Raw genomic sequence first — 288,358 nt, 5'->3', positions numbered from 1 at the left:
GTATGGATATATGTATGTATAGCTAAACTTATAGATTGGAAAGCCCAGAGAACTCACTTTTAGCAAACATGGCAACCCAGCGTAGGCCCTGCCTTCCGACCTTTCACACCTCACACAAAAAGAACTGCAAAAGCAAAGGGAAAAAATCGAGAGCATAAACTTAGAATCTGAGCAAGGACACAGAGTTTGAGAGAGAGCAGTCTTTTGCAATTGCAAAAAAGGACTCTAACTCACAAACTAGAAAAACATATTCAAACTAGAAGCAGTGCTCTTCCGAGCACAGGTCTCCACCAGACCGTGCGTCCTTGTGAACTGATCGGTGGAGTTATAGGTAAAACCACAAATCAGCCTGTTATAGCGCCACCATGAGGCTGATTTAAAAAAGAATACGTGGCATTTCTTCCTCGGCCTAGTGGGAACGTGTGTGCGCGATTTCATGATAATTGCACTTTGCGTTTGTGATTTGAGGCATTTTGTTCCAAACGGCTCAATCCTACAAACTTTGGAAGCCAATTTTAGCCAATCAGGATGGAATATGCCAAATCGGAAAGATCCGTGTCGATCACATGACTGTCGAGATACTGCCTACCGATTTGTAGGATTTTTGGACAAAATCTGTAAGAATAGTGCACAGAAATGTGTTTTGCAAACATCGGCCACTAGGTGGCGCTAGAAAAGGCCCATTTTAAAAATTTAGGGCAGAGGTTCTAGTTTGGCATCCAGGGAATGTGTGTGCTCACTTTGGCAGCGACCGGGCCAACGGCGACTGAGATTAGCTGCTCACAAACTGCGAGGACGCACGCAATCCTACAAACTTTGGAAGCCAATCTTAGCCAATCAGGATGGAATATGCAAAATCGGACAGATCCGTGTCGATCACATGACTGTCGAGATACTGCCTACCGACTTGAAGGATTTTTGGACAAAATCTGTAAGAATAGTGCACAGAAATGTGTTTTGCAAACATCGGCCACTAGGTGGCGCTAGAAAAGGCCCATTTGAAAAATTTAGGGCAGAGGTTCTAGATTGGCATCCAGGGAATGTGTGTGCTCACTTTGGCAGCAACCGGGCCAACAGCGACTGAGATTAGCTGCTCACAAACTGCGAGGACGCACGGACGCGAAACATCGGCCACTAGGTGGCGCTAGAAAAGGCCCATTTGAAAAATTTAGGGCAGAGGTTCTAGATTGGCATCCAGGGAGTGTGTGTGTTCACTTTGGCAGCGTCCGGGCCAACGGCGACTGAGATTAGGTGCTCACAAACTGCGAGGACTCACGGACGCACGGACGCACGGACGGACGGACGGACGGACGCACGGACGGACGGACGGAGGGGAAAACATACTCTCCCCTCAGCCTTCGGCTGGTGGAGACAACAATGTGTAGTAGCACAACACAAGTATTTTGTTGAAGTTTAAAAAGATTTTGCTTGATTTATTTTTAAATGTTTGCTTAGTTTTAATTGTTTTACTCTAGAGCTTTAAAAGTTTTGTTCTCATTTTTTGTTATTTCTTTAAAATATATATTTCTTTTTGCTTGCAACTATTCTTTTTTTTATTGCTGTTTGAATGTTTTTGCTTGGTTTATAATTTATTTTGCTTGGAAATATGTTTTTTGCTTGTGGTTTACATTTTTTAGCTGTGTTTTTTCATTTTTCTTTTGCTTGGATAATAAAGGCACAATTGTCACTCCATAGTGGTTCCCCTGACACATCACTGTGACATCACATGTGACATCAGTTTACTATCAGAACCGTCACAGCTTGTCCTACAGTCTATGGCAGACCTGGGCATTGTGCGGCCCGGGGCCGTATGCGGCCCTTTGGTTCACTCTGACCGGGTTAATGGCAAATTACAAAATATATATATATATTTTTTTTAATTTTACCTCATGCATGGACTAAAGCTGCATTTCTTTTATTTTGAAGTTTTATTCATGTACATATGGACGCAATGCGTACATCAGCAGCACATGTGCGTGATCATTGGATGTTGTCTCAATAACAAGCAGGTGGTCAAACTGGTCACACATCAAGACGACCTGCCTTACCTTACCCATCAAAAAAAAAGTGGCTAAAAAAAGAGAGGTCGATGCCGAATGCCGGGTTTAAAAAAAATGGACTGCTAAGTATTTATTTACTGAAGTTGGAGATAAAGCCGTGTGTTTAGTTTGCGAGGAGCACATCTTGCAGAGAGCCTTTTGGCCTGGCCCTCCACAATAGTTTCTGTTGTTCATGTGGGCCCATGGAAAGAATAATTACCCACCCCTGGTCTATGGGTTTGATACGTCTTGAATCTTACTATCCTATACGAGCCGATACTTTCACCTCAGTACACACCACAACAACGGGCAAGGACTAATATTTCTAGTGCAGGGATCTTTTTCCAAATTCATACACATAACCACACTTAAAGAAACAAAATCATCCTGGGGACCCATACTCTTGAAGAAATGTTTTCCATATAGTTATGAATATAATTACAACTTCACTTTGTCTATACAATGTGGAGAGTTGGAGGTTGGGGCGGGGTTGCATCCACTTCAAAAACCACTTAAAGGCCACCCCAGCATCCCCTGACACTACTTTGGGAATCACAAAAGTCCAATCATTTGGTCGTGGAGACACAGGCTCCCCTGACACTACTTTGTGAATCAAAAGTACAATCATTTTGTCTTGGAGACACTGGTGCAACACTCCCACCCTTGACTGACAACAGGAATTCATATTTCATACAATGGGACAGTGTATGGCAAAACAATAGCCTACACAGTATGAATCACTGTACACAACAACCGTGTTTAAATAATTCCAAACACTATCAGAGTCAACTAAATGCTTTTGACAGCCAAAGATGGCTTTAGCTATGTCCACCGAAGACACATGTAGAGCTTTATAGCTCTATATAGAGAAAACAACCTTCAAATCAACAATTGTCAACTTCACACCTACAATTAACACTTCATAAAACAGACCTGTTTACATTGTAAATCATATGTGCCTATGTTATGTGTTTAAGTATATCAGACCACCATGTCTCTATACAGGCCTACAAACATGTGTAAAATTATGAAGACATTCTATTGACAATTACATCTCCCGGGGTTTCGGTTATGTGTAACCTTAACCATTAGGCTACCATTACTCAAGCCATAACTTAAAATGGAACCTTGAAGTTTGGGCCCAGTGAAAAGTTCTCAGTTTAGCTAGGATATTCCTAGTCTTTCTGTCCTTACGAGGACATTTGTTCTCAACAAGAAAAGAAGCAAACACACACAGGGTCCTAAGATGGCTAAGGAGACCACCAACAGTGCCATAGCCAGGGGCGTCACAAGGGGTAGGAAAGTGGGACTGAGTTACCAGGGCCCAAGGTGGAGGGGCCCTAGTAACTTTAGCTATTGAAAAATAACAGATATACAAGCTCACAGCGCGGCACCGAGTGCCACGCTGCGAGCTTGTAGATCTGCTATTTTTGAAAAGTCGTGAAAATGTGCGCAAATCTTTGAATATATGTATTTTTTAAGTGAACATTTGTAACTCAAATTTTGCTTCTGGGGGTTCTAAACGAAATATTTTGAGATGGGGGGTCCTTCACATGAAAAAGTTTGAGCATCACTGACATTTTCACGATTTTTCAAAAATAGCAGATCTACAAGCTCGCAGTATATCTGCTATTTTTGAATAGTTAACATTCATGGGGGGGCCCGCAGTGAATCCTTGTACCAAGGGCCCAGAATTTGGTGTGACGCCCCTGGCCATAGCAGTGGGATTGAAGGAGCCATTGACTTGTGTAATATGAAACAGCAGACTTGAGTCAGTAAAAGGAAACTCTCAGGTGACTTTAGTGGGGGAAAAAATCTTGTCCCGCTCTTTAACACGTTGCAAGCCGCGGCAGAACCCTCTGAACAGAGGTAGCGCCGAAGAAATAAGCCATTTATTTACAAACATGTTTTAAAAAAACAAAGCCCACATGATAACAACACGTACTGGAGTGCTCGACACAGCGTACATATTCATCCTGCAGAGGTCGGCGATCTTACTTTGGCGAGGCGGAGGGGAGATCAATTCCATTCGTTTACGTGCGGCGAAGCAGGGAAAGGAGCGATAGAGAAGCGGCGCCCGAACGTGATTGAAACCGCGATCCACGAACAGAGACAAAGACCAGCCATCTTGTTTGAGCTTCTTGCTGAGTTTCAACACTGGGGAGAGGATGAGGCTCCTCCTGGCCAGCCATCCATCCAGAATGTGAGTCAACGGCGTGGCCTGCTGGATATTAGGAGTATCACACCCAGCACCAGAAAATGACTGTCAGAGCATATTAACCCTTTCAGATCGCTCCAAAAAGACACAGAGAAGAATTTCCGATGTTTTTTTTTTTTTTATTATAATTTATATCAAAAGTCCGGTAATAGACGGCGTGGCTGATGGGACCCAGTAGGAAGTCCGAGGGAGTACGGCCAGGCTTAGAAGGTGTTAAGGCAACAATGAACAAGCTTCATGTGATAAAAGGTTAAATGCAAGGTGGACTCCAACAGCAGGAGAGGATAAGGTTGATCAGTTTTTTTTCTTTTCTTTCTTTCTTTCCCTGACCCCTGGGAGAACAAGCTTATTTGCGCTGAAGCCTCTCATTTTCATATTTAGAAGCAACTAAAGAGTTGAGCCTTATTCAGAGTGATCTAAAATGAGTATACTTACTAGTAATTTGCGAGATCATTAAGTTTGGCCTGGTTCCATTAATGCAAATGCTAATGAACTTGACATTCCAAAATATAATGTAATTTCTTCATATTTTGAGGTCAGTCACCCACCTCATATTAAATGTATGCATGCACACAGAAACAAACCTCCCTACAACCCAGCAGCATCTTGAATGCAGTACAGTACATCTTTTCTAACCTGAAATTCACCTCAACAGTGAGAAATATTGGTTTTAAGGTGGACTCAGGGACACTTTGTCTGGTCCGGCACAATAACTCCCATAAAAGCAAGAGCAATTACTGACCTTGAATGGCAGCCAAACTCCAATGGGAAATCCAGCACTGGGATGATCATACTCCTACTTTCCTCCAGGTCACGCAATAACTAAGAACTGTGTAAATTGTGGCTTGTGCGTCTTGTGTGAGCGTGAGAAGGAGCCCTGCTAAGATCCGAGATTCACATTAACCCATGAAATCTTGACATTGGGTCAAAAGTAGGGCTGGGATACGGAAAAGGAGGAACCGAAGGACCCGGATCCAACATTTAGGAACGGTTTCCAGAACCGGTTTATCACACTGTCAGAGCTGGTTATGTGGACTTCATGTCTGCTATGCAATTACAATGTGGTTAACACTTCCAGTGGTTCTCATAAATTCAAGGACCACGATAACTCTGAGTGTACAAATGTTTGTACACTCTCTAGAGCAGTGGTTCTCACCACCCCCCAGGGGGGTCCCCAAATCATTTTGGGGGGTCCCCAGATGATTCGCTTAATGTGAAACATTGTTATCTCACTCAACGGTAAAAAGAAAAAACACCATGAAGTTTAAGTGTTTAGATAGATGGTATATGCACATTTCTAAAGTGAAAATTTAAGCACTTTTTAATACTACTAAAATGACAAATTTAACATTTGCCAACTTGTCAAATATTAGAGGCAGAAATTGTGAAAATAGCAGATCTACATGCTCACAACGCCTCGCAACAATAGAACCGTGTTATACAAAATGTAATGCCTCAACTCTTCTTAGTGCTCATTAGGGTGTGGGGGTCTGGGGGTCTTCAGTTGAAATATGATTATCTTGGGGGGTCGTGGCCTGAAAAGGTTGAGAACCACTGCGCTAGAGTTACAGACCTGTAAGGAACCATTTGGGGAATCGGCCCCTATAGGAAACGTTAGAGGGAACCGTCTGTCAAGGAATCAGACCGTTAAGAGGGAGTCGTTAACTCATTCCCTGCCAGGCCCGATAGTCCCGAGATTATTCCAATGTCTTTCCCCGCCAGGCCCGATAGTCCCGAGAATTAAAAAAAAAAAAAAAAAAAAAAAATTTTTTTTTTCAAAAAATTTTTTTTTTCAAAAAAAATTTTGGACCCCAAAAAATGGAGTAGGCATGATAGCAATCGCGAAATTGCATGTTTAACCCCCATAGCAACCCCATCTTTCAAGCATGGCAGCCATTTTGGCAGCCATCTTTGTTAAACATAGTGGCTGTTATCTCATGAATGCCTGAACGGATTTCCATTCGGATTTTTTTGTTTGAAAGCTGTGAGCAATGTGGACACACATGGTGCATTATCTAGGCATGGGTGTGCATGATCCGTGCACACCCAATTACATGGAAGTCTATGGAGACGAATGGCAGGTGGGAGTACGGAGGTATGTTAAAATGGCGGTCAATGTGTTAAGGAACCGGAGTCATTAAAATCCAAAAGGATCCCAACCCTAGTCAAAGGCAACATATACACATTGCAAACGGTGAAACAAGGAAAAGCAGCCATGATGTAAAAGATGTACACATTCGTTTTATTACCGAACAATTTCAAGGTTAAGAAAGAGTTTGCAATCAAAACAAAAACAAAATAACATAGAAAAATTACCGTAATTTATCATAACCCAAAATAAAAAAATAAAAAATAAACATAAATTGGCCAAAGCAAATAGAAATTTGTAATCCTAAATTAAAAAAAAGGGAAAGAAAATAAATCTAGGGAAAAAGAAAATATTTACATAATGTAGCGTTCAAATAAACATTCCATGGAATATATATTCGGAACATAATCATGGTCATATTTAATCAGTAATGAACATTTCAAAAAGACATTCTGTTAACAGAGCACATTCATTAGACATCCTATCTGGACCCAGCTAATTCTATCATTTACTATGTTGAAAATGCTGGGAGGAGTTCAATAACAAACAGAGGTTCTCCAAGTCAGGTGCTTTAACGCGAGTAACTACCCTGTGGGAAAGTAAGATTTATATATAATATATATATTTATAAATATGCATATTATAATAATACTTATGCAAGACCTTAATAAATGCAATTTGTGCTTAATGCTATTGTAATTACAGTAGCAGGGTTTAAAGTATTTTGTTACCACGTTTGCGCTGCCGCTGAAAGCCCTGTACATCCATTATGTTGTAGTGATTTACATGATAACATTTGTCCAGGGTGATTGATGATTAGTGAGTGTCTCAATAACACTTAAACAGGACACATTGCTTTGGAGGTTTGGTTTCCATTGTGTGAACCACACCTGTGACCATTTGGAGGTCTCTCAAACTAAGCCAATCTGCTTTGTTTTTATTGTGTTCGAATCAAGACCTTATACATTTCTATCTGTTAAATACTTCTGATATAGACTAATCTAAAGGTTAATAATCAGGGTAAAGGGGAATACCACACATTTTCAACATTGAACGATAATACTTGGAGTTGTGTGGAAACAAGAAAGTCCCCCCCACCCGCCCCTGTGTTGCCTAGAACTGGAGGATTGATTGTGGGGGTTGGCTTACACTTTGATGATGTCATCAAAGTGTCAAGCCAAACACCACTATCAACTCCAACTTAATGACATACTGTAGTTCAATGTCGAAAATGAGTGGTATTACCCTTTAAGGTCTCTCTGGAAGTGTCTTCCAGAGAGGGAGGTCAAGAAAATCAATATTTTCAGATTTTGTTATTTGACTCAACCTATGAGCAACTGAAGATTATAACATGAATCCACTTGGAGACTTAAAGGCAACGTTCAAAGCCAATACAGGCACAATCAACTAACAAGAGCACTTTTTTTAAATTCTTCAGTCAATATCCTACAGTATGAGTGGTATATATACAGTATGTGTAGAAAACAGCATATAATGGTTCAGCATAATGGTTCAATCAAAGACCAGTAGTCACCAAACACTATGCATGGCACAGCTAACGAAACTTATCTGAAGAGCATCATAGATAGAACATGCAAAATACAAATATTTAAGTTAATACAAAGAGATTCAAGTTAATACACAACAAAGGAAACAATTATACTGTATACTGTACATACATGAGTTAGCTGGGGTGAGCGGGCATATTTGAGGGGAGGATTGTTTGAGACGCAGTTGTAAGGATTTTGGATCTGTGTCTTCCGGGGGAGGAGTGTCACACTGACCACGTAGTAGTAGATCCCCTGAAGCCCCTCTGCTAAAGACTGGCACCTGCTGACAAAACATGATGTAGATATGAGTGAGCATTTTATAATACAGCCATCACCAACTGACCAACATACAAACATATATTACAACCAGTAAGACGCCTAAGGACAAAAATCTGTCTTGGCCATATATGGATTCTGTTAGTGTGGTTCTCTAAACAGGGCATCATCTTGGATACAATCCCTTTTATGCCCATACATGGAGATCCCTAACAGAATCTCTTTTATGCCCATATGGAAGATCCCTGCTCTGAGTATCTGACATCACTGTGATGTCACCTGTTTAAGCCCATATATGGAGATCCCTGCTCTAGTATTTTTTTTCCCCTGCTCTAAGTATTTGACATCACTGTGATGTCACCTGTGATGTCACAATGATGTGTCAGGGGAACCACAGTGTCAGGCGTTACCCGTCCGGACGGACGTCTACGGACAAGCTGTGACGGTTCTGATAGTAAACTGTGACCTACTGTATATGGTCGCAACAAGACTAAAATAACATTTCAGTTACGGCAGACTACCAATGTAAATGTGCCATTTTTGAAAATGTTTTCAGATTTGTACGTTTTGCTCGTATTTTTACTCTCGTCATCTGTGTCTCGGGCGTGTACTGCTTTCTTCATCTTTGAGCAAGCACGTTTTTATTGACATTGAAAGTTGTCAAACAAGCAGTTCAATTTACAGTTCGACTTGGCTGCTCTTTAAAGTTGGAGCAGACAAAAGTTGGCACAGAACCCATAACATAGCACAGTAGCTGAACAACTTAGCTCCCGATACCTCACACATGCATACTAGCAAATTGCCACCCGGCATAAAGACTTGATCTACCGTATATGAAAATGAGCTGCTGATTACATTCTGCCTACACTTTCTGCAAATCCCCACTGACGGCAGGACATTCGCCAGTGTCTATTTTATGTTCCTTTTAAGCTGACTTCCACACAGGCAGGTGGTTGTGGATTGGTACAGAGGAAGCCAAAGCATTGACATTGTATGATCTTGCCCAATTTCCATTTCCCTTTGGGCTATATTAGATTCATCATGAATATCTTAAATGAGTTAGCAGCAGGTAGGGGCTCACAGTCTTGCATTTCAGGTAAAAAAATAAAACGTTGGCTGTCCACGTGTGCACACGTTGCCTGTTCAGGAAATCGGATGATTTCTGTGCTTTGGAAAAACTTGCTGTGCGCAAGTTACACATCAGTGTTCCTTGTGACCTTGAAGCCCTGGCTCTGTGCTGTTAATATTCAGCCCTGTGACCCTTTCCATAACGGGACAATGTCTCTCTCCAACCACTTAGATACACTGCCTGCCACCGGCCTCAAATAAACAAAACGGGTCTGTTTTCGCCCCTACAGAACTGTCTGTCTGGCGGTTGATCCATCACACTCTGTAGCCCTGGGACATGGGAGACTTCTAGACAAACAGAACAGTCCTCCGAGCCAAAAGGGCCTTCAGCCAAGATGGGGGGGCTCATGGCACAGAGGTGAGGGAAGGGGAAAGTTACCTGAACAAAGGAGCTGAGCTAACGGGGGACGAAGTAGCTTCAGCCCTTAATAATACTATAGTATACTGATTAACTGTATGAATGCTCATACACTGCCTGTCCACTGCGGTTCTTCTGACCGTGGCCACGTTCCAAAGCACCAGTCTCTCAACAGCTACTTATAAAAAGAGACGGTTTACATTCCTCACTGAGAAATGTATATGTATAGAGAGGCACTGGGCAGGAATTTCAAATGAGGAAATGTGCTTGTTCGATAGACGGCCCCCGTGTCTTATCCATCTGCAGGGGTCTATATGGTCCTAAAAAATGTTGGCCAAACATAACATTCCCCATAGGTAAAATATTTAGGGATAAAAGACCTAAGCCCTTTGCACACAGGCGCGTTTATCCGCACGGATAAAATGGACAATTTCATTTTTTTAAAAGAAAACGATGAAAAATGATTCTCTACGACCTCATGCACACCGGATCCGAATTAGCCGTGCGACGAGTGGCTGCGGCCGTGCGTTTTTTTCTCGATCGAACCCAGTTCGATTCGTGCGTCTTGTCGCATGCGGTAAAAAACTCATCACTCCTTTTATGACTCCTTTTGGGATCCGCAGCGCCGATTCCGCACAGCATTGCACACCAAATCCAATGCGTTTTATTCATGCAGCAAACGGAAAAAACGCAACTGTCCTGTGTGCAAAGGGCTTTACTCTGGCGTTGTCTGTAGTGACTGTGCTATAATGTTGCAGAGCTCATCATGTGTCAGATTTATTTTTTAATTAACGTTATTTATTTATGTATTCAGCACCTGCACAGTGTAATACATACACAAGCAGGAGGACATACTGTATCCGGAGGTCTTAATGGGAAAATTATGTTCTTTGTCAGATGAAATGAGTTACCGTATACTGGTGGAAAAGATGAGATTCAACAGCAGTGAAAGGATTTATGGAAGGATATGTGGTGCTCCAGAGGCTAAAAACATAATCTGTCTGCCATGGAATTTATTTTTAAGGGAATCTTCAATGTATGAAATTCAGCCATGGTCGAGTTGCTGCACTGGGCAGAATCAAATGCTATTAATGAGCTAATGAAAGGAATACAGCAGGAAAATGTATATAAAAGCTGGAGAAGAATGTGATGTGTTCTCATACCAATAGAATGGTTTAATACAGCAAGGAAGAGTTCTTGGACTGAGCTGACCAAAAAACAATCTCTCTTAAAAATCAGTGGAACCCCATTTTTTGTCTTGTTTTCTCCATCATTGCATTATGGCACATCATTCACTCCCTTTCTGAAATAGCTGTGGAGCAGAGCTGCACATATTGCAAATATTAATGTCAAGTTTATGCATGGCCCGTCACCAATTGACTCAAACCCAAAACTGAGAAAAATCTACATACATAAAACATTGCTTTTTCCATGACTGTCAACGACATTCAATTGATTTTGATACAGCAGTTCACACATGAAGTGTTATGGTGGCGACCAGTAAACAACTGAAAACGACAGGTCATCTCTAATGGTGCTGGATGATAAAAGCAGTTCACATTACAATACTTATGAATCAAATACTAAAATATGATCTCAAATATAACAACAACTAGAAAAGTGTAGGTCTACACCAGGCCTACCCAGGGCTTACAAAATTTGAAAGGCAGTCATAGCCAATTGGAATGGAATGTGAAAGATCTGACTGATCACAAGACTACAGAGATAATGTGTGGCAATTTGTGTGAGATTTTGAAAACGTGAAATTTACAAAATTCTGGCCGGGCACAGATGGCCAGGGCCTATATGGGGAGTGGCGTAATGAGCCAAGGAATCCACGAGTAATATATTTTGATTGTGCGACCTACGCTTCAACAGTTCAGAGGCCAAAAGGTGAAGTGGGCTGTTATGGTGGCACTATTTGGACCAATGGTGGAGGTTCTTCCATGGCCTACTGGAAGAGTGTGTGCAAAGTTTCATGGCAATCGGACTCTGCGTTCATGATTTGAGACATTTTGTGCAAAACTGAAGATTAGTTGTCAGACACACTGACGGACAGGCAGTGGCAAAAACATTGTCTCCGACCTATTCGGCAATCCGGCCTGGCGAAGACAATTATATATATATATATCTTTTTAAATGTCTGATGATTAAAATGACTTCCATACGTGATTTAACTCACCACTGTGGCTTTTCTTTTATCTTCCCAAGCTCCTGTCTTCAAAGACGGTGATCTCAATCTTCAATAAAAACTAGTTAAGGAACAATATCTCAAACACGATTGGGACCTTGCTCTTAATTCAATCAATTCATGAGGTTTTTTTTTACACAAAATAAACAGCTTCAAATGTAAATTGTAAACAGAAAATGAATTCTAGTCTCTTTGTCTCGTCTCCATTTCCATGACAGACATTCAGATGGTGGTGGTTAAGAGATCACATCATCATAATATAATCAGACATGTAGAAATACAGTCATCGGTCAGAGTTCTCTATTGAATCGACAGGGGAGGTGTGTGTGTTGTGGTTGGGGCTAAACAACGGCAAAGTGTGACATTCTTGTCAATCTCTGAAACCCCCCAACTTGCTCTCATGCCAAAGTCAGCAGAGCAACAGCTTGGCGGTGTCAAAGACATAATCCAGGTCGGTTGTGCAAATGAAAACCATCATACTCCAATAGAGAGAAGAGAGAATGGCCTTCAGCTGCAAACGATTTTAATCATATTTAACTAGATTTTTTTTTTTACCATTTCTAATCCACCAGTTACAATTAATTAGAATGTTCAGTCACCCATGACCCTCCCCCACACAACGCACACACACGCTGATTTTACACAGATGCTATGGATTACATACACAACCTTTATCTGGTGGTTATTACAGTGAGTGTATCCCTACATTTCCTGTAAGTTTACCAACAATGCTGCTTCCCATTTACTGCCAGGAGGTACAGAAAGAAGGCAATATAGAGACGGTATGTGGATAGTTGAAATAAGCTCCATGGCCCATTTGATTTGTTAGGGCCACTGAAACACGCACACTCTGCTATAGTGCAACTCTGGGCTAGATTTGTAGATATTTCTCAAAATATTTTCTATTACTGGCATCAATAGCATATCCTGTTGCAAAATAATTCCGGCTGTCAGAGGGACCATGTGAATATTGGTTAGATAAGATCCCATGGCCCGTTCCCCAAATTCCTCCTTTTTAACATTAACTGTTAAACCACTTTTCTTACCTCTCTCTTTGTTGTTTTATAAAATGCCTACAAACTCACAGTCAATATAACGTCTTCTTCTAACTCATCGTTATGTCCAACAAATCAACAACAAATTGAGATTAATGTGCAAAATCCATCCATCAGCTAGATAGATACATTATTTGGTGTAGTAGGACATTACTTGAGCAATACTTCATATGCCTTTCTCCCTCAGTTCTTCTGTCTCGTGCCTAACATTCAATTCAATATGACTATCATTGTGGTCAGACCCTCACGCTTCATTCTTGGCTCCTTGAAATGTTGAGTGTTTATGATTTGAAGCTTATCCTAAGGTTGACAAAAGTCAACGGATGATACTGCTGATGATCTGCTTTAATTAGCATGTGAGGGGTCAAATTAGGGGTTCTTCATGATTCTGAATCCATTGCAAGCATTTGTTTTGCATAAAAAACATTGCTAGGGTTACTTTTCGGCAGCCCAAAACTGTGAAAAGTGGAAAAAAAGTGATGACTCATCACTTTTGACTGTTTTGGGGGGTTGATATCTTGCCCAAGGAATGTTTTTCATGCAAAACAAATGCTTGCAATGGATTCAGAATCAGGAAGAATCCCTAATTTGACCCCTCACATGCTAATTAAAGCAGACCTTTTTTCTTTTTTTAATATTTCTAGTGGAGTCAATGGGACAGTGAATATACAAATGGCCATAACTTTTTTTCGCGATGTTTCCGGCAGAGCAGGCCTCTCATTCTGTGGACCTTAATGACCAACCTAATAGATAAAACTGAAATAAAAAGTACGGCAGAAAATCACAGGTACCCCTCTTTTCTTTGAGCTTTTGGCCATGTGGGTCCTCGACTAAAACAAATCAGCTTCCTGACTACAAAGCACATAAGGTAAGGATACAACTCGGAGTCCTCTTTCAATGGGATCAGTGAGCAGGAGACCTCGTGGGGCGTAGATCTTGTCGTTCTGCTCCTGAATGTACTTTGCAATCTTCTTCAAAACCTGAAAGCACACAGGAATAACAGTTGCAAATACTGTAGTATAATGTAAATTCCAAATACTATCAGAAAGCTCTAACATCTCAGCTGGATACTGAAGCGGAGTAGTAGTACCTGCTTCCCACATTAGCGAGTTTAAGCTCGCTACGGCAACGGCAGATGACAACGGTAATCGGAAATGATCCGTGCTCGATAGATCAACCTGCCGTCGCCGCAGCCGTCTCTACTACGGCAGAAGGTCCCTTCCCACATAGCGCCTACTCCGCCTGCTGCGTGTACGCGTCGCCATGGGAACCAAAGCGTTCAGTGAAAGGGGTGGGAACCCGTCGCCGCCGAGGCTTTGCTTAACCATTTTGATCGCTACGGCGATTACGTCATAGCAGCCGTAGTCCGCCTGGCGTTGCCGTATTGAAAACCATCTAGCTTAAACTCGCTAGTGAGTCAGCATGGCTACGCGGGTAACACCAAATATCTGTAAAGCATGTCCCGGCTTTCAACAAATCTTTAAAACATTACAATTTCAACATTCACTATGTCGTCTACTTCTCTCATTTGCAGGATGAGATAACCTTTATTCTCCATCTTTTTGCAATGCGTGAAGATAGACTCAAGGCAAGTGCAGTGTTTTCTTGTCTTTGCAATCTTGCATAATACAATAGAAATACTAAGAATTATTTACAAATGCTTTTTGATCCTGGTCTGGCTCTGTGCAGGATACGCGTTTGACATGATTTTACATAGACAGACAAACACAATTACACTATAATACATTGCACGTTAGCTAGTCTTCAATATCTAGCAGCAGTGGGACGTTCTCGGAACTCTTCATACCTGGGATCAAACTTGCATACCATTGGCTAAAAGGCCGCTTCCATAAAACAACCAGCCAGACTGCTGCATTCTTTATATTTTTTCCCTTTTTGCCAGGAGCTGAATAGTCGACTCCAGCGAATCTTTGGCTTGGCAAAGACCAGCTAATTCAAATCACCAGACTTTATAAGGGTCTTGTAAAACCGCGAACCAAGCCAAACTGTTTTTCATCCTCGATTACTCCTGTCCACTCCAATACAAATCCCCTGGATAGGAGAAGCCTACTGACATACTGATTCATTTACATTCCGTGTGGGTTGGGCTTAAAGAGGGGTTTTGCCAGAGGTTGAGGAGGTATATAAATCATACACATTTTGCAAGCTTTTACAGAGGATCATAAAGCTGTTGATTTATGGCCAAGCTGCATGGATCCACTCAGCAACAACATGGCTTCTTAGGGTTTGAAGCCACTTCAATAATCTCCAATGTGGCTTGTAGACACATTTGTTGATGGGTCTATGTATAAATGTAGTCAATCCACAATAGCCTTTTTTTCCCCTTCTGTATGTCTGTGTTTAGGACACTGGGGTGAGAGAATGACTATGTGCGAAAAGGTCAGTGAAAGACATAACAGGAAGATAAGAATGGCTGAATAGAGACCGAGAGAAAGAAAATGTTAGAGGATGAAATGGACATGGTGGAATTATTCAAAGAAATGCAGCCACGTATTAAAAGCAGAACTTATAAAGAATACAAGCGAACATCTGATTGAGACATGCAGTCTCCCACCTTCTCATAATGCGTCTCCATGCAGAGGAAGATGGTGTAGGCAGTGAGGCAGGCCAGGCAGCCCTCCAAGTATGACTGACAGGCAAGCTTTTCAGCTTCAGCATACAGGTTATTCAGTGTCCTCACCGTCTCTTCAAACTGCTGCTTGTCAATCTGAAAACATGCACAAGAAATGCAATCTGAATATAAGGCAACCCAGATCATCCATTAACAAGGTAATACCCCGTTCCCCACACCCACAGAGCAGAAGGCAGGTAGCCTGGGATTGCTTCCAATTTTGGGCTTCTGATCCGGTCGGGAGCGGATGGCGTCTTACGTCATTTTGTTGTCAAAACGGACTACACTTTGGCCGGAACTACCAAACCGGAATCAGTTTTAACCCAAAACAATTCCCTGCGCTCAATGACATACTTTTAGTACCTACCCAATAAAACCCTTGATACGGCGTAGTTTTGCTTATTTTTTGAGAAGTTTGTTTGGTATATCCATCTTTTAGTCCAACTTGCAGCGACTGGCAAGACTACACTCCTCTAGGATTTAAATCGGGATAAGGGAAACAAACAGGGAACCGAAACAAAGCGATCCCACTTCTTCTGCCATCCGGTCTAGGATGCCATCCGGCCTAAACCGGATCAAAGACGGCCTGTTGTAAACGAATACCAGGCTTTCCCCCGAGAAAGCCTGGTGACGCGAGGTTAGAAGGCAGGTATAGCTTCCCGATATCTGGGTCAGAATGGTGCAACTAAAAGGTTACACATTTATATCCATTGGTGGCTGTGAAAGCACTCTGCTCAGCGCGCACACACACCCAAGTGGTATTGATTTTACGTTATCTGCTACTTATTAGAGGTTCATCCCCAAAGGGCTGAGTGAAATGTTATTGTTTTTGTATTCATTTTTCTCCTCCTTCTGTCATGGATTTGCTAATTCCTGAGAGATGCTAACTGGTATCGACATGAAATCTTCACCAAGGTTGGATGTTCTGTGCATGACTTGCACAACAAATATGAGCCCGGCCCTATAATAAATGTTTTATTCGAAAACATCATAACTCCTCTACACCTTGATTTACACAAATCCTGCTACAGACATCCCTCCATCCTCACCCTACAAATTTGCCCCAAGAACTGCAAATGTCTGTCTGGCTATATTTTCCTCTATTTTGAATTCTTTTGAAAAACTGATTTTGACCGATTACAAGAAAACCTTCTGTGTATCAATATTGGACCAAGCTTATCAAAACTGACAAGGACAGCTGGTTGATATCTCATTCATCTCCAATGAACTTCAAAATGGCCTGGCTCAGCTCATACATAGACCAAAGCCAACAACCCATCACAAGACTGGCCATGTCTAAAGAACCTGAAACATTCCCTGGGGTCCCAAAGAGTAAGGGTCCATTTGGACCCAATGTTGAGAAACCGTGTCCTAGAACGTGCGTTTTTGCATAATCGTCATAATCATTTCCATGTTGAGAAATGTTAATATATTTTCAAACAATTTCAAAAAGTAGTGGAAATACGTCTGCAAGCTCACAAAAGCTTGTAGATTGGCTATTTCTACTATCAATGTTCTTTTTAAAGTGTAAAGTTATCAAATATGTCCTTCATTTCTTTGTATATTTTGGTTATGTGTAGGGATGGGACGATATGAAAATTTCATATCACGATTATTGTGATAAAATAAATCGTGATTTACGATATCATCGTGATAATCAACACCCATTATCCTGGGATGGAACATTTGCCAAAAAATAGCCTGTAAAAAAAAGACTGTATCAAGTACATACATTATAAGTACCTTTTAGCAATTATAGAGGGTTTAAGTGGTACCTGATATGCAGCTCTGCAAATAAAAAGTGAATTGATCCCAGTGCATGACGGAGGACGATATCACGATAAATTAAATCTCCACGATACGATTATCGTGAGTGTATTTATTTTATCACGATAAACGATAATATCGCGTATCATCCCATCCCTAGTTATGTGTCATATGTGCCATGTGCAACTTCAACGCCTAAAAGCCAAACAGAAATGTAATTGTCAACGACAAAAACAAAATTAAATCGTTAATCGCAAATATTTGATTGACAATTAATCGTCATGTAAAATGACATAATCGTGACAGCCCTACTGAGCGTGCATAAAAGACAGGCACACAAATAGATCCACCCACCCACACACGGCACACCTTCAACTTTTATTTTATTCATTATAGGCCATAACAAGGTGAACCATTAAAAAGTGACTTTTCGTTCCAACATCGATTACACCCTTGTTGACTTTAGGTTTTTTGTCACAAGCTATAAATGTACATGAATGTGCATAACAAAGAATAAATAAATAAAAACATATAGTGATTGTATTCATTTTGACAACAGCTTCAACTGGCACCCCACAAACCTTTGTCCAAAATAATTATTTGAAATGACCAAACCTGCCTAACAACGATGTCACTAGGCAGTTTCATGAACTGTTCACAGCTCTTCTCTGAGATTCAGGGTGAAATTCTGAAAAGACAGAAATCATACTTTTCCATTTTTCTTGCTCTCATTAGAAAATGGTCTAGACATTTTTTCTTGGTTCACCAGAGAATACAGGTGTTGGATACGTGGAGGTATTGGACCTCACACAGCTGTCAACAGTCCATGCAGGTTTGAACTTTACACCCCCAAATCACTGCTTTGCGGATATACGTGTAGTACAGTAATTGTCGGAAATGGAGGGAAACAATATTACTTAGAATATTCTATAGAAGAATACCATTTTAAAATAAGGTTGCACATATTTCTATATATATATTGGGCATATTTGTTTAAATTGGTACAGTAGTGCAGTGGCTGACCATTATCAGAGTATACAGTACTTGGAGAGGCAAGTCTATAACATCAATCATCTCCAGTCTCCAGTCCACATGTGGGTATGAAATGGCCACACACAGACACACACACCATTCTGATTATAAGCTTTCAGTATCAGCAATACATTTTTATGTTGGTGCTTTGTTTGATGGCCAGTGCCATAAGAAGGCAATGTTCTGAATCTTAAATCTTCACTGTTCCGAGTCTTTTGGACCAATCAGTAAATGAAGCAGCGCAGTCTGATTTTATTCTGAAGATCAAATGGAAAAATTATTCTGAAGATCAAATGGAAAAATGCTCTAACAATGGAAAGTCCTAACAAAGCCCAGATCACTTTTCCTCTGCTCCAGTCTCTGGACCAACAACGAGTGGGTGAATTTTCCCAGACACGTAATTCATCAAGGCAGAGCTCTGCACCTCCTTCCAGAAATGGCAAAACAAGCCTCAGCTGTATGATCTCTGTGTGCTTTCACTTAATACTTAGTTGGACACACACACACACACACACACACACACACACACACACACACACACACACACACACACACACACACACACACACACACACACACACACACACACACACACACACACACACACACACACACACACACACACACACACACACACACACACACACACACACACACACACACACCCCTATCCTATATACTGAGCGATTCACCGTGAAAATTCACCGTGACCTTATCTCCTAACGTGGAATCAACCTTGTATTAACTCAACCCTATATGTGGGGTTTCAAGACTTCTGATAGCATCAAGAACGGTTATGAAAATGGTCTGGGTAACAATAAGAGCAGCCTTTCTCAAGCATTCCTCCCGTGGAGGCAGGCTCCATGGGTGCGCTATAGGGCCTAGGGACTGCTGCTGGACTCTGCCGTTGTTTTTGTTTTGACTCTCCACGGTGCACTCACTGAGACCCACTCAGACCATAAGAGATAAGAGCAGAGGAGGGGAGGTAAGCCTTTGGCTGGAGCCAGAAGCACAGATAAAGAGAACTCTAAAGTGTGTTGGGCTTTGCTGCAGTAGCCCGTTAATAAAGAATGCAAGAGTTGCTGTTTATTCAGACTAGATGTTGTAGGAACACACGGGCACATCGTCTACCTTATGGTGAGTGTGTGTGTGTGTGTGTGTGTGTGTGTGTGTGTGTGTGTGTGTGTGTGTGTGTGTGTGTGTGTGTGTGTGTGTGTGTGAAAGAGTGAGAGAGACACACACACAGAGACAGAGAACAGGAGTATTATGGAGTACAGAAGCTTGTAGAGCAGGGGTCTTCAACAGGAGGTCCAGGACCTCTAGGGGGTCCTCAGAGTTACTACAGTACAGGGGGACCTCCTTGTGTGATAGGATAATTATTTTCAATTAAAACTTTGAACCCTCGCCTCGCATCCCTATTTTGAGGAGAACTTTAGCCAAAAATAGCAGATCTACAAGCTCTCAACGCCTTGCACTGCGAGGCGTTGTGAGCTTGAAGATCGGCTATTTTCGGCAAAACAGTTTCGTATAGAGGTAAAAAAAGAGTGGACCAAGTACAGAGTGAAAGGTCAGATTTACTACGTATCGACGACTGAAGTGGCAAAATGTCTGAAAAATACTAACACGAATCCAACATAGACTGATGACAGTGCTGTCAAACAAGTCGATGAAAATCTGCTTGACGCATTTATACAATATGTAGAGGGGGTCCCTGCTTCATCCCTCTCTCAGTTAAGGGGTCCTTGGCCTGAAAACGTTGAAGACCCCTGCTGTAGAACTCACCAGCAGCACAGCTGGGTCTCTGGACTCCTGGATCTATCTCTGAAAGCCCTCTAACGCCTAGACCCCCCAAGTGCTGGACTACACTCTCAGAGTTCAATGAACACTCAGGAGTTTGCACAGTGTACACTAGGAGCTTATTTCCCATGTTGTGAAAAGGGGCTACGATTCAAAGCACGTTTTCTCTGCTGTGAGCATCTATTCTGTTGTTCAATTATGTCCAAAGCATGCACAACATTTGAACATTCCAAAAGATGCTGCGGCAATGAGGAGTGAGAGATGGCAGTGCAAAAGGGTAAACTAGGCTGCCTCTGGATTTGAGCATTATTCCTGGAGAGGTAAAGTACCTCTGAACTCTTCAGAAACCAAACAATACATTACAATAAACAGCCTTATATTCACAAACTCCTCATAGAAAGACATAAATAAGAAATATGACGTCTATCTGTACACACTACGTAGAACTGGCAGATGCACTCAATTGGAATTATGCTCCTTTGTATACTGACAGTGAGTGTGTGGATTTGGGCTTTCTTTCTTTTATTTACTTGTATTTCTGTGTTAGTCAGAGCATAAAATACTGTAAAATAGACATTATTAATCCCTGAGGGGAAATTGGCCAAAGCATACTGGATTTGGCTTAACGTATTAAAATAAACATGTGAATATTTCGCACTTTTATACTACGCTAATTATCTGAATGATCTTCAAAATAATGGGGGTGGGGGGGTCACTGCTACTGTAATGACCCCATTCTGAGGAGGACTATACCTACAAAAACAAAACACATTAGGCACATAGTAGGCCTAAGACGGGGGTCAGCAACCCGCGGCTCTAGAGCCGCATGCGGCTCTTTAGCCAAATTTGTATGTTTTTTTCCCCGCAAAGTACAAGACTGACGCACAAAAGTAGTGAAAACAGCAGATCTACAAGCACACAACGCCTCGCGGTGCGAGGCGTTGTGTGCTTGTACTGTAGATCGGCTGTTTTCACTAGTTTAGTTCATTTTGTAAATGATAAATACAAAACGAAGTTTTGGACATACAAGGTTTCCACCCAACGACGACGATATATAAGGCTTTTATAATTTTTTTGCGGCTCCAGACAGATTTGTTTTTAGTTTCTTTGGTCCAATATGGCTCTTTCAACATTTTGGGTTGCCGACCCCCGGCCTAAGACAATGACAGTAAACATAAGAGTGATACCGTCACTGACACTAGTACCACTGTCATCTGTGGGAGATTAGCCTTGGGAACAAGCAGTAGGATGGATGGTCGAATCTCACCCGAGACTTTCCTAACCTTGGGATATGGCCTTTGTTGTTCCGTTGTAAATAAGACAAACAGTTTGACACTCCCCTGCAGCTGAAAAACCTTCCCAATTCTCAATGTATAATATAAACACATAAAGATATGTACAGTACACTACCTCTGTTGAACTGACCAGGACAGTGCCCTTGCACTGAATGTGGGGTCCAGTATGTTACACAACTAATATTGTTCCGCACACCAACGTCATTGAGACAAATTACTGTCAGTCTAGAAACAAAATTCTGTCTCAGATATCTTAGCTTGTCTGTCTCTGGCAAAGAAGCTGCCAAAAGCATTTTAAGATACAGAGTGCTTTCCCAGTTATTTGCTATTATTCTCCAAAGTATTAAAACAGAAAAGCACTACCAACAATAATATATCAACAGACCCAAATAACGATATGCAAGAATGTGCCGTTTCAACGTGAAGACTACTGCAGGGAAAGATAAGCCAAACTGCAGAAATTACATAAGTAGAAACAGATTTGAAATAAAGATATGTTTTATCGCCATTAAAGATTAGCAAGAGTCCAGAGGAGGTGACATAAATAACAGGTCAGTAAAAAAAAAAGCCCACTTAACAGCTTGGCAATGCGCTGGCTCTGCATATCTGATAGTTTGCAGCAAATAATAAAAAGATATGTTGGAAACACTTTTTGGAGCTGTGTGAAACACAGGCTCCCTAAACGTGGCTGTGTGGGTCTGTGGGTCTGTGTGTGTGTGTGTCTGTCTGTGTGTCTGTATGTAGCCTGACTTCGGCGCGTAACTAGTGCCGCACCATTTACGCCACTCGCGCAATATATACATCAAAATGTGCGGCTCGGCCGGGAATGGTGTTCTATTACCTTTCGTTCCGATCCGCCTTACCATGCCGACGTAATCGGCAAAAAACGACGCTTAATTGTCCCCATTGACTTATAATGGGACAATGCAAGAAATCACTTTCAAGTATTTTTCTCTCGTAAACCATAGGAGCTACAGTTTCAAACCTCGGAGAGGAGATTCATAATGATTTTAAGAATGAATCGAAAAATAATTACATCACTCGGCCTCATGGTGGGGCTATAACGGCCCACTTTACGTTTTGCCCCGTAACTCTTGAACCGTGGATCGGAAAATTAAAATTCTTTTTTCCCTGGATTCCTTGGGTCAAGACGCATCTCCCCATATAGGCCACGCCCATTTGCGCCAGGATAGATTTTCCGCCATCTTGAATTTTCTCCAAAACACACTTTTTGCTCCTTTTCCTACATATTTTCTTCAAATGTCACAAAAATCGGTACACATGATCTACACACACACACACACACACACACACACACACACACACACACACACACACACACACACACACACACACACACACACACACACACACACACACACACACACACACACACACACACACACACACACACACACACACACACACACACACACACACACACACAGCTCCACTTCACACGGGTGTGATTTTTTTATTATACGGTGCTGAAGCAGTTACCTCCCTTAGGAGAAGTCCACTGCATTTCTCCAGCCATTTGGCAATGTGTGTCTACACAAAGTACATCCTACAAGAAAAACCAGACAAAGACCACCCAATCTAGAGGGAAGCGCTGTTAAACCGCTAGGCTTAAGTGCTTCTAAACTGATCATTTCATGTGGCTACATGGGTTGCAAAAGCTGCTGCCGCTTTTTGTTCAATGAACTCTGAACCGATCACCCACCATGCACTTTCATGTGGCACCGAGTCTGTTCAGTCTCAGCGACCTGATCTTCTTTTCCCCGTGATCATTACCGGAGCCCCTGTCTGCTCGCAGTCATATGAGGACACAGTCCAGAATTATTTCTCTCCCAAATTGACATCTTTCGAAACTGTGGTGAGAGTCGCTTTCCACATCTATGCCAATGCTTTTCGATACTAATTGTAGCACCAAAACTCTTCTTTGCACACTTTATTGTAATCAATAAACGGCTGCATGAGATCATTGCAAACCGGACCAGAACCTGGACGTTTAGATGCACGGAAGAATGACAAACTCACTGGGACAGCCTACCAAAAAAAAAAGCTTAGCAAAGCCGACTTCAAGCATACTTAAACTTCCGCTTATACTGCCATGGCAAAAGTTTTAGACGGGCATGAGAAGTCGACTAGACGAATAGTTTATCAGGAACATGTGTCAACTACCAGTTTACGGTTAATGGTATCCACGATAGACATGTTGAATTGTTGATTGTGAGACCACAAGCTCCTGAGCAACTAGAGCTCTACTCTGAGAGGATTATAGCACAGCATAGAAAAGGTTTGGCTGTGTAGCTCATGCCTCGAATGCCAGATGCTTACAAGCTGTACCTCGTTGTAAAGGTGACGAATCAACGATAAAAATGATATAAAACACAATACAAATTGGTATTATTAAAGGGGAGATATAATTAATTATTAATATGTTTCCTTTCTTTTTGTGTTGAGTTTATATACTGTGCCAGCAATGTCTGTCTGGATGTTTCTAAACTCAAGTGAGCCCAACAAATGCTGCAATTATTATTGTTCTTCTAATTACTTATTGTTAAAAAAAAAAGAAGAAAAAGTGTGTAAGATAGATGTTTTCTGTTATTGGTCAGGTTGAAGAGGCAGAATGATTCCTGCCTGCTGAAGAGAGTGGATGATGTGCAGTGGCCAATCAGTGACAAATATTGTTTTATTTGTCTGTTCCTAACAGAATAAAACTGAGCTTCCTGCTCTCATCATTGCCTTCCGAGTGGTATCTGTTACACAGGCTCACAACTTGTGAACTTGTAGATCGGCTATTTTTTGGCAAAGACATTTGATAGAGAGACTGTATCAAGTACGTATATCATAAGAGGGTTTAAGTGGTACCAGATATGCATCTCGGCAAATAAAAGGTGAATTGATCCCAGTGCATGACGGAGAACGATATCACAATAAATTAAATCTCCACAATACGATTATCGTGAGTGATTTTTTATCACGATATACGATAATATCGCGTATCGTCCCATCCCTACTTCCCAGCCAAGTCTTGCCCCATGCAAGATAATGCATTGGTTAATTCGGTTCCAACTGCTAAAAAACTTGGTGTGGTCCTGGACAGCCAGCTATCATTCAAGGCACACATTGCATAAGTCACCCGGTCCTGTAGGTTCACACTCTATAACATCTGTAGAATAAGACCCTTACTCACCCAGGAGTCAGCCCAGCTCCTCATCCAGACATCTGTCATATTAAAACTTGACTATTATAACTCTCTCCTCACTGGCCTCCCGGCATGTGCACTTAAGCCTCTCCAACTGATCCGGCTCGACTGGTATTCATTCAACCAGCCAAAATTCTCACATGTCTCCCCCCTTCTCCTCTCCCTCCACTGATTCCCAGTTGCGGCCGCACTGAATACAAAACACTGATGCTGGCCTTCAAAGCAGCCAAAGGTATGGCACCTCCTCCAAACCTCCAAAGCCTGATCAACCTCTATAACCCTACTTTATAATTAATTAATTTAATTAAAATGAACGTGACCATGATTCACTATCATGATGATTTAAGAAATACCTTAAACTAGAGACTGAAAACATGAAGTGCTAAAGAAAAGGTTTATTAAGAAAAGACATTTAAGTGTAAAGTTCGCCAAATCCTCATAGACTCCCAAGCTGAAGGTTTTTTTGGTACAGGACAGGTAGAAGGTGAAACAACGACATCTGCTGGGCCATTAATGGGAACAGCAGCTTCAAGCAGAACCCTGAAGTTCCAGCGAACGGAACTTGCCCCTTGGTCTGTATCTAATGATCATTCAGTTGGTACAAACACACACAGAAACAGACAGACAGACATCTTACTCTGGTCTCCAGGTCAGCGGGGAACTTAAGCTGGAACTGGCAGACAGTGCCATTGGTGTAGTCTCTCTGGATGAAAACTTTAGCAGCAACAGTTGCCTGCTGCCTCATGTCCTGCAGGCTGTGCGTCTGTAACAAATAAGACTCCATTTAACAGGGTAAGAGTTTAAAATTGTCCCTTTATAACGATAAACAGAAGTTACAAATAGGGATGGGACGATAAGCGATATATCATTTATCGTGATAAAAACACTCACAATAATCGTATCGTGGAGATTTAATTTATCGTGAAATCGTCCTCCGGGATCAATTCACCTTAAATTTGCCGAGCTGCATATCCGGTACCATTTAAACCCTCTGTTGGTAAAACATACTTATAATATACGAACTTAATACAGTCTTTTTTTTTCCACTCTACCAAATCTCTTTGCCAAAAAATAGCAGATCTACAAACTCACAATGCGTAGCGACGCGTTGTGAGCTTGTAGATCTGCTATTTTTTGGCATATGTTCCGCCCCAGGATATTGGATGTTGGGGATATTTAGATTATCGCGATAATATCGTAAATCGTGATTTCTTTGGTCACAATAATCATGATATGAAATGTTCATATCGTCCCATCCCTAGTTACAAATGTGCACTGATTATTTTATTTCAATGTTTGGCGTGCAAAATGAAGATTAATATTTCAAGAAACTTTATCAATACCAGCCATGAGCTGTACTTTGGCAGTTAGGTAGTTATCATTCAGAGGTACTGGAATAAAATGGGGCTGGCGGCCATAAATCATGAGAGGGTAGTACACACTGCGCACGCACATCCAATTGCCCAGGTGCAGGACGAGCAAACATTCACATAAAATATAAAGCCCGTATCAGAGTGTACGGTGGAGACCTATCCACCGCAAATTTGAGGTGGAAAGCTTTCCACCTCAAGTCAGAAAATAAGTGCAGGACATCATAGTCACGGGGCCCACGGTGAAGTCCTTTACCCCGACCGGTTCAGGTCGACCAATCAGTGAACGGGGTGAAGAGCCTGTCTGTCTGATAGTAAAAACAGAGAGATGTGTTGGGACTCACGGTGTAAAGCTCTCCACCGCGAGGAATGATGTAACGTTGTAGTTTCATGACTCAAAAAGACTCGAAAAGACTACACCGCGGTGTAAAGCCTTCCACCGCCGAGGCGACTATGATGCCGGCTTAATAAGGTCCGGACTCTGCACACTGGTGAAATGAGCTGCACTTGCATGTCAAAGTTTCGATCTTCTTCTTCTCTTGATCAAAACATTGACACGCAATAAAACTCTGGAGCACATTTCACATAAAAGAAAACAAGGTTTGCAGCATGCTGGTGAAATAAGCTTCACCGTTTTATTGCTTGTCAACATTTTGATCAGGAGATGTCGTCCATCAGTAATTCCTGATGAAGATCTCCTGATGAAAACATTGACACGCAATATAAAACATAGACGCAAATTGCTACACTAGATTTGTTTTAATATGTTGAATCTAGGGTTGCAATACCTCCCATAGGCAGCCAATGTGTATTAAACGACGAAATTGTATTAAACGACGTCAAACTCACCAATATTGGGGCTGTATGGAAAGCTTGGAGTATCCTCTTTCTATCTGCAAAGTGTTTGTTTCATAAAAACCCAGCGTATAAATGTTATGAGTTACTATCTGTCAATAAATCAGAGCAGAATTTTTTTTTTCCTAAGTGTTGAACTTTGGAATCGCTTGTCTATACTTCAACGTCCCGCTGCCTCCTGCATTATGTGACATTTAGAAACAGCTGGTACACAGGACCGTTGAGTGATTTCCCACGAGTGCTTCCAAACTCCAGCACTTAGAAAAAATAATCATCTGAACTGAATTTCTTGATAGAAATTAGCTCATAACATGTCTACGGTGGGTTTTTATGAAACAAACACTTAATTCAAGCTTTCCATAGAGCCCCAATATTGGTGAGTTTGACGTTGTTTAATACAATCAGATAGCAAAAAACTTTGTTGATGCATTTATAAATGCTTTATAATTTATAAAACAGCGGTGGTTAGTTATTTCACCATTATTTTCTTGTACACTGGCATCAATCAGCCACCATGGAAGAAAAGAATATCCTTTCTTTCTTTTATTAAGGTTTCCCTCAATACTTGACACTGGTCTAGAGCACAGCATGTGTCACACAGTATCAGCAACAGCTGTTACTGTTTTAAACATAAAGCAGGGTTAGTGTTTTGGGTTAAAGAAATTCAACAATCACTGATGTTAGAATAAACAGACAAACCTCATAGCCTTTGAAATAATGAGGACACAATGATCACTACGCTGTGACAGCCTGTAGGCTGCATTTTAAACGATTAGTGCAACCTCAAGATATTGTCTTTGGCTGGAGCTGAAAGTTATTAAGAGTAAAGCCCATTTCACTATTGTTTGATTGTAGCTTTGTGCTGGCAACCACATTGGAATCAAAGTTCTCCAGGGTAAATTGTGTTTTGCAATGTACTAGCCTACATAACGACAGGCTCTACAATGTTATGAAATACCCAAGTGTCAAGTTAATAGCACAGAAGTGCACATGCAAAGCAACTTCTGTCTAATAAACCCCCCCCCCCCCCCTCTCTCTCTCTCTCTCTCTTTCCTTTATTTTATTTTCTTGCTGGTGATCCAATGTAAAACTAAAGGTATTACACGTATTCTCAAGGTGTTATGGCATGTTCTTTCACGTTGTTATAGGATAATATTCATGTATTTAGTGTACACGAGTTTTCCTTGTAGTTCTGTGACTAGAGGGAAATACTAGAGCAAATATTAGCACTCAAGTAAATTAGCAAGGCAAGCTAGTAGAAGAACTAAACGTTACCACCACCCCCAACATCTAAACTTCTTGCTTAGAATATGGAAAATCTGATCTCCAGATTAATGCAACAATAACGGCAGAACTGATCTAATATGACAAGTAAGACTGATTATGTTTTTAATGTATAATTGTCTTTTAACGTTGGCCAAGTTACTTAGCTGGTGAGCTAAGGCTCGTCATCTTTCGTTTGGACCTGCAGGTCGATCTTTGGAATCTATCTGTGGCAAATGCATGCTGTAAACAAGGTTCAACACTAGTGTATAGAGATTAGGTTGTTGGCTGTCCAACTATGTATTTTAAATGGTTTTGGTTCCCATAATGTTAGTGTCGTTAGCTCACCTCTGCCATGTTGACAGCTTTCTGTTTGTTTTTCCGCAAGTGGGACCTAGCGTGTACTGCTGAGATATGTATCCGGGGGAAACAAGTCGTTGTTATCATAGGTTCCGGGTGTGAAATCTAGTCGTGTTTTTTGAGGGAGAGTTACTGTACTCTTTATTTCAGGAGTGGGCAACTTGAATGATGGAGAGGGACCACTGTATTTCCACTCACTCCAGGGGGCCACATTGACTTTGCATATTGTTGCTGTCAACAGAATATCTTAAAGGAGTAGTTCACCCCCAAATTGACTTTTTTTCTATTGATTACGATTAGTCGCGCCATGGTGAGTAGAGTTCAATAATATTTTTTGGTTTTTGTCACATTCCTAAGACAAAAATTTGATTCGAGTAAATTTACCCCCATTGATTCCGGTCCCCATCCGGAACGAATGGGGGTAAATTTATTGTTATCACATATTTGTCTTAGGAATGCGACAAAAAACTAAAAATATTATTGAACTCTACTCACGGAGTGGAGTGACTAATCAATAGAAAAAAAGTCAATTTGGGGGTGAACTACTCCTTTAAAGTAAGTTATTTCGTTAATGAATGTCTCAATCCATCATTCTACTGTCTAGCAAAAAGAAAACCCAATAAATAGCCGGACTACAAGCAAAAAAAAAAGCACTTGTAGACTGGCTAATTTACTTCATGAACTTTAATACAAATATTTCGGACATAAAAAATACAATACAATTTTAATCGTCATTAGACTACTGAAGTAATTAAAGCGAGTTATGTTTGCATTTTGGAATTGGAACAGCTGAAATCAATAATAGCCTATATAATTCCAACCTGCGGGCCGGATAGAGAGAAGGTGGGGCCGCATGTGGCCCCCGGGCCACCAGTTGCCCATCAGAGAATTTTATCAGCATAATGTCAAATCTGGGAATACATTCCTTACCAAGAATTTGTTCACCAATCTGTGTGTAAAAAGGTGTCTAGTAACACATCTAATAAAGTTTGAAATTCAGAATTCCTGGGAGAATTTTTTACAGCTGCTGAAAGTTGGGCTCCCATATAGACAGGGATAACGGTGTAAAAATCTGATTAAAGGGTGTACCAAACTTTTCTCAATTGATTCTAATGTATTTTTTCCTGTAGAATCCATTTCTGCAATATACATTTTTATATCGCGCATAATTAATGAGATAATTAGCATTTTTGACTAATTATGCTAATTATCTCATTAATTATGCACAATACAACAATATACTTTGCAGAAATGGAGTCTACGGGAAGAATTACATAAAGGTCAGCTGAGAAAAGTGTGGTAAACCCTTTTATCAATTTTTGATGAATTCTTTCCCGTTCTTTCTGCCCATGTGTCAAATTATTTGTAACATGGGTGGAAATGACAGGACAAACCCTATTTAAAAAATGATAAAAGGGTTTACCAAACTTTTCTCTGTTGATTCTTATGTATTTTTTCCTGTAGAATCCATTTCTGCAATATACATTTTTGTATTGTGCATCATTAATGAGTTAATTAGCATATTTGAAGCATATTTGACATATGAGAGGAAATAACAGGAAAAACCTATAACAATTTGATAAAAGGGTTTAACAAACTTTTCTCAGTTCATTCTTATGTATTTTTTCCTGTAGAATCCATTTCTGCAATATACATTTTTGTATTGTGCATCATTAATGAGTTAATTAGCATATTTGAAGCATATTTGACATATGAGGGGAAATAACAGGAAAAACCTATAACAATTTGATAAAAGGGTTTAACAAACTTTTCTCAGTTGATTCTTATGTATTTTTTCCTGTAGAATCCATTTCTGCAATATACATTTTTGTATTGTGCATCATTAATGAGATAATTAGCATATTTGACACATGGGCGGAAATAACAGGGCAAACCCTATAACAATTTGATAAAAGGGTTTAACAAACCTTTCTCAGTTGATCCTTATGTATTTTTCCCTCTAGAATCCATTTCTGCCATGTACATTTTTGTATTGTGCATATTTAATGAGATAATTAGCATATTTGACACATCGGTGGAAATAACAGGGCAAACCCTATAACAATTCTTTCAATGGACTACAGTACTCTTAGTAGAGTACATTAAAGTACAGTACAGTAAGGTACAGTACAGTACAATACAGTACGGTACGGTACGGTACAGTAGAGTACATACAGTACAGTAAGGTACAGCAGAGTACAGTAATGTACAGTAGAGTACAGTTGAGTACAGTACAGTAAGGTATAGCAGAGTACAGTAAAGTACAGTAAAGTACAGTAGAGTACAGTTGAGTACAGTACAGTAAGGTAAAGTGCAGTAAGGTACAGTCAAGTACAGTACAGTAAGGTACAGTAGAGTACTGCGAAGTACAGTACAGTAAGGTACAGTACAGTACAGCGCAGTAAGGTACAATAAGGTAAAGTACAGTAAGGTAGGGTACAGTACAGTGGAGCGGTGAATCTGAGCAGCTATACCCTGTGTGTACTGTACTGTACTGTACCTTACTGTACTTTACTGTAACTTAATGTACTGTACTTGACTGTACACTACTGTACCTTACTGTACTTTACCTTACTGTACTGTACTCAACTGTACTCTACTGTACTTTACTGTACTGTACTTTACTGTACTCTGCTGTAATTTACTGTACTCTACTGTACCGTACCGTACTGTATTGTACTTTACTGTACCGTACTGTACCATACTGTACGGTACTTTAATGTACTCTACTGTACCTTACTATACCTTACTGTACTCTACTTTACCTTACTGTACTTTACTGTACTCTACTGTACCTTACTGTACTGTACTCTACTGTACCGTACTGTACTCTACTGTACCTTGCTGTACTGTATCTTACTGTACTGTACTCTACTGTACTTTGCTGTACTGTATCTTACTGTACTATACTCCACTGTACCTTACAGTACTGTACCTTACTGTACTGTACTGTACCGTACCTTACTGTACTGTAACTTACTGTACTCTACTGTACCTGTTACAGTACTGTAGTCCATTGAAAGAATTGTTGTAGGGTTTGCCCTGTTATTTCCGCCCATGTGTCAAATATGTTAATTATCTCATTAATGATGCACAATACAAAAATGTATATTGCAGAAATGGATTCTACAGGAAAAAATACATAAGAATCAACTGAGAAAAGTTTGTTAAACCCTTTTATCAAATTGTTATAGGTTTTTCCTGTTATGTCCCCTCATATGTCAAATATGCTTCAAATATGCTAATTAACTCATTAATGATGCACAATACAAAAATGTATATTGCAGAAATGGATTCTACAGGAAAAAATACATAAGAATCAACAGAGAAAAGTTTGGTAAACCCTTTTATCATTTTTTAAATAGGGTTTGTCCTGTCATTTCCACCCATGTTACAAATAATTTGACACATGGGCAGAAAGAACGGGAAAGAATTCATCAAAAATTGATAAAAGGGTTTACCACACTTTTCTCAGCTGACCTTTATGTAATTCTTCCCGTAGAATCCATTTCTGCAAAGTATATTGTTGTATTGTGCATAATTAATGAGATAATTAGCATAATCAGTCAAAAATGCTAATTATCTCATTAATTATGCGCGATATAAAAATGTATATTGCAGAAATGGATTCTACAGGAAAAAATACATAAGAATCAATTGAGAAAAGTTTGGTACACCCTTTAATCAGGTTTTTACACCGTTATCCCTGTCTAATAGGCCTAGTACACTATACTAGGAAGAAAATACCCAGAAAAGAAAATCTGTTTAAGTAGCATGTGAGGGGTCTAACTAGGGGTTTGTCATTATTCTGTATCCATTGCACAAAAAATATTCCTAGGCCTAAAAATGGCCCAAACGAAACTGTGAAAAGTGATGACTCATCACTAAGTCATCGTTTTGTGGGGCCGTTTTGAGCCCAAGGCAACTGTAAAGAATTCTCCTAGGGATTTTGAATTTCAAACTTTACACACACATTGGTGAGGACAGATTTTATTAATATCCCCTGACTAATACGATTAGTCTTGGTCTTGGATTTGATAGCATTGACCAACACATCGCATTAGGCCATTAGAGAGGTGAACTGTCTTTTCCAAGGCAGTTCAAGTCCTAATAGAAGTTTGCATAGGAAAAGGTACAGGACAGTACAGTTCATACTTCCACCAATGAATCCTCCATGGCCCGGGCACTGGCGTGGTGGTCACTGGTCCGGGCACCCTAGGCTGCAATGCCAGCCTGACAGCACGTCTGGGATATGAATCCCGTTCCCAACAACCTTGCGTGTCACTTTCACTCCCCATTTCTCTCCCCATTTCCTCCATGCCTGGAAAAATAAATAAATAATAATAGAATTACTAAAGAATCAGGGGACATCAAAAGATCCAGAAAAACATCCACGCTTTTGTTATCTCCAGGCTGGATTTCATTCCTTATAATCAGGCCACCGCAACAACTCAATAAAGACTCTTTAGCTGATCTAGAATGCTGTTGCATGTGTACTGACAACTACTAGGGAAAGAGATAATATTTTTCCCATATTAGCTTCTCTGCACTGGCTCTTAAATCCAGAATACAATTTTAAATATGTAGCAAAGGCCTATTCTTAATTCTTCACATAATGACCTTAAAGGCTCCATTTTATCAAAAATGCTCATTGTACACTACTTAATAAAAAAATAAAAAATAATCTTTTTGGTGCAATAACAGGAAAAAGGTCTTATAATGCACCCACTAGAACAGTATGCAGGTTCACTTGGTGCTTATAATCTCCAACAGTAGAATGGGAGCTCCTAGTACCATCTTCCAGAGTCCGGGAGATCAAGTTGCAAGTCGCGGGTTGCCACCAACTGGACGTGGCCGATTGGGGGCAAAAGTGGTCATCTGTTGAGGATGTATAGTGTTTCCATTAGAAACCTACTTTAGCATGAGATGGTCTGAGCAGCAGTAAAAACCTATTGTCGTGGGCTATTAACCAGCATGTGTTGTAAATGAGGGGCCCAAATGGTCTTCATTAGTGGGCTCTCCCAGGCTGGCCATCAGAGGAGGGAGGGAGCCAGGGGTGTCGCACCAAATTCTGGGCCCTGAGTACAAGGATTCACTGCGGGTCCCCCATGAATGTTCTTCATAGGGGGAGGGGGTTTAACCCATTTAGACTGGGTCGCAATATTACACATTATTTTGTGCTTTAACTATTGAAAAATAGCAGATATACAAGCTCACAGTGCGGCACCGAGTGCCACTGCCGCCCTGCGAGCTTGTAGACCTGCTATTTTAGAAAAATCATGAAATTTGTGCAAATTTGTGAATATTTCAAATCCTTCCAAGGTTTTTTGAAAAAACGATGTTTCTATGTCAGTGGTTCTTTTCATGTGAAGAACCCCCAAAATGATATGTATTTGGCCACGGACGCTTAAAAAATACATATAAGATTTGCACACATTTCCACGACTTTTCAAAAATAGCAGATACCGGTATACAAGCTCACAGCGCAGCATATAGCTTGTATATCTGTTATTTCTATCTGTTAAAATAATGAAGGCCCCTCCACCTTGGGCCCTAACTCAGTTCCACTCCCCCCCCCCCCCCCCCCCCCCTTGTGACGCCCCTGGAGGGAGGGAGCTTTAAAGGCCTTTACATGGCCTCCTTGCCAGCAGACAAACAAAACCAGGACCAATAGAGGGATTTTTTTCCCTCTACATTTATTCTGATCCAAACTAATTGCCTCCTTAAAGCCAGTCCAGGCCCTTGTGATGCACAGGATGGCCGTGAAAACACACTATTCGCAGCCAAGTCACTCACATCAGCAAATTGAACACCGGCTCCTGCAAGGCTGCGAAGGTTATTGCCATATAGCTCTAATACCCCCTGAAAGGGATATTGTGAAGGTATTTTAATGCCATTAGCTGTTGAATAGAATGAGTTATGTGTCATTTTTCGGAGGGCATCAGGTGCGAACAATGATTACTAGTGTTGGGATTCTCACCCAGTAACCTTAAAATCGTTGACACTGGAGAAGAGAATGGAGGAGGTGACAAAAAGGTGTCCGAAAATGAATGTGTTAATGTGACAACAGCGCTATGTCATATATGGATGTGCAAAGGCTGTGAGATTTCAGATGAGTTTTCACAAGAAAAGTACTTTACAGCTAACACCTTAGGCAAATAATAATAATTAAAACATTTTATTTCTCATATAAAATTATGTTAACTTTTTTGTACTGTGCAATACTGTCTGATTGTATGATATACTGAACTTATATAATTTTCTGGTCTTATCTGCTCTTTCTGTGGCTCTTTATGTGTGATTCTATCAAAGATTCTAGAAAACAGATTCAGTCCACAGGACAATACATATTTGAGATGAACTGAAAGAACTTCGAGAACACATATACTGTACCTTTTACAGTCTCTCTATTACACAACACACATTAGCGTTCAGTAGAGGTGACTGATCCAAATGATCCATGCACCACCCACCCTGTGCGTGTTGACTGACCTTCTGTTGCCAGGACTGCAACATTTCATACTAGCATTGTCACTACAGGAGGTAAGCAACACACACACACACACACACACACACACACACACACACACACACACACACACACACACACACACACACACACACACACACACACACACACACACACACACACACACACACACACACACACACACATACTTTGGACTCACAGTGGTTATTATCATCTCTGAAGATATCCAGAGCTTGGCTGGGAGCCTGCCTTATTTTGGCATGTGATCCACACACCCAGGAGTTGTGATACAAGCTGTTTAATTTTAAACAGAGATGTATTGTACAGTCCTGAGAATAATAAGAGAAGACATCAAGACACCAATTGCCACATTCTTCCTACAACAGATATACAAGCTGTTACATCTGCTGCCGGTAAAGCTGAAATCAATTTAAATCCTTGTATGATAGCCCTCGCTGTCCTCTCAGTCCCATCCTCTTCCCCATGACTCTGTACTTCATGGGACTTCAACGTTTTCAGGCCAAGGACCCCTTAGCCGAGATGAAGCAGGGACCCCCAGATTCCATATAGTTTCATTGTTTGACAGCACAATCATCAGTGTATTTTGGATTCATGTCGATGTGTGTTATCAGATATGTAACCACTTGAACCGTCAATACTTAATAAACTTAACCTTTCACTCTGTACTTACTTAGTCTGCTCTATTTTCCCTTCTACACCAAACCTCTTTGCCGAAAATAGACGATCTACAAGCTCACAACGCCTCGCAGCTGTGAGCTTGTAGATCTTCTATTTTTGGCTAAAGTTCTCCGAATATGGACGTTAGGGTTGAAGTGGTTAATATAAAAAAGGAGAAAAAAGGTTTCTATCACACAAAGATTTGAAGGACCCCCTGTAGTAACACAGAGGACCCCCTAGGGGTCCCGGACCCCCTGTTGAAGACCTCTGCTGTACTTGAACTGAAAGCCAATCTGAAATATCAGCGTGTAACAAAACCTGAGCTGATACTGAAAGCAAATTGTATGCAAATGCTGTTGTAGCTATATCCTACATTTTTACAGCATTTCACTGTAAGGGGCGATCCCTCTAGAGGAGGGTCTGAGAGTCTGTGAATCTGGCTGTGCTCATGAGTCTGTCTGTCTGAGGCTAATCTTGCAAAAGGCTGCACTGATCAGCGCCAAATTTCTTGTGCTCGCTGCCAGTAGGCAAAGAAAGTATAACTCTGCAATTTCTAACACATGTGTTTCATATTTTTGAAATATTGTATTTTCTTTTAAAGCTATACTGTGTAAGATGCTCAACTAGTGGTCAGTAGCCCTATAGCAAACCGCGGTCGCGTCCGCGTCTTTCGGCCGTTTTTCGTACCTTCACACCCCCGCGTCTGCCTCCACAACGCCGAGAGCTATCTTTAGAGGGGTCCCTGGTTCCTGTGCGTTCAGGCATTCCGGAGAAACGGACTACTTCACCCTGCCTGGTAGGCGAGATTACCTTTTGAGTAAAGAGACACATGGGCGACTACAAATATGGCCGCCATAGCGACCCCACTTCAAGATGCGCTGTGATTGGCCGGCAGTGTATAACCCTCGCTGTGATTGGCCGGTAGTGTGATGACGCAATGTTTTCGCGAAAACCGGTTCAGGAGACGATCACTTGGGTTAAGATATACTTTATTGACCAGAATGAAGCAGAAAGCAAGCATCACACAACATGGCATATTGAGCACCCTACTATAGAGACAGCATAGAATCTAAGCCTATATCTAAGCGCATAGTATTGGCAGTCTACCTTAGCTCTACTATAAGACAGCATAGAATCTATAGCCTAAGTTAGCATGGTTTGGCATGGGGTTCTGCCTCGGGCCATGGCTCGCTGAACCCACGATCCTCATGTTACCATGAGCATCGAGGGCATAATCTAATTACAGCGAGCCCTGGCCCGATACCCCCCGAGGGGGATCTAAGGCAGAACCTGAAGGTGGCGCTGGGGTGGTGGCGGGGCAGTGCTATGCAACGAGACTGAGTCCCACCATCTGACTTCCCTAAGAACTATGGGTAAGGGGGGGGGGGCAGGACCTAGTGACCCACCCCCCTCCGCGCGCGCGCTCCCTTAGGACCGCCCCCTGAACTCGCTTTGATCCTTACGAATCGTCGCACTATTTCAGGAGACGATCACTTGGGTTAAGATATACTTTATTGACCAGAATGAAGCAGAAAGCAAGCATCACACAACATGGCATATTGAGCACCCTACTATAGAGACAGCATAGAATCTAAGCCTATATCTAAGCGCATAGTATTGGCAGTCTACCTTAGCTCTACTATAAGACAGCATAGAATCTATAGCCTAAGTTAGCATGGTTTGGCATGGGGTTCTGCCTCGGGCCATGGCTCGCTGAACCCACGATCCTCATGTTACCATGAGCATCGAGGGCATAATCTAATTACAGCGAGCCCTGGCCCGATACCCCCCAAAACTACAAACCCCCAAAGCACGCCAAAATCTCAGAATCCCATGCCAGTGCTAGCCAATATTACTAAGCAAAATATTAAGCAATGATATTGGCAGCTTGCCAAAACGCTATAAGTACTGCTAAAGCAATTTAATAATTAAGAATGTTAGCAGCTGCAGACCGAACCCAACGGTGAGGAAGGTGGTACTGCTGACTATAACGATATACTGCAATCTGACTGAGCCATACTAAACACCCTAGAGAAAGCGGAAGCAGCAACATGGACGTATATATATATAGACAGCAGAACCAAAAGCAGCGATGAAACCTTTAATTCATATAACTACAGCATCATACAGCTTCACATCCTACCTAACTAAACACCCCAGCAACCACCTAGCTTTTGCATGATAGAATTTATAACTCGCAGCGATGCATAACATGACGAACACACCTATCAATAATGCCAATCCTATATAGAAAACAGCCCACGCCCTATCGATGACGCCGCGACCTCACAGCTGATCGGAGAGAGTCTGTTCGATTGCCGTCTTGATTACTCCAGCTGGGCCCCGTGATTGCTCATCAGTCTCTGTGCGTGCAGGATTTCAGGTTTGCAGAATCTGATGTAGCGCACGTAGGCCGCCGATGACCATCTGCCCAGCGATTTAAGGGTAGCCGAGGGCACCAACAGCGCTGCCGTAGTAGCCGCTCCAATCCTTAGGGAGTGTGGGGTGTGGAGTAACGGTGAGAGGCCGCAGCTTTGGCAGATCTCTCTCAGTTTGGTGCTGAACCAGGCGCGCGTCATTGGGCGTCCGCCGTCCGTGCGAAACAGGGGCTCATTCAGTGAAGACATCGGGCGGACCGCCAGGTATTTGAGCATGGAGGTGAAAGGACAAAACACAGTGTTAGTTCTTGCTACCACGACTGGGGTGCCTTCACTAAATTTATCATTTTTTGAATGCTTTAGCAGAATGGTATAATGCGTGGGCTGCATAGATAGATCAGAAAAACAGAGATCCCTAGTTGGATCAAAAGCCAGTGAGTTTGCTGTGTATTCCCCGCACCTAAGAAAAGCATAGAAAGCCATTAGAAGCACTGCTTCTAGCAAGAGATTATCATACTGAGAATACATGCCTCCCCTTAACTTCCCCACCATCCCGTGCAACACCGTGATAGTAATGGGTAATCTGCGGTCATTGCCTTGTGCTTGATCTTTTTTGAGACCGCTGAGCAGGAGCTGGATGGCCGGGTTACTTAAAATGCTTGGGACGGTAGGTTCGAGGCAGCGCAGGTGGAATTGCACGCCCGAAATGAGCGCCTTGATAGAAAGGGGCTGTAATTTCCTAGACTCATACGAGTGTACAATAAATGCGCAGATCAGGGGAATATTAAGTGGGAGGGGGGGACATGTGAACCTGGCACAAAAAGAACGAAAGAACCACCATGCAGAATCATATGATTTAATTGTACTGGGCGCCAGCCCTTTCCTCATGTACTTCGCGGCAGCATCCATGAGGTAGGCCAGAGGCCTTTCCTGGCCTAATCCAGTACCAGCTCCGAGAAAGCTGGAACTTGCCAGCCGAGCTCCGCCGCTCCTGGGCACAGCGTGCGGAACTCCTGGAATTTAAAGCGGGACAGCGCATCAGCAATGCTGTTTTCTTTCCCCGGAATAAAGACTGCCTGAATAATGAAATTACCCTGGAGGCATAGCCAGGTAAGGCGTCTTACAAATTTATTAATCATAGCAATCGACGAGCGGCCCTTGTTAATGACCTGCACCGTTGCTTCATTATCACACAGGACGCATATCCGTTTGCGAGCCCACTCGCCTCCCCAGAGAGATGCTGCCGCTACTATCGGATAAATCTCATACAAAGCAGTAGATTTACATACAGAAGGTAAGTCATTAAATTCCTTTGGCCACCTGCTGGCAAACCACTCCCCGTTGCAATAACCCCCGAACCCCACGGACAGGGCTGCGTCCGTGAAGAATTGCATAGACTCTGGTGATTCTATCTCTGAATTATAGAAAAACGAAATACCGTTCCACTGCTCTAGGAAGAGCGCCCAAAATTTAAGATCCGAGCGGCTCCCCTCGTCTAACTCTATCATGTCTGTCATCTCCTTTTTTGATTTTGACAGGTCGATAAGCCGGGAAACGAAGGAGCGGCCCTGGGGAATGATGCGCATAGCGAAATTTAAATGGCCTAAGAGAGACAATAATTCCCTTTTTGCTGCCTGTGTTTTGTCTAAAAAAGACTTTACGAGTCCCCTAATGCGCACCAATTTTTCTGCTGGTAGGGCCGCCTGCATGCGCACGCTATCAAGCATAATGCCCAAAAATTCGATGCGAGTCGCCGGCCCCACTGTTTTCTCTTCGGATAATGGTACGCCTAGAGAATTGAAAACATGACGTACAATGGAAATGCACCTTGCCGGAGGCGCCGACGCGTAATCAATAGTGAGGAAATCGTCTAACAGGTGCAAAACGAAAGGGAGTTTGTACTCGTTATACAGGACCCAGCACAACGCTTCTGACAAAGTGTCAAAAATCCTCGGGCTGCTGCGGCACCCGAAGGTCAGTTTAACCGCAAAATAGAATTTAGAGCGCCATTGAATTCCGAACAGGTGCCACTGCGAGGGGTGGAGAGGCATCACTTTAAATGCATCCACTATGTCCGCTTTTGCCAGCCAGGCCCCCGGCCCCGCACTTTTGATCATTTGAATAGCGTTATCTATTGATGCGTAAAAGAGAGAAAACGGCGCTAGCGGAATCAAGCTATTAATGCTAGGAGTGGGGCTATTATGGGGCGCGGACAGGTCAAATATGAGGCGCTTTTTTCCCGAATATTTCCTTGTCGCTACTCCTATCGGGCTGACTCTGAACAGGCTAAAAAGAGACCTAGCGAACGGACCGATTAAGTGACCTTTCTTAACTTCCTTCCCTAGGAGCTCATCAACTACTTCTGGCTCTGCCAGCGCAGACCTGAGGTTTGGACACACAAATGATGTTTTTGGTAGCCAGCATAGCCCTGCTAAAAACCCCCGCATTAGCCCCACAATCAAATATTTAACCCAGCATCTGTTTGGGTGTTCAGAAAGAGCAGCAGTAAGAGCCGGGACATCCACGGGAGTTGATGGGTGATTCTCTTTTATTATTTCCCACTCTTGGGCGTTGGGCGAGACCTCCTGGGACAGACCGACCGGGGATGGTTGTCCGCGCACCAACTGCAAATATGCATGTATTTACAATGTGGAAAGGTACATACGTTCTCATTAAATTGAATGCATATGGGAACTTTACGATTGGGATCGTACGGCACCTGTCTCGTAAAGGCTGGAGCCTGAAGCCCGAGGCCCCTCGCCTGCTGCTGGCCGCTTGGGGTGGGCTTGGTCGGTGCCTCGTGGGCTAGAGCCTTGGGGCACAGCTCGGTTCTGTGGCTGAACGAGCTGCACAGCAAGCAGGACAAAGGGGGATGGGCTGAGAAATGGCGGCTTATCAAGCTTAGATCCTGGACGGACCAGTCGATCCGCTGATTGAAACGCTGGATATGCATTGCAGATTTGGATGAGAAACTTTTGTGATATTCATAGAACAGCCCTCCCCCGTAAGTATACGCCATATCGGCAATTATGGACAAATACGCATCGAGCTCAGCTCTGCGCTCTGGGTATATCTCGCACAGAGTGTCTCTGTAGACACCGAATGCTACAATGAACTCTGCTAGGGTCAAGATTCTGGAGAGCCTGGGGTCGCTATCTTTAAGGATCACTGAAAAGTCCCCGCAATCCACAAAGCGGTCCGCTGAGGACTCTGCCGCGCAGAGCAGAATCTTCACCAGATTTACGTCCTGACCTGTCGAGGCAAGCAGCACATTTTTAGAAACAGCTAACCCTACTAACCAGCAAGCAAAGAGAAACGGCACTTTACCTGATAGGATCTGGCTGCGCAGCGCGTCGGGGATGGCGGCGGCTGGGGACAGGAAAGCGGATCCTGTGGCTGGAGCGGGAACGGCCGTTCCCAGATTCTTCCGTGGCAGGTTGTGCATGTCGGAGGGCAAATGCATGGCTGCTTCCATGACTCCGGTCTTTGGGCCCGCCTCGCTTCCTGCCTCGAGCGAGTCGAGGCGCTGGCTCATCCCGGACAAGGCGTTCTTGATATCCGTCAGCGCTAACAGGACCGTGGGATCCACGGTGCCTGCGGGGGTGCCGTTGTCGGGCGCCCCTTCGTTGGATGGATTGCCCTCTGCGGGCTTTTTCTTTTTTGCTGGGCCGGTATTGTTGACTTTCGCCGCTCTTTTTCCCCGGGCTTTGGCTTTGGGTGTTCCGGACGTCTGTGGCTCCACTTGAGCTGCTCGTTCGGCCTCTACCAGGAACTGAAACAAGCCTTCATGGTCAAGCCCGGCGGGGGCAGACAGCCCATTTGCATACAACACCTCCAGTATTTTGTTCACTGGCCAGTCGGCTATTTTTATCTGCGGGGTCTGCGGGTTCAGCCTGATACTCCTGCGGGGGGTGGGGGGAACGACCGTCCCCAGCTGAGCTGCCGGAACACCGGTATCCGGGATCGCCTCCTCTACTTCCGCTTCGTCGAAGACTTCTCCCTCCTCGTCTGATACCGCCGCGGACATGCTGAACATGGTGAGTAACACACAACCTAACACCAACACTTCAACCCACCTCATCGACAGTTAACACGGTAGTGGAATGAGCAGAGAAACAGCGTGTAGTAGCAGCGTGGTAGCAGTAGCAGTGCTATGCAACGAGACTGAGTCCCACCATCTGACTTCCCTAAGAACTATGGGTAAGGGGGGGGGGCAGGACCTAGTGACCCACCCCCCTCCGCGCGCGCGCTCCCTTAGGACCGCCCCCTGAACTCGCTTTGATCCTTACGAATCGTCGCACTATTCCCCGGTAGGGATCATAGAAAACATATAAAGAGAAGGCTTTAGAAGCTGAAAATAACGGAGTGGGGGTTCTAAAACTTTAGCGATTTAACAGTTAGGACAATTTTAAGATTTGTTTTATAAAAAAAGTTACATGGTATAACTTTAACTTTAATTTTACCAAGCCAATGGCCATTGGGAACGATGCCCGTTGGGAATGCATGTTCCTCCGCTTGTGCTCGGTTATACATGTTGTACCCGTTGTTAGAGTACCCACAGTAGCCTACTCGTTGTCAGATTATAGTACTTGGAGGCCATGACATCAATCCTGACATTAGGGATCTCCATTCAAAGGCTTAAAAGGGACACACATACACGCACGTGTGCACGCGCGCGCGCACACACACACACACACACACACACTCCCACACACACACACACACACACACACACACACACACACACACACACACACACACACACACACACACACACACACACACACACACACACACACACACACACACACACACACAGAAACACAGACAGACAAATACAGAGGTCTCCATATTTGGGCATAAGGGTCGGGACTCAGAGATAGACTGACAGATACAGAGATATTCTTTTTTTTTTTTTTTTTTTTTAATTGGCTGACTGACTCCCCAGCAGCAGCACAACACACTCTCGGGTGAAGGGTCCTCGGCGATATACACACACACACCTAGTTGGACGACAGACAGACAGACAGGCAGACAGGCAGACAGACAGTAGACAGACATCTCTGTGTGTATACCAGTAAAGCCTGTATCAGAGTCTACGGTGGAGACCTATCCACCGCAAATTTGAGGTGGAAAGCTTTCCACCTCAAGTCAGAAAATAAGTGCAGGCCATCATAGTCACGGCCCACGGTGAAGTCCTTTACCCCGTTTAGACCGGTTCAGGTCGACCAATCAGTGAACGGGGTGTAGAGCCTGTCTGTCTGATAGTAAAAACAGAGAGATGTGTTGGGACTCACGGTGGAAAGCTCTCCACCGTGAGGAATGATGTAACGTTGTAGTTTCATGACTCAAAAAGGCTCAAAAAGACTACACCGCGGTGTAAAGCCTTCCACCGCGGACCCGACTATGATACAGGCTTAAGGCGCCCTAAGGGTGAGAAGCACATGGCGCGTGCACATGGGCGCATTGCACACATCCGCCTGGGTGACAGCAGACTGCTGGCGAGCACTGGCGCTTTGGCATGGGATCAACTTTCCCTCTGCGTCCTAAAATAAATATTGGCACTTTGGCTACAGTGTGTGTGGCTGCTAGCTACTTTCTCTTTTAAAGACTATCAATGGGATCAACCTTGACCAAAAAAAATGCACAGACCTGGTTGGTGGTTTTAGGTGGACAAAATGTGCCCAAAATGTGGCCACATGTTCCCAAATATGTAGACGACTGACATCTGACATCATCATGTTTGATGTCATAGACCACATGAGAAACAATATGTCCATATATGGGCATTTCCAGACATGGGCTTAATATTGATGTCATCAGGGAACTCCATATATGGGCATAAAAGGGACAAGGGCAGGATTCATTGCAACATCATTGTGATGTCAGAACAGGTCAGCTATATCCTTCTGCTTAGGTGTCATTTTGATGTCAGAAGAGTGACAGACAGACAGACAGACAGACAGACATGAGCTGGCGGTTGCAACTATGCATTGATATTGGAAGTCATTGGTGTTTGAAGATTGAAACCTGTCCTTGCCCTGTGGAGATAGATGACTAACATCCTCCATATCAGGCACGTGCACACATAGACATCAAAGGGGGGCTTGAGCCCCTGCCCTTTTAATTTGTCTGTTAAAAAGTGCCCTCTCCAGACCATGAATGCAGTTTTTACTATGGTGAAAGAAATGCAAATGCCCTCTTTCCATGCCATACCTGAAGGCAGCATTCAAGAGAATTGCATTGTCCAAACTCTCCTGAACTTGAACGCATCATCTTATGTTGAAAGAATTGTCCTCTCTGTTGTAGAAATCCATGCCGTACATCACATCTCCAGTATTGCCTTTTTTATGCTTAGTTTAGTGTGGTATCAAGTACCAAAAAGAGCCGACCTCCAAGCTCACAGCGCGTCCTCCAAGCTCACTGCTATTTTCAATATTTTCACCAAAAGGCCCTTTTAGAAATTTCAACCCCTGCCTCTCTAACATTCTTTGCACGTCCCTGCTCCATATTAAAACTCATTCTGTGCCAAATGCCCAAATGGCTCCAAGGTAGCTGTGCCCTGATTTTGTATGTTTTTCTTTGCAATGCAATGAAAAAAAATGTTTTTTTTTTTTAAATAATTCCCACAGAAACAGACACAGTTGTTGTGATTCAGTGGCAAAAAGAATTTTGTCAATCAGACAAATGGTTCCAGAGATAGAGCTGTTTGAATGAAAAAAAGTGTCCATCCACTAGAATGGACACACATTTTCTCAATCAGCTAAACGAGGGAGCCAACACACAAACAGAGAAAACCATTTTTTCTATACAAAAAACACAAAAGACGTCAAAGACGTCATTGGCACAGAACGCTTTATGAGAAAAAAAACGTCAAGAGACGTCATTGGCACAGAATGAGTTAAGTCTAAGATCCACATGGAAGCCACTAGCCACACCATTAGACATACTCTTTTGTTTTAAATTAAACCAATAATGCCTAAAATACATTTAAGAATGTAACATTTTCACATGACTGTCATTTAAAAATGATGTGGTTTTGTGTTGCATGTGCCATGCAGGAGTGTCCCACCTCAAAATACCAATACATGATATTCTGATTTGTCAGATGATGCCAAATGGATAACGCAATAAATTGACAAATGTAATAATTCTGCACTATTAAATAACAAATACATATAATTGGGAATTCACCATTTCAGTATGAAAGATTTATCCTGGAATTTGGCAACACGACCGTAAGTGTGACTTTAATGTGCTTTGCGTGTGCCATGCACTTGGGAGTTCCCTATGCCAACCCACAGGGAGGGGTGTCGCACCAAATTCTGGGCCCTGGGTACAAGGATTCACTGCGGGGCCCTTGTGCTTTAACTATTGAAAAATAGCAGATATACAAGCTCACAGCACGGCACAGAGTGCCGCGCTGCGAGCTTGTAGATCTGCTATTTTTGAAAAATCATGAAAATCTTTGAATATTTCAAATCCTTCTGAGTTTTTTGAAAAACCTATGTTTCTGTGTCAGTGGAGCTCAAACCTTTTCATGTGAAGGACCCCCCAAAATGGTATGTATTTGGCCACGGAACCCCATCTCAAAATATTGAGTTCCAGGGACCCCCAGAATTAAAATTTGAGTTACAAATGTTCGCTTAAAAAATACATATATTCAAAGATTTGCACACATTTTCACGACTTTTCAAAAATAGCAGATCTACAAGCTCACTGCGCGGCACTCGGTGCCGCGCTGTGAGCTTGTATATCTGCTATTTTTCAATAGCTAAAGTATAAAATAATTAAGGCCCCTCCACCACCTTGGGCCCTAGTAACTCAGTCCCACCTTCCTACCCCTTGTGACGCCCCTGCCAACCCAAATGAGTACCATAATGACATGCCATTATTACCTCAGCCTCCTTGTGAGTCGCTGTGTCAAATGTGGTCGACAGCGTTCAGTCAATATGCCTACATTGTGGAAATTCAAAGATTGTCTTTTCCCCACACTGCCTGGAAAGTATTTAAAGGGAAACATACACTGCTCTAAACGTTTATTAGCTGTTTAATATCCTGTTTAGAGTGGCTTTTATCAGATTGGTGTTTCCTGGTTTCCTGGTGATTTCACCGTTTCCTGTAGGTACCAAGCTCTACAAGCTCGCAGGGCGGCACCGAGTGCCGCGCTGCGAGCTTGTAGATCTGCTATTTTGTTTAAATCTTGAAAATTTGTGCAAGTGAATTTGAATATTTCAAGTCCCTCTAAGGTTTTTTGAAAAACCTATGTTTCTATGTCAGTGGCGCTCAAAACCTTTTCATGTGAAGGACCCCCAAAATGATATGTATTTGGCCACGGACCCCATCTCAGAATATTTTGTTCCAGGGACCCCCAGAAGCAACATTTTAGTTACAAATGTTTGCTTAAAAAATACATATATTCAAAGATTTGCACACATTTTTCAAAAATAGCAGATCTACGAGCTCGCAGCACGGCACTTGGTGCCGCGCTGTAAGCTTGTATATCTGCTATTTTTCAACAGCTAAAGTATACAATAACTCCAGGCTCCTCCACCTTGGGCCCTAGTAACTCAGTCCCACTTTTCCCCTCCTTGTGACGCCCCTGCCCTCTCCAAGCCAATTCATTCCACTGGGAACTTGCTCAGAGAAAAAAGCTTCAGTGTGACTAGTGTTTCCCAATCATTTGGGTTGGGACCAAATTGGTGGTGAGATGTTTTGACAGGGATGCACACAAAGAATAATCTAAGCCTAATTGATACTGATGCTTGCTGAAAAGACAACGTGTCGCAGAACATGTCATGTTATTTGGCCGCCAAAATTGTAGCACCAATCTTGAGTGCCATTCTTTGTACAAATAGAAACAGGTTATAGCCAAAGCCCCCCTATTCAGTGAAGCAGGATGTGGGTTGCCCTCATATTGGGCATGTTTTGACTGGGATTGAGGAGTCGGATTACCTCATATTTCGTTTAACCAATGTCTGAGAGGCGTTAATCATCCCATTAAATCGAGACAGTTTTATAGCCTTGTGTGTGAGTGCGCGTATAACCCACATAACTCCACTGCTCACTCAGACCCATGTGCCCAAAAGTCCAACTTAACAAGCAGAAATGTTTATAGTTGGGCATTCCTTCACAATACCAAAGGCCAACAAATGTTCCTTCGTTGTACCAGTTGGCCAAAACATTCTAACTATAATGTATCTAACCCACTTCAATATTGTATTCTTAGACTGCTGATAGATTGTACGGAATATATTTCCACATGCTTACTGTTGAAAAACAGGGATTAACAGTTACTGATAAAGCATGTTGTATTATATATAATTTTTTTGAATGGGAGGGGAAGTGAATGTAATAATAAAATAACTATTCACATAACTAATTACTTCAATACCTTTTTAAAGGACAAAATAATAGTAACACTTTATACTTCCTGAGTACTGTAACTTGCCCAACACTGAACAAAACCCACTTTTGTATCTAGAAAAGATCAAATAAATTGGCAATTAGACTCAATTAACATTTAAGGTATACGATTAATAGAAAGAGCTTTTAATAATAGGGAGAGAACAAACCCCAAACTGAAGTCTAATGGCCCTATCATAGTAGAGTCTGCGGTGATAAGCCATCACCTCGGTGTAGTCTTTTAAAGTCAGAAAGCTACACCTTTACGTCATTAGCCGTGGTGAAGGGCTATCACCGCGAACCCAGAGACATCTCTGTTTTTACTATCAGACAGTCTCCCCATCACCCTGTTCACTGATGGGTCGATCTGGACCAATCGGTGTGCCCCCTGGTTTCAGAGACACAGAGGCGCGAGCAGAGCAAGCGACAGACATGGAGAGGAGAGAACAATTGAAACGCCACATGATAGGACTTCACCGTGACTATGATGGCCTCCACTTGTTATCTCATTTTGTGATAGCCCTTCACCTTGGACTCTGATAAAGCCTTAAGGAGGTATCATAGTACAGTCTGCGGTGATAAGCTACCAGTAATACTCCCATAGGGCAAAAATGTGTTTTTCCAAAATCTTCCTGATCCATGTTGATGAGATGAGTGTAGACATGCTGTGTAGTGATTTGCGTGATTTTAGGGCAAAATCTGTAGGAGCAGTGTCCAAAAATGTGTTTTTAAAAATCGGCCTGAAGGTGGCGCTATATGGGACAGATTCATGTTGATGGGATGAGTGTAGACATACTGTGTAGCGATTTGCGTGATTTTAGGGCAAAAACTGTAGGAGCAGTGTCCAAAAATGTGTTTTAAAAATCGGCCTGAAGGTGGCGCTAGAAGAGGGGCATGTGAGAAATGAGGGGTGGGGTCTCCACGTTGCCTTGGCGGACAAATAGGTACCGGCCCCGGCTCTCCTGGACGCTCCTAGCCGGAGTTACGGCATTTTATGTGAGCTCCACTGGGGGCGCCACCACTTTTGCATCCGTTCTGGAGCACCAGGAGTGTGTGGTCCCCAGGAATTCCCCGTGAGCAGCCCCGTTGGGGTGGTCATTTGGTCATTTTTGCACATTTGGTCATTTTTTACACCTGGGGGTCCCCGAGGGACCTGGGGGTCCCTGGAGCTCCGGGGGTCCTTGGAGGTTGTAGTTTGCCAGGTAAGGAGTGTGTGTGCAAAATGTGACATGGATGGGTGCAACGGTTGTGGAGATATGAGCAGGGCAAAAGTGTGACGTGTGACGTCTGACTCACGGAGGGACATTTTTTTACACCTGGGGGTCCCGCAGGGACCTGGGGGTCCCTGGAGCTCCGGGGGTCCTTGGAGGTTGTAGTTTGGCAGGTAAGGAGTGTGTGTGCAAAATTTGGCATGGATGGGGGCAACGGTTGTGGAGATATGAGCAGGGCAAAAGTGTGACTGACTCACAGACAGACGGACAGCCGGTGGAGGTTTTGGTAGTAAATGCGACCTACGGTCGCAATCAGCGCAGTGTAATAGTCTTTTAAAGTCAGAAAACTACAACATTGCGTCATTAGCCGCTGTGAAGAGCTATCACCGCAGACCTAGACATCCTTCCTCTGTTTTCATCTTCAGACATCTCCCCATCACCCTGTTCACTGATTGGTCGATCTTGACCAATCAGTGTCAGAGGCACAGAGGCGCGGTGATAGGACGTCAGTGAGTCTGTTACTATGGCCATCACATTTTTAGGTATTAGCTTATCACCTAAAAGTTGAGGTGATAGCTCTTCACCTCACACTATGATGAAGCCTTTAACATACTTGCTTGGTTTCTCCCAATAAATCATTATACCATCAATGATCACCATCAACAGCCAATGAGGGACCAGCATTCTTGGTGACGTCACCATCAACAAGTGCGACCTGATATAAATAACAAGGTGCTCTCTGCTGGCACACAAGTAGGCCACGGGTGCACAAGGATAGTTGGCGCCTCGACAGAGTGCAGTCTAATTAGCTGACTGCTCCTGAGTCTCTGGGTGGGGCTTACTACCAGTGACCAATTCACCATATTAGGGAGATCAACGTCGTCACAGATTGGACAAACTTTGCATGACAGTTGTGCCTCTGAACCTATATAAGTAAGGAAGCAGTCCCACGCTTTCACACAGCTGGGTTCACTTTGACCAATACGATAATAATAATGTTACGTTGGTTGGAGCATCTGAGAGGACCAGAGATAGCCAATCAAACTGCTGTGGCGGTGAGACACTATGTGTACTCCTTTGGAGGTGAACGTCACAACGTTCACCTCCAAAGGAGTACACATCAATCTGATCCTTGTCGTCACAACGACAAGGATCAGATTGATGTGCACGTCTTCAACACAGTGTCTTTGGTCTGGAGGAAGTTGACCCCAGTCACATCTGGAAGAGGAGGACGTCACCATGAGGTTCCCTCCAGGCGTGATGGACACACAGCTGTGTTGCTTGAAGATACTGTCTGTGTAATCTGGGGAGGGGATCCATACTGCAACTGCATTTATGCCTTTGATGTCGACACCCACAGATGGTTCAAACATTCAAAGGTTTCAGGGACTGTTCCAGTGGCGAGACGCAAACACTCAGCCTGTGTTTTGGGGAAGGTCATGTATATTCATGGAGGAATTACCCTGCCTAGTGAGAACTGCACTCCATGCAATGGCATGTACAAGTTGGACACCAATACAATGGTCTGGTCTGTAATTAACACCAGAGGAACTCAGGAACCTCCTGATTCATGTGGTCACTCTGCCACCATCATCGGGACAAAGATGTTTGTATTTGGGGGCTGCTGGACATACGGAGGGAACTACAACACCATCAGAGTGTTTGACACAGAGACCAACTGCTGGATGAACACAGCTTCTGCACAGCTTCTTCCAAGAAGACGTGACGCTCATTCAGGCTTTACCTACAATGGAGAGCTGTACATATATGGTGGCTATGCCTGGTACCATTGCCTCATGGATTTGTGGGAGGAAATCTTCAATGATCTGTGGAAATTAAATCCAGAGACCTTGTCCTGGAAGAAGGTTGAGCCCAAGGGGAAATGCCCGTTTCTGACGCCTAGACGGTCTAGTATGTGCTGTTGCATGATGGGAGATAGTATCATCCTCTTTGGATGGACACACCTGTATGTCTTATACTTGAGTCCTAGTCTGAAGACATTATGTAAGCTGGCAGTTATTCAGTGCGGTCTGGAGCAGTCTGGACTCCCACACAACATCAGGTGGGAACTGGCAGCCATGAGTAACAGATGAAAAAAGAACAGCCCACAAAAAAAACAACAAACAAACAAACAGACAGACAAACAAACAAACCACCACAGGGTCTAATGACGGCGAGGCTTCCAAGTTCTTGTACATCACAGTTTGTAGATCTGCTATTTTCACATCATCAAATTACTCTTTTGGGTCTCAGGCAAAAAAAAAAAAAAAAGGAAGAAGAAGAAGAAGGAGAAAAAAAAAACAGTTCCACTGCTATTTATTGTGAAAATAGCAGATCTTCGACTTGTGCAATGAAGTGACTGTCCTCATCACTGACTCCACCAGAAGAGAACACCTTCTGTCCAACTGTCACTGCAGCGCTTCTGCATCTCTTTATTCCTTCAGATGGATCGTCCAGCACAACATTTTTACACACCGTAAATATTAACGATAGGCTGGTTGTTTAAACCTGAGTCAAGACCCGCTGTGATGGTGCTGTCATGTATTCTTTCTATCTAACCATAGACTGTAAAAAAAATATGGATGAAGCGAAGCTATTGGTCTCTATATGCTGCGAAAATGATGTTTTTTGTCCCTTGTGTGGGTGTCGCCATCATTGTTTGAATGGTACCCCAGGAATCATAAGGAATGCTATTGGTTGCCAGAAACAACGCAACTAGCGGGGGAAAACAGCGCAACTAGCGGCCAAACATAGGACGTTTTAGTTCCGTATTGGATTCGTTTTAAATCGGCGGAACTATGCCCCTGTATCTAACACAAAAGCACAGATACAGAGGCTCAGATGTAGCTTACATGAACACACAGCGGTGATAAGCTATTTTTAGGTGATAGCTAACTACACTGCGGTGAGGTGATAGCTTGTGACTTCATTCTGAACTATGATAGAGGCTTAAGACGCTGGTGGTGGCAGCGCAGATGAAACACCTTCTTAACAATCAAAAGAGCTGGGAATTGACAAGAAGGTCTGCACTTTTTGGATCATGCTCCAAATGTTTACATTTCATTTTGGTTCCTTTTACACCATGGACATGACGTTTCGAGCCTCACGGCTCTTCATCAGACCAGAGGTGTATTGCTCATTGCTTGCGGACAAGGGAATTACCGGCAACTAGACTTGACACAGAGATCTCCATATAGCCAATGGCCATTCATTTATTAGTGAATGCATTTTCCCCATTGACTTGAATGGGGAAAATTCTAATGGTAAGATGGTGGTCACTTGCAAGTGTGACTTGCGTCAAGGCAACCACACTTGCAATTTCCCAGAATTGTATCCTTCAAGTTAAGTTAAATATTAGAATCTCAGTTCCCCAGGAGTTTTTACAGGGAAAGGAACCAGTCAAGGTGGTTTGGGCATGCCTCCTGGGGATCTTCATTGATAAGTCTTGGATCTACGTCCAGCTGGGAGGAGGCCATGCAGGGGCAGACCAGGGATCAAATGGTGGGTTTATATCTCCATACTGGCCTTGGAACGCCTCGGGCAGAGCCCATGTTAGTATAGCTAAGTGGCTCAGCGGCGGCTCCAGAGAATTGTGACGATGGGGGGCTAGCTTTTTTAGAGTGGGGGCTAATGAATTTTGGCAATTATACTATTATAATATTAATTTGTCATATTAGTATTAATACTAATACGACAAATGTGATTCTCTCACTTAGGGTATTGATAACTGAACAGATCGACTAGATCACTGGCAGATGCCAGCTCCAAATCTGTGGACTGTAGGTGATCGGATAGGGTTTTTGTGAGACGCTTTCCAGCATAGTGACATGCAGAACAAACTGCCCATATAGTGTGGTTTACATAGAAGTCAGTCAGTTGTCTTTCACATATTCATATTTTTAATTTGCTTATTCCATAAATATTTTTCATCACAATTGGAGAGGGGGGCTTCCCTAGTGGCTCTGTCCATGTGATTCTCTGCTGGAACTGTTACCTCCGCAACCCGACTCCGGATAAGTGGATGACGATGGATGGATGGATGGATAAATATTTCCAAAAATATGAAATGCATAGAGTATTATGTGAGGGGAACAAATTTGTAGAGATACAATACTTCCTTTGCCTACTGACAGCGTGCATAAAAGATGTGTGAGGGTATTTCCTTGGCCTGGTAGCAGGGACGTGCTGGCCATTGGGAAAAGCGGGCCAACTCCCGAACGGCCGGTTCATTCCCGGCCGGTCCAGGCCGGCCATTAGGAAAAAAATAAAAATAAAATGTCGGCCTTCGTTCCATTTTGGGGGCTAGGCGTCCAACAAAGTAAATCGTCACTGTCAGGCAGAAACCTCGCATCTCCAAGTTTCAAATATGTAATTTTTTTGCAAAGCAAAGCCCTTCTTCATCAAACAAGGCCGTCACACAAAAGTAGTGAAAACAGCAGATCCACAAGCACACAAAGCCTCGCGGTGCGAGGCGTTGTGTGCTTGTAGATCGGCTGTTTTCACCAGTTTAATTCATTTTTTAAATGACAAATACAAAACAAACGGTTTTGGACATACAAGGTTTCCATCCGACAACGACGAAATATAACTCATGTAATTGGCCCACTGGCTTGTCACTTGTCATGATCTGAAATGGCAAATATTTGAGTAGCAGCAACGCTATGGAGAGAGATCTCTCTCTATAGCGCGCAATGAGGGCCTCTCCAACTATTTTTCCCGGGCTGAATCAGGGGCCCAGCACGTCCCTGTCTGGTAGGCTACACAGGAAATGTCATGCTGATCGGTCCAGCGGTTTGCGAGATTAGCCCCAGACAAACACACAGACTTACAAACAGACAGACAGTTTCTAGACGGCTCGCCAGGCACGGCATAAAAATGGCTAATGCTGGCTTTCTAACAAGACATGAAGAAGACATTGAGCTTTAAGTCAGGACAGTGAACGTTGCATCTGTTGCACAACTACACAAAAGCCACCAGGGTTGAATTCTTATGTCATGTTGTTAAGACTGCTTTGTTTCCTGTCTTTTTCACCACTCACAAAGGACAAATTAGATTGATCAAAGCTAACCACAGCCTTTGTGGGGCTCTCCCTCTCCCCTCTTACGTTGTCATAATTTTGTGGTTCATAAGAAAACATGATAGACGATGATGAAAAAAAAATGGTTTGTGCAGACCAAAAGGGGCTTTATCCCTCTCAAAGCACTTATTACAAGGTCCAAAATTGAATCGTCTTCCCTCCTTCTGGCTTTCATTACGCTGACTTTAGAATGTTATGTTGTCTGTGGTGTTACTGTGGTGCATAGTCCGTGCATAATGATTACCAAACAGGCTATATGTTTGTACATGGACAGTATAGGGACATTTTTCAATGCAATTTGAACCTGGCTATACTGTACCAATATTCGACAAATTTGTTTGAGGTAATAGAAAGCCGCCAACTAATTGCAAGAACACTGTTAGATCATACAAATCAATTTACCTCTTTGTTCCTGACATAATTTTTTTCGTATGTATACATACTGCAATGCATTATGAATTCATGGTGTCCGTGGAAACACTGATTAACAAAGCCATAAAAGTATGATGCTAATGCAGGCATAGAGGCAGCTCTGTGTTTGAGTGTGCATTCTGTCAAACGCCACACGTCTTGCCTTGCTTTCGGATTATATCAAGCTCGGTCTGGCCTGCGCTCAGTCACACAGTGGGCTGTGCTAGCTGGCTGCTTGCTCCAAATGCCTAAATACCTTTCTATACCTCTCTCTTTTCATTTTTTCCAAACTTATCCAGACCTTGAAATTACTCAAATCAAATGCCATACTCTTTCATATTTGCTTAGTCATATAGCCTGGAGGAACAATTATTTATTCACAAAACTTGTGCACAAGTAATGAGCGGATTGGCCTAGTACACAACAACAGGCATGGGGCATGAAATCCTAACTTGAATCATTCCCGACCTGCATCATTCCCGATTTAAACCATTACTGACTTGCGTTGCCCACGTTGTATGTACAAAATGTAATGTCTCATCTGTGCGCTGATGGGCGTTGTTGGTCTTAAAATTAGGTGTGTCTAGCACATTGCTATAGGGACATTACCAGCCTGATCCTAAATTCATAAAAGTACAAGATGGTACAGTCAGTAATCATGCCCATCAATGGCTTCAATGTTGGTCGGGCATTAATGATATATCAAGTAAGGATGTCCGTGGCACGGTGGCGCAGTCCGTAGCGCTCTTGCCTCACAGCTTGAAGGTCCTGGGTCCGATTCCTGCCAGGGATGCTGTGGGTGCTGGGGGCCCCTGAAAAACCCTAACCCCCACAAAAAATTCCACCCATGTGAAGTGAGCGGTGTAGGCTGCGTGTGTATGCGCGTGCGTGTGTGTGTGAGTGTGAGTGTGAGTGTGAGTGTGCCTGGCCTGCACAACAGTGCCCCTCCCTTAATGAGTATGTGTGTGTGTGTGTGTGTGTGTGTGTGTGTGTGTGTGTGTGTGTGTGTGTGTGTGTGTGTGTGTGTGTGTGTGTGTGTGTGTGTGTGTGTGTGTGTGTGTGGTCAGTAGAGGTATTGCAGGCTACATACAGACATACATACCGTACATAGACAGACTCTGTATAGGAGTGGTGTGACCACCGCTCAAAAACATGCAGTAATCCTGGTTTCTATACTGCCTTCCCCTGGTCAGCCGGGGCGCCTGATGGAGGGGAAAGGAACTGGTTCGTTAGAATAACGTGTTCCTTCCACGTGCTACGTCCTACTGGGGAAACTCCTGCTTACTCCTCTTGCATTGAAGGAAGCATGAGCTCAGTCCTGGGCTCTCGCCAGATTGGCAGAGCGAGAGTAGCGCCCAGGATTACATCTTAGGCAATTCAATTGGCACTGGGAGAAACATTGGTTACAAAATCGTAGGATAAAATTTGGAAAAATCCAAATCAAATCACTAAAACTGTGTTTTGAAATCGAGTACATCTCTAGTTATATCTAGTATATCTAGTTACCGGTATGTCTGCAGGATTGTGCAAGCTTTGCCGATTGGCAGCACAGTCAAAAGATGGGAGAATGAGGTCCAGGTCAAGAGTAAAACACATTTCTTCCTGGTTGTAGTTATTGCTGGTGTACATGCAATGGGACAGAGTGCAATGGGTTAAAATATACAAATGATAGGACATTATTATTGGAAAACAAATTCCTTGAACTGGTGCACAGATGTGATTCATTGAATTATTGCTCTGCATTGTGAGATTAATTACTGGTGCAGTTGTACTACAGCAACAACTACTTTTTAACTACTTTGGAATTACGATAAAGCACTTTTTAATATCGGAACCAAGGACTTCCTGACCAACTCCATGTGACAACACAAGGTCTTCTGCCAAATGAGGAAGTGGGTGTTGAAAAACATCTAACCAAAACATGTTTAATAGGTTTTTGGTAACTTTGTGATCACAACAAAATGTTGGTCGCTGCAATCATAAAGTTAAACAAACTTTTGTTCTTTTGTTGAATAGTTCTTTTATCAAAAGTTCAAACATTTATTTTGAGGACATGTCCAGTCCATTGAATCAAAGCCAGGAGTGTGATGGATCCGTTCAACGTGGATATTGGGGGAAAACATAATTCAGTCACTGATTGGATGCAGTTTTTCAAAACTATTCATGCTGTGGTTGGTAGGAGTGCCACCTGTTTCGAAAACTTACTGTAATCTATAGACGGGTTTCTTGTTTACAAACATTGAGACTAAATGCACAGCTGACTGTATCATGTAATCAATTCCGTCCAATCCCCAAACCTGTAGTTTTGGGGAGCGCTGGTTTCATTGGCTAATTTTGGTACGGACCCTGCGCACGCATCCAGTTTTATCAGTGTAACGTGGACCAGAAACCCGTCCATTCCTCTTTGGCTATGCAGTTCAGCATGAAATTACCTGTATTCAAAAGCAGAGAGAGTGAGACAGATGGACAGGTGGATAGGGACAAAAAGGGAACATGAACAGAGGAGAGAGAGAGAGAGAGAGAGAGAGAGAGAGAGAGAGAGAGAGAGAGAGAGAGAGAGAGAGAGAGAGAGAGAGAGAGAGAGAGAGAGAGAGAGAGAGAGAGAGAGAGAGAGAGAGAGAGAGAGAGAGAGAGAGAGAGAGAGAGAGAGTTGGTGGGGGGAGACATACTGACAGCTAAGGGCTTCTTGCTTCTTGTCTCTCTGGCTTGTCTCTCTGTGATCAGAGCCAGAGCACTGAAGAGAAGTAGGTCATACAACAGACAACCTGAATACGCAGCACCCCACTATGGGCCACAACTTGGAGTCTTGGACCACCCTTAATGCATCCCCTTGTTGTATAACTTTTAGAATGCAGACTTTTTGGATTTATCCACAACTCAACAGTATTCGGTTACCTGTTTACCAAATGATCTCACCCTGCACTTTGGAAAGCAGGCTAAACATGGCTTGGATCATATTTTTTGGGGGGACTGGAAGCAGTGGAAGAAGGAGACAAAAAGTGGCATCAGGTTTACAGTATATGCATACCTTGAAGTTGCATCCAAGAAAGGCCCCCTCCCCCCCTCCCCCCACCGGCTCCCTGAGGAGTAGAAAAGTCTCATTGATTGGTCTATGGTTATGGAAATGCCATGTACAATGACCCTGAGTTCAGCCACTCTCAGGCCCTGAAACAGACCCAGGGAAAAGAGGGTCTGAATATGGGGAGCCGCAGTGGAGGAGGTGGTTATATCCATGTGAAACCCAGCCAAACAAAGACTCCCTGTTTCTGGGGCCAGACAACCCCCCACCTCTCCAAGCAAGATAAATAAATAAATACAAATGGAAAAAGAAACCATATACGCCCACTGAAAAGGCCTGGGAGAGAGTGAGTGACAGACAATTGAAAAGACAAATTGTTACATTGTCTTTGGGTGGGGGTGGCCCCGAGGCTGATGCGCAAAGGTAATTACCAGGAGATGTGAACCGCAGGGTCATGGGTCAGACTATGTGTCTGACCCCAAGTTTTAGGCCATCGCTTGGCAAAGAAAGAGACTCTGAATCGGGCCAATGTCTCTCTTACCCCTCGCTAGCCTACATCTTGCATTGGTCGCCCAGGATGGTGACACAAAATGTCATAGCCCCCTTTTGGTGGAGGGTTTTCTTTCTAACTTTCAATGCTCTTTTTCTTTCAATACCCCTCTTTGCACACAAAAAAAACCCACCAGCTTTTCTCTGGCTTCAAAATGCTGACCAGGCATTTGTCCTGCAGCTACTCACCCATGTTTTATTTAATTGCTTTTCCACCCCTCCGTGCCACAGCTCTCGGCAGCTGGCTCTGACTGATGGACAGTACTGGAAGCCTGAGGGAAAGGTACTGTTATTTTGACAGTCAGGCGAGGAGACAAGCTTGACCTGACCCATACTCACTTGGCTGGCTTTCCCATGGTGCTAGAGGGGCTGGGAACTGGGTGGATGGATGGCTGGGAAGCCCTTTTGGCTGTCCCTATAGGATCTTTGCTTCAGTTTTTTTTCCTCTGGCATTTTAAAGTTAAAGGTTAAGGTTGTGTTTTAGAAGACTAACATATTTCTGGAACAAGTTTTTTCTGGGACATCTGCAAAGTTTTCCCCCCTGGTAAACTTTGTTTCAGAGAATGTGGTACCATCTTTCTCTTAGAAATGCTGGTGGTACTGAAAGAAAAGGGTTTAAAAAAATCTCAATGGTGGCAGCGTGGCATCATTGTCACATACTTAGAATAGAATAGAATAGAATAGAATATACAGTCTATTTAGCTTTGAGAGCTTTACTCGTTTTTGTTTTCAAATGCATCAACAGTATATTCACACCGATCGGTCGGTGATCAGCTACGGTAATTAGCTGTTCATGGACACACACACACACACACACACACACACACACACACACACACACACACACACACACACACACACACACACACACACACACACACACACACACACACACACACACACACACATTCATAAAAAAGCTTGACGTGCCGACGGCAGTCAACAAGGCAACATTTTAGGTTACTTGTATAACCCCGGTTCTCTAATGTGTCTCGCTATAGCCACTTTCAGACATGCACTGTATTATGGAAGTTTTCCAGAGTTCAAACGGATGGGCTGTATGTATTAACGACGAACGTAACATTCCGGATCAGTATAAACAGACATGCAACAGATTTTATGCCGTCAGGACCCTTGATTTAAGTCCAGGCAATGTCCCATTTGGCTCAAACTGTCTGAATGCACTGCCTATGATTCAGTGAATTTACATTCAGCGAGTGGACGTGTTGATGTCGACGCATGCTACACGTCTGTACACGAAGACCAATGATATTTGTCCAGCTCGGAGGATGGACGGCTTGTTTTGATGAAAGTAAGTTTTATTGTAGTTATCTGCATTAGGCCTAAAGCTTCTATGCTAGGAAAGATGTTTCATTTGTGTTTCATATGGGTGCCTTAATGGGAGACCGCATGTCAAGCAGACCCGCTCTCCGCTCCAATTCTGCTCCCGTTGGGGCCCCGCGCCTCATATTGCTCCTCGCAGCACAGAGCACACAAGAGCAGAACAAGCAATTCTCAGCACGCCCGACCAGGATTTCACTCTAATGTCTCTGTCATCCACACAAGTCTTTTTTATAAATACTTTGTGTCTGTTAACGTTATATCACCAGCCAGTCAAAGGATATACGATTTGAATCGCAAGTGAAATGAACCACACTCCTCGAGTAGCCCGCATCTCTTGAATCTGGTGATTAATCAATAACCAACAGGATTTAATATTGTTCGTCTTATTAAAAAGGACAATGTCTACATAAAAGGGAAACTTCGATGGGGTCTTTTTTAACATATTTAGGCTATGTCCATCGAGGCTCACTCTTTCACTTTACCATGGGCTCTTGATGAGAACAGCGTTCAAGCCACGGAGCTTTCCATGTTGCTATCATAGAGGTATGGTTGATATTTACAGACGTTGAAAAACGACATCTTTCCACTCTTTTTGCAGAGTAAAAGTTATCACTGCCCTACGGTTGACGGTTGATACGGTTTCTAGTGTCGACCTGTGGTCCTTTTAGAAGCTCGGCCGCCCGAACCTGGACAACTCGGGAATAATGTAAATAGGGAATGAATGCCCCGCCCTTTAATGCAAACCCCATTATACCTGTTGTCATAGGATCCGTTTTGACCATCTGTTTGCGTGTGTCCATTTATGCCCATATATGGAGATATCTGTCTGTCTACGTCCATTTTATGCCCATATATGGAGATCTCTGTAGGACCCGTATTGACCATCTGTTTTCCTGTGTCTATTTATGCTCATATATGGAGATATCTGTATCCGTCTGTCTGCATCCATTTTATGCCCATATATGGAGATCTCTGTATCTGTTTGTCTGTGTCCCTTTATTCCCATTATGGAGATCTCTGTATCTGTCTGTGCCTCCGACTGTGTTGCAGACACAGTGCCGGTTCCCCCTTTAATGCAAACCCCATTATACCTGTTGATGACATTCAATACGTAACCATGGCATTTTGTGTTGACTCATGTAGTGTACGCGATGTCAGAGCCTTTTATGAAGTGATGTCACAATGAGTCAGCGCTTGCGCCGATTTCCTCCGGAACAGCCTGATGTCAACAATCAGCTCTGCATAAGGAGATTCCGAACGTTTTGCGCCGGTTCGGGAAAACCGCGCGTCGGATCGGATCGAGGCCCGGCACTGCACTCCGCGCCGCGGCGGGGAACGCGGGGGGGGGGCGAATCTGAAGCCGGTGGGACGAACGGTTCTCGAGATACTCGGATTACATACAGACACACACGCAGACAGTGATTTGTCGCATTTATAGATAATGTATTACTCTGCATGATACTTAAGACGTCTAAAATAGTTTTAGACAGACGTCTAATAACCGACTATGGCTCACTGGGTTATCAAACAGAGTATTTACCTTAAAGAGGTGGTGCCATAGTTTGTACTTTTTCTGTTTTGTATGTGTCTATGGAGTTAACATTACTCTAATAGACTCCCAGCTGTGGTTATAATGTGCACATTTGTCTTCCCTGTTGTATTTATGGTTACTTCCTGAAAGCTGAAATCCTTTGAGTCAAAAGGCTCGATCGAAAAACACTGAGTTAATGACATCATGAACTCAGCCCCTCCCCTTTTACCATACACCCAACACTGTGGGCTTACTTCAGCTGGGTCACCACCCACCTGACAACCAGGCATACTTAATGAACTGGTGGGTGTGGCCATATAAAAACATAATTTGAACACTTTCTGTACACTTTTTTGTAATCTTCCTCCTAGTAAAATCACAATACCTGATGATCATGTTTTAGGGGGCAAAACATTATGGCACTGCATCTTTAATGTATGAACGCATCTTAAACGTTCCTGTTGCATGCTACATACTGTATATAAAAGGCCAACTCTGGACAATGTCCCGAGCTGATTCGCCAGACATTTTCCAGTGTTTATGTCTGAAAGTGGCATATGGGGAACGATCCAGAGAGCTGTCCCTGTCTGTCAGCAGGCTCTGGCTATTCCTGTCACACAAATCTCATTTGCATAGTTTTCCCAAGATGGCTGCATGGTCTGGGTGATTTGAGTTCACACACTTAAAATGTGCCTACAGTATGTATTTTCAAATAATTATGATTGACAATTTTGATATATTTAGCGGGTATTTTAGAGATGTGTGTCATCACTTTTGCGAGGTAAATCAACTGGTGCTTATACTTTAATTCCCTGTTTGCTTGGCCATTGATAGGATGGTCTGTCCTCTGTCTCACTGAAGCCCGATTCATGTGACACTGTCACGCATGTGACACTGTCGTATGACGGAGTATAATTCAAGCATAAGAAGGAACACTATCCGTTCTATGAAAGCACATTTTGACATTCCAATCTGAATGGAATTATTTTCTGTACACTAAAGCCTGATCTATACTTCATCGTTTGACCGTATTGCTCAGCCAAAGGCAAAGCAAGTGAACTAAGTCAGATTGACTTTCAAATGAAAAAAGAAAATCGTAGGCTACGACAAATTAGCCATTACTACATGCACAGACAATAAATCAACCACCACTGAAGGAATATACAGTTAATCAACAACTGCCAAATAACTTAAAAGGTACACACATGCATACACGCGCACACGCACGCACGCACGCACGCACGCACGCACGCGCACACCATGATATTTCCCTGCAATGTCATATAAAAAAGGGTGGAGTGTCAGAATAAATGGCTGTGGAGGATGGGTGAACTCAAGTTAACATGCTTTCCTAGTTAAATGGAATGGGTTCCTGATGAACCCCCACTGGGGGATTAACAAAAAAAAAACGACTGGAAGGATTCTCAAGACAAGGCCGATACACCAAGCCAGCATCCCCCGACTATGATAGAGGCTGAATATAAAATGCAGAGTTAAACTAAACTTCCATAGTTGAGCTTCCATTGCTTTACCAGTAGTTAGAACTATCATATCCTGCACACAGGATATGAGGGGATAGAGCAGGGGTCTTCAACGTTTTCAGGCCAAGGACAACCTTAGTTGAGAGAACCTTTTCATAGATTCCATATAGTTTCATTGTTTAACAGCACAATCATCATTGTATTTTGGATTCATGTCAATTTGTGTTTTCAGATTTAATCACTTGAACCATCAAGACTTAACTTGACATTTCACTCTGTACTTAGTCTTCTCTTTTTCCCCTCTACGCCAAACCTCTTTGCCGAAAATAGCTGATCTACAGGCTCACAACACCTCGCAGAGCGAGGCATTGTAAGCTTGTAGATCTGCTATTTTTGGCTAAAGTTCTCAGGATATGGACTCTAGGATATTAATATATAAAAGGAGAAAAAAAAATATCACACAAAGATTTGGAGGACCCCCTGTAGTAACTCTGAGGACCCCTTAGGGGTTCCTGACCCTCTGTTGAAGACCCAATGGGATAGAGGGCTGGGGTTATACAGTTAGGCTGTGGAGAGGAGGTGGTGGGATGATTCGGTTTGTTTATCATTTTGTGATGCTGCTATTAAACTCAATTAGGATGACAGATGACATCTAAATTGATTGTAGATGTATAAAGTAAATGTCACTTATAATTAGTTTGTTTGGTGGGGGGCAGCAGCTCTCTGTGTGTGTGTGTTGAGCTTTCGCCATGGGGAGGCTCATTAATTGTAATGTTTATGTATGTCAACCAGCGCACCCTGCAAGCGCTGCTTTGTGTCATAGACAAGCTATGCATATAGAGAGTCTGCAAGCCCTCGGGGGTCCAGAAAAGCATAAGAGCAGGGTGCTAGAGATAGGCCAACTCTGTGTCTGCCACTGCAGAGCAGAGTACAGGGACGTGCTGGCCATTGGGAAAAGCGGGACAACTCCCGAACGGCCGGTTCAATCCCGGCCGGTCCATTAGGAAACATTTTAAAAATAAAATGTCGGCCTTCGTTCCATTTTGGAGGCTGGGCGGCCAACAAAGTAAATCGTCACTGTCGGGCAGAAACCAAGTTTCAAATTTGTATTTTTTTTTCGCAAAGCAAAGCCCTGCTTCATCAAACAAGGCCGTCGCACAAAAGTAGTGAAAACAGCAGATCTACAAGCACACAACGCCTCGCGGTGCGAGGCGTTGTTTGCTTGTAGATCGGCTGTTTTCACTGGTTTAAATCATTTTTAAAATGATAAATACTAAATAAACGGTTTTGGACCTACAAGGTTTCAACCCGACAACAACGAAATATAACTCATGTAATTGGCCCACTGGCTTGTCACTTGTCATGATCTGAAATGGCAAAGTAGCAGCAGCGCTATAGAGAGAGATCTCTCTCTATAGCGCGCAATGAGGGCCTCTCCAACTCTTTTTCCCGGGCTGAATCAGGGGCCCAGCATGTCCCTGGAGCAGAGTATGCCCACGAGCACTTTCAACCACACCTTAACTGGTCTCGCTCAAGTGGCGTACCTTGAGAGTATGAAAACGTACAAAGTAGGCAGTCAAATACCTTGTATCACTCACTGGTGTAAAGTTGTGATGTCAAGTTCCCAAAAAGTGCTAAAACACGACCAACGCAATGTTGTATTTTCATAATCGCATTCATCTTTTTGAATATTTTGTAGACGCAGTAAACTTTGCCACGAGAGCCAAATTCCACTGAACGTACTTTAGGTCTTGGCTGATTTCAACTTGAAAGAATGTCGCAGAATTCATACTGACATGAAGATAATAACCCGAGCAATAAAAACGAGTTTCCAAATGTAGAAATAAATACATTATAATATGATGATGAATTGGGTGTTGTCGGGGCTGTAATCATGTACAGATGGATATCATAGTGTCTATTAGGGTCACCCACCCCTCCTAAACACACAGTTACACATCTCTCACAATGATACTGGCTTCATGAAGAATAAAGCGTTCAATGCTCAGTGTCTTTTTAAGAGGATTTTTGGACTAATGGGTCAAGGAACATACGTATACCCTCTCTGAATGATCTCACAGTGTAAACTCAACCCAGATTATTCCTGTGTATTGGTGACTGGAATGTTATAGTTCTATTATGAAATTACACAAAGTCAGAATCACTCTAGATAAGAGTATCCGCTAAATGTTTATCGTTATTAATGTAATAACAATAAATTGCTACATTTTGTAAACACCTCCTTTTTCCCCCTCTACACAAAATCTCTTTGCCGACAATATAGCCATTAGACAAACACGTCACTTTGCAATGTGTTGTGATCTTGTAGGATATCTGCCTATTATGACACGCCCAGAAAAAGGCACTATATGGGTTCAACTGGTTAATAGATATGACTATACAACTGCTGCAGAGATATCCATCCAAAGAGGTGGGCTGAACCCAGTGCCCTCAGCAAAGAGACAACCCCAAAGCGAATAAAGACTAAAGAGTTCTATGAAACATCTGCAAAAGTAGACACCGGCATTTCGTTGCTGTCGGGCAGAAACTTTGCATCTCCATATTTCAACTTTTTATGTTTTTTTTATAAGTTAATGGCCTACTTTGTCGTACTACAGTGTCACACAAAGGTAGCAACAATATTTTGGCCGTTTGTTTTGAAGTGAAAGTGGTTAAATCTTTCTGTGGGGTGTATGAATGTTGAACTAGTGAAAGGTATTAACAAATAATAACTGCATTGGATCCATTTCCTGAAAAGTAACAGTTTTGGACATACAAGGTTGCCGCTCAACAGTGAATATTTGATAAAGTGGAGAGGAGATGGCCCGTCCTGCGTTTCTGACTTGTGTTGTATTGCAGGAGAAGCAGTGCTCACAGACTGGGGTGTCGCACCAAATTCTGGGCCCTGGGTTCAAGGATTCAACTCACATTTTGTGCTTTAACTATTGAAAAATAGCAGATATGCGAGCTTGTAGATCTGCTACTTTTGAAAAATCGTGTAAATGTGTGCAAGTCTTTGAATATTTCAAATCCTTCTAAGGTTTTTTTTTGAAAGACCTATGTGTCTATGTCAGTGGTGTTCAAACATTTTAATGTCAAGGACCCCCAAAATGATATGTATTTGGCCATGGACCCCCATCTCAAAATATTTAGTTCCAGGGACCCCCCAGAAGCAAAATTTGAGTTACAGATGTTCGTTTAAAAAATATATACATTCAAAGATTTGCTCACATTTTCACGACTTTTCAAAAATAGCAGATCTGCAAGCTCGCAGCGCGGCACCAAGTGCCGCGTAGTGTGAGCTTGTAGATCTGCTATTTTTCAACAGCTAAAGTATAACATAATTAAGGCCCCTCCACCTTGGGCCCTAGTAACTCAGTCCCACTCCCCCCCTCCCCCCCTTGTGACGCCCTGGCTCACCGATCACACCGGTGTGCATGCGTGACATGCATTCAGGCCAGTGGGTTTTCCAGTGCTTTCCTTGGCCAGGTGCAAAGAAAGAAAAGCACTGCCTTGTTTGTTTTGCTGTTTTTTCCCTTCTTGACACAAATCAATCTGTCATTTCTGGCTAGTGCACAGAAAGCATGCTGGGTGAGTATTTGAAGTCAAGAACCAGGTTTGGGGTTTTGGCACGGCCTGATACCAAACTATGCATTATGGCCAACTTGAGTATCTTCAAGTGTCCACTTTATCAAGTCCATGGTGCGCTGGATCATCTGCTTACTATGATTCGGGGTTTTACCGCTGAAAGCTCAGAATTTTCACACTTCATTTAAAAACATTGCATAAAACATTCATGTGCAAAAGAACGTGGTGTGAGTAAACCCCCAATCAATAATAAAAAGCTTTGCTGTAGACTGGAAAGGGGAATGGATATAATTAAATATAACTTCAATCAATACCAAAGCGAAACATATGCTTTACATTTGCAGCATTAACAGATGCTCTTATTCAAAATGACTTACAATTGGGTTCAGTGTCTTGCTTAAGGACACGTGGCTGCCGATGAACACATACTGGCTGCTACAAGGTTTGTACATGTGGCTTGATCTGATGGAAACAGGACAGTCTCTCTGCCTCCCTGCCACCCCTTCAATGAATGTGACTGCAGACTGCAACTGAATGGGACCAGATTTGGAGCATCCCTCGTCACAATTGGAATTGGAATCACTTTGTCTGCCAAGCAGAGTAATGGCACAGGAATTTGTCTTTAGGACTGTGTGGAGCAACAACAAATCGACAACTCATGTAGTTACATAAGTACAAACAGGCACCCGCGGTGAAGAAACAGCAAGACTTTGAATTAATTTGGAAGGGAAGGGTGAAAGAAAGAAAGGCGAGAATTAAGAAAAATCTGAAGCATTGGTTATTGCAGTGTTTCTCAACCTTTTTTCTGCATGGGCACACTTTTCATGTCCCAAGAATCCATGGGCACACCAACATAATACGGAGGTGTAAATATCGTCACTGTCGGGAAGAAACCTTGTATCTCCAAGTTTCAAATGTGTACGTTTCTTTCGCAAAGTAAAGCCCTGCTTCATCATACAAGGCTGTCGCACAACAGTAGTGAAAACAGCAGATCTACAAGCACACAACGCCTCGCACCGCGAGACGTTGTGTGCTGTTTTCACTAGTTTGCTGTTTTCACTAGTTTAAATCATTTTTTAAAATGATAAATACAATACTGGCTTTCAAGCAGTTACAAGGGGCACACTTGACCCTTCTCAGGGGCACACCAAAGGTCCCCAGGCACAGTGGTTGAGAAACACTGGGTTAAAGAAGCATAGTTGAAGCATGATTGCTGCTGCTAGTCCAAGGAAGGAAGTGTAGTGAGTTTAGTCAAAGTTTTAAGTTTCGTTCAGCATGTAGTACATGCATGCTGGTTCCTGAGGCTAAAATGTTGAGATGTACAAAGACTTGTGCAGACATACAAGTAGCATACTTGGCAATAAAGATGGCAGTAATATGATTTACGTCACCAGGTAATGATAAAAGTGTTCCTTTTATTACCTAATCTTACATCACTCAACAAGGCTACAAGGCTATAGTGGTAGCCCAGTGATGCATTGCAACAAATGTAAGAATTGTTATCATAACAAATGATTAATACTTTTATCAAAAGCAACTTACAGTATGCTAATTGCTTACATTTTGCAGATGGCTTCAGCATAGTAATCATTAAGGCATATTCTACCGTTCTCACTCTCACCACTGAAAGCGATTATACTGGAAAGTGAAAGTTTGTTACTGTCTAGAATGGAGATGGATATGTGAAATGCGTTCTGAGCATTGTGGGTCAGATAGGCGGTGCGATCTCCCCCACTGAGCAGTAATCCCAGAGCCTGAGCACGAGGTCTGAGTTATGTGAGAGCTATTCTGGCCCCAGTCTTCAGCAGCACAGGAGCATCATTAACTTTAAGCAACTGCTGTGTGCATAGGAATGTCCCCCCTTCATTCTCCTCTTCAGTTACCCACATTACCCTTGATTTATAAATCAGGCACCGAATATAACAATCTAGAACAGTGTTTCTCAACCTTTTCAGGCCGCGACCCCCAAAATAATCATATTTGACCTGGGGACCCCCCACCCTAGCACAAGCACTTGGAATTGTAGGAGTTGGCATTACATTTAGTTTGACTCGATCTATTCCTTTGTGAAAATACAGTAGCGGATATACATGCTCACAACGCCTCTGAGCATGTAGATCTGCTATTTTCACAATTTCTACCTCTAATATTTGACAATTTGACCAATGTTTGACCAGAGGTACTAAAAAGGTATTTAAAATCCTTAAATTGTCACTTTAGAAATGTGCAGATACCCTGTATACTCTTACAGTATACTGTATGTTGGTCTGTTTACTGTTGAGTGAGACGATGTTAACATTTAGCTAAACATCTGGGGACCCCCCAAAATAATTTGGGGACCCCTCTGGGGGTCCCGACCCACAGGTTGAGAACCACTGATCTAGAAGACTCGTTGTGAGCTTGTAGATCAGCTATTTTCAGTGAGCGACGCTGGCACGCAACCGAGTATAAATTACCCTTCACGGCAAGGGCAGCACATCACATCCAGACAAGTTATCACAGGCAGGCCTACACTGGGGCTTAGGCCTACTGTCTTGTGAAATTCCTCCAAGGTGCTGGAGTAGCATATCCTTTGAATAAGAGATCACAACCCGTGGCTGTGTTAAAGAAATAAAAATAAACACAAGGTGCAGAACGTTAACTTATCTCCTACTGAGTATGTGACGCTTCACTGGTAAAAGACAACACATCTACTGATGTCTCGGTGCTTAATGTTTTGTGTAAATGACTTTGAATTGGCGTGTTGTTGAAAGGTGCAATAAACTTGCCTTGCCTTGAAGGTGAATGAAGTGATGAAGGATGAAGGACTTATTAAGGTGGCAGTGTAGTTTCGGGAGGTGGCTGCTGTTCCTGCCCCCCCGGAAAAAGTACTCGAATGTTTTACTTAAAAGTTGAAGTATCAATACTGCAATGTAGAAAATAGGGTTAGGCTGCACCCACACCAAAGTACCTATGAGGGTGAATTCCCCATTCCGCCAATGTATTTCAATGGAGCGGTTTCATGCCATGTAAAGCAGTGTTTCTCAAACTTTTTTCTGCATGGGCACACTTTTCATGTCCCAAGAATCCATGGGCACACCAACATAATACGGAGGTGTAAATATCGTCACTGTCGGGAAGAAACCTTGTATCTCCAAGTTTCAAATGTGTACGTTTCTTCGCAAAGTAAAGCCCTGCTTCATCATACAAGGCTGTCGCACAACAGTAGTGAAAACAGCAGATCTACAAGCACACAACGCCTCGCACCGCTTGTGTGCTTGTAGATCGGCTTGTAGATCGGCTGTTTTTTCTTGTCAAGTGACTGCTCATGCCAAAATGTTCACGCTTTTATCATAAATTGAAAGATCGTAGCACTTAACTGCTCCGCTAATCTAGAGAACAAGGGAGGTGGAGGATGTGAAGCAGAACAAACAGGTGGGTCATGCGATCGCAGGTGTATTTATGCACTGGTGATTGTGGATGGTTTATGCATTGGTGATTGCGAACAGGATTGTCAGGGATACGTAGAGGGTGGTCTTCACTCCTGAACTGGCGTTATCAACTCAATTTATCATTTCATTCAACCATGTAGTTTCATTTCACACACACACACACACACACACACACACACACACACACACACACACACACACACACACACACACACACACACACACACACACACACACACACACACACACACACACACACACACACACACACACACACATTGACATCTTTGGCCAATCATGATTGTCTCAGGTGTGATTTGGATCTGCTCATACAATAGTTTTCTTTACATAAACAGACCACCAGCAAGGCCCCCCTGGCACTCTGCCTCAATTATCTTAATGCTATGCAAAAGCTCATAATAGTGATAGTTAAATTCCCCACATATCCTTAACCACTTAAACCCTCTTTTCTTAGTCAAATGAACCTGAGTTACAACTGTAATAGGGAGGTTTTTTCCATCTACACCATACATGGGCAACTGGCGGCCCGGGGGCCACATGCGGCCCCCACCTTCACTTAATGCGGCCCGCAGGATAATACCGGAATACTGATATATTTGATTGCTGTTACTATTCCAAACATGACCTGCTTTAATTCGGTCAGTCAATATTAGTAGCTTAATGACTAGTATAGTAGTATTAAAATGTATTTTTTTATGTCCAATGTATTTGTATTTAGGTTCATAAAGTTAACATGACTATATAACAAAATGCATTTGAAATTCGATAAAAATGTTACATTTCAGGATTCCAATTCAAAAACAACAAAAAATTATTCAGGATTCCAATTCAAAAGCAGCAAAAATAGCCGATCTACGACCTAAGCAAATGCGTTTTGAGCTTGTAGATCTGCTATTTTTGCTTCTTTTGTATGAGATACTAGATTGAAAAAGTAGGACGTAGCAATATGCATTGTGGCCCTCTGGAGTGAAGGTGGAAATATAGTGGCCCTCGCCATCATCAAAGTTGCCCACCCCTGATCTACACAAACAAGGCAGCTCTACAAAGCCTGTAGATTTTGGCTGCTATAGCTTGAAGGTTTTGGGTGAATGTGGAACTTTTAGTCCACAGCCCTAATTGTACAGCTGTGCTCACTGTTCACAATAAGGGGCCCACTTAAGGGTTATGGGCACTACCTAATAACTGTCCTCACCTGGAGCATACAGACTATTATTTTTCTTTGACACTTTCCTTGGAATGCCATAGGGTTCATTGCATCATTTCTGTAACAGAGTTAAGAACACTGCAAAATTCTGAGTTCTGACCCTCTCAGAATACAATTATTAAAGGTAGTTCACCCCCAAAATGTATTTTCTTTTTTTTCCTATTGGTTAGTCACGCCATGGAGACTTGAGTTCAATGATATTTTTTTGTATTCGTATAAGACAAAATAATTGATAATAGTAAATGTACCCCCATTGATTCTGGATGGGGAGCCACATAAACCCCTGGATGGGGATCCAAATGCATTTGGTTGAGAATCAATGGCGGTAAATTTAGGTTCAAGGGTCAAGTCAATTTACCCCCATTGATTAGGGTTAATCTCACCCAAATACAATTTTTGTCCTGTCTTAGGAATGCGACAAATACAAAAAAATATTATTGAACTCAAGTCTCCATGGCATGACTAATCAATATTAAAAAAAGAAATGTCATTTTGGGGGTGAACTACTCCTTTAACACAGGCACAGGCAGGTCAGCAGTGGTGACCATGTGGTGGACAAAGTACTCAAACTCAGTACTTGGGGCAAAATATAGATACTGGTGAAGTTGCTCTCAACCGTGAACATTGCTCAGTCAATTATGTACTTGCTTTTATAAATACTTAAAGAGGTGCTGCCATCGTTTTGTACGTTTTCTGTTTTGTATGTGTCTATGGAGTTAAAGTTATACCATGTAACTTTTTTTATAAAACAAATCTTTCTCTCGCTAATTGCACCGTGACAACTGCTCAATGACAATATCTCTATATGAGTATGAGAGAAATGGGGAGAGATGGATGGAAAGAGAGAGAGAGAGAGAGAGAGAGAGAGAGAGAAAGGAGACCCTTGCTGAAATCCTTCTAACTTTTCAAAGAATCTTAACTAATCTTCTTATAGAAGAATCTGAAAGTGTCGATGAAAGTTGATAAAACATCACGTTTATATTATTAATGTGCTATGTTAAACGTTTTTATTATTCAACAAACTCATTTGTTATTTATAATCATTATTCAAATATGAGTGGACATGTCACAATGACTCAGCCATAACCATATACTCAGGAGTTCCCAAAGCAGCTATACGCCCAAATATGGATTGTGTTGTCAATGTGTCATCATGGCATCAGACACAAACAAATCATTCATCTCCATATATGGCCTCAAAAGGGGCCTTGCCCATATATGGCCATAATAATGACATCGGGGTTCTCGATTTATGACCACAAGGACTGAGGACACACAGATCTCATCAGTGGGATCGACGGTGCAACGTAGCCAAACTCCCCATCTCCCATGGCATGGCCTGTTCAGAACCCTGAGAACTCTCAGGCTGCACATCATCAACATGCACTATTCACTAACATGACAAATAGCCATTTACCGAAAACATTATACCATTTATTATTACAACCCATACCAGCATAGATGCCCAACCAGGCCAATGCAGAGCAAGCCACCATTACCTGAGGGGTATGTATTTGAGGAATAATAGTATATCTAACTAGAAAGATGCAATTGGAAATTGCAAGTGTGGTTGCCTGTTCATGTGCAGCTTGACCAATCCTCTCCCCCTTTGACTCAATGGACGTACTCACAAATAAAGTTTATCTAGAATAAGGTTTATCTGGAAAAAATAAAGTTTCCCTGGACTACAGTGTGTTTTGCCCTGTCGGGCAACCACACTAACAATTAATTTAGCGAATGTCTGTCCGTCTGACCATCTGCATGCTGACATCACTGATACTACACAGTTTCGCCGCCATGGTAACCGTCTGTCTGCATGCTGACATCACGTCATACTCTGATGTCATAGTACTGACATCACAGACTGGCCTGGACATGGAACACCATATATGGGTATAAAGATCTGCCCAACGGGCACTCCAACATTACTTCTGAGACTCCTTACTCCTACATTCAATCCCTCAGATACTGTGCACACCCCTGTGGGCATAAAAGAGGGCCAGACAGACAGACGAATGCAACGGGTATTGCACAACTGGACATCAATGGTGACCATTCTGCCCAACAGGCACCGGTCTGGGTTCTTAACATTACTTCTGAGACTCCTACATTCAATCCCTCATAGGCTACTGCGCACACCCCCAGGCACAGGACTCGTTATTAACTAATTTGGAGTTCCATGACATGAAATTATTGAGAACTACTGGTTTATAAATAATAATAAAAGCAAGCTCAAACAAACATCTACACTTTAGAAACAAGCCCAAAAAAACCATAACCCGCTAGAACAAATATTTACTAGCAGCTTTAACGAAAAAGAAGACCAAAGTCGCTTATAATAAGGCTATAAGCGGACATGGCAACGCTGTTCTCCAGTGAAGCAGGGGACCTACAGGGCTATGTGTGGACTCCCCATAGAGCTAAGTGCTACCTGACAAAAAACAGGTATACGCTTGTTATTTCTAAACATTTTTTGTGTGTGTTACAATTTAGTCCCCCGCCCCCCCTCTCTCCCACACCGGTCATGAGAGAGCTTTTTCACCCACACCATTCTTCATGCATGTACAGGGGCGTCACAAGGGGGGGAGAAGTAGGACTGAGTTACTAGGGCCTAAGGTGGAGGGGCCTTAATTATTTTTTTACTTTAGCTATTGAAAAATAGCAGATATACTGTACAAGCTCACAGCGTGGCACCAAGTGCCACGCTGCAAGCTTGTAGATCTTCTAAGTTGTGAAAATGTGTGCAAATCTTTGAATATATGTATTTTTTGAAGCGAATATATTTGTAACTCAAATTTCGCTTCTAGGGGGTGGGTCCCTGGAACTAAATATTTTGAGATGGGGGTCCATTGCCAAATACATATCATTTTGCCGGTCCTTCACGTGAAAAGGTTTGAGAACCACTGTTATTTTCAAAAAAACCTTAGATAGGAATTGAAATATTCAAAGACGATTTTCTTACACGATTTTTCAAAAATAGCAGATACAAGCTTGTAGATCTGCTATTTTTCAATAGTTAAAGCACAGAATAAGGCGTAATAGTGTGTTCCCAGTCTAAATGGGTTAACCCCCCTCCCCCTATTATGAAGAACATTCATGGAGGGCCCGCAGTGAACCCTTGTACCCAGGGCCCATAATTTGGTCCGACGTGCATGCATGTACATCTTGTCAGCCCCTTTACTCCTGGCATTTAGCACTCATGAAGGGATCCAGTGTTTAGCCAGCGCTCAGGGATGACAGATGCCTAACGACATCCATGTACATTCTGCCAAAGCAAAATGCCCTTTCATGGAGAATCCATGCACATGTATGTTAGAGATTATGGATTCAAACATGGCTGAATGGAGATGGATCACCAGACTTTGGGAAACTCCATTTTCTCCGGAGCCCCAATAGTCCAAATATTTAGTCTCTCTATTGTTTAACACATGCAGAGTTTGAAAAGCGCCCCCGTCGTCTACTTATACAGTGTGTCTGTATATAGAGTATGTGATAGTGATAAGCGTGATATATGCTTACGTTTTAGAATTTAAATGTTCAAGTGTCACTGTTCAGAAGTGCAAATCTCTTGTGGTGTGGTTTTTCAACACACAGGTAATTTGTGAATCACACAAATAAATGTGATACATAAAGGGTAACATTTTATTTCAAACCATGTGCATATTTGTATCTCTGTGAGAGAGAGAGAGAATGAGAGTGCATGCGTGCGTGCGTGCGTGCGTGCGTGCGTGCGTGCGTGCGTGCGTGCGTGCGAGATGGGGGGTTGATGTGAAACATCCCGCTGGTTGTTATTAGAAGCGCTATCACTGCTGTCAGGGGGCTTCCTCATGCATTTGAGCAAAAACAGTTATGGAAGGAGAAAGAAAGTGATGGAATTAACAAGGATGGAGGAAAGTTAGGGAGAGGGAGGGAGAGAGAGAGAGAGAGAGAGAGAGAGAGAGAGAGAGAGAGAGAGAGAGAGAGAGAGAGAGAGAGAGAGAGAGAGAGAGAGAGCTGTCCTCACTCCTACATTCAAAGTTTGCTTTAGCAACCACCTATGAGCAAGCTGTCGCTGGATGGCATCACCCCTATAAAGCAGTCAGTGTAGCTGCTACAGAGACACTGGCAGCCTTTATTAAGTCCTCGCCGTTTATTTGAAAATGCCTGCAGAGGTGCAATCTCAAAAATAATTTGGGGGAGAAATCTGCTGGCAGGTTCCATCCGCATGCCTCATTGCTCTGGCATGCTGGCTGCTGTACTATCAGGGGCGTCACAAGGGGGGAGAAAGTGGGACTGAGTTACTAGGGCCCAAGGTGGAGGGGCCCTATTAACTTTAGCTATTGTTGAAAAGTTGTGAAAATGTGTGCACATCTTTGAATATAGTATGTATTTTTTAAGCGAACATTTGTAACTCAAATTTTGCTTCTGGGGGGTCCCTGGAACTAAATATTTTGAGATGGGGGTCTGTGGCCAAATACATCATCTTCAGGGTCCTTCACATGAAAGGGTTTGAGCACCACTGACATGGAAACATAAGTTTCTTGAACACATTTTCAAGATTTTTCAAAAATAGCAGATCTACAAGCTTGCAGTGCGGCACTCGGTGCCGCGCTGTGAGCTTGTATATCTGCTATTTTTCAATAGTTAACATTCATGGGGGGCCCGCAGTGAATCCTTGTACCCAGGGCCCAGAATTTTGTGTGACGCCCCTGTGTACTATAGAGGTAGTCTCAGTAAAGTTACACAAAAGTACAACCTTGCCGAGACTTCAGATGATAAGACTGTACAATCTTCAGTGTTAAATTAACTCTGAGAGTATATGGAGTTACAAATGCATAAGTTAACTATAACACTTTTACTGTAGTATCCTTTTTACTTGTCATTTATATGTTTTGCCAAATGCATTTGGGTCTCCATCCGGAATCAACAGACAAAGAGTCTCCTCAAATCATTGGCTTCAGAATATTATTGAACTCAAGTCTCCATGGGTTGAGCAATCGATAGAAAAAAAGTCATTTTGGGGGTGAACTACTCCTTTAAGTCATCAAAATGTGGGGGACATGTCTCCATTCCGACATTGACTTCTTATTGTCGGAGTGGCAACACTTCCATAGAGGTTAGGGTTAGGGTTAGGGATAGGGTTAGTGAAAGGAGACATGTCTGAATGGAGACATGTAACCACATAAGTAAATGTTCTAATTCTTTTCTGATACAAATGTCTATTCATTTACAATGTTTTTCCCTGCACCACCATCATGACATGCTTCTGATGAAACTGCAATTTCCTCTTCCCCTGGACTGAAATCAAGAAGGTAGACATCCTGGAGAACACTTTGAGGTGAATGGTAGGCTAGTCTCTGGTTGACACAGCTGTAAATTACATTAGCTTAATACCTTTTTTAAGCTAACAAGATTATATCTGTGTGTGTGTGTGTGTGTGTGTGTGTGTGTGTGTGTGTGTGTGTGTGTGTGTGTGTGTGTGTGTGTGTGTGTGTGTGTGTGTGTGTGTGTGTGTGTGTGTGTGTGTAAACACACTTGTCATCTGCTGCAAGCATTTACAGAACAATGGCATACAAATTAATGGCAATTTAAATGTCACACCTTCTTTTGTCTTCACCAAACAGAACTAGGCAGGAGATGGCCAATTTGCTTAAGCTTATGAGCTTCTAATTAGATTGAGTATGTTGCTATAATTGTTATTGTTGTGTTCTGTCAGTTTTGCGGACCTTGCCACAACAGAATGTTGCTGCTTGTATACCTGTACAGTATGAGTGACACATACATTCTGTTGATTTGATGAATAGTTAAAAACTTCACAACTAATGTGATCTGTAATTAAAATACAGTTTTTGCTTTCATCTTAGGTCTGACATTTGGCACATAATTTAATGTTTGTATTTATTTTGCTACAGTCTTGCCACATGTTTTGCAAACGACCATTTGTCATTTAAGACAGTGGTCCTCAAACGTTTTCATTTCAAGGACCCCGATATTGACACTTATTAGCCCGCGGACCCCCATTTGAAAAGATAAGCCATGCAGGAACCCCATATAAGAAAATATTTTTTACAGCTCTAGTAGTGATTCTCAACCATTTTAATGTCAAGGACCCCCAGTTTGACATGCATTAGGCTACGGACCCCCATTTAATGGCATTTCTATCTCTAGGACCCCAATTTATACTGTAAAATATATTTTAATTTAACTCTGAGTACAAATTGAACGAAATGGACCCTAATGGGTCCATTTGGTTCCATTTGGACTACACTCTCTGAGTTACAGACCCCTAGGGTCCGTTTGGATCCTAACTATCATTTATCTGGGGATTGGGGACCCCCTGGAGCTCCCTCAAGGACCCCTGCCCCTCTTTGAGAACCACTGAGTTAAGAGATTTTATTTTCGTTGAACGGTCAGGTCAGGTAGTTTGTTTTGACAAAGGAAGGAGAAAAGAGTAATGAAGGGGGGGCAGGGAGGTTGGTAATTGAGCACTTTGATTGACACAAGAGTGCCAAAAGGCACAGGCGCTCTCCGATTGGCCGAGGCGTGCTTTACAATCTCCCCTTGTTTCTAAGCTGCTCACAGAGCAGGCAGTACTCTCAGTCAGTCAGTTATCCTCGCAAGCTGCAGGAGCCGCACACACGCCGGAGGAGAGCACAGCAGAGCAGCCTGCTGCTGTGGACTAAACAACTGAAACACCAAACCTTCTTCCAAACTAACATTTATCAGCTGGACATTTATCTTTTCCCCTCCCATCTCAGGCAAGTGTGTTGCTTTTTAGTTAGCCTATATTTTACATAGTGCCTTTTGTCTTCTTTTTTAAACTCCTGGTTACAAAAACAAACTAAAGAAAAGAAAAAACAATCATGAGGTGGTCTACTGAACCTTCGTGGAGAACGATCCCCCTCGTTCTGACAGTGGCTCTGCTGTCAGCGTGCAGCGGCGACGCCTCAGAGTACGAGTACCTGAGCTGGAAGTCGGACATGTACAACGGGGGGCGCAGCTATGGCAAGCCTCCCCAGTGCGTGGACATCCCCGAGGACCTGCGGCTCTGCCACAACGTGGGCTACAACCAGATGCTGCTGCCCAACCTCCTGGAGCACGAGACCATGGCGGAGGCCAAGCAGCAGGCGGGCAGCTGGGTGCCCCTCGTGCACAAGAACTGTCACCCGGGCACGCAGGTCTTCCTCTGCTCGCTCTTCGCGCCCGTGTGCCTGGAGCGCCCCATCTACCCGTGCCGCTGGCTGTGCGAGGCGGTCAGGGACGGCTGCACCCCCATCATGGAGTCCTTCGGCTTCCCCTGGCCCGAGATGCTCACCTGCGACAAGTTCCCCCAGGACGACGTGTGCATTGCCATGACGGGGCCCAATGCCACGGAGGCCACCAAGCCCACAGGTCAGTCACCAAGTCTACGCAGTGGATCGTTCTTTCTTTCTTTCTTTCTTTCTTTCTTTCTTTCTTTACCACTTTCCATGGTGATTGATTGATTGATTGATTGATTGAATAGGCTAGTAGTAGCAGAATTAACAGTTTGCAATAGAAAAGAGTAAAGTTTCATGACCGCACAAATAGCTAATGCACAATGGGGCATGCCAAGATAGGTTTCTGTTTCTATTCCAGTGTTTCTCAAACTTTAAATTTTCAAGGTCTCCCCTTAACTCTGACAGTGTACAAATGGAACCAAAAGAAAACGAATCCGTTAGGGTTCATTTGGTTCCATTTGGTACACTGTCAGAGTTACAGACTTGTATGGGCCAATTTAGACCCCCCCAAAGGAACCCACACAGAGTCCACTTTGAGAACCACTGGTCTATTTCTAAAGTTAAAAATAAAAAAATAAACTAATTATAATTTATAAGTGGACCAAGCCTTATCATGCAGCAACTCGGAAGTATTGATTGTAAGTGATTATGTATTGTCAAGGAAGAGTGCATGGGCTACTTAACTGAGATAACAAAATAGCCAGCACTTTTGCCACAGTGTAAGAATTGACACCCATACAGCTCAATGACCATGAGAATGTTGTTACAGAGGTTAAGGTTTGTTTGCAGATGCAAATCCCAACACAAACAAATCATGTCCAAACCTTTTGGGTGGAATTTACCCATGACTCCTTGCAATTGATCCCCCACCCAAACTCATTATAATCACATTTTGAGTCCCATAAGCTCTGACCTTCGCAATGGTGTGTGTATATTAATGTGAATAATGCCTACATCTGAAAAAATGGTTATGTTGTAATATAGCAAATTCTCAACAGATGGTAGTCATTTATTTCAAGGTGTTCTGCTGGAGTTGGAGGACAATGCTGGGAGGCGGTCCAGCAAGCACACAAGCAAATACCTGCATCTAATAACTCATTTCATGCTGACCTGTCAATGGCCAATAAAAAAAAATATATATGAAGGAACAATGAACACCATGCATAATTCCAAAACCAGATTGTAGGGATGTGACGATATGAACATTTCATATCACGATTATTGTGACAAAAGAAATCGCGATTTATGATATTATCACGATAATCAAAATATCCCCATTATCCTGAGGCGGAATATTTGACACAGACATTTGGTAGAGAGTAGGGGGAAAAAAACGGTATCAAGTAGGCCTTATAAGTACTTTTTAACAATTATAGAGGGTTGAAGTGGTACTGGATATGCAGCTTGGCAAATAAGCGCATGACGGAGGACGATATCGCGATAAATTAAATCTCCACGATACGATTATCGTGAGTCTTTTTTACCACGATAAACGATAATATCGCTTATCGTCCCATCCCTACCAGATTGTGCAAATAATGACACAGAGAGAGGGAGGGGGGAGAGAGAGAGAGAGAGAGAGAGAGAGAGAGAGAGAGAGAGAGAGAGAGAGAGAGCGCAAAATAAATGCAAGCCAGGGTGGATATGGCAGAGTTAGAGCCAATAGATTCTAAATAATGCTTTCAAGGACATTTTACCCCCCACCCTTACAAATCACATTTCTCACTAATGGTTTCTTGGCTGGAGATTTCTGAACCCTGTTGGGATTTTGTGTCTCTCGGTATGAAGTGAAGCCTAAACTGAGTAGTCTCAGACACCTCACGCTGAATGAGGGAGCAAAACCTTAACACAGTCCAGGTTAAGTTGTGTTTTCCGTTTCTGAGCCAGATTTGACAAATGCCATGGCAACCGCTGAAAAATGCACAAAAACAACATGCCCGCGGAAGAAAATACCTTGGGAATTCGAATTAGATTTTGTTGGAAAACGCGTGTTATTGTTCAACACTTGAGGGTTGTGTTTTAGAGCCGCGTCAGTGACTCCGGCACAGTGGTTCACCAAACAGTGGGCCGGGACCCATTTGTGGGTCGCGGACACATTGGTATGGGTCCCTTAATTTCTGGTTTCTTACATTTTGTTATTATTTCAAGATTTTTATGAATATTGAATTTTGAATAAGATTTTTTGTAATTTCATTAATAAATACAATAAAAATAGAAGAAATTCCATAAATTAGACATAGAAGTAGTGAAAATAGCTGATCTACAAGCTCACAACACGGTGTGAAGCCACGCGTTGTGAGCTTGTAGATCTGCTGTTTTCACTAACCGATCTAATTTTGCTTTTGGGTAACGAGCTAAGACGAACCACTGCTCTGGCAGCCCTCAGTGTCTTCCTGAGAGTGGTTTATATTTGTTACCTTGGTGAGGTAATACTGGCGCAAAGGGAAATTACAAGTTGCTTCATTCAATCACGCCTATAAATCAGGGGGTTTTTCCATCATCCGCTTCAATATAAACTATGACAGCACAACTCAAATTACAGAAATATATCAATGTATCCTAATCCATTTTGAACATAAACATCACAGTGATTGATGGCAACAGGTAGAGAGGTCTCCTTCTGCAGTAGTGCTGCTATTACACAGCAGTAAGGCAAGTCCTGGATGTCTAAGCTTGGGGGTGGAGAGGTGAAGAGTGGAGTGGTAGCAGTGCTGGTAGAGGCTGACTGACACGGAGGTATGGACGGGGGCCCGGTTTCCCGAGAAAGGCCCCTTTCTGGAGGCTGCAGGGACCACACAGGGATCCGTGGCCCCCAGACGTCACCTGTTATCATTCGTTGTCAGCGGCCAGTGATAAATAAACTGTTTGCACCCCCAACCCAGCAGGACACAGGCTTTTGGGTTGTTTAAAGCCTCTCAGGGGGAGGCATCTCCCATCTGCTGAGTTAATGTGAGAGGTTTTTTGTTTTTGTTTTCTTTTTTCAATCTCAATTCACAAACTTTGATTCAACTGCTGAATATTCATTCCTTTAAGAGTGCAGATGCAATTGATAGCTCCTTTGTATGATCAATGGGGCTTAAATGACCATATCGACGGTCTGGCATGTGTAGCCTATTCACTATGCCTCACCGTATACTGTACTTTACATTACTGCTGCAGACCAGTTTGCATATGTTAGTTTTTTCTGATTTTAGAAGAAAGCAGCCTTTGGATTCTAGTCATTTCAGTGCAGTATGAAAATCAACGTGCATATACCAAATTGAGAGAGGGGAAAAGATGAGAACGTTTGTTCGTACACACTCAGAGTTATATAGACACTGAGGATTTGACTGTGTCATCGCACTAATGGATGCTAACAGAAGTAAGCAAACAGTGCTGACCACTAGCTGCAGAAATAGACTGGTGATAATTGGTTTAAATGAGAAACTAAAAGGGAGAAGTGGACCCTCTCAACTCTCCACAGTGTTTGTTTTCACAAGCTCTTTACACCTGGGTGTTACTTTCACAAGCTTTTGTCAAACACATGTAATAGACAACTGGCAAGCATAGCAGAACACAGAGTATAGGATAATGTAGACTTAAATGTGTGTTTTTTTAAATGTGTGTTTTTGCAATACATTTTATTTACACAATATTCATGTTATTTAGATAGTTGTTGCTAGTTGCTTAAAATGTCTCAATGTCTATGGAATTTGTTATCTTCATATGGATCCAAGTTTGCTAAGCAAGCTCAGCTGTTTTGGCGTAGAAGAATCAATCACTCCAAGTAGAAAAAAGTTATATGAAATCATGAAATATTCACGGATATGCCTCTAGACCAAACCTCTTTTTGGCAAAAACACATTTTGGCTCGTTGACCATAGTCAAGAGTCAACCATTACTGTAAATGAAATGTCATAACATTCTTGATAGAATATTGCCATCGAGGTTCTGCTTTTCCTCCCAAGATTCTAGCATTTATTCCTCTTCCTGGTGCACTCTGGGAAGATGCCATTTCTGACCATGGTTAAAAAATTACATCTCAGGAAACACTAAGTGATGTGCATATTTACAATAAACAGTATAAGTATAGATGTGTTTACTTTTATCTGGCCTGATACATTTCAATACAATGCATAAATGGCATATATTTCTTAAATCTAAGAATGGGTGACAAATTAGCTGTGCGACATTATAATGTAAGTGACGCCAAGTTGGCAAGGTTGCAGTCTCACTGTGCCAAAGTATCAGGGCCCAGGGGCCACTTTAATGTATAGTGTAGATCTCAGAAACGGGCATGTGAGCAGAAGGTCATTGGTTCAAATCCCATACTGGCTGGGAAAGTAAATGAGAGATGCTGTACTCCCCCTCAGCAATTACCAGTGAGCTGCCTTTGAGCAATGCAGTTAACCCTCAATAGCTTTAGGGGAACCACTCATGTGCCAACAGTAAGATTGCGGTTGTACTAACTAAACAGCTCCCAGGTATGAATGTGATTAGCTTTGTGAATGTTAAGTGCACTCCTTCCAAAGCGAACCTTCTGGACAAATTAAGCAACTATTCCCTGAAAAAAAGAAAGAAAAAAAAAAGAAGAAAAAAAACAACAACACACAATGAAATCCTTAAGTCAGTGGTTCTCAACCCAAATTATTTTGGGGGGTCCCCGAGATGATTAGCTTAATGTGCAACACTGTTTTCTCACTCAACAGTAAACAAACCAACATACATTTTAAGTTCATAGAGGGTATAGTAGGGCTAAAGTGACAATTTAAGGACCTTTTTAATACCTCTAAAAGGACAAATTAAACATTGGCCAAACTGTCAAATATTAGAGGCAGAAATTGTGAAAATAGCCGATCTACATGTTGCGAGGCGTTGTGTTGCGAGGCGTTGTGAGCATGTAGATCTGCTATTTTCACAATAGAACCGTGTTATACAAAATGTAATGCCTCAACTCTTAGCGCTCGTCAGGGTGGGGTTAAAATATGATTATTTTGGGGGTTGCGGCCTGAAAAGGTTGAGAACCACTGCCTTAAGTTACAGTGTCCATAGTCTTAAATAATTATAAGACTGTCTATCTCAGTGTAGGTGGATGCAGTTTTTACTGCAGCGCCCGAGTTACAGCCGGCTATAAAAGCTGAGGACATTCCTGACTGAGGTCAGGTCATCAGGGTTCTGACCAGCTTCTCAGAGCACAGAACTAAGAGTTTTACTGTCAAAGACAAGATAATATCTCCACACAGACACAGTGTATTGGTGGAAAGCACAACTGACCCAATGCATGAAGGATTGGAAAGTGGGAAACACGGGCTGGTTTGTCAGTGGTTCTCAACCTGTGGGTCGGGACCCTCAGGGCGGTCCCCAAATAATTTTGGGGGTTCCCCAGATGATTAACTTAATGTGAAATATTGTTTTCTCACTCAACAGTAAACAAACCAACATAAAGTTTAAGTGTATAGATGATATGTGCACATTTCTAAAGTGATAATTTAAGGACTTTTTAATTGTCAAATATTAGAGGCAGAAATTGTGAAAATAGACGATCAACATACTCACATCGCCTCGCAACACGAGGCCTTGTGAGCATGTAGATCTGCTATTTTCACAATAGAACCGTGTTATACAAATTGTAATGCCTCAACTTAGTGCTCGTCAGGGTGGGGGGGTCCCCGGTTAAAATATGATTATTTTGGGGGTCGCGGTCTGGAAAGGTTGAGAACCACTGGTCTAAATGCTTTTGTACCTGTGATGATTTCAGTTCCTTTCTAAAGGAGAGATGACTGTTTTTCAGCCCCTATTCCAAATCCCTTTAGTTGTTTTAGATGTGAGTGTGATATCCGGCCAATCTTCTGTCTGTGCTATTAACTACAAAACTCTGTTTTAACCCCCCCAGGTTATTCACCCATCTGCCCTCCATGTGACAATGAAATGAAAACAGACGCCATGATGGAGCACATGTGTGCCAGTGAGTTTGGTAAGTGCCCTACCAACACACACACACACACACACACACACACACACACACACACACACACACACACACACACACACACACACACACACACACACACACACACACACGTGCATACGGGACATGCACACACACACAAAGTGACACGCACAAAACATGCAAAAACATGCCCCACTCTATTTTTACTAATCACCTGAATTTCATTGGTCAACACTTGATATCCCATTATATATTTACAAAAACAACACACACACACACACACACACACACACACACACACACACACACACACACACACACACACACACACACACACACACACACACAAACACACACACACACACACACACACGCTCATACACAGTAGCATGACTGTACATCACTCACCCCTCCCGTCTTAAATCTTCAAAGTGATTATGGTCTTTACACAAACACGCTTAAAGCATTTAAGCATCAATGTTATTCTTTGGGTGTGCTTATGTGACCACACATGAATTCTTCGATTCCAGTTAAGCTAAAAAAGCTTTCATTTGTTTTCATGCCTGTGATGATCAGTGCGGTTCATTGTACAGCACAGCCGTTCTTTGTATTTCTCTTTAAAGTGGGGCCCTCAGTGAGATCAATGAGGCTAATCTGTTGTTACTGCAGAAAAGAATCCCCATAAGTTTGCATAAAGGTAAGTGGGGAGAAAGAAAAGGCATAGATCAGACTCCCTAAACATGGCAGGTTTTAGTTTTTAACCCCTGAACTGAAGTCACGGTTCATATGTGCTTGTTAAACAATAATATTCTCTAACTAATGAATTGGGGTCACTAAGAGGGGCCCTAAAACCTTTATGTAGAAGGGCTTTGTAGCTGTAAAATAGGATGTTTGGTCTACGGTCTGGTCTGCCTGTAGTTTCAAGAATGCCTCTCCTTCAGTTTACTTCCAGCAGTCCACGGCTGGGGGTCAGTTCACTGTCAGTTCAAACAGCTTGACTTGTAAAACGAAGCAGCTCTTCATTGGTTAATGATGGGACGTTCAGTTTCAACTATTTCATTCAGTTTTAGCATGAATTAACTTTTCTTTTTAATTATAAAATTGGTTTTTCAGTTTTTAGAATTTCAAAGAAGAACAAAGAAGACCCATTTTAAATCAATGTCTCTATTGTTTTGATTTTGGTTTGGAAAGTAAACGGACCATAGCCTGAACAAACAGCAAGGTAATGGGTTTGGCAACATTGGCTTCCATCCGCAACAACGATTACATGGCAAATGTTGCCTTATTATTTATCATGGCTTTCGAGGGGAGTGATAAACTTTTGCTCTAGTCATAAAGTACTATAATCCTAGGAAAAAAAGACAAAACCCACTGATGTTACGGTCGAGGTTTTGATATATGCATGTTTTGGGCATGTTTTCAGGAGGTTTTTATTTGTTCGTCGTCAGGGGCGTCACACCAAATTCTGGGCCCTGGGTACAAGGATTCACTGCGGGCCCCCCATGAATGTTAACTATTGAAAAATAGCAGATATACAAGCTCACAGCGCGGCACCGAGTGCCGCGCTGTGAGCTTGTAGATCTGCTATTTTTGAAAAATCTTGAAAATGTGTGCAAGAAACCTATGTCAAGGACCCCCAAGATGATATGTATTTGGCCACGGACCCCGATCTCAAAATATTTAGTTCCAGAGACCCCCAGAAGCAAAATTTGAGTTAGAAATGTTCGCTTAAAAAAATACATATATTCAAAGATTCTCACACATTTTCACAACTTTTCAAAAATAGCAGATCTACAAGCTCGCAGTGCGGCACTCGGTGCCGCGCTGTGAGCTTGTATATCTGCTATTTTTCAATAGATAAAGTTATTAGGGCCCCTCCACCTTGGGCCCCAGTAAGTCAGTCCCACTTTCCTACCCCTTGTGACGCCCCTGTTCGTCGGGCTCCAAACCTCCGGCAGTTCCAAACTGAATTCCAAGTGCCAGGCCAGGGAAACATGGACCATGGTGTATTGGAAACAGACTTTTTTCCAGTTCTCAGGAAAGTTAAAAGTTGTATTTATTTAACGAATTGCCCGGTTGTTTACGCTGTGGTGATGGGACTTGCTTTTCATTCCACATCCTTGGTTTGCCAAGAGCAGAGTGGCACATTATTGGCTTGTTTCTTCTCTGATTGAGACAGATGTTGTTTTGCTTCCTTGTCATAAGCCTCTTAACGCTTGACGTCTGACAATACACAGATTGCCTCAGCATGGGGACTAACAATGGTTGTTGGACAAACCTCATGCCACTGACATCCTCACAGGTTGAAACCCACAAGGGACAAGCCTTCCACGGAATGCAGTAAACAGTTCGATGAGACGAATATGGATTATGATTTCCTCTTAGTGGGTAAACAAGCAATACATATGTCGGCAAAGTATTTTGGTTCTTGGGCTTATGCTTGGCTATAATATTTTTTCTCCCCTTATATTGGGTCTGGAGGCTTTTTTTGAGATTTTGTCCGAGGATAAAACTGTGATGGAACTGACCATGACTGAAGCAGACTGCAACATTAAGAGTTAATGTCTGTGTCGAGAAAAATATGTGCTGTGCAAATACAAAAATCTGGAGATCTGTTTTTATCCTCCCAACAAAGGATTAGGGCACTGCGCTCATTGTGATTTCATTATGCTAGTGCAGGCTTGACTAAGAATGGGCAACAGTGTTTGGCACATTTAGGAGCCCAAAATCCACACAGAAGGGCTGGCCTGTTTTGTTATGTTGATAGTTATAATACCTTTTTTGCCTTTATCATTTATAACAGTGGCATAGCCTGAGGCTATGTTCAAACTAATCCTCTTCACAGTTGAGGAAAACCACAGGGAGAATCAGTGACTTGGTATTTATTAATCTCTGTGGACCAATCATGTGTAAAATATGCCTTTCTGGCAACACATTGGCATTTTTGTCCACTGAAAACTTCAATTCCTGGAAGCATCTTGTTGCGAAAAAGTCTGTTCTCGTTTAAGTTAGAGGTTAAGTGTCAAGTTGTTTTTTTGTTATAATGTGTGCTGTTTGTTTGAAGTCCTACAAAGTTGCATCCCTTCTCCACACCCTTGACGTTCTTTTTGTGACTTAATCTAGTTTTTACTGGAAAATGTAGAGGCATGGCAGCTTTTGATTAGAGGTGATTGGAAAGGTGTTGCTTAAAGTAGGACATAAAGTACAACGTGTACAATGTTTTAACTATAAAGGCAGTGTAATCAAATAAATAATGAATGAACAGTAAATAAATAAACGTGTAGGTAAAATAATGTACAGGTAAACCAGATGAAAGAAATGACTGTCTTTCCTCCAGAATATCAATGTGTATAATACAGTTAAATACAGTTTACCTCTCTAATAGGTCATGTACTTTCGAGTGTGCAGCAATAAAATGTGAGCAATATGTCTCTGCTAGTTGCTTTGCTTCTGTTTTTTTATGATTACTAGTGGAATAAAGCATTAGCAAAGTATTACTGTAATTTGCAATAGTTCTGTTCCTCTTGAGGTGACTAAAGACGCTCCCTAGCTTCTTGAGACCCCCCTCCCTTCCCCTTGCCTTTTAGCCTGTGAGTGGTTTATGGTACATACCACTCAACACTTTGTTCCCACCCCCAATTTATCTCTGTGCTTAAGGTTTTTATGGCACCTCATTTTCACAAAACACACCAGAGCCCTTCAGGTAAATCTCTCTCTCTTTACTCTACTGACAGCTATAGCTTTGTTGTTGTTGCCAAACGGCTCCATCCCCATCATCCCCATGCCCCATAGAGTAAACAGCAAGGCAGCACAAGTGGGCCCGGCCCTGCACCGGAGCAGACTGATCACCTTGGTTTATCGCAGGGGTTCTCAAACCTTTTTAGGCCGTGACCCCCAAAATAAACATATTTGAACTGGGGACCCCCTCCCTGACAAGCACTTGGAATTGTAGGTAGGCCTATTACATTTTAATGTGACTCTGTTCCACAGATAAATATTGTGAAAATAGCTGATCTACATGCTCACAACGCCTCCCAACGCGAGGCGTTGTGAGCATGTAGATTGGCTATTTTCACAATGTTCGCCTCTTGCTTACTTCATATTTGACCATGTTTGGCCAGTCTGGTATTAAAATGGTCTTGAAAGTCCTTAAATTGTCACTTTATAAATGTGTATACCCTGTATACACTTATACTGTGTGTTGGTTTGTTTACCATTGAGTGGGGGAAAAAAATTACTTTAAGCTAATCTTCTGTGGACCGCCCAAAATAATTTGGGGACCCCTCTCGGGGTCCCGACCCCACGTTTGAGAACCACTGGTTTATCGGATCAGACTGTGTGTTCTGTAAGGTTGGGAACAGGCCTGGCAGGGCAGGCGTGTGCCCCCACCCCTCCACCCCCTTCTGTTGGGGTTTATAACACCCTTGGAGCTTGGGCCGGGTGTGTGGGTCATCCCCTCTTAACCTGACAAAGGAAACCCAGGTCAGGGGTCAGGGACAGAAAGGTTAAAGGAGAATTGCAGCGGAATAGACATTCTTGTTTGTTTTTTTTATTCTGGTAAACAAGGCAGTAGGGGTGTAACGATACATTTTAATAGCGATTCGATACATATCACGATACATGGTTGACGATACGATACATGGACGATATTGGTTAATTCATGGCGATACGATACAATTCGATTCAATGATTTAAAATCGATATAGTAACTATTTAGCAAAGAAATTAAATATGTGCGAAAGTTGTGGGCAGTGCAGGTTTATAAGGGAAACATGTATTATTATGGATATAAATAAGTAAACACAGTGATTCTCTGCCAAATATATGGACATTGTATATTGACAAACCTGCACCTTGACATGAACCCAGAGATTACACACATTTATCGATAGACCAGTGTAGCTATATGGAAAGGAAAAGTAATTAAACCCCTCCTTTTCATTTTTTCTTCTTAGAAATGCTAAATGCAATGCAAAAGTAGGTAGTATCGATACAATCGATTCTTTTCACTGCCGATTCGATACGATACAAATTCAAACGATACGATTCCATTTTAGCTGTTTCCATTTCGATATACTTCGATTTTTTAAGTTAAAAACAATATTTCGATGCAGTTACTATTATCGTTACACCCCTACAAGGCAGTCCTGTGATGTCACTGAATGATGATTGAAAGAATATTTCATGCTCCCATCCATGAATGGTATTTTTCCTGTTTTAAACATTACAACCTTTTTCATAATTCTATACATAAAGAAACTGTCACTGTGCATATTTGCATTGCTTCACACTACATACTACCTCTGTGTTGTTTGGCAGTGCAACAGAGTTGTCTTGCATACTGTACAAGTTACAAGATTCGGACCTCACATACAGTGAAGGGACACTTCCAGACACACCACCATTAAAGACCACCTACCGGGGGGGCATGAGATGAAAATAGCTATTTCAAAATAGTTGTGAAAATTATAGTTATGGGTGCCTCATTTTCAAAACACAGGCCCCAGAATGTACAGTATTTCAACAATGCAGATAAAGAGGAAATATTATGCACCTGCACGCTGGATACTCTTAATTCCATATTGTATGCACTGTGCCAATACATACACTACATTTTGGAACTCAGTAATGGGCAAATAACACATTCCATTATATTCCTAGCCAAGAATCCCAACCAACTCTTCCTCCTTCAGTAGTCTTAATTATTCATGCACCATTACTGGTCACTGTACAATTTGGCTGAGGTGGAGATTATTGCAAACAGCACAAGGTGCAAAGAAAGTTCAACAATAAGGAGTCTAGGGATTATAAAGCATGGAGGATTTATCCAGATGAAGTGTTTTCAGGGGTGGCCTGGGGCCTCTCTTTTATGAATCACTAATTATAAGTGCTGCCCATTTTGATCTGTTTGAACACTAAGCCTCCTCATTCTGACTGATCCAGGGACCATGAGCAGAGAGGGGATAATCCTTACCATGCGCACTGTTAATACTGGGGAAAAACAGCACTGTTCACTTTAATTGGCAATGGGAAGATGCATGGGTGAGGGAGCAGATGAACCAGAGCACCAGTCCTTTTATTTGTTTTAGATTGGTCAGTAACATTTCACTGTATAATAGATACACTCAAGCAATGAACGTGCTGTGCTGTGAGAGAGCAGGATATTCTTGAAACTGTCAAGAAAATCACATAAAAGTTATGGTTTATCAGCTTTAAGCTATGTCACCTCTCACCTGCACAACATGAACAGAACTTATGTTCAACATAAGGACATGTCCTGCACTGTAGCTCACAAGACATTATCTTTGATGTTGCTCTGCACCTTATCGTTTAGATCAATGCAGTGGATTTGAAGTACCATGTCACAAGGTCAGCTCTTATCCCGCAGAAAATATGCAGGAAATAAAGAGATATGTGCAATATATAGAGGCAGATGTATAGACTAGAGGGAGGGAGATTTGGACGGGAAAATCCCAGTTGTCCGGTGTCCCAGTTGTCCGGTGTCCCAGTTGGGCGAACAGACTGTAATTATTGTCCACGACATTGCAAGCGGCCGAGCGCCGCAGGCGCGAGTGCCCGCAAAGAGCGGGCCAGTGCCGCGCGGCCGGCGGAGCGCCGCGTGAGTTACGAAGCCATAGTGAATGCAATCGTTATATTTATGCGCACCATAAACGCATGAATGGGATGAAGATCGCTTGCTTTACAGTCTGTTCGCCCAACCACTGGGGCTGACTCGTGTTCTGATTCTTAAAGGGGAAGCAGAGGAAACAAGGAGATTACAAAGTTAAATAGAGTTTAATGAAAGATCGGGTACCCGTGGTTAAATCAGAGTGAGGTTTGGAGATTAACTGGTGGCACTGGGATATAGGAGGCTCTCCTGTAACTGAAAGATCACAGGTTCACAGACCGATCCCTGCTGCCAGTGTATGCAGGGGACCTTTTAAAAATACTGTATGTTTACACTGTATGCCTTTGTTAGTCTCTAAACCTTTTTATGATTAATATGTTTTTAAAGTACCAGTATGTGTTGTTAAACTTGTTATATACTGTGTGTCCATTGTATTTGTCTTCACTTTCATTGAAAGTATAGAAGTCAGGGTGTGGATTTATGACCAGATGAAGAAATCTGGGTAATCTGCGAGTAATGCTCCAGGCCCCTTTCTACAGCTACTGCTGAAGTGCCCTCGAGCAAGACACTTACAGTAAATGTTCTAGTGGAAGTGCTTAGTCACAGACAGGAGTATGTCTATGCTTGTTGGGGGATTAGAGCTGCTCAATGTCTACCAGTACTGTACTTGTAAATGAGTGTGACTGGAAGAATGTGCTTAAATGAAAGAGTGAGAAGCAGGCTAGTGCTGAAAAGGAGTGCGCATGTTCAGCAAACCCTTCACTGTAAGGAACTAACAATAAAAAGAAAAAAAAAGAAAAACTAAATTGTTAAAAGAGAATATTGATGGATTCTTTTGCATTTCAGTCAGTCCTCATGACATAAAGAGATGTCTTTGTCATACCCCGACCCTAGGTCATCCCCCATTCCTTTACAGAATTACAGTACTTAACCATATCTTCTTCTCCCCGAGGAGAGAATGCTCAGATTTGTCACTGATAGCTAATAGAAACTAAACATTCTTTTGTCCCCCTTTTATCCAGAACGGAGAGTATAGGCACTGTTCTCTCCTTATGTTTTTATTAACTGAGACAGATACTGTGAAAGTTGAGAAGGAGAGAGAGCGAGAGCATGAGAGCAGCACAGGAAAGCACTGACGGGATTCAATCCTTGGCTGGCCTGATCAGCTCTATGGGTTCAGCAGAGATTTGTGCTGCACAATCACTGGCCAAAACCTTCAGCCTTTTGGCTAACATGTTACACAGAGGGATTATAGAAGCGGTACTTCTAAATCATGCAATATTAAGCGGTACGCCTTAGTTGAAGGTAAACCGTGCTGCACAGAGCTGGAGCAGACAGTTGGCCACTACAAAACACAGTCACACTTCACAGCAGCTGGTCAGATGAACTGATGAGTCTTTGTGCGGGCCCATCAGCTGTCCATCAGCAGCACACAATTCTGGCTGTGGTGCTGTTGGGTGGACTGGAGCAGTGTTTCCCAAACAGTGGGTAGGGAAAAGGGTTTTGGGTCGTGGACTCATTCTTATGGGTTGTGAGTAAATATCCCTTTTTTCATCTCCTCCAATTTTGTAAATTATTTAAAATTGTAAAAAAAAAAATGTTCCTAACATTTTTCTAAATAGCTAAAAAGCAAATCTAAGAAATTCCATTAATAAATAAAATGAAAAAAGGGAATATAACATCTACAAGTTCACGCATCGCAATCCTCTTTGATCTTGTAGATCAGCTATTCTCACAAATGTGGGTCCCGGGGAGAATAAAGGTTTTTGAACTGCTCTATTGGAGGTTGGGGGGTCCACTTGGATTGGAGGTTCTACATTTACTTCTTGGCTGAGTCCAATATCGACCTCACACAGATAGGCTCGGGGTAATACCCAGAGCGCACATGGTTTTGGTTTTAATGTCTTCTTTCTTATTCTCCTTTTCTGCAGCTTTCAGGTCCAAGATCAAGGAGGTGAAGCGCGAGAACAACGATCGCAAGGTGATCCTGCAGAAGAGGAAGAAGATGCTGAAGACGGGGAACCTGAAAAAGAAGGATCTGAAGAAGCTGGTTCTGTACCTGAAGAACGGCGCGGACTGCCCCTGCCAGCAGCTGGACAACCTGAGCAACCAGTACCTCATCATGGGGCGCAAGGTGGACAAGCAGTACCTCCTCACGGGCATCCACAAGTGGGACAAGTCCAGCAAAGAGTTCAAAAAGGCCATCAAGAAACTCAAGACCTACAAGTGCCCTGCCTTTGAGAATGTCTTCAAATAATCCATCCCGTTTGTTTGCATCTCATCCTACATAAGAACTTGCACAACCAGAAAAAACAAAAACTGTCTTTTTCGCTTTCTATTGTTGTTTATATATCATATACGTTGGTATATTATACAGATAAACATAGACATTTTCAATGTTTTTGTTTATGTATGAACGGGGTGGTCTATGAAAACACACTTTTATAGGGTTGGGATTTTTATTTTTATTTTTTAGAAATTACAATGTAGTAAAGAGCCCTCATCACTGAAATAATTTCCACTATATGTATGTAGATACTTGTGTTAGACCCTCTCAGCTCAAAGAATGTGCTATGTGCCTGTAAAGGTATCCATGATAGTGTCTGACATGATTTCACTGAAATCGCTGCAATCAAACATTTTCTGAACATCCTCTTACTCTGATCATATAATAGAATCATTAGGATCAGTTGTAATTTAGAATCATGTGATCAAGGATGAGTTAGAAAACCTAATTGACAGTTTCTGGTATTCATTTTTAGCTTTAAAAGCCACACTGTAGCGACCTACAGTTCCAAATGGTATCATTGTTGAATAACTTATTGACAGTAGTTTGATAGAGTGCTTGCCTCACCTCATTGTCTCTCGAATTAACAACTTCACGACCATGGATTTTAATTGTCATTTTCAGTGATTCTGACCCATATATTTCTTATATTTGTACTTGAAAGATATATAACAGCCAATCTATAACTACTCACTGTGGTCCAACATGTTCAGTGATGCACATTGGTCATGACATGAGTTACTGTGTAGGCCTATCCTGAGTGAAACACTATGGGATTGTGTTATGCATTAACAGTTTAACACATAGACAACAACAGTTCATAAAAGAACAATAACAAACATTGCCAGAAATATATATTGTATAGTCTTATATGATGTAGGTAGCCTGTTTGGATTGTGTCCTAATGTGTGTGTGTGTGTGTGTGTGTGTGTGTGTGTGTGTGTGTGTGTGTGTGTGTGTGTGTGTGTGTGTGTGTGTGTGTGTGTGTGTGTGTGTGTGTGTGTGTGTGCGCGTTTTGTTTGTTTGTTCGCCGGTTGGTCCTTCTAAATACAGTTTAGATGCAGTAACCTCTACTCATCAATAATAACATTCACTCATTCTTAAAGAACAAATCTGTCCATATCCTCACATTCATAAAAGTGTAACAAATATCTAAGTGCAAAGAATGCCAAATCTATATTTTAGATATTGTTCTTGGTGTTGTTGGTTCCTTTTAGCACTATTTTGTTTCTAGATATGAATGTCAGCAGTGCATTGCTGCTTATTATTGTGTACATACAAATTTTACATAAATATGGAAAAAAAGAGGGGTGGTGTCTAATTACTTAGTTTTCTTTCATGGGAGACATTGAGTCTCCTATACACACATGGCAGCATGTGCTGTAAAATCGAATTAACTAACCTTTGAGAGTGTACAAACATACTCATAATTCATTTCAATCTGCTTACTGTATGGACCCGGCCACCTGTTCTTTTCTGTCGTCCTATTACTTTGAAAGGTGTCCTCAAGCTCAATATAAGACTATAATTATTGTTATAAGCACTCATAAATATTCATAATACTTAATGACAATAATAAACACATTCATTATAGAGCTAATTATAATGCCACAAAGGTCAAGTATAATCCTCCCAGCATCTAGTTAATTAGTTAAGATGTATGTGACTGTAACAAGGTTGTTTTACGTGAAGCGGTCGCTGGCTGCACACGTACCCTTGTGCCATTGCTCACTTTAGGGAGGTGGGGTTGGTTTGTTAGTCCTCTCCCCAAAACCTATAGCCTTCCGGGCAAAGGATTACACTCACACCACATGAGACCAGACAGCTTGTGGGTTGTGTACAAGCTGCCCCGCCACATCAAGCCAGACCAACTCCTGTTACCATGTAGCCTATGCAGTGGTGGAAAAAGGTCTCACATTTTGTACTTGAATAAAACTATCAATACTGCAATGTAGAAATGCTCTGTTACAAGTCTGTAATTCGAAATTTAAAGTAGTGGTATCAAAATGTACTTAAAGTACCAAAAGTAAAAGTACTCATTATGTAGAATGTCCTATTTGAGGTTTTCACATTAGCCGATCTACAAGCTCACAATGCGTCACATCACGGTGAATTGTGAGCTTGTAGATCAGCTATTTTCAAATGGACAAAATGTATAGGTTGTAGGGGGTAATGTATGTTTTGTGATAATAATCCACATCTACAAAGTAATTATTAAAGTTTCAGATCCGAGATGTACTGGAGTAAAAGTAAAATGATTGGAAACTGGAATTAAACAAGTAAATTACAAATACCTCAGAATTGTACTTAAGTAGAGTATTTATGTAAATGTTCTTAGTTACTTTATACCACTGAGCCTATGTGATATTTTTCTCCCAAGTTGGTGCAAAGTTCCCACTACTGGCAATGCAAGACAGGTCAAGTATCACAATACTACAATAACATAAATGCACTCACTGACATTGTCTTTGCAGGTATCATAGTGTATTATAATTCTCATAGTTATAATACATTATATAACATCATAATGCGTTATAATCACTGTGCATCAATGCATTATAGCAGGGGTTTTCAACTGGTGGTTTGTGGACCACTGCTGATCCGTGAATGAAGGAATTGCAATTGTGGTCCCTGATCATACCTTTAGAAACATAGGAAAGTGAAGACTGACAATTTTTTCCCCACTGATTGAGAAACTAAATGACCACCTGGTGACTATGCATGACGCGTGAATGTTGTAATTTACTGGGAAGTTGGAAGTGAAGAAATCTCACAGAAAAGGGGATTTTTTTAAGCTCTGGACCGCTAGCATATTTCCGTTAAATAATGACCGTTAAGGGCTTGATATAATTTGTGCGTGGAATCGTGCACTGAATTATTCCATTTCAAGCCCCCCATACCATGCCTTTTTTGATGGTATTTTATTTATTAAGTGTGCCTGCTATGCAATAGCAAAACACTTATTGTAATCCGCCATACTTAAGTCATTAAGTCTTTCGCCACGAATTTCTGCACGTAATAACTGCCGCACAATTTACGCCACCGCCGCAATATATACATCAAAACGTGCGGCTCGGCCGGGAATGGTGTGCTATTACTTTTCTTTCCGATCCGCGTTACCATTGCGACGTAATTCGCAAAAAACGACGCCAAAAAACCCCATTGACTTAGAATGGGGGAAACTTCGGCACGTAATAACTGCCGCACGATTTACGCCACCCCCGCAATATATACATCAAAATGTGCGGCTCGGCCGGGAATGGTGTGCTATTACTTTTCTTTCCGATCCGCTTTCCGATTGCGATGTAATTCGCAAAAAACAACGCCCAAAAACTCCATTGACTTTGAATGGGGGACTCCGAAAAAAACCCAGAAACTTTGGCGCCACATAACTCTGCCATACTTTTGCCTAGCAACGTCATTTAAAATGTAAAATGCTCACACAACTTTGGTCTTTTTCCGACCAATAGGGATGAGCTGTAATTGATTAAGCCTCGCCCCCTCTTTAACAGGAAGTGCCCTTCACCAAACAGGAAGTGCCTCTATAACTCATGAACCGTTTGTCGTACAGACTTGCGGCTGGTGTCATACCTTTTCTTTTTTTCTCAATTTTTTTTTTCTCAATTTTTTTTTTCTCAAATTTTTTTTTCTCAAATTTTTTTTTTCTCAAATTTTTTTTCTCAAATTTTTTTTTCTCAAATTTTTTTTTTCTCAAATTTTTTTTTCTCAAATTTTTTTTTTCTCAAATTTTTTTTTCTCAAATTTTTTTTCTCAAATTTTTTTCTCAAAATTTTTTTTTTCTCAAAAAATTTTTTCTCAACATTTTTTTCTCAATTTTTTTTTCTCCAAAAAAATTTTTCTCAATTTTTTTTTTCTCAAAATTTTTTTTTTCTCAAAATTTTTTTTTCTCAAAATTGTTTTCTCAAAATTATTTTTTTCTCAACATTTTTTTTTCTCACATTTTTTTTTCTCAACATTTTTTTTTCTCACAATTTTTTTTTCAAAATTTCTTTTTCTCAAAAAAGTTTTTTTCTCAAATTTTTTTTCTCACAAAACAATTTTTTCTCAAAAAACTGTCGTTAAAGTGCGACCCGTGATAACGGCCAAAAATGCTCCAAAACGCCACTAATTAGTCGAAATGGCTGACTTCCTGTTTGGTTTCTGATTGGCTGCTGGCCTTGTGACGTGGGTAGAGCTGCGAGGGCCTGGTCATCGCTGCTTGCAGCTTTAATTCATTAATCGTCCATGACCTTAATTGGGGCCTATTTCGCCAAACAGGAAGTGCCCCTCACCAAACAGGAAGTGACCCTTGATCTCGTGAACCGTTTGTCATACAGACACGCGGGTTGCGTCAAATGAAATAACGCTAATGCTAACACCAACCGCTACACAAGGTTGCACAGACTTAGCGAGCTGCAGGCACACTTAAAATTTCTTAGAAATTTTCTCTTCTAGTTTCCATATTCATTTTCCCATGGACCACATGCAGACCTAATTACACCAAGGCCCACACATTGGTTGAGAAACAGTGGGATGCATAGACATGGGATGCATAAACAAGTGTTATGCATCCGTGCCCTCCGCCCACATCCCCACCCAACACAACAGTGGTCCCCAGGTTGATTCTTAGTCAGGGTGGTGGTCCCTGGTTCACAAACAGTTGAAAACCCCTGCATTATATTGTGATTATAAGTCACTATAAGTGGTCATTGGGTGCTTTAAGTCAGTGGTTCTCAATCTTTGGTTCGGGACCCCCAGATGAACTCTAGATGACTAACTTAATGTGCAACATTGTTTTCTCTCTCAAAAGAAAACAAACCAACATAAAGTTTAAGTGTATAGAGGGTATCTGCACATTTCTAAAGTGACAATTTAAGTACTTTTTAATACCTCTAAACATTGGCCAACTTGTCAAATATTAGAGGCAGAAATTGTGAAAATCGCAGATCTACATGCTCACAACGCCTCGCGATGCGAGGCTTTGTGAGCATGTAGATCTGCTATTTTCACAATGTAGAACTGTGTTAGACAAACTGTAATTCCTCAACTCTTAATGTTCTTAGGGTGGGGGGTCCCCAGTTAAAATATGATTATTTTGGGGGTCGCTGCCTGAAATGGTTGAGAACCACTGCTTTAAGTAATGTATTGTTATAGTGATTATAATGCATTATAAAATGATTATAATGTGTTACAACTAGCCTTTAAGAATTATAATACACTAACCTGGCTAAAAGAAAAAAGTATGAGAGTGACCAGCAATTATGAATTATGATGATACTTTAAATTGTACGTCATTATAAATGTATTTTTGTTATGATTATTGGTATAATCCATTATGAGTGTACTTATAATGTAAATACACTGTGTTATAAGCAGGTAACACATGAAAAGTATGCTGCATTATAGACATCATAGAAAGTGTTTTTCATTTTTTTCATAGAAGTACCTTTAGCAAGGATTTTACACAATGAAAGCCTTCATCATACCGTGCAGATTGTTGCCAAGACGTTTTTTTTTTTTTTTTTTTCTTTTTTGGCAGTTTAAGCATTAAGAAAACTGCCTTGGAAAGGCATTGGGTGTCTTATAATTCTGTAAACCTTTATTTCACGCTTTGCTTATGATGTGTGCTCGACTGGTGCTATAAAAGCAAAACACAAAACATCCTGCCAATAGCCTGCGTGAGTTCACACTAGGCACTATGCATCATTTCATTTGAGCCTATGATGTCAGGCCAAATGAACTATCTTGTGAGTCAATTTCACACATCTCATTTTTTTCACATAAAGGGTCTCTCATGCGTGCATGCTTTAATTCTCTCCTCTCTGACCATGTTGTTCAAGCGCTCCAAATTCCTGTCCGGATGTCTTAAAGGATTCCTTAAAGGCTCATTGTGGTTTCATGGACTGTTGGTAGCCTGGTATGCTGTGTCTTGAACACTAATCCCGAGATATACATCATTAACAGCTCATGCTGATTGTGAACTTTACTGCTTTCTTAACCAAGGGCCAAATGTGTCCGATCAGTTTGTCAGATATAAAATGATATGTTTGCGTAAAGATTTCGCTGATGGATGTAATTTCCATGCTGAACATGATTTTCTCCGAGCCATTTCAGACGCTAAGTCAACAATAACATGCAAATGTATACTTCTACGCATAGGAGGGGTATCAAAACAGACTTGTGAGGACATGTTATAGCCAGCTCATGCTTCCCTCTTACAATAACATAAGTTTTTGGGAAACACAATTTTAATACTCTACCATAAATATTTCTTTATTCAAATTGATCATGTCAGTATGAGGAGGACAAACAACAAAACAATAAAACATTTAGCTGTTTCTGCCAATAAAAAAAAGGCTAGTTAAAAAACCAAATAGTATCAAATAGTCCAGCGTCTTACCCATCTGGTTCCAGTAATCTAGGCTTTGGTATTTCAAAATACATCTCAGATGTGGACTGCACTTTTCTTTCTAATCATTCATTCAATTGTCTTCAAAAAAGAAAACTTGTGGACAGGGGACAGCTTTGTCTGAGATGAACTGTTAAATAAATAAAAAATCCCATTTGAAATGATTGGGGCAGTGGGGGCACCAAAATCTATAAAAGTCCACCCAAGGAAAGAAGAAAGGATCCTATTATTATACGCTCACTGTTATACGCAGTTTATTTATGTTTTTACCACTGTGAAGTCAAGTCATATACCATGGATCACCACCATCCATTGACAATTATTATGTGCGTAGAGTCTGTTTTTCTACTGAACACATAACTGTGCTGTTGAAAAGCAATATCACCACAAGAAAAGCGACCTCACCCTTTGGGGCAAGGTCGAGCCATCTGTTTTGATTGATTGAAGATTGAAGACTTTATTAGAAGTTTGCATAGGAAAAGGTACAGTTTCATGACGGTACAGTTCACTGGTACAAGGTCTACTAAAAGGAGATCCATGAAAAGACTAAGCTTATTTCCACAGGAAACCATTGAAGTATCTCATATAACATTGAATGACAGACGAATAGAACACAGTACTATGCAGTAGATAGCCTATGTAAAGAAAAAAAAAAGATAGAACAAAAAAAGAAAACAGTAAGTCTAAACAAACAGTAAGTAGGCCTATACAAAGAAGGGGCAGGGGTTGGGCTAGGTTAGTTTTTTTTACCAGTTGCGAACGGCTGCTGCCTGTAAGTGGTTTTTCACTTTTTGTGGTTTTTGGGCTGTTTGGAGTTTCGTTTTAAGGGCTTGTGGGGCGTCACGATACCATACGTGAACTCCGTAGTCAAAGAGGGGCTGGATTATTGCACCAGCTATGGTCTTCAGTGTGTTGAAATTGACCATTGGGGCGATCATCTGTAGGAAACGAGTTTGTTGGTTGATTTTATTTATTACTTTAGAAGTCCAGCTTCAAGGATGCATCCTAAGTAAGAGATTTCGTTTTTTCGTGTTATGACCTTGTCACCCACTTTGATTGTGAAGTTATCGACTTTTTTGAGGTTATTTGATCCAAAGAGGATGGACTCAGTTTTTCCCAAGTGAATTGATAATTTGTTGTCGTTAAGCCATGTGCAGATCTTGCTTAGTTCAGAGTTAAGTGTCTTTTCAACCTGCAAGATTCTGTTAGTGTGGTTTTCATAACAGGGCATCATCTGCATGGGATAGGCCTACAATCCCTTTTATGCCCATATATGGAGAACCCTGCTATGAGTATCTGACATCACTGTGATGTCACCTGTTTATGCCCATACATGGAGATCCCTGCTCTGAGTATATGACATCACTATGCACCTGTGATGTCACAGTGATGTGTCAGGGGAACCACAGTGTCAGGTGTTACCCGTCCAGACGGACGGATACGGTCAAGCTGTGACGGGTCTGAAAGTAAACTGCAACCTATATGGTCGCAAAAAATAAACTGCGACCTACGGTCGCAAACCAACAAAACATACCTAATTCACCACAATGCTAAATTGTAAAAATCATAACAGGTAATGCTATATGATCTTAAACACATAGATGATAAGACACTTAAGAGGACATATAAGAAACTAGTTAACAGTTTATTAATCTCTCAAGACGGCCCTGAACATGTAGTGGTATTGTCAGTAGGAATAAATACAGAAGCACCCGGGAGGAAGTGGACGAAGAAAGGGGAGGAGCCAAACCAAGTTCCTGTTTCCTCTAGCGTTGCACTAGAGGAAAAAACAATCATAACAGAATTTGACAATTTGGTTTGACAGTTTATAGACAGCTTAGGAATGTTAATAAAAGTATATATTTTTTAATAATTGTTGATAATAACATTACAATCACATTTATTGAGTTAACATACATTAATACGTATTATGTCATTGCTTTAAAAAGCAAATAGTGTGCTTTTTAGTACATACTTAATTGATTAATTGATTGACTGATGTAATACTTTATTAGTACAGAGGTACAGTTATACAATAATGCTAAAAGTATAACACAAAAAGCCCTATAAAGACATAATAAGAAACCATCAATACTAGGAGCAGTAAACGTATAATTACAGAAAAACAGTGGGGGGTCATTTATGTCCAGTTGCAATTTGTAGACAGGTGCTCTTTTATGGCGGTTTTGAAGGAGGGTCATAGGGTATTCCACATTTTGGTGGCATAATAGTACAATGAATTTATCCCCAATTATAATTTTTACTTTGTTGGATATACAGTAATACCAAATACCCAGGAACATACTTGTCTTACTTATTATTATTATTTTATGTTTGTTTCATTTGTTGTCCATTTGTATGTGTGCTTCTTGTGTTTAAATGTTTGTTTATAGTTTTATTCCCTTGAACATGGCCAATAGTGCTCATTGGAATGCCCGGCAAGGCCAGATGCACCAGATTTGAACCCCTACTCTGTGATGGGGTAACTTGTTGGGGCGCCACCCTCGTGCCCCAACCAGTCACTTCTTTTCACCTGACAGTGAAAAGGAGTTTACCGGGAGGACGTAACACAGGCAGAGGAACATACAGACTCCTCAATACTGCTCACCCACTGGTGCCCCAACCAACCTGCAGGAGTCACAAATGCTTAGCACAAGGGTCTTCAACAGGGGGTCCGGGGGTCCTCCAAATCGTTATGTGATAGAAACTTTATATCTCCTTTTTTAAATCAACCACTTGAACCCTAGCATCCAAATTCTGAGCACTTTAGCCAAAAATAGCAGATCTACAAGCTGCGCTGCGAGGCGTTGTGAGCTTGTAGATCGGCTATTTTCGGCAAAGAGGTTTGGTGTAGAGGGGAAAAAGAGCAGACGAAGTACAGAGTGAAAGGTCAAGTTTGTTAAGTACTGACAGTTCATGTGGTTAAATATCTGAAAACACAAATTGACATTAATCCAAAATACACTGATGATTGTGCGGTCAAACAATGAAACTATGGAATCTCTGAAAAGGTTGTGGGGGTCCCTGCTTCATCTCTCTCTCAACTAAGGGGTCCTTGGCCTGAAAACGTTGAAGACCCCTGGCTTATAGCATTTGTTTTGTACAGCAGGTGTCACCTTTTTCAATAGGTGGACAGGTGGAAAAGAAACGTACATGACACTCATCTGTGTACCTAACTCCATGTCCCCTCATTAAGAGGGGAAAGTAATAGTGTCATTTGCCTTACGGCACAAATATTTGGCCACAAATTAGCTGTCATGATGTAAGCCTTTCTTTTTTCCTTCCACAGGGTCCAAATGTTTTGTTTTATAGTTTTCTGAACCGCGCTGAGGCCTTGAGGTTTTACAAAGTGAGGCAGGTCTTATGGTCTTAATCCATCTATGTGCCTTCAAAGGCAGCATTTCCCTAACTATAAAAAACATCCTCTGTGCTTAATGGTAAAGCTGTACGTTCTGTTTTTACGGCACATCATCAGTAGCCAGTGATCATAAAAGGGTCATTTTGGGGCTTTTGTGTAGGAAACCCAGCCATAGGAGACCATAAAGCACAAACACGTGTTTCTGAATGAGTTAAGAAGAACACATCATGAAAATGATTTCCACAAGGCATACAATATGAAATGCATCCTTTTCTTTGCTGACTGGATGTTAAGACTTTGTCTAGCAACTCCCAACACTTTCTAGGATACATAGAAATGTAGCGTTTGAGAATTCTACACAGCAATGACATTACAGTTTCACATCATCAGAATGCTATTAATTGGAGTCTGAGAACAAACCATTCATGTATTTTGCTGTTTGAGTGATTGGCATGTTTATTATTTTAAATGTTTCTATTGCGAAGCACAGGATAAAGATATACATTTTCAATTCACTTATGCAGTGCTTCCCTATTTTCCAAAACAAACAGACAAAATCAAAATAAACAGGTAAAAGAAGGGAATACAAACAATGTCAAAACATATGGGATGAATTCCCATAACTGCTCACAACCAAGGCTGCTTTTATATTTAATTGTGCACACTCAAGATTTTGTCTATTGACACAAATGCGTATAACATATATTTGTACATATCTGTCAAAACACAAAAAAAACTAGAGAGCTTGTTTCCATTGTGTTGCAAAATGTGTGTGATAAATACAGTCATACAATTTACTAGACAATAGCCAGAAACAACAACAGAAATAACAACCACAACAACAACATGGACATTGTAAATGGAACCTGTTACAACTCAAGAGGACTTGAAGTTAACAATTCCACATACATGATGCAGAGTATAAAGTCATTTCCCATACAGCTTTTAAATATGAAAAGGTACAAAGGTCTGAGGCGGAGAAAGAGGTGGAATAACTGCGTACATCACTAAAAATAGAAAGATAATTGACTGGATGTTTGGGTACTACCTTGTTTCCAATCCTGTGGACCATTCAAATGAATTATGTGATACTCTATCCTCCACTCTCACAGTCACTTGAGGTGGATAAAATGAGTAGGGGAAGCTGTTCTGGGGTGGAGTTTAAGGATCAACCAAAGTAAATTATTGCGACCGTAGATGGCAGTTTAGTATGTGAACGGTCACAGCTTGACCGTATCTCTAGCTTGACCGTGTCTCTGTCTGTCTGTCTGTCTGTGGTTCTCCTGACACATCACTGTGACATCACATGTGACATCAGGACTTCATATGGGAATGCCCATATATGGAGGTTCAGACAGGGATCTCCATGTATGGGCATAAAAGGGATTGTATGTATGATGTCAAATGTGATAGACGTCATAGGCTTTTCACATAACGAATAACTGAGTAAGCATGTTTGGGGTCTCACAGCATATCTCCATATATGGGTACCAGGGGTCTCCTCCATATATGTAGGGTAACTGGTCTGATATACATCACTGGCCAGACGGCCAAGACATGGCGCGGCCTCGCCCTTTGGGGCGAGGTCGCTTGTCGCCCTGAGGCGTCTTACTAGTTTTGCAAAGTCTGTAGCTTCTTTTTAAGGGTCTTTGGGATGCTAGTGTACCAGGATGTACAGATATTCTACATACAGTATTTTATTGTCTGGATTTAGGGCAAAGGGATGGTGACTGCATGTGGTACTTGGGGCCAGGTTCTTCTGGAATTCTGGGATCTAAGTCAATTTGGCAAATTAGTCATATCAATCATCTCACTATTCAACTTCCCAAAGTCTTGAGGCAGTTTGCCTATTATTTTTTGTTGAAGGCTGCTCACAGCATGTGATCACAACTTTTAACAGCCACTTAAATCCCAGGGGGAATTCGGCACAACCTGAAAAGGAGAATCAAAAAGAGAAACAATTGTTTTATTATTCACTTGAGCCCCACAAGGGGGGTAGATGTGGGAGAGCCGTGGAGTGTAGCACATACAGGGCCCACTGCCATGTGTTTTTGAATAATAACCATTACTTTTAAGAGCATGATGTCATTGCAGGTCTGCTGTTCCAGTAACTATATTCTTTCCGTCTTGGATCGGTTCCCTCAGACGATAGGATTCCCGAAAAGCGTGAACTTTTCTAATTTCTGGCGTAATATACGTCAGAGGAAAATTTGCAGTAAGCATATTTCAGCTGGTGATTCTTTCTTATGAGACTGATGCAAAAGTTGAGACCATGTCTAGGGGTTAGCTGTCAGCAGGAACTCACCATCCAGCAATGGAAGGAAAATCAGTTTCATTTTTATTAACAGTACATTTTGATTCACGCAGGATTAAATTTGCAGTTTTCAGCAAGCAGTTAAAGCCATTACCTTTAACAATCTCTCACTGAGTTCTATCCTCCTCACCTATGAACTCTGGCAAAAGCATGTACAAACACAGGCTGTGTAACGTTGTGTGATGCCAATGCCAGCATGCCCACGGCTGATTTTTGGAAGCACTTCCCAATGTCTCAGTCACCAGTGAGACCAGCCATCAGTCGTTAAAAATAACAGGATTTATGATTGGTCATTAAAACACACGAGACCTGTTAAAAGCAACCACAGTGAGAAAAGTGTAATTTGCAGTTTTGCTGCTATGGGACATGGTTTATGGTAAACTGGAGCGGCTTTAAGCGTTTTGGACATTCTATTCATGGGATCGCGCAATGCCACAGATTTAAGACCCGTCACTTTGATTATATTCAACTGCACGCCACGGACAACTATAAATGAGAGTACAATATTATTGGAGACTATTTTATAAGGGATTAGGATTACCAGAATCATTCGAAATTCCTTGGTATTTATGACAAATGCTGGAGATGTTTCTTTATTGGATTCTGATTAGTCTGAGTACTGTTTATGAGATGTGAACGAGACATTTTTATGATAAACCTGAAATGCCTCAGCTGTTTTGGCCATAGAGTGTGGCGTCTGGATGTAGGAGGACAGTTTGGTCATTCTGACTCAGCCAAGGCCAATTGACATCATGTAAATACTTCGGTAGTTGCTCAACTGTACGTCTCCACTTCCTGTACCAACAACTTTCGGGGAATCTCATCAAACGTTTCCAGTCTGGAAACTACAAGCAGCTGTGGGTCTGTGGATTACTGATTCCATTTTCAACAGATTCAATTTAGCACACAATATAGCGTCGGGTGGAAACCTTGTATGTCCAAAATCTTGTAGATCTGCTATTTTGACTAGTTTTGTGCGACAGTCTTGTATGACAAAGCAGGGCTTTACTTTACGGGGGAAAAAACGTACACATTTGAAACTTGGAGTTACGAGGTTTCTGCCTGACAGTGACGATAAACTGTATGTGGAAATGTAAAAAACACCCCCCACCACCAAAAAAAGGGGGGGAGAGGAAAGTACATCTTAACATCTTTGTATTAAAATACTGAATAACTCCAAAACATCCTTACATTTTATCTAGTTAGAGAACCAATGCTATTGATGGACAGATGCAGGTAATCTTAAATTAAAATCGATTCATCTTTCTTGTAGTGATTTTCAAACATTTTCAACTCAAGTGCACATAGTAAGGAAGTCTCAAAAATGTATTTGGGTGTGGACCCCCATTTCAAAAGATGTGCCAGTGACTACCATAAGAGAATATTTGTCAAGATTTATGCTGCTGCGCTGCGAGCTTGTAGATCTGCTTTTTATGAAAAGTCGTGAAAATTTGTGCAAATCTTTGAATATATATATGTATTTTTAAAGTGAACATTTGTAACTAAAAAGTTGCTTCTGGGGGTCCCTGGAACGAAATATTTTGAGATGGGGTCCGTGGCCAAATCCTTTAAGGGGAAAAAGTTTGAGAACCTTTTCAAAAACCTAGAAGGATTTAGAAGACATTTAATAGAATCGGATCAAAATATTTAAATATTTTCATGATTTAAAAAAAATAGCAGATCTACAAGCTCGCTGTGAGCTTGTATATTTGCTATTTTTCAATAGTTAAAGCATAAAATAATGGTTAAAGTAATAATGCGTAATAAAGTGTTCCCGCTCTTATTAAGCATTTAGCTGAGATTCTTTCCCAGAGGAAGGTAAAGCAAGTGCAACCATACAGCTCTAGTTACCACTCCACCAACATTAAAAACAGTCATTACATGTAGTAAGAGGTACACAGCTTGTAGCATAGCGCTGTGACAATGTTCCTGATATAGTCCTAGAGAAGATCAGGGGGGATTGCCAGTGCATTCATACCCTCAGCAAACACAACACAGTAATGATTAGTCTCTGAGCTGATGTACTACGTAACTTGAGGGTGATTCTTTGAACTGGAACAACCCGCTAGTTATGTTATCTTGATGTATTTACTCAAAAAAAAGGACAGCTTTATGGATTTTTCCATCCGAAATGAGCACTCACTACATTTTTACGTTTCCTGGCAGCGCTCCCTTTGGAAAGTTAGACAGTTATAGGTGGTCTTTAAAGAGAATTCACAGATTCAGTTGCTATAATCATGAAGGTATATGACATAGTTTCCATAGGCAGCACGTGGCTGAGACCGGCACGGCACTAAGATTAAGCACTAAAAAGCCACCCTAAAATCAGGGGTGAAAGAAGCACACCATTGCCTTCTCATTGTAAAATGCTGCTCCGTTTTGTGTTGTTTGTAATCTAAACCTTTTCATGAGGGTTCATTTGTTGTGCAATAACTGTTCAAAGCCTGATTTACAATCATACAGATAGACAGCTTCAAACATAGAAGCTGGCATTTACACACTGCAGCCGGGCTGTATGTCGTCCAACAGCAGTAGACACTGACAATTTAGCTAATTATAGTTGATATCGGGTGTAGATAATATGTCTATTGGAATAAACTGTTACTTGCAAAAGCCTGTTCTCTGGATTGGCGTTGGACTACAAGTCATGGAAACGAATTTTGTTCTTGAAATCGAGTATCCCACTGGTTTATGGTACTGATGAAACAGATATTAAGTAGAAAAATAAATATGAACAATCTGTAGGTCATCTTCCCAGCTCTGTTAAACCCCCCCTCACACACACACACACACACAACCAGCTGCAGTGGCCTTGCGGTTAGAGGTCGGGGTTCGATCCCCGGACGCGTCATACCGAAGACTCTAAAAATGGGACCCATGCAGTGCCTCCCTGCTTGGCACTCAGCATCAAGGGTTGGATTGGGGTCCCTGCGACATACTAGCGTCACGTCCAGGGGGTGTACTTGTACATCAAGCTGCCTCACGCTAAAGTAACAGGAGATATGGCTCCTGCTCTACGGGCCTCATGGATCGGCAAGGCTTAGGCCTACTTATACACACAGACACACAAACGGTATATACAGGCGCGCACGCCTGCTCTTGTGACTTTTAGCTGAGCCAATGAACAGCTTTATTTGAAAACAAATGCTGATACATCAACTGTATGCAAATAAAAACCAGTAACAAAAATGTGTTATTCAATATCTCAGAAAAAACTTCCGTCTGCAAAATGGTTATTGATTCATCAGGCATGAACTTGAATAGGCTGGAATCCATCAAAAATGGTTTGTTTTCGTTTTAATCCAACAGGCCTTGTTGTGAGAGTGATCAAGACGTATTGGAACAGGAACATTTCACAGACTGCAGCAGGTCAATCATGATACAAATGATGAATACAAAGGATGTTTTCCAGGTTATTATGCTTGTCAAAACAATGCCTCAGAAAAACATTGAATAACGGATTCAGCTGGTGTCACAGACAATCACACAGTCTGTTTCATCTGGCCTAGGTTGTTTACTGTCTGTCATGGTTTACACTACAAGAGTCAAAGCTTATGAAAGATCTCATCTCCTTTCTTTTTACACATAAAGAAAGCTACAGATGGACGCGCACACTAGGGCATTAACGACTTGTGATTTTTGCAAGTCGACTCGACTCAGTAAAAAGTTTAGTTGAAGTCGACTTTATCGTTTGATGACGTCATCACATCACACACGACCCCCCAATTATTTTGGGGGGTCCGCAGATGATTAACTTAATGTGAAACATTGTTTTCTCACTCAACTGTAAACAAACCAACATAACGTTTAAGTGTATAGAGGGTATCTTCATATTTCTAGTGACAATTTAAGGACTTTTTAATACCTCTAAAATGGCAAATTAAACATTGTCCAAATTGTCAAATATATAGAGGCAGACATAGTGAAAATAGCAGATCTACATGCTCACAACGCCTCGCAATGCGAGGCGTTGTGAGCATGAAGATCTGCTATTTTCACAATAGAAAGTATTTATTTATTTACATCGACTTTCGACTTTCTCTGGTGGGAGTCGACTTGTGTAATGAAGTCGACTTTTTCGTTAATGCCCTAGGACATGCGCACACGCCCCGACGCACGCACACACGCACACGCACACATCTGCATGCTGTAATGGTAATATCAAGTCTGGGCAGAGCATTTCAAAGTGGTTTGTTCACAGCATGCTGATTTGAGGCCTGGTGTTTGTTCTGATTAAATAAACTCAGCTTCACAAGCAGCTACAAAAACACTCATAAATTCGGTGTCAGAATGACATTTCTGTGGGAGAATTTTCCAGTACTGTCTGTTTATATAAAAAAGAAACCCCTTGAGGCCACTTTTTCATATTGTGCACACACACACACTTTGCAAACATCCTCGCACACACATACAGTAAACACGAATTATGTAGAAACACACACCCATGAAGACTCTGAGACCCACAAACATAAGCCAAATGTCCATTTATGCACACACGCACGCACATACACCCACACACACGCGCATTCATACACACGAGCAAGCATACAGATTTGTTAATTTTATAGTAGTCATGCCCTCTTCTCTTACAGTATATAATGACCTGACTCTAACATTGTGCTAAAAAAAATATAGCCTATCTGCACATCTGCATAGTTCAGTAAAACCCTTAGTGGTAATGTTAACCCTAAAGTAGGCCTATTTTGTGTATTAATGCGTATGACTGTGCAAGGATGTTTGCAAAGTGTATGTGTGTGCACAATGTGAAATGTAAGCCTCAAGTGGTTAACACTGGGTGCTGTATTCATGTATATGCCACTGCCCAGTGTGAATCAATCTGGTGGCAGTCTTTATGATCAATCTCCAGTATCAATCTGGGATCCCTACTTTGGGCATGGCATGGGTGAAAATGTTCCCCAAATGTCTTTGAGCTTCTAAATCTGTTATTTCAGGTAAATTAAAACTAATCAATTACACACATCCCACGAGGCCTTGAATCCATGGAGATTTCATGGAGTCAAAGATTTGATGAATCTCCGGAAGGAGTCTCCAACTGAGTCTCCAACTGAGTCTCCTACTGAGTCTCCTACTGAGTCTCCTATACAGACCGACCGAGCATCAAATTATTGGCTCAGGAATGCGACAAAAGCTCCATGAATTCAAGGCTTCATGGGGTGTGTAATTGATAGAAAATAAGTCATTTTATGGGTGAACTACTGCTCTACGTGGTTAATGAACCAGCAGTGGTGGTGCCCTATGGTGGCATGATGCCACATACACATAATGCCCTGAGTTTGAATGTGGCTCACAAGTCATCCACCCACCCTCCACTTTCACTTTCCTGTGCTCTCTATAAAAGCAGAAATGCAAAAAGAAAGAAAATACCTGGTCTCTTGCTTAGTAACATAATGCATACCTTGTGCCTTGCCATCATTAGCTTGGTTACAGTAGAAAATAGAGGAATGACTGTGTGATTCATGTTTTTTGTAGGCAGACCTGAGTGTCCCAGGGGAGCAGGCCGTGGACAGAGGGATAATCTGAAAGAAAAGGTCTGCAGAAAGAGGCAGGCTTGTATTTCATTCTCCCCTGAACCGGCCGGTGAGCTGCTATTTGTCCAAGCCTGTGGGGTGCATAATGAGCGACATCATGTTTCTGTTAGGGGGCAATGGTATCGGGTAATGGATCAGCTGTGTCAGCAAAAACGTTTACGGAGACTTCTAGGAGTGTGTGTGTGTGTGTGTGTGTGTGTGTGTGTGTGTGTGTGTGTGTGTGTGTGTGTGTGTGTGTGTGTGTGTGTGTGTGGGAGGGAGGTGGGTGGGGGCATATTGAGGTGAAGGTAGTGGTGTAGGCCTACGCCTGGAGTGGATGGATTTTGTGTCTCTGATTCAGTGACAGGACAACAGAGTAGATAATCAGACACAGTGGAAGGAAGTAAAACTGTCGTCGCTTTTCCAGATCATTTGGATTCCGTCGTATGATGATGTTGCTCGCTGAAAGATCAGTTATTTAAGACAATCTGCGATGACAAAGTATAAATTAGGCTTAAGTTATACATATTATTTTTAAACATCCTCGCATGGCACATGCCCCAACCCTGATTTCTTTCTGTCTCTTTGTTTCCACTACAATCATCTTCTTCTCTTTTAAAGGGTAGGCCCTATTCCAAATTCTGGACATTCTTTATAAACATAACATAGGATACTGCAATTAAAGAATGTTGAGCACACAAAGTGGTCAACAAGGGACTTTCTGGACTGCCAATAATAAGTCCCTTGTTGGTTCTAAAGGCCTGATGTGGCACTCCCTCTAGCGGTAGCTGAAGGTATCGAATATTCCACTGGCTCCAGACAGGGCAACAATGTCTACAAGCCTGCTCATATTAATCATGAATGAACTGAAATTACATTTACAGAATGGGTAATGCCTGATTATTCTAGGTAAGACCTTGGAAAATATGTATGTACCCTATTCCTGATGGAAAAACTCCCCATATCAGTCAGTCTCAGTCTCTGGGGTTAATACGTTTAAGTATAGGCGACAGGATTTGAACATGCACGTAATTTAGGTCAGACCTACATTCACACTTTAACATGTTGTTTATTCATATAATGACTATATAGCCACATGTTCTCTAGCAATTAGTAGTAATTACATGAAATGTCAAATGTTAAAGCAAGTTCAAATCATTCTGACCATTTTGTTTTTACATTTTGGAGGAAAAAGAAAGTGCAAATTTAAGTGCCCAAAATGTTTGGTGGCCTCCAGTTACCAACTGAGCCCATGCAGGCAAACACTGTTTTAGTTACTGTGCAGTATACATGGATTTATTGAGAAGAAATATAACCAAGCAAAAGTAGAGTTGTGCTTTTCACTTTCACTTCAGTCTCTTGCTTTATAACCATTTAAACCATCGCTCTCAGATTGGCATGGCAGGCGTCTGAAAACATTTAAAGAAGTGGTGCCATAGTTTTGTACTCTTTCTGTTTTGTATGTCTCTATGGAGTTAAAATGACTCTAATAGACCATCGAGTGGGGTTATAAATATAATGTAGAAATTTGCCTTTCTTGAGTATTTTTGGTTTCTTCCAGGCACGCGCGTTCCCCGCCGCGGCGCGGAGTGCAGTGCCGGGCCTCGACCCGACCCGATGTGTGGTTTTCAAGAACCGGCGCAAAACGTTCGGAATCTCCTTATGCGGAGCTGATTGTTGACATCAGGCTGTTCCGGAGGAAATCGGCGCCATCGCTGACTCATTGTGACATCACTTCATAAAAGGTTCTGACATCATGTATGCCACATGAGTCAACAAAAAATCTCTGAGTGTGTAATTCGCATATCTCGAGAACCGTTCTTCCCACCGGCTTCAAATTCGGCACGCGCGCTCCCCACCGCAGCAGGGAGTGCAGTGCCCGGCCTCGACCCCACCCAATACGCGATTTTCCGGAACCGGCGCGAAAGGTTTGGATTCTACGTATGCGCTGATGTCCGCTAGGCAATAACCGAACAACGGGTATGATGGGTATTGCCTAACAACCGGAGCAAGCAGGCTGCGTATTATTGCAGGGTCCTTAAACAGACAGAGATATCCATATATGGGCATAAAATGGACGCAGACAGAAATATATCTCCATATGGGCATAAACGGACACAGATAAATGGGGTTTGCGTTAAAGAGTGGGGCATTCATTCCTATAAATTCCTACAAATTTGTATGCCCATATACTGTATGGAGATCCATGTCTGTAGAACCAGCCGCACAGATATGGGCTGTCTTCCTCCATGGGCATTCCTATATGAAGTCCTGTTAGATATGGGCTTAATATGGGCCAAACTTTCCCCAGATACCCCCAACTCAGTTTATGGGAAGAGTTCACCCAATGTGACCCATTCCAAAAATCACAAGCATCTAGGATATATAATGGAGCTGTTTTTGGACGATACTCCCAATGTCATTCTTCACCCTGTAATCTAACACACATGTTTTACTCATGTCCGCTCTTGGTTAACCTTTGGAAAAATGACTTTGACACATTGTCCAAGATATTCATGATCCCCGTAAATATTTCTCCACATACTGCTATCTTTGGTGTTCCAGAAGACTATGCACAGTTCACTTCCAGACAATTGGAGGTTTTAGCTTTACCTCTTTAAAGGACAACTTTGTTTTTTTTACAACAAGGGGTTCATATTTTAGATTGTAATTAGAGAAAAGAAAAGATGAGTGTTAAAATGTTTTCATTTACTGCTTTCCATTGTTTTAGCGATTTTAGTATTTTGATTTCAGTGGGTGGGGGCATGCGTACAAGTGGCTAAATATATCTTTTTAGACACAAAAAGACAACATCTTTTAACACTCATCTTTTCTGGAGTCTTTTCTCTAATTACTATGTAAAATATGAACCCTTGTTGTAAAAAAACAAAGTTGTCCTTTAATAGTAAGACGCCATCTCCTTCTCCAGTGGAAATCTACTAAACCACCCTCTAGTACCCAATGGCTGAGAGAAGTAGCCTATGTCCTTTTTAAAATGTGAAAGAATTCGATTCTAGTAGAGGTAATCTAACTACATTTCCCCAAAAAAATGTAATCCTTCCCTGAAATCTTTTAGCTCCATCTAATCTCCATTCATTGAATGATTGAGCCCCCCCCACACAAGACACTGCACCACCTAATTGTTGTTGCCTTGTGGTGTGGGTGAATGTAATGCACATTGTAAAACACCTTGGAAAAAGGTGTTATATAAATGCACCATTATCATTCAAAGTTACGGGATAATATATTCTGTATGACAAACTGAACTAGCTGCATTCAGTGGTATGATTTTGTGATTATGTTTAACTACGGTACTTCTCCAAAGATACAAGACCCCCACCCTCCAAACTCTCTCTCTCTCTCTCTCTCTCTCTCTCGCTCGCTCGCTCGCGCGCGCGCACACACACACACACACACACACACACACACACACACACACACACACACACGATCTTAGAGGGAAAAACGCGTGGGAGGACACGCTAAATTAGTTATTCAGTTTAGGGGAAAAAGAGGGAGATGGATTGCAACGCATGGATTAATTCCTACCAGTTCAAAGCACTTGAAAGTTACAAAGCGATAGCTCACACGATGGATTGGATAAGAGTTGGTAAAGTTTGTGCCCCTGGTAGATAGATACCCAGGATGCTGTCCTCAGTTCCCTTTGCCCCGTGTAGTGTCAGGAGGGGAACAAGTGAGATGCTGTCGGCAGGTGCGTCACACCAAATTCTGGGCCCTGGGTACAAGGACTCACTGCGGGCCCCCCAAGAATGTTAACTACTGAAAAACAGCAGATATACAAGCTCACAGCGCGGCACCGAGTGCCGCGCTGCGAGCTTGCAGATCTGCTATTTTTGAAAGAATTGTGAAAATGTGTGCAAGAAGCCTATGTTTCCATGTCAGTGGTGCTCAAACCTTTTCATGTCAAAGGACCCCCAAGATGATATGTATTTAGCCACGGACTCCCATCTCAAAATATCTAGTTCCAGGGACCCCCCCCCCCCCCCCAGAAGCAAAATCTGAGTTACAAATGTTTGCTTAAAAATATATAGGCCTACAGTATAGCCTATTCAAAGATTTGCACACATTTTCACGACTTTTCAAAAATAGCAGATCTACAAGCTCGCAGCGCGGCACTCGGTGCCGCGCTGTGAGCTTGTATATCTGCTATTTTACAATAGCTAAAGTTACTAGGGCCCCTCCACCTTGGGCCCTAGTAACTCAGTCCCACTTTCCCCCCCTTGTGACGCCCCTGGCTGTCAGACATCTCCATTGACACTAGATCCTTCATGAACTCAGGATTGTGCTTATCCTTTGTTCCCCTTCTGTCAGTGTTGGAAAGTAACCAAGTACATTTACTTATAAGTACTGTACTTACTACAATTATTTGAAAACCAAGATTTTGATTATTATTACAAAACATACATTAACTACTTCAGCCCTATATCCATTGGAAATAGTCGATCTACAAGCTCACAATGCATCACTTCGATGTGAGTGTGACGCATTGTGAGCTTGTAGATCTGCTATTTTCAAAAAAATATATATATTTGAAAACTTGTGAAATGGTAGCCAGTGAAACGGGACATTCTGCATAATGAGTACTTTCTGCTTTTGTACTTTAAGTACATTTTGATATACCAATAGGCCTACTTTTGCACTTTTACGCAAGTACATTTTGAATTTCCGGACTTTTACTTGTAACAGAGTATAATTTTCTACATTGCAGTATCGATACTTGTACTTAAGTAAAACAGTTGAATACCTTTTTCCACCACTGACGCTGCCCAGGCACATGCACACATAGACATCAAAGGAGGCTTGAGCCCCTGCCCTTTTATCCGTCTGTAAAGTGCCCTCTCCAGACCATGAATGCAGTTTTTACTATGGTGGCAAATGCCCTCTTTCCATGCCATACCTAAAGGCAGCATTCAAGAGAATTGCCTTGTCCAAACTCTCCTGAACTTGAATGCAGTATCTAATGTTGAAAGAATTGCCCTCTCTGTGTAGAAATCCATGCCGTTACGCCACATACCCAGTATTGACTTGATTATGCTTAGTTCAGTGTCGTATCAAGCACCGAAAATAGACAACCTCCAAGCTCTGCGACGCGTTGTGTGTGCGACGCATTGTGCTTGGAGGTCTGCTATTTTCAATATTTTCACCAAAAGGCCCTTTTAGAAATGTCAGGCCCTGCCTCTCTAACATTCTCTGCACGTCCCTGACGCTGCCCCACTGGCCGGCCTCCAACCCCCGTATAAGCGCTGGCGCTCAGCCAACAAGGTGCACAGTAAAACACTTTAGTGTTCATTGGACTCTGAAGTGAGAAAATGGACTAGGCCTGGCTCCAGCCCCTGAATCTCTAGCCACACCCATTAAAAGATATATTGAATAATAATACCTGGAATGTAATAATAACTGGAATTTATATAGCGCTTTTCGAAGTACACAAAGTGCTTTACATGTGTGTGTGTGGGGTGTGAGGCGGGGGGACTTTAGGGGCAAAAAGAAAAAAAAGATAAGCGTAGATAAGCTAGTAAGATAAGAAATAAAAGCAGTAAAATACTAAAATAAAGAGTTGAAACAGTCAACTTAGAATAATGGAGTGAAATGAAATGAAACTTCTGGCAGAGTGTCAAGCTAAAGATGGACCCAAATTGATGACATAATGGGTCCATTTGGGTCACTTTTTACAGAGCTGCTGTGCTTTCCTTCTTTATTTTCTTTCAGTCCCCCCCCCAACCTCTCTCGCGTACACATATTGTAGAAAACACACACACACACACACACACACACACACACACACACACACACACACACACACACACACACACACACACACACACACACACACACACACACACACACACACACACACACACACACACACAGAGGATAAACATGAATACACAACTGTACAGGACCTAGAATTGATTCTACTACCACAGGAAAAGGGGACATGATAAGATGGATGGATGGATGGATGGATGGATGGATGGATAAATATTTTCCATAATTACGTTATCACGCAATGACATCACAACATTGTCATCACAACCAATGTACTTGTCCTTTAAAAGTAAACCTCCAAAAAACTAAATGTCATTCAAACAACTATTTAAACTAATTAAACTGTCATTTAACAACTTATCCTGTAAATGAGTTGCAATGATTCACGGTGGTGCTGTTTCATTGGACGATACATCTGAAAGGAGGACCTAAGAATTCCAAATTTCCAACCATGCTGCTGTGGTAGTCGGACACAAGCTGTACTCATTTGGAGGATACATCAGCTACCTGAACAACAGTGATATTGAAGTCCACATTTTCAAGTTGCCCATAGTGACAATTGGAAGAGGACAAAGTTCCATTGAAGTTCCCTCTGAGCGCTATGGCCACACAGCTGTGCTGGTAGAAGAAATTGTCTACATCTGGGGAGGGTATCCTTACTGGCACTGCAATGTGCTTTATGCCTTTGATGTTGACACCGGGAGCTGGTTCAAACCCAATATTTCTGGGACTATTCCAGGAGCCAGGATTAACCACTCAACCTGTGTCCTAGAGATGGTCATGTATGTGTTGGAGGACACACACAAGTTGGACACCACTATATTGGTCTGGTCTTCAACACCAGAGGAACTCCACCACATGCTTCAGAAGGTCACTCTGCCACCATTGGAACAAAGGTGTTTGTGTTTGGGCGCTGGGGCCACGTATACAACCAGGTCACAGTGTTTGACACAGAGACCAACTGCTGGCTGAGCACTCCTTCTGCACACCTTCTCACAGAAGAACTTTTGTATCATTCAGCCATTGCCAACAGTGGAGAGCTGCTGTACATATTTGGTGGCGGCTAGAAGAACCAGCGCTTCAATGATATTGGATATTCGATATTCAGTCTAGAGACCATTTCTTGGAAGCAGGTTGAGACCAAGGGGAAAGACCCTTGTAGGATGTATGGGATGTGCTGTATCCTCCTCTATGGAGGATACAAAGGAGAGATTTGTGGTGAACTGTACATCCTAGACTTAAATCCCAGCCTGAAGATGTTATGCAAGCTAGCAGTCATCCAGCATGGTCTGGAGCAGTCTGAACTCCCACATGACATCAGGTGGGAACTGGCAACCACAGCAACAGCAAAAAATTACATACCACCACACCACATGCATGCACGCTCACGCACGCACGCACGCACGCACGCACGCACGCACGCACGCACGCAGCACGCACACACACACTTAAGGAGAAGCAGTCCTGCTTCCACTGTGGTTTTGGACAGGACATGGCAGCGCCCGGGATTGAAATTCTTTTCAATGAGGTGTAGAGAAGTGAGTCCTGATATATTTCCCCAGTTAACTGTCTTCTTCCTGTCTTTGGTTTCCATTTATTCTCACTAGGACATGCTTTACTGGTTACATCTCTCCACACAGCAACAAGTTCACCACATAACACATGCAGGGTTTGACAGCGGCCTAAAGCAATGGTTCTTAACTGATCTTGCACCGGGTCTAGACTACAAATATGGCTCTGACCATGAAATCACCACCATATTCCTCTGTTGCATTCCTTGTCTATGATTCAAACGGAATGTTTGACTCCTGGCCTGTCGGTTGGGATGCACTGGCCTGAGCAACGATGTTACAAAACATGCTCAGCTCGATCAAGAATTAAGACTTCAGGCCCGCTGCCTTTCTCAATGGCACTGTGAGATGACACATTGTCAGTAACAGTGATACAACTGTGACTTTTTGGTAACAGATCATGATGTATCTAATACTATACATTAAAACTTGATTCAACCTCAAGGTTAATTGCTTGCCTTCATTTTAACATTGTACTGTAATGAAATGTGTGTTAAATGACATACAGTCATTAAATAAGATAAATGTCATATTCTCATATTCAGAAGAGTCGATGAAAAAATCTTATGCTTTTAAAAACATTTAAAAAAAATAACAAATTAGCCGATCTACAAGCTCAGAACGCATTGTGTGCGGTGAGTTTGTAGATTGGTTATTTCTGTTCCTTTGTCAGTAGGGCAAGTGATTAACTCTGAGGATAAAAATGTACCCTTTTCTGTATCAGAAAAGGGTGTCTGTTCCAAAAAAAAACACTAGATGGTACTGCTGTTCAACACAGTGAGAAATGCTTTCACATCCCTAAACCTCCTCCAGTGGTGCTCTGGTAGCCTGCTTTAACCAGACAATATCCACGCTGTGAGGATAGGCAATATATTTCTCCCTTGTGTTATCATGGGTGGATAGAGTTTAGCTGCGCTAGGTTAGTGCTCTACACCTCTGGACAAGGGTGTGTGTGTGTGTGTGTGTGTGTGTGTGTGTGTGTGTGTGTGTGTGTGTGTGTGTGTGTGTGTGTGTGTGTGTGTGTGTGTGTGCGCGTGCGCGCGCGCTACGTGCGTGCGTGCCTGCTACGTGCGTGTGTGTGTGTGTGTCAGTAAGAGTAGACTACAAATGCTTCTTACTCCATTTGCCTCTTATTAACTACAACAACAAGCATTAGGGTTATAGTTAATTAGTTGAGGTTTGTTATCCTATTCTAAACGTTAGGGTGATTAAACAAACACATTATCATTGTTTAATTAAAATGCCTATTGGCTTAGGTTATTTACCTAAGTAAAGACAATAAAATAAGTCATCCAGAGAGGGTAGTCATATGGAGATCTATTTTATTTTTATTTTATTTTTTTAACACAAGCTAGTATCAACTGATCAAAAGCCAAGACCTCACTATTAACCAACAACAACAAAAGAAAACACCATATACTAGTTTCTTTGTATACTTTATGTGTACTTTAAATGTATTTAATATAAAAACATTTCAATTTCCTTGTTAATGACGTGTGATTCAATTACACCTTGAGAAGATGATGCAAACATGAACCCACTCAGAGATGGGCTAAGCTCAGGTGTCATAGGTTATTCATCGTCATGGATTGGGGTGAGGTTGGTTGGGTCCCATGTGTCTGTGTGATTGATGGCATGTTTAACTGTAGACCATTGATCTGTTGATGCATGTGGTGTTTGGTGCTTTCCTCCCTCTGTCATCTGTATCCTACATAGAAATCAACCAGGAACAAACAGGCTGCTCCCCTAATGATAGGAAATGGTTTAGTGGTTGCATGATCTTACGCTGCAGGGTTTGGTCAACCACCATGTTAGGGTTTTTTGGGGGAAATAAATGTACACGGATACAACAAATCTGTGGAGTTGTTTCAATAGTGTCCACAGAAAAGAGCATTAGGGCAAAATAGATAAATCATTTCTTAACTAGGGATGTCTAAAAGACATAGGCTACTACAATGTAGTTAAACACTGTGCTCCAGGCTAATACCTAAAAAGAAAAACAGGCAAAGATATTAAAGTGTGAATCAGGATTACCACCTACTAAAGGAACAATGAATGTCTTCTTGTCTCAAGGGTAATATGGGTGCAAAACAAGGAATACCCTTAAGAAAATAAATTCTTCAAGTGGGAGGAAAATCAGCTCTTGTTCCTGGAACGATCTAAAAGAAACCGTAATAATTTGAAGTGATATTATCTTACACAGCAAGCAGAAACGTGTTTCAGCAAACACTTGTTTTGACAAAACATAAAATAAAATAGACCTAAGGCACAGAAAAGAATGTGATAAGAATACTAGAAACATACTGTGATTTCACGCTATGGTTATTTGTTTCTGAAAAGCATACTGCATTGTGTTGAAACAAGTGAAATGATCTTACACTATTGGAAATTGTCACTTGTTAAAAGAATAATAAGGGAAGGGCTTGTTAAGCTGTGCTTCACACAAGCTTATTTTCTGATTGTGCTTCACACAAGCTTATTTTCTGATAAAGGAATTGGAGGTACACATTGTAAATGGGCAATGAGCAGCCCTATCTTATGGCTCAGAGCAGTGCTACTCAACCCGCGGCCCGCGGGCCGCATGCGGCCCTTTCCGCGTGTCTGTGCGGCCCGTCATGATCATGCCAATAAAAATATGATTTTTCTAAGCCTGTGAAAGTTAACGCGAAACGCAAAACGCGGTGATGTTTGACCCTCGGTGCACTCCGTAGTTAGGGATAAGAGTCAGGAAGTGAATGCAGTCAATATTCACGCGAGCACAGCAGTGCAGACTGCAGAGATGCAGGCGGCTACACTACAACGAGACAGTCAGACAGACACACATATGCGGAGATTTTGCACCAGACAACCACAGTCGGGCTCACTGGAGCGGAGACGCATGACGGTCGTGCGATATGAACGGCCGCGAATCCCGCGATCGTCATGTTTCAGGCTAAAAGACCTAGCCCTTGTCTCCGCTGCTTGTCTCTCCCTCCGCAACTCCGCCAGTCAGCTCCGACTATAACTCTATGGCACCGACAGTGCAAGCATTCCAACAGATCGCGCTGCAGCCAAGGAACTATGCTTATTACCACAAATCTCCTCCAACGAGCTGTTGTGTTTTACAAAGCTCAAAGCATCAAACTGTTTTACAAGTACAGTGCATCTGAGGCTGAGTTGAACTGTACTTGAGTTATTTTTCCAAACAATAACTCTCTTCACCAAAAATAGCCGATCTACAAGCTCACAATGCATCTTGTGGTGAGCTTGTAGATCGGCTATTTTTGGTGAATGTCCCCCAAGAATAGGGATGCTGGGGTTTGAGTGATTGAATAATAATACCCAGACACAGGGGAGGTTACAAAAAGGTTGAACCAGAACTGTTCATTTTCACTTCCCATTTTGTGAATAAAGCCTAATTTGATAAAAAAAATTCAAATGTCATCAATTTCATCATTCCATCCATGACAATCTTTTGGTTCAATGAGGTTTGGCCTGGCTTATATAGATATGGAAATGTGGCTGTTTTCTGTGCGTTTCCTTAATTATTAGACTGTATACTGTACAAAATCGATGTAAACGTCCAAAATAGGACCGTCATTTTAAGCTTGCGGCCCTTTGGACTTTTGGTATTTTGCTGAGTGGCCCCTGAGCCATCTCAAGTTGAGTAGCCCTGGCTCAGAGGAAGGGGATTTTCCTTCTGTGCCTCAGTTGTTTCCCTATGAGGTTATAACGAGGTTAGGGGAGGATTTGTGGGCTGCTTTTGTCTTTTTCTCTTTCCCCTGATGCAGCCAGAGGTACACAGCTACAGTATAATCCTCACCTTTGTGTGTGGCAAGGTGCAATGAAAGTACAAGGTAACAATATCCTAACCTCAGACATCATCCACAGTACAACACCACTAAGAACACAAACTTTCAGTTTTGCAGTTCCAGCAGTTCCCATGTGTGGTAAGAGGTCAGGAGCATCAACAATCCATAGCACAGACAGAGGGCTCTGATGCAGGTTAGGGTACATGGTCCATTCTGACAGAGCTCAGTATATATGCCTACGTAAGATCACAGAGGGCATCTCAAATTGCCCGTTCCCAATTTCACAGAGGCTTGACCACTTAAACCCGTCGCGGTTCTGCTCTGAAAAACGGCACCGGGGAACGCCTCCATTGATCACAGAAATATTGCGGATGAAAACATCATGGTTCATAAGTTCAAATAAATAAAGTTCCCTTTCAAACTAACTGCAGCAACTGAAATATTACCAGGACCTAGTGCAGATTCAACAGTGAAGTAATGTACTGAAAAAATTACAAATGACAAAAGAAGTCAAGTCAACTGAGGACAGTATGGACTAGGCAGTGCATGAACTTGTGTGACTTTTGCTAATACGTGTCAAAGCCATTAACACACAATATGGATCAGGTGAAACCCCAGAGGTTTTGCACATCGCTGTCCAACGATGTGGCATGAAATATGAAATATGCCTGTGGCATTCTGACCTAAGCTGTAGACCATAAGCCTTAAGGCTGAACCCCTGCTGCACTGAATAAGCATGCGATGGGTCACACACAAACAAGCACAAAATAAAGCAATTTGTGCATATGTCTATGCGTGACAAATTCATGCATGGATTGTGCGTTGTGTGTGTGAGTGAGTGTGTAGGTTTTATAGCTTTTATAGCTATATTATATTTACAAACACATATACAAATGTGTATGCACAAGCTACAGAGCATCTACAGTCATCTACACATGCAGAAATGCTCAATCATGCCACATTTTGCTAAGTAATTGCTCATCTACATTTGAATTTTAGGCATGACGGCATTTAATTGAAGTTTAAGCTTCAACTCCTACTTCATATAAATCAGATTACATGCATCCAACTAGTCTGAGGGTCAAAGGCAACATTTACAACGCCACTTACAGTGACTGCGGAAATAGCACCTGACCAAGATGTTTGGTTCCAATGCCAATATCAGCCAGTCTATAGACCACAGATTACCGAAGTTCTGAGCGCTAAAATAAATCTAAAATGTTGAATTACATTTGGAAAACATTTAAAAAGCAAAAACAAATAAACACAAATAGCATTTTGATAGATACAACTAAACTACTGTAAACTGAACTGCATTTTATTTCTCAGTTCTCAGTTTTCTAAAATAGCTGATCTACAAGCTCACATTGTGTTGTAGTGCCATAATGACTTGCCCAAAATGGGGAATAGGCATGTTGAAAGTGGGTCAAATTCAGGACACCTTGACTGCATAAGTGCCGATACAGCAGTCAAGCTCTAGCTCTGTGGCCTAGTGGTTAGTGTCCGACCAGAGACTGAGAGGTTGGAGTTTGATCCCCGGCCGGGTCATACCAAAGAGTAAAAATGGCACCCAGTGCCACTCTGCTTGGCACGCAGCATCAAGGGTTGGATTGGGGCTAAGTCCCTGCGACATATTAGCAGGGAGTGTACCAGGGGGCTTACTTACATCAGCACAACCGATATATTGGCCAAGCTCTGCACATAGCCCCCTCACTCTCTTCCCCCCATTCTGACACAGACATATAGGTCAGCACTTTCACACACTTTAACCACTTAAAACCTTAACCTGGTTGACGGGAGTATTTTATTTTATTTTTTTCTTCTTACTTCTCTGTAACTTTGTAAATAACCTTACTGCTGTGATGCCTCTCCTCTGGGCAACTGATTTCCCCCCTTGGGATAATAAAGGTATCTATCTATCTATCTACACTATAGTGAGTATACTAGTGACCTTTTGTTTGCTCTACACTAAACATATTCACAAAAAATTATTATCTGTGAAAAGACCCAGTTTTCAATATTCGTGAACGATAGGCCTATGCAGACTGTAGGCTTGTGTGGTGCAGGCCAGGGAACTACTTCTTACGTAATCAATCACCCTGCTGGGAACAAATGTCCACTGAGGCCCATACGCATTGACTCTAGGTCTAGAACAAGGATGTTTATCTGGGTTGGGTCCAGGCACAAAGTTAAAGCTGCACTGTGTACTTTTCTGTTCTACTCTGGAATTAAACCCGGGTCTCCTGTGCAAGTGCTGAAATGTTTTACCACTGAGCCTGCCTGCTTGCTCTGGGGAGACATTTGAATTTGTGTGAACCAGAAAAAGGATTCTGTCAAAGGTCATGTTATAGAACAATTATAGAAGTGATATTGTATTAATATTAGCATAATAGATTGGACGAAATATCATTTTATTCACAACACAGAATTACATAAGAGCTTTAATACTATGTTCAAATATAACTTATTGTTCTCCTTGGGAGTCAATCTTATCTTGTAAATTGTAGTCCTCTTTTTTTTTCAATAGCAATTATTTTAGTTAGCAAAATGCCGGTGTATGTAGCCTGCACAGGCTGTGTACTCTATGACCTCATAGTACTCGTACTATGTATGTGAATGCATCCATATGCATCCATATGCGTGTGTGTGTGTGTGTGTGTGTGTGTGTGTGTGTGTGTGTGTGTGTGTGTGTGTGTGTGTGTGTGTGTGTGTGATAATGTATTTATGCAAATGTGTGCAGGAACGTGTTAATTCGTGCATGTGTGTTTGTGTGTGAGCTGTGCTGTGTGCCAGGGCTTGCCTGTGGAGCTGTCTCAGTGCTAAGAATGACCTTGTAGCGGCATTCAGCTGCTGCTGCTGCATAGGAGGTGGGGCTTAACAAATGAAAGTATACTGGTTGCAAGCTTCATTCCACTCCATTAACACATTTTACAGTAGGCTATATTAAAAACTAACAAACAAACAAACAAGCAAACAAACAAAAACAAAAACCTAACCTTTAAAACACTCTTGCTTGCATAACAATAATTAGCCACGTAAGCCCTTTATACTATAGAATCTATACTAAATGCACAATACTACAAGCTGTAACTGGAATTTGTAAGCTCTTGTTTCACTCCACTCTAATTCTCTTTGCCAAAAGATCTATCTATAAGCTAGAAATGTTGTGAGCTTATACAGTATCTGCTATTTCTGGCACCAGAATATAATAACATTTGGATTTGGGGTCAAAGGGACAAGATGTAAAATAAGTTACAAAATCATAGACTCTAATTCTCTTTTCCAAATGATCTATACGCTTGGAACGGTTTATATCTATAAGCTTGAGACCATTGTAGCCAGGATGCTTTAAGAATACCATTGCCTTTCTCTTCAATGAGATGACATGTATGATGGGTACAAATGAAAACAATGCTTTGGAAGTAGCCTAACCTCTTCTTGTGAGCGTGTTTGTGTGTGTCTGCTCAGAGTGTTGTTTAATGACTATGCCTGTGTTTTGTGTTTTATCATGCAAACAGCTGCACCATGTTAAGTGTCCTGCAGCAGTGAGAAGACTGGAGTCATGCCATGTGTGTTTATGTAGCCTACTGTGATACGTAGGAAAATCAGTTTTAGTAACTTTAGACCAAACACTACGGATCTGTGTAGGTCTATGAATATGTCTGTGAAAATATTAAACTAAATTTGCTGTTACATTTAACAGTGAGACATTTATTTTTTATGTTTACATTATTGTGACTGTGACATAAATGAGATAAAGTTTAGAATGAGTTTAAATTCCTAGGTAAGCAACATAGGAAGCAAGGGACATACCAGAGGGGCAGGGACATACTGCATTGTAATGATCATAATAATATGACAGAGTACACAACCTCACAACCACAAAATGTAAAATGTCAACTGTTATTTTATCTCTGGAAGTGTAAACATGGACCCCCTTTCATACTTATATTTTGAATTAAGCACTTTAAGCCCTATTTCATAAATAGTTAAAATACTGTCTGCTTGTAAATTGACTATTTTCAAAATGTTTTGAAACGTGTCCGTGACCCAAGTAGGCCATGACCCTACGTAGGAAACATTGCTAAAGACAGTCAACAGCATCACTGGTTGTGTCCTTAATGGCTGAGGCTGGGGATTAATGAGAAATGCATTCGTGACTGCAAAGATATTAAGATCCATCTTCCGCCCTTCCTACTCTGCATGCATGTGCTGACACATACCCAGTATTGATTAAAAGATAATTGCAACATGCCGGTTGATCTGACATCTGCGGAGTATCCAGTGTTACGCATGTCGTTTGTCGTTTTATACTCTCAACCCATTATCTGATGCAGCACGTTGTCTCATAATTGTAAATATATGTGAGTAATTGCCTGGCGTTCTCCTGTGATGCACCGCACAATTTCAATCAAGAGCTCAAACAAAGGAGCGCCGGAGTGTGTCCAGCTATCTATATCCACTTACTATATATATGCCCATTTACTGCTGAGGGCTGGTACAGAATATAAATCACAGGGCCTGCATTACTAGGACTGAGAGAGAGAGAGAGGCTGTGGGCTGCATGCTTAGCCCACTGCTGTTCACACTACTCATCCACGATTGCTATGCCAAGTTCAAGTCTGAATCCAACCACATCATCAAGTTCACTGATGGACTCAACAGCAACAATGATGAAACATCATACAGAGAGAGAGAGGAGGTGCAGGAACTGCTGTTGTAATGAAAACAACCTATAGTAACTCTAAGAAGGTTGCTGACCTTAGGAGTGGAGAGGGTCAGGAGCACCAAGTTTCTTGGAATGCTCATCTCTGACGACCCGACCTGGCCTTTCAACACCTACACTGCAGCCAAGAAAGCACAGTGTTTCAAATATTTGTATGGATTCTCAATAACAAGCAACTTAAACTGAAGGCCGCCTGGCCGCTACAAAAGTTCCAAGAAAGCACACAGCACTTCCTGCAGAGGCTGAAGAGAGCCAGTTTGCACTGCCCTCACCCTCTTCTATACAGATTCACTGTGGTTCGTGTCCTTGCTGGCTGAGTCACTGTGTGATTTAGGGACTGTAAAGCATCTGAACACAAGATCCTGCAATGAATAGTGAGGATAGAAATCATATGGAAATATTCTTGGCTCATTTTGGTTCTCTCAATATTACGCATACCCGGTTTTACAGCAAATTCATGCTTTTTAAATAACTCCGCAAGGTGAGCGAGTGCTAGCCTCGCAACAGCAAGACTCTCGAGAAAGGAAGCACATTTGTGATGCAGGGGCGTCAATTGGGTATGGCAGGGGTATGCAGCTGCCATACCCTGGGTCCAGGGGGGAAAATAAAAAGTTACTTTTAAATATAAATCCATGAATGTCTCTTTGTCTATCTGTGCTGGTTATTGTTAAATTACAGTAAAATAACTACAAATGCAAATATTAAGAAAATGGTCACTTTAACAAGGTATTATGATTATATTATCCAGACTTGTATTCTTCCCAGCTTGACAAATTGGTATATTCCCAGGTTCCGCAGGTCAGCTGCACAGGTGCAATGCATTATTGTTAATTGTGGCACGTTTACTTACATGCTAAGTTTAGCTGCACTTGAACAACCGTTCCAGGCTGCCATATCCAGCCCAATAAACCGTAGAAACCTGGGTAAAAAACTGAAAATACTAGTTTTTTTTTTCAAACATTGTGAAAATAGCCGACCTACATGCTCACAACGCCTCGCAGCGCGAGGCGTTGTGAGCATGTAGATCTGCTATTTTCACAATAGAACCGTGTTATACAAAATGTAATGCCTCTTTTCCATGAGGACTCCCATCTTTGCCATACCCTAGCTTTTGCTGAACTGACACCACTGTTGTGATGATGTATACCTTGGCATGGCCGTGCCAGGCTAAGCGAGTGCCAATGAGGCAACCGTACCGTCCACTGAGTTTGCAAGCCGTGGAGGACAGAAAAGAATAGGCATGTCCAAAGTCTGGTCCGGGGACAAATAGTGGCCTGCAGCTTCTTAACTAAAATGTATTATTTTATGGCCCACCAGTATAGAGTCATGTGAAATTCATAGTCATACATCAAAACGTTTGTGTTTTGAAACTAACGTGGGCAAACCGGTTGTTTCCCAGTAGAATGTTAAGATTCGTCCTAACCAGGGCAGGAATTTCATGGAGGCCATGAAGGCCATTGCCGTCGTTGCCCCTCAGTTTGGCCTTGTGCCCCTCAAAAAAATGGCATGACCTGAGGCCACAGTGGCCTTAATGCCCCAGCTGACTGTACCACTTTCTCCTATGTCTCTTTCTTGTCAATTTGTAGACAGTAGACACCGGTGTCTTTTTCTTGTCATATAGACACCAGTGTCTTTTGTTGAGATTCTGAAACCTTAACTTAAGTCCCCATCTTTAAACCAATCCAGTGACTTTGATTGGTGCAGGGCTGAGCATCATTTATCTATTTCATTGCAGATTAGGTTATCATTCCTAACCCTTAAATTCAACAAATTCTTTCAATGGACTATAATCGTGTTTTATTTAATGGCCTTCCTGCCCTGGCATTCAGCCTTTGTGCCCTCAAAAAATGAACAACAAAGTCCAAGTGGCCTTGCCCCTAAAATTACGAAATTCCAAGCCTGGTCCTAACTGTATGTTCCTTGTGTCGTTCCATTTTTATTTTGTGAAAGAAAGTAGTAGAGCTGCATTTTTACACCTGGTTACATTTGGCTACACTACCATTTGATCAAATTAATTTATTAGACTGTAAAAATAATAGATTGTTTTAATGTGTTATAACTTTGTTATGGTCCAAAGGTACAGTATGGTAGATGTAGTCATTTTCAAATATGGCCCCCTTTGAAAAAGGTTTGGACACCCCTGGATAGGTTATCACATGAACCAAAATGAGCACTCCCTCAGCACGCCAACCGCTCCATCCTAATGTTCTCAGACCTCTAATCACTGCTGTCATCCATCACACATCTGCTACAACCATACACAAACACAAAACACACACTGCCCCTTCCTCTCTCCCTCCCTGCAGGCACGCTTTTAGTTATGTTGTCGGTTTGCCACATTAGTTCCTTTTTGCATATTCCTTTTACTTTGTGCTTCTCATGACACTCACAAACTATCTACACAGCACACCTTACACTACTGATTCCACTGATCTCCACATTTCATGCTTTTCTACTGTACTGTCAGCATCAGCGGCCTACAAACCAATTTTAACCAATAATAGTGAGTTCATCTCCCACACAGAGCTAAGTATGCTAGACAATAGCTGCATTTTGAAAGTAAAAAAAAGAAGAAAAGAAAAGCTGATATGCCTTACAGGAAGCAATGCCAGCCGCTTCCATAAGTGACTATGTGTATGTATGTGAATATAACATGTAACATTTATACCTGCAACCGATAACAGCACAAACAGGACGGTACAGCGGGCACTACCACACGTGTCACTTTGAATCATATTAGATAGATGCCTTCAGAATCTCTCATATTGGATACTACTGCACTGCTTGTGAATGACGGTAGCCTGCACTATAAGAAAACAAAGCAGGGTTGCTCTACTAATTACAGGGAAGCCTGGTACACAGAGTCAGCATGTATGTAAGGGCCTTCATCAAATTACATATTTTCAAGACATCGTCGTCACATAATTCAACACATGTTTGTTGATGACTTTCGCCTGAATGCATCTGCGGTCCCTCGTATCAACAGCAGATGTTGCAATCAGGAAGAGAACCTGACTTCAGTTGAATTTTATTTATATTAGTGCCAAAGTATGTGTGAAGGCGTAGTAGGAAACAACCATAATTACTGTTAGGGCTTTTGTGAACAAACAAGTGGTTATTTAATATATTCATGTCACGAGCATGTAAGACAATGCAACAGAGATTATATGAATCATGTTAATAATTCATGATTAAAGGGTTTATTTCAAAGCTTTTTTGGAGTTTGAGGGGGTACGGTGGCACAGTCACATCTAGAAGGTCCTGGGATCAATTCCCGCCGAGGACGCTGTGGGTTTGTGGGCGCTGGGGGCGTGTTCTATGTGCTACTGGGGAAACTCCCCCTTGTCAGTTGATAAGAAGCAGCCTGCTCACTCCTCATGGATTGAAGTTCGGGGCTCTCCCCAGGTTTGCAGAGGGAGAGTAGCGCCCAGTATTATAGCTTAGGCAATTGGCACTCGGTGAAAAATGGGGAGTTTGAAGTTACAATGTGTTTGTATGGGAGTCTGATAAAATGAATATCAAATATCTAAACATTGAATCAAGCAACTTAAAAGCTGTCCGGGGTGTTCGCCTGAGTAGACTATAAAATTACCCACTTTTTTCTTGAAATTGATGAAATATCCCTTTAACTCATATTCTATATTCTAATAGCCTAATAAATACTGCTTCATACAAGGTGTTCGACATCTGTAGAATTTGTTTAAAGGCCTATGCCAATATTCAATTTAAAATGTAACCTGGAAAGTCTATTATGCTATTATGCTACTCGACACTGAAGTGTCGAGTAGGAGAATACACAAGTAAGTAATAGTGAGAGTTATGGATTCAGTAATACGAGAAATAATGGACTTTTAAGCGCGAAACCGGTTTCCGCTGGGGCCACAAAACAGCAAAGATACATATTTAAAAGAAGAGCCATAGCCTTTATTCCATTTTTTCATGAGCTTTACCTTGACCAGATGGAATGCTTTACTATATTTGCTGTCGAAGGCAGAACAAGAAGGAACACCTTGCAAAGGTGGTTCTGTCAGCAGAAGAAGCAGATACAATTTTACAGTTTCACTGTAGCGATTTTGAGGCACACTGTGACACAGAGAAAACACACCATGCAGTGATAAATTGTCACTGGCCTGGGATGGAAAGTGAGATCTGCAAATGGGTAGGGGAACTAAATTTAACTCATATTTGATAGTACAGGAACATGACTACTAGACTAATATGGATACTTAATAAACAAATAAACAAATGTAGGCATATTGTCAAATAAACAAATGTAGGCCTAGTGTCACTGTTGTGGATTATAGACTGTTTGTCTATCATTTATATAACTGTTTTATATCTCAATTTTGTATTATTTTCTCTGAGTGGTAGACATGCAGTAACAAAGTTGTATTGGTACTTTATTTGAGTATTCATATTTCTGGATACTTATTTCACTTACAAAAACCTTCAATGTTTTTACCCGCCCTCCATTGGGCCATGCATGAATTACATTTTACAATGTTACAATTTAGACATTTAACAGACGTTCTTAATCCAGAGCGACTATAAGCAAGGTAATACATTAATAATCAACATCAATACATGAAATGCATAGAAATAGTAGTCTAAGAAAAACGTATAGGTAGACCAAGCGCCTTCAGTAAAAACTTTATGAAAACAAAAAAAAACATAAAATTGCTATCCAAATTACATGTATGGTCAATAAGGTTGGGCTAAGGTGGAGTCTGACGAGGTGAGTCTTCAGACCACAGCGGAAGCTAGGAAGTGAGGAAGTGAGCAGTTCTAATTAATATGATTAATAATCAGTGGTTAACATTTTCCCATTCCTATTTCCATCCAGTTAATTGTGGGCTTGTGAAACCCTTTATCTATCTGGAATGCATGGCGCAAATGTCATGAATTGCATTGGCCTATATCTGTAACCGACTGCATTTCCTCTACCGACATGCACCGTTATACTTTAGCGAAGAAGAGATTCATTCGATAGAGGATAGTGTGCATTCAATTTATAAGACGAAATGTGTCACATTCTGTTATTCCAACAACCAGATAAGAAACCAATTGGTTTCTTATGCTGCTGTGTGTTATTAACAGTGTTACATGCTTTTGTGAGAGTGCTGATTTGATAAGAGTTAATTTGCTAGTTTTATGCCTTTTGGGTCAGATCCCATCAGACAGACTCAGTCTGAAGAGCTCTGAACGCACCAGTTTAGTGCCCTTATTTTGTTATACGGGTTACAGAGGAGAGATTGGCTGAAGGTGGCCTTTCTTGCTTTTTTTGTGTACTGCTCACATCCTATATTAAAATTGGCTACTGGGAGGGCTGGCCGGCGCCGGCGGACCACAGCCACGTCACGCTGACTCAGACATAACCATAAACAAACACTTATTTTTTTAAGATATGTTTTGGGGCTTTTTTATCTGTACTGGGGAGAGATTGAGTAGCAATATGCAGCAAAGGTAGCCAGGATCAGGAATCGAACCAGCGACACGCTAACAACAGGCTACACTGAGATAATGTGGTATTGGGCTGGACCGGTAGGCCAGCGGGCACCCTGAGTGTACCCGGCTTTTATCTTTGTTGTCTAGTCTCTTTATTCACATTTTAAAAGTCCCTTCTGTTCCTTGTCTATGCTCTCATCTATTGAACTGGTACTCTGATCCCTGTCCTCAGTGTTGGCTGCACCACTTTTGGTGATCTGAGATAGTGAGGCGTATTCTATTGACTACAGTATGACATTAAAGGACAACTCCGCCCTAAATCACTTCTAGGCTCGTTTTCCTATACTTATATTGATCCAAAAAGACTGTCCATGGGGTCTGTTAGGCAGAAATGCCTGTGTTGTCCAGTTTCCCCAGCAGAACCCAGCAGGTCTCATAGCATAGAGTGGAGCCCATAAGCCTATCGCATTTACACTTTTCGTTGTGGTCAAAAGTGTTTTTATTTTTCATGAATGTGGTACTAGTTATCATTACAAACACATCCATGTCATTGTTGTCCCACACAAGCCAGCACACTCTGCTAAACAGATGTTATAGGCTCCACTCTAAGCTATGACAGCTGCTGGCTGCATTCTGCTGGGGAAACTGGACAACAGTTGCATTTATTCTGCCTAATAGACCCCATGGACAGTCTTTTTGGATCAATTTAAGTAGGAAAATGAGCCTAGAAGTGATTTAGGGCAGAGTTGTCCTTTAAGACCATCAGCTATATCTCAGAGCATGAGAATATGAATACAATAAATGTATGTATGCATGTAATGACCTGCCATCCACATGGCACCATCCACATTAGATCAATGCCACCCCCTACCCCATGTTACACATCCTAACATGCAAACAAAGTACTGATGGCGCACACCAGTATTGGTAAGCTGCTGCTGACCTTGGCAAGTAAGTATAGAGGTGAAGAAAAAGGCCATGCACTTGTAGCCACGATGCAGGATTTATTTAACACCACAAAAAACATTCTTAAAAAGAAAATGACCCATTCCCCCAGAGCACAGGCTGTGTGTGTGTGTGTGTGTGTGTGTGTGTGTGTGTGTGTGTGTGTGTGTGTGTGTGTGTGTGTGTGTGTGTGTGTGTGTGTGTGTGTGTGTGTGTGTGTGTGTGTGTGTGTGTGTGTGTGTATGTGCTTGGGCGCACGCGTGTGTGCATACTGGGGCGCGGAGGCCTTCCAGAACATGCTGGGACAATTTGTGAAAATATTAATTGTAGCCTACCTACCTGCTGTGTTTATAATAACACAACCTCACTCAGGCATATACTCATACGAACATTTGGTTAAAAAATAGGAAAAAGAGAGAAAGAAAGGCCTGCTGTTTGTAGGACAATGTGTGTTCTGCTTGTTTTCCATAGGGAACCCGCGCTAAATTGTCTTTCATGACCAGAGGGACTGATTTCACCCATAAATTCACAACCTTTAGGATTGGCCTATATTGCATTGCTTATGCCTCATGAAACATCCGGTATAGATGGCACACATGCACTCCGCCGCTCCATTGTTTGAGCGTTTAATTGAAATTGTGAGGTGCATCAAAGGAGCTGCATTTGTTTCTCCTATAGGCCTATTGTTTTCATTTGTGGGTTTTGTAGCACTGTACTCGACTTGAATCTGCAGGCAAGTCTAGAGGCGGGAAGGAGTTTTCTCTGAAAAGGAGTAACCCAGTATTAAATCTCAACCACACACATGATAATGAGATACAGTGAAATCTAAAAATGAAGAGGAAAAATAGAGCATCTGGCTGTGACACATTTTCTTCATAAAATAACACCAGTCAGAGCCAGATGCAGTAACCAGAATCTCAGTATTATCAAAGATTGAAAGGTTTAAAAACATTTTTGCAGTTTTGAACCTGGCCGTGGTCAAGGTGTCCACCACTGGCCAGTTCAGTGCTGTCATTCAGTTAGACAGAGAGAATCTCCTACCTGTTCACTCACTGCAAATCACCCTGGTTTAGAGCATCAGCTAAACGTCTGACATGTGCTCTGGTATATAACCCCCTAAGGATATGACATAATTTCCACTGCAAACATAGCTTGTCTTTGAAATTCCACCATCTGGACCCAGAGTAATGAGCTCAAAGGCGAATGAAAGACATTTGCCCACTGTAGAATTCTCTGTGGGCATAGATCTCAGTCTGTGCTACTGACCTGATATTCTGACCAACTTGATGGAATAGGGGCAATGGAGACATTTACAAAGTCGACCCTGTTTCCACACACAGTTCTTACATCACCTTAGAGAGCCATGCTCTAGTCTTATTAACCCACATTATTCAGTGCATTTGATTTATCTTGGCGTTATTCATGGATTCCACAGCAAGGACCCGCATAACACATTAATAAGTTGTTAGGCTATATATTAATATCATAGTGTTCTCAGGTGTCTGTGAACTGAATCTAAAGGGAGCGGCGCATTGGCATTTATTATTATTTTATTATTAAATCAATGGTTCTCAAAGTGGGTTTTGGGGATTCCCAGAGGTCCATGAAGGGGTTCCAGGGGGTCCCCAGTTAAACGTGTCAACGTATCAAATCAGTTTATATTAACCCTATTTTAGGCTATACTTCAGCTATATCAAAACAAATGCTGATCTACAAGCTCACAACAATGCAATGAGTCGGGCTCATTGACATGAAAATGTTTGACACAATGTGGAATGCCCTACCGACGGCCTTAAAGGAGTGTAATCCTATACCCTCCTTTAAAACCGCTCTGAAAAGTCACTTACAGGTGGCTGCAACTCAAAACTCAAAAGACCCCTGACCTTTTTACTGTAAATACCTTTTTGGAGCTGTGTGGAACACAAGCTCCCTATACGTGGCCGTGTGTGTGGGTCTGTCTGTCTCCGTGTCTCCGTGTCTGTCTGTAGCCTGCAGTAACCTTTTCTGACCACACATGAGGGAGGGGCGCTGTTGCACACACACACACACACACACACACACACACACACACACACACACACACACACACACACACACACACACACACACACACACACACACACACACACACACACACACACACACACACACAGCTCCACTTCGAACAGAGGTTCGATTTTTTTTCTACTTATGATGATTATGTGTATGTATTGTACTTTTACGACACTACCTTTATTTGAAAACTTTAGAACTGAATACTATAAATTATAATATTATAAAATATATATGAATCCACTTTAGACCTATTTTATACCTAGGCTATTTGAAATAGTGCCGATCGCGACACGTTGTGAGCTTGTAGATCTGCTATTTTCAAACATTTTTGTACTTTTACTTTTGGTACTTTAAGTATATTTTGATGCCAATACTTTCATACTTTTACTCAATTACACTTTGAATTCCAGACTTTTACTTGTAACAGAGTATGTTGCAGTATTGATACTTTTTAAGTAAAACATTTGAGTACTTTTTCAACCACTGCTTTTTCCTATGCAAACTTCTATTAAAGTATTCAATCAATCAATCAATCAATCAATCAATCAATCAATCAAAACCACTAAATGATTATCACCAGTCCAGCAGCACACACCTCATTTCAGCAGTCCCATGCACATCTCCGTGGCGCCCTTCAGTGGTGAATGGTGCTGAGTAGCCTACTGCTCCACACAGCGGAGCTACTACTGCCACTGTGGCATCTGACCAATGGGATGGGAGCGGGGGGCGGAGAACGGTCGACTGTTGTACTACAGTATTCCTGAGCCAACAGCTGTGGACACGTCTTCTTCTGCTCAGTGCGCGCGTTATTTAGCACATCTGGTCAATGGATTATACAGTCTCTCTTCAGGTGCAACATCAGCTGACAGTGTCGCCGACACACTTGTACCAGGGCTACAGCTTGGAGTTACAGGTACATGATTTAACCGCTCGTCCTCCTAATGTTGTTCTTTTTCAGTGCGCCAAAGTACGAAATGCCAACTGGATTGCTCCTATTTAAACAGAGAATTTCAGAATTATACCCAGCCAGGAGTGAATAACAGTGGTGATCTATTCGAATTTTATTTTCTCTGCTGCTGTGAAATATTAAACGTGTGTTGTAGGTTTTTCGAAGCACGTCGAGAGAGCAACGGAGCGAGATTCGTGTTGCATGTCATTAAACACAGCGGTGCAGAGTCTAGGCACACTGTTTCAAAAAGTAGCGGAGCTGCCGGAGCAGCCTCGCGCAGGTCAATGTTCTAAACAAGTTGAACTAAAGAAGTTGTCCTACTTCAGGTTCAAATGCGTGGGCTGTCGGGGGATTTTGGCATTCGTGTCGTTTACTTTGAAGAACTTGAGATGACTCTTTTGACAAAATAATTGTGTCAGCATCACTGGCTCGCTGCTTGGTTGCACCACTGTTTGGAAACAGCAGGACATGACTGCAGCGCAGCTTATTGCTGTGACAGGAGAGACATTTAGCTTTCAGAACATGATCTATGTGTCTTAAAAAAGAAAGAATAAAAAAGGCATAGGACTGTCACCATCAAGTAAGTTAAAGTGACATTAATTTGAATAGTTGGTTGGTGTTATTTTGATTGGAGAATTTGGGATAGAGCACTGCTGTCTGTCACCAAGTAGGTCTCTCTCTCTCTCTCTCTCTCTCTCTCTCTCTCTCTCTCTCTCTCTCTCTCTCTCTCTCTCTCTCTCTCTCTCTCTCTCGCACACACACTTTTGGATTGCCTACCTTGTGCAATGTATAGTGCGGCGAGGGGGGGGGGGGTCATTAGTAGGCTGATTACTAATTAGTAATTTGGCTACTCATTGCATGTTGTTGATATTCTTCCAGGTGTTGGGTTTGGTAATCAGATTTATTTTTCCTTGTTTTGCTTCACAACCATATCATAGACTTAAGGCTTAATTTATGAATACAAGGAAGCTAAGACTAAAATTTCCATTTTGTGTTTGGAATACAAAATAAATTGGACACTATTCTATAATGCCACTTCTCTATTTAAAGAAAACTAACTAGTGCACCATAAGTTGATAAGTTATGTATAGTTAGCATGTTCTCCCGTGTCTCCTAGGTTAGGTACCCTCACAAAAAACATGCAATAATCCTGGTCTCTATAATGCCTCCCCCTGGCCAGGCCAGGCAAGGGGAAAGGAACTGGAATATTGTGTTCCTTCCACATGCTATGTTCAACCGGGGAAACTCCCCCTGGTCAGGTGAAAAGAAGCAGCTTGGGCTCCTCATGCTTTGCAAGGAAGCATGAGGTCATTCTGTCGTCTCCCTAGATAATTGACACCGGGTGAAAAAATGATTTACAAAATCATGGGATAAAAAAAAATAGATATAGAAAACATCTTGTGTGAGTTTATTTTTTCTGTGCAAATTAATCTAGACATCTAGAATGTTTGGTAATGGTATCCTATTTTGCCACTGTCAGAACTATGGCTCCTTTCAGAACAACATAAATTAATTGAACTTATTCCAGCAACAGCAGGCCTATGCAAATCACATTTGAGATCCAAACTTGAATTGAGTTTTTAATGTACAAAATAAGGTAGGCCTAGGTTGTGAGAAAACACAGTGTCCACCTGCTGCCTACAGTAGGTTACAAGGTCAACTATCCGGGTGTCTGAGGGAATTTGAATGACATAATTATCTTCTCCTCCCCGTTCAATCCACCAGATGGCCCCTTCTTGGCAGTGTCATGGTCTTGTTGAATTTCATCATCCGAGACAGTTCTGTCTCTGTCGCCCGATGCCACAGGCGGGTTAGGTACCACTGGGGGACAAAGTGCTTACACATGCACTTTCACTGTCCTACTGTTTTTCACAAGGGTTTTATTTTTGGAGTTTCTCGTCCGCAGGGATCTTGCAATACATGAACTAAAGAACGTTAAGCTATGAAACTCTCTTTTTATTGACCCCCACTCTAATCATCCTGATTAGCTATTTCTATTTTGGAAAATGCTTGAAGTGGTGAAAAGGCCTAAATTCTCCTCCCTACCGTCGGCATCTTGAGAGATATAAATAAAAGGCTTTGAAGCTGTACGTGATGTGCTTCTAGTGCCAACAATAAAGGTTTCCTTTTGTAGACTGAAAAATGTCTTTCTTTGCATTTCTGTTGGGTAATTGTTTTATATTTCTCTCCTCAGTGCTAAAGGTGATCTGGGACTAAGCTGATAAGGATTATTTTAATAGTTTAAATAAATAAGATAATAAAGCCTTCTATATCATTACATTTGCTACAACTATAAGGATATCTGTATCACAGGAGCAGAATAAATATCTAATTGAAGACAATGAATGCATGTTATGCAGTTATTCCAGGCCTTGGCTAGCAGCAGCAGCACATAAACTATTGATTAGGATATTTAAAAAGCAGTAACACTGAACTGAACTACAACCTGTACCTCATGTAAAAGCCATGAGTCACAAATATTGGACCTATCATTGATATCCTGAGTAGTGTAATTCCAAAATAACAATAATGTTAAACCAGTGGACCCCCAGAGGTCCTTGAGGGGGTTCAAGGGGGTCCCCAGCCAAATTAGTTAATTTTGCATAAAAATCAGGTTAACAACTTTAACCCTACAAACATTGGCTATTTGAAAATAGTCGACCTACAAGCTCACATAACAACGCACTGCGATGCGACAAGTTTTTAGCTATTTTCTAAAGATCATGAAAAATGTGGAGCATGGAATTGTGCACAAAATCTTATCCAACAACAACAAAAGTTTTGGTCTGAGAGGCTAAATCTCATCAAATGGTGGTACGGTGAGGCTTAAATGCCAAACAAATAATGGACATTGACATGAAAAAGGCTGAGAACCACTGCGTTAAACTGGCGAACACACTATACACATACAGTACGTTACACACAGTACACATATGGTCTACTGCAAATAAACTGACTGTACACACACGGTAAACTGATGCTCCTGAGCCTCTAACACCAATACCTCCAGTGCAATACACAAGTGCAATGTAATATATTATACAGACATGTACAGTATACAATAATCATTCTTAGAATTCTAGTGTACATACTGGTTATGTCTTTTGCTAAATCATAATCTAAATAAATCATATTTATATCCTTCTGCTGGCTCCTGTGACTGCCTCGTGCAAATTGCAAAAGCCCTTTAATAAACTGTGACCATAACCAAAAACATGCCTATTACATGGAAGTCGAGCAAACCCAAATCCTAGGTGTGCGAGGCACTGCGTCTCTCTCCCGTGCGCATGCACATGCATAATATATGCACTGTCTGTCTGTGTGTATATCTCTGTCTTCTTTGTGTCTGGTGCCCGTGCATGCATGTTTGTGTGTCATACAGTAGGTGCTTGGGATGTTGACGCAGTAGTATGTTAACTTCAGGGCACCAGACTAACTTTTGGTGCACTCAACTTTTTAATGTAGGTGCACTAACACCTATTTAGGTGCACCCCAAACCTTTCACTTCACATTTTGGTGCAAGCTAATACATTTTAAGCATTTTATTGTGCCTTTTTTGTCATCTCCAATATACATTAGTACTTTCTGGTAACACTTTATACTTCATTATAAGATTACTTATTATAATGCATTATAATATGTTTATAACACTGTATACTGTAATTAAGTGATAAATACTCATAATGCTTTATAACAATAATAATGACACATTATATAAAGCATTCTATAATGACTTGTCCAGGGGTCTGCCATGAGAATAGTCCAGGGGCCACAGGCCCACAGTTGCTCCAATCCACACTTTCTTGGTAGGGGTCTTCCATGTGAATGGTCACACCATGGGCCACACGTAGGGGCCCCTGGGGAGTCAGGGACCCTATCGTGGACCCCAAGGACAACCAAACTTGACACAAATATTGTTCAGGGGCATAGCGACACTAGGGCCCCCTAGGTGCCCTGTCAGGGTCCACAGATGTTCCATCAATCCGTATAATATGGGGGTCTGGCAACACACAAAAAAATAAAAAATCACACCCGTGTGAAGTGGAGCTGTGTGTGTGTGTGTGTGTGTGTGTGTGTGTGTGTGTGTGTGTGTGTGTGTGTGTGTGTGTGTGTGTGTGTGTGGATCATGTGTACCGATTTTTGTGACATTTGAAGAAAATATGTAGGAAAAGGAGCAAAAAGTGTGTTTTGGAGAAAATTCAAGATGGCGGAAAATCTATCATGGCGCAAATGGGCGTGGCCTATATGGGGAGATGCGTCATGACCCAAGGAATCCAGGGAAAAAATATTTTTAATTTTCCGACCTACGGTTCAAGAGTTACAGGCCAAAACGTAAAGTGGGGTGTTATGGCGCCACCATGCGGCCAAATGACACAATTATTTTTTATTTAATCCTTGAAATCATTATGAACCTCCTCTCCAAGTCTTGAAACTGTAGCCCCTATGGTTTGCGAGAGACAAATAATTGAATGTGAGTTTTTGCGATTCCCATTATAAGTCAATGGGGAAAATTAATTCACTAATAAATTAATATCAATTAAACTATAGAACCTTTCTCTTAGAAAAGTAATAGCCCACGATTCCCGAGTAAGCCGGTCGATTTGACATATGGCGCGAGTGTGTGGTGGCAAAACTGTGGGACTAGTGGCGTGCCGAAGTTTAGGAAGTTCAGGCTACATACACACACACACACAGACAGACAGACAGACAGACCCACACGGCCACGTATAGGGAGCCTGTGCTTCACACAGCTCCAAAAATAAAAAACGAAATTGCACACATATGGGGCACTACAGCAGTAGCAGTGTCTAACACTTCAAAAAGCCATAGCTCTGATCAGCACAATATTTGAAGGCTAAACAGCCTTCAAATCTAGTACGAGAAAGGGTCGCAGATCCCAACATTAATCACTTTACATGTACTGTATTAGTACTGTTCTATCTTACACATATCTCAGCCAGGCTGGGTGGCCTTACTGGCCTACCCAGGGCTGTGTATGGTTAAAATAAAATGACTAGGTTTGTCATGGCAGGATTGCATTGATGGGAGCGTGTCGCTGTTACTACATGTCATCTTTTCGACACCCTACTCTAACCCTCACCCTAACCTTAACCTCCGTGGAGTGAGTCGCTAACCCTCCGGTCGAAATCATGGGCGCTCGCAAAAGCGAGATTTCCCTGCATTGATTAGAATCTGTGTTTTTAGATTAAACTAGCCCTTACCCGTTCAAAGATATGAGCTTCGAAATGATGTGCAGTGTGTGGGTTATGGGATGTGCACTGTGCATACAGTATATGAGGGATGGAAAGTAACTTTAACTGGTGCTTGCATGCTAATATGTAGGAGCATCAATGTAAGAAATACCCGTTCCATTTAACGGCTACAGAGATACTGTGTACCGATCTGCATGATTTTTGGACAACATCTGTAACAGGGCCAGAACCCCCCCCCACCCGCCCGCCCGCCCGCCTGCACACACACACACACACTCCTCCCCCCCCCCCCGTGTGTGTGGGTTTGTGTGTGATTGTGCATGGCCTGAACAACAGCGCCCCTCCCTTAACATGTGTGGTCACAAAAGGTACTGTAGGCTAAATAGATATAGATACACCATAAAAATGCGAAAATACAGCATACGATTTGTGAAAGTGACAAACGGGCTTCACAGTTATGTCAGGTGTGTTCATATGCTAATGGTGATGCGATTTCAGATCAATTGCTCCAGCCACTGAGGAGAAACGCTGTTTCAGACAGACAGACAGACAGACAGACACTCACTCAGACAGACAGACAGACACTCACTCAGACATTCGCAAAATTATAGTATAGATGTGGTATTTTGGAGTGTCCTATGATCTTTTGTTTGAGTAACAGAGTTCAAAGAGTTAGACTAGAAAATAAATACAATACAACAGTTTATCACAATAGAATTGTTCTTTGACGGGCAGCGTGCACAAGAAGTTTGACACAGTTTGTCAAGTAGTTGTCTAGTTTAGTAGTTTGCCAGATTAGCTCCGGACACACAGACAGAAAAACAGACATACAGGCAGGGGCATAAAAATCACCTGCCCCGTCCATTGGCCTGGCAGAAATAATAACCTCCCAAGAACAAAGTGCACTACCTTGGACCAAAATCTTTAATCAATTCTGTCATTTGTGTATCTCTGACTGTCATGTAGACATCACCAAATAGTGTTTGGAATTCCTGGTTTCGTGCATGTACTTCTCCATTAGTACAAATTCAAAATATAAAGTGCTTAACCTAAACCTATGTTACCTAACCTTACGAGCCCTTTGTGTTCTGTAATATTCCGTATTCTTTAATAAAGAGGTGTTTTCGCGTCTTTGCCAATGCGCCATATTATATCGGTCTGTGTTGTGGCGCAGCAGGTGAAAGCCGGTATATACACTTTCTGTATATTATAGCTCAATGGCACAGGCAGGATTAAAATACGTAATATAACAGGACACAAAGGTATGGTCGGTTAACATCCATGGCACTTTAGGGTAAGCACTTTATATTTTGCATTATGGGCACGGAACATGGAATTCCAAACACTAAGCAAAAACTATGCGGAAGTCTCAAAGACAGTCAGAGATAACCAAATGTCAGAATTGATTTTAGAAATATCTGATAGACTTGGTCTAAGGCTAGTGCAGACAAGTCACGCATTCAATATCATTTTAGCACCGACACCCCAATGATTCAGTCCCCAGGTCTTGCAAAATGGATTTCACTCTTCTGTGAAATACAAAATACATAGATGGGATGGGAGCAGCCCAAGAATTGCCTAGTATATTAAAGTATAGCAGTGTGCGCTTGTGGGTTGCCACAGCAGGCCACCCTACCTGAAGCTCACAGTATCGACTCAACGCTTTACAGTTTATGATAAATGCTAAGGGAAGCGTATCAATCATATGCAATGCTTGTCTGAGCAGGGGCATGCAAGATTCCGAGTGCATCTCTCCACTCCGACATGTCTCCTTTCCGACATGTCTCCATTCCGACACTAACCCTATCTCTAACCCTAACCCTAAACCGAACCCCCATGGGAGTGTCGCCACTCCGACAATAAGAAGTCAATTTCGGAGTGGCGACATGTCGGAATGGAGAGAGCCTCCCATATTCCCATAATTCTACGCAGGTAAAAATGTGGCAACAAGCCTCCGCTTTGCTTTACTTTACTTTACTTTCCCTCAAGATTGACCACTGAAAGTATATTGTGACCTACACTGAACATAATATAAGCTATTTATTTACAAGCTATAATGATACGCTTTTGAAGTTTTCTTATCAGCATTGAAGGATGGTGACCATAAGCTACAGTATAGATTTTTTGTATGTAGCTCAGATCAGTATTTCTGATCCAACAATGGCATGGCGGTACAGTGTTTAGCACTGGGAGCAGGGGACAAGTTCTCTCTCACACCAATTTGCAAGTTCTCTCTCACACCAAAAGACCTGACTATAGTTGAAAACTAGAACTGCACTCTGTCGAGGTGCCAACTTAAGCCTTGTGCACAAGTAGGCCATGTATGGCCTACTTGTGCCCCAGCAGAGTGTGCCATGATGTGCGTTCACCACAGCCGAATGCAGTACTTGCACGCTCTGCTGGTGCAAGTAATGATCTGCTAGTCATGGGCACATGTACAGTGATTACTGTTGATCAATGAATGTAGTATTGTTGGATATAAAATGTGAATTTTGTAGGATTATTGCCTTTTTAACCACTTGAACCCATAGCATCTCTATTCTCTGGGCATGTAACAGTGGTTGAACATTAGGTAGAAATAGAGAACCAAGATATAGATGTGTAGTAGATCTCAGGTAAAACTTTGATTAATTTTATTTTCCAGCTGAGAATGTGTTTATTACAAACCATGACTCCATTTCAGTAATGATGCACTATTAAAACCTTAGCTGGACTCAATATATGGATCTGGTTGGCTTGATGCTTGCCTAATCTTCCAATTGGGGGTGCTTTGTGAATAAGTCCAGCTGAGCCCCCTTAAGCAACAAATCATTTAGCCTGGGTATAATGACCTAGTACAGCAAACACAGCAGTATAAGCCGTACTGGATGGATTGTTGTGTGTGCTGATGGAGGCTGTCCTGTCATTTTCAACAGGTACTTTCCGAAGGGTGATATTTAGTCTATATTGAATCAAGGTGAATCTTTCAGATTGACATTGTGCCTGGACTGTAGAGATTTAACATCATCAAGATGACCGGTGTCTCAAACTCACTTATAAATGTCTCCCTCTTCTCATCACTGAGCTGCTTCTAGGCACTCTGCCAGGTCCATGCTAATGTTTTCACACAGCCTATCTGTGGGCAGTGGTTCGATCCTGCTACACAGAAACAGGCCCACTTAACAGAAAGGATAACGGCCGATTACTTTGACCCGAAGACATGGGATTGCAATTTGGCTTGACCTTGCCTCCCCAAAGCAAAAGTCGCAGAACGGTAGAGAGAGATATAGTGAACGAATATCAATTGAGTACATGGAGCTCAGGGATGAAAAATGTGGCTCCTGGTTATGTACGTGTGCAACCTCAGTATCCTGGCTTGACTAATATGGCCTCCTGGGAGTAAGACTGAAGCAACTCGATTACCCCCATAGCCAGTCGGTCAAACCGCTGCTGATGAGGGCACTTATTTTAAGCCTTCGTTTAGGTAAAGAAAAAAAGAAAAGGAAAAAAAGAACCAAAAGGTTAACTGTAATTGTATTTTTAACTGTAATTGTACATGTGTGGTTCTTTCAGCAATGCTCTAATAGCCTAGTTGGCCCATTACAACTACAGTTCACTTCTTGACTCATCAGCTCCACTGGAGCACCAGGGGGCTAAGCGTATCCATGGACTGTAGAGTCACAGCCACAGTGCAGGGACAGCCTTTCTTTGGTGTCTCTGGAGCAAGGTAGGGATTCAGTGTCTTGGTCAAGAACATTTTGACATTATGAAGAAGAATCAAGGTTTTATTTGTCACTAACTTGTTCAAGTACAAGCAAATGTTGATGGGACTTGTTCTGCAAAACTGTGATTAACTGCAAATAAGTGCTCCTAGGGCCTCATCCAAAAACCTTGTGTCTGTGTGCAGATTAAATCTAGGGGTGCAACAGTTAATCGAACTAATAATTAGTTCTATCTAACACATAATTTTCCGAATGTCTGTCTGTCTGTCTGAGTGTCTGTCTGTCTGTCTGAAACCGCGTTTCTCCTCAGTGGCTGGAGCAATTGATCTGAAATCGCATCACCATCAGCATATGAACACACCTGACATAACTGTGAAGCCCGTTTGTCACTTTCACAAATCGTATGCTGTATAATTGCATTTTTATGGTGTATCTATATCTATTTAGCCTACAGTACCTTTTGTGACCACACATGTTAAGGGAGGGGCGCTGTTGTTCAGGCCATGCACAATCACACACAAACCCACACACACACACACACACACACACACACACGGGGGGGGGGGGGGGGGGAGTGTGTGTGTGTGCAGGCGGGCGGGGGGGGGGGGGGGGGGGGTGGTTCTGGCCCTGTTACAGATGTTGTCCAAAATCATGCAGATCGGTACACAGTATCTCTGTAGCCGTTAAATGGAACGGGTATTTCTTACATTGATGCTCCTACATATTAGCATGCAAGCACCAGTTAAAGTTACTTTCCATCCCTCATATACTGTGTGCACAGTGCACATCCCATAATCCACACACTGCACATCATTTCGGAGCTCATATCTTTGAACGGGTAAGAGCTAGTTATCAATTATTGATAATAGATTATAAAACAATATTTTTGTCCATGCCTTACCCGTTATGCCTACACTTCTTTGCCTTTTGTTACTATTTTGAAAACATTTTAAAATACTTCAAATAACCGATCTACATCGACACGTTCTGAGCTTGTAGATCAGCTATTTGAAATATTTAAAAATGGTACAAATGTCACAAGAGTTTAGGGGTAAGGGGTAAGGCAGGACGAAAATAGGGCCCTATGCGTCACTCACGATCGAGTGATATCGTGACAGCGTCTGTTCTGAATCTGCAGTACATCTGAACGTGGTGAGAGGAAAATTCAAAGAGAGGGGATACTGACAAAGGTGAAGATAGAAAATGACTTAGTTAAAGGACGACTTCCCCAATTCCTATTTTCATATAATTGATCCTCACTAATGCTCATGATAAAATGGTTAAAAAGATAATTCTACTGGTCTGTGTCTCATAGGAGGGCTGTGGACAGTCCTTTCTTCTCCAAACAAGATTTAAATTTGTTGTTGGGGGACGAAAATAGGGCCCCACGTGTCACTCTCTATCGAGTGATATCGTGACAGCGTCTGTTCTGAATCTGCAGCAGTGAAGGCTGACAGCCAATGATTTCTTTTCTTTTTACAACAATGGCTCAAGTCTATCAGATGTCTAGTTCGCATGCAGGGCTCATTGTCTCCCTTTTCATGGATCAAATCATTTTCCTCTCTCCATCCCTGGCTTGCTATTTTTCTCTTGGTGTCTTTTGCTCTCTCTCTCTCTCTCTCTCTCTCTCTCTCTCTCTCTCTCTCTCTAGTATGGTCAGTAACTCAGAACTGACATTTCTGTCTGTCAGATTGCACCAACCTAACTGTGCAGGCCTTGGAGCAGTGAGCTTTTTCTCTGGAGGCCATCCAAAATCTATGACCTCCATGAGCTCATATTCTTCATCACCCACTGTTTGGCAACAGGTCAGGAGAGATAACCACAATTCATTTGAAAAAAGTAACATTATGGCCATTCAACCATAATTAGTGATTGATTGTGGCTGCTGTTGTTGGGGGTTTAAAACTCATTGATTTTACTTGCAGAGTCAGGCATACTCATCTCTCTTTAGCTCAAGAGAAATGGCATGAACACTACGGGGATGAGGCAGAGAGGAAAGTATCAAAGGGTTTATTACTAAATGTTAGGCCTATATATATTGATTACAGTAGCAGTTCCAAACTATAGTCCAGGCAACTATCTGGGTCCCCAAACCTTGAGTTGAGAACCACTGGTAGTCATAGAAAATTGAAAATCTATTGCAATAATAATAGGCCTACACAAACATAATAATCACTAAATACATTATAGTAATTATTTAAAATAACAGAAATGTCACATTTCCATCGTGATCATGCTCTTTTAACCATTTTCAACCTGGCGTTCTGATTTGGGGCATTTGGAGAAACATTTTCAAAAATGTTTGACAATTTGTCATACATTTTCAAATATTTTCTAAAATAGCAGGGTTTTCATCCTGGCTAAATTTTTACAATTAAGAGACAGCTACATCACATCCTGAGTATTGGTAACGTTTTACTGCTGTGAAGAAACAGAAAATATATTGGTTCTCCCTGGGTTTGGCAAGTTGCCTGGGAGGCTGGGACTGAAAGGTTATTGGATTGACCCCCTGTGCAGGCAAAAAGGTATAATCCTGCTGTGAGCTGGCGACTGGAGGTAGCAGGCATCATATTTATGATGCCCCCCCATTGATTGCACCACAGACAAGCCTGCACTATGAACTCTTTGATGAAACGTGGGCAGAAAGATGACTTGCTCTGTGCAGACTTAAAGGAAAAGTAACAGAAAGGGCTCTACTTTGTGTCAATAGAACTTTGTAGTTATGAAAATATTTGCCAATGCAACTATACCCTGAAAGTGTTAATGTTGGGAGCTGTCAGAAGAAGGAGGTCCCAACTCCAGAGGCACCGCCAAACCAGCTCGGAAAGTGACGAGTCGAAACAGCGTGTCACTTTGGGAATCTTGGTCACGTGATCCCCATTAAATGATGGGAACCATGGGCTGTGGGAATTACGATATTATATAAAGTCAGTGACCTGTGACCATGACCAACGATATATATGCTATCCCACGTTGTGTTATTTTTTGTAATTGACCCGACTGATTTAGCTGTATTCATGGTGAAACAGAGCTCGCACAATTTCTGCAGTCGCGAGGGGCGCGTCTTGACTTCGCTCCTGGCTTGTTATGGACAGCGGCTACTGTCCGCTGTCATGCCCAGAATGAGGGCATATGTGCGGGAGGAACAAGCCATGTGACTCGGTGAATTGTTATGGAGCTTTTCTTTCTAGATCTGCAATTTTTTGGCAAATGTTCCGGCCCAGGATTATGGATTTTGATTATCGCGATTATATCGTAAATCGGGATTTCTTTTGGCACAATCATCGTGATATGAAATGTTCATATCGTCCTTTAACAAAGTCATTTTCTATCTTCACCTTTGTCAGTATCCCCTCTCTTTGAATTTTCCTCTCACCACGTTCAGACATATGCTATTGAACACCTGCTCAGTGTCCAGTGACTGCCAATTAGTCAATGTGCGACATAGGACTTCCAGAGCTGTGTGTCCATGAATACTTTCTAAACTCATTTGTGGAGACAATAGTATTGATCAGCCTGCATGCTGCAACTCTTTCCTCAACATGTGTTAATTAACTTCTGATGACTGATGACCAACAGTAAACTAGACCAGTGATTCTCAGCCTGTGGGTCTGGACCCCCAGCAGGGTCCCCAAATGATTTTCCTTTTGCTTAATGTGCAACATTGTTTCTTCACATACATTAAGTTTATACAGGGTATCTACGATTTAAGGACATTTAAGACTGATAAAAAAAGAGACCATTACTGTGTCAAAAGTAATCAACTTACTATATTTAAAAATGTTCAACCATCGGCCAAATTGTCAAATATTAGCTAAGAAAGAGTCAGAAATGGTGAAAACTGCTGAGATCCATTGATGTAAATCAGCTATTTTCACAATTTTCATCTGTGGATTAGAGTCTACAGTAAATGTAATGTCTCAACTGCAAATTCCAAGTGCTTCCCAGTTCAAATATGATTATTTTGGGGGTCGCTGCCTGAAAGGGTTGAGTGCCATCTATTGGAGCAATAATTTTGATAGTCCTATGAAATAATTATATTTATATATACATAAAAAAGTTCTCACCAACTGCATAGAAATATGTGCCATTTCCAAATTTTATTTTTATTTTTACAATGCATAGTTATTTGATTTCTACAGTAATTACATGGATCTGATGTGTTGCTTTGCCAAAGTATGGATCATGGAATCTTGCAAATTAAGTTATCCCTTCTGCAGAGAACTGATAGGCTAACTGTTACTCTTAATAAAAGGTTCATCCAGGAAACCAAAATGTTTTTTGATGATTTCTAAAACCCCATAATTGTTTTTGCATTTTTGTACTGTCTAGTTGGAATGTTGCTATAATATTTCAAAGATCTGATTGCTCAAGACTATAGTATTGATCCATTAGCCTGAACAGAACCTGCTACCGAGCAGGTTAGGAGTGCAGGACTAGTTAACAAACATGGCCATGTATCCCCATTATCTACTGTTTTTATGCCGAAAGCCAGGATAAAATCCATAGTTAGCCAAGACACTAATCCTACCTTTGTGATATAGGCCATCTCCCTGAATGCAAAATATTTACTGGCATCTGCAGTACTGTATGTTTCCACACCACTAAACATTTCTCTTTACCTCAAAATGAACCCTGTAGTGTACTGTTGCTACAGTGGACATATCAGAATGCAGTGCTGGCTAAGGATGGGATGATATGAAAATTTCACATCACGATTATTGTGACAAAAGAAATCGCGATTTACAATATTATCGCGATAATCAAAATCCAATCCTGGTGTGGGGGCAGAACATTCAACGCTTTGTGAGCTTGTTGATCGGCTATATTTTTGGCAAAGACATTTGATAGAGAGTGAAATAAAGACTGTACTTTCAAGTACATATATTATAAATACCTTTTACCAATTATAGAGGGTTTAAATGGTACTGTACTGGATATGCAGCTCAGCAAATAAAAGGTGAATTGATCCCGGTGCATGACGGAGGACGATATCATGATGAATTAAATCTCCACAATACGATTATCTTGAGTGTTTTTTATCACGATAAACGATAATATCACTTATCGTCACAAGCGTAATTTGATAGGGTTTTTGGGTTTTAAAAACCCAAGGGCCCCCCCTAGTGGCGAAAATAAAATGTGTTTTTAATAGGCCTAAATAAAAAAATGCGCCCATATCTACATAAATTCATACTAGGATATTATATATATTTTGTAATTTCCAATATATTACGGGTCACAGGGCCCTACTTTCCTAATCTGTGGATTAATCATTGTAGTTTGCGCTTAAATCGCGTAAAGACAACAGACCCGGGCCCCTTTGATCAGGGCCCCCTTGATCTGAAAACCCATGGGGAATAAGGTCTAATTTCGCCACTGCTTATCATCCCTAGTGCTGGCAGAACTTTACTGAACCAAAGAGCCACCTGGAGGACATGCCGTTGTGTCTCCAACACACGTCTGCTGAGGTCCAGCTTCACAGCTCAACGCCTCCCCTAATGAATTACACCCAACCCCTCGTAGCCCTGAACATCTGCCGGTCATTTTCTACTCTGACCTTTCCTCTCGCTCCTCCATCCATCCCTCACTTGACCACTCTTCCTACTCGCTCTTCCCATCCAAGGTGCTGCCATCTACACGCAGCCTGTCTGTGTTAGGGATGGGACGACATGAAAATGTCATATCACGATTATTATGACCAAAGAAATCGCGATTTACGATATTATCACGATAAGCAAAATATCCCAAACATCTGGTCATTATCCTAGGGCGGAACATTTGCCAAACAATAGCAGATCCACAAGCTCACAACGTGTCGCGACACAGCGCGACACGACGCGAGATGTGGTAGAGTGAAAAAAAGTACGTAAAGTACGTATATTTAAGTATGTTTTACCAACAGAGGGTTTAAATGGTACCGGATATGCAGCTCGGCAAATACAAAGGTGAATTGATCCCAGTGCATGATGGAGGACGATATCGCGATGAATTAAATCTCCACGATACGATTATCATGGAGTGTTTTTTATCACGATAAACGATAACATCGCTTATCGTCCCATCCCTGAATGCAGCCTGTCTGTGTTATTAGTTTCCAGTAGTCATACGTACTATTGGGAGGCAAGTGAACAGTAATGAGAAACTGAATCAAATCAGAAAAGATCTAGTTACAGAATGTGGTTTTCATTCAAACTATTCAAGGCCACATTTTTCTTTGACACCACCAAATTACATTGAGATTGGTGGTGTAGAAAAAGGTATCATTGTACCCACGCTGACAATAAATGCTGTGAACAGGTATTGATTATTGAATTGTGCAGACAACCCCCTGTTTAAGAGTTAAGAGTGTGTCTCCTCCCCTTATTTAATTACAGTGGGGGAAAATTAATATTTTTCACAGCTTCTCATTTCGAGGACATTCAACCTCCTGCAATTATAGCACCATATCTGACAGTAAAATCCATTTCGCTTAATGAATTGATTCCTGAGTAGAGGGAATAGAAACTTGTGTGAGATGGGGTTCATACTCAATAATAGCCTTTCCATTGGCCTGTTGCAGGGCCAGGCCTTGTGGCTCTGCTATTAAGTGATAATAATGCTGATGGACAAGGACAGTGCCAATGTCAGTGCAGTAAAAGAAATGCTGCTGTCGAGGAGTGGGTCAGAGATGTCATCATGACAGCATTTGGTTTCTAAATTTATGTCTATTTGCACTCTAAGGGTTAGGATTTATGTTTAGGCGAGAAAGGGTCATGAGACTCGTGACATGTTAGTATATGGGTATGTTGATGTTAAGCAGGTAGGCTTTAACAGCACGGCATCTCTCCTGTGTGCCTGCACACGTGCACGTCATACAGTACTGTACAGTAGGTGTGCAGCCTCTCTATGTGACAGTCTCTCTGCGGTGTGTGTGTGTACATGCATGTGCGCAACCTGGCTTTGCGGCTTCTGTGTGTCACCCTGTCTCTGTATGTGTGTGTGTGTGTGTGGTGTCGCTGTAGGTGCCCCTGTCTCTCTCTCCATCTCTCTCTCTCTCTCTCTCTCTCTCTCTCTCTCTCTCTGTCCAATTGTAAAACAGTGGTGTCTGATTGTTGCTTACCAACTAGAAGATCACATACACTAAACAGACAGTTTGCGTCCAATTGGCAGCAGCACCCCACAGCCTCATTGACACGTATCCCACTAGAATTTCGGGCCCCCGAAAGCACTACACCAGCAATCTAACTCATATGGCCATAGGCTATATGGAGATCTCTATCAGCCGTTCATTTTCAGCATAGAGATTTGCCCAAGTATTGTAAGCCTAGAATCTAGGCAAAAAAGGCAAACATGGACATTATGGCTATGGCTTCATAGCCTATTTGGATAATCTAATTTGAATCTCTAAGCTATAAAATAATTGCAACGTAAATATAACATGGTTTATGAGGGTGTATGCCATTACAGTACATTGCATATACAGTAGCCTACTCATGTCAAACGTGGAAAATGCACATTGATCAGGTTGTTTTGTGTTGGCATATACATTTCAAGGTAAATGGCTATAAACAGGCCATGGCAGGGGAGAGGGACAACACATGCTATTGTCACAACAGCATGAAGAGGAGAGGTTCATATGTGTGTGATCATATGCCCCTGCCCCCCCTACACACACACACACACACACACACACACACACACACACACACACACACACACACACACACACACACACACACACACACACACACACACACACACACACACACACACACACACACACACACAGGACAGCAGCTAGCTCCCACTCCCTCCCTCCCTCTCTCTCTCTCTCGTCCTCATGGAAGTCTTCGCGTGTGCACACACACACACACACACACACACACACACACACACACACACACACACACACACACACACACACACACACACACACACACACACACACACACACACACACACACACACACAGGACAGCAGCTAGCTCCCACTCCCTCCCTCCCTCCCTCCCTCTCTCTCTCTCTCGTCCTCATGGAAGTCTTCGCGTGTGCACACACACACACACACACACACACACACACACACACACACACACACACACACACACACACACACACACACACACACACACACACACACACACACACACATGCACACGGGTCCATTTGGTTCCATGCATTTGCAGGGAGGCGCGTGTGAAGTTTGTTGCAGTTAAAGCATTGCTTCTTCAATGTATATACAGTATAGACTGTGCGTGTGTGTGGTAGACAAAGTCGCGAGGCGCGTTGTTGTATAGAAGACGCAGTTACACAACATTGTGGGAAAAAAGTGTGTGTGTGGCATTGTAGAGCTATAGATCCCATTGGCTGGAGGAGACAAACGGCGTAAATGTGCTGCTGTACAGACTTGAGCTCTGGAGCACGCGCTACGGCTGTGGTCACCATGGAGATGGCTAAGCCAATGAGCCTGATGTTGTGGGATCATCATGGCGATAAGCCAATGAGCTTGATGTGCTCACCAAGTCACCATGCACCGCACCATGCCACCGCGCTACGGATGTGAGCGCGCTATGGGTGAATGCGTATGGGCAAATGCGTTACGGATGTGGGAGCAAAGCACGAATGTAGGGTGCTGGGATAGCCTGGTGGGACCGTGACTCTGAGATGATGAATTCACAAAAATAACGTTGGTGGTGACTGATGCAAAAACATATTCAGGAATTGAGGTGCAAGAAATGTCATGCTGAACGGTCTTGTAGTTTGCAAGATTATTTTCAGACAGACAGACAGACGCACGCACACACACACACACACGGCTGAAAATAATAATCTCCACTCACGGTATTCATTCATGGTGGGTGGTGATACCACACAAAGCAGCAGACCACCCTCTAGTGGCACAAAGTCAACATGATTTTGCAATGAACCTGAGAGAGAGGGGATAGGAAAGGAAGTGAAGTGAGCGGTAATTTTAAATTTCACTTAGCGTCCTGCGAAGCTTGGCCAAAGTGCCAAGTGTGGGACATACATAAATATTGTACATATATACTAACTAGGGCATTAACGAAAAAGTCGACAAGTCGACTCAGTCCACAACCCCCCACAACCAGCCCACCAGAGAAAGTCGAAAGTCGAAAAAAAAAAAAATAATAACTTTCTATTGTGAAAATAGCAGATCTACATGCTCACAACGCCTCGCGTTGTGAGCATGTAGATCGGCTATTTTCAAAATTTCTGCCTCTATATACTGTATTTGTCAATTTGGCCAATGTTTAATTTGTCATTTTAGAGGTATTAAAAAAGTCCTTAAATTGGCACTTTAGAAATGTGCAGATACGCTCTATACACTTAAACTTTATGTTGGTTTGTTTGTTTACAGTTGAGTGAGAAAACAATGTTTCACATTAAGTTAATCATCAGGGGACCCCCCAAAATAATTGGGGGGTTGTGTGTGATGTGATGACGTCATCAAAAGATAAAGTCGACTTCAACTCAACTTTTTACTGAGTCGAGTCGACTTGCAAAAATCACAAGTCGTTAATGCCCTAATACATACATACATGATACATCCAGTACATCCAGTACATACATACATACATACATACATACATACATACATACATACATACATACATAGGCCTACAGACAGACAGACAGACAGACAGACAGACAGACAGACAGACAGACAGACAGACAGACAGACAGACAGAGCTAGATGTAGGAGTGAAATGCAAGACAGAGCTAGATGTAGGAGTGAAATGCAAGACAGAGCTAGATGTAGGAGTGAAATGCAAGATATACAGCAGCTACAGCAACGTTACGTGGCTGGCAATAAGCATAACAAATATTCCAGATATTCTTGTGTCCGTACAATGACCATGTACCACAGAGAACTGAAATAAGACTGGACAAATGGTAGCACAGGCTCCTTTGTTCCACTTATGTTCCTGCTACTGAACAGAATTAAGAGTGATTAATGATTCATCATTGGCAGTAGCTCTGTTCTGGCCCAAGGCTGGAGGCAAGCTGATAGAGCTCTCAAAGCTGCTCATTTATGTTGTTTGTCCTGCTGGAATCTGAACATTGTCTTGGGTCCAGGAAATGGTGCTGCTCTCAATTGATTACAAGACTAGAGGAACGGATGAGTTCCACTGAGTTATTGCCTCCACCATGGCCGATAGACATGTCCTTCCGTCTGTGGACAGCTAATCTCTGGCAACGCTGGCACCATGGTAGCAAAACTGCATGCACACTCCCTGGGTGCCAGAGCAGAATCTCTGCCCTGCATTTTTGTTATATTCGTCCATCTGATTTTATCTAAATTTGATTGCGGGATATCAGAAGGACTGATATAAAACAATGGCAGGTTATACAAATGCAGGACAGATATACACATGATATACACATGATCTTTTAGGTCATGTGATGAAGACCATCGATTCTATCGTTGGCTAAGATTGACATCTAAAGTTTGCAGGTGTGGTCTGTTGTAACAAAATGCCTCAAATCATAAAGGCAGTATCCAATTGCAGTGAAACTTTGCACGCACATTTCCACTATGTTGAGGAACAAATGCGACACTCACAACAAACATTTTTAACCTGGCAGAGACCTGTGCTCAGAAGAGCACAGCTTCTTCTCTTCTCTTCTCTTCTCTTCTCTTCTCTTCTCTTCTCTTCTCTTCTCTTCTCCTTGATGGACGTTTATCTTTATCCTCATCTTGTTGGTCTGGCAGTGCCCTCTGGGCCACCGGGCTCCAGCATGTGCCCTTCTGTCTGTCCATTTGTCTGTCTGTCTGTCCGCTGACTCAACAGCTTCAAGGCACCACCGAGTCTGCCTGTATCCCTCTGCCAAGGTCAAATTATTTTCAGGAACAGAACAGTGACATAAATTGCCACCGGTGAAAAGGCAGTCTACAACATAGAATGAGGTTATCCAAGTGGAATTGTCCATAGATAGATAGTGATGAAAACAAACAGAGATTGTCATGTACAGTAGGCCTACATTGGATCTAGCAAACTAATGGGAACCGATTTAAGATGTGAAAATTAACTATTTTGAATCACGAGAAAATGTATTTCAGGGGAGGAAATTGCTCTATTTATGTTTGTAAAGAGTAGGAACATTTTGCATTTTACAGGCAACTTATCTGATACAGAGCTGTGTTATTCAAAGTAGAAATAGGACTGACATTACCCTTCTGAGATTTTAAGATCCTCACCTTACCACGATCTTGATGACATTCCCATAATATATTCTTTAATGCTCTTATCACTAGTGCCATATAACTTCAGATAAAAGTGGATTATAGGAACTTATTGGTCCAAACCCTCAAATGTATAATTTATTCACAAGGTGAAACACTATGAGGGAAAATAACACCTTTATTTTATACCACAATGTATGGTACAGTACTTCTTTCCCTGAACACTCAAACTGCCCCTTTTAGACTGAATGTTGAATGTAGATATCATTTATCTTGCTTTGATGTGTGTTTTGCAATGGACACAATAGCCTACAGTTGTTTTTTCTTCATCAGGGACTCAAACTGAACTAAAAGTAAAACCTTTGATTAGGAGCAAGTAATTTTCCAGTTTATGGAACCTGTCATTTTAGAAGGAGTTTGCTGTTTTACGCCCCCATAGTTCTCATCTACCATGCTGTTTCTAATGAAGATGAGCAACAGTACATTAGGATTTAAAGGAGTCAAGCACGCCTGAGCCTAAATATGAAATGTGAGTTACTAATGGAACTCGAGACCAGCAAGAGCCGTAACTGGTTATAAGGCTTGAGAATATATTGATATTGTGAAGTGAATAGTCATATGAAACCTGATATCGTCTGGGATTTTGTATATCATAATATTGTGATATGACATGTTATTTGCGGATTATAATCGCTTAAGTCTATTTTTTGCTATTTTGGAAAACAAAAAATATATATCTATAAATATAATATGCGATATTAAGGTATTTTGTGAAATATATTGTGATATTTTATTTTGTCCATATTTCCCAGCTCACAGACAGCTCACATCATCACTACTATCAATTATTTATTTCAATAGTTTTTTCAGCAACAACTCATTAATTTGTGTGTTCTGTAGTTGTCAGTGTATTCATGACTGTCAATAATTGTTTCACAACTTAATTGGGGAAGGTTTTGGTCAGTTTTGGATGATATTTTGTGTTCTGTGGATCAAATACCTTATGATCCATGGCTTTGTAAAAACTGGTGAGCATCTGTTGCTAAAACAAGTACTTGATCTAATGAAATATTGATTGCACAACCATCAAAGTATGAAATTGGATAATTGTTTACTTGCACCATTAAGCTTCAAGAATAGTATGGATATACTGCAGACTAGGGCATTCACGAATAGTGATTTTTTGAATTCGAATTATTCGACCTCAAAGTATTCGAATAGTCGGAATTCGACGGGAATTATATATATATATTTTCATCCAATAAAAACGAGCCATTCTCGGCCTCTCAATCATTGATGCGCTGTTTCAAGTCTTGAACACAACATGCGAGTGAGGGTTAACCACTGGAGGCGGGACAGACCTGAAGGTTAGTGAAATACGATTGGCTATTGACCGTGGCATTTACAAATGAGCCGCGACCTGATTGGACTAAGCGACCAGCAAGTATGGGTGCGCTCAGTGCTTCCCTGGAACAGTACATTTGACAGCTGTATAGTTTGCCTGCATCACAGCGCAACAGTTTCTAATCAGTTTCTCTTTCATGCTCTAAAATAAAATGACTTTAACCCAGCGGTTCACATTACCAAACAGTTTAGCCCGTGACCCAAAATAGAAATTAGACAATCGCCCAGGACCCAAACTAGTGAAAACAGCAGATCTACAAGCTCACAACGCCGCGGCTCGCACCGTGAGCTGGTGGAAATAATAATAAAAAATGACTGTTCAAACAAATCTATAATCAGCAACAGGCAGTTAGGGTCGATCCATACCGTTATAATTTCGGTTCGGGAGGACGCCCCGACCCGAAATTATTTAGGTTCGGGGGAAGTTCATTCATACTTTCTTAACGGCTAGTGCCCAAGTCGCTTGTACATAGGTCCGTGGCATGACGATGTTTGTGGCCGATGAATGAGCATTGCAGGGCGGATACTAGCTCTGGTCCATCGCGTCACCTCCCGCATCGCTCCGGGAGCGATGCGGGAGGTGACGCGATGGACCAGAGCTAGGCGGATACATAATTCTGACTACACTGAATGACTGGAGGTCCAGTGAGTAGCAGCTCCAGCAGGCAGCAGCACCAGCGGGCCGGGGTCTCTTCTCTCTCACTCACACTCACAAACGCTCGGCTCGAGCTCTGTCAAAAACATTTAATCTACAAGCTCACATTATAGACGTGCCGCCTCCCTTGCTGCATGTCATCACGCAGTCACAACTCGTCGTGGAAAAGGAAAACATATCAACACGGAACACTAGCAATTAGCAAAGTTGTGTTTAAGCTCCTCTTTTCTCTTTAAAGCGGTCGGCGACGCGTTAGCAGCGATTAACCTCGCCTACCAGGCTTTCTCCCGCAGCGATACACGCAGCAAAGGCGCGTGTGTGTGTGTGTGTGTGTGTGTGTGTGTGTGTGTGTCGCACGCGCGCCTCCCAGTCCACCAGCTGAATATGTAGCCGCTCTCTGATGCCCAATACACGGCCACACACGCATTTGGAAGTCGGCGTGTCTCCCACTCAAACGACGTCTGTTTCCTTGGATTCACAGCCGAGAATATGAACGTGAAGCCGGGATGAATGAATGAGAAGACACCGCTGAGTACCGAAATTAAGTCGGGAGGTCACAACATCAGCAAGCATCATGACATCAGTATATAGACTGCACCAATTCATCCACCAGGGGCATTGACAAATCATCTTTTATGACTTCCTATCTAGCCAAGCTGTATGAACCATGAATAAACAATAATAATGATAATAATTTAAAAAAAAGAAAAAAAAAGAGTAAAAAAAATATTTTAAAAAAATAAGCGATTTTCGAATTCAGTTTACCAAGTCGAATAGTGACGTTAGTATTCGAATATTCGAATATTCGAATATTCGGTGAATGCCCTACTGCAGACTGCAGAGAGATACCTGATGAAGGTCGTTTAGACCGAAAAGTTGCAATAAACTACTCCTGTAAGTTGAATACGCACCTGTCCCAGTAGGTATTCAAAAGGACTTTCCTCTACAAAGACTGCGGAGCTTAAACGTTTTGTCATGCAAGTTCCTATTGTGACTAACTTTGCACAGTGCCTTCATACAGTATATGGAAACCTTGTATGTCCAAAACGGTTGGTTTTGTATTTATCATTATAAAAATATTTAAAATAGTGAAAATAGCAGATCTGCAAGCACACAACGCCTCACGGTGCGAGGCGTTGTGTGCTTGTAGATCTGCTATTTTCACTAGTTTTGCGCAACAGCCTTGTATGATGAAGCAGGGCTTTACTTTGCGAAAGAAAACGTACAAGTTTGAAACTTGGAGATGCGAGGTTTCTGCCCGACAGTGACGATATAGAGGTATATATTTCAGTAAGCATGTTGGTTTTCGTTTGTTTCCCGTTCCTCTGCTACAGATGAAGTCAACGGAGGTGGACCAAGGGCTTTTCACAGACAGCTACTGCAAGGTTTGCAGCGCTCAGCTCATCTCAGAGTCTCAGAGGGTTGCCCATTATGAGGTGAGGACCCTCACCTACACACTAACCTTTACACAACTGTGTCAAACCCCCAGGGGCAGCGCGGTATACACGGTCTTGTTGCGTTAACGAAGAAACAGCAGCAGTGGTGGGAAAAAAAGTACTCACGTTTCTTACTCAAGTGAAAGTATCAATACTGCAATACAGAAATACTCTGTTACAAAGTAAAAGTACGGAATTCAAAATGTAGACTACTTGTGTAAAGGCCTGTCCATACTTTGACCGAAACCAAACCTTTCGGTCAAAAGGTCCGTTGCGACTACAAAATGATGTCACTCGCGACTTCTGAAAAGCATTACACTGAATGAGAGTTCGGAAATTTGCACGTCGGAAATTGCAACTCACCGAAAATGTCGAAGATACTATGGACAGGCCTTAAAAGTACTAAAGTAAAAAAAAAAAAAGTAGTAAAAAATCTTTTGAAAATAGCAGATCTGCAAGCTCACAATGTGTTGCATAGCGACGAAATGGCCCAAAAAAATATATAGGGCTGATGTAGTTAATGTATGTGGTTTGGAAATAATAATCAAAATCTACTAATAACTAAAGTTTTCAATAAAAGTACAATATTTGGATCCGTAGTGTAGTAGAAGTAAAAGTACTGGAAATTGGAGTCATGTTGCTTTCATTCTGTCTGCCTCCAGGGACACTTGGTCTGCCCACACACTAGATTGCTGCACTTTTTCAAATGTCAATAGGTACATGACATGGCTTGCCCTGTTGGTTTGAACTGTTTTTAATAGGCGACAACCCACTTCAAGTAATTAGGGTACTTCAGTGGAAATATGTCATACGTGTTTCTCTGGCTGTACCCTTGATTGATCTTAATGTATGTATAGGCTATAGTTATTTACATAGGGGGCAGCCGTAGGTGGGTAGAGGCGCCATCTGGGAGTTGGAAGGTCAGAGGGTCAACTCTTGGCTCACGCAGGGTTTATTATGTTGTGATCATGTTGTGATGCAGCGGAGGGGGAATGGGGGATACTATATTAATATGCACACATTGTTCTGTCAGTGATTATGTGATATTTGTTAAAATACTCTGTAAATCAGGGGCCTTCAATGTTTTCAGGCCAAGGACCCCTTAGCTGAGAGAGAGATGAAGCAGGGACCCCCACTACATATAGTATACAATTGTGTTGCAGATTTAAAAAAAATTATAATCATATATTTCTTAGACTTGTTTGACAGCACTGTCGTCATGTTGGAGCAATGTGTATTTTTAGACATTTAACCACTTGCACCATCAAATACTTGCTGCTCTGCTCTTCTTTTCCCTCTACAAACCTCTTTGCCAAAAATAGACGATCTACAAGCTTACAACGCCTCGTAGCGTGACGCGTTGTAAGCTTGTAGATCGGCTATTTATTGTTGGCTAATGTTCCTTCCACAAATAGGGATGCTAGGGTTCAAATGGTTAAAGGACAACTCCACCCTAAATCACTTCTAGGCTAATTTTCCTACTTATTATGATCCCAAAAGACTGTCCATGGGGTCTATTAGGCAGAAATGCCCCTGTTGTCCTGTTTCCCCAGCAGAACGCAGCAGCTGTCATAGCATAGAGTGGAGCCTATCGCTTTAACACTATTTGTTGTGTTCAAAAGTGAATTTCTTTTTTAAGGATGTGTCATTTTTTTTTCAGCTATCGTGTCCGTATCGTCTGCGAATGAGGGGGGGAGGATGGGTCCAATTCATTCTCAATGAAGGTCACGTGGTTTTTTGTCTCTTGCAAGACACGGCAATGACATGAAACCACGTGACATACATAGAAATTGGATCTCCCCCTCCCCCCCTCATTCTCAAACGATACGGAGAAGATGTCTCACGCATATGTGTGATTGCGGCCTTACTACTAGTTGTCATTACAGATTCATGCCTTGGTTGTCCCACACAAGCCACCACAATCTCATAAATAATGTTTTGAGGTGATCATTCGGCACAAGTGCCAATCAAAGTGACTGCACTGGCCAATCACAGGGCATCTTTTCCGGGACTTGGCAAAGCACATAAAAGCATAACATCTATTTAGCAGAGTGTGATGGCTTGTGTGGGACAACGATGACATGGATGTGTTTGTAATGACAACTAGTACCACATTCATGAAAAATAAAAACACTTTTGACCACAACAAATAGTGTAAAAGCGATAGGCTTATAGGCTCCACTCTATGCTATGAGAGCTGCTGGGTTCTGCTGGGGAAACTGGACAAAAGGTGCATTTCTGCCTAATAGACCCCATGGACAGTCTTTTTGGATCAATATAAGTAGGAAAATGAGCCTAGAAGTGATTTAGGGCGGAGTTGTCCTTTAATGTAAAAAACATGATCCTAGCTATCACACAAAGATTTGGCGGCCCCCCTGTAGTAACTCTGAGGACCCCCTAGGGGTCCCGGACTCCCTGTTGAAGACCCTTGCTGTAAAGCAATCATTGCTATATAGAATGTTTTCTCAGTATTAGCGGATCTCCCCATCTCCGGAACTGCAGTAAATGGCAAATAGCTGTAAATTTTCAGGCCAGCATACCAATTTTATCCAATTCGTCGCCCCCGACTTTCGGCACCGCCGGGCGGCCCAAGTGAACACAGCGGAGCGCTCCATACCTCCGGTTCAGCCAATCACAAGCCACAGCTGACATCTCATCTCCTATAAACACAGTAATCGCGTACAGGATACAGGATAAACAAGTGAAATTGGAAGTGATTAAACAAAACAACTATAACACTATAAAATGTAAGGTGCCAAATAGTATTCTGTATTCTGAGTTGAAATTTATATATATATATTTTTACTAAAGACCCCTGAAGAAACACTATCTAGAAAGTGAATGTGATGTCACCCCATTGAAAGTAATAGCGAAAATCTTTCAAGGTGGCGCCACCTGTCCATTGTTCCTGAAGCTATATAGCAATGATTACTATCACTTTTGAACAAAAAACTAAAAGATATCACACCACTATTCCACAGTTATTTTTGCTGCTACATTGCTGTAGAACCAAAACAAAGAATTCTACTCTTGTGTAAATAATGGTGCATTTATACAGCGCCTTGGATGAAGGCGCTGTTATTTACAACACACACCACAATCATTGCAAAGCGCCTTGGATAAAGGCGCTTATTCACCCATTCATACACCGATGGCGAAGGAAATCACGCAAGGCAGTTTAAGGCACCAACCTGCGAGCAATTAGGGGTTCAGTGTCTTGCCCAAGGACACTTTGACACTAACTCCCAAGGACACTTCAACACTAACTCCCAGAGTTAGTGTCGAAATGTCCTTGAGGAAGACACTGAACCCATAATTGCACCCGGGATCGAACTGGTTCCCAAGAGGCCGCTCTACCTCCTGAGCCACTGCTGCCCCTGCCGCTATCTTATATACTCTTAAGATGTAACAAATAGAATCTTGAATCGAAGTCTCTGAGCAAGACATTTACCACTATCAGTGTTTAGAGCAGCATGTACTATACTTTACCTTTCAACTCAGCTCCTACAGTACTTCCACCACTGCTATCTAACGCTAGCTTACCAATCACAAGTTGACACACAAGTTCATTATTTTTTTGTGTGTGCCCTTTTAGATGATATGCCCACCTTGAGCAATTTACAATGATTGAGCGCGTATGGTTTTTGATCATCCTGTTCAAGGACACTATGACAGGACGCATGGCTGTTGATGGAAAAGCAGATGAAGGGATTCAACTTGTGACCTTTTGGCCATGGCTCAATATCTCTAACCATCAGGTTATCTTGTCACCTCAAGGACAAAGCGAGCGCCGCAGCGGTGTGTGATTTTCTCTGTCTAAGCATATATAGGGCAGCAGGTACCACCTCTCCCTTCTTTTATAAAGATGTTGCCTTTCACTCACTGTCACTGAGTTAAAGGCTTTGCAGACAGGCGCGATTTTCCGCACGGAAAAAAACAGACACATTAATTATTACCAGTAAGGCTCCCTAATCGGGAGATAAGCGACCGTAGGTCACTTATCTCCACAAATAGGGCAAAAATGTGTTTTGCCAAAATCTTCCTGATCCATGTTGATGACATGAGTGTAGACATACTGTGTAGTGATTTTCGTGATTTTAGGGCAAAATCTGTAGGAGCAGTGTCCAAAAATGTGTTTTTAAAAATCGGCCTGGAGGTGGCGCTATATGGGACAGATTCATGTTGATGGGATGAGTGTAGACATACTGTGTACCGATTTGCGTGATTTTAGGGCGAAAATTGTAGGAGCAGTGTCCAAAAATGTGTTTTGCAAGAATCGGCCTCATGGTGGCGCTAGAAGAGGGCCATGTGAGAAATGAGGGGTGGGGTCTCCGCGCCGGCAAGGCGGACGAATAGGTACCGGGCCCGGCTGTCCCGGTCGCTCCTAGCCGGAGTTACAGCATTTTATGTGAGCTGCAGTGTAGGGGGTCCTCCACTGGGGGCGCCACCACTTTTGCATCCGTTCTGGAGCACCAGGAGTCGGCGGTCCCCGGGAATTCCCCGTGAGCAGCCCCGTTGGGGTGGTCATTTGGTCATGTTTGCGCATTTGGTCATTTTTTACATCTGGGGGTCCCCCAGGGACCTGGGGGTCCCTGGAGCTCCGGGGGTCCTTGGAGGTTGTAGTTTGGCAGCCAAGGAACGTGTGTGCAAAATTTGGCATGGATCGGGGCAACGGTTGCGGAGATATAAGCAGAGAAAAAGTGTGACGTGTGAGGTGTGACAGACAGACTGACAGACAGACGGAGGGACGGACGGACGGACGGAGTTACTTACACTTTGTGGTGGTTTTGATAGTAAAGTGCGACCTACGGTCGCAATAAAGAAAACAATGATTCTCTATGACCTCATGCACACCTGCTCCGAATTTGCCGTGCGGCAAGTGTCTGCGGCAGTGCGTTTTTTTCCCAATCGAACCCAGTTCGATCTGTGCATCATTTCGCATGCGGTAAAAACTCATCATTCCTTTTATGACTCCTTTTCGGATCCGCAGCGTGGATTCCGCACAGCATTGCAAAATCGCGCCTGAGTGCAGAGCCCTTTAGACTACCAGAATATCTGACTGGAGGGCCTCCAGAGTCTCTGAAATAACATGAGCTAAAAGGACTCATTATGAGACTGCCCAGTGTGCCCACTATGCACCACTTGTATATTTGATTCGATATATCCAGATACTGTTATGTATACAGTACATCATACAGAGCACATTCATGTTTTTCACACATTTCAGAATATTTGTTCTTACTGTTCTTATTTAACACAGTTAACAAAATGTGCACATAAAGTCTGGCCTAGGCATAAACCCAGAACATTCTTCCAATGTATAATGAACAATTTAAAAAAAAATCCATTGTTGCATTTAAAGTTGGGCTCCCCTGTGACAGCCAGCCTCTCAGATTTCTGAGAAGTTATAATAAATTAGAAGATTTTCCAACCAAACTCCCTCCATTTCTGTGAACTGGTATTTCAATATTGCCGTCCATTCTTCCTGATACTATACTTCCTTCTCCCTTTTTGTTCAAACATAAATGTTGAGTCAGACCTTATAGACCAGATCAGAATGTTTTCTGTTTTTAAACAGGTATTTACGGGTAGATTGTCTATTTCACAATATAGAATTAAGTCTCCAGAACATAGCCATGTCTAGTTTGTCAAACTGTGGATATTTAGAACCAAATGATATTCTAATATTCAATTACAAAGTCATAGCCTTCCAGAAATAAGGTTAATGAACAATACTACTCCAATGTGATGCTGTCAGTGTTATCTATCCGAAAATAAATGGTTGTGGGGATGTTTTTTGATCGATTGGTTGAATACTTTATTAGACAGAAATGCAAACAGCACGAGGTACAGTCATACATCTTCGCTAAAAGGATAACACAAAAAGGTCATTTTTTCCATTGTAGTCCTATGTATTCAATTCATGATGTCATGATGTATGGGTCTACATGAGATCATTCTACCATCAGTATTTGTATTTAATTCATGTGATTAACATGGTAACATGTAATAAATAATTAATTAATTCTGTAAATACCAATAGAATACTGTTGAAGACCCCTGCTGCTTTGGAGAGTTGCAGAAGAGAGGAACTCCACTCTACTATCCAAATAGTATTACAATTATTGTGTGCTGAATGCTAATTAGTACAGTACCCAGTACTTACCTGAACATTCACTCTACAGTACAGTTAGGGTCTCATGTGCAATGAAATGTTTAGGCAATATGGTGATGACGACAACAAGCCTCAGGTAGAGAGGATGTTTCCCATAGTGATTCCCTTTTCAAAATGTTTCTGAGTTGTTATCATTGTGTCCTTTATGCTGACTTTAAACATTTACTTGTCTGCAACCCCCCAAACAACCCTTATACAAACTTCTCTTCTTACTGGCACGGTGGCGTTCCGTTCCATCTCCATTTTCATCAAGCTCTTTGGCCCGCTCACACTTTTGAATCACATACTGAGGTTAATCCAAGTTTAAAATCCAAAAATAAAGAAGTCCTTAAGGCCACAGCTGAGACTGAAGATGTAATTATATTTTGCTACTGATGTGCTTTAAATCCCCTCTTCAAACAACATCAAAGCCACTAGTGCTCACATGCATGGATCAGATGGGTCTTTAGTTCAAACAGTAGGGTAGCTCTCTGGGTTAATCTTAATTTATGCATCCATTTCTTCGTGTATAGACACTGGGTCAGATGTGGTTTAACGAGGTACGCTTCAAATTAGCTTAGATAAATTGACCATATTCACACAGTATTTTGTTTACTGTACGTCTTAGCTGGGGTTGGGGTCAGTGGGGTAAAGTAACCAAGTACATTTACTTAAGTACTGTACTTAAGTACAATTTTGAGGTATTTATACTTTACTTGATTATTTCTAATTTCCAATACTTTTACTAATACTCCACTACATCTCGGATCCAAATATTGTACTTTTACTCCACAAGCTTTAATTACTAGTTTCTTTGCAGATATAAATTATAATATTATAAAGCACACATAAATCACTTTAGCCCTATTTTATACCTTAGCAATTTGAAAATACATTCTGGGGGTGAACTACTCCTTTAAGTACATTTTGATGCCAACACTTTCATACTTTCATACTTTTACTTATAACAGAATATTTCTAGATTGCAGTATTGACACTACTACCACTGGATGATGTAAGAACAAAATGGCAGTCTAGTGAGGCAATATTATAATTGCAGTTTACCATGAGAAATGTCACAGCTTGTCGGCGTCCGTGTAGACGTGTGTGTACACTTTTATTTTTACAGTCTATGGGTTGGTTCCCTTGACACATCACTGTTGTATTTGCAAGTATTTGTATTGTGTCACCAGCGTATTTCAGTGCTAGCCTCTGAATTGTCTTCCTTGCTCCATGCATCTTCGGTACATTTCATTGCTTTAGCCAGAATAATCCCATTCCCCACACACAGAGTCTGTCAACTGGCAGGCTATATGTCAGCACTTCTCAGACATTTTCACAAAATGCCAGCATTCTATCTAGTGTTGAAGCTCTTTTCTTCATTGTGCAGGTTTTACCAGATTTACATTTTGTATTTGCAGTGCACAATAGCATGTCTCTCCATACAATGCAGGTGCATAATCGTTTTTCAATGCTCTTAGAAGCGGTAGCTTCTGCAGCACAACAGTGCTATCCAGCTACAGTTTAAGTATGAAAACTGTTGCACAGAAATCTTTTGAATTTTCCTCTTCTAACTACAGTAGCACAGTCAAATGCCCTGCAAATGAGTTTGCATACAGTATGTACACAGAAGGTAACTGGGAGGGAAACAGGTTTGCTTGTCAGCTCCCTCCACAGTACATTAACTGTTGGTCGTGCCCACATTATTCCATTCTGGTGTTTTCAATAGGATCATTTTAATTGTGCACTTGCATTTACATACAGCTGGTAATAGCAATGCAGCTGGGGGTGCAAACCCTGCCCGCATCTCTTGTTCTACGTCTATTGATATCTTTAAATTTTGACTCTGATTGTAAACCTTGACCTTGACATGATGGATACGATCTATGCGTGGGAGGAGAACCCTGTGAAGTTTGAGAAGTCGCACTGTGTTGGACACTGACATCCTTTCGGAGTCTGAGCACAACAAGGAGGAGGAGACACACATCCTGATTGTGGAAGGTTTCCTGCTTTACACCTATGGACCTTTGATCGACGTGCTGAACCAACGTTATTTCATTTCCATTCCTTACGAAGAATGCAAAAAGAGGATGAGCTCAAGAAACTACACAGACATGTCTGGCCCATGTACGTCAAACACAAGAACATCAAGACTAGTATTTATATTTGACAATTGGCAAAAAATCTGAAGTTTTAAAACTATGGTATTGATCTGATATTTGGCCAAAAAGTCAGAAATTGGAATGTTTGGAAATTGGGTTTATGCTATAACTTACGACTATAGTACATTTTCGACCCAATAGTTAATCATCTCTTTTGGGCAGCCTACTGTTCATTTCCACCATGTTTCATGTAAAGCCACCCATCAATTTTTTGACTACATGAAATATCACTACTAGCATATGCAGGTGACACCTCTCCAGTGGAGATATTGTGAACTCATAAAGTTCTCAGTTTTAAATTGTATTATCATCTTGGACTGTATCGTTCTCTGCTGTCTGACGCTGAAAGGCTGCGGGGAGGGGGGCTGCTGCAGAGCATAGCGTAGCAGACCATTGTGTTTGTTGGATTTGGAACATCGATTCAGAACATGCCCCAACAACAAAAGCACTGTTCCCAACTACGCTTTGACTGAACTCTTTGCAAACAAGAATTGACACAGTCAATATATAAGCTGGTCAGATGGAAAAAAAAAAGTTTTTTGAAAAAAAAAAAAAAAATGTTTTTTGAAAAAAAAAAAAAGTTTTGGAAAAAAAAGTTTTTTGGAAAAAAAAAGTTTTGAAAAAACTCGGGCGTGCTCAAACAACAGTAATAACTGCGTATTACCTTACTGTACTTTACTGTACTGTATACTGTACCTCACTGTACTGTACTGTACATATTCTGTGTTCTATATCTATGAAGTCTGTGTTCTAGATCTATGAATTTTGTCACTCCCCCCCCCCCCGTGTATGTGTGTGTGTGTGTGTGTGTGTGTGTGTGTGTGTGTGTGTGTGTGTGTGTGTGTGTGTGTGTGACTTTTACTTATAACTGAGTACATCTACAGTGCAGTATTGATACTTTTAAGATACTTTAAAAAAAACAAGTGTAAAACATTTGAGTACTTTTTCCAACAGCTACTTTCCCCCATAGCCTGGAGGACTCCTGCTAAGTTTGCAGTTGCCTTAGAGCCTATTACTCTATAAATCTATCTGTGATGTCTGATTGTACTAAAACTAGCATGCTTATTAGGCAGTAGTGGGAAAAGTACTCGCATTCTTTACTTAAGTATCATGCAATACTGCAATGTCAGTGGAAGTCTTGTATTCAAAATGTAGGATACTTGAGTACAAGTATAAAAAGTATTTGTATTAAAATGTACCAAAAGCAGAAAGTACGCATTATGCAGAACTTAATGTAACCAAGGTGTTCAAATAAGTGTATTGATTGTAGGCATTTTCCAAAATCTTGTGGTATTTCACTGCTACATATCGTTCTAAATATATGCTTTCTTGTCATTTAGTACAATGAATGTGTTACCGTGTCTCTAGAAATGTGCTCATTATTGGTGAAGATACTAACTGTAATTCTCAAAGACTCGCATTGGTTCATTCAGCACATCGTTTTTGCTCTGTTTCATTTGATATTAAAATGCAACTCGAATTAATCTACTGTGTGGACACTGATCAGATGACAGGAAGAAGCAGCTCATCAATGAATGTACTTTGTGTTGCTTTTGTAAATTGTGTAGGGTACGATATTTTCATGACTTCACACCAAAGCCCATATCATGGTCATAGAGTTAAATCATTGACAACTTGCATACTCGTTCAGTTCATATGTTAATGCAGATGGTATGCAGATGGTGTGACACATCACCTACTACAGCCTACAACGATGCCCAGGGCAACACTGCATATTGTCTATAAATGGCTCACAGTTTAAATAACGTACGGTTTATTTGGACAATCATCTGTAACAGATGAAGTATAATTAAATACGACGTGATTAACGTTTGTTTGACATCCTCATCACAATTACATTGGATGCATCGCGTTGATTAAAGTGAATGGCTGCTATAGTTTTGCTAGTTTTCATCACCTAATCACCTTCCTTTCATAACCTAATCTCTACGTTTAGAATTGAAAGAAAAATAATGTTAATGTTAGTATGAAGCTAATTATAAAGCTTAAATGGATGATGATGTCAACAATGACTTGTGAAAATCAAAGAATGATAACCGATCTACAAGCAATCATACAAACATTTTGTACTTTGATGCCAATACTTTTGTACTTTTACTCAAGTATAGACCTCTCTTTTCTTCTGTTTCATTTATCACAAGCAGGCTGGCCACAGGCACCGGCTCAGTGTGAAGGAATGGTGCTCCCTGCTGGACAAAATATTTCATTACAGCAGTACAGGTCTGGCTCCCAATCATGAGCTCGGTGACCATGTGACATGGACAGCCAATCGGCAAATAGGTCCCCTAGGTCCCCTGAATGTCTCAGGACAATGTAATCTGTTTAAAGAGCTGGTCCTGCTGACCAGCTAAAAATGCAGTGCATAAGTTTGGGTATTATTTGTTTATCTGAGACACAGTTCTGTTTTGTTTGAGCTGCCTGTAGCTGTCTGCTGTTATGGCACTCCAGGAGGAGTTAAGTATAGGGGGTGATTTACCAACCTTGCATGGGTCACACATACCGTATACATGCATGTTGTTCCTCGAAGAGCCAATCGGAGGCATAGTAGAAATCGAGTCTTGTGAGAAATCGGGTACATACTGTAGGCAAAAAGAATAGAAAAAAGACAGACATGCTGAATTAAAATCTTTAGCCACACTTGATCGATCTTTGGACCGTGCATGTGTGACCAAAATGGTCGCACTCATTCACTCATCAGAATGATCAATCTCTTCTCTTGCTCCTCCTACCCTTTCTCCTCTCTGCCTCCTTCCATCCACATATTTTCTCTTCTTCGTCTCTCTGTTTCTCTCTTGCCTGAATATGAGCTGATTCCTCAGAGCAAAGTGTAGACATTCTATTCCATGTATTCAGATTCAGGTCCTAGCCTGGCCTGCTGAATATGTATGAAGATTAAGATAATGTGTGCGTGTGCATGCCTGCGTGTGTGTGCGTGCGTGTGCGCGTGTGTGTGTATTAGAGAGAGAGAAAGAGAGAGAGAGAGAGAGAGAGAGAGAGAGAGAGAGAGAGAGAGAGAGAGAGAGAGAGAGAGAGAGTGAGTAGACTACAGGGGTCTACTACATTCTTGGCTCCTGATGATCTCATCTGCCCTTAAGGATGCCCTCTCTAGGCTGTTGTCAATGATTGTCATGGCCCAGTTTCCATCTATAGTTTCCAACACTCATGTCCGTAGTGATTACCTCCCTATAATCAGACCCTTCTGTGTCACTGAGGGCGAGTGTGTACTGAGGACCTATCAGTGCCAATCTAGTGCTACGTGTGTCTTAGCAACTCAGCTAGAGGAGCTTTGCAGTGTAGAATCAGAATTAGACAGTGTTGGACTGTACACTATATAAGTGCATTTACTTGAGTATTAATGTTTGAGTATCTGTACCTTACTGAGTATTATTTCTATTCTTAGATATTTCACTCCACTACATTTCAAAGACAAATATTGTCTTTGAACTTCCCTAGATTCTCTCTAGAAATGTCCAAAAGACTATACATTGTCTATGATTTATTTAAAAAAATGTATTCTTGGGATGATGGGTAATTTTCTTTTTATATAAATATATTTAGGCTTTTTTGCCTTTATTGAATGTCAAGTGTAGATGGACAGGAATCAGGGGGAGAGAGACAGCGAGAGACATGCAGCAAAGTTTGTCAGGAACGGGACTCGAACTTGAGATGTGCTTTATAGCCTGGTTGGCCAGACCGCTATAAGCCAGCGTTCCGGGCCGAAGACTCATTTTCAATACAACAATGAATTGAAATTAAGAAGAAAACGTAAAAGTACTCCAGTGTAGTTAATTGACCAGGAGTATCTATACTTTGACTCAAGCAATGGGGTTGAGTTAATCCACCCTCTAGAATTAGAGTAGCTCTAATCATCAAGTGAACAGAATGAACGATACAGAATGAATGCTAGTTTTTGAATTTCGGCAAAAATATCAATAACTTTAACACAGTGCATAGTGCTGTTAGAGGAGACACATGGCATTCCAAGACCCTTAATAACATAGCTCAGTAGACAAAGGGACTATGACCATGGCATCTTTGAGAACGCCTGTCAGTTGAGGGCCTTGAAAATGAACCTAATATTTCACCCTATTCAGCAAAGTATGACATACTGACTGAAATAAAAGCATTAATGCATACATTTCGCCTTTCCAGTTGAGTGGAATGTTGAATTTACTCTGGTGCTTTTAATTTCCATTATCTGGAATTGGATTTGTTCATGCTAAATTGTCCAGGCACTTTATTATGTTTGCATTACTGATCCGTATGAATAAAACAACATAAGCACCTGCCTTAGGACATGAGGAAGCAAAGCTCCTGGATCAGTAAGTTATTAATAATCTTACCAATACAAACCATATTAATCTTTATCCATACATCCTTTATTCTAGTGGTCCTCAACCTTTTCTCGACCAGGGCCTACTTAAAAACCTCAAAAGCATTTATTTTAAGGATCTAGCAATCGATTTTGTAACTAAGGTACTAAAGGTAATATACTTTAAGTTACCATTTAGCAGTTTCATGATTAAAAACTCACTTTTCAAGGTTTTAAAGAAACTTTAACTATTAATATTATATCTTAGTTGTTAAGATATAAAATCTTAGTGTTTTGCAAGTTATTTGGGGGCCCAGACTCACGGCCCACAGGTTGAGAACCACTGCTTTATTCTATGATGCTCTTAAATGGCCTCTACTTGACCATTCTGTAAGCCTGTGCTCACCTGCCCCACCGATCATCATTTTAGATGCTCTCCAAAAAAAACATATTGTGTGGGTGTGGAGTGTGTGCTGTTTATTGACAAGCTAATCTCCATTTCCCAAGCCCATATGTTTGACCTTTACCAATATTGATTTTGGAGAAGAGGATTAGGGATGACACCATAGTCCAGTATAGCAGCACTAGGTGCCTTGTGATTCACACTAGAAATACGTTTTTCCTAGTGTGAACATTTTTTTTTTGCCCGATAGACAACAATTGATGCACAATTGGTGGGTTTTGAAATCCAGAGGATATTGAACTTCACTCACGGACAAAAGTCACCTTTAAAGTCAAATATGAACTATAACACTGATATACTTTATGCCTTAACAGCTCATTTTTAAACATACCATGCTGATTCAGCCGAGTGAACACACAAGCAACATGTATAATTCAGTTCTATTACACAACTTAGCTAAACAAAATGCATGCTTATGCAGGAACGACAGACTTGACGCTTTCACACAGGCAAATTTGCAGTGACTGCACTTTCAGAGCAGCATCATTTGTATCAGATGCAGCCCGCTGAGAGCTTAATGGTTTTTTGGATAAAGAAAGCGACTAATTTTCATCGCACCACCTTCATAATTACTTCTCATGTATCATTAGCCAAGCAGTCTATTCCAATGGTCACACTCACCATTACTGGATACCAGGGGCGTCACACTGGGGGGGAAGTGGGACTGAGTTACTAGGGCCCAAGGTGGAGGGGCCTTAATTATTTTATACTTTAGCTATTGAAAAATAGCAGATATATGCGAGCTTGTAGATCTGCTATTTTTGAAAAGTTGTGAAAATGTGTGCAAATCTTTAAGCGAACATTTGTACCTCAAATTTTGCTTCTGGGGGGTCCCTGGAACGAAATATTTTGAGATGGGGGTCCGTGGCCAAATACATATCATTTTGGGGGTCCTTCACATGAAAATATTTGAGCACCACTGACATAGAAACTTAGTTTTTTCAAAAAAACCTTAGAAGGATTTGAAATATTCAGACAAACTTTCACGATTTTTCAAAAATAGCAGATCTACAAGCTCGCAGCGCGGCACTCGGTGCCGCGCTGTGAGCTTGTATATCTGCTATTTTTCAATAGTTAAAGCACAAAATGTGAGTGAATCCTTGTACCCAGGGCCCAGAATGTGGTGCGACACCCCTGCTGGATACTGCTGGTATGTGTGTCAGAGTGATGTCATGTGCAGCATTCATTTGCTGTCTGCTTCACAGGAGTTAATGAGGTGGAAATCTTAGCTCTTTTTATTGCTGGGGAAAAAAATATAATAATAATTAACACATAAATAAAATAAACAAACAAACTACAGAATGAAAATGAGTCATCACTGTTCCTGTAAATTGACAGTTATGCATGGCTGAGAGGTAGTGCTGAAGCAGGCCTTTGGTGTTGTTCAGTGCCGGATGACAACATACAGCAGAGGAAATGTTATTTTGCCTGTTTGTGGAAGGTGCCAATGTGATAATTCCATAAGACAGTGGTAAGGCATTACATTTTGTATGACACGGTTCTATTGTGAAAATAGCAGATCTACATGCTCACGACGCCTTGCGTTGCGAGCATGTAGATTGGCTATTTTCACAATTTCTGCCCAAATAATTGACAATTTGGCCAATGTTTAATTTGACATTTTAGAAGTATAAAAAAATCCTTAAATTGTCACTTTAGAAATCCAGACCCACGGGTTAAGAACCACTGCCATAAGACGTGATAAACAGGGGAATATTATATTCTTTGCTAGGTAGTAATAACAGGCAAAATTAGGGATGGGACGATATGAAAATGTCATATCACGATTATTGGCACAAAATAAATCGCGATTTACAATATTATCGTGATAATCAAAATCCATCATCCTGGGGGGGAACATTTGCCAAAAAATAGCAGATCTACAACTACAAGCTATTTCTATTTTTTGGCAAAGACATTTGATAGAGAGTGAAAAAAGACTGTATCAAGTACATATATTATAAGTACCTTTTACCAATTATAGAGGGTTTAAAGCTGTACTGTGGAAGCTGCTCAACTAGTGGTCAGTAGCGGTATTGCTTTTTTCGGCCGGAGTCGCCGCGGACCACCGGAACGGGGATCCGTGGACCACCGCGGCCGCCGCGAGCACCTCCGCCTCGCCGATACGCATCCGTAGAGCCGTCTCCCGTCATTTTTAGACCAGGATTGAGGGAGTAGCAAGCAAGATTCCTTCACCAATGTAAACACAGTTGCTGAGGGAAGCTACTTCCTTTAGAGACAGCAAGACTCGCTGTGATTGGCCGGTGGTGTATGATCTGCGCTGTGATTGGCCGGTAGTGTATCATGTGGGAGATGACATCATTTTGCCGGGAAATACAGCCCCTGTCACAGCTATGTAGAAAACATATAAAGAAAAGGCTTTTGGGGCTGAAATTAACAGAGTGGGGGTTCTAAATCTTTAGCGATTTAATAGTTAGGACAATTTTAAGATATGTTTTATAAAAAAAGTTACATAGTATAACTTTAAGTGTTACCGGATATGCAGCTCGGCAAATAAAAGGTGAATTGATCCCAGTGTATGACGGAGGACGATATCACGATAAATTAAATCTCCACAATACGATTATCGTGAGTGTTTTTTTATCATGATAAACGATAATATCGCGTATCGTCCCATCCCTAGGCAAAATGTAGGTTATTACTTCTAAACATACAGTCGCAAAAGCATGCCGCCAGTGGCCTCCGGTGTGTGCACAAACTGCACCAGCGAGACACTTCATGTACTGTCGTTCATTTTGAGACATCAGCTTTGGCTAATTAGGAGTTGCTCTCATTGGACAACATAAGGAGTGGGCTATTAATTGACATTTCCCAAAAGATCAGTTGTTAGCAGCACTTTTGGTGAATGCAGTGATATGCCAGAGAAGTGCTTTTTTGACTACTCTCAAACCACAATTAAGCAAGTTGGAGACAAGATTCTGAGGGAGGCAATTGGCTGATGAGATACATAACATTAAAATAATGTGAGATGTAAGGTGCACAACAGTTAGCTCATACAATCCCTTTCATGCCCTTATATGGAGATCCCTGTCTGTGGAACCAGCCACACAGATATGAGCTGTCCATATATGGGCATTCAATATGAAATCCTGTTAGATATGGGCTTAATATTGTTGACATCAGGGATCTCCATATAAGGGCATAAAAGGGATTCTGTTAGTGTGGCTCCCCTGACATCACAGTGATGTCAGAGCGTGATGTCAGACCGTCAAACCCATAGAGTGTGGTACCCCTTAGAGTTTATTGCGACCGTCAGGGAGCAGTTTACTACCAGTAAGACTCCCTAATCGGGAGATAAGCGACCGTTGGTCGCTTATCTCCACAAATAGGCCAAAAGTTTGTTTTACCAATTATTACACTCTATGTGAACATTTACATCAACAAATCCCAAGTACTATGCAGAACGACCCATTTCAAGTTTTTAATGTACAACAATATTTAGAAAATAGGTCTACAAGCTGACAGTCCTCGTCCCTTATATTCCCATAGGTTATATGGAGATCTCAGTGTTTGTCAGTCCTTGTTCATTTATGCCCATATATGGACATCTCTATATCTACTGTAACAGTCCTTGTCCCTTTATGCCCATATATGGAGATCTCTTAACTGTAAGTCCTTGTCCCTTTTATGCCCATATATGGATATTCCTGATGTCATCAGTATATGAACATATATGGGCTTTCTGATATGCCCATATATGGAGATCTCTTAACTGTAAGCCCTTGTCCCTTTTATGCCCATATATGGATATCCCTGATGTCATCCGTATATGCCCATATATGGGCTTTCTAATATGCCCATATATGGAGATCTCTGTATCTCCATATATGGGTATAAAAGGATACTTCAGGTCTGACATCAGGTTTGTTTATATTGGGTTGCTAGGTTTGACATCACAAACTCTATGGGCCATCTGACCTAGAAATCTATATTTGGGCATAGATGACTCATCGTGACCTCATCACACGTCGACCGCACGTGTGACGTGCGGGACCGCACGTGTGACCGACGGACGGCCGGTGGAGGTTTTCATACTAAACTGCGACCTTACGGTCGCAATGAAAACCTCCACCGGCCGTCCGTCGGTCGGTCACACGTCACACGTCACACCTTTGCCCTGCTCATATCTCCGCATCAGTATATAGGGCTTGTTTGTTTATTGTATGACATCACGCCACATCATCAGCTGTGGACTCTGTGATGTCATCGTATCGCATCAGTATATAGGGCTTGTTTGTTTATTGTATGACATCACGCCACATCATCAGCTGTGGACTCTGTGATGTCATCGTATCTCCATATATGGCCATCTCCGTATATGGAGATATAAGTCGTCCATGCCCAAGTATGGGCTGGTGAGGTCAGACTTTGTGTGATGCGTAGGTTATCTCCATATATGGAGATTCAACATTCCAGGCAATGCTCTCTTCCCTGGTGAGAATTGCCCCTTTATATAGGGCTTGTTTGTGTATTGTATGACATCACGCCACATCATCAGCTGTGGACTCTGTGATGTCATCGTATCTCCATATATGGCCATCTCCGTATATGGAGATATAAGTCGTCCATGCCCAAGTATGGGCTGGTGAGGTCAGACTTTGTGTGATGCGTAGGTTATCTCCATATATGGAGATTCAACATTCCAGGTGTAACTATGGCTACCCGTATGACGTGAGAGGTGGAGGTTGTGATATTTGTGGAGATAAGCGACCAACGGTCGCTTATCTCCCGGGAGTCTTACTGGTATTATCATGATTGATTATGTGACGTTTATAACAGTAGTAGATATATTATCATGATTGATTATGAGTGACTTTAGTAACAGTAGATTATGCTGTATCATACATTACAGATTACATGTAACTGAGTCAAGATGCCTTTCCTAGGTCTGAGAGATATTGTTTATGTTACAGCCTGTCCTTGCAATGCCAGTATAACTAGAAAAAGAACGTAGGTAGACAAAGCACATATTCAGTAAAAAGTTTATATAAAACCCTAAAATATGCTACCTAACTTATATGTATGGTCATTGGTCATTGAGGATAGGCAAGTGCTACGCTAAGTGTTATGGGCTAAGGTGCAGTGGTGTGTTCTAGACTTTTTTTGAGGGCATACTATAATCTATGATCCACGGCTATTCGTGTGGCCAGGGCATACGCCAGTGCATAATGCCTATCAGATACACTACTTTGAAAGGTTCACCAGGGCAGACGCTTTTACAAAAAAATGTCTTCACAGCATACGCCGTATACCTGCATTACAGGTAGAACACAGCACCGCTTAGGTAGAGTCTGAAGAGGTGAGTCTTCAGACCACCGTGGAAGCTTGGATGTGAGTCTTTTGTTCTAAGTGCGACATGGAGGGAGTTTATTCCACAGTTTGGGGGCCTGGAGGGTGAATTGTCTAGGACGAGTGGATTTTTGTCCTGGGGTTTTTAGCGAGGGTTCTGTCAGCATTCCTGTGTTAGCTGATCTGAGTGAATGGGTGGGAGTTGCAGAGGTCGATCAGTGTGTATATCTGCCTGTCCGTCAGTGAACAGCTAGCCTCCAACACTGATCGGTGTGAAATTTTGCACGCAGATCCTCAAGGAACCGAATGTTTCAAAATCGGCCTGATGTTGGTGCTAATACTGGTTGTTAAATCACTTTCCATTCGGATTGGCTAGGATTGGCTTTGTAAATTTGCGGGACGGGCCTGTTTTGCACAAATTGCCACAAATCATGAACGCAGCATTTTTGAGCGGTGGCAGCCATATTATGGCGCTATAACAGGTTGCTTAACGCTTTAGCCTATAACTCTTAAAGGACCAGGTCACCTCTGGGACAACCAGATCTTATTTTATTGTTGTGTGGGACACGATCAACACAATCCTGAATTATCTTTTGTGTTCAATCTGTGTTTTTAGATATGTTAGTATTTCAGCATGCTACAACTGGTCATATGATGCATTTTGCATCATATGACCAGTTGTAGCATGCTGAAATCGGCTGAAATATTAAAATATCTAAAAACACAGATTGAACACAAAAAATAACTCAGGATTGTGTTGATTGTGTCCCACACAACAATAAAATAAGATCTGGTTGTCCCAGAGGTGACCTGGTCCTTTAAACGTAGAACGTACATCAACATTTTCCACCCAACTTCCTTGGATCTTGATGCAACTCAACATAATACATCCTGTCAGATTTTTCATTCCATTCCAATTGTTTATGACTGACTTCCACAGAATGATGAACTCTTTATTGATTCTGTCAATCTTTACTAAGGTGCCTGAAGAGTGATGACCATACAAACTCAAATCCACAAAGGCTTTTCAAGCTGTGGAGAATAGAAATGAGATATAATATGAGGCCGTCAAAAACAGAAAATGAGGGGTGAAAGGGTACCTGAGTGAGCATAGCAGGGGGTCTTCTGCAAACTGCCAGCTGATTCCCAATTAATTTCGCCTATGGCTGTATATATTTCCAACAGTGCTTTACAATGCCACTAGTGTTCAAACAATGTATCCAAGAAGCTAATCATGCTTTGAGAAAAGAAAAGGGTACAGTTATGATTCCTGAGCAGGAATACATTTTGCTGCTCAGATGAGTGGCCTGGAGGATCAAACCGGGGCGGTCGCTCCACCTACTGAGCCACTGCTGCTTCCTTCATTACTATTTAGTTTAACCTAACATGATCACTGGTTTAGAAAATCTATTTTTCACATCCACTGACAATGAATCAGAGGTCCACTGATGCTGCAACTCATTTCTGCAGTATTGCAGTGGATGTTGAGGTAGGCCTAAGACAAGTCGGGAACTGAAAAGATCATATCTTATAATGCCAATGGGGCCAATTCTCTTTGATATCTGTGGGTTTTGTTCACAGTGGATAGGGTTCGTTGCGATTGTTGGCAGTTTGTTTATCGATGCAAGTTTCACAACTGACCGTATGACCTAGTTTTGTGACATAGTGCCCATCCCATTCTCTATTGATCTCCGAGGCTCAATAATACTCTTGGCTGCTGCCAAGCTGGATTTGGCTCTCAGAGATCCGCCTACGAGGGTATTTAACTTTAAAACAATTCTGGGGCCATTTTAACGTCTTCTCTGGCTTCTGTGTGCAGTTTTTAAATTGCTTAATTAAATATTTATATGTTTGATATTGATTTGTAAAGTGATGTTCATCGTTCAATTACAATATTAATTACAAATTACAAATAACAAAGCTTACGACGGAACATAGCTTGACCTGAAAAGTAGAATGGAAAGGTGTGTCGAGAATCCAACTGAGACAAAATGCAGTGTTGAGAAAATAATCTCAGTAGGTACAAGTTAACACACATTGTTTTGATGGATACTGTCCCAAACTGAGCTCAGCATGAATGCGTCCAAACACAGTCACATCAATTAGGCCTGCTGTTTCTAATTTACTATGCAGGCCAGTATACAGATGAAATAACGACAATATTGCACTGCAACAATGTTGTTTACAACTGTTCATTATGAATTAATTATTCATTCTTGAAACCTTACGGCATGGCTACTCAGAGGAAAATTGTCTAGAAGTCAGGAGATAATCTCACAGACTGCTGGACCGATCAGCAGTGTGGTTATTTTTTACCAATATTATCCAAAGCTTAAAGCACACAGGTTAATGAGGTAGCCTAATCGTAAAGTACAAAATATTCTAGAACTTAAAGGAGTAGTTCACCCCCAAAATGACTTTTTTTTTCCTATTGATTAGTCACGCCATGGAGACTTGAGTTCAATAATATTTTTAGTTTTTTGTTGCATTCCTAAGACAAAAATGTGATAACAATAAATGTACCCCCATTGATTCCAGATGGGGACCCAAATCGATTCGGGTCCCCATCCGGAATCAATGGGGGTAAATTTACTCGAATCAAATTTTTATCTTAGGAAGGCGACAAAAAAATTAAAATATATTATTGAACTTTAGTCTCCATGGCGTGACTAATCAATAGAAAAAAGAAATCATTTTGGGGGTGAACTACTCCTTTAAATATCGTTGGTGTCGGGTAGAAACCTTGTCCAAAACCGTTTTGTACAGTATTTATCATTTTAAAAATCATTAAAAATACCGCGCTGCGTGGCGTTGTGCTTGTAGATCTGCTATTTTCACTAGTTTTGTGCGACAGTCTTGTATGATGTAGCAGGGCTTTACTTTGAAACTTGGAGATACAGGGTTTCTGCCCGACAGTGACGATATGCAAAAATATAATATTATGCCAGAGACATTTCATAGTTCTAAAACCAAGAGCCACATGCATGTCAGATCCTGATATTAATCCTTTTCCATACTTAAAGGAGCACTTTAACTACTCATTATAAGATAAAACAAACTCTTCTCGTGTCTCATTGGTGGGCTGACAGTTCAGAAGAGATTCCAAGATAATAGTAACTGAACTAGAAGCCAAATTTGTAATCTTGTAATTATCAGACAGCCTACCGATGGATGATGTCATTGGTTACTGAACTTTCCCTAGTCTCCTCTTAACTCTGGCACTTTCCCTAGTCTCCTCTTAACTCTGGCAGTTAATGTGTTAAGGAAGTAGAATAAGGAAGTGTTGCCACCCAGCCACCTGGCATCGCATGCACACTACAGCGTTTTCAATCACTTTTCTGTCTCTTTCTGCGTACAAATTGTTTAACGCACAACACGACAATTTGCGGTTTTATATTCAAGCTCTCTAATGGAGAAAAGTAAATTGCATCTCACTTTCATCCACTGATTCAGAACTATTGTCCAGTGTTGGTTCATAAAGTACTTTACTGAAAAGGTCTTCGGTATCAGTATTGGCAGTAACAAATGGTATTGGTGCATCACTAATGCAGACTGACAGTGTTCTCAGGAGCCATCCATTCAGCTGACAGCTGGTGTTGCAACACCTCACATGAATCCTTTACGAAACACCTCGGTGTGCCACCTCAAGCAACACATCATCGGTAATTGCATTGAAATGACTTTGAGGGAAATGCAGCATGCGTGTGTACAACTATGAGGAACATTTACCAACTACGAGGAACATTTACCAATAGATACTGAGTGACCCATTTTTGCACGAGACTTTCTCATTCAACCTGTCTCTTTTTCCTTTTCTGTTACTCTAATGACTAAAAGTCGTTGCTTTTTCCTGGATTACATTTAGTTTGCTGTATGAGAGATTAATTCCTTAGAACTTGCCTATCAGAAAACAGGGCATAGAATGCTGAATAAAATGTTTAGCCCTCAGTGTGCTTGTTCTCAAAAAGTGACGATGGAAATCAATGAGGCTATTGACGCTGTTTTTACTATGTGATTGTACGGTACTTTAGGCAACACTTTGAACCGGCTCTTTACATAGTGCTAGTTTTTATTGTCCTCAGCTCTGAATGTTTGACACAAGTTTGTGTGAATGATTGAATGAATACTTTATGAACACGTGTGTTAACAGTAGAGGTACGTTGTACAGACAAAGGGATAACACAAAAAGTCCCAGGTTGGTTCCATTGTGGTCCATTAGTTGCTGATTGGATCCTGCGTTCATGATATACAGTGTTTTGTTTTAATAAATAGGCCTCTCCCACTAATTTTGCAAACCAATTTCATTGACACATCACCCCTGAGATCTGTAAGTAATTCGGAGTGATTGATCATGTTTTTTGCAACAAAAGGTCACTTTGTAGTGCCCCCTATTGGTAAAAGTGGAATTGCTTTTGGCTCTGCATTGATTCCACCAACCTGTATGTGATCTAAGTTTGGGGTTGATTGTTGTTTGATAAAAAAAAAAAAGAAAAAAGGAAATGGTGCATTTACATATAGCGCTTTTTATCCAAAGCACTTTACATAGATTTGTGTAGGCTTTCTGTAGTATTGTAGAAAAACAAGATATAAATGTTATAGTTTTAAAAGTTTTTTTTCAAGTTCTGCCCCCTGGTACTAGTAGAGCAAGAACACTCTAGCTCACACCAGTGACCCCAGTGTTGGCTCTATAAGGGGCAGTCCAAGCCCATGATGTTTGATCAGCTCAGTGATGTGGTGGTAATGTAGTATTGATTTTTTTTCATGCCTGACTATGTCAAGCGTGCACGTTGCTGTGTTACAGCATCATGCGTTGCGTACAAAAAGTGAGGGCCATAGACACCCAGTTCTAGTCTGGTTTATTTGCATTCCCCCAATCAGTGGTGTTCACCATTTCAGCTTTACTGCCCGTTGCCCAAGCAGAAACAGACGGACTGTCCTATGTCCCTGGGGAAAGTATTTAGCCCACTCAACTGTAAATCTATTGTATGCAGGGGTATCATTACCCATAGGCAAGCATCAACAGAGTACATGCCATCTGAACAGATGTTTTATAAGTAGTAGTATATATTTTTTGTCCCAGTTTGAATTAAAAATCAAGAGGTTGTGCACATAAATGCTGGTTGTTACTCTTCTAGTCAAAACTTCAACGACAGTAACTAATGACAGTATTTGGCATAGATGGAATTAGAAATGTGAGAGGCCCACTTGAGTATGTCTCTTTTAGCCTTATTCTATCCTGTTTGTATAAAAGAAATACTGTTTATTAAAAGAATACTTCTGCCTGAGGATGGCAAAATGAAAAACAAGACAGGCAAGAACAATATCCTCTGCACATGTTTCTTCTTCTTTGACCTGTCAGGAATGTGTTTACACTATGCCTATCTCTCTCATGTCCTCGAGAACCTCAGAGCTGTCTGTCTGTCTGTCTGTCTGACTGACAGAAAGACAGACAGACGGACGGACAGACAGACAGATAGATAGACAGACAGACAGACAGACAGGAGGCTGGGTGGGCATTAGTCTACACGGCACCATACCTTTGAGAGATCTTGTAAACAGCAAAAACATCTCACTGTGCTCCTTTTCTGGCAAGATACAAAATATCAATAGAGCTCACCTCACTATTGTTCAGCCCTGTCTTTGAATGTCACATCTCTACATCTGTACATCCCACCTTTCTAGCAATCCGGCTTCATTGTCAAAACGAGACCTGGAAACGTTCAGACTCAGAGCTTATGCAGTCAAGCGGAAATCATTGCGAGATAAACTTAATGAGGAATTGACTGACGCACTCCTCCCAGAATCCCTTGCTTCTTCAGCCATGACTGTTAGAGTTGGGGGGGGGGGTTAGATAACTAATTATCAATTGAGACTAGAGTCAGGCATATACTGTGCGCAGTATATTTGCCAGTTTTCCTTATTTGATAGCTCAGTTATTAGTTTTCTCTTGGATTTTACATTAAATGAATACTTCAGTGTCTCACAGTACGTACTGTATGGCTGATTTATGTATACTTTCTGTTGGAATCTGTGACCTTCTAGTTATGGGGGCAACCTATTACTGTGCTAGCCTGATGTTCAATGTTAATATGTCCTTCCTTGCTAATAATCTTCTTCCTTTGCCCTTCCAGAGTCGGAAACATGCCAATAAAGTACGACTGTATTACATGCTACATCCTGTGGATGGAGGCTGTCCTGCCAAGAAACTCAGAACAGAAAATGTGAGTAGCCGTAAACAGAGGTATGAATTATACATTCTGCCTTCCATGCTACATGTTTGTTTTCACACAAGGTAATTAGTCTCTGGGAAGCAGGCACAAAGACAGTATAGTTACGCTCACAGCTCTCACGGAAAGCTGGAAGAGCCCTCTCAGTTAATGGATTTTCCTATATTGATTCCACCCCACCCAGTGTCTCCGTGCCCCTGTCAGAATAGTGACTAGATAAATAGCAGTGCCACTATTTCTAGTCAAATGAACAATGTGACAGCGTGACAGAGAAAGCGAACAACAGCACTGGGGCATCGAGGCAGCCTTCCATCAGGGGAAAAGGAACACGCTGTAATGTATACAACACAATCCTCAGCTCTCTCTGCATGTAAATTGCAACTACATGGCATGTTTGACAGACGCAATTATGTGGCCTGTCAGTCGCTGGTCGATAAGTGTTGGGATGGTGATGTGTGTGTTATCCTTGCTCTATGGAGGAGGTCAGCGGTGCGTAACCTAACGTAACATAGAAGAAGCACGCATGAGCTTCTTTCCTTGTCTCCCATGGAAGATAGTATGATACACTTAACAAAAACATGTGTTTATGTCCGTTACACCCTGATTTGTCTGCATCCTGGTAGGGAGTGCGTTGTTGATATTTCATGGTAAATATTTTAAAAAAGGCATGCGCATCTCAATAACAAATTGGGTGCTGGAGTTTGTCACGTCACAGAATAACGTGTTATGAACCACCCAACCTAATTTGAACACTGCCCTCGTGGTGTCAAATAGAAGAATTACCTGAAACCAGGGGTCATCACACATTCTGTATTTGAATGCACTTTTGTAGGGTGCGGGACGTGGGGTGCACTGGGGTCGTATGATAGATGCACACATTGTGGGCTATATTACACATCTGGACATCTGTTATACAACATTGACATAGTTTTGTAAGGGGGACTATGGCTATTTAACCCCCTGGGTCCGCCGGGTGCGTCCAGCGTTGCGTCAACGTCAACGCTGGGAACGCTGCCGTTTTAATTAATGAAGGGTGCTTCACTGCGACATCAACATCAACGTCGGACACTCAAATTCGCCCCGGTTCATGTTTTGACGCCGTCTGACGCTGGCACGACGCCGCCTTTTTGGTGGAGCCCTAGCCTTATTTGATTATTTATGGTGACTGTATGTAGCCAAACAAAAGCCAGAGGAAGATCCCTGTTGCTCAAAACAAAAAAAACAAATGACAACAGAGGTGTCACCAAAAAGACTGCTAAAATGTATGTTACTTAATTGATTGACTATTACTTAATTGATTAACTAATTTATCATTTGAACAATAACAAATGAAAAGTAAATAAAGAAGTTATTTTCTACTGCCATGATTGGGAGCTGGCATGGTGACAGTAGTGAGAAGTGGAGAGATTCTGTAGCAGAGGGAATTGAGCTGTAGTGGTACAGTGTGGAACTGTGGATTGTACTGTGAGGGGACTCCAGTCTCAGCTGTGATTACGGTGAGTTTACCTTTTTATCAATCCCCAAATCTCTCCACTTCACCACCCGATAAGGACTCATCAAGGGACACCCCCATTTCTCTTTCTGTGTGGCAGCTCCACTTTCTCCCTCAGCGCCCCTGGTCTCGTCTTTACTCTTGCTCAGTTATCATCTTTGTAGCTCTGCCTTTTCTCTCTTTCTCAGCACATTTTCCCTCCAAACAACTACCCTCCTCTCGCTTTTTAATCTCCTCTCCTCTCCTCTCCCATGTAGGTTTCATGTTAACGGCTCATTATGAGAAGATCCAAAGAGAAGGTGATTAGTGTTGATCACATGGACAGCCTGCAGAACTCAGCATGTCGATTGTCAGGGTTAGGTTAATGAGAAAAAAGGGGAGTTGTTTACAATGAACCACTTTCAAGGTTCAAGGCTCTTTATTGTTGCTTCTTGTGTAGAGGAGTAAAAATGTATTTTCTGTCGTACTGTCTGAACCTGGATCACAAAATATATGCACTATAAATGCTTGTGTGTCTCACTCTCATCAAGAGTTCACTGACTTGCTCATTCCAATGATTTGCTTTCTAATTCAGTTTATGGATTTTTTTTTAATGTAGCAATAAAATACAATAGGTCTATGTCTAAAACACTGGCTCACTGTTTAATTATTGGGAACTAAAGAAATATTAATTAAAGAAATTAAGACATGTTGACAATGCCTCTGAACATAGGCTTGCATGCAGTTTTGCACATAGCCAGGCTTAGACTTGTCATTCAGGATGAGAAAACATAGTAGCTCTTTTGAGGATAAGTGGAACCGAGGGGGAGAATATCTACCCAGTATCCACTACAGGGAATTACTTGATATATAGGCTGGCTACAGAGAAAATTTTCAGCTGACACATATGCACAAGAGAAACAAAAGACAAGCGTTTGTTACCGCTGCCAATTAGTGCTGCTGATTGCCTATGGTCAAATAAGGGGCAAATGTGCATTCAGGGTCGACAACGAGCCATCATTAACCTGCTAATGTTTCATAGTGATAGCATAGATAGCTGACTGTCGTGACTGACTAGCAATTAAATGTGCCCAGTGTTGAAAAGTAAACGCATCCATTACTACTCGGTCGGCTCTGAAAAGTGGAGCAACACAATAGTTGTGCAACAAGGTAGTACTAGCATGCGCGCAGGGGGTAGGGGGGGACGGGGGGGATTAACACCTCCACTTTTTTTGGGTGGGGGGGATATCCCCTCCAGTGTTCAGGTCCAAGAAAAAGCCGCAAATATGATCGATTATACTGTACACACTGAGTAGTTCTCATTTCAAGGCGTATTACTGCCCTCTAGAGGCACAGTCCCACCAGTGCAGTCACAGTGCAGTCGGCAGCTCAGCTCAGCTGTTCTGAATGAGTTTAATTAATGCAACGCGATAGTGACAAGCAGGGTTAGCAGGCAGGCAGTGGCAGAAGGAGACCGTCATTGCAGGTGCTGGACCTGCTGCTGGTGTGTGTAGGCTAGTCTCACATCATTCTCAGTCAAAATGAAACGGTCAAAAAAACAAAAAACGATAACGTCGTTCTTTAAAGCAAGCAACAATGTAAGTACCTTTGAACAGATGCATAATGGAAATGCAATTTCGTTTGTCAACACATTTTATGTTACGTTTCCTCTTGTTACTGTGGTTCAATAAAAAGATCTAATATAGACTTAATGAATTCATGTGTATTTCATTTTAAAAATGCCTTGAAATCTGCGTAAAACAACTGTGTAATTCAGCTCAAGTGGAGGGGATATGTCCCCCCCTCCTTGGGGCAAAAGTGGGGGGGATATCACCAAAAGTGGGGGGGATACCCCAAAATTTTTCGCGCGCGCTATGCGCGCGCACATACCTCCCAGATGTGTCCCCTTCACTTTTAAAATGCCTCCTGCGCCCCTGAGTACTAGTATTATTCCAGACAGTGGTCTATGAAAGACGTTTTAACAACTTCACTTTGGAGAGCTTTGTCTCTCCGTCTCCATCTCTCCTCGCCTCCGGTGCGCCTGCGAACGGAAAGTGTGTGTGTGTGTGTCACTGTGGGTAGAAGGGGGAGGTGGAAGGGGGGAGCATGATAAGCAGAGGCTGCGCTGCAGCCTGATATCTCTCTCTCCGTACGACGGTGTTCTACCGAGAGAATCACCTCGGATCAGCGAATGGGGCGGGACATTCTGTACATGCATTAAATGCATCAAATATCTTAACGCGATTAATCCCAAAAATTAATTACTGCTGTTAAAGCGATAATTTTGACAGCTATTATATATATATATATATATATTAGGGCTGTCAGTCGATTAAAAATTTTAATCCCATTAATCGCATGATTGTCCATAGTTAATCGCACGATTAATCGCAATTAATCGCATATTTTGTATTTGTTCTAAATCTACCTAAAACTGATATTAATACTCATATCAACATGGGAGTAGACAAATAGCAATCACTAAACCCCAACATCCCTATTCTAAGGGGATATTCACCAAATGTAGCAGATTTACAAGCTCATTACAAGATGCTACAAGATCTTGTAGATCGGCTATTTTTGGTGAAGAGAGTTGGTGTATAAATATAACTCAAGTACAGTGCAACTCGGGTGTTTTACAAAGCAAGCATGAGGCATTAGAGGGTCTAAATTGGTTTAACTGAAGTAATATTGATACATTCTAAATATTATCAAAATATTCTGAGGCACCCTGGACTGGTGTTATTGGGCACCCTAGTTCACTATGAGAAACCCAGCTGTTATGATGTAGAGAGTACTGATGGCTTGTTGGAGATGTGTGGCACACAAGCCACAGTCAGCCAGACCTGCCAGATTTCAGCCGGAGTTGGGCCAGAACAGCCGGATGTGGGCCATAACAGCCGGATTTGGGCCAAACCTGTTTGCTATGTGGGTTCTCTGGCCGTTGTTGCATGAATTTGGTGGTCACTGTTAGTGTGTTGGTGCGGGGGTCTGGGGGGCACTGTATAACGAACGTAGGCTAGTAGGCTACTATGTGCTCGTGTACAGCACAAGTTGGAGCGCTCCTGTTCTTGGGAGCTTGTGTGTCTGGGGCTTGCGCTGTCTGCAGATGTGCCGTTTCAACGCTTCGGTATTTGTTGCGAGCATAGGATGCGAGTTGTCAGCGCATTCGCTTCCTCACTCTCTATACTACGGAGCGCACCGAGGCTCAAACATCAGCTGCATTAATCGCAAGTTAAAAAAAATAGTGGCATTAAAAGGATTGTGAGTTAACTAGTTAATAGTTAACTATATATATATATATATACTAACTGTGATATATATATACTATATATATATATATATATATATATATGTATATATGTGTGTGTGTGTGTGTGTGTGTGTGTGTGTGTGTGTGTGTGTGTGTGTGTGTGTGTGTGTGTGTGTGTGTGTGGAGCAGGCGGTGCCTCCTTCGGGGAACTAGGAACAATTTGACTGAGGTTAGGATTAGGGTTAGGTTTAGACATAGTTTTACTGAGGTTAGGGTTAGGGTTAGGTTTAGGCATAGTTTTACTGAGTTTAGGGTTAGGATTATGGTTAGGACCTATAGGCATAGTTTTACTGAGGTTAGGTCTAGGGTTAGGGTTAGGTTTAGGCATAGTTTTACTGAGGTTAGGGTTAGGTTTAGGCATAGTAGCATTCACCAGGTTAGCATTCACCAGCTACCACTGAGACATGGGCTTCTTCCACATCCAGGTGAACAAAAACAAGCTCTCCTTTCCCAATCTAACTGGTTTCTCAAACTAACTGTAACACTGAAGTACTGTATTTTTATTGTAGAGAGAGAGCCCTTGCATGCATACAGTACATAATATGTATAGCTAAACCACTGTATGTGAGCTGTCATATGTACTGTATGTCTGTCTATATCTACAGTATCTCAACAAAGAAAGAAAGGGCTCTTGACAATGAGAATACAGTACTTCAGATCATCATTGGACTTCCTCCGTTCATTTCAATGAACTTGAGATATGTTGTACAATAGTACAGGTACTGTGTGTCTTTTGTAACATACAGTAGTAGCGATGGCCAGGTGGTGAGTAATTACACAATAACTCAACACTGAATTTGCTCTTGTATTTCCCCCCACTGCTGATGTCATGTTAATGCACCAACTTGCATGAATATGCCAGTGCAAGGGAAATGCTTTATTAACCATTGCAGTGTGCAGTCGTCGAATGGCGGATTATATTAATTCTTTTTTCCCTCACACGAGTTAACACTTCAGACTGCTAAATAAACACTTTCTAAAATGAGAGCTTGGTAAATGGAGCACCGGAGGTGCGGGCAATTATATCTATTTTTCCCCTCCATTGCATGTACTACAGTACCAGCACGCTCTCAAGATCAAAGCAGTATGTGCAATGTGCATGCGTCTGTGCTGGCTGCGTTAACAGGGTAAGCAGCATTGAAAAAAAGAAAAAGAAAACACTGTTAAAATTGTCATACATTAGAAACCATCACAAAAGTGCATGGTCTCATCCTGCAGCTTGCCTCCACTTTATTGTAAAGAAAACCGAAACATACTGTAATAATGTAATGAAGAAACAGAGCAGCAGTTGTGTATAAACATTGTAAAATGTAACTTTTACTCTTGACTACATTACTTGATAATTTGTATTCCAAATTGAGGCCTTAATAATACTTTTTTAAACTAATTGTATTGTTTATATCCAAATTGGCAGAAGTTCGCAAAATAGCATTGGGTCACACCCCCACAACGCAAGTCAAGATATAGCACCAAATATTAATTTTCTCCATCAAAATAGGGCCGCAAGTGTGAACTCATTATATAGACTATTACTGTATATAAATGTATCTGTAGACTTACTACAAAGATAGTTTTTACCTGTTCTTTTTCTTTTTTTTATCCTGGATGTGAGGCAGTAGATTAGAGGACAAGTGCGGACTGCATAACATATAGGCTCATGTTCCTACTTATATTGATCCCAAAAGACTGGCCGTGGCCTATTTGCAGAATTGCCCCTGTTGTCCAGTTTCCCCAGCAGCCCTCATAGCATAGAGCGGAGCCCATATAAGCATATTGCCACTTACGCTATTTGTTGCGGTTAAAAGAACCTTGGTTGTTGCCATAGTCTCGTAAAAATGTTATGGGGTAAGCTAAGCGTTCAGCACAACTGCCAATCAAAGTTCCTGTACTGGCCAATCACCGCGTGCCTTTTCCGAGACTTGACAAAGCACATAACAGCATAACGCCTCGTATGGGACAACCAAGGCATGGATGTGTGTGTGTGTGTGTGTGTGTGTGTGTGTGTGTGTGTGTGTGTGTGTGTGTGTGTGTGTGTGTGTGTGTGTGTGTGTGTGTGTGTGTGTGTGTGTGTGTAATGACAAAACAAAAAAAAGTAGCAATATGCTTGTGGGCTCCGTTCTATGCTATGACAGATGGGGAAACTGGACGACAGGGGCAATTCTGCAAATAGAAGCCAAGGCCAGTCATTTGGGATCAATATAAGTAGGAAAATGAGACTATACCTGTACAAGTATGTTATTTAGTTCGGAGACTCTGGACTTGTCCTTTAACAACAAATATACAGCATCTTAAACTGGCCAAGAGCAAATGATCTACAATTACCTTGGGAGAAAATAACAAATGCAGTTAATATATCTGGCACTGGTCTTATATGAGTAGCATTTCTCAGTGTAAGAAATGGTTCAATATCTGGAGCTGAGCCAAACAGAACCTGGCAGAATGTGTAATAATTGATCTCGTTGAGTAATCAAGAAAGGATTTTTATGAAAGAGAACGATATACGATATATAGCATCAATATTCTCCATGAGTCACAATACAGAAGGCTTTGTTGGATTATAGCCTCAGCATTTAACTGTTAGAATGCACACAAACTTAAACTTGATTCTAAGTGAAACAGACAAGCATTAGGATAAGCAGGCCTGGTTTACGTTGTCTTGGAGAGACATCAATCTGGGGTGACTAAAGTGACAAAGCTAAAGTGACGAAAGCAGCACAAAAGATGATTGCATGACTCGCTGTACACAAGTTGACCTGGTCCAAGCAGTTAGGCGGCGCAAAGTCGTGGTCCTTGTAAACACCACATGCCCTTCTGTGCCTCTCCCACATCCTCACACGATTGATAATTCCCCGCCAGTGTGCATCTTGCGCCATGTTCCGGCCCCAAAGTCTTGTTGTACCACCAAGATCCGCACTAGCACTAATAGTGGTTAAGGTTTAAAGGGAAACAATTTTTGATAGAGAGGCACATTCTGTTTAGCTCAAAACCACTGGTGATATCATTCACTAACAGGTGCATGGATGGACCCCCAAGGATAGTTCACATTTAGCCTCAGCCAACAACCCCTGTAATTCAATGTAAAAACTTGTGTAAAGACAATTACTGCCAGGGGAGGAGTTTGGGGTGCTGAATGCTGATGGGATGTCTCCTTAGTGCCTCACTGCTGTTCTAATTAAATCAACTTCAGGCTAATAGGTCTTCTGTTTCATTGGGAAAGGAGGTGTGTATTTGTGTACGTTTTTATGTGTGTGTACTACTCTATATGTGTGTACCTTTTGGTGTGCGGGAAACAAACCCCGGAGAGTGAGGTAGAGCCATCTACTCTCTCTGTCTTCCTTCTGTGGCTGATTAGCACACCAATGTCCCCCTGGGATGTTACAGTCTTTAGTATAGCTTCTCATGATAAAGTTTTATTTTTATATATTATAAAATATATTATGATATATTATATTATGTTTTTGCATTATGCAGATTGATGACCTTGACCAAAAGTTCAAGCATTTGCCGAACTATACTAAACTTGCCTTGTTTGACTTTTATTTTATTTTATGCAACACATGGTACGTGAATCCCATCTTCTTCAGTACTCATGTCTATCATGGGTGGGTAAACCAACATAAAAAATCACACCCGTGTGAAGTGGAGCTGTGTGTGTGTGTGTGTGTGTGTGTGTGTGTGTGTGTGTGTGTGTGTGTGTGTGTGTGTGTGTGTGTGTGTGGATCATGTGTACCGATTTTTGTGACATTTGAAGAAAATATGTAGGAAAAGGAGCAAAAAGTGTGTTTTGGAGAAAATTCAAGATGGCGGAAAATCTATCATGGCGCAAATGGGCGTGGCCTATATGGGGAGATGCGTCATGACCCAAGGAATCCAGGGAAAAAATATTTTTAATTTTCCGACCTACGGTTCAAGAGTTACAGGCCAAAACGTAAAGTGGGGTGTTATGGCGCCACCATGCGGCCAAATGACACAATTATTTTTTATTTAATCCTTGAAATCATTATGAACCTCCTCTCCAAGTCTTGAAACTCTAGCCCCTATGGTTTGCGAGAGACAAATAATTGAATGTGAGTTTTTGCGATTCCCATTATAAGTCAATGGGGAAAATTAATTCACTAATAAATTAATATCAATTAAACTATAGAACCTTTCTCTTAGAAAAGTAATAGCCCACGATTCCCGAGTAAGCCGGTCAATTTGACATATGGCGCGAGTGTGTGGTGGCAAAACTGTGGGACTAGTGGCGTGCCGAAGTTTAGGAAGTTCAGGCTACATACACACAGACAGACACACACACACACACACACACACACACACACACACACACACACACAGACAGACCCACACAGCCACGTATAGGGAGCCTGTGCTTCACACAGCTCCAAAAATCCTAGCAACCTTGGCTGATTTAAGCGGGAGCGTGTTGATATTTCGACATAACATTTGTTCTACGTACCAGTATTTCGACGCGAGTGAATGTTAACCTGGTGAAATGCTAACTCACGCTTGTGTGTAGCTAACCTGCCGACGTTGGTGAATGTTAACCTCTATACCTAAACCTAACCCAAACCCTAACTCGTAACCTCAGTAACCCTGACGCTGGCGAGTAGCTAAACCTGCCGACGCCCGTAGTAGAAATAATGGGACGTAGAAATAGCGAGATTTCCCCGATTTAAGCAGTATTGGATCTTGGCCCTTTTAGTTGCCTTTTTGTAAACTGACTGTGACCTTTTCTCCTTTTCTCGCTGTTTGAACTGACAATTATGTTAAAACGTTAAGCTTATAGATGGTGATGATGGTAATGATTTAGGCATAAACAACCTAACTTACACTTTATAATACTACGGTGTCACTCAACAAAAGTATTTTATGCACTCATTCAAATCAATTGTTATCGGCGAGTGACACCATCGTACTACTAAGTATAACGTAGGCTTAAAGCCTCCATCTCTGGATGCACTTGTACCCCCTGACTCCAATATTATCTCTTTTTTGTCCCCATACTCGCTCTCATATTTTTTTATATAAAGAAATCAATTGTAAGTGGAGTGAACTGCCGAAGGCATTTTCTTCTTCTTTCCTTTTTTGGTATTTATGCTTTAATAAATAATGTTAAATAATACAGTGGAGACAGAGACAGGGGAATGCAAGAGAGTGAGGATTAACATGCATGAGGTCATGGCCTGGCTTCAACCCCACTACGCCACTTTCAAGTAAAATCATATGCGATACGTCATAAAAGCTGGTTGAGGCCTGTAGGACTCGCTAGTCCTCTTTGTTGTTTTAAGCACTTGAACCCTATAGCATCCCTATTCTGGGCCAAAACAATAGCAAAATCTGCTCACAACGCGTCACAGTGCAATGCGATGTGAGCTTAGAATAGAATTGTGACCCGTAGATCATCTATTTTGGGATAAGATATTTGGTGTAAATACTATAAGTATAGAGCCCTGGGAGAACCCGGTGTAAGTGGTTAACGCACCTACGGTACAGTAGATAGACTGTGATAAAACATTCACACGCCGCTGTCTTATATGTGCTATTTACAGTGTGGCCACAACCTGACCTCAGGCTGCTAGTAAAAGGACACAGCGGCGGTGGCCTTGCATTAAGGCAGCGCAGGCTGTGACTGTAAGTTAGCTCTAACTAAAAATAATTATACCGTCACTGTCGGGCAGAAATCTCGTATCTCCAAGTTTCAGATTTGTATATTTTGCTGCTTCATCATACAATAGTGTCGCACAAAACTAGTGAAAATAGCAGATCTAGAAGCACATGCTTGTAGATCAGCTATTTTCACTATTTTAAATCATTTTTATGAATTATGAATACAAAAGGAACTGTTTCGGACATACAAGGTTTCCACGCGACAACAACGATATGCAGCATTCCTCTCCTCTCACGCACGCACGCGCGCGTGCACACACACACACACACACACACACACACACACACACACACACACACACACACACACACACACACACACACACACACACACACACACACACACACACACACACACACACACACACACACACACACACACACCGCAAGCACCACCACCCTCTGGCACTGTCATGGTGCACAGTATGTCTGGAACCTGGCTGATACCAGCTGACAACGGAACACCGCTACTGGTCATGTCACTGTGGCAAGCTGCTCCTTCTGGAGGCATGTGGTCACATGGGGTGGTCCATTATGTCACTTTAAAAGGGTCAATTTGGAACACATTTTCATCCTCAGTGTGACTGCTTACAAACAAACAACAAACGAAAAAAGATTGCGTTGATTTCTACCGATTTCTAATAACCTTTTGTTAGATGTCTGTGGTGCCAGGTGTGTGTGGCGTGAGCTCTCTGGAGAGCGACAGACGAGCGGGGTTGGATCTTTGCACGAGATGAGAAAAAGTTCAAACATAGCGTAGTCTGGATTTCATTTCTAATTCAGTTTAAGCGATGTGTCCGCTTAAATAGTTCCAGCGTAGACACAAATTACAACTTAAATTACACCTAGTTCTATAAAATACTGGTAGGTGTGTTGTTTGGATAACTTGGAGAATTAGGAGGAGCAAGTTATACTGTCTGTTTTGCCTCTGATTGTGTTCTCTGTGACGGATTGCACCGGCACCCCTTAGAAATGTATAATGAAATAGATGTATACTTTTGGATTCTTACTGGATGGTGCATTAGCGCTTAGTTGTGAGCTCTGTAGGAGCCATGGCTGTACGAGGGGATGGGACGAGACTCAGTCGCAGCATAGGGTTGAATCCTCCCCTGTCCGTCTGTGTGCGTGCGTGAGAGAGAGAGAGAGAGACCTACTGTCTCTGTTAAGCACCCTACAGACGGACGGCGGTCTCTCATGTGGAGACACAAACCTCAACCTCTCCGCGCGTCCAGAATAATCGCCCGCCTCTCATTCAAAGGGTGCCAAACCGTGCCCCGTCTGAAAGGCGCTTTAGTCAGTAAACATCAGTGGGTCACACTGCTATAAAACAAATGCATGTGGGGGTGTAAACCTCGCCTGCAGCAACATCTCTTGTTCTGTCTGTTGATGGTGACTTTGACCTTTGATCCTTTCAACATGATTATCTCTTTGAGCCAGCTTACTGAACGGCCACTCTCCATTTTGACCTTGCCATTGATTGTGACTTTGAACATTGACTTTTTTTTCCTTTCTTCTTTTTTCGTTAATCATCTGTTTAAGGCATCTTACTGATCCTTCCCGCCAATCCATTCTGGAGTTGCCATCCCCTTGAGTTATTTTGTACAAACACACACACACACACACACACACACACACACACACACACACACACACACACACACACACACACACACACACACACACACACACACACACACACACACACACACACACACAACAACATCCGTGTGTAATTCAGAAACAGAGAATGAGGCTAATAAAATGGATTAGCTTGGGCATGCAGTGCAGTGACCCTAACATTAACACAGGAGTACTAACAATGGATGTGGTGGCACACACTCTACATTACCACAGTCATTTCAATTCTGACCTCGCGTTGTGACTGGCGGAATAATCGGAATCAAGCAACGTTATCGTCACATGACAGGTTTACAGTTGTAAAGAAGTGAATGACATTATTTTGTTGCAAGCTCCATACGTTTTGTAAAAAATAGAAAGAAGGAGAGGTGGGGCAAGGAGAAAAATAAAAGGGAGAGCATAGAGCAGTGTTGATTTAGTCATGGCCTTTTGAATACCTGGACTAAATCTACAGTTGATTTTGTTGACAAAAATGTATTTTGGCGGGTCTTGATGGTGATTTTACACTTGGGTCTTGATGTTGATTTTACACTTGGTTGCATGCTGAAAATACCAGATCTACTTGTAGATCTGCCTTTTTCAAGGCGCAACACCCAAGCACGACCAAACATAAAATGACACTAAAAACTAGCTTAGTTTTTATTGTGTTTTCGTCAGTGAAACTTTGTATTACAAAACATACATTAACCACTTCAGCCATATATTTCAGCCATTTCAAAAGATGTGTTGGATTTTTAACTTGTGAAATGAGAAATTCTGCACAATGAGTACTTTTACGTTTGGTACTTTGAGTACATTTTTATGCCAATACTTTTTTACTTAATTTTTTACTTTTTTGCAACAGTGTATTTCTACATCTCAGTATTGATACTTTGACTTTAAAGAAATATTGGTACTTTTTCCACAACTACACATTGTACACACTCTTGTACAGTTCCTGGAGTGAGGAAAGCCCACCTCCGATCATGCGCTCGGCCGACCGTGCACACCATTCGCCGTGGGTTTTTCCTTTCGTGGGCGCTGCATTTTTCCGTACCAGGCAGTAACACAGCCTGACAGAATGCTTTCAATGGAGCTGTTGTAGTATGGCCTGAGGATGTGGGGGCCTACTCTGAACAGTAGCGTCGCTGCTGAGACTTTTCCCTCCCATGCGTGTCCTTCTCCTCCATGTGTACTCCCAGGAACGTGAACTTGCTGACCTCTTGCCACTGCAGCTCCATCAATGAAGATGGGTGTGTGCTCTTTCCTCGGCCTCCTGAAGTCCACGATCAGCTCCTTGGTCTGAGCATTCGCTAACACTTTCCTTAACCCATTAAGACCTGAAATTGATTCTAAAAATGTCTTCTAAAATCCTAACAGTTTTCTGAAAAACATATCGTCGTTGTCGGGTGAAAACCTTGTATGTCCAAAACCGTTCATTTTGAATTTATCATTTTAAAAATGATTTAAACTAGTGAAAACAGCCGATCTACAAGCACACAACGCCTCGCGGTGCGAGGCGTTGTGTGCTTGTAGATCGGCTGTTTTCACAACTTTTGTGCGACGGCCTTGTATGATGAAGCAGGGCTTTACTTCGCGAAAGAACATACTGTACACATTTGAAACTTGGAGACACAAGGTTTCCACCCGACAAAGACGATATGTTTCAGTGGTTCTCAAAGGTGTTCCTGTCAAGAACCCTACAGAAGCAAAGATTTTAGTTAAAAAATTTCGGATTTTTGCACAATTTGAAATTTGCAAAAATGTTCTAGATTTTACAAAAATAGCAGATCTACAAGCTCGCAGCGTGGCACTCAGTGCCATGCACAATGTTTTATGGCTGGGGTGTCCAAAATCTTTTCAAAGGGGGCCATGTTTGAAAATATGAAAATGCCTTACTGCCAAGCATCTTGAATCTTTATGCACTTATCCCAAAATGTTTTCCCCCAGACACATACCTATACAGTGTAGTTAAAAACGGTCTTATGTCTACTTTCTAATACCTGTCATCTTAACAAAACGCAAGCAGCGAAGCATTTAAATGATCTGCTGAGATGGGTCATCGTGATTGTAAAATGTAGTACAGTGTGTTAAGCACATTGTCCTCATCTCTCTCTCATCTTGTCACAGAGTGCATTGCTGCTAGTGGGTCGAACCACGGGGCACTGGGGCCACGCAGGACTCTGTCCACTCTGCTTAGCACTGATGACTACAAAGGCTGTCACTCCTTCTCCCAGAGGCACATCTTCATGTTCACCTCATACAGTACTACCAGGGGCGCCACAAGTACTACCAGGGGCAGCCCGAGTGCCGCGCTGCGAGCTTGTAGATCTGCTATTTTTGAAAAGTCGTGAAAATGTGTGCAAATCTTTGAATACTGTATATATGCATTTTTTACGCGAACATTTGTAACTCAAATTTCACTTCTGGGTGGTCCCTGGAACTAAATATTTTGAGATGGGGGTCCACGGCCAAATACATATACTTTTGGGGGTCCAAAAAACGTTTTTTTCAAAAAAAGACTTTTCACGATTTAAAAAAATAGCAGATCTACAAGCTCGCAGCGAGGCACTCGGTGCCGCGCTGTGAGCTTGTACATCTGCTATTTTTCAATAGTTAAAGCACAAAATAATGTGTAATAATGCGTTCCCAGTCTAAATGGGTTAAACTCCCTCCCCCTATGAAGATAATTCATGGGGGCCCTGCAGTGAATCCTTGTACCTAGGACCCAGTATTTGGTGCAACACCCCTGAGTACTACTCACCCTATTATATTAGGTATCTTAGTCTATAGTTACCAGTGTTGATGGCCTCTCATAGCAAGACATTGAATCCCAAACTGCTCCCAATGAGTAGGTCGGTGCCTTGCATGGTTTACTCTGCCGTCCGTCAGTGTGTGAATTTGTGTGTTAATGGATGAATGTGAAAAAAACATTATTTTTGTACAAAGGCGGTATATATAATGCAGTCCATTCGTATGTCTACATGAGAAAACCCCAGTCCATACATTGCTATTGCATCACATACTACTGCAGGGTTGTCCAAACTTTGGTTAACTAGACATGCAAGGTAAAAGAAATACAATAAAATAGCCTTTCTTTGACCCTTTCAGAATGAGACAACAAGGAGGAATCCTGACAAATTATACTCTGGGAAAATATTATTTTTTTGATGGTGGGCCGTTTATAATACAATTTAGGAATGAAGCCGCGGGCCGTATGAAATTGCACTTTGGACTCCCCTGTAATACTGTATTGTACAGAACCATTTAACCTAAGCTAGATCAATCATTTTCTCCTTAGACTTTTTTTTTTTGCGATTTTTGTTGTTGTTGCTAGAGGCAGAGGTTACTGTTTTTTGTTAGTTTTTTGATTATACAAATATTAAAGTGTGAACACTTGCGGGGAGCCTGCTGGCCTACCTGTCCAGGCGCATACCACTTAGGCATTGCCACATACACATAGGCATGGATGCCTGGCCTCATCACCAGTTCCATTCCCGATCCGGACGACCTTTGCCGCATGTCACTCCCCATCTCTCCCCCCACTCCCCATCTCTCCCCCCACTCCCCATCTCTCCTATCAAATAAAAGCATAAAAGCCCAAAAAACATGTGCGAACACTTGCATTGCTCTAGACTAAAGTTATAAGCAAAGGTCATATTGTAGAATGTACACTAACAGAAGGTCACAGATACAGTATGCATAGACATTTGGCTTTGACATGATTTCTTCCTTTTCCAGACAGACAGAAATTCCATTTTATGTTGACGTGCCAAATGCGCGTGTGGATTGCTCTGGTGTCAATTTATAGAACTGTCGGCTTCCATTAGAAGTGCCGTGTGTTGCCAGCTTATTGCTGTGAGAAAGGCGGAGCTACGTCAAATGGAGCAATTTTATTGGAGAACACACAGGTGTACAGCGCTGTCTTGACTGAACGAGAAGTGACTGCAGTCTTATGCTTGGTTGCCCTGACTTCTCCTAGGGCGATGTACAACAGATTGCATTCACATGCACAGTCACACAGGCACAGGCACACACACGCACACACGCACGCACACGCACACACACACACACACACACACACACACACACACACACACACACACACACACACACACACACAGTAAACACTCAAATTGCAGACATATACAGGCATGCACATAGGCATGCGTGCGCGAGTGCACACACATTACTATCCATGTAGTCACGTCAAAAGCAAATGTAATGATTATCTTTTTCTTTCTTTTTTTTAGCTTTTTACCTCCTTTTTCTCCCCAATTAAGTCGTTACGCCAATTGAATCCTCCCCACACACATTTCAGTGTGTTGTCACTGCTGTTGTATCCTATTGGCTAACATGCCAGTGAGGAGCCCCCACCAGGAAAACGTATCACCTCTGCCCCCACCCCGCGCCAAGCTTCCCTTCCCTGAACAAGGGACAACTGTGTTTGTATATTAGACGCTCGACAAAGCCGGATGCACCGTGGTGGAATCTAACCCCTAGACTCCGCATTGGTGGGTTGCATGGGCATGTAATTTAACACTGCTCTGCCCGAGCGCCTTTTGTCTATTTTCTTTTTTACCCTAACCCCAAACCTAACTCCCACATGCCTACTTACCTACTACATGCTACTAACATTATCCTGAAACTCTCTAAAAGTCTTTCGCTGTTTGGTTTTGCTATCCATGACAGTATATTTTGTCCCCATGTGGATAGTAATACAAGTAGGTATGTACGCACGCACAGACGTACGCACAGTCACATGTCATGTACTAATCATAACATTACTACAGTATGCCAGCCAGTGAGGATCAGCTCTAAAACAAGCCTCTGGAGACCCAGAGATACTATACATTCCACTCTCCTCTGTTTATAGTCAAATAAATAAATAAATACTGACATACTGTAAATGAGATTGAACTAGAAGAAGTGCTCCTCGGAGCACAGGTCTCCGCCAGGTCAGGTATAGTAGGTTATTGTGGGCCAGCAATGTTCGGAATTCGCCAATCAGGATGGAATATGAAAGATTAGATGGATTTGTGTAGATCACTTTACTAGAGATAATGTGTACCGATTTGTTTGTGGGAGTAATGTATACTGCAAACTTCAGATGTCAATATGAAAAATCAAACAGATCCAGCTTTATTACATGACTATAGAGATCATGTGTAACGATTTTCTTGAAATTTTGATAAAAGTAGCCAAGTAGATAACAGTAGCCAAATTTCACGGAAATCACATGCAGTGATTTGAAGCATTTTGTTAAATACGGAGCAAACTTTGGAAGCCAATCGTAGCCAATCGGAATGGAATATGAAAAATCGGAAAGACCAGTTTTGTTTAATGACTATAGAGATACTGTGTACCGATTTGCGTGATTTTTGGACAAAATCTGTAGTAGAGTAGTCCAAAAATGTGTTTTGCACAAATCGGGCGACATACCCCAGAATCAGAAAATATTTGTCAACACATAGGATAGCAAACAGCGCCATCCTGCGTATACTAAAAAAAAAACTTGTCAAAATCGTCACGTGGCAGCGAATTAGTTATTTGAAAAGGTTACACAGTATGACTTTAAATACCACTCCCTTAAATGGGAAACTTGGAATCCAAAAGAGTTTCACACTTCAGAACACAAGAGTTGGCTTCTTTGTGAAAGGGTTCAGACAGAGAAGTTTATTAGTGGAGTAGTGGATCATTTCAATCTAAGGGACTCTGTTTTAGATATTCCTCACAAAACCTCATAGTTAGGGGAGTGAATAAGAATGAAAAGGAAGTAGGCAGCCCAGATCTAATACATGTTAGGGTAATGAACCATTCAACCCTGTGACCCTGTGAAACTAAAGGAGCCTGGAAATGGCTATATGCAGCAATTTCCTTGCATGTCAACCTACTGTGAGAAAGATGTCATTGCTGTAACTCCTCACCTATTATCTATTCGCTATTATGCTGCTGAAGCTATTTGATAGCGTATGGTGAATGCATAATCCCACAAACAATGAGGAGCTCTGTTTCTCGTTTCTATGATATCAAATTTTGAATAACGGAGATATTGATATTGTTTGCGTCATTCGACCCTCGCCCGTCTCCTCATTGACAAAACACATTTTGCTGAGTGTGCAGCACATTCCCATTTGGACTTTGCTGAGGGAGACAGAAAAGGGTGGAGAGGGTCTAGGAAAGACATGTAAGGAAGACTATTGCAGGATATTGCAAGAGTTATAAGGATTAGATGGATTTGTGGTTCCATCCAGACCTGAACCTATGATCACAAAAAAATCATTAACATTAATTATACATACCTCTACTATATACTCATATATAATATGGTAATAATTAATTATGTATGATGTGTGTGTATTCTCGTTTATCTTAACCTATTACATTTTATATTGCTCATTGACTAGAACCAATTCCTGTTTGTGTTACGTATTGGCAATTAACTCATTCGTAGTTTACGGCCGTAAAGCCCGTTAATTTCTCTATGTCTTTCACTGCCGGCTTCTCCTACCTGTTAACGTGGGCGCTCGTCCAGTTCCCATCGTGCGTGATCGGACACTGCTATGCATCGTGTGTTCGCGTATTCCATCAGCTTCTCAAATCCGTTGACACTTTTTCAATTGATCAATAAGTTCTCCATCTGTAAGCCGCGGAGTTCAGACAGAAAGCTAACGGGCCAAAATAGAGGACGGACATCCGCTTCCGGTTCAGGGACTCCAATGTTAAGTTGTCCGCTCAATAATGTGTCCGTGTAGAAACCGATCACGGAGCATTAGTTCCGGCCTATTTTAGTTCCGCTTCGATAAAAAAATGTTTTTTAATTAATTTGTATTACATTTACGGGTTCTACGGGCATGGCAGAGAAGGGGTACAAAGGGGTATTTTGAGGGCAGAGTTTGAGTTAAGGTGCTTCTAAGTTCTGAGTCAAGTGTAATGTTATTGTTTGTGAGATTGACTATACTCTGATTTAGCATTTACATAATTACATTATGATGATACAGTTGTTATACAACAGCAGCACCAGGACACCAATGATGTTTGCACTGTTCTGTTTGCATAGGACCTTATTCAATATTGAGGTCACACCCGCGGGATTTCCCTTTAAGTCCCATCACAAAGTATTAAGTCATCACACATTCTCTCCAAAGCGGTATTCATAAGCTCATCTACGATGCAAGCACGAGGCTGCGCGTGGAACAGCTAAAACAGTAGAAGACGTGATTTTCATTAAGACAGCCTTTTACAGCTAATCAAAAGAGCTGAGCATGCAATCAGTGCAGCGGCTCGTAAGCTCAAATTCGCTGAGTTAGTATCACCAATCTGAATATCCTCAGTCCCTGATCTGAGGCAGCCACTGTGTGAACCTGCTGTTCACAATTATGGTACACTCTGAAAGGCTTAGATAAGCGTAAGCAGGTGAACTGCATGACCTTGTAACAGTAAAACGAAGTCGGGTGTTGGATTAAAGGCAGATACATCAAATGTAAAAAAAAAAAAGAAGAAAAAAAGAAGTTACCCTAAATCAAATCTTTATTATCTTTATCATAATCTTCATCAGCATTTGAATAAAACCCTAACACTAAATTAATGCAGTCTAAAAGCCTTGCTAGCCCCTTTCAGGGGCTTTGCTGTTTTGTGTTTTGTGGCAATCCACCCATGAGATTTTGAGATATCTTTTATTCAAGTGGACATTTTGGCATCATTTTGGGTGGGATGTCCGTAGCCACTCCATATTGGTCTAGGATTTAATCATGCACACAGTTTATTTTTGTACCTCTGTCACATTGTGTTATCTCAGCTTTCCTGCTGCCCATCCTCCTTTTAAAAATCAAACCTCGGTTCGAAGTGGAGCGGTGAATTTGAGCAGCTGTACCCTATGTGAGTGAGTGAGTAAACTGTGCCTGTGAGTGAGTGGTGAGTGTGCCTGGCCTGCACAAAACAGCGCCCCTCCTTTAACTAGTGTGTTGTGTGTGGCCACTCAAGGTATTGCCAGGCTACGGACATGGCCAGCCAGCCACCCACCCAGCCAGCCAGCCACCCAGCCACCCAGCCACCCACATACCCACGGACATACCTGTCTATTGGGAGCGCTTTCACCGCTCCAAAAATCACACCCAGATCGCACCAGCCAATAGTCATACATACACACACGGTATCCCTGAGGATTGCTCTGTGAAAATTAATTCTCCAAAATGACATTGTTGTCATTGACTGATTTGGAAAATGTTTGGGAATCGAGATCTATGGCCTGCTGGATGAATGGACAAGAAATATGATTCTTATCAGTTTTTCACAATAGCTGCAGACAGATACATATAGACACAGACAGAGCTATATGCAATTAAATCTTCCCTCACATTTACGTACTAGAGTCATGCAAGCTGTTCAGGTCCCACCAAGACCCGACACTGTGAGTTGATTAGGGCCAGACTCTGACCAATTGTTTAATTAATAGATCGGGCTGGGTCAGACTCTTTGAACTTCTCTCCTTAAATTTAAAACGAAAGGACATGAATCCAATGAATCCAATGAGTTCAAGTTATGTTAGTAACTCTGTTTAATCTCTGAAGCCTGATGAATTGGGAGTGAGGATGGTGGATGCTGGCTTCACAGCACTTGCGATCCAAATTAAAAAGTGAATGAGGACCATACATTATATGTAGGCCTACACTGTTAAATTGATGGAACATTGTTCTTTACAGTTCACATCAAAGGAAGGTATACTGTTTACTGCTATATCAGGTAACTTGGCTTCATTCTTTACTGTATGGTATGGCATTGCTTATGCGTCTCTGTAATGAACAGTTGGTAGTCTACTAATATGTGTTTGCATGTATCAGAGAGCGTATCAGTGTGTCAGAGAGAGTGCACATCAGAGAAAGTGCACATCAGAGAAAGTGCACATCAGAGACAGATTAAATTGATTTGGTGTCTGGTCTTACAGTTCTCAGCAGTACAGTACTTAAGTACATTTACTTAAGTACGTTCCTTAAGTACAATTTTGAGATATTTGTATTTTACTTGAGTATTTCCAATTTCCAATACTTTTACTTCTATCTCGGATCCAAATATTGTACTTTTACTCCACTACAATTATTTGAAAACTTTAGTTACTTGTTACTTTGATATATGAATTATAAATAATATTATAAAACATACATTAACCACTTTAGACCTATTTTATAACTAGGCTACTTGAAAATAGCCAATCTACAAACTCACAACGCGTTGTGACATGTTGTGAGCTTGTAGACCAAGAAAAGACTTGGACTCTCCAATTACACACAGCAGTAGCTATGGCATGCTGCATAACTGTTCTTAACGGAGTGGGGCAAGCTTAGCACTCCTCCTTAGCACTCCTCCATTGAACTCAATGGACTTTTGGGGTTTTTGAGTTGCAGAAAAAGTCCTTTGAACTCAACAGACTTTGGGGGTTTTGGGTTTACAAAAAACAGAAAAAGGTCCATTGAACTCTTATTGACTTTTGGGGTGACACGAATTGCACAAGTGCACAAGACGCAAGTTGGTGCAGTCTACTAGTTACTTGCGGCAGTACAGTATTGCGTTCGGTGCTGTCTGTTTCCGGTGGACAGTACAAACAAAGGGCCTTTAGCCAATGAGGTCATGTGATTTAATTGTTCCTCCTTGAGCCTGTCGGGTGGAAAGATAGGTGGTATATTGTTCTGCTAATTAATCATTGTGCAATGGTGACGAGACAAGGGCAAGTTGTAACAGCAGACAAAATAAGATGTATCAATTGCCAAGATTCACAATTTTGTAATTGTGAATCCTGACATCATGATTTTTTTTGTTTGTTATTTTCAATGAACTGTTTATCCCTAGTAGAGATGCAGGATAAAAACATGCAGGTGGATTCTTGCAGTGCTACCATTATAAATAGCACTAATACAGGATGGGTGCAGAATAAAAGTGTGAAGCTGGACATAGGCTGTGGAAGTGACTGCCACTCTATTATTTATCCGGAGCTGTGGAATCAAGGCTGGGTTTTAGTCTGCCTGTGTCCCCTGATAGTTCTGCTCGCTGTGTAATGATGAAGGTCAGAGTTTGTCTGAGTGGATGAGATGGGAGAGGCAGTAGCCATCACTGTGTCTGTCATGCTTAGCACTTCCTCCGTGCACGGTCTGCTTGGCAGTAATAGACTGCTTTGTTCAAAGCTTTATTAGGATCAGGTCCAGTTTCCACTCTTTTTTTGGCGGGGGGATATGCTTTCACTTTGCTGTCATTCTTCCTCTATGCTGTAGGCCGGGGAAGGGGAATTACACATGAGATGTGAGTGTTCCCTACATATTTAGGCCTCGTGCTACAACATATGAACCCAGGCACACCAGCTTGGAGCAGTTCAGACTGAGGGTGTAGCTGGAAGCCCAAAGAAAGTCATGATCTCATGGAGCCGAAACGCTTTGAAGGGATGCTTGAGCTCAAGAAAGAAAATGCCCCTAGAAGACACTGACTGCTTTACCAGAAGCCATATAAAACCTATGCTATTTGACACTTTGGATGTTGCAGCTAAGAATCAGAAAACTGCAGCTAGCATAGATGATAGTACAGTGAAGTAAGACACTCTTATACACAAGAGCGTCTTACTTCACTGTACTATCGCAATGCAAATACAGGCGGCCAATGGATACAACGTTAGATTTGGATAGGGAAAATGTGCAGTGAAGCATTGACAGGAAAGAGAATTTACTGCTTGCAAATGGAAAACGTTATTTTATTATGCATTAATTCACATTAGGAATTAGGAATGAGGCGCAGTACCCGTTCTACTGAAACGCAATGTCTCTCCCTCTCTGCCACTCTCTCCGTCTCTCTCCATCTGTAACATTCAGAGAAGTGCAGCAGTATAAAGTACAGAAATCCAACTAGAACAGGGCATGCTTCTAGGGGTCTGAATCGTTTGGTATGCCACAATTCCATTCCATTTAGATGATTCAGGTCACAAATTGATTCTCAACAAATGCGAACATAGACGTTGCTCTGAAAATGTATATACATTAGGCCTACAATTCGATGTTCAACTCTTGCCTTGCAATGCTGATCCTACATGACTCATGTCAATGGCCGGGTTTCCCAAAGCGATTTTTAGGTTATGCATATCTTACGCACATGCGTAAGAGCCTAAGAGGTTGTGCGTGTAGCCTCAAACCGTTTCCCGAAGGCTTTGTAGCCTACGCAATATCTTCATTAGTAGCAAGATGGTTCTCAAGAGCACAGCGTTACATGTCTTCTTACCTGGCTTCGGGAAACACTAGACTCCTGGAAGAAGTCATGTTGAACCAAACCCGTTTCCTGAAAGCTTTCCGAAATCCTTCTTAGCCTACGCAGTACTGTCCTACGCAGCAGTTTCCAAGAGCGGCCTGAAACGCCCTTAAACGCCCTTCGTAGGGAGGCTGAGCACTATAACTATAAAAGTATAGTTTTAAAAATTGTTCTAAGTGGATGGCATTGTTCACACCGGCTAAAAAATACAATGGTGAACGAATGGCATAGCTTCCAACGCGTAATGTGCCACACCTACCGGTACCTCCAAAAAACCAGACACCCAAGCTATCAACGTACTTCGTCATGGCATGTCGACAGCTTAGTAGATCAGTTCTTTTGGGCACATACGGAGACGGAGACAGCAGCGCAACATGAACCTGACATTTATAAATAAAACATAAAAATGTAGCCTACTCATGGATGATCTGATTATCTTTAGTATAGTGGGGGAGCCAATCAAGTGATTCTGCTGGTTGTAATTTTGGAATGATAATTGTTGGAGACATGTATATCTTCATTCTTGGGGTTCTCACAATGCCAAAAAAACATGTCTTCAATTTTTCTTTTTGGGTTTAGCATGTGTAATTAGCATAATTAGCCAATTAATTGCCAAAAACGGGAAATGGCAATAACTTTGCTTCTAGGTAACTTATAAAGGTGATCTAAGAGTCTAAGTCCATGTTTGTGAGGTCCAGAAATCCATATGTTACCATTGTGAAGTCATACAACCTTTCATAATTAGCATAATCAGCTTAAATTATGCAAAAACGAGTTGAAAATCAGGAAATCGTTTCATTTTTCACATTTAGCTGACTTTGGAGAGATAATCTGAGACTCTTATTGACTAATTGAGTATGTTTACAAGTCCAGAAATTCATATCCTGATGTAAGTAAATGCAACCTTTTGTCATTAGTATAATCTGCATACATGATTTATTAATTAGTCTGAAAGTAGGAAATTACCTGTTTCTTTTTCTGTTAGGATATCCATAGATTAATTCTTGTCATAATTAGTCAAGCAACTGCGCTTCAGCTGTGAGGGATCACAGCTGATAAAGCTAATCATAGTTATTGAAAACACCTGAATGATGCTGCTTGGACACATCACAATCGCATCATGAAGGTCACTGGAGGCTTTGTGGGCATTACTCAGAATGCTAATGCTAGGGAAAGGTTCTTCTCTGGTCGCACCAGAGCTGAGTAGACTTGCTGAAGAAGCATGCCAGATGGCTGGCACACAAACAGCTACACAAAAGGAAAACCATGACTTGTCCATTGCTGTCTGGACAAGGCAGGAAAAGAATGTACTTCGATTGAAGCATGTGATCAAGTCATCTTTGAATCCTCTAACATATGATGGCAAAGACCTACCCAATATCATCACAAAAGTTGTGATGCCACCCCACGTGGAGAAAGATGTATGCAGCCAAGACGAAATTGGCCAGCAGAACTATGTTCCTTTTGTGAAAGCGTGCATTAACAAAAATGAAGTCAGTGTCTGGGCCAGAATGAAAAAGGTTCAACTGAAGATGTGGAAGAGTGCAGGAAAAGTTGTGAAACACAAGCTCACTGACCAGGTGGTGGAATTGAAGGATGACAGGTCATTGTTTGCTCGAATGCTGATTGTTGCTCGATCACGGTCAGAGATCAACCTCAAAGAAGCCATTGGCCAGCACGAGTTCACTGCCAAACCACATGCTCTCTTCACAGTGACTGGTGAGCTTCGGCCCTACACAGACAAGAGCAAGCTCATGACCATTCTCGAGGAGCTGCAGAATGAGAAGAGGACTGGTGACATTGGTGTTGATCAGCAACCACAGAGTGCTGCCACTGACAGTTGTCCCCTGCCATCTAAGAGTGTAAGTGTCATAGATGGAATGGCATTGGTAGAGGCCATGGGAAAGCCATCATGGATCAAGATATGTTCCCAGTGGGCTGACCACTTCATAGCCATACTGGACAGGAAGACCAAAGAACATAGTGAGACCCATGTAGTATTTGACCGCTATGATATTGCATCTTCACTGAAGGAGGCCACGCGTATGCGATGCCAGCCCCCTACCACTTATCATGTGGAAGACAACACACCGATAGGGAAGGTGTCTGAAAAACAGTTCTTGTCAGGTATCCACACCAAAGATGAGCTGACTGTCTGCAAGATGTCCAGGCAAGATGTCCACTCAAACTATATCGATGTAAAACATCTCCACAGCTCACAGGAAGAGGCTGACACAAGGATAATCCTGCACAGCCTGGATGCTGTCCAAAGAGGGGCAACACAGCTATACATTGAGTCCCCGGACACTGATGTCTTTGTTCTTGCAATCCGACGGTACAATCAGCTGTGCAAGGACACCTATTTCATCACCGGTGTGGGAAACAAAAATGTATCATCTCACTTGAGCCAGTAGAGCAGGCACTGGGTGAAACGAGGACTTCAGTCTTACCAGGGTTCCATGCCTTCACTGGAGCTGACCAGACGAGAGAGAAGACAGGCCATTTTGCTGGAAAGGGAAAGTTAACCTGTTGGCAAGCCCTAAACCGGTGTCCTGTGGAGGTGGTATCTGCATTTGCTACTCTAAGTACTTCAAAAAAGCTCAGTTCTGACACAGAAAAAAAGACTGAAGCATTTGTTTGCCAGCTGTACGAGCCCGGTACAAATCTTGTGGATGTTGGTGAACTCAGGTGGAGGTTATTCACAAAGAAACAATTATAAGCAGAGAAGCTGCCACCTACACAAAGAGCATTACATCAAGCCATTGCCCGTGCCCATTACCAGGCAATGGTATGGTATCAGGACCACGTACCTAACCCACAGATGCCACCAGCAACTGAATATGGATGGGAGGCTGAGGGAGATCATCTGGTGCCAGTCACAACACGGGATCCCCCAGCTCCAGCCACCATTACTCAACTGATCAAATGTGGCTGCAAGAAATCCCAGTGCATGTCACATTGTTCTTGTCGATCTCAAAATTTGAACTGCTCCGAGATGTGCATGTGTGGGGAAGATGAAGAGGTGTGTTGTAATGTAAGCAAGGCACAACTGTTGGGGATTGACGATGACGAAGATGGAGACCCTTCTATTTAAATGTGTTTACAGAACTTTCTGTACATATTAGTATAAACAATCTGATAATTCTGTGACCATTTCTCATATTGTTCTTTATTTTATATGAGGGATATATAAAGAAATATAGCTATTTCTGGTTTCGGTGTGATTATTACATAATTATTACACAGACAAAAGGTTGCATGATTCATGTATAGGATAATAATAATTCCTGGACTTGTAAACATACATCTTAGAGTCTGTGAGAAGCTTTCAAAGTTGACTAAAACAAAGAAATGCAGCAATTTGCTTATTTTCACCTCGTTTTTGCATAATGTATCCTAATTATGCTAATTAGGAAAGGTTGTATGACTTCACAATGGTAACAGATGAGTTTCTGGACCTCACAAACATGGACTTAGACTCTTAGATCACCTTTATAAGTTACCCAGAAGCAAAGTTATTGCTATTTACTGTTTTGGCAATTAATTGGCTAATTATGCTAATTACACATGCTGAACCCAAAAAGAAAAATTGAAGACATGTTTTTTTGGCATTGTGAGAACCCCAAGAATGAAGATATACATGTCTCCAACAATTATCATTCCAAAATTACAAAAATTGATAGGCTCCTCTACTAGTAGTAGTATGTGCCAACTTTCCAAGTTAACTAAAGTTAGATAGACGATGCCTGGCTAAACATGTTTGTTTAATTTCATAGTTTAATACCGATAGTCCCATCTCCCCACACACAGTGACAGCAGCTGTAATTGTTTCATGAATTAAATTACAGAGGTGAGGTGACGTTTAAGCAGCAACAAAGGCAATCATCAAATTATAAAATATATTATTTTAAACCCCAACCATAAGGTCCTCTGGGACAAAATCATTGTAGAAGGCGGACTAATCTGTATATTGCTGAGGTTATCATGAATCCACATACAGTCTCCAATATTCAGATAAACCGAGCCAATTTAAATTGCTACAGTACTGTGCACACTGTACTGTACTGTACTGTACTGTATATATGTAGAGGAACGTGTCCTTGGAGAAGGTATTTGACCTCCAATCATTCCAGTGGGGTGGAAATCTCCAACTGTGGGGATTAGACGGTGGGATGTGCAGGGTAGCATCCTGGGGTGAATGTGTGCAAATGCACTATGAATTAGGGATGGGACGATATGAAAATGTCATATCACGATTATTGTGACAAAAGAAATTGTGATAATCAAAATCCATTATCCTTGGGCGGAACATTTGCCAAAAAATAGCAGATCTACAAGCTCTGTGAGCTTGTAGATCAGCTATTTTTTGGCAAAGACATTTGATAGAGAGTGAAAAAAAAAAGACTATCAATTAGTAATTACGTATATTATAAATACCTTTTACCAATTCTAGAGGGTTTAAGTGGTACCGGATATGCAGCTCAGCAAATAAAAGGTGAATTGATCCCAGTGCATGACGGAGGACGATATCACGATAAATGAAATCTCCACGATACGATTATCGTGAGTGTTTTTTATCACAAATTAATATACGATAATATCGCTTATCGTCCCATCCCTACTATGAATGTGTAACGGAGTCCTAGCCAAAATACATTGGAAATTTCTTATATGCACATGAACAGTTCCTTGCAGATATTTTACATTTGCCTTTAGCTGCTACAACACCTGAATTCAATACATACATGTCTGTCTGTCTGTCTGTCTGTCTGTCTGTCTGTCTGTCTGTCTGTCTGTCTTTCAGTCTTAAAGTACAGTATATGACACCACATCATCGCATAGTTGTATACTGTATTAATACAGTGTTGTCATATGCTTAGTTTAATTGCGACCGTCAGGTCGCAGTTACTACCAAAACCTCCACCGGCTGTCTGTCAGTCAGTCTGTCAGTCTGTCCGTCATGTCACACTTTTCCCCAACTCATATCTCCGCCACCGTTACCCCAATCCATGCCAAACTTTGCACACACACTCCTTGCCTGCCAATCCACAACCTCCACCCCACCAGGGACCGCCGGAGCTCCAGGGACCCCCGGGGACCCCCTTCCACCGCCACCAAAAAGTGCAAAAATGACCAAATGACCACCCAAACGGGGCTGTTCACGGGGAATTCCTCCGTTGCTCACCACCGACTCCTGGTGCTCCAGAATGGATGCCCCTAGTGGATGACCCCCGCCACTGCAGCACACATAAAATGCCGTAACTCGGGCTAGGAGCGACCGGGAGAGCCGGGGCCGGTAACCACGCGTACGCCTCGGCTGCGCCAAGAGAGACGTCAACATGAATCTGTCCCATATAGCGCCACCATCAGGCCCATTTTTTTAAACACATTTTTGGACACTGCTCCTACAGATTTTGCCCTAAAATCACGCAAATCGGTACACAGTATGTCTACACTCATGTCATCAACATGGATCTGTCCCATATAGCGCCACCATCTGGCCGATTTTTTCAAACACATTTTTGGACACTGCTCCTATACATTTTGCCCTAAAATCACTCTGCGACCTGACGGTCGCTTATCTCCCGATTAGGGAGTCTTACTGGTATATCACAACATCGTGTTGCAGTGTTGTTATATAATAGCATAAACAGTTTGTGTTGTATTTCTCTGTCTACAGTATGCAGGGGTTAAAGCCAAAAGAAATCCCAAGACTGAAATTTATTTTCAGACCATGTCCCAAATATGTGATTTTTGAAACGTGGCTTGCGCAGCGTACACCAATATTTGAGGTGTTTCCCTGAGGTTCTGTGTGTGTGCCAATTTATAGAAGTATCTTCTGAAGTTCTGTTGTATTCTATGCTAGTCTGGCCAATGCAAATACTCATATCTTGAAATAAAAAATGCTTTTTAGTTATAGTTTATTATTTTGCGGATCTGCACTGATCTCAGAAATAGCTCCTATGGAATCCTCAAGACTGAAATCAGTCCCCAGGACTGAGAACTTTAACCCCTGAGTATGTATTGTATAGCTTTGAATAAATAAAAGGCAAATCCAAAAAGAAACGCAGTCACCGATCCTGCTTCTTTTTAATAGCACATCACAATTCACTGCCATCATCAAACTGCCACATACAACTGGTTCTTCATTAATCAAATTACCATGCAATTAGCTCCCAATTAATCTGGTATTAATTAACCATGAAATGATACATCCTAACTTTTTGTAGGTGACATCTCTGCTTCTGTTATATTTCTGTCTTTAAGGGTTTGTATACAGACATACTGTACCTACATGTGTATGCAAGTGTGCATTTATTTGTGTGTGACTGTGTGCTAAGACAATGCCATGGCTAGGAGAAGTGTGTGTGTGTGTGTGTGTGTGTGTGTGTGTGTGTGTGTGTGTGTGTGTGTGTGTGTGTGTGTGTGTGTGCACGTGCGCATGCGTGTGTGTGTGTGTGCGTGCGTGCGTGCGTGTGTGTGCGACGCGTGTGTGTGTGTGTTTGTGGCAACAGATGTTGCTACCGTATGTATGTATTTTTATGTGCATGGTAGTACATCTTTATGCTCATTGTTGGGCAGTAATTAGTTACTTGTAATATATTACTGTAATAGTATTACTTTACCCAGTAACGAGTAGTGTAAGGGATTACTCTGCCAAAACAGTAATATTATACCATATTGCTGGTGATGTAAAATAAATGATGATATTATTACTTTTTAAGGAGTAATATATAATAAGTAACATATTACTTTCCTGAGTAACACTGTTTGTGCTCTTATCCAGTTGGTTCTATTTTTAAAGCTCTACATGTGTGTGTCAGAGAATGACTCAGACTGCACTTCTCAGATGATATCACACTGTGAGAGGGAGAGGACGGATGGTTGGACCTTTGACTTCTTTTTATCTAGGCACACGGCATGATCTGGGCTACAATACTCACTGACAATACTGTTGTGGATTAAATCTGCTATGCTTTGATGGAGAGATTTCCTGATGTTGATGAGCCCTGCCATTTATTGTCGGACATTATTCATGGTTAGGTGTTCCGATTAGGCTACCTCTGTCGTCTTTTGCCCCTAGTATCTTAATATCAGTGCGTGCCTGCCTGTTGGCTAGAAATGTCAAATTTGTATTTTGAATGAAATGGTGTATTTCACAAAATACAAAACATAGGGCTGGGCGATTCAAATCAATGTCATGATTATGAACTTGTAGATCTGCCATTTTTGGCAAACGTGCCACCCCAGGGCCCTATCTTCCGCTGGGCAGGGGCTGGGCTGATTTCAACACCTGGTGCTATGGTATCTTCCGCACGTGCAACTGCTTTGCACTCGGTTGCCTTCTATACCATGCAGCACCATCCGGAACTGATACCAAGGATATTTACTCGTGTACTCGTATATGAGATGTAACAAATAAAAATCTTGAATCGTGAAAAATTCTAGGGAGTGTGTATATTTGGGCAGGGGGCTTTTGTAGTCTGGACAATGGGCCGTCAGACTAATGGGCTTTTAGTCTGATGGGGAGTTTTTAGCTGGTCAGCAGGACCAGCTCTTTAAACAGATTACATTGTCCTGAGACATTCAGGGGACCTAGGGGACCTATTTGCCGATTGGCTGTCCATGTCACATGGTCACCGAGCTCATGATTGGGAGCCAGACCTGTACTGCTGTAATGAAATATTTTGTCCAGCAGGGAGCACCATTCCTTCACACTGAGCCGGTGCCTGTGGCCAGCCTGCTTGTGATAAATGAAACAGAAGAAAAGAGAGGTCTATACTTGAGTAAAAGTACAAAAGTATTGGCATCAAAGTACAAAATGTTTGTATGATTGCTTGTAGATCGGTTATCATTCTTTGATTTTCACAAGTCATTGTTGACATCATCATCCATTTAAGCTTTATAATTAGCTTCATACTAACATTAACATTATTTTTCTTTCAATTCTAAACGTAGAGATTAGGTTATGAAAGGAAGGTGATTAGGTGATGAAAACTAGCAAAACTATAGCAGCCATTCACTTTAATCAACGCGATGCATCCAATGTAATTGTGATGAGGATGTCAAACAAACGTTAATCACGTCGTATTTAATTATACTTCATCTGTTACAGATGATTGTCCAAATAAACCGTACGTTATTTAAACTGTGAGCCATTTATAGACAATATGCAGTGTTGCCCTGGGCATCGTTGTAGGCTGTAGTAGGTGATGTGTCACACCATCTGCATACCATCTGCATTAACATATGAACTGAACGAGTATGCAAGTTGTCAATGATTTAACTCTATGACCATGATATGGGCTTTGGTGTGAAGTCATGAAAATATCGTACCCTACACAATTTACAAAAGCAACACAAAGTACATTCATTGATGAGCTGCTTCTTCCTGTCATCTGATCAGTGTCCACACAGTAGATTAATTCGAGTTGCATTTTAATATCAAATGAAACAGAGCAAAAACGATGTGCTGAATGAACCAATGCGAGTCTTTGAGAATTACAGTTAGTATCTTCACCAATAATGAGCACATTTCTAGAGACACGGTAACACATTCATTGTACTAAATGACAAGAAAGCATATATTTAGAACGATATGTAGCAGTGAAATACCACAAGATTTTGGAAAATGCCTACAATCAATACACTTATTTGAACACCTTGGTTACATTAAGTTCTGCATAATGCGTACTTTCTGCTTTTGGTACATTTTAATACAAATACTTTTTATACTTGTACTCAAGTATCCTACATTTTGAATACAAGACTTCCACTGACATTGCAGTATTGCATGATACTTAAAGGAGTGGTTCGCCGGTTTTCAACCAAGTCTGTGTTCTTTTAGTCAACTACGTTCATGCTAAAACGCGTCTATTTCCTTACATTACTGTTCTGTGGACAGTAGGGGGCCTTACTACCACGTACGTCATAGACTGATTCGGCCAATGGAACGCCTGGCTATGACGTACGTGGTGGGAGGCCGTTGTAGCTGCAGAAACTACAGTAGGATTTGACCCGGTGTGGTTGCCGTAGCGTGAACGCTAGTTAGCAACAACAGTATGGTTGTTACTTGTTTCAGACATGTTTTCTACTGACATAGGGACTTGCTGGCAGAATCTTCGGTAGAACTACTTTTTATATGAACTGGAGTAGGCTATGCATTACATTAGAAGAAGGAAGAAAAAAAAAAAAAAAGCAGCGACGTGAACCAGAGAGAAAAGACGAGGCGTCTCTCTGCCAGCTGGGACTCCACTAAGCTAACATCATACACACTGTCATAGGACCATTCTCTGCACCCAAGTTATTCTGCCCGTTTGTTGTGACTACTGCTCCATGCTGCTAGGATCCCCAAGTTGAACTGGAAGAGACAACCGAGACCCAATGGTATGTTTCATTCATGTATAATTTATTTGTGTATGTGAGTGTCATCATCAATGTGTCCTGGCATGCACATTCCTATATTAATCCCAATTACAGAATGTAAAGTCTGTAGGCCTAAGTTTACTTTAAAATATGTATGATGGCACTGATTTTACTATGTATTTCACATTAGGAGTCCACTAGTACAGTGGCTCTCAAAACTTTTATTTTCCAGTACCTCCTATGGGTCTATTTGGTCCCATTTGTAGGTCTACACTCTGACAGAGATGGAAAAAGGACTAAGATACTTGAGTAAAAGTAGGCTATCAATACTGCAATATAGAAAACGTTCTGTAAGAAGTAAAAGTACTAAAGTATTGGCATCAAAATATACTTTAAAAGTACAAAATGTTTGAAAATGGCAGATCCACAAACTCACAACACATCGCATCAACACATTGTGAGCTTGTAGATCGTCTATTTTCAAATAGCCTGGATATAAAATAGGGCTAAAGTTGATTAATTAGGTTTTATAATATAATCATTTATGTGCAAAGTAACTCAAGTTTTCAAATGATTGTAATGGTGTACAAGTACTATATTTGGATTCGAGCTCGAGTCAAGTACCAGTACAGAAAGCTGGAAATTATTCAAAGTACAAAAGCCTCAACATTTTACAAGCACTGCTTACACCACTGCTCTCAGAAAATAGACCTGTGATCCATTTGAACCATCTTCAACTGAAGGTCCCTCAACACACTGAGAACAGCACTAGTAGGCTAATATTTAGGGCTAGCAGATCTGTCTCTGGTCATATTTAATATTTGTATGTCCATGACAAAAACCAGGGCTAGGCAACCTTAGGCACGAGTGCCAACATTGGCACAGGGGGGGGGGGGTGATCACTGGCACACTGGCAGAAGTGTGAGACAGGATTTTTATTTCAAATATATATTTTAAACATGGTAAATTAAATTAAGTCACCTAATTTGCAGCAAATGACATCCTGCATATAATTCTACATTCATTAAAGCTATGAACTCTGACTGGGGAGGGAGTCTGGGAGATAAGTGACTTATTGCTCAGAGTCTAATGATTGTTATGTCCTTCCAATCAAAATGTCCACACTTATGATGGCTTGTCATTAAAATTCATGTTGACATGGCACACTATCTAAAAAAATAAAACCATGGCACTTTTCATTTGTAAAAGGTTGCAGACCCTGATGTACACGATAAGCTGCCATGGCGATGAACCGTTTGTGTGACAAAGACAATGCAACATGTTACAGTATTTTCTTCTTCTCACTGCAGGCACTGCGGTATCGTTTGGAGTGTCCTGGAGAGTCGTCGCAAGTGGAGAGTCGACGTCTTCTTACCCTGGCATCATTATATTGTATTATACATAACAAATGCATAGAGATGTGAACATTTCTATGATCCTTGTCATAATAGATAATAAAATAGATTCAATACATTTGATTTTCCTTCTTTTCTGTTTTTACTTGTAAGAAATATAATGTACACAGTATGGAGTGCTGTGTGAACCTGCCATTTGTAACACAGTAAACACAGTACAATGTAACAAACACAGTGGCAAGTACTTCTGTTTCTGAGCATTACTGTAGTCCAGTGGTTCTCAACCTTTGAGTCTGGGAGTTTGAGCTTGTAGATCGGCTAGTTTCACAATATTTATCTGTGGAACGGAATCAACTCCTACAGTCTAAGTGCTTATCAGGGTGGGGGGTCCCCAGTTCAAATATGATTGTTGCAGGGACGCCAGAGTAAGAACCACTGCTCTACTCCAGCAAATAATATATTACCGGTAAATACATATTTTCATGACAGATTGCAAGGATGAAACCAAAAAGCTCATGATGTTATATATTGTTTTTATTAGCCTTTTTAGTGTGTAGTCCACCTGAAATTGAAACCGTTATTCTAATAGTTTGTGCTGTAGCCAATACTGAAAATGGGTTGAGCAGCGCACACTCTCGACCAGAGCAAGGACATGGTTGTCCCGGATGTTTTAGGGTTCTGACATGTTCCCTGTGTTAGCTGATCTAATTTAGAAATTTAGCAGACACTTATATCTGCAGAAGGGCAGCACGATTCTTGTAAATGATTATTTTTCTCCCTAGGATTTGGAAAATTATTCTCTCACTTTTATCTTATTTCCCAATTTGACTTATTAAAATAACAAGCTTATTACTGGGTGTACAGAGCACAGGCGAGGCAACATTAGAGTTGAAAGAGGCTTTAGAGTAGTCTAATATAAAAAAATTAGATCACATTGCTGTATGAATCGAGAGAGTAAATAATATTCCTGGGAGTTCCTTGTAAGCTGCTTCTTCTACGGCATCTCTTCAGAGGGCGATGTAGACAGTTGTACCGCTGTCTTCCCGCAGGACTGCTATGGACATCATCTTGGACGGTGGATTATGTGATGTGTCAGCACCTTATGCAATTATAGACAAAGAGGAGGAAAAATGTTTCAGGGTACACAGATTTTTTACAATGACATTTCAAAATGTTGCCATAGCTTTTACCCCATTTCTAGTAATCACACCATGCAATAATGAGAATCCTAAACCAGTTTGCAAAAAAAAAAAGAACAGATCTATAAGCTAACAACAGTAACACTGCATTTTACCATGTTACATATTTCATGTAATGTTGGGGGGTTGCTCTCGGGCACAAACCTCTTATCTCCATATTTAAACAGTTTTTTGTTTGTAAGTTTAAACCCTACTTTATAAAACAGTGTAGTACAAAAGAATAAAAAGTAACTGGCAAAAGTGCTGGATGATTACAATTTAGGCATTTAGCAGATTTTAATCCAAAGCGATGTACAATAAGCAGGTAATACAGTATATCAATATAATAGGATAATGTCAGTACATCAACAACAATATAACAAATGCATAGCAATTAGCCGCAAATTGCAACACTAGATTTTTTATAATCGGATGAATCTAGGGTTGCAATACCTCCCATAGGGATCCAATGCATCAAAACAGTTTTTTGCTATCTGATTGTATTAAACGACTTCAAACTCACCAATATTGTGGCTCTATGGAAAGCTTGGAATTTACTCTTTCTATCTGCAAAGTGTTTGTTTCATAAAAATCCACAGTATACATGTTAGGAGCAACTTTCTATCCAAGAAATTTGCTTCAGGTGATAATTTTTTCTAAATCCTGGAGTTTGGATGCGCTCGTGGAAAATCCCTCAACGGTCCTGTGACCACCTGGTTCTAAATGTCACATTATGCAGGAGGCAGCGGGACATGGCGTTATAAAAGACGAGCGCTTCCGAAGTTCAACACTTAGAAAATAAACCATGTCTGCTCGGATTTCTTGACAGAAAATAAATCATAACAATTATACAGTGGATTTTTCAGAAACAAACACTTTGCAGATAGCAAGAGTAAATTCCAAGCTTTCCATAGAGCCGCAATATTGCTGAGTTTGAAGTCGTTTAATACAATCAGATAGCAAAAAACTGTTTTGATGCATTGGCTGCCTATGGGAGGTATTGCAACCCTAGATTCATCCGATTATAAAAAATCTAGTGTTGCAATTTGCGGCTACATAGCAATATCAATCTAGAAAACAATAACATTTAGACCACGCACATCAGTAAAAAACATTTAAAAAAAAAACAATGCGATCTAGCTTCATGTATGGTCAATGAGGGAAGGGGAGTGTTACAGTACTGCTATGTGTTTTAATGGAGTTATGTGGATTCAGTTTGTTTATGAGTTTGTCTGAATAAAATATATTCTAGTGATTCACACACTTCACAGTTGTAAGTACCCAACGTTTGGTTGCCTACACTAGGAATCAGAGTGTAGTATCATCATCATCATCATCTTTTATAATAGCTCACGTTACATCATAATTACTGTGCAGCCACTGGGGGAGGGGTTGTTTGTCGATTCATATACATTATAATACAGTCCCCTCTGTTGACTTTTATCTCACCACTTTTGGGTGCCCCGCACATTTACATTAATGTTGGAACCGCACTGCTGTTACAGGCTAAAGATTAGCATCGCTAGCAATAACAATAGCCTAAAAGTAGTCCTACCTCTTGAAAGAATACACCTTGATATGAAGCCTCTCCACCCATTAGATGGATGATTCTAAAGACAAGAGATGACAACAAAATAAGTGTTACAAACATGAATCAAGTTGCAACCTTTGCTTGTACATTATACATTATGTTTCGTAGAGTGGCATTTTAATTCCAAACATACAGTACATACCTATGTTCTGCTTTACAAGGGACATTTAGCTTTGCATTGTGTCCATCAATCCTGCCATTACATCTCGGTGGAAGTCATCTGTTGTGAAATGTTTACTAATCACTACACAACCGCAGATTCATGTCCCATCGTTCTGCAGGCAGCAGCAGCACCCGGGGCTCGCTCCGTCGCTCGGCTTCATTCAATCATAACACCACGGTAAAACAACAATGCCATGTTGTTTCACCGACACAGTTGCACACGTTTCAAAACTTCTACAACTGCTCAGCATCACTGCGGTCATAACATCCCATCTTCTTACTACGTGACTTCCAACCAACAGCAACAAACAAACTAAAACAGCAACGCAGCGAGGATGTTATTATGGTTACGCTGTTAGCTTAGCTTTGGCTCTCTTCTCCAAGCGCTGCTTGCGCAAAGGATTATGGGTGCTGGAGGAAGTGAGGTTGGTGCTGTAGGAAGTGAGGTCATAGCTTCGCGTTTCCCAAAAAATGGAAATGTACCACAAAAATAAATTTCTTTTTTGTTTTCCAAGTTAGAATATGATAATATGGGGTTACAAAAGCCCTTGAAAACGACCGGAGCTCCCCTTTAAGTAAAGAATGCGAGTACTTTTCCCACTACTGCCTAATAAGCATGCTAGTTTTAGTACAATCAGACATCACAGATAGATTTATAGAGTAATAGGCTCTAAGGCAACTGCAAACTTAGCAGGAGTCCTCCAGGCTATGGGGGAAAGTAGCTGTTGGAAAAAGTACTCAAATGTTTTACACTTGTTTTTTTTAAAGTATCTTAAAAGTATCAATACTGCACTGTAGATGTACTCAGTTATAAGTAAAAGTCACACACACACACACACACACACACACACACACACACACACACACACACACACACACACACACACACACACACACACACACACACACACACACACACACACACACACATACACGGGGGGGGGGGGAGTGACAAAATTCATAGATCTAGAACACAGACTTCATAGATATAGAACACAGAATATGTACAGTACAGTACAGTGAGGTACAGTATACAGTACAGTAAAGTACAGTAAGGTAATACGCAGTTATTACTGTTGTTTGAGCACGCCCGAGTTTTTTCAAAACTTTTTTTTCCCAAAAAACTTTTTTTTCCAAAACTTTTTTTTTTTTTCAAAAAACTTTTTTTTTTTTTTTTTTTTTTTCAAAAAACTTTTTTTTTTTTTTTTTTTTTTTCAAAAAACATTTTTTTTTCCATCTGACCAGCTTATATATTGACTGTGTCAATTCTTGTTTCAAAAGGGGACGGAAATCTAAATTGTTAGGGCCGTCAGACCAGTGGTATGGCACTGATGATCCAATCGTCTGTGAGGCTGAGCTCTCCTGCACTCCCAGACGTTCTTATTCCTGGAGGAAACAGTAGCATCCACTTCCAACATGGCAGCTATAGCTTTCCTCCCACTCCATTCCCAGGGGGTGACTGTGTTGCTTCTGTAATTGTGATGCAGACAGAGACTCCTGTCATCCCACCTTACACCATCACTTACTGCACAACCTTAAACTTAAAACAAGCACAGCCAAAGAACAAGATTCAATCTGTACATCCCCCACATTGCTTGCAGCTTATAGGAAGTAGTGTGAGGTGTTTATATGAGCCTAGATGCCTGCACAAGGGGAAATAGTAGTATAGCAGAGTATAGCTGTTAAAGTTTGGGTCTTTTTCCCTGTTCTGAAACCTGTGGTGGGAGAGATTAATGATGTGATGTAATTCTAGAAGTGTCCCTTTGCCCAATGTCCTTTATTACAAGATCACATCTCTTTATTATCCAATAAAACAGAATTAGTACATTGTATAACAACTAACTTTTAGGTGGCTTCAAAGGTAAGAACATTTGATGCCTCTAAATTATTCCACCTGGAAATGGAACTAAAGTGCAGCACATGCTCTCCTCCTTCTGCGTTGTCCGAGGTAAATGTGCTTCTCCTGCAGGCCTGGGCAGTCGCTCCGTTATCATTCCTCATTCTATATCTCCCCCACTTCAAATGCAGAAATGACTTCCATTTGCAAACTGCCAGCAACCAAACCATTTAACCAACCAGTGGACCGACCGACCGACCGCGCGTGCGTGCGTGCGTGCGAGCGTCCCCTCATCTACAGATAGTACATCAGTGAGATTACTTGTGTCATTACAGGTGAGGCATTGTCGTAGTCTGCCGTCATCCATTTACTCTGCATTTATCTTCCATTAGTGGGCTGTACTCCAAATATTAGGGCACCACAACACACACACACACACACACACACACACACACACACACACACACACACACACACACACACACACACACACACACACACACACACACACACACACACACACACACACACACACACACACACACACACACACACACACACACACACACACACACACACACACACCCCTCCAAAAGGAGAAACACCATCCATTTTCCTCCACCAGGAACTGGATCATCTTAAATGAATATAAATTCAGATTAGACCAACTGCAAATAGAAAATGTCCTGACCAGGAGATTTTCTCTTTGCACTTTGCAGTTGGCCTAATCTGAATTTATATTGGAAGAAATGGCTGGTGTTTTCAATGCACATCTGTTCGCTGCCTGCCTCACACATGCCAGTAAGGTGTTTTTATCTACGTACCTCATACACCGCACATGACACCAGGAAGGTGTTTTATCTACTTACACCACACATGATGATTGTAGGGTGTTTTTATCTATCTCATACACAATACCATATCGAATGAGACTTTGGTTTAATGTGATAAATGCTTAGTTTTATTATCTCCTTGTTAAAGTGGTACTCCCCTCATAGCTTGTATTAGCAGATAGAGCCTGCATTTTTTGTCCTTTTGGCATCATTCTTTTTATGGTTAGATTTGTGTTTCTTTTGTGTCCTGTTTTCGTTTTTTTATATTGTCCTTGTAGTATTAATGTCATTGTTGTTGTGTGATTGATTGTTTCTTGTCATTGTTTGTGTGTTGTTGCTGAGGACCCCCTGGAAAACTAGATGATGCATCTCAAGGGCTTTATCCTCCAATCACATTTTTTGGGGAAAAAATTAAATAATAATAATAATACTACATGGTGCTAGTAGGGTGTTTTTTCTCTACAGTGGTAGCCTTCATGCTGTTGTCACCTTCATCCATTGACCATTTATTTACCTTACCATCTGATTTATCACTACCCCAACTTGGTCCGTCTTTGAACTACCTACCTACCTACCTACCTACCTACCTACCTACCTACTATCTTCCTATGTAATAGAAGTAAAAGCTTTTCATAGAGTAGCTAATGTAAATCATATTAATAAAGGGTGGATACTGGCTGACCGTGTAGTAGTGTACTGAATCTGATTAGTAATGGTTACACGGAACAAGGCTTTCCCTCAGAAAAAAACACAGATGTCGTGTTCAGACTTTTACACAGTGTCCTGTTCCATTATTCATTGGATGTGTTTGATTCCATCATGTTCTAAAAGCCCCACAGGCAGATGGATGGCATGATGGACTCTTTGATGTATCATTGATAAGATGTGTCCTGGGTTCCACTGGCTAATGCTCTTAAAACATACTGTAGGTACAGACCACTAGGGCATTCCCGAATAGTGATTTTTAGTATTCGAATTATTCGACCTCAAAGTATTCGAATAGTCGAATATTCGACAGGACTGGCCAAACTGTCAAATATTAAGTAAGCAAGAGACGAACATTGTGAAAATAGCCGATCTACTGTACATGCTCACAACGCCTCGCAGCGCGAGGCGTTGTGAGCATGTAGATCTGCTATTTTCACAATATTTATCTGCGCAACCGAGTCACATTAAATGTAATACCTACAATTCCAAGTGCTTGTCAGGGTGGGGGTCCCCAGTTCAAATATGTTTATTTTGGGGGTCAGGGCCTAAAAAGGTTTGAGAACCCCTGGTATAGAGCATTAACACATTCATCCACCAGGGGCATTGACAACTCTTATTGGGGCATTGACAACTCTTATTCTTATGACTTCCTATCTAGCCAAATTTTATAAACTATATATATAAAAAAAAAAGAATATTCGAACAACGTCGAATAGTTACTTTGATATTCGAATATTTGGTGAATGCCCTACAGAGTACAGACCACAGACCTGGAATAAACTTTACAACAACAGCAGCCAGATAGAGACCACTGATCTAATAAACTTTACAACATACAGCAGATAGAGTCCCATAATAACTTAACAATATTCCTAGGTACACGACATTGATCTATAATAAACTCGGGATCGATAATGTTATAACCAGTGAACCACTGTCATTGCTGATCAATAATCTTTTAATCAAATAATTTGATTTACAGTAGGGCTTTTTTACGTGACTGCAAAGGCCAAATGGAAATTGGGTGGTGTTGTGTGTGTGTGTGTGTGTGGGGGGGGGGGGGGGGGGTGACATCTGCTTTACAATCTGTGCATTTTCAGCGTTCCGTTTCAGACTCGAGTGCTTTCAGAATCATCTGAGAATTGTGTGAGCCAACCTTTTATGTCGATAGACTAAGGGCATTCCAATATGGCTGCCTTTGTGGCTTCTGAGTTGTAACACCTTATTTGTACTAAATTCTGTGCCGGTGTATTGCACCAAAAATGTACCAATCTACATGCTAACAAAGTGTCACAGTCGGGTGCAAACTGGGCTGTGTCTCTTTCAACTACCTCTCTTCTGTTATTTAGTACTTTCAATTACGTAAATGCATTTAAAAATAAATGCATACATTTTGGCCATTTTACTGGCTCAACATGTACAGTACTCATTCACACCATGAAAAGTATTTTTTAACAACTGCATTAGTTGAAACTTAAAGCTGCCAGGATGCCAGGATGTGCCTTTATCCAACGTGTGGCTTTCGGGGGAGCGAGGCCCTATTTTTCAGGGAGTGGGAGGGTACTATACACACACGTGCATATGAACGCACCTGCACAAATATACTACACACTATCAATACATTTCAATTCATACAGAGGATATTTAGCCTGGGACAACAAAGAAGCAGAACATAGTTAATCACAGTGTACAGGTTGTGGTTTTTATTACTTTGCTAAACAGACCAGACCTACAGTAGTTTGCATCCCATGACTATTATGAACACAGTCTTCAAAAGTTTCAAACACCAGAAGATGTTCACCCTATATTGACAACTGACAATGACATACGGGGCACATCGTGCAAGAGCGGTTGTCAACCAGTGAATAGGTATCCAAAGAAATCATCGCAGGAGGTGTTGTTTTCTCAGACAGTTAAACAAATGCTTGAATGGTTATTCAAATACCTTGGCAGACCTTGATATACCTGGGCAACCCACCAAAGTAAAGTTAGTGTGCTAATGCTGGGAATAAAATCTGTGTCCTGACGGCCCAGGCGGTTATCAGTCCAACTGCTAGTTCAAATCTAGTACCACATGTCACCCCGTTAGGGGCGTCACACCAAATTCTGGGCCCTGGGTACAAGGATTCACTGCGGGCCCCCCAAGAATGTTAACTATTGAAAAATAGCAGATATACAAGCTCACAGCGCGCGCTGCGAGCTTGTATATCTGCTATTTTTGAAAAATCATGAAAATGTGTGCAAGAAACCTATGTCAAGGACCCCCAAGATGATATGTATTTGGCCACGGACCCCCATCTCAAAATATTTAGTTCCAGGGACCCCCCAGAAGCAAAATTTGAGTTCGAAATGTTCGCTTAAAAAATACATAATATTCAAAGATTTTCACACATTTTCACAACTTTTCAAAAATAGCAGATCTACAAGCTCGCAGCGCGGCACTCGGTGCCGCGCTGTGAGCTTGTATATCTGCTATTTTTCAATAGCTAAAGTATAAAATAATTAAGGCCCCTCCTCCACCACCTTGGGCCCTAGTAACTCAGTCCCACTTTCCTCCTACCCCTTGTGACGCCCCTGTCACCCCGTCTCTCTTCACTGCATTGTCCAGCAGAGCAGAAATGAATGCTGCAAATGGAATCCTAAGAAGAAGCATTAACCACAAGTGTGGCGTGGTGTCTTGCAGGGCAGCGAGGAGGGCGACGTGGACAAGAACAAGTGCTGCACGCTGTGTAACATGTCCTTCACCTCGGCCGTCGTGGCCCAGTCACACTACCAGGGCAAAATCCACGCCAAGAGAATAAAGTTGCTGCTCGGGGAACAGCCCGCCATCACAGCCAAAGGTAGATTCATTCATTATGTGTGCATGGTTCAGCCTCTCCTCCAGAGACGGTTCTTTAGACTCCATATTCAGCTCAATGTTTTATCACTTCTCTCTTGCCCTCTACTCTGCTTTGATTTCCCTTTCTCTCTTCTCCTCTACATTCCGATCCTCTGAGAGGAAGTATAGATTACGTGGCTCAGTAGAGTTAACTTAACTTTATGGTATCTAATTAACACATCCACTGCCAGGTATATAATTAATTAATTCAGTAGATTCTGCTGGGGTTTTTTTCAGAGTTTTTACCTTTTTTTCGAGGCTCCACGAACGCACCACTGTCCAAATGCAATCAGATTACTTTGGGGAATGGACGACAATTCGTCTTTTCTTTCACCCGGTAAAGAAAAAATATTTTATTGTGTTGGAGGGGTATTACTAGCTGTGTGGTATAGAATCAGTGGTGTAAAGTAACTAAGTACTTTTACTTAAGTACTGTACTTAAGTACAGTTTTGAGGTATTTATACTTTCCTTGAGTATTTCCAACTTCCAATACTTTCACTTCTACTCCACTACATCTGGGATCCAAATGTTGTACTTTTAATCCACTACATTTATTTGAAAACTATACTGTAGTTACTTTGCTGATATAAATTATAGTATGTTTAAACATACATACACCACTTTAGCCCTATTTCATACCTTGGCTATTTGAAAATAGCCGATCTACAAGCTCACAACACGTCGCATCGTGACGCGTTGTGAGCTTGTAAATCTGGTTGTAGATCTGCTTGTAGATCTGCTATTTTCAAACATGTTGTACTTTTACTTTTAGTACTTTAAGTACATTTTATGCCAATACATTTTTACTTTTACGCAAGTAAATTTTGAATTCTAGACTTTTACTAAGTAAGGGTGCCCTCACACCAAATTACCTAGAGTGGAATCCGCCAATGCAACGCTCCATTTCAATGAGAATGGAGCGTTTTTTTTTTTTTTTTTTTTTTTTTTTCAGAAATCCTCTACCTGCATGTAACCGCTCCATTCTCATTGAAATGCTTTGGCACATTCCACTCTAGGTATTTTGGTACTTCTACAATGCAGTATTGATACTTTTACTTAAGTAGAGAGTACTTTTTCCACCACTGTATAGAATACAGAAAGTGGTTGCTTGGGAGGCTTAGCCAATAAGAGCACTGACTGTACCTTTCAGTGTCATGTCAACCTTTGTCCTTACGTTGTTTGTCCTTGTCATTATCCACTAACCCAAATAAATAACCTTTAAAAAGAGTATTGTGAGTAGGACTAAAGTGCAGGCAAACGGAGGCAGAGCAAGTTGAAACAATACATGTATTAAACAAATAACTGGAGGGGCAAGTTGTGGTGAAGTAGGGAGAGTTCAGAAATGGATAGCAAATCAAAACAGGCTAACAAGTCAAAAGAAGCAGGCAGCAATCCCAAGCCACTCTGACTGGCAAAAGGTCAAAAACACTGGAGCAGACTTCATTAACACAGGAATATACAGGATTACATTTGGCAAGCCACACCTTGACTCCCTGGTCAATATTCAAATTTGCTTGTTAAAATCAGGTCAGGTCAGGTACTGCTTGGAAAGGATGCTGAGTCCCAGGTAGACTGCATGGCTCATTCAGGAAAATGTATTTCACTTAGACTTGCACCACAAGCGTAATTTGATAGGGTTTTTGGGTTTTAAAAACCCAAGGGCCCCCCCAGTGGCAAAAATAAAATTTGTTTTTAATAGGCCTAAATAAAAAAAATGCGCCCATATCTACATAAATTCATACTAGGATGTTATATATATTTTGTAATTTCCAATATATTAGGGGTCCCAGGGCCCTACTTTCCTAATCTGTGGATTAATCATTGTAGTTTGCGCTTAAATCGCGCAAAGACAACAGACCCTTTGATCAGGGCCCCCTTGATCTGAAAACCCATGGGGAATAAGGTCTAATTTCGCCACTGACTTGCACTGATCGTCAAGGAGCAATCCAGGCATTTCATTGTTCTTCCTTCCATTTCATGGACTGTATGACAAACTAATAGACATCACCCTGCTCACGTGTCAACATTTTTCTTTAAGCTTGAGCTGAGGGAAGGTCAAAATGAGGACACAAGCAACTTGTCAGCTCTCACAGAATTGAAACATTGTTTGTGGCACTTTTGTAGGTGATAAAGTCATATCTATACTATAATTTTGCGAATGTCTGAGTGAGTGAGTGAGTGTCTGTCTGTCTGTCTGAGTGAGTGAGTGAGTGTCTGTCTGTCTGTCTGTCTGTCTGTCTGTCTGAAACAGCGTTTCTCCTCAGTGGCTGGAGCAATTGATCTGAAATCGCATCACCATTAGCATATGAACACACCTGACATAACTGTGAAGCCCGTTTGTCACTTTCACAAATCGTATGCTGTATTTTCGCATTTTTATGGTGTATCTATATCTATTTAGCCTACAGTACCTTTTGTGACCACACATGTTAAGGGAGGGGCGCTGTTGTTCAGGCCATGCACAATCACACACAAACCCACACACACACACACACACACGGGGGGGTGGGGTGGGGGGGGGGGGGGGGGGGGGGGGGGGTTCTGGCCCTGTTACAGATGTTGTCCAAAAATCATGCAGATCGGTACACAGTATCTCTGTAGCTGTTAAATGGAACGGGTATTTCTTACATTGATGCTCCTACATATTAGCATGCAAGCACCAGTTAAAGTTACTTTCCATCCCTCATATACTGTGTGCACAGTGCACATCCCATAACCCACACACTGCACATCATTTCGGAGCTCATATCTTTGAACGGGTAAGGGCTAGTTAGCTGAAACTTTAGGAATCTTAGCTACAAAACGTTTTTGTCCATCTTGAAATTAGTTAAACTAGAAGCCCGGCCTTGATTGTCTATGGTTGGATAAAATGAGTTCATTATGTTTGTTTGTATGTCTGACAGCAGCTATACCAATCGGCATGAAACTTGCACACACTCCCAGTAGGCCAAGGAAGAACCTCCACCCCACATTTTCATCGGCATCATGCTGACGCTGTAACATGCCGCTTCATGTATTGGCCTTTAACTCTTGAACCGTAGGTCGTATCATCATCATAAACATAACATGATCTTTTTTGTGTTTATTTTTAACAATAATGGAGATATAATACCTAACCCGTTTTCTGGGGTTCTTTCTTCTTAGCAGCATATCTGGGGCAATAATTGTACCAACTGCAATACATTTTTGCCCAGTATGAATCAGGTGTGAACTAGAAAAGTGTTGCTCCTGGGAGCACAGGTCTCCTCCAGGCTGGGTTTCTTATCGCAAACCTTGAAAGGCAGTCTTGGCCAATTGGAATGATCTGAAAAATCGGACTCATACATCTTGATCACATGACCCCAGAGATAACGAGTACCGGTGAATTTTGGACAAAATCTGTAGGAGTAGTAGTAGCTAAAAGTGTGTTTTGAAGAGAACGCTCTATGGCAGAACATTTAATCTGGCACAAAGTTAAAGTTGCATCATGTTCCAAGGAATCCAGGGAAAAAAAGATGTTGATTGTATAAATAAAAAAAAAAAAAAATCGAACCTCTGTTCGAAGTGGAGCTGTGTGTGTGTGTGTGTGTGTGTGTGTGTGTGTGTGTGTGTGTGTGTGTGTGTGTGTGTGTGTGTGTGTGTGTGTGTGTGTGTGTGTGTGTGTGTGTGTGTGCGTGCGTGTGTGTGTGTGTGTGTGTGTGTGGGGGTGTCTGGCCTGGCCTGAACAACAGCGCCCTTGTGTGGTCACAACAGGTCCTGTTCAAACTCAACGACAGTTCTCACTTGACGGTGAGGACAGTTCTCACTTGACGGTGAGGACACACATTGCTGCCTATAGCGGAGCTCTGTTCCACACAGCTCCAAAAAATATGTATGACCTACGGTTAAAGAGTTATTGGCCAAATCGTGAGGTGGGCTGTTGTAGCGCCATCAAGAGCATAGTTACGGTTCGTATTGCATGCCCAACCCGAAGGCCTCGTACCGGATGGTTTAATATGAATACATGTATCATAACATCCCTACCAGACTGGTCTGTGGTGGTTTAGTAGGCATTAGTAGGTTGTGATGTCAGCTGGAGATTCTCTCTGTCATTGTTGCATTTGGACTTTAACAGGACCTTGCCTATTTGTGTGATATTGTTACATTATATGGATGTAATCAGTCAAATTGATTAAGTTCAAGAATGACATCGCAACTAGAACAGGCCTTGCCACAAATAGGAGTTGAAAATGTCCCCACAGTGAATAAAATAACTGTATTTTTCTCTCTTCTGGTCTCCGATCCATACGCTGTCCATGGTGCTGAATGTTGCATGTCAGAGAGAAGGTCAATTATTGATTTACACATTGTGTGTCGCAGCCTACAGAACTTTTCATCGTAGAAGGGTGAGAATGCATTTGAAAGCTGAAGTTGTGTCAAGTTATTTATGCACACCTAGTGTTTTTAAAGTAAAATGTTGTAAAATGTTTTTGTTCCGCTCAGCTACAGTACATGGATGGACAGAAGAAGAACTGGACGAAGGCTAATTTTAAATGTATTGGCCTCACACTGACACTTTAGAATGAATATAAATGCTTTCGGTTCTAAAATAAAGTCAGCACAGGCGTACTGGGAACATTGCCTGCCACGCGGATTTGGTTCAGTTGGTTAGTTGCACTTTCAGTGTTCTTCTGTGTCTCTCTCTGTGTGGGAAGCCCCACACCCAGGACCAGTAAGGATGTTTTTATGTACTTTATTATCGGGTAAAGCACAAAAAGAAATCATAAAGGAAATGAGTGTATCCTGGTCATTGATATTGATCCTGTCAGCCTCACCTTAGCTTTGCCACTGAATACATACTGTAAGAAGCAAAAGGACCTGGAGTCAAGGCTTAAACACAGTAACATCACTTGAGAAGCAGAGAGTGAGTGGAAAGGGTCCAGTCATATAGAGTAGATGAGTACCGAACTGAAGGTCTGTATACGTAGAACTGAGGTGAGGTGGATGGAATGTGGGAGTGGCCGGACGAGAGAGACCGGCCAGACCATCTGTGTGGATCTCATCCATTCTGTAGCTTTTTTCTTTCACCTACTATTCCAATCCTGTGGATGATGGTACTGCATAGCTGTTTTCAATTCACTGGAAACCACTCACCTTGAAGGAATTCACAAATTGGCAGTCTTGAGAGTAATGGGAGATGACTATGGAGGCAGTCGAGTACTCGAGTTGAAGAATGAAGAAAGCTGGCGTACATAAATCAGATCACTCTCCTGGCCAGACCACCTGAGACCGTGGCAACTGTCACGAATGAAGGCAGATGAACCTTGCTTGAGCTCTGTTTGTTTACTACAGCGGGTTGTTGGCATCTTGATTGGATTGGCTGGGTAGTTTATATGCAAAAGGTGGCATTCATTGTTTTCCTTTGGTTTTCTCACTCACCAGTGAATTTGTTTAATCTTGGGTCTTTGGTTATCTGCGATTACAAAAGCCCCTAAGGCATACATGGGCAATTCCGACAGTCTATATTAGTAGCTTAATGACTAGTATAGTAGTATTAAAATGGCTTATTTTATTTCATTAAATCAAAATGTTACATTTCAGGATTCCAATAAAAAAATAATTCAGGATTCCAATTCAAAAGAAGCTCAAATTAGCCGATCTACAAGCTCAAAAAGCATCGCAGCGCGATGCGTTTTGCTTCTTTTGTGTGAGATACTAGAATGACAAAAGTAGAACGTAGCAATATGCAATGTGGCCCTCTGGAGTGAAGGTGGAAATATAGTGGCCCTCGCCATCAAGGGGATGGGTAATTCCAAAGATGTGTAAAAACTATCGGTAAACAAAAACAAATACTGAGCGATGCAAATCAGTTTTACTTCAACATGGATGTAATGCAATATTTTGTACTCCGAAATGTTACACATGAGGAACACCTGTTGCCTCATTTTCATTTAGTGGAATTAAATGGCGAACAATGGCTTGACATTATTCTCTCTGCTATACAGTTGAATTGAATTAAGTTGCTTCATAGTGTGTGTGTCCTGCTTAAATATTTAGTTACACAATTAATCAACCACTGTTCCAGAAAGTGACACCTTCATAAATTAATTGGGGCAAATAAACATTCCAATAAAGGTCGCTCCTGCTGTTGATTCTGTTCATGTGGTAAAAAATAGAAGTCTGCACACTGATTAATAAAAAGCTCTATTATAAATTAACGTTTCGACACATTCTGAAGAAGACCTTGTGTCGAAACGTTAATCTATAATAAAGCCTTGACTAGGAGCATTTTATTAATCAGTGTGCGGACTTCTATATGCTGAAAAAGGAATGCTGCCGGGTCCTAGTGGTGAGGATATTTTGGAAGGCAACAACATTTTGTCAGAAACATGTTAAGCATGGTCATTATTCACTGAATAGTGTCATTTCAATGCAGTCAGGGGCCTATCAATGTTCTAAAACAATGGTCTCAATAATGTCCAGTAATTCTGTTTATTTACTGTGGTTGAAGTAGTTCTAGGTCATTTTCAAACAAAAGACAAAAAGTTCAAGATATATATTTGAATATTTAAAACTTTTTATCTAATTGACAACAAAGCTGATATGATCTGAATTATTCTGATGCAATAAACCGCATGCATCTCGCCTCCAGGTTGGTTGAAATAATTATTAAGAAGTTTCACCTGCCATCTCTGATGAATTTTAAATTGTAAATGCTGTGTACCTTGCTGCTGTTCAATTGCATTGCATTCTAATGATCTAGTGCAGGGTTCCCCAATTAGTTTTCCCCAAGGGCCGAATTATGTCTAGAGTACCAAGCCGAGAGCCACAACATTGCAGGGGGCGACGGTGGCGTTCCCACTACTCCAGCGACAGTTCAGATATCGTCGTTGTCGGGTGAAAATCTAGTCCAACACCGTTTGTTTTGCATTCATCATTTTTAAAATTATTTAAACTAGTAAAAATAGCCGATCTACAAGCACACAACGCCTTGCGCTGCGAGGCGTTGTGTGCTTGTAGATCTGCTGTTTTCACTACTTTTGTGCGACAGCCGTGTATGATGAAGCAGGGCTTTGCTTTGCGAAAAAATGTACACATTTGGAGATACGACGATATACTAGTGTTGTTGCTGCTCTTATACCACCATTATTACTGGGGTTGGTGGGGGCCAGACAGTAGCCCCCCGCGGGCCGCAAATGGCCCGCGGGCCGCCTATTGGGGAACCCTGATCTAGTGCTTGGACAATCCTTATGCTACTACCTTCCTGCACATGTCACTGACAGGTCCAACTGTTAGCTTTGCCATCTGTGGCCAATGAGCCAGAAAGGAGACGGCTCCCACTTCCCATGGCAGAGCTATCAATCGTCCTGACACCCAACAAGCAACAGTACATGGCCTCACAGAGTACCTCCCTTCTCTAGCTGACATGCATGTACCCCCCACACGCATGCACGCACACATGCACTCTTATACACACATATGCACACACATATGTAGCGAGCGCAGACACACGCGTGCACGTGCGCACGCACGCACGAGAAGTCACTTGAATTGACTCCACTAGTCTGGAATAAGCATGGCCCTTACTTAGTTCAAATGAAAAATAATGGTCCATATTAATGAATATTACTTACAATTCGTGCTTAAGCCATGCATAAAATCATTTCTAAGAGTTAGAGTATGATTTATCCACTTGTACTGATAATAGATAATGAATAAGAACAGCTCTGAACATGAGTGTACAGTTCCAAATGGTAGAAATAGATGGTGATGAAATGAGGACATTGAGCAATTTAGACCTATGCTTCAGTCACATAAAAGGGAAGAATGAAACATCGATTGCATTGTGTTTGTAGTGACAGAGGATTTGTCATATTGTTCTTTTAGCAGGGAGCACATATTCCCCAAGTTGAAAGTGATGAGTGTCTTAAATTGGTCGATAATGACCTCGTCTCGCGTTGCCAGACGACTGGAGATTTATGTCTACCGATTAGTCTGGGGACTTCTGAACGCAAGGAAGTTGGTTGAACGGCAGCGAGAACGCTCGCCTAACAAACGTACGCCTACTGCTTTGAAAACCACACATTTAAAACATAACAAACTTTATTGTTCATAAGAAGTTTCTAAATGTTATGTGAAAAAGAATATTGTCTACTATGTAATGTTCATAAAAATGTTCTTTATACTGACAGGACGCCCATAAATGTGATGCTGGGAGGGGATTATTATTACAGAGAAGCTAATACAAATGACATTTGTTACATTTGGTCACATGCTCTGATTGCTGGCCAACACATGCCCTTTTCCTCTAAATCATATGGAATGTAATGTATAACATACTGTAGGAAGGAATATGCACAGTAAATCAAAAGACACATACACAGAGGTGTTTTGTCATTGAAAGACTAAACACTTCCAACATCCCTGTTGTAATAACTGCAAGCATTGTTCGAGACCTTTCTTTTTTTTATCTCACAGTCACAATCTAAAGCACCTGTATTGTGCTGTGCAGGGATCTGCCACAAATAGGAAATGTCAGGAAGATAAATCAGGGGCAGCAGGAGGCCCTGGGCTATTGATTTCTACATAAGTAACGTTGGCGGAGATGCCGAGTGCGTCCACTGATCCACTCATCTCATGGGACTCTGCTGCTGTTTCAGCTGGCTGTCCATAGTAGAGGCATAAACATTCTGTAGTACCCTCTCTCCCTCAACCACACAACCACACATTGCAATTATCATTACCCATGATTTTTTTGTCCTATAGGCCTATCTGTCCTGAATTAATCAAATACGGCAGACAGTTCTTGTTATAGGCTTAAAGACCTGGAACATTTTAACATGCACTTTAACTGTTATTTGTCATACTTTGGCTATTGAAAAATAGCAGATATACAAGCTCATAGTGTGGCACTCGTGCCGTGCTGCAAGCTTATAGATCTGCTATTTTTGAAAAATCTTAGAAATGTGTTCATCTCTTTGAATAAATACTTTTGTAACTCAAATCTCTGATTCTGGGGGTCCCTGGAACAACATATTTAGAGATGGGGGTCCGTGGCCAAAATACATGTCATTTTGGGGGTCCTTGACATGAAAAGGTTTGAGAGTCACTGATTTAAAAGAAGGATTTAGAAGACATTTATAGAATCGGGTCAATACAGTGTATTCAAAGACTTGCACACATTTTCAAGATTTTTCAAAAACAGCAGATCTACAAGCTCGCAGCGTGGCACTCGTGCCGTGCTGTGACCTTATATATCAGCTATTTTTTAATAGCTAAAGCATAAAATGATGGTTGAAAGTGGTTAAAATCTAGAGTGACACATATACGTTCCAGGTATGAACGGGTTAACCAAATTACTAATCATTGTAATGTTCGACGGCTGAAATGATTAGCAAACCACAATCTTTCCCCTTTGGAACAGTGCAGCTTCAGTATCCAACGAGCGTGCAGTAAAAAGTGGCACCGCTACAACGGCTGCACCTTTACGGCAGTGTGGGCCGGTACTCAAAGTGGGTCATGAGCTAAAAGCAGCTGCAATAGAGGAATATTGTTATCTTGTAATACACTGGGTCCTGACATCATGCAGGTTATTGCGTAATTTGGGTTCTGGTGTGAAACCAGCTGAGATTCACTGCTTGAGGTTAGAGCACGAGTTATGACTACAGGGAGTTTTGAAATGTATTCAGGGACTGATTATTTCTTGCTTCTTCTTTTACATGGAAGCTTTTTCATACATTAAAAAAACGTTTTTTTCTTTTCTTTCTTTTCTTTTTTTCAAGCATTTCATAAGTAAAATTAAAACAATTAAAATAAATTCTATAAATTCCACAAGTACTGTAACACAGCACTGACCAGTATTTTCTCGCAGGGTGTGTTTTACATATTTTTACATAGCTCGCATTATGTATAACAAACATAGCCTGAATAAACTAATACTGCCCATAATTTCCTTTGCCCTTTCAGTCAGGCTCTTCATGGATACTGTTGTGCTGCTAATATGCACATATTCAGTGACCCATATATCGTTTGCCACATTAATTTGTACTTGAATGTGTTTTCAACAGTCCATACTCGACACAGGATGAATGAATGTTAATTGGCCAGTACTATTCTTTCTATACAAACATACAGGATTGTGCATCTGGTAATTCCTCTAGATGGAAATTTCGTTTCCTTTGCTCATCATTTTAAGTATGAATTGGGAGTTTCCAGATTTCTGTAGGAACACAATAGCTGCCATGAATGTAATTTCTTGTCAAATCTGCTGCTTTATACAGGGACGATTCTCAATGAGATGATACTGTACTCTATAATGTTAGCCATGATGTGGCAATGGGGCTTCAAACTTTAAACTAGCAGTCTGTGTGTGTCTGTCCGCCGCTAATCTGACAAACTATCCTGGCCAATCAGCTTCATATTTCTTGTACATGCTGGGCAGGCCAAGGGAGTAAATTTATATTTACAGTATATTTTTTCAAATCCATAAGTGACAACTACGTATTTTGAAGTAGCAATCGTCCCTAAACTATGGACCGGAACTAGCCAATCACAACAGGCGACGGAATGAGTATACTTTCAGTTTAACATCCCGTACGGGAGGACCTACCACCTAAACCTAACCTTAACTCTAACGCTAACTTCAGTAAAACTAACTCTGGTGACATGCTAACCTGCTGATGCTTTCGAAGCTCGACACTGGTGATGCTAACCTGGTGAAATGCTAACCTGCGGAGTCCGGACGCTCCGTCTTCCCGTGAGGACGCGAGGACGGAGCGACGCTGGTGATGCTAACCTGGTGAAATGCTAACATGACGATGCTCCGTCCTCCCGTCCTGGCGACACTGCTGCATGCGCGTTTTTCCTAATGAGTTTGAGCACAACGGTGGGGGCGCAGGGGTGTGGGGGGAGGACGCGTCTGCAGTCGTGGACACTCTGGGAGCTCGCCGTTGCTGAAAAAATCTGTTCTACGTCTCCCGCTCCGTCGGTTGTGCTCGCAATGAACATAAGAACAAGTTAAGAGCTACAATCTATTTTTGTTTGTTTCGCTGGGGGGTGTAAACAGACCCGCACCGCATGACGTAAGCTCCCTTAAACGCAGCACTTCCGCCACACCTTCCGGAACAACGCACGGCACAGGTCGTGCCCATGGTGCTTTCAGACTATGCCCCAGAAATAGCCAATCGCAGACATACAGTACAGTCACAGCACTGTTGCTACTTTAACACAAACATTCCCCCCACCAAATCATTACAGCAACTGAATAATTCTATTTGTCAGTTTATTGTTCTGTTTTTCTTTGTGTCATCTTATTTTTATCTTGTGATATTGTTTTATTTCTTGTCAATGTCTTGTTTAAAAAAATAAATTAAATCTAAGATACACTACACTACTAAGATACCCATGTACCTGACAAAATACTTAAAAAACGTCAAGGATGTCCACAATTACAACACCACAAATAGGAAATTTGTGGTGACCAAATTTGAGTCAACTCAAACAAAGTTTGACGCAGTCGAGTGTAAAGTGACTGGGATAGGTTCAGCATTACCACTCCAGGTGCAGCTGCACTCTTTTGGAAAGAAAAAAAAAGTCAAAGCTCTTGATCTACCAGTCAAACTTTGTTCCTACTCCTATTAATTTCCCTGGTTAAGAAGCTTGGATAAGAGCCAGTGTTCTTTCACATGGAAAGGAGCCAGTTGAGGTAGTTCCATCTAATATGGATGCATTCTAGGTACCTCCCCAGGGAGGTATTCCAGGTACGGCCAGCTGGCAAGAGACATCAGACCAAGTAGATTGGATTAAATCTCCACACCTCGGGATCCCCCAGTTAACTTTGGCTAAAGTGACCTGACTCTGGATAAGCAGTTGAAGAGCGGTGGGGCAGATCAGATGGAGAACAGTTCATGCTTGTTACAGAACATGCCTGCCTCTTTCACATACAGTGCCTACTGACACAGATGGAGAGAGAGTCAGTGAGTGTGAGATAGTCACACGCAAGTAACTCATTGTGCCACAAAACCACAACTTCTATTGTGTCATTTCCACTGTTCCACAGTCCCAGCACATATTCTCTTTTTAACAAGTATCCAACATAATGTATTCAAGTAGCACTCCCTGTGGGAAACTTGTGTAGACCATAATTCAACAGACACCACTATGTTTGATTATGTTTTAGAATTCACGTATTTTGTCATTACTGTGTCAGAACGTGTTAGTGTAATTGTCCCCTAAGCGTACATTTCTAGTTGTAGAATAATATATCGAACTGTTACTGGGATTGCCAGCCTTTCTCAATCTCTACATCGGTGTTACGGCAGTAACATTGTTGTTTTTTGTTTGTTTGTAGCAAGACACGTTAAATGGTGGCTGTATCAAAGTAACAAATTGCTTACTTTCACACAACATATATCATCAAGACAGGGACATAGAGACTATTCCATCTTCTGGCTCCCAAGCTGTGAAATGATTCCCCTCCCTTCTGTCATCTTGCTCTGCAGTCTGAAAACTCACTTCTTCACCTTCCCTTCACCTTACCCAGCACTCCTTTTTTTTTTTTTTGCAGCAGTACTTGTTAGATAGATGCGTGTTATGTTTAACAGATATACTATATTGGCCAATTGTTCACATGTTATTTACAGTAGTAGATGTATGCTGTTTTCTTGTCCACAGATGCTTAATGTGTTATTTAGATGGTGTGTTATTAGATGCTACAGCAGTTTTGATGCTTTCCTGTTATCCCATTTACTTACATAGTAGTAGTAGTTTTCATTACATTTTATTTACTTGGTCAAATACCCTGTTGTTAATTGACTAGAGTTCAAGCGGCTTACTCCGACTTAATAAGTCAGCTATATAGACAGGACATTATACATATCACTTAAGTTCACATACATACTGTATATTCAACAGTCCATATGCTCTATGTATGACAGCTGAAAATGTACGCAGCTGTTATATAAAATAGACACAAACAGACTTTGGGCAGTCAGAGTGGCAGACAGAGAGACAAACAGAATGTTAAATGATTTTGAATAATGGAGAAAGGTGTTAAAATTGCATGCCTGTATTTTTGATAGCCACATATTACTTTCTTTATGCTTATAAACAACACAAAACAAAAACCTCCACTCCCATATCCCATCCAGCAGCATTTTGTCAATACCAGGCCAACAAAGCAGGCAATAGTATACTGTGTTTCCACTCATGAACTGAACGCACGGCTGCTGATATGAAATCTGGTCTGTCTGCTGTCTCCTTGACTTGATGATGATAAAGCAGGGCCATCAGGCTTGGATGATTCATCATGTACTGCTCTCACCCATAAATGCCAAAGAAACTAATCGGAACGCATCAGAACTAATCAGAACTAATCCCCTCTGTAACGTGAGTTTCGGTGACTTCATGTTCTTCAAGTCTGCTACAATTCCCCTGTCCCCTGGAAGTTGGTATTAAAGTTGGAAGTGCACACTGAAACTTTGATGGTATAGTTCATAGAGTAGTGTAGTTCATAGAGTGGCAACCCAGCCTAGTGGTGACAGAGATACATACAGTATGCACTCCACTGAGCACATGAACCTCTCTAGATATTGCAATTTTTGTAAATTATTGTTGTGACATTTAATGTTTAAAACTGAGAACAACCCTTTGAGGGATCAGTATGCCTTTACTATTTACCCAGTTGCATTGCTACAGTATATTACCAGCAAGACACCTAAGGGCGAAAAGCAACCTCGCCCTAAAGGGTGAGGTCGCGCCATCTGTCTTGGCCATATATGGATTCTGTTAGTGTGGTTCTCCTAACAGGGCATCATCTGGGATACAATCACTTTTATGCCCATATATGGAGATCCCTGCTCTGAGTACTTGACATCACTGTGATGTCACCTCTTTAAGCCTATACATGGAGATCCCTGCGCTGAGTATCGTAACATCACTGTGATGTCACCTGTGATGTCACAGTGATGTGTCAGGGGAACCACAGTGTCAGGCGTTAACCGTCCGGATGGACGTCTACGGACAAGCTTTGACGGTTCTGATAGTAAGCTATCACAATTATTCCTTTGTGCAGCCAGATGCCATATCTGCTTGTTAGACCCGTTGGTCTTCTGAGCTGAGTTTTGAACTGTACCTGCTGGGTCATCATTTATGAGACTGGAATATTCAAGACTCTGAGTAGTGGTGTAGTTGTCCTGCAATTATGAGAATTTGATGAATGGGGAGTTGAGTACCTCTCATAAGCATAAATAGTTATGGTTAAACTAACAGGCTCGCAGCAGGAATATTAAAACAACTTGTGATTACACTGTGCGTGCGTGCGGGTGCGTGTGTGCAACCGATGAATCTCCATTATGTATTGCAGTAGCATTGCTCTAAAACAAACAAAAAGCTAACTAACACAAAGCATTATCACCAACAGGCTGGTACTGCCTACTTATAATTCTTCCCAGTTATCATTCTGAATACTGAGCGTTTTCTATTTGCTCCATAGTACTGTGTATACTCTACTAGAAAAACTCATTATGTAACCAACCTTGGACAGCTCCCAAATGCCAGACACATACTCCTGTTGTACAATAACAATATTTATACCATACATTCATGGGAACTGGGGCAAAAATAGTAGACCTAGACAGACTTGTTGGCTCACACACTTTTCAAATTGTTCTGCCTAACAGTCTATACTTCGGAAGCACAAAAAATGCATATGCATATAAAATAAAGTGTCTGCAAGCTCAAAACACGCTGCGTTGCGACGTGTTTTGAGCTTGTAGATCTGCTATTTTTTAATTGAAATTCTGAATTATTTAAAGCTATTTTTTAATTGGAATCCTGAAAAGTAAAATTTGTATTTAATTCATGGCCTACTGGTCTGGGCGCATACCACTTAGGCATTGGATGCCTGGCGGTGTCGCCGGTTCGATTCCCGATCCGGACGACCTTTGCCGCATGTCATTCCCTGTCTCTCCCCCTATTTCCTGTCAGTCTACTGTCCTCTCAATAAAGTGCATAAAAGCCCAAAAACAAATCTTTAAAAAAAAAATCGAACCTCTGTTCGAAGTGGAGCTGTGTGTGTGTGTGTGTGTGTGTGTGTGTGTGTGTGTGTGTGTGTGTGTGTGTGTGTGTGTGTGTGTGTGTGTGTGTGTGTTGCAGTTGATGCTCAGGGCAGGCTAGATCATGTGTACCGATTTTTGTGACATTTGAAGAAAATATGTAGGAAAAGAAGCAAAAAGTGTGTTTTGGAGAAAATTCAAGATGGCGGAAAAAAGATTTTTAATTTTCCGATCTACGGTTCAAGAGTTACGGGGCAAAACGTAAAGTGGGCCGTTATAGCGCCACCATGAGGCCGAGTGATGTAATTATTTTTCGATTCATTCTTAAAATCATTATGAATCTCCTCTCCGAGGTTTGAAACTGTAGCTCCTATGGTTTACGAGAGAAAAATACTTGAAAGTGATTTCTTGCATTGTCCCATTATAAGTCAATGGGGACAATTAAGCGTCGTTTTTTGCCGATTACGTCGGCATGGTAAGGCGGATCGGAACGAAAGGTAATAGAACACCATTCCCGGCCGAGCCGCACATTTTGATGTATATATTGCGCGAGTGGCGTAAATGGTGCGGCACTAGTTACGCGCCGAAGTTTAGGCTACATACAGACAGACAGACAGACACGGACGGAGACCCACACACACGGCCACGTATAGGGAGCTTGTGTTCCACACAGCTCCAAAAACAAAAATGCATTAAATACATTGGACATAAAACAGACTAGTGCTAAATCATTAAGCTACTAATATATATGCTGAAGTAATTAAAGCGAGTCATGTTAGCATGGTTGGAATTCAATTTGTTGGTTGGAAATCAAAAATCACACCCGTGTGAAGTGGAGCTGTGTGTGTGTGTGTGTGTGTGTGTGTGTGTGTGTGTGTGGATCATGTGTACCGATTTTTGTGACATTTGAAGAAAATATGTAGGAAAAGGAGCAAAAAGTGTGTTTTGGAGAAAATTCAAGATGGCGGAAAATCTATCATGGCGCAAATGGGCGTGGCCTATATGGGGAGATGCGTCATGACCCAAGGAATCCAGGGAAAAAATATTTTTAATTTTCCGACCTACGGTTCAAGAGTTACAGGCCAAAACGTAAAGTGGGGTGTTATGGCGCCACCATGCGGCCAAATGACACAAGTATTTTTTATTTAATCCTTGAAATCATTATGAACCTCCTCTCCAAGTCTTGAAACTTTAGCCCCTATGGTTTGCGAGAGACAAATAATTGAATGTGAGTTTTTGCAATTCCCATTATAAGTCAATGGGGAAAATTAATTCACTAATAAATTAATATCAATTAAACTATAGAACCTTTCTCTTAGAAAAGTAATAGCCCACGATTCCCGAGTAAGCCGGTCGATTTGACATATGGCGCGAGTGTGTGGTGGCAAAACTGTGGGACTAGTGGCGTGCCGAAGTTTAGGAAGTTCAGGCTACATACAGACAGACACACACACACACAGACACACAGACCCACACAGCCACGTATAGGGAGCCTGTGCTTCACACAGCTCCAATAATATATCAGTATTCCAATATTAGCAGACTTCACTGTACGACTGTTGCACAGTCAAAATAGCTATTCTACAATGTGTTGCCATTGCAACATGTTCTGAGTTTGAATATCTGCTATTTTTGGTGTGGTATGACAGAGCATAAATGATTAGGAATAAGAAGAGCTGTGCAATCTTTCTTCTTGCAGCAGACGATAAATAGAAAAGTGAACTTTGAGTCATCTCTTTGCTGCTAGTTTTTACATTAATTTATTCATTGAACATATTGGATGCAATTGCAAGTAATAGGTCAGATACATAACAAAGCTGCTGGCTATATTACTCACTTAGTTGCAATCACTAACAAATATTAGTTTTGAGGTTTGTTTTGACAATTCAGTTGTGTGTTTTCTGTTATTACATTTGGGCTAATGACACAGATCCATTCTAATGCATTTTTAATTATAAACCAGGGGAGAACAGGGTAAAATGAACACTTATTACAGAAAAATACTAATTCTGCTCTAGTCTCGCATAGCCAGACAGAGATCATCACCATGCCGGGTTGGGATGGACATTTTCATCAAACTTCATTTTTGCCACAACCAAATACCAGAGATTGATTGATTGATTGAAGAATTTATTAGAAGTTTGCAATAGAAAAAAGTACAGTTTAATGACAGTACAAATCACTTGTACAAGGTCAACTAAAAGGAGATCCTAGAAAGCCGAGGCTTATTTCCACAGGAACCACACTTTAAGTATCTCATATAACATTGAAAGACAGACGGATAGAACATAGTACTTTATCTAGGATAATATCAGTTTCAAAAGCATAACATCAAATACAAAGGCAGAAAATAAAGAAAAGGGGGGGGGGAGCATGGGGGCTTAGTCTATTTACAAGTCACGGGTAGCAGCTGTCTGAAGGTGACTTTTCATACCAATTTTGAAGGAGGCTAGGGAGTTTCTGACTAGATCCAAAGAGGATACATTCAGTTTTACCTATACATTCAATTTTACCTATAGGCCTAACATAGGCCTAACCTACATGTATACTCCTAATATACCATAGTTTAGGCACGAACATTCACGTCAAGAAGATTTAACCATTTATTGCATAAACTGAATACAGTAAAGCAGATTTAACCATTTATTGCATAAATGGAATACAGTTAATTTTGGCGTTTGAAGGGCTCCGCGATCGGAGATGCTCCCTGAATTTTGTGCAGGCATTTCTGAGCATGCTAAGCAAAATCAGGGAACGCAGCAATACCCCCCATAGGGTTAGAATAGCAAAAGCAATAACCATGACATGTAACATAATCAGATCATAGTATGTAACATAAACAGATCACAGTATTGAGCTTAACAACATTGACATGAACTTAGTCAAATCACAGTATTGAGTTTAACAACATTGACATGAAACTCAAGATCACAGTACTTTACATTGACATGTAACTTAATCAGACAATCACAAGTATTTAGCCAGACTGATCGTGCAAAGGTGGAGGCTGGGGTGGTGGAGGTAAGCAGCAAATGATCCCGAAGCTCCGGAACCAAGCATTGGTAGAGAAGCAAGCTCTATTTAAAGGAGCCTCCCCTACTGATGAGAGCTTTGATTGGAGTATGGCAGTCATGTGACATAATGACCAGCAGATATGTTAATGAGGTATGAGAACAGAGCTGACTGACAACTGACTACAGCCGAGCAGCACTTGACTCCCATGTCCTGCATAAACTAACGCTGACGCTTCATTTTAGGCACGAACATTCACGTCAAGAAGATTTAACCATTTATTGCATAAACTGAATACAGTAAAGCAGATTTAACCATTTATTGCATAAATGGAATACAGTTAATTTTGGCGTTTGAAGGGCTCCGCGATCGGAGATGCTCCCTGAATTTTGTGCAGGCATTTCTGAGCATGCTAAGCAAAATCAGGGAACGCAGCAATACCCCCCAAAACTAATGAGCTTGCTCTCTGTCTTGGCAGGGCTCGGCCAACCAGAGAGCGCTTTAAAACCCCCCAAAACACGGAACCCAACGCCACATAAAACCTGTGTCAGTCAGACTCTGGTTATGTGAAGCAGCAGAGCGCCACTGCAGACTTCTATATGATTAAAAAAAAGACTGCAGAGTCTTTACCACAAAGAAGCCATCCTATACGCTTAGCAGTAACTATGTGAACAGCCGCTGGCTGCGATCTCTACGTTGAATTTATTTAACTTATGCAAAAAAGATACAGCTGCATCTTAAAGAGAGATCATTCTATGGATAGTGAAAATGTACCTATTCTGTGTAGCTGCGAAGCTTCGCCTATTCTTGAATGATTAGCCTATTTTAAGAAGCAGATGTTCTTAAAGAAAGGCCATTCGAGCCGGGAAGCTCCCCTGCTGGCCTTGGATTAATTTATTTTAAAGTTTAAATAAAACAGTTATTTTACATAACTTTTACTTTATCAAGAAGCAGATGTTCTTGCAAAGACCATATGAGCGGGGGCAGCCACCCCGCTGGCCTTGGATACATTTATTTAAAGTTTAAATATAACAGTTATTTTACATAACTTTACTTTATCAAGAAGCAGATGTTCTTGCAAAGACCATATGAGCGGGGGCAGCCACCCCGCTGGCCTTGGATTGATTTAATTGCATTATTTGATAATTATTTATATATTTTACTTAAGCAGATGATTTTTTAAGAATCATACAAATAAGTACACAATGGATCAGCTACGCTTGCCGAGCTGTACCCCCAGTGAGCTGTTTAAGGTTACCCATGTTATTGGACGTAACCATGCGATTGAATGATCCCTAACAGCTGCGATGCCTGTGCCAACCACCTTGATGCCTCGGATAGAACCGTCTCCTCTGCCCATGCTTTTTGGGTCGCCAGAATGTCCTCCTTCCTGGCAAATGCAACGTCATAACTGCTGAGGACCAGTGTCCATAGCTTCAGTGATGGAGCCAGCCCAGTTGAATGCATAGAGAGATGTACAGGTGTGGAGCCATCCACGTTGCTGCAGGAAGCATCTCTGGTAGCCATCCTTCCAAGGTCAGATACAGCTTGCCTCGCCAGAGGCCACGCAGATACCATGAAATGGAGGATAAAAAGAAGTATTAGTTGAGAACGTAGACTGGATTGCCTTGTTGCACTACCCGGCTGAATATTAATTAACTCCTACCATCATAAGGTGCTGCAGAGACTTGAATATACTTAGAATCATCTTGAGCATTGTTGCAACGATCATCATTACTATAATTATAATTATTATCATCCATCACCATGCAATCTATATAATACATCTGACTTATCAGCCATATAATTATGCCTTTAGATGAAGATGCAGTTTGATTAACGAATGACCTGCCTTTCATGGCTTCGGGAGGAGGTCCAGGTGAGCATCCTCGATCCAGAATCCTCGATCATCCCATTCCCGACACATGGATGTCGCTCATGAAACAGGCAGGCAGCCACTCCCGTCTGCCGAATCTGTAGCGTGCAAGCAGGCGGGCCAGCAGGGGGCGGGCGTGCAGCAGGCAGGCGGGCGGGCGTGCAGCAGGCGGGCAGGCAGCGTGCAGCAGGCGGGCAGGCAGCGTGCAGCAGGCGGGCAGGCAGCGTGCAGCAGGCGGGCAGGCAGCGTGCAGGCAGGCAGGAGTACAGGCAGCATGCAGGCAGGCTCATGGTTGCAGCAGAAGTAGCGTTAGCTGAAGCTGTAGTAGCAATGCCCTCTGCAGTGCTGACCGGCTCCTGACTGGCCTCATGGTATTATACACTAGTGGATGAAACTATAAAGATAAACATGTTAGCAGAAAGCACGCAGCAGCTGCAGCACAACGCTGCAATGAAATGTTGCAGCAGCTCCAGCATGAAGCTGAAAAATTAAACATGATGTTAGCAGCAGACATGTAGCAGCCTCAGCAAGAAGCTATAAAGAAAAACACAATTTAGCAGAACATGTAGCAGCTTTAGCTTGAAGCTGCAATGATAAGACCTGATGCCTGTAAAGTTAAACATGATGTCAGCATTAACTAGCAGTAGCATTAGCTGTAATTATTAGCAGTTATGCTAGCAGGCAGCAGCAGTTTGAGTGGAGCTAGCAATAGCTGAAATTATAGGACACATGATAGTATCCGACTGAAGCAGCAGCAACAAGCCATTAGCACAATTATATGATCATTGTAGCATCCGAGATAGCAGCACAACTGATAAAGAAAGAAGCCTGGAAATGAAATGTGTTGTTAGCAACAGACATGTAGCAGCTTTAGCATGAGCATAAGTTGAGCATACTGAGAAATGGTAGAGTCAAGCAACAGCCAGCCTGCAGTAAATAGTTTACACCGAAGAGCCTTTCAGTGAGCAAAATTACAGAACAAGTGTTTAACGCTGTTCCGAACAACGTTCAGCATACTGGCTGTGCATAGATACAGTAATCAACTCAGTTTATCCATTTCACATGGCCACTTAAGTGTTATCATGCTAGCGTTTGTAGCACAAGACATATGACATCCCTGAGAGTTACTAGCGTTAGCCGCTAACATAAGCATTTAGCAGTGAACAAGCTTTTCACACGTCTATCCCAGTGCTGCCATGCTAGCGTTGTAGCATGAGACAATGACAACCCCTGAGTTACTAGCATTAGCCTCTAACATTAGCATTTAGCAGTGAACAAGCCTCTCCCCATGCTGGAATGTATCCTCTTACTCTATACAACTCAAGGTTCCAAATGCGCTAACAATAGCATTTAGCAGTGAACAAGCCTCTCACCATGCTGGAATATCCCTCTCACTCAAACCTCTCTCTCAAAGGTTCCTGAGTAAATAGGGAGAGCTTCCTAGGATCTCCTTTTAGAAGACCTGTACCATCACGCAACTGTACTTTTCCCATGCAACCTTCTAACAAGTCTTCAACTCTCCCCACACACTACACACACAGTAGCTGCTTGACCTCATGTGGCTCAAAAAGGGAATTAACCCACTCTGCACACAGACTAGGCTGATTCTAACAGGAAGCATGTTGGAAGGATGTTGAAAGCAAGCCAAATAAGCAACTTCACTTCAGAACAAGCCCGAACAAAACAACCCACAACTAGAAGTTATGGGGAAACAAGACCAAGTTGCTTATAATGGGCAGACCTGGCAACACTGCTAGACTGAACAGTGTAGAATGTGTATGGTAGCAGTACATAGACTACACTACCCATGATGCATTGCCCATTTAACTTCCTTGTTATGAGTAACCTCCCTTATCAACTTTCCACCACATAGGACATTTACTATGGTGTTTATAAAGCCAAAATAATCACCTGTGCAAGAACCTTCATTTCCATACTTAAACAAGTGTGAGAGTGAGCGTGTTTGATCCTCGCTTGAATGCCGTAATCTCACCTACTTTACTCCAAGTAGTGGCAGTTAGTTGAATATGGACTAATTCAACTGTAGCACATGACAATCTCTCTCATGGTAACAAGTTCTTACACCCCTGAAAGGGCATATGTTAACCATTAAACATTTTAACCCCCTCAATAAAACTTCAAACATCTTGAAATGCTGTACCACTGAATTATCTAAGCATCAATATTTGATTCAAGACTTCTTACCGAATACTAGCTGAACCATTCCTCCAGGACAGGTCCCCAACAAACACTCAGACTCAGGCTTCTGCATGGCCAAACAGGCCCAGACACAGCCACCTCCCCTTATGCTCTGCCCTTAAAGGGGCAGTGCTACTCCTGTAAACACTTGACATTATTCCTGAATGAGCAAAGCATTAATCTTAATACACAAATATACTCAGTAGTTCCAACCTGCCTGCAGAGTAAAAGTAGCATTAGTATATGATTAGCAGCAATGTTGGGAAAGGAGGCATAAGCTCTATTAGAAGTGAGCAATAGCATCAGAATATCATCCATGCATGATATCAAATAATAGCATAGGCTACACCTGTTTAAAGCAGGATGGGAATCCCTGCCTGGAGCCATGCATCTGAAGGGAGTATAGCCACACCGGCCAACATGTTGGATTAGCTGCCGAACTAGCTGGTGTTTGCAGAGTGTAGCCCTGTGATTAAAGGTTTAAGAAAACCAGTGTGGCATCTGCTGGAGACAAACAGCACTGGAAGCTGGGCAGGAACAACAGTTCACATACTGTTCTAGGCAGCACAAATCACAGCCAATGCCATCATGGTTCGGGGTGCACTGTAGAGCAAAGCATGCTGTTAGCTTATGTTGCTACAAACAATTTGAAGCTTCCACTACTACCACTGTTAGCATATGCTATACTGTTGAAATGAGAAGCAAGCATGCTAGTAATACATTTTAGATGAGACCTTGTTCAAGTTATGAGTAGTAGTGAACATGTAAATGAGAACTAATGAAGTAGTGCATCATGATAGCTGTAGTTAACATTAGGCATAATACTGTTAGCAGTAGCATAGTGATAGCAACAGATATAAAAGCAGGCTAGCATTGCTATTGAAGCAGCACGGCAGTATCTAAAGCAGAACCATATGGTATCACCAAGCTTTCGAGCAGAACCAGAGAGTAAAGCAGCCGCAGCAGCAAGCAGCAAATGATCCCGAAGCTCCGGAACCAAGCATTGGTAGAGAAGCAAGCTCTATTTAAAGGAGCCTCCCCTACTGATGAGAGCTTTGATTGGAGTATGGCAGTCATGTGACATAATGACCAGCAGATATGTTAATGAGGTATGAGAACAGAGCTGACTGACAACTGACTACAGCCGAGCAGCACTTGACTCCCATGTCCTGCATAAACTAACGCTGACGCTTCATTTCCCATGCCAATGAGCTACACATTTATGAACAATGATAGTATTTCTCAGTGGTACAGAATTATATAAAGTACTTGAGTAAAAATGTTATTTGAAAGTGATTGGGCTGGTGCTACTAAATGAACTATAATTCCAAGTACCTTGTGGCTAGATTCACTAGCCTGGGTACCAGCCTGCTACGCTAAATTCAGTGGATTGGATTTTTCAGTGGCTCATCAACATAAAAGAGCAAAACAGATGAATTTGAGAACATTTCACTCATCAAATCAAAGAAAGAATTCTCCATCTACATCCACTTGAGTCTTTTACAGTATATTGTATGCTCAATAGTGTCCACACGGAATGATCTGCCTTTCAACTAATGGATGAAAGAACAAACACTCCATAAAAGCCTGTGCCCTTATCAGCCAGGTACTCAATCATAAACAACAAACAAAAAGTTTCTTTCAAATGAACATGGAAACACTTTCATCATGCCAGCCTGCCTACACCACTCTTCTTACACCTCTGTGCCATGGTTTTATGCACAGAACACACTTATCCTTATAAAAACATGAAGTGCTGTTGTGCATTTCAAAAGTGCAATTACATTATGTCCAATCAAGTACAGTCCAAATAGCTTAGGTCTTTGAGTGTGCACTTGTGTGTGTCGGGGGGGGGGGGGGGGGGGGGCTGTTCCACATCCTGTTCGTTCTGGGCTTAATGCTCCTGTGCCTCTTCCCCAAGGGTAGGAGGGAGGGCAAACAGGCCATGAGAAGGGTGATGGAGGTCCCTTATGATCCTGTATAGAGCTCAAGCAAGGAGGGAACAGAGGCTCCAATGATCCTCCCAGCTGACTCAGCTGATGTTTCTCTTGTGCCAGGAAGTGAAGCTGTAGGTTAGGATGGACTCAATGGTGCTCCTAAGAGGTTGAGGAGGCGAGCAGGAAGGCCCCTGGAGGGGATGTAGCCTCTGCTTCCTTCTTTTTTTTATATATACCACAATTTTTGTAACCCATTTTTTTCACCCAGTATCAATTGTCCAATGTAATCCTTCATCACATGCCCAGGAATGTTGTCCTTGTGTGGGTTGATGCTGGCGAAGGCCCTTTTCACTCCTTCTGCTGACAGCTGCAGCACCTGCTCACTGGGGGATGTTGGGGGCATCTGTGACTCTGTGACTCTGTGTTTGAACTTCAAAACTTGCATTAAAGGCATTGAGTATGTATGGCAATGAAGTGGCCTGCTGGCGGGAGGCTTATAGTCAGATATTGTTTTAAAGCCCTGCCACAAGCGATTGGAATCCCTATTGTCCGTAGAGTAACCGTTGAGCTTTTGCCCATACAGCCACTTGGCTTCCCTGATACCCAGAGGTAGGTTTTGTCTCACCAGACAATATGCTGTCCCCGGATGTAAATGCATTTCGGGCCCTCAGCACTGAACAGACCTCTACGTTTCTGATTGGCTCTCCTCCTGAAGGTTTTAAACACAGTCACATCATCATTCATCAATAAATGTTTTGATGTAGCCAATGACAGTCAATGAATATATTCCTCCAAGTTGGTGAGGTTGTCATATGTTGCTGATCCTTGAAAATGTCCCACTGTGTATTTCCAATGCAGTCTTGCAGTGCTGGAATTGCCTCCTGTGGCCACATTCTGACCTCTTTGAGTGCTGCTCTGCTTGGTGTAGGTGTGAGCATGTAAAGGAGGGGGGGGGCTGCTCTATATAGGCATGTTTTGAATACACGTGATCTAATGTGTTATTGCCCCTGGCTGCACATACTGATGGAATTTTGGTGTTGTAATCCTCCGCCACCGCGAAACAAATCTTCGGGAAGTGCCGTCTGCTCGTTGATCTTATTGTAAAGTTGACTCACAGCTTCCTTCACATTACCCTCTGGTGGTAGATAGTCTGCTACAATGACGACCGGGGACAGCTCCTGTGGCAAGCAATACGGTCAGCATTTGACAGCCATAAACTCTATGTGTGGTGAGCAGTGTGTAGATACTGTACCTTGTATCTTGACACCACGTAGCTGTTTACATAAACAGCCAGACCACGGTGACGCCGCGGCAGGTGCCGGTGCCGGAAAGTGTATTCGCTCTTTCTGGACCACCTTCTCACTCTCAGAGCTTACCAGCTGAGGCTAGTACTATGTCCATCCTGTGTTGTATTAGCCCCTCCAGTTGAATTGCAGATGGTACCGATAGTCTGGTCCATGCATCTTTGTATCAACTAAGAACTAACCACAAAAACGTCCTTTATGATTTACATCAGAGAGTGATTTAGTAGAAATTGATGCATTCGTAATGAAGCAGGTGGGCGCGCATTAGGTGCAGCTGGAGCTGGTCATGGATGAAGTTGGTCTTCAAAGTACATAGAATTCCAGCGAACAGCTGGCATCAGAGTAATTTTAAGTAAGTAATCAGAAAAGGGCGTTTATTAACTTATCTAAATAATTAATATGAATACATCCAAAACAATTCCTGGGGAGGATACCCTTTGTGGGTCTGTGTTTATATCTGCTCACACATCTTGTCACCCTTTTCACCTACCCAGTTTGCGTGCCTGCCAGGTCGGGCCTGAACCATGCCAAGAACAATTGTGCCCATCATGCCTGGAGAGCCATCTGAACCCTACATAGGATACTTTGTTATCCTTTATTTATTGAGGTGTCTCCTTTATTTTTGGCGATGTGGTGTCTGGTGTGTACCATGACACCTTCTTTTAGCTATTTTGTTAAACGAAAGTGATCAAAATCCCAGCTTGTGACTTTTAATCAAACCAGTTTCAGTGACCTAACATAATTAAAGTCGTGGCTGTTAGCCATTAGTCTCTTCTTTTACACGGTTGAAGGTTGAACTTTACCCTGTCTAATGATAATAATTTGCTTTTGTGAAAGGGATCTGGTAAGCTCAGGGTTTTCGAGCGTTGTAAATGTCACAGCAGCGATTAAAAATGTCAGCAAGGTGCCCTTTCTGAATTATTTAGTGCATGGTTGGCAGAAAAAAACAACTTCAGAAAAGAGTGAAAACGGTTACTACAATTCAGACATGGTTAGTGTACCAACACATTCTCAATGAGCCTTCTTTGCGGAGGCAGCTAAAAACACAAGTAGGGTTAGTGTAGCTTAATTATTTAGCCTTCACTATTCTGATTAACGGCACAAATGTTAGATATCAAATACCTGATGGAATATTCCCTTTCATACTACAGTTCTGCAGTGTTGTTCCACAGGTTAGTAGAAATAGCAGCTCGATCTTGGTTGCAATTAATTTGAAAGCAGAAATTACTTTACATATAAAAGACATGAGACCTGACAGAATGAGGTACATTGAGTACTACTAAACATTGTTCCCCTTTGGCCTGCACCCTATAATAATTACCAATAACAACCATTAAAAAGTATTAATCCAGTGGTTTTGTCATCTTTCTTGGTTAAAGATGGGGTGCCGTGATTTTTCCACAACATTGTACAACATAATCATCAGGTATTATGATTATACTTGAGGAAAGATTTTTTTTTCTTCAAAAAAGTGTACAGAAAGTGTTAAAATTGAAAATGTATGTGGCCACACCCACCTGCTCATTAAGTATGCATGATTGTCAGGTAGGTGGTGACCCAGGTGAAGTTGGCCACACACCCACAGCTGTTGCTGGATTGTGAAAAGGGGAGGGGGATATTATGATGTCATTATATCAGTGTATTTCAATTGGGCCTTTTGACTCAGGCTTTCAGCTTTCAGGAAAAAATATACACAGGGAAGTCATATTTGCATATCATAACCACACACCTGGGGGTCTATTAGAGTATTGTTAACTCCATAGACACATACAAAACAGAAAAAGTTCAAAACTATGGCACCACCTCTTTAAATAAAGGTAAGAACACATGGGAAGATTTTTGTGCATGAATCAACCAATAAAATATATTTTACAAATATATTTGTACAAACAAACAAGCTTGTAATATCATATAACCAACCATCTACTGTACGTGGCATTTCTTAAGGCTGGTGAGAGAGAACAACTGTTCATTCAGCAGTTGTTCAGCAAGCATGCAGTAAAAATTTGAACTTTGACAACAGACGCATTATGTACTGCACAAAACCTACTGTTCCAACGTGAATTTCCGAATCACTTAATGAGCTGCAGATATGCTTTGCTAGAATATTAAAATGCTGACAGTTCACTTCGCTTACACTGCAACTCCCCAACATCATGTGCTGTTAACTAGTGCGGCTTACTGAGAAACGTTGCCATGTTCACTTGCACATAGTACTGAGATGTGAAGTAAATGTCGACTATCACCGCTTCCTGACAGCCAGCGAGCGGACAAACTGCTTACAAAATGTGCACAAAACAGTGCTGATATGGAGCGTTGTCACCTGTCATAACGAGACTAAGGCGCAAAGTCTGCAAAACCACGAATTATTATAACGATAACCAACTAATGAATGTAACTAATGAGAGGAATGTCTCCATTTCGATCAATGTACAGCAAGACACACACGTACGCACACACGCACGCACGCACGCACGCACATTCCTTTCTATATTTCTCCCAGACGTGCACGAACACAGTATGCATCAGACATGTCTTCCTTAAATATTAGACAAAGTCCCTTACTTGAGTAAAAACAACCACTAAATGAGGGTCTCACTATAGAGAAACGAAGCCATGTCGTCATTTGTGCGTAATGACGCCCTCTAGGGGGTTCATGCTGGTATTGTTTTGTATTCAAATCGCCATTGGGAAATTTGCGTTTGCCGAATATAAGGACTGTGTTAAAAAAATAAACACACCATGTGCGCGTTTCTGTCAGCGGGGGGGTTCTGCATAGTTTATGATATTCATTCATATCTGATATAGCCTGTTGTCAGAGAAAATGTAATCAACGCTGTCCTAAATGTTGGAAACTACAAAGAGACACTCGTGTCTGGGACAGACTGTCGCTGAGAGCATGTCCGCGCACATGGTGTGTTTATATTTTTAACACAGTTCTTATATGCGGTCATCGCAAATTCCTCAATGGCGATTTGAATACAAAACAATACCAGCATGAACCCCGTAGAGGGCGACATTTCACGCCATTTCACGGAAGTGACATCACACTTCGCTGCTCTATACTGTTTGACTGTTTGGGTCTCACTATACTATCTGACTGTTTGGGTCTCACTATATTGTTTGACTGTTTGCTGGAACAATCCTGAAATGTGATGTGTGTCAGGAGCAAAGTGAGCAAGAGAAGCGACTGTGTTGAACGTCCAATTTCATTTATATAATTTTATAAAGCTCCTGACAATCATATAGCTATATTCCAGGAACAGGCGTAAAGTAGCCTGCAGCTCGCAACCAGTAAAAATAATGTAGGGTGGGAACAAACACGGATGCGAAAACTCACTCATACAGAGAGCTAACTAATATTTGGAAATCATCGCTGCGCAAAACACTGTCCCTCATGGCATGTCAGGACATTCTGATTGAAACATTGCCTTTTAATCACTTGTTCTTGCTTATGTTGCTCAAAGTCAAGTCTAAGTCAACTTGTCAAGATGAGGTGTGGGTTGAGCGCCTGAGTATCTATTACTGATTAACTTGATGGCTCCGTTTTTGTTGGGGTGTTTGATGCTGTAATATGCCTTTTGGGGGGGATTATCAGCAGCTGTGAGACAAGTATGCTCGTCATTCCATTTTTGACATTCCATTTTGACTTTTCTTCTCAGGTCATTAAAATTTAATGGAGACAATGGCTTGTTATTCTGTACAGACATGCTTCCATATAAACATGACAAGATTTATTTTGTGGCTTTGTAGACAAAAACTGATCTAATATTTCATGGCAGATGTTCTTCCTAATCGAAAACATTCTTGTCATCATTATTTTGATAAACTCCATCGTATTTTGAATGGTCAAAGTTACCATGACAATTTATGAACATGAAAAGTTTCATAGCAAAATGAGATAACCCGTTTAAGTCCTTAAATCCTTCAATATTTTGATACTGGGTCTGTATTAAAAAAAATAATAAAAAAATTAAATGGCTAAATGAAGGTATTATAATTATATGTGTGGTTTGGAACACACTTCGTTTGTGTGTTGCTTTAATAGCTCAATGTTCTCTTGCGGATCTTTCTGTTTGATCTTGTCTTCTCTTGTGGCCACATATCTTTCAGAGGTGTCGCCCAGTCCTGTGAAAATGTCCCCCGAAGCCACACCCATGATGATCTCTTCACGACAGCGCCGCGACTCGGACCGCTACTGCCAGCTATGCAATGCCTGGTTTAACAATCCCGGCATGGCGCAGCAACACTACGACGGCAAGAAGCACAAGAAGAACGCTGCTAGAGCTGACCTTCTAGAGCAGCTGGGAAAAACCCTGGACATGGGCGAGATAAAAGGTAATCACAGAACAAATGGTTGAGACCACTGACCTTTGTCTCCTCCGTCTCCTTTCTATAATCAATGTTTTGTCTTAGGAATGCGACAAAGAACAAAAAATATTATTGAACTCAAGTCTCCACGGCGTGAGTAATCAATAGAAAAAAGTCATTTTTGGGGGTGAATTACTCTTTTAATTGTCCAATCTTTAGCTATCGATATTACGCAAATATGTCTGCAGTTTGTGCAGAAAGCAGCTCTGGCTGCTTCAACTTTAACTTTTAAACTGTGCTAGTGTAGCTCCATTAGCGTATTAGGGCTTAATCTGTTTACACCCACTACTGTATATGGGTCACAGAGCAGAAATTAGATTGATTATTAACCAAACCACAAGGTGGTTAGACTCACCTACAGTATGTTACATAATTATGTTAAATAACAGATGTGTGTTGAACAGGTCTGTCTTTTACCATTTAGACCTGGAACACCCGTACATTGTTAGACCTTTCAAGATGCAAACACTTCTGTGTGTAGTTGTTGCAACTGTATATACATAATACAGTATATAGCACCATTATTTTGTTTTGTATGAGTACAAATACAGTTTAACATTTTTGAACAGAAGGAGCTTCCAAATTAGTGTATTTGTAATATATTCTAGGCCACATTGAAAGCCTCTGTTTGTCACTTTGTGAAAGCAAAAGTGCAACAATTTCAGGCAATGCTCTACCAAGCAATTCTTCATTCATCTTCGATGATAGTTGGTACATCAGTTACTGATGATTATTTTGAATCTAAAGCTGAGGGCAAATGTGCAGCTAATGCTATGAAATCATTTGCATGTGTCCATGTGCAGGTGTAAGCCTGTGCACTGCTGAACGATAACCAAACTGTACTTGTCAGTTTGACTGCCATCTGAATGCCTAAGAGCCTGAGCGTCTCTTGAGTGGCCAGCCTCTCAGTGAGCATGTCACAGGCTGTTAAATTTAGAGAGGAGGGTGCTGTGCTCCATTATTGTTTCCTAGTCACAATAACGTCAATAACAATTACAGAAAATGATTCCAGTGGGCAGATGTTCTTGGTGTAACAGCAGCAGCAGAGGAAGCCCTGAGGTGCTCTAAAGGGCAACAGTGCATGAGAGAGACGGAATGGATTAGATAACTCCTTACAGCTGATTGGACACCGGACACTAATGTCAAGCCTGATTGTCTCTTTATTGGTTCTTCACGAGGGCTCAGGCTGGCTGGAGACGATCTTGGTAGTTTCAGCCTGCGTATAGTCCCACCCCGTTGGTTACTTTGATTTGCGTGCACGAGGATCATCTATGATTTCAGCATACAATTATTGATGCTTCGGATGCTTCCATCCTGACCACATTGAGTGAATGGGTGAGAATCTTGGTTAAATGCAGTTAAATACACATAGGCTTAGAGACTTCAATTCTCATGATAGTCTTGTAACAGCTAATCTAAACCTGGTGGTGTTACTTCCATAAGCTGTACCTCATGGCATCTTGCACACACACGTACACGTACATGTGTGCACGCACGCACGCACGCACGCACGCACACACACACGTAACCTAATTCCTTTCATTTAGTATCAGTAGTGATGTAACCTCGCCTACCAGGCTTTCTGGGGGAAAGCCTGGTGTTCGTTCACAACAGGCCGTTTGGTTTCCGCCCAATGCGGAAACCACTAGAAGACGTTTCTTTGATTTGATTCCCTCCGTTTGTTTCCCCAATCCCTATTAAAATGCTTGAGTGTAGTCTTGCCAGTCGCTACGAGTTGGACTAAAAGATGCATATACCAAACATATTTTTCAAAAGCAAAACTACTCCGCATCAAGGAGTTTATTAGGTAGGCCCTAAAAGTAAGTCCTTTGGTGCAGGGGAATATTTTGGGTTAAAACTGAACTATACGGTTTGATAGTTCCGGTCAAAGTCTAGTCTGTCTAGGACTACAACATGACGTAAAGTGGTTTCCGCTCCTGACCGGATCAAACCCCGAAAATGGAAGTGATCCCAGACTAGTAGTGATGTATTAGTAATGACTTCACTTGTCAACACTGGAGATGTGTTGACTTCAGTGTTATTGTTTAGTACTTTGCACTCTATGTCAAGAAGCAGGTGCACCTCTACCTTACCTCTCTGGAGCAGTTAACTTGGCACACAGAGGCTGATAAACTGACATCAATCCAGTTGTGGAGGTGGAAATGTCAGCGTGCTAGCTGCATCATTCAGCATTTATGGCCTAATGAGCACATGTCTCTGGCAATGATCTATTAATAATTAAGTAGCAAATCATCCTAAAAGGGAAAACTTGCATTTGCAATCATGTGAATAAGGGAATGGGGCTATAGCAGGCACACAGCCAGGCTGGCAGTTGGGCAGGGCAGGAAGGGGATTGCTTAGTTCATAGGGACGCAAGTAAGCTGGCAGGCCCATTCTTCATCACAAAAGATGCTACCTCAGGCATTAGCACCTTTACCCTATTCCATTTCTCTCTCTCTCCCTCTCCCTAATTTCTTCGTCTTCTTCTTTTCAGAGGACAATCATGAGCTACCGTAGATAAAAATCCAAACATATGAAGGACTATAAAGATTGCACTTTGTGGAGTGTATACTGTACTACCACCAATGCTATGTATTTTCAAAATATGACATTTCTGCTATTTAATCAGAGGTAAGAAATCAACTCTTCCATACTCCCCATTTAGTTTGATTGGGCCAATAATGCAGGGTTTGCCTATTACCTGGATGTCTGCAGATAGGCACACTAAGAATAAAACTGTTAAGTGAAATCCACACCCACGCTTTGGGCAATCAATGTTAAAAGGTGGTCAGTTCTTCCTTGTCCCATGACTATGACTAACCTTTCCAAAATATTGCATGGTGTTGCAAGTTAAATGCCTTTTATGAGAAGCCGCACCAACTGCTTTGGGCCAAACATGAACATTTTATCAGTTCTTCACTCATGCACGACTAAACTTTCCATAAAGTGTCATACATTTTGGAGAAATCCTGTTAGAGAGAAACTGACAAATGGTCCTTGAAGTATATGCCTATTACATTATTCAGATGAATGTCTCTTTAACTAATATTTCTGTAAAATGATGCCTAACTTATAAATATCTGATGATACATAGGGTTGTCTGCAAGTATATATTTCCTTTATTTGAGCTCTTCTTTGGGCTAATTCCCATCAGGGGTCGCCGCAGTGGATCATGTTTCCATCTGTTTTCTGTTTTCTGCATCTTCCTTGGTCATTCCAGTCACCTGCACGTGACTCTCTTGCACCCATAAACGTCCTATTTGGCCTTCCTCTTCTCCTCTTGCTGTATTTCCTTTAATTTGAGCTAATTAAGCAATATGCTGTAATATTGGGTTGAACCAGTTAAACTAAATATAATAAGATTTAAGTTGTGCTGTTTTATAATAGCCCTCCAGACATTAGGAGAGACATTAAGCCTTTTCCTCAGATAACTATATAATGTGCTAAACAGTAGTGCTTAACTCCATCTTTACTTCAGAGGAAACAGCCTTAATTTTGTTTGTATATCAGATGTGTTTGCAGGGAACCCACTCCTGCATGTTCACCATTTTTTGCTATGTCGACATTACCTTCTTATGTTTCAGTCATCAATGTCTTGTCTTTCTCGTGTCTTTGAGATGATTTAACCCTAGTCCTCATTCTTTGTATAACCCCCATCATGATATTTTTAGATAAACTGGTCACAGTACTTTTAGCTGAGAGAAACGGCAGAAACCCGTCTGGGAGCTCTCCATTTACAGTATGCTGCCATTTTTCTCGATGCCATACCCTGAATTCCCGTGTGAACCAAATATGCGGACACAGCTGAGGTCCCATTTGGTGCATCCGACAGTTTCTCGACAGTTCTAATGCAGATAGCCTTAATGCACCATGACATTCCATTCAGGTGCTGAGGTGTTAAGTGTTCTGGACTACTACAGTATATACTTCTTCCCTCGGCCACACTCCCCATTTCCACTCTAGGGTGCCGTAGGGTGCTGGCGTTCTCAGTTTCCTCTTTACCTGCGTTTCACCCGTTACCTTTTCACTGGTGTGTCAATAGCGTGTCTGGTGACCAATGAGTGATGGTCACCACCACCATGTGTTCTGCTTTCTAAGCGTGGATTCATCAGGGATGCACTTAATTTCTAATCCGTTGTGCCTCTGTCTTTGATTTTAAGCTTCCTTTTTGTTTGTTTGTTTGTTTGTTTGTTTGATTGATTGATTGATTGATTGATTTATTGATTAATTGAATACTTTATTAACTGTTTGCCAAAAAGAATATTCAATACAAGGTCTGATAAAAGGATTAAACCCAAGAAAGCACTATGGCTTGTTTCCATTGGAGTCCTGTGTATTCAATTAATCAAAATGTGTTGTTCAATATAGGCTAATAAGCAAGTCTAATCTATTGGCCATTTATTGACACGTTCCTACTGTATTTCTGAATAAGAGGGGTCTTCTTGCTAAAAGCAGGTTACTTATTGATTCTCTGCCCTCATGGAATCGATTTAGATATACAATACATAGAAAGGGCAGTTGAGTGCCGTTTCAAGCCACTTTGTTATGTCTCCATTGCCTTCTTTTGCCCGACACCACTGTCTTGTGTCTTGCACACTTTTCAACTTGTCTCATAAGTCTGCCACTGAGGGAAAATAAGCAGCCTGCCTCCCATGACTGCCAGGTGATGAAATATTCAAAGGCTCCTATGGAGGAGGAGGTGCTACTGTTTGCCAGGAGCCTGTACTCCATTGTGTACACAACACACTGCAGCCACATTAAGTTGTTGTCAAGTTGATGGAGAGAGAGCAAGGAAAGTTTTATTTGTATTGCACATCTCAACAAGGCAATTCAAAGTGCTTTACATAAAACATTAAGGATTAAGACATTACAACATAAAAATAAGATAATATTAATAACTAGTAAGACTAAGACGCCTCAGGGTGACAGCTGGCCAGTGATGTATATCGGACCAGTTACCCATATTTGGAGACTCCTAGTACCCATGGAGATCCATTTACTGTACATCCCTTTTATGCCCATATATGGAGATCCCTGTCTGAACCAGCCACACAGATATGGGCTGTCTTCCTCCATATATGGGCATTCCCTTATGGTGTCCTGTTAAATATGGGCTTAATATTGATGACATCAGGGATCTCCATATATGGGCATATAGGGACTTTTACATAGGTGATGTCACCTGTGATATCACCTGTGATGTCACAGTGATGTGTCAGGGGAACCACAGTGTCAGACGTGACCTTCAGAGATACACGGATACGTGGACAAGATGTGACAGTTTTCATAGTAAACTTGTGACCTACGGTCACAATAATAATAAAATAATAAAAACCAGTAAGACGCCTAAGGGCGAAAAGTGACGGCGCCCTAAAGGGCAAGGTCGCACAGAGGGCGAGGTCACGCAGGACGGAATTCGCTCAGGACGGAATTCATTATTAATATATATCGGAGTCGGACCATATCGCCCAGCAGCCCTATTTACCTGACGCTCAGTACCTTGGTGTTTTTGTGATGGAGGTCCTTAAATGTTTCATAACTGCCTGTACAGTTCTTCTGATAGTAAGAATAGCCAGCTCTGAGTAGGCTTATGTAAAATGTATGTGTTTACAGTACATAGCTTGGACCGTAGACCCCACACAAAGGATCCTATTTTATTCTGGTAGAACATATACTTTTACTGCAGCCTACTATAATTGGAGTTCATGTATGCTCAACCAACAAAACTAGTTGCCTGGGACACTGGGAGACCCACAGCCTTAACGAGTGTAATAGTGTCATTTTTCAAATTCAATCCATTCACATACAAGGTATATAGGGCCACAGTATTTTCCTTTACCCCCTAATTTAGTCGTTACACCAATCCTCCCCACATGCATTTCTGTGTGTTGTCACTGCTGTTGTTTGTATCCTACTGGCTCACTTGCCAGTGAGGAGCCCCCAACACTCCCCGCTGACAGGTGCCACTCCAGCACAAATAAATATTTCTCTCTTTCATCTTTGTTTATAGTATCATCCTGAATAATGTAGAAGGCTAGGGATGCCTGGTAAGGTAGATATCAGTGTACTAACTAGAGATTATTTGTTGCAAACCTGTTAGCCTCAATTTAAAATGAATGTTTTGCAGTTAACAGCTTTTTAGCCTATCTGAATCATAGTAGTCCCAGGTTTTTGGCTGCTACAACTCGTGTTAGTGATCTTGGCTCCCGGCTTGGCTATGGTCGAAATTTGGCCATCGGCCCAACACATTCCGGGTGCAATGCAGCAGTTAATTGAAGGGAAGTATTCTGAGATATATAATTTGCCAAATCATGCTGTATCTCTGTTTTTTTCTCTCTCTCCATCTCCACCTCTTTATATTCTTGTTGCTTCTTCGTCACAAGGCTTCTTCGTCACAAGGGGGGAAAAGTGGGACTGAGTTACTAGGGCCCAAGGTGGAGGGGCCTTAATTATTTTATACTTTAGCGATAAAAATCGCAGATATACAAGCTCACAGCGTGGCACCGAGTGCCGCGCTGCGAGCTTGTAAATCTGCTATTTTTGAAAAGTCTTGAAAATGTGTGCAAATCTTTGAATATATGTATTTTTAAGTGAACATTTTGTAACTAAAATGTTGCTTCTGGGGGGTCCCTGGAACAAAATATTTTAAGATGGGGGTCAGTGGCCAAATGTATATAATTTTGGGGGTCCTTCACATGAAAAGGTTTGAGCACCACTGACATAGAAACATAGGTTTAAAAAAACACCTTAGGATTTGAAATATTCAAAGACTTGCACAAATTTTCTTGATAAAAAAAAAAACGGCTAGTTAAAGCACAAAATAATTGTGCGCAGTGAATCCTTTTACCCAAGGCCTAGAATTTGGTGCGACGCCCCTGCTTGTTGCTTCTTCCTGGGGACCATTGCAATCACAATTCACACGCCATTTATCTTGCTACTTTGCCATCTTCACCAGTCACCCTGACCTTAAAATAGATCTATTACTGTTTTAATAGCCGGCTCAGACAAATTACACAGAGCTGATCAAGCTCTTCTTCAAGAAGCCATGAGAAGGGCAGGTCTTTCTGTCCCTAAGTACACTGAGTCATCTGGTAAGTGGCACAAATTCAAGACATTAGATTTGATGATGGAAGGAAGCACCATACATGTCAAGATGTTGTCAAGGCTCTCTTTGCTATAGGACACTGGTTCTCAAACTTTGACATTTGAAGGTCTCCCCTTAACTTTGACAGTGTTCAAATGGAATTTGGTTCCATTTGTACACTGTCAAAGTGACAGACTTGTAAGGGTCAATTTGGACACCCATAAAGGAACCTAGAGAGTTCCTGAAATTCACTTTGAGAACTACTGCTATAGGCCAAGTCATCTGGTGAATTGTGTTATTTGAAGAATGGCAATCCAGACATTCCTTTCAAAGCACTTACTGTATCTCATATTCTATTGTCTTACACATGTGTTCAGAGACGGCCGTACTATCTGTGGTTAGATGCCAGCTGTTCCTGTTTTATCACTTTGAAGGGGAATTAGGTTTTATTTTGTGAAAACCATTGACTGACTTGCGGCCCTGAGCCGTCATACAATTGGTTCTGTGGGGTCCCAAAGCTAGCATATGCTGCCTCAGCCTAGGCACTATACATTATTACAGTCAGGGAAGCTTTGGGAGGGGAATAAGTAAAAAATGCACCATCTGAAAAGGGCAGATGGCTCCCGCTTAGTTTAGCATGAACCATGGACCCAAACCACCTTTACGATGCTCATAAACAATCCACTCAGAGGATTACGCTGTTGATCGATCATGACGGTCTCTTCCCTTTGTTGTTCCCTCCAAAAGGCTGAGGCAATAAGTCTCAATTAATTGAGACAACCAGAGATTTGGCCACAGATACCCAGCGAAATTACTAAATCGAACCACCTCAAGAGACTCCAGTCTCTGGCTTATTGGAGAGAGAACAGGCCAGCGTCATCTAAATAGCAGATGCCATGTTCTATTAATTTGCTATTTTTTCAAGACTATAAGGCACCAATAGTGTTGGCAAGTGGACAAATGATAGGCTGAAGGAGGAATTGCAGACAGCATGTTCCATTTGCTTCTCAACCCGTTTCTATATTCTCATTTAATCCAAATAAATGAGACCACTGACAACATCCCCCCCCGTACACCTCCACTGCCGAACCGGTTTGCCTCTTCTTGGTGTGAGGGACATGCTCACGTTAACCAAAACAAATGACTATCCCGCAACGCACCAGGGAGGCGTCAGAAAGCGCAGGAAATTGTGGTGATGGAGGAGAGCTTTATGGGGGCCTGGCAGGTGCCCGGCGTTCCATCCTTCATGTAGGGTGGTGCCCAGGCAGCGGGCGGAGGCTGGGGGGGACGTGCTGCAGGTGGCTGGCAGTGATGGATGCTGGGGTCCGTCGCACAATCTTTCACCTTTTCAGAAAGTGTTTGAGAAGCGAGTTGTCAAAAGGGCCACCGCAGAGCACACCCCTGGTGCTTGCCGCAGCACTTTAATGTCAGCTTGCGAGCCTGTCAGGGGGATGCTCGCGCAAAAATTGAAATTCCAGCCCCAGTAGTGGCCGTCCTGACAGCACGGTTATGGCTCAGCCAATCAACAGATGGAGGGAATGAAAGTGAGTTAGTTGCTTGTCTCGCCCACGGGGATATTACCCTTCATCACAACGATGGAAAACAGCTGACACTGACATCTCAGAAGTAAGCTGTTAGCAAATAACACATTTTCAACGTCATTTGGCACAACTTTTTTCCCTCAGCCCCTGTCAGGATATAATGACGTGAGGATCTGGACTTTTTAAATTGCAGTGCCTGATACCAGAGTAGTGCTTTAATATGAACTGAATAATCATTAATAATGGAGATTTGACTCAGTGGAGGAGCGCAAGACATTTATTTTGTTTTGGCCTTTTGCTCTAAGGCATGTTTCTGGGGAGCGTTAACTCAATTGTGAGAACAAGGTAAATGTGTGGGCCATTTTTCAAGCCACTGTGTCATTAATAATACATGACAGCAATTACACAGCAATTCACAATAGGCAAGCGGATAAAAGATTTGCTCAAGGACAGTGTTCAGTGGCTGTTGATGGATATGTCGTTCACTGTTTTGAACATATGGAGCTTTTGACAATTTACTTATGGAATTGTCTCTATTCTCACAAGGCTACTGTACCTTGCCATGCAACAGGGCTTTTAACATCTGCTACCACAGAGGAAATTAAATGAAAAAACACTGGGAGCCAACCCAAGGCATAGCTAGGTGAGATGACCAGGGCAAAAAGTAGTTTGATGATTGGATATAATCTTGAAGTGCAGAGCATACAGTACTTATGCATACTCCATACTGTATGCTGAGTGTGTTCAGATAGTATTTACTGTATGTCTGAAGCATATTAATTATGCAGTGCTATGATTTTTCACCCCCTAAAACATGATTATCAGGTATTATGATTATACTAGGAGGAAGATTCTTTCAAAAAAAAAGTGTACAGAAAAGGAAAAAAAAATGATGTGGCCACACCCTCCAGTTCATTAAGTATGCCTGGTTGTCATGGTGGGTGGTGACCCAGCTGAAGCCACACTCACGGTGTTGGGTGAATGGTAAAAGGAGACTATATGATGTCATTTAATCACTGTTTTTGGATTGGCACTTTTGACCCACAATTAGGTGTCAGCCTCCAGGAAGAAACCCCAAATACAAAGGGAATACATAATTGCTCATATTAACAACCACACCAGGGAGTCTAATGAAATACTGTCAACCTCCTAGGCACATGAAAACCAGAAAAAGTGCAAAACTATGGCACCGCCTCTTTAACGTATTTTCTTCCCTATTTGTCTTTTTCATTCCAGGTCTGAAACGAAGCTACACCTGTGAAGTCTGCAGCGTCACACTGAATTCAGTGGCACAGTACCACGCACACCTGCAGGGCTCCAAGCACCAAAACAAGTGAGCTGATTTCTTGCTGCCACTTTCATTTTGGTACTTTGCATGTAGAGTGTGGAGAGTGCAAGTGTGTTGCTTTATTAGCATGACAACTTCCGTTTTCTCTCCTTTCATCACTGCCCTTGAATTTACCCAGCTCCAAAGTTGGGGGAGGGGGGTACGGTACTGTACATAGAACCCTGCACAATGTAGGTTTTTATATAAACCTTTTCCTTCTATATAAAGCTTCTCCAGGATGCAGAGGTGGAAAAAGTACTCACATTTTGTACTTAACCCTTAAAGGGCCAGTTCACCTCTGGGGCAACCAGATCTTGTTTTATTGTTGTTTGGGACACAATCAACACAATCCTGAGTTATGTTTTGTGTTCAATCTGTATTTTGAGATATTTTGGTATTTCAGCATGAATGATGATGCATTTTGCATCATATGAGTCATCATGCTGCATCATATGATGCAAAATGCATCATCATTCATGCTGAAATACTAAAATATCTCAAAACACAGATTAAACACAAAAAATTACTCAGGATTGTGTTGATCGTGTCCCAAACAACAATAAAATAAGATCTGGTTGTACCAGAGGTGAACTGGCCCTTTAAGTTCTGTTCGGGTCATTTTGACCCGTTTTACATTTTCATTTGGAAAAAAAAGGTAGAAGTTTAAAATTTTTCCACCTGAAACTCACTGGCCTTAAAGATTCTTCTGAGATGAACATGTAAAAGATGCACAGATGCACAGAAATACACAGTATTATGCCAAAACACAGACACACAGTCACCCCCACTTCTAACACCCCCCTTCCGAAGCCCCATTCCGAAAAAAAAGTTAATAAAAACATTTTCTGATTTTCCTTTTTTCCTATAAGCATGAGCAATATTGCCCAGTATTAAATAAAGTAGTTTTTACATGAATTTCAGCTAAATCAGTAAAAACACCTGGCTCTTTCAGTGTTTAATGTGATATAGCAAAGCAGAAATGCAAACATTTACCATATTAATCATATGAATTGTTTGGTATTGAGTCAAAGTCAATGTATCATGATGATTTGTTAAGTTAAATTTATATTAGTGTTGTTTTTTTTAAACCAAATATCCCCTCTGAACAGAACTTAAGGGTTAACACCTTGACGTCCGAAATACAATGGTGGTTGGTAGATTAGCCGTGACATTTCTATTATTGTATTGTGATCTGAGACATAATATTATGTTTATAAACATGACCCCGCAGCCCCTCCATCTTGAACAGCGCCGCTGTTTTTTCTTTTTTTTTCCCCCCAGGCCAGTAACTCACCATGATTTTCTCGATTTCCGTTGGGATAGAATGGGGGTTTTGGCCGATCGTCGATGTCCCCGTGCGTTTCGCGTGCGCGATCCTTTCACGTAAATGTCCCCGCAAATAGTCCATGTGTGACTGAAGAACAGAACTGAAAAGTTTCGCTAGCATAGCCCCAAGCATGGCTGCAGGAGGAGCTCGAGTGTGTAGACAGTAAACGGATGGGTGGAAGGTGCCTTGGAGAAGGAGAGGCGCTGACGTCACCTCTGCTTCATGCACGGTCTGCATGAGCTATCAGTGCACGAGTGGTGACTAGGGAAGGTTAGACGATCGCCGATTTTCGGATCAAAAGCTTTTATTCCGGTTTTAAAGACAAAGTCCGGGAATGTACGACGTGGCTGAGAGTCCCTGGGGGGATGTGCGATATAGTACGGTTTTAACATTAAGGGGCTCCCCTTGGCTTAGAAGGTGTTAAGTAAAAGTATCAATACTGCACTGTAGATGTACTCCATTACAAGAAATGTCCAGAATTCAAAATGTACTTGAGTAAAAGTATGAAAGTATTGGCATCAAAATGTACTTCAAGTACCAAAAGTAAAAGTACTAAATGTTTGAAAACAACGCGTCACATCGCAACGCGTTGTGAGCTTGTAGATCTGCTATTTTTCAAATTGCCTAGGTATAAAATAGGGATAAAGTGGGTTAATGTGTGTTTTATAATATTATAATTTACACCTGCAAAGTATAACTAAAGTGTTGAAATAAATGTAGTGGAGTAAAAGTACAATATTTCAATCCAAGATGTAGTGGAGTAGAAGTAAAAGTATTGGAAATTGGATATACTCAAGTAAAGTACAAATACCTCAAAAGTGTACTTAAGTACAGTACTTAAGTAAATGTACTTAGTTACTTGACACCACTGCCAGGATGTCAGGGGAGCTCAGCTGGCATCTTCAGGCCCCTTCTCCCATTTAAGTTGAGCTTTATTGAAGCAATTAGTGGAAAACTGGTCTAATTGAGCCATTTCCCCTACTTCTTTCACACTGCTACTAATTGGTGGCAGTTGTGCCTGCAGGAGCCACTCTCCAAAAGTAAACAAACATTTATAGACACAACAAACAGCCAGACGGGAACAAAAAAGAAGAGAGATACTAACGAGATATGAGCACCGATATCCAAGCATACGTGTTTAAAAATAGTTTGTGTACGCCCCAGACAATTCTCAGGGATAAAAGACATGAAAACGGCATCTCAGATAACAATCCAGAACCTAACCGTGCTTACAGGAACTATATCAAGATGAATATTTTCAGTACTATGTCAAGTTGATTTAGCGTGAATCACCAACAGCAAGGGTCTCACACTCCACATGATGGATACAAGATAGCTTACTATGCATAACAGAAAAGTCTGCATACCTGTACATATACATAGATGCTGTATATGCATACAGTACAAATGCACATGATACTTATCGTTGTCGGGTGAAAACCTTGTATGTCCAAAACCGTTCGTTTTGCATTTATCATTTTAAAAATGATTTAAACTAGTGAAAACAGCCGATCTACAAGCACACAACGCCTCGCACTGCTAGGCATTGTGTGCTTGTAGATCGGATTCACTACTTTTGTGCGACGGCCTTGTATGATGAAGCAGGGCGTTACTTTGCGAAAGAACGTATACATTTGAAACTTGGAGATACGAGGTTTCCACCCGACAACGACATTATGTTACAAATATAGATTTATTTCTGTACACATACATGGCTATCCTAATACACTCATTTATCACACATTATTTTAACAAATTAAGGTTAAGCTAAACCTGCCGCCGTAGTCCACAATACAACATTTATGCGAAGATATTTTCTTTTAAATCGACCTGAGTATTGACCCAGTTTCCTGAGCCTTTATCGTTTGAGCTAACCTCAAAGCAGTTGAGAGAGAGGGCAGCGCCAGTGAAAGGTGTGTTTGTTTATCCAGACCTTAGCCAGGAGGTGTGAATTGATGGGGCTTTCATGGTGCGTATGCTGGATTGAATTCCCCCTGCCGGGCTGTCTCTCTGTCTGTACATAACCGCCAGGGATGCTGGTGCGCGGAGACGTGATGTGCCATCTAACAGCTCCGTGCTTTTAGACACAGTCGGCTGCACTGCCTCATCGGCGCTGGTGACCCCCAATCCCCCTCCCCCATACAACATAAACAATGCTGCTCCTTCCCCAGCTTGCCACCAGCTCTCCCTGGCAGGGCTGATTGAAACGGCACCCCCCCCTCTGTTAACTGCACTGCCTACAGTGCCAGGGGTGTATTTAGGTCATTTGTGCATGTTGGTTTGCGTACGGATCAGTTTACCATCATGGGTTCTCAAAGTGAGGTCCGTTGATCCCCAGGGGACAGGGGGTTCCAGGGGTTCCCCAGAAAATTACAATTTAACTACACAAGTCTACCAGTAATTTTGTATTTTAAAATGTTAAAGTACAACATTATACTAAGGTGGATGTTAAGATGCATTATGACACGTTATGGTCAACAGAAATTGTCTGCTCACAGGCTCACCCCCTCTCCAATTCTCAACTACTACTGTGCACAGGTGAACGCCGTGACTAGTTATCAGCGTGGTAGCGCCAAAGCTCCGGTGCCCACGGTCACCATCAGTGGTGGAAAAAGTACTCATATTCCTTACTTAAAGTGCCTATGACACAGCCTGAAATGATCATGTATGATACAGCAAGTCACATGGTTTCTCTGTTTGAAAAGGCGCACAACGTTCTGCTGCATGCATGGTATGTATGTAGACCGTGGAACCACACACACACACACACACACACACACACACACACACACACACACACACACACACACACACACACACACACACACACACACACACACACACACACACACACACACACACACACACACACACACACACACACACACACACACACACACACACACACGCTATACTCTCCGCACGTGTGCAGAGTGTCTATGATATGACTCTTCGTTGCTACTGTAAGCTGAACCAAGGCCAAATATAGCAAAATATAATATTATGGCTTTTCCATTGCACTGAGAACAGTTAATACTAGCCATTCCAATTGCAACCATTTCTGGAACATTATTGATGTCACGGTAGTTTTTTGAAGGGATGTCCTCCTACTCATGATTCCAGGTTGCAGAAGAAACACAATGATAATCGTTGACACAACGCGGCCACAGAACAGAGCAGAGTGGTGCGGAATCATGGCACAGATTAATTTGGCCTCAGCGTGGCTGTGGAAATTGGAAATAGCCTTTTGACTCAGGAGGGGGAAGAAATTACCTGTTCCTGACAAGAGTACTAATGAGAAGTGTGATCAATACTTCTCTAACAAGCCAGCTGCAACGCTCCATAACAGCTCACTCAGTTAACGCTAACAGGTAATAGCGATACTGTCCATCTAAAAGCAAGGAGACTACCATAACTGTAATGTGATTTATCAAAACGATGTAGCTTTCTAACATACAGTATACAGTATATTTCCAAGTATTTTCTTTTTAAATTTATCACAATGCTCTATCTTTGCTTTGGAGGTGGCTGGCCATGGGTTCTGTTTTTTGCCCCTTTTATTAAAGGAGTAGTTCACCCCCAAAATGACTTTTTTTCTATTGATTACTCATGCCATGGAGAGTACAGTTCAATAATATTTTTTGTTTTTTGTCACATTCCTAAGACAAAATTTTGATTCGAGTAAATTTACCCCCATTGTTTCCGGATGGGGACCCGACCCGTTTCGAAACGGGTCCCCATCCGGAACGAATGGGGGTAAATTTATTGTCATCACATTTTTGTCTTAGGAATGTGACAAAAAACTAAAAATATTATTGAACTCATGTCTCCATGGCGTGACTAATCAATAGAAAAAAAAATCATTTTGGGGGTGAACTACTCCTTTAACACTTTGAGTGCCAGCCCCCCCTGCCCCCCGTCCCTTACCAGTGCCACCATTAGGTCCCATTCATTTCTGCCCCAATTCCAGGGAATAAATTGGAAATGATCCGATATTCACATCGGAACAAAAATGGGAGGTTTGGTAAAAGAGGATTTTTTTTTTTACCAAAAAAATTTTGGAGTGATTTCGGTGAGCGGTTTTGGAGATAGGTGCTCGAGAGTGCGCACTGCGCAAACCAGTCAATAACCTCAGAAATCTAGATTCTGAGATATTTGAGTTCAAAGAAAAAAAACTTTAGGAAGCCATAGCAACAAATTGGTAAATGGTAACGAAACACAAGTACCCTTGACAGAAAGAATGACATGCCTACTTTCATTATGTGCAAAAAAAGTTAAAAAAATATTGTACCATCGTCTAGTTTCAAGGGGGCAAAGTGAAAAAGTATGAAATGACTCAGAAGGTAGAAATTGCCTTACATTTTGATAGAACTATGCACTGTGAATTCACTGTGTTTTTACCTGGTCTAGAAGGTCAGGAAGACAAAAAGTCAGAAAAGCGATGTCAACCTTTTATTTTATGGCAACATCGAACCCTAACCCTGGTGAGTACCTCACACATCCAGCATGAACATATTTATGTTCAACAATATTTACAAATATTTCCAAAAAAAAAGAAATCACAAATATGACTTCACAAAAATAAAATATAACTGGATAAAAGTAAAATAAAATAAATGTGCAGCAAGTAAAGAATAAATAAAATAATATAAAAGTCAGTACTGTACTGTACTGTATTCTCAAAAAAGGCATTCAACAAGCCAACATTCAGGAGTCAAAGGCACCACAAATAAAGGTCAAAGATGGTACTGTTCACCGTGTGTGTGTGTGTGTGTGTGTGTGTGTGTGTGTGTGTGTGTGTGTGTGTGTGTGTGTGTGTGTGTGTGTGTGTGTGTGCGCCTCAGGTACCTCAAAATGGCCTGGTACCTGTTTCTTGCCATTGTTCTGGGAAAGTACGGCATGCAATGACAGAGTTTTTTGACCAGTGCATGGCAATCTCCGCCTTGTGAACGATAGCTGTGAGGAAGAGAAGTCCCAGAAAGTTCTTCAGCTCCCCTAGAGTGACATTGGTCCAGGCAGCGAACCTACAGTGTGTATGACCTATGCCTGACTCCTCCGCTCTCGCTATCTCAGCCATCATACTGTCCTCTCCATCCTTCCTCCATCCAGTCAGACTCCACGGGCCCTGTATATGATAGAAATAAATAAAAAATACTAAATGATCGTGCTTCTGTATAATTTGTATGTTCTTTAGCAAAGGCTGTCGCACAAAAGTAGTGAAAACAGCAGATCTACAAGCACATAACGCCTCGCGGTGCGAGGCGTTGTGTGCTTGTAGATTGCACATACAGTATGAAACAGAGCCGATACCTTTATGTAGGAAAATAATGCTGCTATGTGTACCCTGTATATATATAAAATGTCACAATGCGACATAGCTCTGTAAAATGAACAATGCTGTACCCCCTCCAACTGTATATATGTTCCCCATTTTCAACTGGTTTTTATATTGTATTTGTTATACTTGCTTTGGCAATGTAAACATATGTTTTCTCATGCCAATAAAGCTCCTTTGAATTGAATTGAATTGTATAATGTGGACCCAAAACAATGCACAAAAAAAAAAAAAAACAATAGCAGGTCAGGCTTATTGATTGATTGAAGAATGTATTAGAAAGAGGTGGTAAAAAAAAGAACCTAGCCCCACCCTACCCTCCCCTTCTTTGTATATACTGGTTGTTTAGACTTACTGTCTTTTTTTGTTTTTCTTTACATATCTACTGCATAGTACTGTGTTCTATCTGTCTGTCATTCAATGTTATATGAGATACTTCAATGGTTTCCACTTTCCAGTGGAAATAAGCTTAGTCTTTTCATGGATCTCCTTTTAGTAGACCTTGTACCAGTGAACTGTACCGTCATGAAACTGTACCTTTTCCTATGCAAACTTCTAATAAAGTCTTCAATCAATCAATCAAAGTAGGCTACAGATGCATGGCTCATTTCAACAGGAACCACACTTTATGCAGCTCATACAGTGGTGTGTTCTAGACTCATATTTTATTGTTAGTTACTAGTTAGTGCCTAAAAAGGAGATCGGCTGTTGTTGTAGATCGGCTGTTTTCACTAGTCTAAATAATTTCAAATGATAAATGCAAAACGAGCGGTTTTGGACATAAAAAGTTTTCACTCCCTCCATCACGGAGGTATAGAGGCCGACGCCGAGCGGCGCCATGCCCAGGAGGGTCTCCCAAATCGGGCTTGAGTTGTGGAGGGTGGTCGCTAGTGCTTTGGAGGTTCCAGGGCGAGCGCCCCCACCCCGGGGCTCGCGATCAAACCTTTTGGGAACCACTGTTCTATACTAGGCTGTGATGTGATGTCCTTGGCTCATTATCGCCAAAATAAACAATGTTCTACTTCTAACGTGAGTGGCACGTAGTATGCAGTGAAGAATATAGCCTAAAATCAGCGTTTCTGAATGTCGACTTTACAATGAAATGGATGCTTCTCTCGTTTGGGTCGGGACCCATTTGTGAGTCGCGGAGACAGTTTTATGGTTTATGGGCCATATATTTCATACATTTTGATACATTATACAGCACTTATCTCATATAACATTGAAAGACAGACGTATAACAAAGTGAAACGTAGAGAACATACCGCAGCACAGCTCAGCAGTGCATCCTACAGGGCGCGCGGAGAAACCGTAGCAATCGGTGGTCTGTCCCTGGCAGCATGCATGCCTCGCCGTAGAAGGAGCCCTTCTGGCCGCCAGAACCAAAATCGAGGCCGTGGATGTACCAGCGGAGGTCCTCGCTGATGAACCGATCGCCCGTAGAAGGAGCTCTTCTGGCCGCCAGAACCAAAATCGAGGCCGTGGATGTACCAGCGGAGGTCCTCGCTGATGAACCGATCGCCCGTAGAAGGAGCTCTTCTGGCCGCCAGAACCAAAATCGAGGCCGTGGATGTTCCAGCCGAGGCCTTCGCTGATGAACCGATCGCCCGTAGAAGGAGCTTTTCTGGCCGCCAGAACCAAAATCGAGGCCGTGGCCCGTGGGTGTAGCAGCCGAGTACCTCCGTGATATCTCTATCTCTCTAAATAATACTAAATCTAATGATTTTATAACTAATTCTAGCTCATTCTCTCAATATATCTCTCTCTCCCTCTGATTGCTGTGTGTCCAGTACGGTAAAAGTCACTGAACTCTTTGAGACTCTTGTTTCTGGGGGGAACCGGCCAACCAGCATGCTTGAATTTGGTCACATAAGCGTGTGATGTCATGCAGGGGCGTCAATTGGGTATGGCAGGGGTATGCAGCTGCCATACCTTGACAGGGGGAAATAATAAAAATGTACTTTTCATCGTGCCTGTTGCTAAGGTATGGCAACATGACTGGTGTCTTCACCAGACACCAGTCATGTTGCCATACCTTAGCTTGTTCTGAACTGACGCCACTGAATTGTCATGCATGACGACCGTCCCATCGTCCAAAAGGGCTGTATCTTGGTTACCGCATAGATCCAACACTGTACTACTGTAATATGAAAAAAAAGCATCTGGCGTCATATGACGCCAATATTATTTTCTGGCATCATTGCCAAGGTCGTGTCGGACGTCATATGACGCCCTGGCACTGAAAGTGTTAAAGCTCATACTTTCCTGTCTAAAGTAGCTTCTCTTACTTGTTCCGTGGGTTGGAGCATTTGCAGGGAGCTTGTCTGCTGTGACAACAATAGCACAAGAGTCTTTCTGTGGTCCCCAGTCAGGGAATGAGGAGAGAAAGGGCTCTGCGCCGAGTCCGGCCAAGATGCCAGGGGAGACGAGGCTGGTGTGACTGGTCAGTGTTAAGTAAGGCGAAACAGAGGAAGAATCTATTTGACCTCCACTCCAGATCTGAGAGACAGGGGTGTCGCACCAAATTCTGGGCCCTGGGTACAAGGATTCACTGCGGGCCCCCCATGAATGTTCTTCATAGGGGAGGGGGTTTAACCCATTTAGACTGGGAACGCATTATTTTGCGCTTTAACTATTGAAAAATAGCAGATATACAAGTTCACAGCCCGTCACAGAGTGCCACGCTGCGAGCTTGTAGATCTGCTATTTTTGAAAAATTGTGAAAATCTGTGCAAGTCTTTGAATATTTCAAATCGTTTTTGTTTTTTTGAAAAACCTGTTTCCCATCTCAAAATATTTAGCTCCAGGCACCGCCCAGTTACAAATGTCCGCTTAAAAAATAGCTATACCTTTTCAAATAGCAGATCTACAAGCTCGCAGCATACAATAATTAAGGCCCCTCCACCTTGGGCCCTAGTAACTCAGTCCCCCCCCCCCTGTGACGCCCCTTGCAGAGAGCTGCTATACTCTAGCTCTCTCCCCTCTTTAACACAGAGGACAGAGACAAATCACTGTGGGATAGGAAGCATTTACCAGCCAATTTAGGGATTTGTACTGTTGTTTCAAGCTGTTATGACCTCTGTGGTTGTGTGACCACAAAATACATTCACAGGATGATGGCTCTTTCTCAAGTTCCTTTCATTATTTTTTATAAATGATTTGGACCTGGGAATACTAGATGTGATTATGCAATCGCAGAATTTCCCACATAATCGGCCGCATTACAGAACTTGAAAAAAAGAAAAAGAAAAAGAAATCCTCCTCACACACAATTCTGTGTGTTGTCACTGTTGTATCCTACTGGCTCACCTTCCAGTGAGGAGGCCCCACTGGGAGGACACAGTGCCTCTGTCCTACTCCTCCTGCCCAACACTCCCTGCTGACAGGTGCCTCCCCAGCCCGTAGGAGTATGTGCAGTGACAAATATCACCTTCCCCGTCTGGCTTACCCTCCCACGAACACGAGTCCTCCCCTCCGCTCGAAAGAAATCGACGCCCCTTTCTTCAACATTATGGATCTAGGATCTTTCTCTGTAAACACAACCGAGACGCTAACTTGCACTAATTATTTTTAGAGATGTGGTGGACAATGTTTTAGATGCCACACACTCACACAGGTCTTCATCGAGTCTTTACAACTATAGTGACGACTAACGTTGGGGTGAACATGTTCAAATAATAACTTTATTGGCCAAACTACACACAGAAGCAAGCTAGAATGTAGAGGCTACAGTACATGTACTGTAGCTGTCCTGTTACGGAGAAAAAACGCAATAAAGACACATCATTTATTTGGTTCTGTAGCACTGGTTCCATTTGGTTACTGTCTGTAGCCTATATCAGTAGACTGCCAGAAATGCGACAGAGATTCTTTTCTCCATTCAACACAAAGATCTATATAAAATAACGGATAGCCGACGCATTGGCCGTTGTTTATTTCGACTCGCGACGATAGATATATGTCCGCTGTTTGTGTTGGTTATGTTCTTGGTGCTTTGTGGAATCTCAACTGCAGGGCTGGGGAACACAATTCTGCCTAATCGACCTCTTTATAAACAGATATATAAAACAAACAAACAGGCTTTGCTTTTATATTTGATTTGCAGCCGTGACTGCAAACTAAAATCTCTCTCAACTTAAGTTGTTTTGAAGACACAGCTCAGCCAGTGAGCCAGATTCTCCGACCAATCAGTAGCAGGCAGGGTTGTACCGTACCACGTCACTGCTTTGGCCCCACTTAGCCCAGCCCGCATCTACTCTAGAGTGGATACTTTTTAGTACCCCATTCTGTACCAATTTCACACCACTTGACTATACCCAATTCCTTGTAGTGGAAAACCCGACACAAGTGGGTGGGGTGGAGTGGAGTGCATATGGAAAACCGGCTAAAGTGGATTCTAGGGACTCTGTGGGTTCCTTTAGAGGGGTCTACATTGACATTGACCAATACAAGTCTGTAACTCTAACAGTGTACAAATGGAACCAAATGGACCCTAACGGATCGGGTCCATTTGGTTCCATTTGTACACTGTCAGAGTAAATGGGAGACCTTGAAATTTGAACGTTTGAGAAACACTGCGCTAGTGGATTCCAAATTACCCGAGGGCCCTGGTGCTTGGAATCCAAAGTACTGCTTTTCATTCATTGTTTTCATTCTAATCTAAGCCGCCTAATTTGACATGGTTGAACAGAAAACCACAGTCCCTGTCCTCTGGTCCATTACACTTTCACATTGTAGTATACTGTGATATGTTAACTTGATAGTCGATGAGGAGGGGAAAAAATCATTGTAGTCTGCACGACATGATGATTTAGAGTTGAATTCAAAAACATGTTCATACAGTACATAGAAAAGCTTTTTTACGTGCGGTTCGTCATTCAGTCTGTCTGAAAGATAAATTATATTCTAGATTTTTTACTCAGAGAACTGACTACTGGCCTTGGTTTTAATTTGGTGCCATCAATCATTTCTGAAAGGTTTGTCACATTAATAAAGTGGTAGATTGCAACTCTTAGAATAGGCTAGTCTCTCACACACTGCACACTGTGCAGAAACCCATTAGCTGAATCCTCATTCTTTGCACCAGTCTGAGAATCTGTTGCTCATTCATCTTCTAATGTTGCATGAAATGATCCACCAATGGTAAACCCAGTGAATCTGTGGGAGGAATGGTTACTCACCCTTATGGATTTGGTGGCATCATTATCCCAACATGTGCTGCTGATAGCCATGCAAATCATCCAAGGTGGTTTTCGAACTGTAGCAGAAAAAAATGATAATGATCAAGCATATTGCATAAATTCACTAACGGGCATTAGACAGGCATATTGTTCTGTTTTATAAAGTGACCTGCTAACAGAAGCCTTGATGAAAATGATTTCTCAGATTTCCTCATTTGATTTACATAAATAAATGTACTGGAAACCCCTATACGTAATATAGCTTTCAATCCGGGAACCCCTTTTAGGGTTAGTAATATTGCAAGATCTTATTATTATTATTATTTTTAGAATCGGCCTCAGGTCTAAATGGGCTAGCGATCTTCTGACCTGAAGAAGAACCCTAGAGTATTAAAGGTTGCCATGGACTAACAATAAAGTCAATCTTTTCCATGGAGTTGGAGTGCAGGCTCTATTCCTTCTCAATGTTAGTCTTTATTGACCCAGCAGGCCAGCACCCTTGTCGATGTGCATACATTTAAGCTTGCTTATTATCTCTTATTTATTCATATTAATATTTGTTTTCAAATTGAGGCTGAAATATAACTGCAGTGGCATCTTGCATCTTCACAGTGCATACTGTAGTCAGTGTAGTGTATACTGTAGCTATTGAATCTTGCGGTAGCAGGCTATTTGGTGGTTTTACAGTATAACGATCAAATCGACTTCCATGAGTGACAGGGAAAATGACATGGCTTTGTGTATGTGTATCTCTGACCTTTGCAGTAAATACTAAAACATAAAAAATAAAATCCAGTAGGTAAAGCTGTCAGATAAAAGGAGCATGATATATTATGCTTAATCCTGGTGGCCTGCTCTTATCCAGGGAACACAAAATAGAACGCTGTATTATGATGGTGGACAGTGGTGCTTGCATGTATGCCCACCTACTTTTCCCCATAGTGTCCCAGTGTCTTGTGCCTCACCCCCACGGCAAAGAGCCGAGTTGGTAACGTCGTAAAATATGATGACAGACAAGATTTCTTTTTAATATTTACTCAGGGAAGGTTGTTGAGCACAGATGCTCATTTTCAGCAACGCCCTTAGACATACACGGACATACACACATTAAAACCTGGGAGAGCTGGCCAGTACAACCACAGTCTTATGCTGTTGGCCACTGGAGCAGTCAGGGGTTCAGTGCCTTGCTCAAAGGCACCTCAACTGTGTTGGCGAGACGATAGGGGATGAATGACATACAGCAAATGGTCCAGTCGTCCGGGAATCAAACCGGGGACTCGCTGATCAGGGCATTTTGTGCCAATGACATTGGCTACTGAGTTGCTCCAGGCTTTACAGTGATGAGCAGTTATTCTTCATTTTTGTTGAATTGATGTCAAACCAGTAAAATATATATATCGTCGTTGTCGGGTGGAAACCGTGTATGTCCAAACCGTTCGTTTTGTATTTATCATCTATAAAATGTACTAAACTAGTGAAAACAGCCGATCTACAAGCACACAACGCCTCGCAATGCGAGGCGGTGTGTGCTTGTAGATCGGCTGTTTTCACTAGTTTTGTGCGACAGTCTTGTATGGTGAAGCAGGGCTTTGCTTTACCAAAAGACGTACACATTTGAAACTTGGAGATATGAGGTTTCTGCCCGACAGTGACGATATACAAAAGGCATGTCCATGTAGTAGAATCAGATTTTTGAGGTTGCAATTCAACATGACAGTTAAATGTGTCTTACAGCTCGGACTGGGGCTACAAAAGTCAGTTTCTTAGAGAAGTTGTGACTTCCAGGATATTGACTATTGCCCTTGTGAAGTCACCCGGCAACAGAGAATTCCTTAGGGTGTCATTGACAGGTCTATCTAGAGGCTTCCCTCAGTGTTCCCTCAAGCATGAGAGTCGATGCTGCAGGCTAGCCTTGGGAGAAATCAAAACCCCCTGGAGGCGCTGCGCTGTACCCCCACAAATCTCATGCTGTCAGAGTCACGTTCCTTCCTCACGCTCAACCCCTTTCAAACATTGCAGTATCGCATGCATACAAATAATGACATCTTCAAAGCAACTTGACGTTCCATTCCATCTCATTCCAATTCAGAGCTGTGTGCACATCGCCGACACATATCTTTTTTCCTGTTCAAAGGTTTCTGCGTCATGCATCATGTTTACAGTAGCCTATATGTAAATCAAGATGCAGCTATGAGTTTCTAACCGATGAAGAGGGAGTGAAAGGCAATTATTCGGACATAGGCAGACAACTGCCTTTGTGTCAATAGCTGCAGAAATGACCTTTTGGTTGGCCTGGAGAGTCACTTTAGAACCATCAATCTGGCAATGGTATTAAGACACAGTTCAGTAGCTAGCAGAAACAGTTAATTGATTCTTAATCAAAGTAATATCGAGTATATATATTTTTAATCAATGATCGATTATATAATAAAATAATGTATTAATAATTGATCCCTCATCATTATAGTGGAAAGTAAAACAATATATATAATAAGAACATGGTGCATTCTGCATTGTGAGCTTGTAGATCTGCTATTCTCACAATTGTTGCACATCAAAACTTAAAGATTAAGTGGTTAATCGAACAACTAAAACAACTAAAAACACATTACTCGGATAATCTCAAAAGTAATCAATATAATAATAAATAAGACAGTTGTAGCCCTACTTTGGTCCAAAGTGATGTGAAAGAACTTCTAAAACTAGATCTTTATAATATGATTATTTTTATGTTGTTTTATTTTAGAAATCAAAAGCTTGCACAAAATTACAACTACAGGGGGTAACTCATCTACATTTACAGAGAGTGGATCATATATATCTTCTAGAGACAAATGTATTAGTTTCAACAGACATCTTTCCAAAATAGCTATAACATTTTCTTAATTAAAAACCTTAACAAGAGGTCAAAGTGATTTTAAGCAACTTCTTTGTGAAGGCTTTGGCACTCTAAATATAAACAAGTACATTGTTGTGCGCTGAAGCAGAAAACAGCCAGGGCTAGAGAATGGAAGGGGGGAGGCTGGGGTCTGACAATTTCAGAGCCCATATTTCCCCAGCACTCATTGCCTGTTTGTTGGCTCTGTGATTTATAACGAAGCCCAGTAGGAGCTCTGCCTAGTCAGGACCAGCTTTTTACGCCTTATGCCCATGAGGTCCTCATTGGAGGAATTTTACAAGCCACTTTACTGTACTGTCTCTGTGGAAGAGAGATATCGATGACAACAGTGGCTGCCGGCAAAAAGCATCAAAGGTGGGCTTGGGCAAAAGGAAGGAAGGGTGCAATGCCATTGGGGATATACTGTAGAGGGGAAAATCAGACTTTGATTCAGGCTCATTTCCCCCATCACTGACTTACTAATTAATTCCCAAAGCACATATACTGTAACTCAAGGGCTAAACTGGATGCCAAATAGGTAATTGTCAACCTGGATAAGAGATAAATCCTCAGTCTGTTCTTGTGCTAGATCTCGATCATTATCGCTCCATCTCGCAAACCTACAGTACCTAGCCTATGTATGAATGTATGTATGAGTGTAATGTATGCTGGCTATCTATCTATCCCTCTTTCCTTTAATGAAATACTCTCAGGGCATAGTGTTATTGCTGATGGAAAACATACTAATCCTTCTTGATTTAATCTGCTGCCACTCACTCCAAGGCTGATTAGATATTCACTTAGATGTAGTTCTTTGTTAAAGTAAACCATGGTTCCTACTTCCTATTGAAGTGGGCCGCTCAATCTTAACTATGTGTGAACGTCCCTGTGAGCTTGGCCTTTCAACCATGCACCTTGAAGCCGGCAAGAAATAAAAGGGATTTTCTTTTCTTTCTTTTTTTTTGCATGATTTTTCAGCCCCATGGGCTTTTGTGTTCACAGGCACAGCTTCATTTGACATCCCCCAGAAATACATTATCATAAATAGATTGAGGGGAGGGGAGGAGAAGAAGAAGAGCTAGGGGGAGAGAACTGGCCAAGAAAGAACACATTAACAACTGGGCTGATATCTGCCCCATGTGAGAAAACACACTCTAGAGTTTCAATGCTTTTTACGTGGCACTGTAATGTCACGCTGTACAGTGGAACTAACATGGAAAGGTGGCGCTTGCTCTAACATGCCAACACAGTCATAAGTACGCAGTACAGCCAAAGCAGCCACCCTGTTTATTAAGGGAGGGGAATTAACTTCAAAGGGATTTCAAAATGTCCAATGCAGAATGTAGGCACTAGGGTGAATTATGCATGAGTAATGCTTCACCACATTAATGTGCTGACAGAATTCGTCACACTCCATATACTAGGCATGCAGGAGTGCGTGCTGCCCACATCATGTGTAGGGGTCGAGGGCACTCAGGTGGTGTGGTTTATTTGGCCTATTGGAGGCTGTGAGGCTATGTAACCTACACCCACTTCATGGTGAATTAGATATGAGGGCACTTTGCCTTAAGGAGAAAGCTGGGAGCCTTGATATACAGTATAGCTGTGAGAAATGTCCTCTTTGTGCTCACTTTAAATCTGTGGGTGCGTGTTTATGGATTTACTGTATGTGAGGATGTTTATGGCTGAATGTGTGTGTGTAGACGCATGAACGAGTGCCTGCAAGCGTCAGAGTGTGTGAAAGTGTGTGCATGTTTTTTTGTGCATATAATATATGCACAAAAAAAAACATGTCGTGTTTACGCGTGCATATTTTTCACGCAGGGCGCTGCAAAAAGTGGTGGGATTTGGAGACTGGGCTCCGGGCCATATATCATCTCCAAGCTATTTTAAAAGCCTGTCTGTCCTGCTGTCACTTTGGGGAGGGCACACATCATGCTGTCAGTTTGGGGAGGACACACATCTGAGCGCTGACAATTTGATGGAGATGATGGGAATAGGGGATAATTGGAATTTATAGAAAAGAAGGAAAATACTGAGCTTAGCAAAGGGATAAAATGTCAGCAATTTGCAGCAATTTATATCTCACAATGTTTTTGAAGCGGTGAAAGCCGCTTCCAAGGAGTGGCTTTGTCTGTCCCGTACCTGTTTTTTTTGAGGATTCCCATAGATTCTCAAGGAGTGAGAATGTCTGTCCCGTACATGTCCCGTGCATGCAGAATTGAGGATTGGTCAAGCTTCACATGACAATATGGCCCTCCAGACAAAATCATTCAGAATTCAGAATTCATAAAAGTATAGAACTAAAGCACATAGAAAGTATAGATCTAGAACACAGAATGTATAGATCTAGAACACAGATTTCAAAGCTCTAGAACACATAGAATAAAAATTCACCGCTTCACTTTCTTTTGACTGATGCATAACTGCAAACTAAATCTAACATTTGGGATAGTAAATTCATGAACTACGGAGGCCAACTTACTGGTTCAGTACTCATAGACAGAGAGTGGGCAGTACTGTATGTTGTAATCAAGTAATAGTGGGATTCAGTCGAAGGTCAGCACTCAGCAGTGTTTCTGTATATTCACCACCAAATCAACAGGCCATTGCCTCAGACTCTACCGGTTCCCATTTACCTTCACCACTGTAATTAAGCCCTTGCCAATTTCACGTTCTGTACTTGGCTATCCCCCTGTAGTAATGCATATGATGCATTTTGCATCATATGACCAGTTGTAGCATGCTGAAATCGGCTGAAATACTAAAATATCTAAAAACACAGATTGAACACAAAAAATAACCCAGGATCGTGTTGATCGTGTCCCACACAACAATAAAATAAGATCTGGTTGTCCCAGAGGTGACCTGGTCCTTTAACACAGGGACAGCATGCTTTAGCTTGGGTTAGTTATCTATAACAATTAGAGTACGTTTTAATTAGCTCTGTGTCAAAGGCAAAAATCACGTTCTTTTTACCTGTGAAAGTTATCGCTCTGTGTGACCTTGTGGATCTACTATGTGGACTGTACCTGTGAAAGTTACTGTCCTTTGTGGACTGTGTGCTTGAACCTGACGCTGATAATGCACCGTAATCTCATGTACAATGCACTGATACTTGCAACTAATGTCAAATATCATGTACTGTATAATAATTACCTCATGTACATACAGTACTGTACCAGCTAGATATCGTCACTGTCGGGCAGAAACCTCGTATCTCCAAGTTTCAAATTTGTACATGTTTGAAACAGACTAGCTTGTAGATCGGCTATTTTCACTAGTTTAAATCATGCAGTGACATGTCGCCTTTTGTATCTTCGTATGTTTTGTAGCTGCCACTGTGAACGCAGCATTTAGAAAGAGTCAATACTCGTGCATGTGAATGGCAATTACAACATCAAAGATCAAAGTGCCTCACATTTAAATAAGGAATACAAAACAGACAGAATCCTCTACCAACGCGCTCAGAGTGTGTTCATTTCAGAGTAGCCTCTCAAGGTTACTTTACTTGCATCCTTCCTCTTTTGATATATACCTTTTAATTTACCAACAGCCTTCGACTCTGTTCTCACTAAATAAGGGGAAAGGGGCTTTCGTGTACTGAACACCCCTTGCACATAACTCCTTGTGGAACATCTTAAAACTAAAAGACCTGTTCTCTATCACAGGATCTTAAATGCGAGTGAAGGTCCTTAAGGCAGACTGCATTAAGAGCTGTCTCTGCTTTGTTTTGCTGGTCTTGATAAAGAACCTGACCTTGACTGCACTGCTGTGCTTTTTGCCTCTATGTTGTTGTTGTTGTTGATTTTGTTTTTTAGATTGTTTTCAGTATTTTCTGCTTTATTTGTTAGTGATAGTATAGTAGAGAGACCTGAAAGGCAGGAAAGAGAGGTTGTAACAGTAAAAGGCCTCGGATTGGATTCCAACGAAAGGAGTTCACATGGTAAATGTTCTACCACAGGGGTCTTCAACAGGGGGTCCGGGACCCCTAGGGGGTCCTCAGAGTTACTACAGGGGGTCCTCCAAATCATTGTGTCTTTTTTTCTCCTTTTTTATATTAACCACTTGAAGCCTAGCGTCCATATTCTGAGAACTTATAGATAAAAATAGCCGATCTACAAGCTCACAACGCCTCGCGCTGCGAGGCGTTGTGAGCTTGTAGATCGGCTATTTTCGGCAAAGAGGGTTGGTGTAGAGGGTAAAAGGAGCAGACTAAGTACAGAGTGAAAGGTCAAATGTATTAAGTATTGACGGTTCAAGTGGTTAAATATCAGAAAACACAAATTGACATGATTCCTAAATACACTGATGATTGTGCTGTCAAACGATGAAACTATATGGAATCTATGAACAGGTTGTGGGGGTCCCTGCTTCATTTATCTCTCAACTAAGGGGTCCCCGGCCTGAAAACGTTGAAGACCCCTGTTCTGCCAGGTGCCTCTGCTAGGGTTTTGTTGCTTGACTGAAAATGAAGCATAGCGGTAGTTTATGCAGGACACGTGAGTCTTGCCCGCCTCAGCTGTAATCAGCTGTCAGTCAGATCCTTTCCTCATTCACAGATCTGCTGATCATTACATCACACTGTCATAATCCAGGCATGCATGTACAAAATTCATCTCCGTCCGAACGCAGAGCCCTTAAGCCCTCAATTCCATTTGTTGCAATAAATGGTTACATCTACTTTGACGTGAGTGTTCCCGACTAAACTTTTATGTTGAATGCTGTTTCCCAGGTCTTCCTTCAAACCAGGTTTTGAATGTCATGGTAAAACACACTGTCTAAGTGACAGCTGAGAATTACAGTGGCAATGGGCGGAGAAACGGAGAGAAAAGTGTACACAGTATGTGCATGATGTGTTGGTGTATGAATGCCAACACATGCCAACGCTCTTATGTTTGGCCGTGTGAAGTGTGACCTGTGACCAAGGTTATTATAGTAAACGAAAACTAACTAAAAAACTAGAATGGAAAAACATTTTAGTTAACTGAAATAAAAATAAAAACTAAGCTTTTTAAAAAAACGAAAACTAACTGAAACGATATTGTGTTTCCAAAACGAACTAAAATAAACTAAAATTATAGAGAAAATCTCCTTAGTTTTCGTCTTTTGTGGAAAAAAAAAAAAAAAAAAACACCAGTTGGTGAGGTCAAAGAGAGAAGTTGTATGTCTCAACATTCCTGTCACTCTCAACAATATGATGTTTTGTTGATTTTCTTTATTAGACAATACCTTTTCCGGAGCTTTTTTTAATCTCACCCCTGACAAATACCCCATATTACGTAAAAGACTAAAACTAACACTAAAACGAATAAAAACTAAACTAAAACTAAGCATTTTCAAAAAATAAAAACGAAACAAAACTAGCAACCTCACTTTAAAAACGAATTAAAACTAAACTGTAATTGAAAACAAAACCTCAAAACTAATAAAAACCAGTAAGACTCCCTAATCGGGAGATAAGCGACCGTTGGTCGCTTATCTCCACAAATAGGCCAAAAGTTTGTTTTACCAATTATTACACTATGTGAACATTTACATCAACAAATCCCAAGTACTATGCAGAACGACCCATTTCAAGTTTTTAATGTACAACAATATTTAGAAAATAGGTCTACAAGCTGACAGTCCTCGTCCCTTATATTCCCATAGGTTATATGGAGATCTCAGTGTTTGTCAGTCCTTGTTCATTTATGCCCATATATGGACATCTCTATATCTACTGTAACAGTCCTTGTCCCTTTATGCCCATATATGGAGATCTCTTAACTGTAAGTCCTTGTCCCTTTTATGCCCATATATGGATATTCCTGATGTCATCAGTATATGAACATATATGGGCTTTCTGATATGCCCATATATGGAGATCTCTTAACTGTAAGCCCTTGTCCCTTTTATGCCCATATATGGATATCCCTGATGTCATCCGTATATGCCCATATATGGGCTTTCTAATATGCCCATATATGGAGATCTCTGTATCTCCATATATGGGTATAAAAGGATACTTCAGGTCTGACATCAGGTTTGTTTATATTGGGTTGCTAGGTTTGACATCACAAACTCTATGGGCCATCTGACCTAGAAATCTATATTTGGGCATAGATGACTCATCGTGACCTCATCACACGTCGACCGCACGTGTGACGTGCGGTCGACCGCACGTGTGACCGACGGACGGCCGGTGGAGGTTTTCATACTAAACTGCGACCTTACGGTCGCAATAAAAACGAATGGAAAAATCCAAAACTATTATAACCTTGGGGGTGACGAATATACTGTAGGAATAGTGTGAAAGACAAGAGTGAAAGACGCAGGAAGACCTGGATAGCGACTTAAAGGGGAGAGATACGTAGAGAGAGAGAGAGAGGAATGCACACCATGTCTGCTTTCAGACACAGTAGTCTACACATTGCATCAGAGCATCCGATTCCCTTAACATCTGCAGTGTGTTGAAAGTGACCCTTTGCATCATTCAGAATAGTACTGGTTGATCTACCGTCATGTATCTGCTATCTACCCGACCTGTATCTACACTGTCCAGTATCTACGCAGAACGGTATCTAGACTGTCCAGTATCTCCAGTACGCAGACATGTAGGCTATCTGCACTGTCCAGTATCTCCAGTACACAGACTTGATTGATTGAATACTTTATTAGCAATTCACATAGGAAAAGCACATATTTGGCAATGCCCATATATGGACGCTCCATATGGCCAAGACAGAATTCATTTGCAAATCAAGACTGCTGACTATCCTCACCTGGATCTCCATACAGTATATGAAGATCACGACATGATCTCATCAAACCCTGGATATCCATAAATGGAAATGACTGGATGGAGCTGGTCAGTACCTCTACATCTGACCTCACAGACTCCATATATGGATACAGCTGACCTGTTCTGACATCACAGTGATTACTCGACCAGCTCAGCAGAAGGGTATACATGCCAAAGCAGCCATTAGGGCATCTTACTGGTATAATGTGTGTTGAATGTGTTGGCAATATGTTAGTTGTTGGATGTTGGTAATAAAAGGGACACAGATGGTAACATGTCATTAGGTCGAACACTCTTTGGATCGACCACCAAACTCTAACCCAAACCCTAATCCTAACCTCAGTAAAACTATGCCTAACCCTAACCCTAAACCAATCAGTAACCGTGATGCGGGTGATTATCTAACCTGCCGACGTTCGCGGG

The 288,358-nt window shown here is 41.7% G+C and overlaps 3 protein-coding genes and 1 long non-coding RNA gene across 6 annotated transcripts; 3 read left to right on the top strand and 1 right to left on the bottom strand.

Moving 5' to 3' along the window:
* Window positions 1–7,513: 7,513 nt before the first annotated feature.
* On the bottom strand, window positions 7,514–28,499 carry LOC308296075 (golgin subfamily A member 7-like). 2 transcript variants are annotated; one of them, XM_080739195.1, is made up of 6 exons: window positions 28,475–28,499; window positions 25,276–25,401; window positions 15,480–15,632; window positions 13,783–13,884; window positions 11,841–11,898; window positions 7,514–8,179 (listed from the first exon to the last, which is right to left on the bottom strand). In XM_080739195.1, the coding sequence occupies exons 1-5, from the start codon at window positions 28,481–28,483 to the stop codon at window positions 11,857–11,859; spliced, it is 432 nt and encodes a 143-aa protein (XP_080595321.1). In that variant the 5' UTR covers window positions 28,484–28,499; the 3' UTR covers window positions 7,514–8,179; window positions 11,841–11,856. The 2 variants fall into 2 exon arrangements, with proteins under 2 accessions (XP_080595321.1, XP_080595320.1); XM_080739194.1 differs by having other exon boundaries at window positions 7,514–8,176.
* Window positions 28,500–77,146: 48,647 nt separating this feature from the next.
* Window positions 77,147–92,356, top strand: sfrp1a (secreted frizzled-related protein 1a; the record flags this gene model as incomplete). The annotated part of the gene is made up of 3 exons (XM_080738561.1): window positions 77,147–77,675; window positions 83,415–83,495; window positions 92,031–92,356. The coding sequence occupies 3 exons, from the start codon at window positions 77,147–77,149 to the stop codon at window positions 92,354–92,356; spliced, it is 936 nt and encodes a 311-aa protein (XP_080594687.1).
* Window positions 92,357–135,144: 42,788 nt separating this feature from the next.
* Window positions 135,145–266,441, top strand: zmat4a (zinc finger, matrin-type 4a; the record flags this gene model as incomplete). Of its 2 annotated transcripts, none has more annotated exons than XM_080738367.1 (6): window positions 135,145–135,231; window positions 158,762–158,863; window positions 183,417–183,506; window positions 226,574–226,730; window positions 256,222–256,446; window positions 266,341–266,441. In XM_080738367.1, the coding sequence occupies 6 exons, from the start codon at window positions 135,145–135,147 to the stop codon at window positions 266,439–266,441; spliced, it is 762 nt and encodes a 253-aa protein (XP_080594493.1). The 2 variants fall into 2 exon arrangements, with proteins under 2 accessions (XP_080594493.1, XP_080594492.1); XM_080738366.1 differs by having other exon boundaries at window positions 135,145–135,285.
* On the top strand, window positions 215,683–217,699 carry LOC308295320. The gene is made up of 2 exons (XR_013962575.1): window positions 215,683–216,247; window positions 217,537–217,699. It is a non-coding gene; the product is annotated as an uncharacterized lncRNA (long non-coding RNA).
* Window positions 266,442–288,358: the final 21,917 nt, after the last annotated feature.

The sequence above is a fragment of the Nannobrachium achirus genome (assembly GCF_963921795.1).
Source record: "Nannobrachium achirus genome assembly, chromosome: 12".
Lineage (NCBI taxonomy): Eukaryota > Metazoa > Chordata > Actinopteri > Myctophiformes > Myctophidae > Nannobrachium > Nannobrachium achirus.
Note: the sequence above shows the minus strand (reverse complement) of the source record. Positions and strands in the feature narration are given on the sequence as shown.

Coding starts and splice junctions, on each gene's coding strand:
- LOC308296075 (XM_080739195.1), bottom strand. Junction 13,885..15,479: donor TGGAGACGCATTATGAGAAG/GTGGGAGACTGC, acceptor GTGTGCTTTCAG/GTTTTGAAGAAGATTGCAAA. Junction 11,899..13,782: donor TTGAAAGAGGACTCCGAGTT/GTATCCTTACCT, acceptor TTTTTATTGAAG/ATTGAGATCACCGTCTTTGA.